Genomic DNA, 288,358 nt, shown 5'->3' with positions numbered 1-288,358 from the left:
CCGGAAGCAACTTGTTAGAGGTAATTTCATCCAAGCTTCTCTGGATTGAACTGTTGACCCAAATGTTGATTAAAGCAAATGTCTCTTCATCCCTGTTGCAATCTGACTCATGCTATGTCTCAGTCAACACAAATATGGCTAAACAGAATAAAGAGAAATGTTCCTTGCGGAAGTGAAACCTTCATGCAGGCATGGCTGTTTGTTATTGCTCAACCTGGGTCAAAGCATGTCTACCCATATCCTGAGGTGGGTCGCTGGGACCCGGGTCAACCCAGGTACGTGGTTTCACAGTATGAGGAATTGTGACCCAGGTAAGAGTGCCAGTGTGAAAGGGGCTTCAGTCACTTATGCATTATAAACAAATTTGGTATGCTATAATACAAGTAGTAAATGTAAGCAAACTGTGTAGTTATAAAACAAAAAGATTTACCAAAGAAAAAGGCAACTGTTGCTCCTACAAGAAAATAAACATACAATAAATACAAATTATCTCATTGACCCTCTTTACAAATATAGAAATATAATGCAATCAAATAGTTCAAAGGGTCTTGTTTTACCTGGGATGGTTTTGGATGGGACCTGGCTCTTAATCAAATTCAAAATGGCACTTATACACTGATAGGCCACCTGGCCTTTTCTTCATTTCATCAATGAAAGTTGCCCTCTTCCAGGTCAACTCCACCTTTGGGGGAATGGTGTTATCCAACATCATCTCTGGCTTCTTGACAATAAAGGTACACACTGTTGCATCCTTGTGCATCATGCTCATCACAATAACATTCTCACTTTTTTTGGACATTATGAAACAGCTACTGTGGTTTCTGTTAAAGCAAATATGGTTCTGTCACACAGGGGCTCCTGAGTGGCACATCTGGTAAAGGCACTCCGCCTGGAGTGCAAGATGCGCCCTATAGCTTGGAGATCGTCAGTGCAAATCCAAGCTGTGCCACTGCTGACCGTGACGGAAATTCCCAGGGGGGCAGCGAACAGTTGGCCAAGCACTGCCCGGGTGGGGTAGGGGTTAGGTCGGCTGGGGAGTCCTTGGCTCACCACACACCAGTGACCCCTGTAGCTGGCCGGGTGCCAATTGAACAGAACTGCATGGTGGTCCGACGCTGTAGGTCCTGAATATGACTGCACGCCAGGCTTGCAGAACGAAAAAAAAAGCAGACTGCTGATGTCGTTTCGGAGGACACAAGTGCTCGTCTTCCTCTCTCCCAAGTTAGTTCAGGGTTTGCAGCAGTGAGCAAGGTTGAATAATAATTGGATGTTCCAAAATTGGGAGAAAATTGGAAAATGAATAAAAATAATTGGTTAAAAAAAAAGAAGTTGCCACACATGATATTTTGACCTTGGAGTCCTTGAGTCGGCATATCCAGCACTACTTGCATCCCTTTATTTCTTTCAGTTGCTTCTCCAGGCAGTGTTCCTGTGTATACTTGCATATTCCATGATTAGCTGGATTTAGCATCACAGGTTGCCCATATTTTTATGTCATATTAAGAGGACTTGTTAGGCATATACTGTCAAAAGGGACAGAATCCTCTGAAGGGACACAATGTTCATCCACTGTAAAATTTGCAAAGGAGAAGCAGTTGTTTCTCCTTTGGATCTGTACACACACCCCAGCTAACAAAAGTAACCCAATGTACAATGTATACATGCATACATTTGCACCAAGTACATGTTTGCCTTCCAAGTTGGTTATTTTCAGTATTATATTACTGATTGCTGGTGGTGTGAAAAGATCAGCAAGGAAAACAGCAGGAACCATTTTGATGACATTGGAATTTGACAGTCAACCCAGATGCATATGTGGAGATGCTGCTCAAAGCATTTTATTTTCTTCATGCACACAAAGCTACATAGATAAATACCTTGAGTCAAATAATTAATTTGAGCTTTTGCATGTACAGTACTGTATATTGATGCATTAGCTTGTAAATTGCAATGACCCTAAGAAACATAATTTTTAACGGTGACGATACCAGTAGTTTCAAAGATATCTTTAGATATTGAGGAAATGGCATTTCTTTTCATGTACAGTGCTGCCTATCCAGGCGAAACAAGACAAAGGCTGTAGCCCTTTTAAGATAGCTGTTTTCTTTCTACACGTGCTTCCTTGAAAGAACTGAGCTGCACAAACATTGCATAGACTTGGACAGTTTTGACCGAGAGTAACCCTGTCTCTTCAGCGCTCTATAGCCTGTGCTATAAAAGCTGCTTGAGGTTAAAAACACCACTTTTCACAGACGGCGTGAAGTGATCAGTACGTTGGAAAGAACCAGATTTTACGAATATTCTTTTCTTTAAGGGTTTGACATTTATATGTAAAGCATAAACGTTACAGCTGTAGGAAAAGGTAAGTGTATGTCATTATTTCAGTTTTTGTGAAGTCTTTTTTTTCACTCTGGTAACAGTCGTGCAAGTTGTATTAATCGAACTTCCTAATACAAAGCATTTAAAATGTTTTGCACACCTGTTTTAATAAATCTTTGTATATATGCTGCATATGTGAGCTCGTTTTGATAATTATGACAAATCTCTATGTGTATGTTTGCTATATGTGTTGAATTCAATTAACTGTCTTTCTGAAGTATATGTATTTTAAGTAAAAAGATTGTGTACTTTCTAGTGTAGTGTTAATTGTGCTTTTCTTGGTTTTTTTTTTTTTTTTTTTTTTTTAATAAACAGCTTGTGTATTTGTCCTATATTGCAATAATATCTCAGTGTAAAGCATTTTTTTTATTGTTTAAAAACGAGTGCTTTTTCGCTAATCAGTTTGTTACGTATGCTACTAGCCTGTGTGGGTTTTGCCGTTATTGAACATGAAATAAAGCAGAGTTGAAATGACCGACAGTAACCTTTCTTCCTCCGCAACAAAACCTATATCGTGCTGCAAGTTCGAATAGAGAACATGAAAAATGATCACAGTAAACAAATTAAATGACGATTTGAAGTTACTTTTCGTTTAGATTTGGTTTATTTATTAAGGTACATACAAAAAAAGTTTCGAGAGACTGGAATACCGTTCTTATGTTTTGGTGTGTGTGTGTGTGTGTGTGTGTGTGTGATATATATATATATATATATATATATATATATATATATATATATATATATATATATATATATATATATATATATAATAAAAATCAAGTCAAGTACCGTAGCCTATTGTTATGGTTTTTACCATCGGGATTGAATACAACAATACTAAACTATAATTCGTTGCTAATGTGAGTTATAAGATGCTGTTTTTAACAGCAACGATATATCATATGCGCAGTTATATGTACATTAGAAATACTATAAAAAGTGCAAGTATAAAATGAAAAAGAACAAGAAAGTCTCGTGCACGTGTGTAATGTCTGGGCTAAACCGAGTGTTACACGTTTCCTTTATTTTCTCGCTAGGGGTCGTTGTTTGTAGCATTTCAATGGATTCACTTTGTATTTGTCTTAGTTTAAAGCATTGTTAGGTGTCAGCTGTATTTTGTATTTACTTTTTTTTAAAAGTAATTTGTTGGAAGTCACTTAGTTAAATAACACGTTTATTATATTAACAATTCCATGTCATTTCTGCTCGGCTAAAAAAAAACAACAACAACAACAAAAAACGTTCCGTAATCGCCGGTAATTTGCCCAAGACCTCTTTACCATAAACTGGTAGGAATATCACTATGCACCGCCGGGAGAACAAAGAAGCATAAAAAAACAAATGTCAAAAGAAATGTGCATTCCATATCTTCATTGATATGTTAACACCCAAATTACTAGTTACAGACTGATTTGTCATTTAGCTCTGCACCTAAACCGGTCCTTAATTGCTAACTCAGACTCATATACAGTGTAGTTTATTATTGCTATTATTACGATTTTTTTTTAAATTAATTAATTAATTAATTAATTAATTAATTAATTAATTAATTAATTAATATTTAAATGTACTTTAAATTTTACTTTTTCTATGACGCTTTTTTTTAATCTAGGAGGTGAACTAGTGGAGAGTTTTAAAGGTATACAAGTATTACACATTTCTGTTCAGTTTAACAGTTAACCGGCATAGCAATTTGTCTGTGTGACTAAGAACAAATGTCATAATAAATATTAATGCAAATATTTAGCCATTTCGATACACATAAATTAAAGGAAAAATTGAACACCACTATAGCATTAGTAATACCATTATGAAACATTCTGAAGTATTGAAGCTGATGGATGCATAATGCAGATTATAGCCTAACTACAGGGATATTAATTTCATCCACAATGTCTACATTGTCTTTTAGGAACTTAGTTGTTCTTCACACAGTTATTTCCATGTATCAAATGATGTGTAGTGTTACCCCTGTTAGCAGTACCAGGTCATATTTCATTTAAATTGTAAATAATTAGACAGAGTTCTGTATGTAGTCTGTGTTTTGGAAAAGGCAACATTTTAAATAATATTTTGAGAAAATGTGGGGGATTCCAAATAACTTTAGCAGCTTATTGTGTTTTTTGTATTTGGTGATCTACTAGAACCTATTGTTCGATAATAATAATAATAATAATAATAATAATAATAATAATACAAATTTCACTTATATAGCGCTCTTCATGCAAGCATTCCAGGGCGCTTTACAAAATAAAAATAAAAAAGCCTGTGTCTAATATATAATCCAGCTACAAATAAACAGACCCAAACAGGATTTAAAAGATTTAATTGTGTTAGCATTCCTGATATGAATCGGGAGCAAGTGCCAAAGACGAGGGCATTATGACTAAATGTCCTGGCCATAATTTTCAGGATTGTCAGAAGTTACCATTTTCCGATCTCAGAGAACGACCAGGACATATGGGGTCAGCAGATCTTGAAGATAATAATAAGAGGAACTTTAAAATAATAATAGTAATAAAACAAACTTGAATGAGATGGATGCAGTAATTAAAACCAAGATCAGCTACCATCTTCCTTCAAATTTAAGACGCACTTTTTGAAAAAAAGAAAATTATTCTCAGAAATAGCCTGCATCTTAAATTCGAGTACAGTAGTGATGCGTGTATTAAAATCTCCAACAAAAGATGTGACTACCCGAGTACACAAACAGCAATTGCTGAGAAAAGATGAACACAGACGTCACTGTCCGATCTCGAATCATCCATGACATACAGGCAGCCATTTTCAAAGAAGCATCATCAGCTTCCTGAGGAATTTACAATTTGAGCATTTCTATCAAACAGTACCAGCTTGCTGATCAGACCCCCGTATTGTTCGACATGCCGAGCAATACCACAGTTCACAAATTGGGAGAAAAGCAGGTGTGAGTAATCAAGACTGGAAATGAGAAGCAGCACATAACTGTAATGCTCTGTGTGACAGCAGAAGGCTATCATCTGTAATTGACAAACCCAGGACTGGAAGACCCAAAAAGCTGTCTAACAAGGATGAGCAATACTTGAAGATAATATCCTTAAGGAATAGAAAGAAGACAAGTGTTGAGTTGACAACAGAACTGACAGAAGGCACAGGTGTCGTTGCCCATCCATCAACAGTCCAAAGCACCGTTGACCATTGTTCCATAGTGCAATTTCTGTGTTCTTGTGCATATTTTAGCCTTTTAGTCTCGTTCCCCTTTCTTAATATTTCTTACTGTACCACATCCTTTAAGTCATGATTTCAAGAGTGACCTTCGTACTGTTGATTTGATGGACATGCAACATGTCTAAGACTTTTGCACAGCAGTGTATATATACTAATATAGCCTCCAAATTAAAAATAATTACCATTGTACTGTTTCCCTCATATATACTTGCTTGGGAAAATGAATATTTTCCAGTTCAGGGGTGGAATGCATGAGGTGTGGTCAGGTAATGAAGCTATTCAAATCTACAGTGGCCAGAGATCATGCCAAGAAATGGTGTAAAATGACGATAGAAATATTAAACATGTCTGCAGCAGAAAATTAGATGTTTGTAAGAGAAGAGAAAGACAACAGAGGGCCAGAGATATATTAATCTCACATATCACACAGAGCTCTTTTTCATTTGCCATTTTTTAAACTGTCGCACAACTTCTGGTGCAAGGTATTTATGTCATTTCTAGCGAATACGAATATCTGAGTTTTGTATCCGAATACACTTTAAAAAATATTCGTCCGAATATTCGGATATTTGTCCCAGCACTAACTGTATATAAGTTAGAGATGTAATTTAAAGAAAATCAATGTATTTCCTTTTATTTCTTTATTTTATTTCAGCTGGTGATCAAAAACATATCCCTGCTGCGTGGTGGAGCTGTGAAGAAACATGTCTGCCTTCACTCAGCTGGGGCTGCTACTATGGAAAAACTTTGTGTATAGAAGAAGGCAAACAGTAAGGCAGTTTTTCAGTGTGTCCATTTTCAGCAGCTATATCATTGAAGCCCGTCAAATAAAGAAAAAAAAAGTTAGCTTGTGTTGTGTTTGAGCAGGGCTTTGAATTGGGTTTGTTTGTCTTATGTATTTAACCATGGAATCCAGTTCTATCTGTTTGTATCCTGGACATCTACACCTACTGTATAAGTGCACTTGGTGTTACCATGTCTTGTGTAGAAACAAGGGTATTTATTTCTGGTAATTTAATTTATACAGTGTATTATTAAGAATGTGGTTCATGCCCCTGTTTGAACTTTAAAAGATAACGAGCGGCTAAGATTCAAAGCAAATCTTATCTGTCAGGGTCTGCTTTTGCATTTTAAGGTTTCAAAGGCTAAACTGTAAGTAACTTTGTGCCATAGCATTGAATGATTAACAACAGTTACATAATAATATAGTATTGGTGTGTAATGCACAAATCATCAGTGAAATATGAATTTGTAATATTTCAACAGTGAAACAGTACAGCATCAATCAAACAGGGACAACTGAATCTTATTTATAGTGTTTGTAATGAAACGTTTATAATGAAATATGTGAATCTAATGTTTTGTACCATGTGCTTTGTATTACTAAAGTGAAATGCCTTTCTGAGTCAGCATCACGGCTATTAATTATTTAGGAAGCTGTCATGTAATAATCATGAATGTTTAAAACAGTGTTATGTTATCCAGTGTAAAACACAGCAGAAGAATGCATGGGCATAAATAGAACAGGGGAGTTTCTATTGATAACAGCATCTGCTTTAAAGCTTCCCTTGAAATTCAGATTTAGGCTTTGACTGCAGTCCAGGCCGCTGCTAGAACCAGCTTTGAAGTGTGCACTGACTGTCATTTACTAATTATAGGTGTTTGAGATAGAGCATGGTGAGTCCTTATGTGGTTTAAAATGTTGATAATCTCCTTTTTTTAGCTTCAGTTGCTAATTGAGATAGCATGGCCACTGTTTCTGTTCTTCATATTGATCTCAGTGAGGATGTCGTATCCCCCATATGAACAACATGAGTGTAAGTATCAGCAGCTTCCCAGTGCTTTACTTTTTATAACATAGGTACAGTAAAACCTTTATCATGCAAACACCCCTGTTATCCAAACAGCCCCTTGGTAACCTGTCTTGTCGTGTGCAGTGTGCTTCTGCCCTGTTGTCATAGTAAGCATCGGCCCTTAATCTCTGCTATTTACAGTACAGTTCAGTACTGTATGTATGTTATTTAAAGGTAAATGTGTTTTTTCATATGTCTTTTATGTTTATAGGTTAGGAAAGACATAGACAATTTCACAGTTGAAATTTGATTATGCAAACAATTTTCAGAAAATGTTCAAAATGATGACCTTTTAATTATAGTTATGTCTAGGGTTCCTACTATTCGTTTTTTTGGTGTTTTTTTTTGTTTTTGCCAAATCGATGATTAATATAGACGTATATTTTAGAAAGTATTAATCAGGTTTTCTTTATCTTTATTTTTCAATTGAAACAAAGAATGGGTGAAATCGATCTTTATGCTTTAGAAAAAACAGACTTTTTATGCCATTGAGAAATGTCTCATTTAGCGAAACCCCTTTATCATATTCAACATGTAACAAAACCATGGTTACGAACATTCTAATTGAAATAATGTTTGGTCACAGCGGAGCTATACCAAGTTGTAAAGATAAGGATCCTACACAAATTAAAAACATTTCTCAAATAAACTGCAGAGAACGCAGCATACAGATTTTTATAGCATACATTTACAAGTAAAGATAATATGCATAGAACAAAACATTAGATAGTTGAACAGAACTACTTGCACTTACTATTCATAGTCTGAGCTCCGCCCCTGTCCTGCTTCAGCACAGCCCGACTCAGAGTCACTGAAGGTTAGGCAGACGGGCCCGCTTCATCCTGCCATGGGGACTTCAGCCGTCAGTCAGGGTATTGTGCACAATATTCATTAAGTGTTTTCCTCTTGCACACCATTTTCAAAAGAAATGAGTAACTGTCACCGTATACCTATAGCAAAAGCTTATCAACACCTTAACCTGCTAATTTCAAAGTAGGCGCTTTGAATGACAGGTGCTGTAGCTGGCACAGTCGGGGCAGGTCTTGATGATTGACAGTCATTTAAACGAATGAGAGCATTCTAGCGCTGGTTCAGTCAGCGATGTCAGAACGGGGTGAAAGTGACAGTGACAGTGACAGTGAAACAACAGTACTAATGGACCACTGAGATGACTGACAGCGACCCCAAGCCATTCAGAGCGGAACGGAGACGGGACAGGCAGGAAGTATAAAACTACACAAACTAGAGAGGATTTCTAAATGATTATTTTTGGTAAGAAAAATAAAAAAATAAAAAAGAGTAGTTTTACCGACCTTTATCCTATATAAATCTATTTCAGTCAATATTTTTTGGGAATTCGAAGTTTAACGAACTTTACCGATTAATATCAAAAAGTAGCAAGCCTAGTTATATCATATCAGTAGGTTTATTACTATATATACTTCATATTATTGATTGTGGTTTTACTTTTACCTCTGCCCCGCACCCCACCTTCACCACGACATACACAGACTCATAGCCATGTTAGTGAACATTCTGGCTGTCCGTCCTGATACTAGTTAATAGAACTGCATATCAAATAACAAAACAATCCTAAATTACTGAGTTAAAAATGTTTGGGCCATATCAGATAAAACAGCTTTTATAAACGAATTGCCTCCCTATCTATTTTCATCAGCTAGTTTGCTTAAAGAACACGCAATCCTTCATGCAGGATGCATTTTATTGCCTAGAACCTTGAAGCCTGTTAGAATGTATTATTATTAGTATTATTATTATTTATTTCTTAGCAGACGCCCTTATCCAGCGCGACTTACAATTGTTACAAGATATCACATTATTTTTTTATTTTTTTTTTATTTTAGGACACTACAGTACATTTATCATGATAGGACTTTTCTAGTCTAAAACCTAAAGCTGTGATGAAATGCTTTGAGTGTTTCTTGCAAAGTGGTCTAAACAGCCTTTCCGTGTTTAACTAAAAATGATTGTAAGACACATTGCTTACAAATGATTATAAGACACACTGTTTAAAAATGTTTATTCATGTCAGTAAACCAAAAGGTAAAAAGGAAACGTTTGGAATAACAAATTGTTGCAACAATTTGACATTCAGGCAGGGTGCTACAGGGAATATGTGTTTCATGATTCAACAACTAAGTATGTGACTTCTGGCATGTTTTAACTTTACCCCCCAAAAGCTGTGACCTATTAAGCTACAGCTTTTGTTTTTTTAAATAACAGTAACCTGCAGTGGCTGGACACAAAATTAAAAACACCTACCATATCATTGTCAAGAGGATCTAGGGCCACCATAGTCTGTGGTTTATCCTTGCAAAATGTTCCATTGTGCTGACAGGATATGTTAAGAAAAGTCTCAAGAGGTCCACAGCAACCGTGCACCTTTTATCAAAATGTTTTGCTTATTGTGATCAAAACTTGTAACAGTTTGATAGAATTTAAAACATTACAGCAGAGCTGTCTAACCTTTTTGGCAAAAGAGCTATACCGGTTACTGTAATCTGTTGGATTGCCTGGTATTACAAAATATATGTTATGGATGGCTTGCACCAAAAAAATGTTAATCAATCCTAAGGATGACATTCCATTTATATGAACTGTATGCCAACCTCTGTGCAGTAATAATATTCATCATAAAACTTTACTTTGTTTTTAACAATTTAGTTTGTTTTAGCAAGACAATACACTTTTAGTAACATGTGAAGTAAGCCAAAAAGAGAAACCCAAGTCTGAAACACACAGTACGATGTATGAATAGAACCTTATCTGCAATAACAAGCTGTATATTGCACGTTTGTTTACCAAAAAATAATTCAAACTCATTTTAAAAGTTACATTTGCATTATTTGCTATATTTAGCGAATCATCTTTTATTGACAGAAGTGTTGGAGCTTCGTGTAATAGTCTAAGGTTAAACTGATAAAAAAAAACGATCTTTTTTTTTACATGTCATAGAACTGACAGTGAACTTCCAGGAATGGTGTACTCTATGGGGTGAAGGTCATATTCTTACTGAAATACTATTGGATCTATGAAAGCTACACAAGTTTTGACATCACATTGATATAGGCACAAACCAAAATGTTGGTCTATAGTTTCTCATTCTCTAGTTTTATCTTAGAATATATGAAAAAATAACTTTCCATAAACATTCCACAATACACAAAATAGTAAGCAAAACCTATTAGTTCATCAGTGTTTTTCAAAACGAATGCAATCAAAAAATAATAAATTAAAGGACTGTTTTTTTTTTATTTCTAGTGGTTCCTTAATGGTTTGATTAAACATTGAGACAAACACTCAAATTGTCCTTGTGGTTGCATAGTAACACAATCACATGTGTAAAAGTAAATACAGTGTAAATGCAATGGTACATTTTTCATTTTGTGAGTAAGTGTGTTGTTGCACTGCCACTACCCAATCATATGTGTAACAACTAAGGGGCTCATTTTTGTACAGGGCAACTCAGCCTGCGCTGCGACTGACTTACAACCAGTTCTAAAAATGCAATTTTCAATAGGAAAATGTAAAGTCGTAAGCCAGCATAGTAAATTAGTATTTAAATAGCTTCTGTAAGTACAAACTTGCCCATTCGCCGAGGGTTGTGCTGGAAAAGTTTGAAAGACAAACAATGGCTCAAACATGTTACCCTAAAAAAAAGAAAAGCAAACTTCCTATCACAAAACATTGTAAAGCAGAAGAAAAGAAGGCATGGCAAACAATAGTTAATAAAGTTAATGCTGTGTCGAAGGCTTCAAGAAATGTTGCAGACATCAGAAAAAGGTCTTATGATGTTAAAGCCCGTGCTAAAGACAAATGAGCAAAAAAAAAAAAAAAAATACTTTGAGGGGCACTGGAGGAGGGCCTCCCACAGTGCTGAGGAACGGGTGTCCGTAAATATTAGTCCACATCTAATTGGGGGAGTCGGTGGCCATGATATTTTAGGACTCAATAAAGTGGAGTCTGATGTTCCACTGCCAGGCACATCTGCAGGTTATATTGGCACTTCAGCTGAACCCCAGCTGGCAGTGTTGCTTGGGGACATACAATGTATTTATTTACTCTCTTAACCAAAGCAACCATTACATGGCAGATGCATTTAGACATTGAAGACTGGCAGATACCAGAAGCATCCCCAGCTGGTATTTGGAATGAGCCGGTTGCATAAAAGGTTAAGGCAGCAGTAACCTAGATATGCACTGGTATGACACCTGGCAGTAGCACTCTGTAGACTCTGACTGCTCAGGAAAAGTCACCCTGGTCCTATATATTCTATCAGAGTATCTCCTCCTTCTCTTTCTTTCCTCAAGCATTCTAAACTGTAGAATTCCAGATAGCTGTTTAAGTGCAGATTGTGCCAAAATCACATATGAAAATGATAGATTTCATTGTGTTTCGCAGGTCACTTTCCTAACAAGGCCTTGCCCTCAGCGGGGACTCTGCCATGGGTTCAGGGTATCATCTGCAATGCTAACAATCCATGCTTTCGGTACCCAACACCAGGTGAAGCACCTGGAGTTGTAGGAAACTTCAATGAATCAATGTAAGTCAACGGCAACGTTTTAATATGGTTGAAAACTCATAGAGGTCAGTTTCTAAATACCTCAACAACAGCTAAAAAAAACAGTAATTGTAAAATTTAACAAAACTGTACCCTCTTTCTTTTTATGACTGTTTGTGTTTGTTTTACTGTATTTTACCATGCTGTGGTTACTGTACAGCCAGAGCAATGCATTGGCACTTTATTAAATGGGCAGTGGAATGACATTAGAGGAATACCACTGCTATTACAATGGAATGAACCAATACACATACAGTGTGCTATTGTTTCATGGTTAAAATATTTTTTTTAGTTTTTCTTAGCAAAGTAAAGATTTATGGAATCAGTCCACATACTGTTTGAAGAGACAAGATTGAAACTGACTGCTGTCATGTGACAGATATACAGTGCTGCACTGGCTGCTAAGTTTGTTATTTTGTTTTAAGTACATATATTCATTAGCATGAATTAAAGCTATATATTGTGAACTTTTAGCCTGGGTTGATTTACATTGCCATTGCCAAAGCAGTGCATACAACCCTGCAATCTATCTCTTACATTCTGGGGCCCAAATATGCCCACTCTATCACATTCGGCAGCTTATTTTCTGCACATTTTGTCTCATTAAACGATGCAGCTTTATTCCATTTGCATAAGTATGTACCTGAACTGCCACAACACTAATGGTTAGACAATGCATTATGTCCTCTTATATTCTTTGTTGCCATGGAAACAAAACACTATATTGGTGTTCTCGTTGGTTTTTTGGGCAGGTAATGCATTACTGTTCAAAACCAACTCAAGACATATATTATTGTGTGATAATATATTCTGACCCATACATTATTCTGATTTGTCACATTCATTTTATCATTTATTTATTTTCTCCACAGCATCTCACGCCTGTTTTCTGATGCAAAGAAGATCCTACTATACAGTCAGAATGACAAAAGCCTTGGTGGATTCAGAAGTCTTATTAAAGCACTGAAGAACTTGCAGAACACAAGCTCAGGTAACTGCAGTGTTCAATAGTAAAAGTATTGGAAACTAAGTCCAGTACACAAAGCACAGGGAACAACAGTAAAGTTAGTTGTCACAGAATGCTTAGGAATATGTGCTTGTATGTTTAACAAGGTTGTTGGTGGCAAGTTAGCAGAGCGTTTTAAAGTACAAATTCAACATGTTGGACTTTCAGCTAAAGGCACAGAAGGCTAGACTATGAAAGAGCTTAGCATGCAAACAGTAACACAGTAGGCATTTGGTGAATTCTGCTTATTGTTTGACTTTTGAATAGTTCCACTATTCTTTGCTCTTTGACTTGGAACCTCAGTTATCAGGTAAACGCAGGTCGCAGTTGCATGTTCAGGGAATTCTTAGTACAGTGACAAATTACAGGAAAACATTCAAGCACACCCATTAGTGAGCATAACAGGATACTGCAGTTGACAGCTTTATTTGGTTTGTATCAGGATTTTAGGTTTAAGTTAAGGATGCAGGAATGTTATTGTCATAAGATATGAAATGTCTACTCTTTGCATTGTCATTTTCCTATTTTATTTATTTTATAGTTATCTTTATGTGGCTGTGAGCAAATTGCTTACAATACAACATTTAACTTATAGGTATTGTCACAGTTAGACTCTGTCAGACACAGGTTTTAGTATAGTTTTGAATGAATAAAACAACACTTAAACATCTATATTTGCAATATAAAACTGAAAGACTACTAAATCTTAACAGCAGCAGAGAAAGATATAGGCTTATGCATATTTTATTTTCACAGCTTATTGAGAGTTTTGCTATATAGCCCAGGCATATATAAATAGGCTGTATGTGTGTCTGGCTACTTGAGGAGTCTGCTAGAGTCGACTGTAGGGAAGAGGGTAGTATAGTTTCTACTGTCTTGGCTCATGGCCTCTGTCACCTGCATCCTTTAGATAGACATTTTAAATGAAAGGACCTAATAAAATGATATATTTAACAAAAAAAACAAAAAACAAAAAAAACAGGATCATATACAATTTCTGCCTTGGGCTGGCTGTTTCTTTCACAGGCTGAATAGATACAGTATTATCAAGGAACCCAGGTTGAATTATCTGGTTTATACACCTTTCAGTCTGAACTATAGGATATTTCTCAGATATTATATAATATCCTGTAGGTGTGAGTCAGTAGCATATACAACAGCTGTGGCCAAAACTTTTGCATCACCCAATAGAATGAACTAAGTTTGCATCATAAAGTTGAATGAAACCTACTTAGTAATGCTATGTAAACATATTGAATTACATATCTCTTTGTAGTTTTCCATATACCTAACAAGAAACTAACAAAAATTGAAAAATGTAACAAAATCTAACATTAAATTATGTACTACTATTATGGCTTCTAGTAAGCTTTTGCGATATCATGTAGTTTCTTTGATTACATGTTAAATAAAATATCTAAATTATGTTCATAATAGTTTTTTTTTTTTTTTTTTTAAATTATGTCTCAAACCTAAAATTCCAGGTGATGCAAAACTTTTGTCCATAGCTGTAGGTCTTGCTCCATGGTACAGTAAATAAACTTGTCTCCTTCTGATAGATTACACTGAATTGCAGCTTTGTTTTGGAAACCGAGTGGACTTTGTGTAAGTTTATTGTTGAAGTTTGATATTGTAACAGCAGCACTTGTTAAAGCAATCTGTTAAACTTCAATGTCCAAGTCCTTGCTTTCTAATCTGACTAAAACAGATTACTGCAAGCACTGTGATAATGCAGGTTTGTGGAATTTCAAGAATATGAATTGTCTTATTTTGACATAACTTTTGGAATCAGGATGATATGAATGCACATCGTTAACAATTGCAAGGCTCTGGTACAGTGATAAAACTTGGCTTTACCACGTAGTATTGATTATTACAATCTCAGCATTAATGAACCTGTATTTATGTCACACATTTTAACATGCACATATTTTTTCATGATACCGATAGATCAAATTTACAGTTGTGGGGATGGAATATGCTGTATGCTTTTGACATTTATTTATTACAGTGGTTATTAATGATAATGTTTTTCAAACATACTGGTAAATCTAAAATCTGAAGAAAGTTCCATCAACTACCATGAAGTGCTAAATGTAACGTCCTAGTTTACCGTTTATAAAAACAATATAATAGATTGAGCAGTGTTTTGTTGCAGTGATGTTTGCTGTTAGGTCCTTAACCATTTTTCTTGGATACCACTGCAGTAGTCGCTGATGTTTTCTGAGATACAGTTCTGGCCTCACCTTTTGTTTTTGATATTTTCAAATCATCTTGATAGCAGCTTTCCAACAAAATTTGAGATTGGTGGCATCTGTGGACTACAACAGTGACAACAATATTTAAAACATTCTTTTGTTGTTGTCATGGTAGCTTTAAGGTGTATGTGGAAAGTGTCAGTGAACTGGAAAAAGTTTGTCCGCTAATACAGCAGTCTGTGAAGTCTGAGCAGCTTGTTGTTATTATTGAAACAGGAAAGATAGGTTGCAGAGCATTATTCTGAGCCTTTTAGACCAGCAGCAGGAAATCAGCTGCTAATCTGTGCTGAGGTACGCTACAAGGTGCGCTGATAGTGGACACTCGCAAACTAATGAAATGGAGAAGTGAAAAAAAAAAAAAAAGTGATATTAATCATAGCTCTGATGTCACAGCGGGCATTTTGTCTGTTAGAGTTGGAAGCTGATTGGCTGAAACATTTTCCAATAAAGATATATAAAATCAGCTACAACTGAAACGGTATTCAGGACAAAAGTGGTTGCTGAGTCCTTAACTCTTTTTTACTGGATGTCTCTTGCTAGTGGGACACACTTAAGGTTTTACAGAACAGCCTGCAAAGTTTACAAGGAACTCATTACGTTACCTTTGCTGTGTCCCATGTTGTCCGTATCACAGCGTTATATTTTTAAACCTATTTTAATCACACATCACGGATCAACTGGCTAATACAAATAAATCAACTGGCTAATACATTTCTCAACATTTTCTCTGGAGCGTTTGCCAGGAGAGAAAAAATATATATCCAGAACATGCACCCTCCTGCAGCAATGCTGGTTTTCTGCTCCTACCATACTCTACTCATTTCAATAAGGGACGAGGGCTGCTATGTGAGGGAGCACAAGCTGGATACACTGGGATATTTCAAATAAGAAACCTCGTTCTTGTGGCGAAAGTTCGCAAGTAAAAGTTGAAAAAAGGCAATCCCCTAGTTTATTTACCTATGATGTGTGAATAAAAAAATATCTAAACTAACAGGAATATATTGAACAAAACTTCTGCGATATGGACAACAGCAAACACAGCAAAGGAAAGTTATTTGTTTCTTGCAAACACTGCAGGGGTTTCTGTAACATTTTCAGTTAGCTGCTGTATGTCTACTATAACATATTTAAAATAGCTTTAAGTTTTTGACTGTTGAAGAGAAACCAGGGAAAACGTTCTTCAGTAATCGGAGAGACTGTACAGATGTTCAGCAGTACACTTAAACTATATACTTCAACGTTTAAGAGAGATTTGTGTGAGGCAAATGGGTTCTGACTGTGAATGCAATTGAGGTCTTTGGTATTTTGCATGCGCGTGACTGCTGTTGTGAAGCTTAGCAGCAGACTGAAATGCAATCCTACCAATGTAGGGTGAAGAGCAATGACCGATAGTAACCCGGGTGTACTCAGCCATGGGGGGAGTGTTACTTTCTCAATCAGAGCTGTTACCATGCCAGAATGTTCTGCCAAAGGCTGAACAAATGGCCTGGAATCCTCCAACATAGCATTCCCTGTAAATGTTAAACAGTAAAAGGAACTCGTTTCTACAAAGAGAAGTCTATATATAGAGAGAATACTATCTGCATTTTCATATTATTGTATTCTTTACCTGTTTATTATCCCATTATTGCTGCTTCTTCACTCATGAATTTTTGGCATGTTTTACCTTTTGCGGCAGTCTGAGTAAACCTGAACAACCTTACATTTCTATAATAAGTTTAAGAATCACCACTGTGGGATTTTCAGTGAGATTTTCCAGTTCCCTACTTTGGAACTCCAGATTGTGGGCCATTCAGTAGTTGAGTCTTTGAATCATGTTAGCTAGCTATAAAGAAGTAGTTATTAACGGAAGTTATATCCTAGCTAAAGTCTTATGCCTGTTTAGAAAGTCTATTTAACCTGCTGATTGTAATGTGCTTTTGGAATGTTTTTTTTTCATGATAAGTGCTGCAGAGGTTATTGTATTGTACGTTATTGTATTGTATTATTCTTCACCCCTCAATAAATAGAGCACAATAAAAACTATTGGCACATTTTACTTTCTGTACCGTTTTGTTTTTCATAGCACAGATAAATAATGTATTTTTATTTTCAACAGGATTTAAACTGAAAGATTTTCTCATTGAAAATGAGACCTTGTCAACATTTCTTCGGGAAAATGCTTCATTTCCGGAGTTTGCAGTGAAAGAAATACTGGATGCAGATGTAAACCTGGAAAAGGTAAAAGCAGAGGACTATTATTATTATTATTATTATTATTATTATTATTATTATTATTATTATTATTACTAAATATGTGTTTAAGCTGTATTTGTATATCAGTACATATTTTATATATATATATATATATATATATATATATACACATACACACACAAAGATTCATGTAAAGTGGAAGACAATTTTTATATAGATTTCGTTTACTTATGTGTTGTATTTTTCAGGTGCTCACAAGAGGCTTTGGTGTGCGTCTGAAGGACCTTTGCAATGTAACGAAATTGGCAGACTTTGTCACCATATCTGATAGCAGAGTGTCTTCAGTCTCTGAACACATCATCTGCACATCATCTAAAGAATGGCTGAATCGCGCAGAAAGACTTTTTCTTGCAAACCTAGATTTTGTAAAACCCATACGGGTAAGTAAAAAGGAATACAAGCTGACAAATGAAATTAGTTTACAATGTCCTTACAAAAAAAAAGGTGAATAATACTACAATAGCACACTAAAGCAACCCATGGAATGCCAACAGAAAACCACAGCTTTACCAGCAACGGCAACCCAACAGACATGGGTATGAATATGGTATCATGTTACTAAAGTGATCAATGACTTTATGATCCTCCTGTATTCAACACAGATACAATTACTGTGCCTTTGTACATGAAGGTAATTGCCCATATTTAGTCAACCTTTCAAAAAAGCTTTGTTTATCTATGCAGTTATGTGTGCGTAACATATTGTTGCATCTTGCAGGCTGCATGCCTTGGGGGTGTAGATAGGCTTGCAGTGTTCTCCTAGTAATACTGTTGGGTTTCTTTTTTGGTTGCTTCTTACCATTCATTTTTTAAGTTTAAACATGTCCCCGGGACTCAGGATGTAATAATTCCTCACCTGCACTGGTTTGTTTTGGCGAAATGAACTACACGGATATTTCATTGTATTGTAAGAAAAACAGTCCTCCTATTGTAGCACCCACCATAACTAAAAGGGTACCCTTCAGTCAGAACTCCGTTGACGGCAGAGTGTTATTCTCTGCAACACTGTTGAGACAAAACAGACTTTCATTCTTATTCATGGGTATAAGTTTAAATTTGCAATAATTAAGTTGCTACAGTTGGAGTTATTAAAGAGTTGTAATGTAGTAGCCATTTTGAAGAATTCGCACAACCCTGAAAAAAAACACATGACTAAGACTTTAAAATGTTAATTACTGTTGTTTTTTTTTTTGTTATACTGTATAATGCTGTATGATGTGGTAAAATTTGAGTGTCAAAGTTCTCATTTAAAGCATTTTAAGACATTTAGGGGTCTTTATAAAGGGTTAATACCTGTCGAAATGAGAAAACAGGAGTACATGATCAGATTTCGTCCATAGCCGCCTATTTAACGGCAGTTGCTGTTCATAAGAGAATTCAGATGCGTCGTTAAGCCCAAACGATTTTCGTCTATGAAGGCATGTTTTTAACAAACAGGGAAAGGTTAATGATTACCTCATCAGCATAAAGTTTTCATCAGTCCTGAGCGTCAACCTGCTATTCATAAGTGTGAACGACAGCAAAATGCTGTTGATAACTAGGAGTTATTGAACACTTTCTACAGTCAAGTCTAAACTAACGACAGCCTCGGCAAACTATTTTTTAAATACTTATTTTATTAATAAACTTGCTCTGTTACACAGTTTGACATACCCGTGATATGCACTGCCTATTTAAAAAAAAAAATCTGTAGCTTTATATGAAGGAACATGTTTAATATAAATAAATACTTACACAAGAACGTATTCTCTGGCATAATCATTTTGAAACAGCGCTGTAAAGCGGAGAGCAAGTGAGAGACTGAGAATAGACAGTTATATTATTATTATTATTATTTCTTTGTCGTGATCCACGGCTGACAGCGGTCCTTTTCTTTGTATTTATTTTATCTGTGTTCACAATAAATATTTTGGACAAACACTGCCTGTGTGAACCTGTTTATTTTCATGGAGCGTTACAATATACAGCATACCAGTCCTGCTAATGCAGTCGATGGGAAATTTGGGCTTGCTTGGTATTGCAAAACAATCCATTTTGTGTACAGTGTGCAATACGGCGTGAAACTTTCACTGATTCATAAACATAAACTCGCCCTTGATTGATTCCCTGCTTTAAGCGGGGTTTATTAATAATAATAATAATAATAATAATAATAATAATAATAATAATAGTTGAGAATTTGTAAAATTAACATGTAAAGTTTTCAAAATTATTATTATTATTATTATTATTATTATTATTATTATTATTATTATTATTATTATTATTACAGTATTATTCAAGCATTTTTTTTGTAAATGATGACATGTCCTGAATTTTTGGCAGCCGTGATAGGGGCATCGGAATCAAATTTTGCAAACTGCCCCTGACTGGCAGCTGCAGACTCGTGTTTTGGTAGTAGGCTACTGTTGGTGGTGGTTATAGGTCAAGGGAAGAGGGTTAATGTCGAAATGAAATGGAACACTTTAGTCAAAGCTTTGGGCAACAATCCCAAAGGCCACATAACAACTACAGTACATAAGATGAATGCCTCTTTTGTTTTCCTAAGTCCTGTGGATTCAAGGAAAGATTTGTTTTTCTTTGAGAATGGAATCATAGATGAACTTAGTAAGAAAAATAATACAATGGTGTGTCCGTCATGTATGAAAGACTTGTTGCTAAAAAGACATTCATGGGGTTTCCATGCAAGTTTTTTTTTAACTCGAGACATTTAAACGAGAAAAATGTCTTGTGTAAAATGCTTTTTTGGGTTTCCATTCGCTCAGTTTATTTTACTCGAGTAAACCGGGCTTTTCACCCGACGTCATGCAAATGAATGGGAAAGGTGGGGGTTGATATGTAAATTACCTATGAGTAAAGTACTCGTGCTGTTTTTGAAGATTACTAGTAACATTTTGTAAAAATGTGGTTTCCATGCACAGAGAACTGCTACACGAGTGAATCTAAGCTGCTGTAATAAAGCAAAATACCCTGTGCCTGCTTGGTTAATAATGTGCTTTACTGCTCTTGACCAAATTGTTTTTCAATTTGAGGAGGCTTGTGCTGTCAGAGATGCTCTCCTTTTTTTTAAGTTGTGTTGGATTTACTGCTGTGTTAAATATTAATGATTCAAACAAATAAAACACAATCAATACGTTCGTTTGCAATTTTATTTGGTCAGTTCTGAGAGGGCATCAACAACTTGGATGTTGTTGCGATCGAGCCGGCTTATGACATCCAGTTCACAAACTATACTTATTAACATGGAGGGCAGACGCGCGTTGTCTTTGGACATAGCTGGGATAAAAAAAGGACTGTAATTAATTCAGTTAAGCAGCTCACTTGCTCTTCGTGTTTAACTTTAGCGTAGTTTTTACAGCAAGGGTATTATTATTATTATTTATTTCTTAGCAGACGCCCTTATCCAGGGCGACTTACAATTGTAACAAGATATCACATTATACATTATTTCACATTATACAGATATCACATTATTTTTACATACAATTACCCATTTATACAGTTGGGTTTTTACTGGAGCAATCTAGGTAAAGTACCTTGCTCAAGGGTACAGCAGCAGTGTCCCCCCACCTACGATTGAACCCACAACCCTCCAGTCAAGAGTCCAGAGCCCTAACCACTACTCCACACAGCTGCTTTAATACAATAACAAATGCATAACGCAGGTCGTGGTAAGTGGTTTTATACAGAACTGTAAACCCACAAGATACATACAACATGACAGACAAGACACAGCAAAAAACAATAATAAAAAAGACTGCCCGCATTAGCATTAAGGTGAACTACTCCACTGCTAACCATAAAATCGCCCATCAGCCACTACTTTCTGCCGTCTTGGAATCCACAGTAACAACTGACCTGCTCCCTTGCAATATTTATAGTTAAGGATAAACACGCTCATTAACATTTACACGTGAAATGCAAGTTTCCATGCGAAACTGGGCGTGGTTTTCCCGTGTGTTTCGTCATTTACACGAGTGAATAAGATTTACCCTATCCCTGATTTACCTGAGTAATTCTCCCAAACGTGCACGCGCATTGCCATTTCACATGTAAATTGACCAGCATGGAAACCCCATGATTGTTCATCTGGTGTTTTGGCTAGTATTGGATTACCTTAACCCTCACCCCAGAAGGTTCCACTTTTTGTAAGCATTTTGTAGTTTAAAAATTACAATTTCCTAAAACGACTACAGGAATTTAAATAGTGAGGGTATGCAGCCTTTTTATACTTGCCCTTCAGTTTAGTGTTGATGACTGACCTGTAAAGTTTCTTCTTTGATCTGACATGCTTCTTTTCCACCTTTTGCAGAAAAAAGTGAAGTCTGACCCTCATTCCATCCAGCTGGTATCGGAAGCCACAGAAAACCTCTTAGAGAGTCTGGGAACCCTGGTAGTTGAGGTAAGATAATTAATAAGTGGAGTGTAACCTGTGGCCTTAGGGAGGAATACAGCCTCAAAGTGTCAGTGTAGGAGATGAAGCCTAGAACTATTAATACTTTGAAAGTGAAGAGCATTTACTGCTTGAGAAAATGCTGCCTTAAAGATAAATACCACACTTTAACAAAAAATATATATTTTAAATAATATTTTCAAAAATAGGCAAAATATACATGCAACATGTAAGCTACTTAATTCGTAAATAATGAGAAAACACTACCTTTTCATACATAGATCAAATCGCCTGGTATTATCGTTAAGTGCGTAGAAAATCAAATGCCAGCCTATGTGACCAGTCTTACAGTGTTGTTCTAATAAATTATTCATTACATTCAACAACTACAGTAGACTTCATTTCTATATTCCATCTGTTAGGAAGTCCATTGGAAAGTGTTCCTTTGTTTATTTTGCTCTATCAAACTGGAGTAACCTTCCTGCTGAAATAAGGTTTTACTCTTCCTGATTTTAAGGATCTGTTATTGTAATTGTTTTTAATTGTATTCCGCTCATGGTGTATAATTTTAGCATATTGTATCATATGGTTTATTGTATGAATGAACGAATATGAATTGTAACCTGCCTGTAGTCCAATGGGACACCTTTGCAAGCAAGATGTTCCACCTCAAGGGTCTATCCTGGACTGAAGCATTAAAATAAATAAATAAAGAGACCCGTGACATCTTTAACAAACTTGTATTTCTCCGAAACTCCATCCTTTAGTTTACCTTCTCTTCCAGCTGCAATAACTCATGCTGCCATTGGCTGGAAATTGGTTTAAAATACTAAGAATTTGTTCTCGTTTCACCAGATCCTGAATGTCCCCATTGCACAAATTGTTGCATCTGGACTTTATTGGCATGTAAATGTATTGTTATGTACTGTGGGTCTGACATGATTAACTGGCACTTAACATGATTCGTTTTTGCAGGGTGAATAAATGAGTGTAGGCGCCTCCATGCTTATTATTGTCTGGTTACACAGACCACCATTAGCACTTTTCTTTGACCACGTTAGGTAGGCCAAGATATGTGCATATTCAGAACAACTTACACAATATTGATGAAACTTGGTATGGCATTCCTTTGTGCTTGTTCTTGGAGGTGTTTAGACTAGTTTAGACTCTCCTGCATTGATTGAGACAATTTGATGAAACTTTGCATTATCATCACAGGATGCAAGTCAATAAGCAATGCATAGGACATGGTAAACAACTAATTTCAAAGTGCTGATACTTGAAATGCTGATTTAGCTTAGAAAAAGCTTATCTGGTATTGATTAAGCTTGAGCATGTTTAGGCTGTTGTGCATGGATTTTGGACATGGTGTACTGTGTAATGTGTGTCCATAGTGGGAGATAGGCATTGTACGTCACTGACATTGTCTGTTGATTCCAACAAGGGAGTACAGAAAAGCACTGGGTCTTGTGCTTGGCTTGTTGGTGCCAAACCAGAGGACAATAAATTTAAAGCAGAAGTTGCCAGAAAAACATTTCAAGCTGACCCTGGTCATGAGTGCAACAAGTTCTGATGGCTCAAGTCAATTACTTAGTACATGAAAGTACAGCCAATAAGGGCTGCACACAATAAACAAGAGCTAGTAAGTAGTTAGTGTTGGAAGGCTTATGTATGCAACTTAGAAAGATAGAAATGCATGGTGTGTGCTCAGACTATTACCATGCACAGTATGTATCCGTCCATTTGTAAAAATGACTTTGTATTTACACTGAGCAGCTGTTGACTACAGTACAGTCTTGAAAAGGGGATCTTTATGTTCCCTTTCTAAGTCCGCCTGTCTAAAAATTAATCTTGCTGTGCGGTTCAGCAGTGAACTAAAGTAACCTTTTGGTTACTGTAGGAGGGAGGGCACTTCAGGTTGTTCCTCATTTCAAATGACTTTAACAAGTGTTTTTACACCTTTTTTATGTTGTTGTTGTTGCAACACGACTGAAAAACACTGTTAAAAAATCTCCTGATTCTGAGCCCTTTGCGATAGAACAATAAACGAAATATAGTTTTAACAAAAGCTTTTAAAAAAAAAAAAGAGTAGGCTTGCATGAGAATGCGCCTGGGTGTCGTGTTACAGTGGCTTCCCCTTACATCACTGCTGCTTGTGCTTTGTCTAGTATTAAACATAACTGATACCATGTGATGGTAAAATTGCTGATGTGGCTGACTAATTCCTGTGCTGAGCAATATGCATTTTTGGACAACAGTTGCAGCAGGTTCATTCTGAGGCACACCAGTATGAACAGCATCCCTTATTTGTAACATGACCGAAAGTAACTTTTGTTCTAGCAGATGTTTTTCTACGGAAGTATAGAATGTCAAGAGAATTAGTAGATCAGTTCACTGTGGAGCAGATTTAGTTCAGTGTACTTACTTGCCTATTGTGAGGGTCTTGCACAATGCTGAGAGGAGGATTATAGTCATAGAAAACATGTTTCCAGAATTCATTAAAATCTGTGAGAAGGTCAAGGAAGCCTGTTTTGTTTCCAATATTGTCAACATTTCTACTAAATAGTTACGCATGTCTTTCTTTAAGCATGTCTAGAAATTCACTAAAGACAAGCACAGTCATGTTCACATTAAAAGGTAAATTCCTTGGTGTGTGTTTACTAGTTTTCTTTGTTAGGTAGAAAACCCTTTTGACCAGTTTGTTTGCAGTTTCTTAACTTTCCCCAAAGGTAATTCTAACAGGGGGGTACATTTTGTTTCAAATGATGCTTTTTTCCCCTCTGGTAACATTTTACAGGATAACCTACACAACTATTATTTTCAGCATTTACTTGTTAAATATTTATTTGTGTTGTCTTGTGGAAAATAATTTGTATGAAAAATGCGTGAAACTATAGCTTTAAGTCATAGATTGTGAACCTGTAAAATAAGCACATGTACCAATTTTCAAAAAGGAACTACATAACAACCTATTTATTTTAGAGCAGGGAAATACTCAAATATTCAAAGAAATGCTGCTTATAATTTGGTACCAAAAATATCCATGTTCATGTTCATTCCTCAGATAGACAGATGTCATACAAAGGAAAACAATGCATACATGAATTTTACGTTGGCCATTTGACTGGGTACTGGGTTTATTTTACTCATGGAACATATTTTTTACTGTAACTCGCTACTAATTATAAGTTTTCTCAGCTAATTTAAATGAAAGAATATTAGATTATTATTTTTTTAAAATTTTGAATCAATATTCATGCATGATAAATTGTCCCAGAACAAATGTGTTTAGGAAAAAAAACGTACATATGTGAATTTGACACAGTTGGGCACAGGAATGACAGTCTCTGAACATGTAGAGCTTAGAAGAACAACAATTAGTCTTTGATGATTTTCAACCATTATTATTGCTTCCAACTCATTAGCAGACCCTTAAGGCTGCCACACACCAGGCGCGATGCGATTTTTCATTGGGCGACAAGATACTTTCGTAGCGACATGACCAGGCACACCAGAAGTGACACAGAGGCAATGTGACAGGTTTGAAAACTGGCAGCTCTATACAACTATTAAAATTGCTATTGACAAAACTAGATTGATACATATTCAACAACGTGATGTGGGAATTATGAGTGTCTTCTCTGACGCTATTTCAACATATATTCAACATATATGGCAATAAATCATACATACCAGGGTTATTCAGTTCCTTCGGAATGGACTCCCATATATTGTATATAAAATCTGTATCTTTATAATTGCGATGACCTTTGTCATAAAGCTCTGGGTATTTTTTCAACGGCAAGTATTATTTTTTCCTCCATCTCTGGATACTGCTTCACCTTGCTGGACCACGTGCATTGAAGCTGTTCTCTGATTGGTTAATTCCCTAGCTGTCGCGCAACAAATTGCAAAAAATAGGATTCAATCCTATTTATTTTGCGTCGCTCCAGTGTCACATAACTCTTGGTCTTTTTGTTTGCCATACTTGATGTTAAAACCCACTGATCAATATAACCAATGTATTTATGCCTTTGTAGCTGTCCAGCATGAAGAGCTGGAATGACATGAGGAATGAGATCCTATTCCTGACCGAGAACGGCAGTGGATCTCCAAGCGAGATGTACCAGGCTGTGTCCAGGATTGTCTGTGGTCACCCAGAAGGAGGTGGACTCAAGATCAAGTCAATGAACTGGTACGAGGACAACAACTACAAAGCACTGTTTGGGGGAAACAGCACAGAAGATGAGACTTCTTTTTATGACAACTCAACCAGTAAGTATCCAATGCAAGATTGGGATCAGAATACCTGCTGCACAGGGAGCAAATGTATAGTGCTATGTCAAGATGAATTGATTTCACCAATCTGAAAAACCAAACAACCTTGTCCATTGTGCTTGAAATTAGTTTTCAGCAGGGAAACAGTGATTTCAGGGATGTTTATTTGCTAAATAAATGAATATATCCACTGAGGGGACAGCCCATTTAACCATAACAGAATGCAGGTGTGTCAAACCCCCTCTACCTTATGCACAGCTTCAAACACAAAATCATTTCTAAAGTAGAGACGGAGAGACATTTCAGAGTTTTATACTGATGAAAACATGTTCTAACCCCTGTACCTCACATTTAGTGACAACAGAACAAACCGAACTACTACTGTATACATAACCTCATTTTATCATTGTTTTCTTCTAGCTCCTTACTGCAATAATATGATGAACAATTTTGAATCCAGCCCAGTCTCTAGAATGATCTGGAGAGCACTGAAGCCTCTGCTCATTGGTAAAATTCTCTACACTCCAGATACTCCAGCCACACAAAGAATCATTCATGAGGTAATTGCAAATTACAGCTTTTGTGGGACTGTCTGTTTTTTTTTTTTTTTTTTTTTTTAATTTGCAGTATAAAACCAAGGCTGTAGGCTGTAGATTTAAAACATTTAATTGTTTACCATTTAAACTGTCATACACATTTTCAGTGAAAAAGTCAAAATGATTTAGTATTTATAGTTTAGTTTTTACTTTTGTATTTTTTTCACAATTTGCCTTTTCAGACACACCGTTCAATTACAGTGATTTACAATGCATACAAAGATCCATGAAACTGGACATGTTCAGTTAAAAATTCATTAAAAGCTATACTGTTTGAGGTTTTTATTTTTGTTTACTGTTTAAAGGTTTAAACTTTTTCTGCCTTACATAAACTAAATGTCAATTACTTCGTCATACAATTACTGAGGATGGCATTAGTAAGATGGGGGTTTCAAATAAAAATTATATTTAGAAATAAAAGCTTTTGAAGTTTCTGTGGGCCTTGAACGTGATAATGAGCTGCTTTTGTTTCTGCTAGGTTAACAAGACATTTCAGGAACTGGGTGTGTTTCGAGATCTTGGCGGCATGTGGGACGAGATTAAGCCAAAGGTCTGGAAATTCATGGAAAGCAGCCAGGAGATGGATCTCGTTCGGGTAAGTCAAGTACTCTGACTGGGAAAATAGAGAACCATAATTGTTTTTGGTGCCAGCTAGCTCACAGACATATTCCCAAAGCTAAAAAAGATTCTGGCTTTCATTGTGAATTCTCCACAGTAATCAATAGCCAGAGAAAGACCCAACATTGTTTCTGTGTCACTGTTTTTGTCTTTAATGTTTGTGTTTTTGAAAGGTATTGCACACACAGAAACTATTATAATAAACACTACATTTCAGTGATGTTTGTAAAGACATAATAAGGTAACTGTATATTTATAAATTCATTATAATTCTGAATGGGGAAAAAAACCAATGTATTACCCTTAATAATCCCTAGCCGCCCATCACTTTTACCAACAAAGGCAACATAGTGGTTTTGAAAAACTAATATTGGACCATGGCCCTGATACATTAACACACATTCTGGTATTGCAGTGGATTAAAATGTTTTTATTGGTTAATACCATTATGATACAATTTGTGAAAGCAAATGTCAAAACGTTAGTTGTGGTACCATTCCACCAATCATACAGCTGTGGCTGTCTTTGTTCTTGCTTTGTCCTACAGTGCTATTAAGATTGGGTTACGTACTACTGTTAGTTTAAGAGATCTTCATAACATCAGCAAAGGTTGTTAAAGGATGTTATTTATACAAATTTGGTTTTGCAATATGGTTGGTTGACTAAAGTGCACATACACTTGTGGAAATTGTCACTTGCAATTGTTTAGGAGAAGCATAAGGTTAGATTGCCACCTAGTGGAATGTTGCTGTACATACCTGCAATACTTTTTAGTTCTAGTCATTTTGAAGCTTCACTCTTTCTGAAGCTTCGTTTTTTTTTTTTTTAAGCACACTGATAACTGAATGGTTAATTTAAATATGTATTTTTCATAATGTTATATTTTAAGATAATTTGTTTTCTTTTTCCAAATCCAGACTCTTCTCCAGAACAATGCAAGTTCAAGTTTCTTGGATGCACAGTTAAGCGGAACTGGCTGGTCTGTGAAAGCGATTTCCAGTTTCTTATCAGCGCGCACTGAAGATTCTCAGAAAACTAGTTCAGTGTACACATGGAGGGATGTTTTCAATGAGACTGACCATGCTATTCTAACTATATCACGCTTCATGGAGGTTGGTATGCACAGTAGTGCAGACATATTACACCATACAGGGTTAGTAACCATGGAAACCAGAATACTCTATTTATCGACTGGCACAGGCCCAGAAAGAAGCATCAAGCCTGCCTTAGATGGGCCACCTGCTCAGTTTCCAAGTTAGTTTAATTTATGTCAGGAAGAAATGTGTGCTTACCTAATTCCATTTCTCTGTTGACCGAAGCAATGCCAGGCCTCCTGTGGTGAAGGCTGGTTTTAAAGGATGTAGAGCTATTGAAATAATTCATGTCAAAATGACCTACCGCTGTGATAAATTAATGCTACTGTAGGTCTAACATTTTCCTGTATGACAGACGTACACATGATTATTCTGAGTCAAGAAATATTATCAGAGACCACAAATTAACGAAATGTACTAAAATATATGATTTTATTAGGTTTGGACATTTTGAATGAATGTTTTTGTGTTTTGTTTTTTAAAGTGTGTGAATTTGGATAAACTGGAGCCTGTTCCCACTGAGGAGAGATTAATAAACACATCAATGAAGCTGCTTGATGAAAGAAGATTTTGGGCTGGAATTGTATTTCCTGGAATAGAATCGAACAGTAGCGACTTGCCTCTGCATGTAGATTACAAGATCCGAATGGACATTGACAATGTGGAGAGAACCAACAAGATTAAAGATGGGTACGATCATTCTACTTCAATTTCTATATAATACAAAGGGAAGTGGTACGTAGTCCACTACCTGTGCACATGCATCACTTTCATCTTTAGTTAGGGAAGAGATAATCTAGCTATAATTTCACTGGCCATTTATTCAACTGTTGCATCTAAAGGAGATTCTAAATGGATGACAAATTGATTATTTTTGGCATTCAAAATGCATACCATAGAGGCAAAATCCCATTATTCAATCAATAGATTATTTGTGGATTTTTTACCCTATTTTTACCTGTGTTCTGAAGGTACTGGGACCCTGGTCCGAGGGCAGATCCCTTTGAAGACATGCGCTATATCTGGGGCGGATTTACTTACCTTCAGGATGTGATCGAACAGGGCATCATCCGAGCTGTTACAGGCACTGAGAAGAAAACTGGAGTTTATATACAGCAGATGCCTTACCCATGTTATGTGGATGACATGTAAGTTAAAAGGTCATGCAGTAAAGAAGTATTATTTCATATAATTTAAACCATCAATGCAAGCATATCTCAAGTTACCAAAGTAAGTGGCTAAAACAGTGTACAAAGAACATAATCATTTTAAGTACTCAGCAGAAACTAATCTTGTTATAAATTACGAGCCAAAACAACTGTGCAGCTTTACATATTTTTGCATAGTATATATATATATATATATATATTTATTTTTTTTAAAGCAGAAACTTAAAGTAAATATAATTTTTGCTTTTGGCAACTCAAACAAGTACATTTGTGAGGTCAGATGTGAAAATGTATTGGATCAAACGTACAAGAAACACCTTTTGTTTGAGACTACAAGCCGAAATGCTTGTCTACATTATTTCTGTTGCAGCAGAATGGTAAACTGTTTTGTAAGTGTAGTTCTTTGATATCCAGGTTTTTGCGAGTGATGAGTCGCTCTCTGCCCCTGTTCATGACATTGGCTTGGATCTACTCAGTGGCTATCATTATCAAAGGCATCGTCTATGAGAAGGAAGCCCGTCTGAAGGAGACAATGAGGATTATGGGACTGGACAACAGCATGCTGTGGCTGAGCTGGTTCATCAGCAGCTTGATTCCTCTCCTTATCAGTGCCTCATTTTTGGTCTTAATACTCAAGGTATGTCTGGGTTTTCAAAGTTTTGTGCCAGACCAATGTTTTTTCTCCAGTAAAGCTTCAGTTCACCAGATGAAATCATTTCTAGTAGTACATTTTTGTTTTATGTCTTTGTCTCTGCAGAAAGGAAACCTGTTGCCCTATAGTGACCCGAGTGTAGTTTTTGTGTTTCTTGCCACCTTTGCTGTCGTGACCATAATGCAATGCTTCTTGATAAGCACCATTTTCTCGAGGGCAAACCTGGCTGCGGCTTGTGGAGGCATCATCTACTTCACTCTCTACCTTCCGTACGTGCTGTGTGTAGCCTGGCAGGATTATGTGGGCTTTACTGTGAAAGTCATAGCTGTAAGTAATTATTATTTTGTCATCTAAACTGCATTGTTTATTTCGAGTTTTGCAAAGAGAAGAGAGGATTTTTTTTTATTTACACTGTTCAAGTGAATGACAAATTCTTTATTTGTTTCTTCTGTCCATTGTTTTCTTTCAGAGTTTGTTATCACCAGTGGCGTTTGGGTTTGGCTGTGAGTATTTTGCGCTCTTTGAAGAGCAGGGGGTTGGGATTCAGTGGAACAATCTCCTCTCCAGCCCTATAGAGGAAGACAACTACAACCTCACTACCTCCATATACATCATGTTTTTCGATGCTTTTCTTTATGGAGTGATGACCTGGTACATTGAAACTGTCTTCCCAGGTAAGAAACCCTCATAACATTTTTTTTTATTTTAACTCTAATAATCAAATGACTCATTTTCGCAGACAACATACAAGGCTTTGGGCCAATGTACGTATACTGTGCTCCCTTCATGAATGAATGAACCCTAAAGTCAGCAAACCACAGCAGTGAAATATATTTTTTAGCAACTGAAGCCATCAATGCGAGTATATATTATCTCAAATTATTTTGTCTTGTAAGTAAAGTATATATGTGTATGAACATTACAGAAATGTTTATAAAAAGGAATGTAATCTGTACTGCAGTTTCACGAAAATTTTATTCTTGACATTCTTTCTTTAGGCCAGTATGGGATTCCCAGACCATGGTATTTTCCATTTACCAAGTCATACTGGTTTGGTGATACACAGCAGAAAATGCCAGAACATATATCGACCAGAAAAGAAAACTCTGAAGGTAAGGGTTATTTTGTTGTGTGGCTAGTAAATAAGGCACAATACCATAAAATATATCCCACAAAAAAACAGTAAGAGACCACAAAACAACAATTTCACTGCTCCTATACGCAACTAAGATATTTCATTCTAATTTTATAACGTTTTTTCCATGAAAAAATTGAGGCACAGTTCTTTCCAAACAGACCCTATGTGTTTTAATGCAACTTGTTACAGTGTTCTTTCTACATAGACATTATTTGACTTGTTTTTGTTATGTGCTCTAAATTTGAGCTTATTTTAATATATTCATTTCAGTTTGCATTGAGGAAGAGCCAGCACATCTTGAACTTGGAGTATTCGTTGAGGACTTGGTTAAAATCTATCAAGATGGGAAGAAGGTTGCTGTTGATGGACTTACTCTCGGTTTCTACGAAGGGCAGATCACTTCGTTTCTGGGGCACAATGGAGCTGGCAAAACCACCACTATGTAAGATCATTTAAAGGATATTTGTTGTGACCGTGTGGCCCAAGGAAACTGAAAAAAAGTGAACTGCTGTGTAAAAACTGAAACATCAAATGTTTAACCTTTATAGTTAATAACTTATACAAGTGTCATCAGCACACGTTCCTATTATAAGGATATGCAAACTAACATGCACGTAGTTCACTTTGGGTCCCCAAGGGACGAATTATGAGGACCACTGTTTTAAATGTTAGGAAGTGCAGCATCGTCGAACCCCAGGAATAAAAGAATAAAAGAACAACATGGGAGACTCATAAAGGAGTCTCCCATGAAGTCATTTCAATCATTTTTTTAAATTGTACACCGCCGCAGTGAATAACTTTTGCTAGCTTTTTAACATTTTGTGAGCTCTAAATACTGTGGGTTTTTTTAGGTCAATCTTGACTGGCTTGTTCCCGCCTACATCCGGTACGGCCTACATTCTGGGAAAAGATATCCGCTCTGACCTCAGCACAATCAGACAAAATCTCGGAGTGTGTCCTCAGCACAATGTTCTTTTTGACCAGTAAGTAATACCTTCTTGAGGTTGCTTACGTTTAATATTGCAGTGTTATGTAGGCAACCCCAAAAGGCCGCCATTTCTGTTACTGGTCTGCTATTGTACTGTATAATCTCACAAGTCAATTGATTTTCCATTTTTTCAATGGAAAGGCTGACTGTTGAGGAACACATTTGGTTCTACGCCCGGCTGAAAGGACTGTCTGAAGTGGAGGTCAAAGCAGAGATGGAACAGATTCTATTGGACGTAGGCCTGCCAAACAAACGGAAAGCAAAAACAAGCCAGCTCTCTGGTAACTTTTTGTCCATTCACTTATTTTTTGTTTTTTGTTTTGTATATATATATACTGTATATATAGGAAGTATGCACTGTTATTTTGAAGGAAAATGCACATGTCAGGAATGCGCCACCCGTGTCTTATAATTCTATCGTATATTACACATTTTACAGATATGTGTACTGAGTAACTACAGTATATATTGTTTTAATACTTAATGTATATGTAGCCTAAACCTTTGTTTAGCTGTGTACTCCATGTGCCCTTATCTATTTCAGGTGGTATGCAACGGAAACTATCAGTTGCCCTGGCCTTTGTTGGAGGGTCAAAGGTCGTTATTCTAGACGAACCTACAGCTGGAGTAGACCCTTACTCCCGCAGAGGAATCTGGGATCTGCTTCTAAAATATCGCCATGGTAAGGGTAGTTTTTAATTTCTAACATGACTGTATTTTATTATGTATCTCTTTCATTCTTTAAAAAAAGGTTGTAATCTGCTATATTCTGAACGGAGGGGGGAAAAATCACCTTTCTTGTTTGCTGCAGGCCGCACGATCATCCTTTCAACACACCACATGGACGAAGCAGATATTCTTGGCGACAGAATAGCCATTATTTCTCATGGGAAGCTGTGCTGTGTTGGGTCATCACTCTATCTGAAGAATCAACTGGGAACAGGCTATTACTTGACCCTGGTCAAAAAAGATGTGGAGCCATCCCTGAGTTCATGCAGAAACAGCAGCAGCACAGTATCGTTCATTAAAAAGGTGTGTATTTTATAACATGTTTTTCACCAAACCAAATACGGTAATCCTAAAACAAATTGGCTCGTATCTCCATGCAATAGCAGCAACACTCAGTATAATACATTTAAATTCCTATACTTTTTTTTTTAATAGGACGACAGTGTTTCCCAAAGCAGTTCTGATGCTGGACTTGGTAGCGACCATGAAAGTGACACAACCACTGTAGGTAAGAGACTCTACTTGCACTATTCATACCAATGCAAATTCCAAAGTTTTCTATGGTATTAGGTAGGTACCTGTACAATCCACCCTTCAGCTCCTGGGCCACAAATGTGTTTATGTGTTGTTCATAGATTTTCACTTAAGGGTTTATCCTTTGTACAGGAAAAAAATATGGAATGGATGGGAAGTACAAGGAATTAAATAAACTTTGCATTGGCCAAAGCATCTCCTTGTCCTAGTTTCTTATAGTCGTACCTTAGAATTTATGATTGAAGGTATTGATTTGAAGGTACCCTTATAAACGTTTACTATAGTAAAAGCATTTCATCCATTCTGTGTTTGCTTTTCAGATGTGTCTCTCATCTCAAACGTCATTCTGAAGCATGTTCCGAAGGCTCGAATGGTTGAAGATTTTGGACACGAGCTGACTTACGTTTTACCATATGAATCTGCTAAGGATGGTGCTTTTGTTGAGCTGTTCCACGAAATTGATGACAGACTGTCAGACCTGGGCATTTCCAGCTATGGAGTCTCAGACACCACGCTGGAGGAGGTAAGAGCCCTTTACAGTATATTACCAAAGTAGATTTATTTTACAAAGTGAATTCATACCAAACCTAACACATGTGTTAAGAGCATAAGTTTATATGTTGTATTTGAAAAAAAAAAAAAAATGAAATGCTAAATTATTATTTCTTGTTTTTTTGTTTTTGTTTTTTTTAGATTTTCCTTAAAGTGGCTAAAGACAGTGGAGTTGATGTAGAAATTTCAGGTAGCTCTTTTTCTTTAAAACATCTTGAGTTAAGAAAATAATTCACTTCATGTAAACCTACAATTTCTTACGTTCATATTTTGGGGTATTTTATGGAGGCATTAGCAGAAAAACGCATCTAGAGATCCATGTATGCTGCTATTTAATATACATGAAGGGCCACATAATGGTGTGTGTTGCTACAGCAGTTAATAAGCTATATAACTGAATGCTCCATAATGACAGTGGCAGGGTAGGGCAACTCGAGTTGAATCTGTAGAATGAACAAATATTTACATATGTCTGTGTTTTTACAGATGGCACCATCCCTGCACGGAGAAACAGGAGACATGCTTTTGGGGACAGACAAAGCTGCCTGAGACCATTCACTGAGGATGATGTCTTTGATTTAAATGATTCTGATCTTGATCCAGGTAGCAATATTGTAAAAAAAAAAAAAAAAAGAAATGACCAATACAACCATTATTCTGAAATGTGTGAATGGTTTTCTGGTGTGTCGTACACATTTTTTTTAATATTATATTGTGCTTTACAGAGTCGAGAGAGACAGACCTGCTAAGCGGAATGGATGGGAAAGGCTCATTCAAGGTGAAAGGCTGGAGTCTTATCAGGCAGCAGTTTGTTGCTTTACTCTGGAAAAGATTTTTGCATGCAAGGCGCTCCAGGAAGGGATTCTTTGCTCAGGTAAAGCAATACTTTAAAATGTAACATGTAATTGGCATATATTATGAATAACCTTTGTTGTGAAGGCAGACTTTGGTAAGATGTATTTGTGTTCCGTCCTATAACAAGTATGCAGCTGCTACTGTAATGGCATTATGGGTAAATGGGAGCCAGGTCAGTGCCACCTTATAACTGATTCCGCAGTATAAAGGGCTGTCTTAGAAGGGGGAGTACTTTCTCTTTGTTGTATTAATTTATTAAGATGCTCCCGTTCGCTTTGGTTCTAATGTTGTTAATAAGGTGACATCTCATTTGTTTCAGATTGTGTTACCAGCTGTGTTTGTGTGCATTGCTCTGGTGTTCAGCCTGATCATCCCTCCTTTTGGAAAATACCCAAGCCTGGAACTGCAGCCATGGATGTATGGTGAGCAGTACACTTTCATAAGGTACGTGACCATTACAAGTGTGTGAGAATTATATCAAGCTTTTATCTTTCTGTTATCTATATTGGAAATCTCACAATATTTTGTTGTGGTAATAAAACAACATCATTTTAAAAGAGAGTCGAATGCAGGTCCTTAATTTTGTATTAAACAAGTTTTCTTATGAATTGCTGTTACTGTAATTCTCTAAATATAATGTACTCTTTTGCACATTTAAGGAGAATTTCTGCATGCTATAATCGGTATTATAAGGTGTGAAGTACCATAGGGCTAGCAGCTTTCCATGATACTGTAAGTCTCAATGAAGTCTGTTTCTGTTAGGGTGGAATGCGAGAGTTCTGCGTTATACAAGGGATGTTGCTGAGTCGCATGTGTTATACAGAGAGTGTTTGTTATGTCACAGAATTGTTCAGAACTGGGTTACAAGCCAGCAGTTAGCCTGAGTGCAATATTCATTTGGTCTGAATGTTTTTTCACAGCAATGATGCCCCTGAGGATGCTCACATACAGAAATTATTTGGAGCTCTAACCAGCAAGCCTGGTTTTGGTACTCGCTGTATGAGTGGAGACCCTATTCTGTAAGTATGGCACTACAGTGTTTGAATAATAGATACTGATGTATATTTCACAATTCACCTTGACCTTCAGTATACAATACTTTAAATTCAATTTTACTTTTTGCTTGTCTACATGTTGTTTTTTTTATGTTTAGGCTAGTGCCTTCTTCAGTGTGCACAAGTCAAAATGTCTGTCTGTTTGTCTTAGTTTCTTGTAGTTTTTACCTTTAGAATTCTGATTGAGTGTCATAAAGTTGGAAGTTTTCATTTGGTGTTTTCTAAAATAGCATTTATCCATTATTCCTGCTGTCATATGTGCTTTGATATTTCCAATTTCTTTGTATTTTGTACTGCAGTTCTTTTTTTTTTTTTTTTTATGGTATATACCTGTTTTTTGTCTCCGGGTTCGGTGGTGTCATTACTGTGTGTCTTGTTCATTCCTGTGCAGTGATACCCCGTGCATGACTGACAATGGTGATTGGACCATGCCCGAAGTACCGCAGAGTGTCATGGACATTTTTTTAAATGGAAACTGGACGATGGAAAACCCGTCTCCACCTTGTGAATGTAGCAAGGATGACAAAAAGAAAATGCTCCCTGAATGCCCTGCTGGAGCTGGTGGGCTGCCTCCCCCTCAGGTATTGGAAATAACATTTTGACTGCCAACTGGTAAAAGCTGGAATTTTCATAAAGTTGCTAAAATCAAGACGATTTCAGATTTGTTGTTTGAAAACTATATCTAACTATATCTACTATATTCTTCATTAGTTGCCAGAAAAAGTCACCTTAAATCTGTATAGTTTTTTATCGCCTTAATGATGTCCCAAGGAAAGTGTACTGTACTATATACTCCTATCTATGAGTGCTTGTTTACTTTAGCTATAATTTAGTGGATGTTTGGATCTTTTGTTTTCTTCAAACCACTTTCTGAGGAAATTTAAGGTCTTATTAAACTTTTTTTGTATTTTCACAGATTACTCGTGGTACCACAGACATTCTTCAGAACCTTACAGGCAGAAATATATCTGACTATCTGGTGAAAACATACGCTGAGATCATTGGGAAAAGGTATTATCAGACATATTTTCAAGAGAATGGGAATTACAGTATAAGGAGCAGGACCTGATAAATTTAAATACTTTAGCAATTCATTTATTTGGAAGTATTACTGTACAAAACAAAAACAATTACTTAGTCACAATCTAGTTCAATTTATTTTCAAAAAACTAAAAAAAAAAAAAAATATATATATATATATATATATATATATATATATATATATATATATATAATGTAGCCTGAAAATGTAGTAATTTATTGAATTTTCTGTATTGTTTATTATTCAAATACATTGTGTAATTGTGTAATTTATGTTCACAGTCTGAAGAACAAGATTTGGGTCAATGAATTTAGGTATGTATTTGTTGTGTAAAGTTTAGTATCAGGAATGTTATCTGTTATTGTGTATAGTATCATAATTGTGTAGGTTTAACTAGTGTGGCATTCTCACAAATTAACAAAAAAAGATCTTGACAAAACATGAAGAAATACTCAAACAAATGGCTGGACTGTCAGACCACCAGACAGCCAGCAGAAGTAACATGCTTAAAGTGTAACATTTAAATCCTTTAAATACTGAATCTACAGTACAGTCATTTAAGATTCCATTACCATACTGGCACTGTTCAATTTTGTTTTTCATTTTTAAACACCCACTAACTGTATGTTGCTTATTGAGAATAATCCATTAAAGGAAACCATTTTGATGTAGGTACGGTGGATTCTCATTGGGTGCTAGAAGTTTACAAGTCCTTCCTCCTGGCGAGGAACTCACCGATGCCATAATTCAAATCAGAAAGATCTTCAGCATAGAGCAGGTAAAATCTTTAGTGTCTGCGGAATTTAGTTTGGCAAAGAGAGATTTCAATTGGTTGTTTACTCCCTTTTAATACTTTTTGTTTCAACTTACTTTCAGGGGAAAGCTGGAGATCGGTTTATGAGCAGCTTATCAGGCTTCATTAAAGGGCTGGATACCAAAGATAATGTCAAGGTAAGTCATTACATTGTCCACTTACATTTATTTACAGTCCTTCTCTTTATTGCATTGCTGGCCTGTTTCAAGTCTGGATCCTGTATAACTCACCACCATAAACACCTGCCTCAGTAACTCTGATCAGGTAGTCAATGTGGTTTTTTGAAGACCCACACCACATTGCTAGGTAACCATATCTGAATGTCTGACAGTTTGGGGCACTTGCCAATGAAATAGCTGCTTAGCTGTTATTGTAAAGTACAGGGTCCACCTTGTCATTATAAACTTTTATCAAGAATCAAAAACTATGCTGACACTATATTTACTTCTAAAAATGTTGTTTATATAATGACCTTCAGAAAACCAATTTCACAAAACAGTGTGTGATAGAGATGAACTAATACACTGACAAACTGTGCTGTTTTTAGATTTGGTTTAATAACAAAGGATGGCATGGAGTCGGGGCCTTCCTGAATGTGATGAACAATGGTATTCTTCGTGCCAGTTTACCAGAGGGAAAAGATCCCAGTTTGTATGGAATCAGCGCCTTTAATCACCCTCTGAACCTCACCAAAGAACAGCTTTCTCAAGTTGCACTGTAAGTATTGTACCTATAGCATAGTGTAACGTGAAGTCATTTCTAAACAGTCTGCAATGTTTCAATGATAAACAGGGTTTTTTTATTTTTATTAATGTAATGCTAATTGAAGCCATCTGTAAGGAGTCTCTTATTGTATAGGAGATGTCATTTCTCAGTCTAAGAAGCCCACTTTGCTTCCCATATGTCACAAGATATGCATTCATGTCACAATTTATGTTAAAACATGAACTTAAATGGGTTTTTTTTTCTTTCTTTAGGATCACAACCTCAGTGGATGTTTTGGTCTCTATCTGTGTGATTTTTGCCATGTCGTTTGTACCGGCCAGTTTTGTAGTGTACCTCATTCAAGAGAGAGTTAGCAAGTCCAAGCACATGCAGTTCATCAGTGGGGTCAGACCCGGCCTCTACTGGCTTGCAAACTTCATCTGGGATATGGTGAGTTAAGGGAATTCAAATACAGACTGTCATTGTCTTACCTATTGAAAAAGCTCTTTACTATATGGTGGCAATAATATTCCAAATTTAAATGTAAAAAGTGCTTTCTAAAGAAAGATGCAGTCTTGGCATGTTCACAAAACATTAACTTGGGGTTTTGTAGGTACAGTACCAAAGTTAATTAAAACTTTAAAACATGTTTTGAATGAAAAATACACAAACTATTAAAAATGCCTTTAGATTAAATATCAATGTCTCACAACAAAAATAAATCAAAATGCTGCAGCTGTTTACAGTATACACTTAAAGTTGCTGTATTACAATTTACCAACTGATCTTTCATTGTATAGCTATAGCCAGTATTTTTGTGAATAAAACCTGTTGTCAACAGTATTTTCCATTTTGTTTCAGTGCAACTATATAGTGCCAGCTACTCTCGTCATCATCATTTTTGTCTGTTTTCAACAAAAGTCATATGTTTCTGCTGCCAACCTTCCTGTTCTGGCTCTGCTCCTGCTGCTGTATGGGTAGGTTTCTACAGTCTTAAAGAAGAACAATTGAATTGACATTTCCGATACTGAACTGTCTGTTGATGTCAGAAGCATAACCATTACCTGCCAAAGCAAGACAGCGCTGAGGGCTTTAATTCTGTCGACCATTATGTCTAACCTCTAAGCCTGTGAGTGGTCACTCTGTTTTTTGCAACTGTCTTCTCCCTTTGGCATGAGAGAACACATAAACAGGATTACAGATGTGAATACCCTTTAACGGATACGTAGAGGGTCTAACACCTGTGAGTTTTGGAAGTGATGGATTAAGACATGGGCTGACAAACTCTGCTTTCAGCCAGGTCACTGTTCCAAACATGTCCTTAATCATCAAACCCAGAACCAGGACCTTAGCTATTAATCATCCTATAAACCTGGAATGGAAGGACATAGTGGTTGCCTACCCCTGGTCTAGGGTAGAGTTGTACAGTTAAGCAATTTGTTAGAAATACTATATACAAGAGCATGTATACAGGACAGTGATCTGTTGCCATAGCTATGAGTATGGGAATATCAGCAGAAAGCTCAAACAGACAGCTTAGACACCTTCCTGATCAACAGAACATCTGTCTGTTGCTGAAAATTATTATTATTATTATTATTATTATTATTATTATTATTATTATTATTATTATTATTGTTGTTGTTATTATTATTATTGTTATTATTATTATTATTATTATTATTATTATTATTATTATTATTATTAGTAGTAGTAGTAGTAGTAGTAGTATATTTTGATTTATATGCAGTTGTTGTAATATATATATATATATATATATTTGTTCTTATAGGTGGTCCATTACTCCTTTGATGTACCCTGCATCGTTCCTCTTTAAAATCCCCAGTACTGCTTATGTTGTACTCACCAGTGTTAACCTGTTCATTGGAATCAATGGCAGTGTTGCAACCTTCGTTCTTGACCTTTTTGGCAATGACGTAAGTCACAGTATTATTGGTCAAAAATAAGAAGGTTTGAGCATATATTGTCTAATGTATTATATTTGATATGTTGTTATTTACTTATACAGAGGTTGCGTTTATATTTATTACCAAGGTCAGAGGTCCTTCCCAGCAGAAAAGATACAGGACTGAACCATCTTAATTTGAGTAAAGCATTATAATATCATTAAATATAGAGGGATAGACTTAGGGCCAGAAAGAACGGAAGAGGGATATGATTAGTGCTCCAGAATATAAAAAAATAAGTACAATCTAGATTGGCAAGGTGTGTTTACAAGCAGATTTTTAGAATACTTACATTATTTCCCTATGGACACTTATCACTCTTTCTTAAATGCGATTTACTTGCTCTTATCTGTCCCCTATTTTACTGCATTTAATACTGTACTTGAGTACTGTAATCTGTCAAGTGTTATCTAATCTGTAATATTTAGTATTTAATTATATCCTGATGTAACTATCACTGATACTGTTATCTGCTCCGTTACTGAATCGTATTTTGTCATGCTTGTACTTGCTAGAACCAAAGTCATTGTATTTATCTTGCTCTTAATTGTATTATTACTTGTACTGTGATTCTTGAAATGTATTTTTGTTTACGACTGTAAGTCAGTCGTAAGAAAATAAATAATAATAATAATAATAATAACATTGTTTTTAGTTGGTCACCGTGCGTATAGATCAATCTAATCTTTTGGCTGTTTTTCAACAGAGTCACAACTCGATTAATGATATTCTGAAGTCCGTATTCCTAATCTTTCCTCACTTTTGTCTGGGACGAGGTCTTATCGACATGGTGAAGAATCAGGCAATGGCCGATGCTTTGGAAAGATTCGGTAAGCTGTTGTTTAACTGGAAACTATGTAAAGTAGAAATGAGAATGCGTTTTTCACATCATTGAACAACAGAAATGTCTAGGATTGTCTAATGTGACACAACATTTATGTGTTGTGGGGACAGAGAACACCTTCTAATGCTTGTTTCATGAAAACTGGCATGGGGAAAAACATGTTCCAAGTAGACAGGATTTCAAAACCTCTTACATTTGAGTAAAAAAAATATATATATATGTATATGTAATTGAATTGCTCTTGTTCCAGGTGAAAACCGCTTTAGGTCGCCATTCTCCTGGGATTTGGTTGGAAGAAACCTCTTTGCTATGGCAGTGCAGGGGGCTGTCTTCTTCTGCATTACAGTACTAATCCAGTACAGATTCTGTATTAAACCCAGGTAACATTTGATTTTTACGTAGATTTTATTTTAAATGATAATCATAAATGATACACACAGCAATACATATTTATTCTGCACACTTTACATTTGCAGTAAAAAAACCATGCAGTTACTGCAATCGCATGCCTTTAACAATGCTACTTGTTGTTCTACAATAGTAGTACTTGTTGCATTGCTATTGTATTACTGTTGTAGTATTGATGTGTTACACACAGTAGAGCTGGTTATAGTATACATAATCACAGCCTTCTTAATTTTGTAAAAGACAGCTTCTAGTCCAGTATTTGTCTTGGACACAAGACTACCCAACGCAGTGAGCTAAAGAACACAAACAAATTTTGTTTATATTCTGTTTTTTTTCAGACGGGTATCAGCAAAACTTCCACCAATACATGATGAAGATGAAGACGTGGCCAAAGAGAGGCAGCGAATACTGAGCGGTGGGGGGCAGAGTGACATTCTGGAACTCAAAGAGCTGACCAAGGTGAGATGATGCAACAACCACAACAATACCAAACTATTGCACTTAGTCTATTTCTGTACAACACAGCTTGACATTGTTGGAAGTCTTCCAGGAAGTGATTTGAATTGCTCAACACTTTTGTCTTTGTTCTGCAGGTATACAGGATGAAGCGCAAGCCAGCAGTCGACAGACTCTGTGTTGGAATTCCCCCAGGAGAGGTAACATCATTTATTTTTATTGTAGCGACATAAGCATAAGAATGTAATGTTCTGCTTTAATGGGAGAACATTGATCTCAGTTGTCTTTTAAAATGTATTTAATAAAGTACTGTAATACAAATGTACAATACAAAAGAACCAGAGTTACGTAGATTTTGCTCTGTTGCAGTCATGTTTTCAGCATGTTAAAATGTTTCATACGTATAAATGTTAATTTTAAGCCTCCGATGGGCACAAAGTAGTTTCTTTCTTGTTGTATTTTAAGTTTCATTTATAATAATGTAATTACATAATAACTACAAAGTAATTGCAATTGGAATCAAATGACAGAAACATGAACCACACGTTACACATTAAAACCTCACATTACACATTAAACCACTGAACATGAATTCATGATCAACAGGGACAACATAACTGTGAGCAACCATAGGGTTGCTATGAACATGAACAGGGGCAGAAAGAATGATCAATAGATGTTTAATATGGTTTAGGGCTGTCAGTTAAGCCTCCAAATAGCAATCGATTAATTGGGCACACAAAGTCGAATCGTTCAAATAAATAGCGATGATTGTACCGCCCACATAACTTTTCGCTCCATTCCTCTCCCCCGACGTGATTATTTTAATATCATTGCTGTTATAAGTAAAAGCTTGTGCACAGCAATTGCATGCAAGGGGTAATTAAGAGAAGAAAAAAAAAACAACATTGACAACAAGCCTAAAGCAAGTTTATCATACTACTGGAGTGTTACTAAAATATTTATTACAGACAGATTACAGTACTTTGGAATGTAATCTATATAAACTAGACACGAGTTTATGAAAACCGTCTTTTTTTTTATTCAGTGACAGCAAATCAGATGCTAGTTAACATGAGCAGGAAAAGAAGAGCACGCCCACTGCTTGTCTGGCAGAAATACTGTAAATAGCAAGGCAGGGCGTTCGGTGCATTTTCATTGATAAACTTAAATAATGTTATTAACTATGCGCGCTACAAAAACGTAATTATTGAATCATTTATCCAGTATTTATATCTATGTATATAATGAGGAATGGAATCGATTTAGCAGCCCTAATATGGATTCATTTATTTTGTTCGAAGGCATGTTGTTTTTTTTTTATATTTGAAATGACATTGTTATAAATGCAATTTATAATAAAGTATTACCTAGCATAATAATAACAGTGCTCATTAGACAGTGCTCATTAGAATCACATAATTAAACAGGTGCTTGTTTTTTAACACAGCACAAGTGAGTGGACTGGTTGAAAGTGTTACAGTTAGTTAAGTAATCCTTCTCTCACTTTTTGCTAGTGCTTCGGATTGCTTGGTGTGAATGGCGCTGGAAAAACAACCACCTTCCAAATGCTGACTGGAGACACAGACGTCACTGGCGGGGAAGCTTTTCTTAACGGAAAGAGGTGACAGTGAAATTAAATACCACAGTTGTTTTAACTAATAATGTTTCATTTTTTGGTTTCGGTCATCACATTGATGATGTTTCAGTGCTTTTAAGTTTCATTATTATTTCCTGTATTGCTTGCGTTGCAGCGTCCTGTCAGAGATTCATGATGCCCACCAGAACATGGGTTACTGCCCTCAGTTTGATGCCATTAATGAGCTGCTGACTGGAAGAGAACACCTGGAATTGTATGCCATTTTACGTGGGGTTCCTGAAGAAGAAGTTTGTAAGGTACGATACCAAACAATGAAAAAGTGCCATAGATTTAAACAGATTTCATCAAACTGGCATGTAGGAACTTGTATTCTTTAAATCACTGAAAATGTTGGTCAACAGCCTGTAAACTATTATTTTCATTTTCTTGTATACCTGATTTTGACATATTCCTCTTAATTGCAATTGTCAAGGTAATTTATTTAAAAAGGTTAGACTACATGTGAAAAAGGTCAGTGTATGTTTGTTATTGCCAATGCTGTACAAACCAGCCAAGTAATAGAATTGAAATGTTTTTAATTTGGTTGTATTTTTGGTTGTGTATGAATATAACTTTCTGCAAGAATGAAATGGCAAAGCTTATCTTTCATGTTATCAACAGTTTATAGACATTCCCTATCACTGTTTACAGTGTTTATATATATTTAAAGAAACATAATGGTATCACATTCAGAATATACAATGTTTGGAAAGTTCTTTGGAGCAGACTATGATTTATCAAAGTCAAATAATGTGCTATAGTAAATTCCCACCCTCATTCATTCTAAGCCTTCAATGCTTTTTGCAGGTTGCTGAATGGGGAGTTCGTAAACTGGGACTTGTGAAGTACATGGACAAAGGAGCTGGGAATTACAGTGGAGGGAACAAACGCAAGCTGTCCACTGCAATGGCTCTGACCGGAGGCCCACCTGTAGTATTCCTGGTGAGTAGAAAATGAAAGCTCTTCATGCCCTGCTGTACATACTATAGCACAAGGAGCTATTATTGTCACCATCTCACCATCTGTCCTTCCCATACGCCTGCCAGACACTGATAATTATGTACTCCTCCCTCTCTTCCTTCCTTCCTCGCCAGATAGCAGTCTCTCCCTTCTATAAACATGCTGCATGTTGTTACATTTTCAATACACTTTAGAGGCTTGTAAAATACTGAGTATTTTAATCTTCCCTCTTGTGCATTTTCATGTGCTATATTCGTCTCAAATGTGCAGTTTTTATCGGAAACACATTATAATAAACATGCATTTTCATTTTAAAACCTGATATTTGGTATGACAGTAAATGAAATAATTCTTTGTTTGTAAGCCATGCTTTCAGGTAGCGTTGCACTTCCTTGTACCCACCCGTTCAGCACCTTTTTTCATGGCATTGACCCACCAGTTACTTCCCCAATGTACTGATATTCTTTCAGACAGTAACATGCTTTGAGCCAGAGGACACTGATGAGATGAAATGACTCAGTAAAAAGCAGTAACAGACCTGAGAGTAGGGAATGGAAACTGACTTTTTTTTTAACCTGGTTTAGCAGTAGTTACTTTTTCCATGGTTATACTATGCATTTACAATGCTTCACCCTGGTTTGCCATGTTTTTTTTAATTTGCTTTAACATACTTCTTTGTGCTTGACCAGGCTTTCACTTTGCAATGCTTTTTTTTACTGTGGGAAACTTTTCATAAGGGCTATCACAATTTAAAATTAAAATACATGTTTGCTACAATATGTAATTCTTTCAAAACTGTAGATCTTACGCTTAGCAAACAAGTGCACAACATGTTACATCTATGTATATTATTTTGTAATATAATGTTTTAACCTGCTAATGGTGGTTTGATGTCTGTATTAGGATGAGCCAACCACAGGGATGGACCCCAAGGCACGCAGAGCCCTATGGAACTGTATTCTTGGCATTATCAAAGAAGGAAGATCTGTGGTGCTTACCTCACACAGGTATGAAATGACATTTTAATAAATACTACTTCTACTAAAATACACACAGTATAAACGTTTCTTATCAACATGTAACTGTCCTGCAAAATGTTCAGTACTCCAGTCAGTTCTTGCTGAATAGTAATACTGTATGATTTGTCTGTACAGGTACTTAGTATGGTTGTAAGCATTTCTTTTAAAACTGCTTTCACCTCTTACGTCTTGTCTTTTTATTTTCGCTCTTGTGGTTTATTACATCACCCCCTAATGGAATTACTATACATGATATAATTGCGTATTCTTTCATACTTTTATTCACTCATTTCAAATGTTTTTTTTTTTTTTCTATAGTGGTACTGGTCTAATTAGTCTAACCCAGTCATTTTGTTTTGACAGTATGGAGGAATGTGAAGCACTTTGCACACGAATGGCTATCATGGTAAATGGCAGGTTCAGATGCCTTGGCAGTGTGCAGCATCTTAAAAACAGGTAGATATATTGTTTTTTATTATATCATTATTTTTTTGGAAAGACTGGGATGAAAAGGGCAATATTCATGTAACTTGCGTTCTCGCGTCTGTGACTTATTTTTTAGTAGAGAGAAAGTGAAGAAAGAGAAAACTGCCGTGAAATACGAACTTAAAGGTTTAGTTTGGTGACTGTGGTATCATGTTCAATATGTGTTGACTCAACGTATCATCTGTATAAATATGATGACAGGAAGGCTTGTACAGTTTTGTATTTTCTTTGTTGGTTAACTGCAATTTTCTGATGATTACATCAGATGCATTCAGTCTGGTAATACAGTAGTAACAAAAAAAACTGAACAATCAAATTTTGCCTAGCTAAATAAATTGCAATTCGCCATTTAAATACCCAGCATATTTATCCTGTTCTGTAATTGTTTGCAGGTTTGGAGACGGCTACACAATAATTCTTCGAGTAGCAGGCCCAAATCCTGACCTGAAGCCTGTCATGGAGTTCATTGAATGTGAACTCCCTGGCAGTGTGCTGAAGGAGAAACATCGAAACATGCTTCAGTATCAACTCCCATCCTCGCTCTCCTCCCTGGGGCGGCTATTCAGCATCCTTTCCAAAAACAAGAGCCAACTCCGAATAGAAGACTATTCAGTATCACAAACTACACTCGACCAAGTAAGTCGCACGCTAATTCACTTGCTTGTGTTTTGTAAGTCAAAACTAAATGGCCAGCAAAATATCAATAGTGTAGATACAGTAGAGTTGCACTGTCCTCTTTTTCACCTTTTCTTATTTCAAATGCATGCATTTTAGCAATAATGAATGGCAGGCAAATTGAATTGGCTACAGTCAGGCACTGTCGGTGTGTCCCCTCAGAACTCTGTATTCAGGCCAGGGCCTCTCTCTGAAGCAGACAATGCCATGTATATTTGTTTTTATATACACATTTTCAACGTCCCTGGAGAATGTAATAAAAAGGGATTGTACTGTTCATCTTTTAGAAACCTTCTTTACTGATTCGCTATCTCAGAGGACAGTTGTTTAGCTTACTCTGAGGATTTTATGGAAAAATCTCACAAGAATATAAGTACTGATTTGAAACTACTGTAACTGAAAGGGTACCCTATAAACAACTGAAAACATAAACTTTAGATAAAAATGTGAATATTCAGTAATAATGAATTATGATTATAATTGTGAATAATGTTATAACTTTGAGTATAGGCAATATATTGTAGTGATGATACTTGCTGTTAGTTGGCATACTGCTATGTATTAATACCACAACATTTTGTAAATGGAAATGTTGGTTTACATGAAGTGAGTTTCCTTTCTTGATTTTTCTTTGTAGGTATTTGTAAATTTTGCGAAGGACCAAAGTGACGAAGACCACTCAAAGGACAATACAGTTCACAAAAAAGAAGCTGTGATAAATATTTCACTCCTTAATTCCTTTTTGAAAAACGACAAGGTGAAAGAAAGCTATGTGTGATTTGATTTTTTCAGACTGAAATTGCAGTGGCAACATATTGAAAAGCATGAAGGCTTTTTTTCGACTGTTCCATGTTCAGGAGCAAAGGAAGGAAAACTGGACACTGTACTGAAACTATTCAATGCAAGTCAATGCAAAAATTCCACTTCTTATTATGAGGCAGTGCCTCAGATTCCTGTTTAGTTTTGTTGGCAGGAAGTGGAATAAAACTTGAATAGAGTTATGTCTTACAGTGTAACTTTATACATTGTGGATGCTCAGCTCAGTTTGTTTTTGTTTCGTATATTTGCAATGATGACATATTTATATCTAGTCACCCACTGCCACTAAAAAATGGTCATTTAAGTCCTTCACATTTTTACAAAGTGGCTTATTGCACAGTAATTGGTAGGCTGTGGGTTTCTCAAAATTGTCTTGGTATTTTTTTTTTTTTAATATATATATATATTTATACAGAAGTGCATTTTGATGACCAATGTAGCATTACAGTTACAAACATACTGTAAACCTACACTTTCAACAAGGGGCTGCAGAAATCCCTTCAGATTTATTTCCAACGGCTTTGATGGTGCAGTAATAATTGTCCGTGATTGTACTACCTGTATCTGTTACGCAGTGGGGTCATTTTTTTGTACATGTATTCTTTGTATTCTATGTGTTTCATAAAATGTGACATCAGAAAGAATACTGTAACAGGGGCTCCCAAGTGGCGCATCCAGTAAAAGCACTCGCTAGTGTGCAGGATGCGCTCTATAGCCTGGACGTCGCCGGTTCGAGTCCAGGCTATTCCACAGCCGACCGTGGACGGGGGCTCCCAGGGGGCGGCGCTCAATTGGCCGAGCGTCGTCCGGGGGGAGGGAGGGTTAGGTCGGCCAGGGTGTCCTCGGCTCACCGCCCACCAGCGACCCCTGTAGTCTGGCCGGGCGCCTGCGGGCTTGCCTGTAAGCTGCCCAGAGCTGCGTTGTCCTCCGACGCTGTAGCTCTGAGGCGGCTGCACGGTGAGTTCGCAGTGTGTAAAGAAGCGGGCGGCTGACGGCACACGCTTCGGAGGACAGCGTGTGTTCATCTTCGCCCCTCCCGTGTCAGCGCAGGGGTGGTAGCGGTGAGCTGAGCCTAAAAATAATTGGGCATTTCAAATTGGGGAGAAAATAATAAAAACTAATTGGCAACGACTAAATTTAAAAAAAAAAAAAAAAAAAAAAAAAAGAAAGAAAGAATACTGTAATACCAATCAGTAAAAACATAACAGGATACAATCAGAACAGTTAATGTCTTCAGAACAGGACAGAGCAGATATCATCAGTTTCACAAGGGCCTTGACCATCAAGATGCCTGACATTGTGTTTATGTTATAAACTGTTATATAAAAATAAAGCTGGCCTAGCATTCCTTGTAAATGGCCAGTCACTATGCCCCATTCCACTATTTAATACACATGTTGCTTTTCCTTTAGATTACATTTCAGAGTTATTCTTCAACTCTCCATATATTGTGGTTCTTTAGTGTACATTAATTTATGCAGTGCTTATGCCAATGTTGCTGCTGAAGATGAAACAGTAACCACTTGTCTGATAATGTGATCGACCCAAGATAAACTGTTCTTTATTATTTCATTTGTAGAAAACAACATTGTTGCATCTCTAAAACTTTTTTACTAGATTGTTGGAATATATATATATATATATATATATATATATATATATATATACCATTTCTAGGGACTAGACTAACTACAGTATGAGAAAGCAGTTTTGTAGCTTTGTCGTCATTGTTGGTCCTCCAATGCAAGCACTTTATACTGTATTTCTTGGGATCTCTTTTTTTTTTTTTTTTGGATCTCTGCAGACTTTATAAGATATACCCAAACTTTTAAGCTCTGTCCTACTATGGTCATTTTTAAGTTAAGTCCTCCTATGGTCTTTTTTTTAATATCAATAACTGTTTATGGAAAGTATTACGAAAGACTGTATGGGAATATCAGTGTTACTTGTCATATAAAGTACTTATTTACAAAATAAAACTTGACACATTTTCACATCTTGTGTCAACTGTTTAATTCTAACTTAACATCCAGTTGTCTTCATGTATTGTAAAACTGTTTTTTAAAGATAAATCCTTTCATAAATTGAAGCTTTTGAGATATTGATTCATTTTCATATGTTAAGTGTTCGTCCCAAGTGCCATTCTATGACTGATATTTACCCTTCTGTAGGTGTAGTAGCAGCAGATATCCACAAGGTGGCAAATAGACTAAAAAGAATCTCTCAGAACCATATTCAATGCTTAATCTCTGCTGAAATTGTGCATATGACTTTTATGTACAAGTGCACTCTTTTACTCCTGGTGAAATTTCTCATTAAAACAAAACATTTAAAAACTGCAAAAAATGCCAACAGGAAGTATTTTTTATTTATTTTATTGTTTCATATCAAGTTATTTATGAGGGAATTTAACTCTAAATTGATTAGTGTGTTTTCAGTAAACAAATAATATAGTTTGCAGGATGTGTAAACCTTACATTTCATGCAGTGATTGGAACAGGTTGCCTGACAGAGTTGTTGAAGCAGCGACTATCGGATCCTTCAAGAATAGACTGAATGCTGTCATGAACAACATTGTATAACCCTCTCTGTATTCCCAGAGGTTTAATTTCCACTGCTAATCTGGTTAGGGTTTTTTTGTTTTTCCTCTCCAAGTGCTAACGGACCACGTTGGCACCAAAGCAAGCGAACGTAGGTGGGCTGAATGGCCTCCCCTCGTTCTAGAATTTCTTACGTTTTTATGTTCTTATATTAGTCATGACTAGGCTTGCTACTTTTCGATATTAATCGATAAAGCTCATTAAACATCGAATTCCCCAAAAATATGAGTTTGACTGAAATAAATTTATATACGATAAACATCGGTAAGACCACTCGTATTTTTTATTACCAAAAATAATAATTTAGAAATCAACTCTAGTTTGTGTGGTTTTATACTTCTTGTCTGTCCAATCTCCGTTCCGCTATGAATGGCTGGGGGTCGCTGTCAGTCAGTGGTCCGTTAGTACTGTAGTTTCACCCTGTTCTGACAGATCTTGTTGACTGAAGCAGTGCTAGAATGTTCTCATTTGCCAACTACAGCGCCTGTCATTCAAAGCGCCTACTTTGAAATTAGCGGGTTAGGGTGTATGTAAGCTTTTGCTTTAGGTACTTTAGGTGACAGTTACTAGTTTGATTTGAAAATGGGAGAAAAGAGAAAAACACTTAATGAATATTGTGTAGAATAACCTGCCCGACGGCTGAAGTAAAGCAGGAGAGGAGAAGCTCGGACTCCGAATAAGAAGTTAGTTCTGTTCAGCAATCTAATGTTTTGTTCTGTGCATATTATTTTTACTTGTAAATTTATGCTATAAAGGTCTGTGTAATACACTTTTATATGCTGCGTTTACTACGGTTTATTTGAGACAATCTTTAAATGTATAGCTCAGCTGTGACCAAACATTATTTCAATTAGAATGTTGGTAAGTCTGTATCTCAACAGTGGTTCCATCATGTGCTGTCCCTTTATGACAAATAACAGGTTGCACATTGAAGATGACTGCACAACACCTGTATAATAACAGTTGTCTGCACTCAAGGTACACTTCTAGTTAGCATGGCTGGTTGATAAATAGTTCCTAACATCACACCGGAGTATGCAATATATACCCTTAGAGTAAATGCTAACACCTTATCAGGAGGTGAGTGGTGTGTGAATACAAGGAACTGTCCAGACAAGGCTTTGTAGTGTAAAACACAGGCTCTTTACGCTCGTTTTTCAAATAATATACGCAAATCCCAAATAATAATACTCCAACCCTATACCAACAATGGTATAGGGTAAGGCGAAATGGGGTCCTGTTCCCAATAATAAACAGTCCCACACTCCGGTAACCACGATCTTCGTGCACGAAACTGTGCGTTCTGGTGCAGGACGTGGGGAGTGCCTGTGCTGTGCAGTGGTGACGGTAGTGTGCTGTGCAGTGGTGACGGTAGTGTGCTGTGCAGTGGTGAAGGTAGTGTGCTGTGCAGTGGTGAAGGTAGTGCTCAAAGTGGGGTGCTGGCGCTGTGGTTGCAGCTCCTGGCTCCTAATCCTAATCTGCAAAACAAACAACACTTAACAAAACAATAAAGACCACTATGCTCCGGCTCAGGTTTCATAACCAGCATAAGGAAGCCGTACTCACACAACTGCGTCCCCTTTGTACTCTCGAACTCCCTGCAATCCATGGTTTATCAAATCGATGGTAGGTCCTGACTCCATCAAAAATAGGCTGAACCATTTTGGATACAATTTAGTACAATTACCCAGTTAGGTTTCAACTTGGTTCCTATAGATTTTTTGGGAAACAAAGGTAGGTTATGCCCGTCATCTTTCACAAGGCACAGTGCAGGTAATGGCTACAGGCAACAGAACACATAGACCTCTCATAGTCCCTAAGGAGACTGCATCTTAATCAGAACTCTATCTACCTATTCCATAACAAAGTGCTTAGTGATCCAATGTTATTCACTTTGACATATTTCATTTAACCCTTCATTAATGCTATTTTTTTACACATACCTGTACATGTACACTAAAGAAGAATTCCTTGGTGTTTTCTACATTTTTCCATGGTTTAGCCTCCTGTGTCCTGTTACGGGTGGGAATGCTTTAAATGTGTTGCTTTGTAATATTTGTGTACGTTGCTATGCTTTGTGTATTTTCTTTTCCTTCTATTTGAATTGTGTAAGCTTCTGGAAAATTACTGATAAGGGCATTTCCTTAATTGAATTTGACATGTCGATGTCTGGTACTCTTCTGTTGTAAGCTCTTGCAGTAATACATCTTATTAGCAGGGTGTGTGTCCAGTGCATCAATTGTGAGTATGTTTATTAGAAGGACCAAGAGGATACCACAGTTGTAATGGAGAAAAGTTACGAAATGAATTGTGAGGACCGAAAGGAGATCAACAGTTACAAAACAAAGAATTGTTAACCACAGAATGGGTATAAAAAGGCTTGTATAGTTTATTTGTTGGACCAGAGGAATGAGGACTGCACACTGTCCTCCCTGGAATTGGTAATCATGCATAAAGTGCCCTTTTCCCATTGCATGCTAGAACAGGTAATCTAATCCCATGGTATTTAGCATACATTTACCATAGTTTACCATGGTATTTAGCACACATTTACCAGTTTACCATGGTATTTAGCATACATTTACCATAGTTTACCATGGTATTTAGCACACATTTACCAGTTTACCATGGTATTTAGCATACATTTACCATAGTTTACCATGGTATTTAGCATACATTTACCATAGTTTACCATGGTATTTAGCACACATTTACCATAGTTTACCATGGTATTTAGCATACATTTACCATAGTTTACCATGGTATTTAGCATACATTTACCATAGTTTACCATGGTATTTAGCATACATTTACCATAGTTTACCATGGTATTTAGCACACATTTACCAGTTTACCATGGTATTTAGCATACATTTACCATAGTTTACCATGGTATTTAGCATACATTTACCATAGTTTACCATGGTATTTAGCACACATTTACCATAGTTTACCATGGTATTTAGCATACATTTACCATAGTTTACCATGGTATTTAGCATACATTTACCATAGTTTACCATGGTATTTAGCATACATTTACCATAGTTTACCATGGTATTTAGCATACATTTACTATAGTTTACCATGTTTATGCTTTAGCATACCTCGCTATCTTTTACAATGCTTATATATGCTTTACCATGTTTTCACTATTGTTTATTACACATTGCTTTGCTTTTACTATGGTACACGTTAGAAAGGAGGATGGGGCACAAAACCATCCAAGCAGTTGGCTAGACTGAATATAAGATTGCAAAGTGGTATGACACTGGAAATGCCGAGATCATATTAGCATGAACACAACAGAAATGGTAGGAACCATTGTTATTATTATTATTATTATTTATTTCTTAGCAGACGCCCTTATCCAGGGCGACTTACAATCGTAAGCAAATACATTAAGTGTTACAATACAAGTAATACAATAAGAGCAAGAAATACAATAACTTTTGTTCAAGCAAGGTACAAGTGTGACAAACCACAATTCAATAATACAGCAAATAGTGATAGTTACATCAGGATATGATTAAATACAAAATACTACAGGTTAAACACTTGGCAGATTACAGTATTCTGAAGTACAGGATTAAATGCAGTAAAATAGGGGGCAGATAAGAGCAAAATAAAGCACATTTAAATGAAGGGTGATAGTGTCCCAGGATAAAAACAGGGGAGTTCTACAGGTGCTGTTTGAAGAGGTGAGTCTTAAGGAGGCACCGGAATGTGGTCAGGGACTGGGCAGTCCTGACATCTGTAGGAAGGTCATTCCACCACTGCGGAGCATAGGTGGAGAAGGAGCGGGCTCGGGAGGCAGGGGAGCGTAGCGGAGGTAGAGCCAGTCTTCTAGTGCAGGCGGAGCGGAGAGGTCGAGTGGGGGTGTAGGGAGAGATGAGGGTCTGGAGGTAGCTGGGTGCAGTCTGGTCAAGGCATCTGTAGGCTAGTACAAGAGTCTTGAACTGGATGCGAGTGGTGATCGGGAGCCAGTGGAGTGAGCAGAGTAGTGGAGTAGCGTGGGCGAAGCGAGGCAGAGAGAACACCAGGCAGGCAGCAGAGTTCTGGATGAGCTGGAGCGGACGGGTGGCAGACGCAGGGATGCCAGCCAGGAGGGAGTTGCAGTAGTCTAGGCGGGAGAGTACCAGGGCCTGGACCAGGAGCTGGGTAGCATAGTTGGTGAGGAAGGGTCGGATTCTTCGGATGTTGCTCAGGAAGAATCGGCAAGTGTGTGCCAGAGTGGAGATGTGCTGGGAATAAGAGAGGCAGGGGTCCAGGGTGACTCCAAGGTTCTTAGCGGAGGAAGAGGGAGAGAGTGTGGTAGATTCCAGAGGAACAGAGATAGAGATATCAGAGGAGGGGGAGGAGGAGGGAAAGAAAAGGAGGTCAGATTTAGAGAGGTTGAGTTTGAGGTGATGCGAGTGCATCCAGAAGGAAATAGCAGACAGACAGGTAGAGATACGGGAGGAGATGGTGGAGTCAGAGGTGGGGAAGGAGAGGAAAATCTGAGCATCATCAGCATAGAAATGGTATGAGAAACCATAGGATGCGATGAGGGAGCCCAGGGAGCGGGTGTAGAGAGAGAATAGGAGAGGACCCAAGACTGACCCTTGGGGGACTCCAGTTAAGAGAGGGTGAGGTGTGGAGGTTGCTCCACGCCAGGTTACCTGGTAAGTGCGGTTGGAGAGGTAGGAGGAGAACCAGGCCGAGCAGTGCCAGAGATCCCCAGGTCAGCAAGAGATGATAGTAGAATAGAGTGATCAACAGTGTCAAAGGCAGCAGAGAGGTCGAGGAGAATTAGGACAGAGGAGAGAGAGGCAGCTCGGGCACACTTTAGTGAGTTGGTGACAGACAGGAGGGCGGTTTCAGTGGAGTGAGCAGAGCGGAAGCCAGATTGGAGAGGGTCAAGCAGAGAGTGGTTGGACAGGAAAGCAGAGAGCTGGCGGTGTACAGTCCGCTCGAGGGTTTTGGAGAGGAAGGGTAGGAGGGAGACAGGACGGTAGCTCTGGAGGGAGGTGGGGTCGAGGGTAGGTTTTTTGAGGAGGGGAGTGATGGAGGCTTTTTTGAAGGCAGAGGGAAAGATACCAGAAAGTAGAGAGGTGTTGAGGAGGGAGGAGATGAAGGGGAGTAGAGCAGGAGCAGCAGCTTGAAAGAGGTGAGTGGGGAGGGGGTCCAAGGCACACGTGGTGGGTTTGTGACCATGGAGCAGGGAGGAGAGGTCAGTCTGAGAGGGGCAAGAAGGTGGAGAAGGAGGGCGAGTTAGTAGGGGATGTAGTGGGTGTAGGGGTTGGAGCAGGAGGGGGTGCGGGGGAGGGAGAGGTGTTAAAGAGTTTGCGGATATCTGAGATTTTAGAAGAGAAGAAGGAGGCGAAGTCATCAGGGGAGATAGAGGAGGGAGGAGGAGGGGAGGAGGGTTTAGGAGGGAGGAGAAGGTAGAGAATAGTTTACGTGGGTTGTTAGTGGAGGCTTGGATTACAGATTGGAAATAAGCACATTTAGCAGAGGAGAGAGTAGAGGAGAAGGAGGAGAGGAGAGTGCGGTAAAGGTCTAGGGCAGCAGGGAGTTTGGTTCTCTTCCATTTCTTTTCAGCAGATCGCAGTGCGATTCTTGCCGAGCGGAGCGCCGAGGAGAGCCAGGGATGGGGAGGGGAGGGGCGAGCAGGTCGGGAGGTGAGGGGACAGAGGGAGTCAAGGGAGGAGGTGAGTGAGGAGAAGAGGGTGGAGGTAGCAGAGTCTACGGAGAGTTGTGAAAAGGAGTCGATAGGAGGGAGGTGAGAGAGAGCAGTGGTGGCAAGGACAGAGGGGGAGAGAGATCGGAGGTTACGGCGAGAGGTGACAGTGGCGGTAGGAGGAGCAGGGAGAGGGGGGAGAGACAGAGAAAAAGAGATGAAATAGTGATCAGAGAGGTCCAGGGGGGTGACAGAGAGGGTGGAGGGGCAGCAGCCAGCTTTGTGGGTAGGAGGGGACGGAGAGAGACAGAAGTCGAAGGAGTGGAGGAGAGGGAGGAATCCAGCAGAGTGGCTGGGGGGTTGGAGAGGTGGATGTTGAAGTCACCCAACAGGACAGTCGGGGTAGACAGAGAGGGGAGGGAGGAGAGTAGATAGTCGAGTTCATCCAGAAAGTGAGTGAGAGGCCCAGGGGGGCGATACAGAACAATGAGCAGGAGTTGACAGGGAGAGGTTAGTTGGACTGCATGAAATTCAAAGGTATTGACAGAGAGTGAGGAGAGATCGGAGGGGACAGAAAAGAGTAAGGAGGGAGAGAGGAGAAGACCCGTCCCACCTCCCCGTCCAGTGAGACTCGGGGTATGGGACAGGACGTAGAGAGAGGACAGGGCAGCAGGAGTAACAGTGTTATCAGGGGACAGCCAGGTTTCAGTGAGAGCAAGGAAATCGAGCGAGAGGTGGGAGGCAAGGGCATATATGAAATCAGCTTTGTTAGCAGAAGAGTGACAGTTCCAGAGTGCACCAGAGAGTGTGCGGGAGGGGGGGAGAGGCAGAGAAATGAGGTTAGAGGGGTTGGAGGAGCAGCAGCGGAGGGAGGGCAGAGGTCGAGGACGGAAGGACAGAACAGGGATGTGAGAGACAGTCATAGCAGGACAGGCAGGACAAAAGGCACAGTAAGAGCAGTGGGGTGGATGGTACAGACCTGACTAGTAGATAGCTTCTTCTAGAGCCCCGTTAGGTTCAGATCTAGTCGAACAGCGTCACAGCGCAGGCCTCCCCTTGCTGGACTCCCACAGCTAGACACCCGGCTCTTTTGTTGAGGCTCTTCGGTTTGCTGGCGCCGAGATAAGCTGCTTGATTAAATGTTACACCTGCTTGGCAAAAGAACCAACTAAACTGTGTGGAAACCAATCAAATAGCAAAATCAACTGCTAATCATTAGCTACTCACCTGGTACTAATCACACACTAACTCAGCCAATTCAAACACCACCTTACAATGTCAAATTTATTACTCAAATAAGCACACTGCCTGGGATAAAATCACACACTCCTCCCCAAATAGAAACACCAAATAATGATACTTAATAGTTAATTCAAAAATTACTAGGAGCAGGATCAATTACCTATCTTGCTTCAGACGTTGGTTACCTGTAGACTCCCACAGCTAGACTCCCGGCTCTTTTGTTGAGGCGCTTCGGTTTGCTGGCGCTTCTTGCTGGCGCCGACATAAGCTGCTTGATTAAATGTTACACCTGCTTGGAATGTTATCAGTGTTAACATTTTAATAATTCAATATATAAATGCTATCCCCATGGTATGAACTGATACACACTTGTAACTCAATTCAGTACCATGGGGCCATACCAGTATGCAATATTTAATCTATTGTGCTCCCACTGCTTGCAATGCTGTGTGCTCTGCTTGTGGTTATGCCTCCATTTGAACTACAGCTGCCACTTCTCTTCAACGTGTAATGCAAAACCAGCTATAAAGCTTGCTATCTGTGTGCTATAGAAGGACAAAAAAACAACCAGGCAAGGTCAGGTTAACTCAATGAGACACAAACTGCCAAGGAGACTTGTAATTATATTTAATAAAATATACAATTTGAAGTTATTAATACTGCATAAGCAAAGCTGAGAAACCCATATCTTAAAACGAACAACTTCAGTGTCAAGTAAGAAAAAAAAACATATTTTGAGACTGCCAAAGGAAAGAAATTAAACTGAATTGCTAATGAAATGCTTCACACTGATTTGAAACACTGTACAGTACAAGAGCCTACCTTTTTTTATTCCAATTATACCCCCCTCCCAAAAATGCTTATGATTGCATCGGTAGCAAAAAGAGTAACTTTTAGGGACCACAGCACTTCTGGAACATCTTAAAATGTATTTCCTTTTTTGAAGCAGGTAATATTCTTTATTTAGGGATGCCAAAAAATTTAGAGAACAAGGGATCTGATGGGGGTAAACGGGCAGTACTGTAAATACCCCAGCCCCCAGTCATGCATCATTCCTACAAAATGGATACATTTAGGGGTACCATTGCACTTAAAATGATTAAGATTGCATATATCTGAAGAACGATAATCTATTCACGGACGTATCAGATATTCAGTAGCCAGTGGTTTGAATGGGATGAATCGGATAATAAATACCCACTCAAGACCACTTGTGTTGTATAGCGCTTTGAGATAAACGATAAATGCTTTAGTGTTACAGACCTTGAAAGATTGTAATAGTTTTATTTAAACTGAATACATGTCAGACATTACCAACTCATTGACTTAGAATGACCACAGAGCATTGCTACTTAATTACTGGACTTTTTATTCTTGACACTATATAGTTACTGCTCGTAGTATTGTGCTTATCTAATCATAAAAAATGTGTTGTTGAATTTCACATTTTAAGCCCATTATTCACTTCACAAGCTACACGTTCTAGTAACTTTTGTGACATGATTAGAACAACATTTTGTACAAGTTGCACTTGTACTTGAGTCATTTCTCTTATCTTTGGAACTTGCTGGGATCATTCAAGGGGGTCTTGTTTGAACAAAGCAAACAGCAGCAATAACTGTTTCAGTACTGCTAGAAATCAGCATTATTCAGTCATCTCTCTCTACTGGTTTAGTAAACATGGTGGATGTGGCAGCTGGTGTCATGTCCTTGATCTTCACATAGACACAAGATTAAAAGGCTGGAATGTTATAGTCAGAGATAAAGAAAGGTAATATTACCAATGAACATGAAATAATGAGTCAGCGAGACAGCAAGTCTTTCATAAAGAGGTGATCATTGGCAGGGGCAGACTTTTCGTTCTTTACATTGTATTCATATATATATATATATATATATATATATATATATATATATATATATATAGTAGGAATTACAGAAGCATTATTTCACAGATTTCTCCAAATAAATACTATTCAATCAATAATGCATTATGAAGTACATCATTTCAATAATTGCACAGAAAATTGTTGCAGTCAAGTTTTAACATAGAGGGAGTACACAAATCGCAGCCATTTTGCACAGTAAATCACTCCGATAAAAATACATTCCTCAACTACAGTAACAACAAAAGAAATGTGGATGGTTTTACATTATGATGTTACATGTTTTTATGATTGTTTATCGCCTATCAATTAAAATAACGTTGAGCATTTTATGAACATTCCTGTTAATTTACTTTAATATGGGTCGTAACATTTTTATGAAATGCATCCTTGACATTGCCATTCGAATGTGTCTTTTTAAAGTGGGAAGAGCATTTGATTACGGTCACAAAGCACACACGTAACTCGAGTTGTTAATCTCGTTAAGGGCCTGGTGGTCTTCAGAAAATCATTTCAGTGGTGAAAACGGTGTTGGAAGGAGGAGCTTGTTCTTTTGCGAAACCAAATATGAAACACTTGCTCGAACTGTGGGGAAAAAAGATTAAGAAGGAAATGAAAAGCACCATAAAGGCGCTGCAATGCTAATTCATTTGAAACAGATACCCTATCACACGACCCAATTAATACACAATCAACCCATACTGAAGCCATGTGATTGTCATTAGATATCATTCAAAATCATGTTTTCAACATCTGCACTTAATATAAGTATTGTGAATAACTTAAGAAAATCAATAAATGCTTGTATAAATCTCAAATTACACTAAAAATCCACTGAATGTAAATTCAACGATTAATTAATCTTCTTGGTGTAATCATTATTTGCTTGACTGGGCAAAATTTTGGCAGAAACAAACTGTAAATACCGACCTAGAGCTTTTGTAAAACCAGAGATTTTTTTGGGTACAAATCTATAAAAACTGAGAACAAAAGGACATGTGGATCTTACTTCAATAAAAACTAGAACCATTCTGATTTCTCTACAGGGAGGGTCCTTCCATTATGAAAAAATGTCTGACTTCATTTTGGAGACAAGAGCTTTGGGAATCTATCCCAGTGTTCTGAAAGGCACAAGCTGCATTTTACCTGCTGCCACTACCCTGGCATCCTCGTGTGCTTTGTGTCTTCCAGCTGCTCGTTGGTCTGGATTCTCGTACCACCACAGAACATGAACTGTTAAGATTGAATTAAAATTAGGGGAACAAAGTCATTGAATATTGAACATTTCTATTTCCACATATCAAGCCTTCCCTTTCGATTCAGATTTTAATTTAAAAGCCCACAAAGAGCAGGAAGGTTCTTAGGGGTTAGTTTGAGCATTTCGAGCAGAAGGCTTAAAGAAGTGATAATCATAGCTTTGAAATTCATTGTCTTCTCTCGTTAGAATCAGCAACATATCACTGCCCCCCCCCCCCTCTGGTGTAGAAGACATTTTGTATCTTCGCTTGCTTTTTCAGGATTACATAAATAGAGTGCTATACATCACTACCAAATCACTTCCTCTGCTGTAGGTCATTTGGTCTGATTGAGTTTCTGAAGTAAAATGAACAAGCAAAGAACCAAGAAATCTTCAACGCCAGATGTGTCTTGGGATTAATACAAGGTAAGAAAATGATTTAAAAAACGTGGTTATCACTCCTTAAATTCAGTTACATTATTTGTTATTATTATTATTATTATTATTATTATTATTTGTTTATTTAGCAGACACCTTTATCCAAGGCGACTTACAGAGACTAGGGTGTGTGAACTATGCATCAGCTGCAGAGTCACTTACAATTGCGTCTCACCCAAAAGACGGAGCACAAGGAGGTTAAGTGACTTGCTCAGGGTCACACAATGAGTCAGTGGCTGACTGGACCACATAGCCTCCTATTTGCATTTTTCACAAGTGTTTTATCCCTAACACAGCTCCAATGCTATGATGGCTGGTTTCTTTCTAACTTTGTCAGTGTGAGATCACAAACTCTAAATAATTTAGATGCAACCGTCCAAAACCAATGAATTCCAGAAAAACAAGCAGAATTATACAAAACAGTGATGTTTCCAGACCAGACCCATTTGATGATTCACATGTCCTGTACAGTGAATGCAACTTCATTCAAACACTTAGTTAAACAGACAATAAACACATTACCCTTAGAACAAGGACAGGGGTTTCGCTGTCGCGCGTCACTCTTGTAATTTGCGAATGTTTTTTGAAAGTGACTACAAAAGAAAATGTGGAATCGTCACTAGAGACGATTGTTTCTGTTTGTACTATTTGTTAAAGTTTTGTTAAAGTCACACACACAACGTTCTTTGCAATCTGACAGCTTCTGCTGCTGCGCTTTCACGACTACAGAGAGTTCTGCTCAAACCTTTGCATCCGCAGTGATAGCGGTAAGCTTGTGCGCGCGAATTAAAAAACAAAACTGTTAGCCAATACTACTGTAAAATGTTGCAGAAGAAAATCCACTCCTTTTTCCATGTTCTCAGTTATGTGTGTGACAAAGGCTTTTTTGCAGTGTAATTTTAGCCGCTACAATGTGATAAAATCAGACCTACGAAACCAACTTAAAGTGAGCCGTGTAAACCTACTAATGCAAATGTGTGTCAACTCAAACACGCCTGATCTTGACAAAATATCTGAATTTAATTTTGAAAAGGCTTTCAGATATTGGTGTATGGACAAAAAGCGCAGGGTTGTAGTTTGAACCTATAGCAGAGAGGAGTTGAAAATCTTATTGGAAAAGTGAAGCAAGGATATTGTACCAAACAATACATACAGTTTTGTTAAAACAAAGATGATTTGTAGTATATAATATTCTAACAATGTTTTTTTTTTTCTTTTTATTGTAAAAGACATAAGTACACAAAAACACTCAGTAAACAATTACATTTTTAATGTTATTGTATACCATAGACTGGTAGATTTTAGCTGAAGCGTTAACAAAATTATGAAATATTGTACTTTCATTTAGAAAACCTGAAATGAATATAGAAATAAGTTTGTTGGTTATGAAATATTGACTTATTTGTGTACCACTGCCATGTGAAATGTTGCAGAATAATTGCAATAAATAAATAAATATATCCTGGTATAAGTAGTTCATAATGCATTCTGTGTCTATGTAGCTTTTCAGGGCAAATAAATCTGGTTCTTGAGTTTTAAAGTTCTAAAAGTTTACAGCTGTAAATGACCAATTTATTTAAACTGTAGAGCATTGTTAAAATGGTTTAATTAAATAATTGTTTTGGTCAATACAGTGATTTAAGGTATAAAATAAAAACAGGATTCATAACACCCTTGAAGACTTGAGCTGTGCGCCAGTAGTGACTACTGAATATCTGGAGTGACTAATGTTTTTAGAAAGGATTAGTCAATAGTGACTAGAAAAATCTAGAACCCAGGGGAAACCCTGCAAGGAGACACATAATAATCATTTCTAGCATATAGATGTACCAACTTAGTACAGGCATGAATTACCACTGTCTTCTAAACCAATATATTCTTCTTTATATTCATTTTATTTGATTTTCTGTTTCAGTAATCACATCCTGGTGACTATTTAAAACTCAGAAGTTTAAAGCACTCCTGTGGCCTCACAAGAGATCGCTAAAGAAATAAATTGTAACATTAGAAAAATTATATTTAAAAATATATCTACAGTAGGCAGCTTGTGGTCTGCATTACCTTGGTTTAACTGTCCAAATTCATTGTGAAAGACCCCGATGAGATTGGCATATCCAGCGTTAGCGTGAGTGTTGACCGCCATTTGAAAAGCAGGACCCCACACCGCTGGACCTCCTGGCTTCATCTGGAAGGTCACAAGCTCATAAACGCCTGTGACAAAAGAGAAATTTGATTTCAGGTCATGAGGAAATACCAGACCAATTACATAGTGACTTTCAACATCAAGCCCCAGCCTCACATACCAAAAGCCGCTCTGCAGTGCTAATTAAACAAAAGCTTGTTCGAAAACAGAAATCTTAGCATGGCCTTAATAATTTTGACTGTCTGTAAAATGTTGATTGTGAAATTAAGTGTAAACAGCTTGCCCAAGAATATGTACATAATCATAAGAGTATGAATCACCTTTTAATTAGCGTGCAATTTATTTTAGAAAAGTACAGTACTTTGCAATACTGTCCCTCTGCAATAATGTTTAAATACAATTTATGAAAAATGCAGGACTTTAACACACACAAAAAAATACTATTCCAGTCTTAACAACGTGAATCCAAATACTTTTATGACAAACATGGGTCCTTTGTGAAAAGTATTCTTCTTTGTGTAAAAAGCCAGGTAATGCAATATTTTAAGGATTTAAACTGGTAGCAGTATTTATATTTACGATAATTTAGAATAATTAAAAAGGGCCCATGGCCTGGCTTAAATCAAAACCATAACATCACTATAATTATTACTAACCTGAGGACTGAATCTGAATTATGGAGATGCTTGTTTAAAACTAACAAAATAACAAACAAACAACAGCTATGATCAAGACGATTTAGCGCATTTTATGCAGCACTAAAAAAAAAATATAACTACGAACGAGCTGTCTTCAAATGTCTGCTTACCCTGCCAAACTCACTACCTTCAGTTCATTTTAGCAGCTATGGAAGATAAATAATCAGCAGAGAGTGGCTGGAATGACACCTGGCTATGGTCTTTTTATAACTTTCAGCCAATTCAAGAAATAACAAATTAAAGTTTTAGTTTTCTGTACAGTTCCCTAAACTGCAAAAGTGCTCTGCTGTTTTGTGTGAGATAAAGGGATACTTTATATCACGCTTATTTTCCTACCCTGCTTACTTATTATTTCTGCTTAGATCATTATTAAGCCAAGACTATTCCATCAAAGATTGCTTTTGAAAAGACTCCTCAGTGTTGACTGCGGGGAAGCGAGGTGGAGAAGAATATTATTACCATGGAGCACTTTGTAGGACGATAGCAAAGGCAGAGTTTGTCATCTTGATTTAATAGAATATCTTTGATGGTGCTTCATCAATGGGCTTGTACACAGAGCAACGCTACTATGCTTCCCCACCTCACTTCTCCATAATCAGCCTTGAGGATTCCTTTCACAAGCAAATGTCATTGGGATAACGACCTGTTCAAAAATAGCAACAGATTGATCCAGAACATGTCATTTCCTTCATATTCAAAGAAATGTCATATGGCTGTATCACATCAATATTAGGGTCTACTATATACACATACCATCTTTTACAGGTTTTCCAATCTTACACCATGGCACAAGATACGTTACTTCGTTGTCCTGCGTCTGAAGCATAGGCATCATGTGTGCGATATACTTCTCCTGCCAGTCTTTATCATGGGCCAATGCTGTCCGTACAGCCGTTCTCTGGGCAAAACTATCTAGAAAAGAATACAAGAGTAAAAAACGACACGGTTACTCTAAAGACCTGCTATAGACATGTGTTTCTGTCTCTTTATTGGGTAACCTTAAATCCCCACTTTACAGTTTTCTGTGTAGCACTAGCTTTAAAATATCTACAGAACTGCTCGTCCAATTATGATAAAACTTTCTAAGGACTTGAGAGTATGTGTAGACATCATGTCTGTCCATACGTCGCACATAGATTTTTACATCTATCTAGATAAGTGCTTATTCAGTTGTAATGAAACTTGGTTTGGACATTCTTTATCACAGCTTATTGAGATACTGAGTACAATTTCTAAAGCTGTCTGCATAAATGTTAACATACTTTTCCAACCTTACCATACTTCCAAATATGGACAAGTTGATTAATGCCACCATATTCCACAGTCCAGTATCCAATCAGTTCAGAGTGAGCTGTGCGGAGATGAATGTTCTCATTGGTCAGCTTACTGAAGGCGTTCATCTTTTCAGGTTTGATACAATAGGTACGGATTTCATAAAAAGTGCCATGCTGCTGCTGAGGTCCAGTAGAAATGAAGGAAGTTAACTAAAAAAACAACAAAATATAATTGTAACATCTGAATTAGGGGTGTACCAAAAAGTTGTTGGGTATTAATTAAATGGAATAAAAGCTGTTGGTTACTCAACAAAAAACAATGCAGACCCTCTGCTACAAAAGGTGCACTTCATGTCCAAATCAGGATCAATTTGATTTAAATAATACTTAACTGGGTAAATCTTATGAATTATAGTGAAGTGGATTTCTTTCATTTTTTGGCAAAACAACAAAATCATTAGTTATAGATCATTTTTTATTATTATTATTCGTATTTTCTTAGTTTCCTTAGAAATGCATCATCTCTGCAGTGAATTGTGGGATTGTAGTACTGGGCAAGCTGTTATCTCTGATTAAACTCGACAAAGAAATACATATCCCAGTTTTCAAAGCCGTAACTTGTGTTAGAATTAAGGAAAGGTCACGATTACATGACGAATCAGCTGCATTTGCTAGTTCTGCTACATATTTTCATTGTTAGTTAATAGCCTCTACTGCAGTAAAAATGTCAGCGCCCATGTCCATTCATCTTTCAGAACACTCACTGCCAAAGTTAATTGCCATTGACTGGTACTCCATTATGAAGGTGAGGGAAGGGCAGGATTTCTTGTTTTGAAATCAACAAATTAATAAATAGGTGTGTTCTCATTTATTTAATACCTGCCAACAAATACCTCTTAAAAGTAATTACTCGGAAAATACGAATGTCAGCACACCCCTAATCTGAAGTACTCAAAAACTGTAAAATGAAAAATAAAAAGCCTGTAAAGCCCTATCCTCATAGCTCCTGAAAATAATCTAGCCTCACATTGTGTAACAGTTATTTTGTAAACAATATTTTTACCACAGTGATTTAGTACTGGTTTGGCTGTTAATGGTTAACTGACCAGAGCAGAGTTCTATTGCTGATCCAGAAACAAGATTATTGCCAATAATACTATTATTATTACTATTATTATTATTATTATTATTATTATTATTATTATTATTATTATTAATAATAATAATAATAATAGTTCAGTACAACAAATAACTAAGACTAAATAAACTGTCAATAACATAATTGTAATCGAGTATTGTTCCAACCCTTATTTACAGCGTATGTTTGTATTCTGTTTTGAAACAAATGCAAACGCAAATTTTGAAGATAAACAAAACTATTTTAATGATTTACTGTGAAAGTAACACTAAAGCACGAAAACCTACAGGTCCTCATAAGGGTCAATCCCTCCAATTTAGCAGAGCATCAAGCAACCATTTTAACAAAAAATCGTGACCTACTGTACATGACTGCTGAAGGCGCAGTTTGAAGCTAGGTTTATGGCATTTGTACAGGAAAGGGAAAACTGTAGTTTTAAATATTTTGTGATCATGGTAGCATGCAATGGCCCGCACAGATTTGTTTTACTTACTAGTAATGCGGCCTTCCACAATTTTTTTCAGAGAGGATTATTTTGAATGGGTCACATTGTTTCAAACGTTGCAATAATGACGTCAAAGATTTGCTTCAACCGAACTAAAGTTTTAAAAAATCACAGTCGTTTTTTTTATATATTTTTTTTCACAACAGACCTTGCTTGTTAAATAAGTTGGTACAGTACATTCCACTTACAACAAAAGCTTTCCTAAATTAAACCACAAAACGTAAAGCTGACTTGTTCCTGATTTTAATTTCGATTCAGCACCAACACTGCACTTAACAGATGTAGACGTGCAGAACTGCTCGTGCCACACTATTTAACTTTTAGACTTTACCCCGAGCCCCCTATAAATTAGAATACTGCACGTTCTTATCTGTAACTAAACAAACATATACATGCATGATTCAAATACATATACATGCATGAATCAAATACGTAGACGTACTGTACATAATGTAGATTAAGTCTATTGACGGATTAACATAAAAATAATACTGTTTACTGTTTCTACCAAATTATAAGTAAATAAAAAACAATTACCTGTTTTGTACTTTTCATATTGCAAATCTTTTCAGAAAGCCCGTAAGCTTTCCGAATGACACCTCTGATATTTAACATTGTACCAGACACTTTTTTTTTTTTTTTGGAATTCAAACACAGTAACGTTACAACTAATGCAGTAATGTGTAATGCAGATACAAACTCAACAATTGAGCTAACAGCGAACTAGAACTACGGCGGCCGATATAGGGAAAACCTCCAATGTTGTGTATTTTCACAACGTTGGGGAATTGCGCTGAAACAAAAGTGTAACCTAGAAGTTACATATTTTGTCCCCGTTATATAACAGACTTCTAGCCCAATGCAAAATAGAATAATTTAATTTATGCATTCATATTTTTTTTTACACTACCCTACAAAAATATTAATAATAATATTAATGGTTCGTTTAAGATCACGATATATATATATATATATATATATATATATATATATATATATATATATATATATATATATACACACACACATATATATATATATATATATATATATATATATATATATATATATATATATATATATATATATATATATACACACACATATATATATACACACTACCGGTCAAAAGTTTTAGAATACCCCCATTTTTCCAGTTTTTATTGAAATTTAAGCAGTTCAAGTCCAGTGAATAACCTGAAATGGTACAAAGGTAAGCGGTAAACTGCCAGAGGTTAAAAAAAAAAGTTTAGGTTACCAAAAACTGAAAAATAATGTACATTTCAGAGTTATACAAAAAGGCCTTTTTCAGGGAACAAGTAATGGGTTAACAACTTACAGCTGTTCTGCAGCAATGGAAGTAAATTAAGCCTTGAAAGTTGATGCTAACAATTCCTACAGGTGTCCCAACTACATTGAGGGGATAGACCAAGTCTCCCTGGAAGAGAGAATCAAGGCTCTAGGCATGTGTCTGTTCTAGGCATAGTCTGGCATACACCTGTCATTGACCTCAGGATGGCTGCCATGGTCCACTTACTGATGCGGCGACACTTGGCTGTTGTTAAGGACAGACAGGAAAACCTTCGAAGGAGAAGGGCAAGACGGAGAAGACCCTGCATATTCAAACGCAGGGTCACTTTGTTTGGGATGGATTGTCCTCTCTCCTTGACTCTCCAGTGGTGTCAGCTGTGATGAGGATGGCGGTCCTTCTCCTGTTCCTGCTGCATGCCTCTGCTGGGTTGCGAGTTTCGCTTTTGTTCGCAGCTGCAGGTACAGCCACCTTTTCATTACCTTGTTGACTGTGCTCCTGGTAGCTCCAACAACATTGACTTTCCACTTTAGGGACCATATGGCCTCTTTGGCAGCATAACTGTTGTTGGCTGAGGCTTTTCCAAATAACTCAATTTCATGCTGAGAGGCCTCAGCCGTAAGGACTCTCAGCTCCTCAGAAAACTTTTCTTTTCTTTTCCATGCACCAAGAGGACTGTGCTGCCCTTCATGTGATGTGTTTTGTTTTGTTACTACTGCTCTCTGTACTCCTAACTCACCTCACCTCTGGGCTGTAAGTGCCCGAAGCACATGCGGCGCTCATTGCAACCCTCATTATCATGATTGCAGATCATTATTTGTGCGTTTTGAGTAATTTGCATTGCTCTTAATCTTACATAGGCCGCAGTGCAAAATAATTGCCTGGCCTCTAGGCAATTTGGATTTTTCAGTCACAATTGTTTGCACTGTGCCTATACTTAGCCACAAAGTGTTTAAAAGCAGAGTAAAACTAACAGATGGTTGCTTTAAAACTGCATTTATCTATAAGTGTTAAGTAAACTGTGTACTAACTTGATGATTTTATTCATGTTTGTTCTCTTGTTCTCAGGTGAGAAATTATTTACCACTTATTTATTTCCTTGTTGTAGTTTTACTGGTTTTTAATATTAGAAATATAGGGAGGGCCTTCCTTTGTTTTTTAAAGCACTCACTAAAGTGGGGAATATTCAAGTTATACACAAGTGGAGGACTATGTAATCATACTACATGTTAAGGCCTGTTTATTAGGTATATCATGGGGAACAGCTGGTATTTAAAACATATTTACTGAATTAGAAAATAAAAATGAAGACCTTTGGTAAGGTAAATAACATTGTTAGACATATGGTTTTAGGACTGGGCTAGGTCCACTAGCCTCTCACATCAGAAGGCCTTGGTTTTAATAAAATGGTTTCAAGTTTGTTATCAGTGGAGAGTACATCTTACAAAACTCCTACACAATTTTACACATTTAGCTGTAGGTACTTTTTCAGTCTAAAACAGTGAACCCAATAATTGTATGGGTGTCTTCTGTGGCAACATGGGAAAGCTCACATTGCCACCAATTGTAAGAACTGCATTTCCAGGAGTGCAAATATTTATTTAAAAACATTATTTAAAAAATGTACATTTAAACTAAGCAGTGTTTTTTAGTGAATTCACTCACCTAATGCTTAGACATGCATATAAAAAGTAATAAAGTTAACGTGAATCATGAAAGGTTTGTAAGCAACTGCAAAGGCAAAGGACAGGAATAAAATAATTGTAATTGTATAAAACTACTAAGAGACTAGCCTACTCAGAAGGCAATACGTTTTTGCTAATTTATACTGTAAAACAAATAGTTTTATTCCTCTCAGAAAACAGTGTGCTAAATTGTATTAAAAATATAAAAATAAAAATAAAATCTCTAACAATCCCCCCAAAAAATAACAATATAAGAACCTTTTAAATCTTAAATGAGCTACAATAGATTCAGACAAAACATCACCCAACAAATCAGATTACTAAGAACTGTGTTTTTAATTTTTATATGCAATGCAATTTAATAATACAAAGGCAATGGTAAAATGAATGACTTGTGTGTGTGCGTGTGTTTCTTTTACTAGCCTGATGTGAGCTCTTTAAAATGAGCCCGGCATGCCCTTTGAACTTTGCACCTGTTTGTGGGACTGATGAGAATACCTACGCCAATGAGTGCATGCTCTGTGGTGAAATCAGTAAGATTACCGTTTTATTTATTGGTAGAATTCCTAATGATTTTTAAGCTTTCAATTGATTTGTTATTTTAGTTCTCAATGTGTATGACTGATTAACTTAAAGGGGGCTCTTTAAAAAAAAAAAAAAGCTACTTAAAAAGGGAGTTAATCTTTACCAACACAATGCCATGTGAGCTCATGTGTTACCTGAAAACCCTCTGTACCACATTACAAGTTTCTGTAATATTATTATAATGAATTTATCAATGGTCTTCCTTCACAGGAAAACCAAAGCTGACATTCGGATTCTGAAAAAAGGCAGCTGCTCAGATTAACTTGGCTCTTTTGTATGTTTCAATTAAAGTTCCTAAAAATTAAAGCCTTCTGAAACATCCACTTTGTTGCTTGTGTATCGAATGGGGAGCAGCAAAAGAGTGTAGCTTCTTTAGTTCACAACGGAGTCACTGATTTCAACCCCCATGGTCTGTCAATCCAGATGATGACCTTTAGAATATATATGTTAGGGTTACTTCATAAAATCGGTAAGAGAAACTCAATCAATTGAAAGACAAACATTTCAAAAAGTAGTTCAAACGTTTGCCATTGAATTTATCAAATTTCTCGTAGTATTTCTAAATTTAGCGCTGTTGAGTGTTTGTTATGCCATAATATACAATTTTACTTTAAATAAACAATATTACTTTAAATGAACAATTTTGAATTGCTAAAAACAGCTGCACGTCTTATTAAGGGCGGCAGTAATTAGAAGTACTATGGTTTTCAAAAGGCGCCATTTTTCATTGCGGTTTTTACGGTATTTGAGGGTGGCGTATATTGAAGCTTCTGCGGATACAACTTGATCAGGATGGCGAAGAAGTCCAACAACTTAGCTTTTTAAGTGAAAACTGTTGAGCTTGCAGATCAGAAAGCCAATCGACCTGCTGCTGGAGAACTAGTTGATGAGCGTCACATTGGGGAAATGGAGAAAGCAAGTACCTCAGCTACAAAAAGAGCCGACATCTTCACAGAGTAAACAGAAAAAGCTATGGGGTGGTGGGTTAACCTGCATATTTCAATGCTGAAGAGGAGCTGATGTACAGGTTTCATTATTGAGAGTGCTGTTTATTCAAGGGCTGCGCTTATTACAAATCTAATATCTGAGTGCAGCATTTATTCTAGGGTGTCGGTAATTCAAAGTAATATGGTACTTATGAAAAGCTTGCATTTTTTGTGTCCAATTTATCCCAGAATATACGAACATTCATAACAAAATAACATTGATATCAGAACATAAGAAAAGTTATGAACAAGAAGAGGTCCTTTGTGTGACAATGCTTGTCTAGTTAATCAATGCTTATCCAATTATTTCTGCTTACATGCTGTTGTACAAATTATACATACTGGTACTACAGATTCTTACAAATTTTTACATGTTATTTCTAATGATTCAGGTCAATATATTTTTTTTTATAAAAGTCCTGGCTAAAATATATATTGAGATATAGAAACCTACTTGGTAAGTTGATTGAGAGTAAATGTTCTCTCTTATCAATGTCAAGTGTGTCTTATTTTTGCATTTAAACTTATGTTTTTACATTAAGTATGCAAAAATGCCATTTGCTTTTTTGTAGTTTAGGAGCTTTATTGGAGATGTACTCAACTCAAGGTTACCAAGCTTAAAAAATCAGGCCCCTGCCTGATAAATACTAGACAGGCATATTTCTTTATTAAACCACCCTTTAGAGCTGCAGTTTCTATCTGTATCTGTATAGTTTTACACAACTGTGATAGCAGTCAGCCACAGCCAGGTGTCCTTCATTTGTGATGCAAATTCCAAAAGGTCCCTGCAGTTCATGGTTTACCACATATGCACTCAGAGATGCGTTAGGGTTAAACATTGTTATACAATTCTGCCCTTCGTCAGTAACTAATATATTTCCATCTCTATCAACACAAACTCCAGATGGATTTACAAAACAATGTCTGTTTCCAAGTTCTGGTCCGATCTTCATTTTGATCTTCTTATTTTCAATGATCTTTACACACCTGCCTTCATATTGTCCAAAGAGCTGCCCTTCAGCAACTAATAGGTCTTCATTCTGATAAGAAAAGCATTAATGACAATTCTAGTCATGTTATTATTATTATTTTTTTAAAACCCTCAGGATTTATCAGACAATAGTACCTCTGTCTTGCCTACTGCCAATGCAGAAATCGGCTTTATCTTGGGAACCACATGTTGTCCAGTTTTGATAAAACTATGCATGGGTATTTGGTATCGCACTCTTTGCTACACGCATGTTATTTCAGATTTGTTTTTCATGTTGTCTTCCAGGATTCCCTTGGAAATGGGATGAACATCCTGGTGGTTTCTCATCCTAGTTAGGTAATAAAGAACTGGACTGAATTCATGATACCAACAGCTGTAAATTACTGTACGGACAACCACCAAGTATGCTTGTGGTCATTAGGGTGATGTTGTGCGGCAACAGCACATTCCAAATAAGCCCTTAATCAGCCTTAAAAGGTTGTTGGCAACTGTTACTGGAATTACATCTTTCATTCAGCCCATGGTTTGGGCAACTTGCCTTCATTCTTCTGGCACTACAGTCACTTCTTAAGTGACATGGTAATTTACTGATCTTTTTTTAAGTTAACAGGCTAGATATGTATTGAATACAGGGGTGGGCCTAATAGTGAAAGTGATTTTACTTTGCTTTCAATATGAGCAAATTGGGACTGCAAAAGATTGCCTTAAGAGTGAGGATGTCTTTGTTTTGAGGTTGCTTTAAAGCAAGGTTTTACTGTGAATAAATAAATAAATTGTTGATGAACCAGTCAGAAATGTTGACTGCTAATTAAACTTACCTTGTTAACAGAGATTTGCACAGGTCGGACAAACCCTTCCATCACATTCATTTTCAGGATGGCATTGTTCCTCCAATCCACACTGATAATATGGATCTTCCCTCCATCTGTCCAGTCAGTCACAGCAAGATTGCCACAGGGCAGTAATGCCAAGCCATGTGAGCTTTTCCAGTCCATCTTCGGGGGCTTTAACTGATGAATTAATTCACCGTCTTTGGCAAACACCTTCACAGCTTTGCTTCCATCTGTCACCAGCAAGCGGCCGTCTGCAGTAGCTGCAATGTCACCTAAGCACTTCACTGACTTTGATCCGAAAGAGAACCCATGCTTGTGAAATCCCTCTCTGCTAAAGATCTGGATCCTGTTGTTTCCGCTGTCTTTCACTGCTAGGTCTCCCTCTGGTGTTAGGGTCAAAGCAGTCGGCCAAATTAACTTGCCAGGGCCTGTGCCAAATTGTCCAATTTCAGCCATCAGAGTGTTGCGATATATCCTTCTTATACCTGAAAGCTTCCAGTCTTTATGATGGGCATGCATCTCTAGCTTAAAAAGCAAAACAGACAGTTATCATACGCTGCAATACTCATAGTTAAAGTGAGTGTAGCTAACACAATAATTCCATACATCCTACCTGTTGTGTACAACCATCCGTTATATAAGTCTGGGCAGTTTTGAAAGAAACACATGCATTTTTTAAATGGTGTCTGGTACTGCACTAGGTTCAAGAATTCTTTGTTTAAAAGCTATGTTTGTAAGTTTTAGGGTGTTCTGGCCAATAGCATACTTAGGTCTTCTAGTTTTCGGGTTTTATTTTTGATCACGTGATGTCCCTTTAAACATATTTTGAGCCAATTTGCTTTCTTAATCAAACACTAATTACCAAAGGAAGTTGTTTCTTTTTACCCTCATATCTTGATTGAGTTAACAAACGACGTGAATTGATCTCACCTGATTCCATTTGAACCTGCATTATGTTTTGGCTCTGATCGCCGAATTCACCTTATTAATTCAGCTTATTAGTTTCTAGTAGTGCATTGCTAATTTAAACTATCTGGTATTCAGTTAAGGCTGAACAACTATTAATTAAGGTTTAAAGGGAGGGAGAGAGATGGAAAATAAAAAAACAATAACTAAAAGCCCTAAGTATACTCCAGCAAAAAGTCAAACTCAGAGCAAGCAGAACTTAACCGACTTTTTATGATAAAAAACATGACCCGAAAGCAAGGAAAAACCAAAGCAATAGTCATATACTGTCTAAAACTAGAGGATGTGTAGAGTGTACGTGGAGACAACTGTCTCCCTAGCTAGTGTAAAACAAATGTGTATAGTAGGCTTACAGTAAACTGGTTTATCAGTACACAAGGGGTCAATTTTAGTAGTAAACTGCAACTGATGTTAAAATACTGACCCTTCCCTTCTAATTCTGTTCTGCATTAAGATTTGCAGCTGTTTATTTTATTAAACTTGACCCCCTTAATCTAATACAGTTTAAAAGGGGACCCTCTGAGCAGTATACAAAACACCCACAAATGAACCCCAGGAAGTAGGAAACTGACTGTTACTGTTTTGGTTACTGGTGGAATAAGAGAGTGACACCTTGTGTGTTGGGTGTGTAAGAAAACACACACCATTAAGGTGTAAAGGCAGTAAAAAAGGTATAGTTTATTGTAGTAATAAAATACAAACAGAGCAGCTAACTCTGGTCTCAGTAGGATATACCTGAACCCCAGACGCTGGGTTGCGTCATCATTTATATGGAGAGTTTCATCCACTCAAGCGCAAGACATGCACAGCATTTGAAATACAAACAATGTCCATGTATGGTTATTAATAAGTAGTTTTATTCATTTCTACATACGGGGCTCTCAGAAAGATGTTATTATTAAACAGGTAATATGCAGATAACTGCAGATAATATACCGTGAGAATGGAAGACAGGACGGCATGGCTGTTTTCGTCCTTGCATGATAATTTATCGCTGGTGTTATATCGGATTCTGTTAAATTCTGATAGATGCCCTTGACAGTTTTCCTCTGTCCTTAATAATGTTAATTTCATAATAAATATTGCCACTGCTTTTTAGTCATCTATGAAGGTACAACCATTATGGGAACTATTTTTTAAATATATTTTAGAAGATACTGAAAAAGACTTCTAGTCTAAATGTTTGTCATTTAATTTAAGGTTGTTTAAGTATTTCTAAATGCAGTTTTAGCTGGCGTTTTTATTAGTTAAAAAATAGTTTTCTTTACATTAACTAACTATTAACAAAAATCAACAAGTTGTTAACAGTTAATAAACCAAACAATTGCCTCTTAAAATAAAGCACAACCCATGTTCCTTAAGTTCAGATGAGCGAGCAGTTAAGATAAAACAAAAAAAATGGTACTGATCTATTTAGGTTACAGGCCTACAGTATGTTTTGAAGTACAATTTAAATAAAACATCTATTTCCTTTAAATATTATTTTCTTTAAATAACTTTTTTAGTATATTAATTCAAAGAAACTGGAATATTTAAGAACATGTCTCTGATGACTTAATTTATAAACAGAAATTAAATTACAACAACAACATAATACAACTACGACTACTACTACGACTACTACTACTACTACTACTACTAATAATAATAATAATAATAATAATAATAATAATAATAATAATAATAATAATTACATTTTTGTATGATGATACCTCACATTTAGCTTCAAATAAAATTGCATGCATTCATTTTAATATAAACAGTATTCATATAACATTGTGACAAAATGATGAGCACTTACCAACTGTAGCACAAAGACTCCAAAAACTATAAGTGGAATATTTTGTATAAACTATAAGTGGAATATTTTGTATAGCCTTTTTAAATTTAGTGGTATCTGTTTAGATTTTTACCAGGCATGTACAGAAACAAAATGCTATATCTGTATAATGCAAATAATTAATTTCCATGGTGCCATGGAGATGATATGACAAACGCTGGCATATTGTTTTCTCCTCCCTTTTGTTAATAGACCTATTGCTTGGTGTTTACATGCTTACAATATTTTTAAGCAGGCAGATACTTTAGCAACAAACACACGTCAGGGGCAAGTTTAAACATTGCCTCTTAAGAATTATGGTATTTGTGCAACTACTTTAAAACTGTTCAAATAAATGGATTGTATAATAAATGGAACAACAAATATTGATTCATCTATATCAATGACTGCATATACAGTGTTGGTATAGAAGGGTGGTAAATAATAAGGGTTCCAACAATGGTAAGTTCTGATAAGAGGACCTCTGGTATGTTAATGGTAACCATAATGTCTTTGAAATAGAAAGATAACTGGGAAATGCTTTTAAATATCATACCAGGGATGTGTTTAATTCAACTAGAGGGAACATGCAATCATTCCTTAATGATTACTGCCTCTAATTTCTTTGGGGATGAAAATCTACACCAAACCCTGTTCTTCACAATCTCCCTTTAATAATGTGTGCAGTTTTAGGAAGCACCTGCCAACTGAACACTCACTATTATTATTTTTTAACTGTTTATTAGAGTATTAGCACGGAAAATACAAAAATGCATTATCAGATTGTACAATCTTAAAATGTAAAACTGAAGACAGAGAAAGCATTGTTAGCTTTGTATTGAGTGTTTTCTGAGTTTGCATACTATTGCAAACTGTTTTGGGGAGAATTGTGACAGAATTGTGTCTCTCTTTTTGTTTGTCATACTTTTTTCATGTTTTTTTATTGTTTGTGTTTTGAACAAAGTCGTCTTTGTTCAAAACACAAACAATAAAGTCGTCTTTGTTCAAGACTGAACAGATTCAATTCTTTGAGCCTGTCTGCATACGACATGCCTTTTAAACCCGGGATAATTCTGGTTGCTCTTCTTTGCACTCTTTCTAGAGCAGCAATATCATTTTTGTAACAATGTGACCAGAACTGAACACAATATTCTAGATGAGGTCTTACTAATGCATTGTCAAGTTTTAACATTACTTCCCTTGATTTAAATTCAACACTTTTCACAATATATCTGAGCATCTTGTTGACCTTTTTTATAGCTTCCCCACATTGTCTAGATGAAGACATTTCTGAGTCAACATAAACTCCTAGGTCGTTTTCATAGATTCCTTCTTCAATTTCAGTATCTCCCATATGATATTTATAATGCACATTTTTATTGCCTGTGTGCAGAACTTTACACTTTTCTCTATTAAATGTCATCTACCATGTGTCTGCCCAGTTCTGAATGCTGTCTAGATCATTTTGAATGACCTTTGCTGCTGCAACAGTGTTTGCCACACCTCCTATTTTTGTGTCGTCTGCAAATTTAACAAGTTTGCTTACTATACCAGAATCTAAATCATTAATGTAGATTAGAATAGCAGAGGACCTGATACTGATCCCTGTGGTACACCACTGGTTACCTCGCTCCATTTTGAGGTTTCTGCCACATTGAAATGAGTAACATAAATTACGTCGTGGCTAACCTTTGAGTTTAATAAGCATACAGTATTATTGTTCATTTGCGCATTCCTTTACTACGGTATAATGGCGCAAGGAGGCGCGCACACTTTTTTTTATATTGGATATCCAACTCGTTTCTATCAATGTCTGCAGTCTCCAGTAATATGCATCCACGGCTTCTCTTTGTGGGGCGCTTATCCTCGCAGTGAGCTATTGCGCCTGTTTTTGCTCATATACGGTATACTATGGTGCATGTACTTTATTCTCGGTAGGCTTCGCTGTGTTATTTTTTGAAACGGCTTTGATGTTCCTTTTTGCCTTTCACCCGGAAGCGAACGTTGCTAACAGCAAAGAAGCAATGTTGTGCTGCGTTAAAGAGAAAATCGGAGAGGCAGTTCTTCCAGGGGATCTCCTCGCGTTTGAAATACAGAAGTCAGAAAATAAAAGAGAGAAGTTGATCTGTGGGCCTGGCTTGCGTCGGGACGGGGAAGATGTATTTGTCTGTAAAAGTGGCATTCTCCGCCACAAGGAACCGAACCTGTACTGGATAGACTTGCAACAAAGACGGGTAAAAATCACCGATGAAGTGTGCAATTGTATATAACTTAGTTATCTATTAAACTGGCAATTGTGTTTTAACACTTTTAATTAACAGCAGCTGTAAATACATGTAGACATTTGCATGTTCACTAATGTGCTCAACCCACGTGTGTGGTATTATATAATAACTAGTAAAAGGTTATCTGAGGACATTCAAACCAAACAGAGTACAGTCCAGTAGTTTAAAATGTATTATTATTATTTAATATTATTATTATTATTATTATTATTATTATTATTAGGTAGAACCTTCTCATTATTCCAATAACAACGTTCTTTCGATTTCAATACAGGTATTTTCCACAAGGGGGCAAACGTATAAGTTAAGACACAGGGCAGCAGTGTGGAGTAGTGGTTAGAGCTCTGGACTCTTGACTGGAGGGTTGTGGGTTCAATCCCCGGTCGGGGATACTGCTGTTGTACCTTTTGAGCAAGGTACTTATGCTCCAGTAAAAACCCAACTGTATAAATGGGTAATTGTATGTAAAAATAATGTGATATCTGTATACTGTGAAATAATGTATAATGTGATATGTTGTAACAATTGTAAGTCGCCCTGGATAAGGGCGTCTGCTAAGAAATAAATAATAATAATAATAATAATAATAATTATTATTATTATTATTATTATTATTATTATTATTATAAGACAGGGGTTTCCAAACTTTGGTCAACGGGAGCAATGGCATTCTACGTATTTTTTTCTATTATAGTCAACCCTCTATACCGGCAGGTAAGGGCCATGGTCAAAAACTGGCAATAGGGTGGCGTTATAGTGAGGGTCAACAAAACACACACACACACACAACCTTCTATGTTTGCAATAAATTCAAACGTTTTAATTTTGTAGTTACAATTACAGTATTGCCAGGCCATTATTATTTTTTTTTTTTCACTAGTTCTTTTTACAGTACTAGTTTTCACCAGTAGGTACTAATGACGTTTTCTCATGAAACATATATGGTTATTTTTAAGGAACTGTTTATACTTAAATAAATAAATAAATACATGAATAAATAAAAATAAAACACTCATTTAGTTTCAAATCACCCAAACAACATTTCCATAAAAACAGAAAAGCGTACTTTATTTATTTATTTATTTATTTATTTATTTATTTATTTATTTATTTTTACTGTACTGTCATTTGAACTTTACTGTTTGTGGCACTATATATATATATATTGTCCATCGAGTAACAATATATACCTCACTTAGGCGAGAAAACATTTGCAATATCTTACTGACTTGCTTTATTATTTTCAGATGCATACATGAAGATTTTTTCTTTTGCTCTGGTGTTAAATGTAGGGTCGACTCGCCATTTTGTACTTTCTGTTTTGCTTTGGGAGCGGGAGTGTTGATGACATTGGTATGAACGTTCAGTTAACAACGAATTAGGAAAGCGAGTCAAAGGTTAACTGCATAACTTTGTTGTTTTAATTGGCCATGATTATTTCACTGGAGCTACAATGAGGGAAACTACAATGCTTATATTTACGTTTGCTTAACTTGGGAAGCGATATAACGGGTACAAATAGCACTGTTTTTATATTGGTGACATTTGCTAAGAGAATAAAGCTGGCGGTATAACGCGGGACAAGTGAAAAACAGGCGCCGGGGCAGCTGTAAATTCACAAATCTGAGCTCACACACTAGATTGCCTTCCTAGGCGGGATGTAAAGCGAGAGTTCTGAGTGTGTTGAGTATTTAATAAAATTACAGTATGTCGAATCCGCTACTAAAGAATCCGTTTTGCAAAGTATAAAGAACAAAAAAGACAGCTACAGGAGTTTGAATGCATTTGTACCGTGGGCTCAGTTTTGAGGTGCTGGATGGGTTTTTTCTTTTGTAGAAACGTTTTCATACTAACTTTTGTAAGGTAAGGGATGGACGTTTTAGTTACACAGTGTTAAAAAATTAGGATTTAACTTCTGTTTTTGTTTACTCAAAGTGGTTCCTGTTCAGGTATTTATGAATGGGAATAATAAGAGACATGCGGTTCTTGCTTGTTTGATGACCAAGAAAAATAACTGCATTTCTATAATTTTCAAATAAAATAGTTTTTGCAATTTACTTTTATTTACTAAAATAAGTGTTTCCATTTTTTTATTTCCATAGTTTTGGGACAAGACAATGGTGTGATGAGTATGAGGGGCAAAAAAATATGTGTGATAGTTTAAGTAGTAAACAGCTGTACACAAAAGGTTGAAAAGTCCAGTCTATAAACCACAGATTTAAGGACGTCTTTGCTACCAAAGCAGCTGTGCTACTAGATATCCCTGCAAGTGTATTCAGCTAGGTAAAAAAAAGAGTAATTTAGGGCAGCAGTGTGGAGTAGTGGTTAGGGTCTTGGGTTCAATTCCTGGTGGGGGACAGTGCTGCTGTACCCTTGAGCAAGGTACTTTGCCTAGATTGCTCCAGTAAAAACCCAACTGTATAAATGGATAATTGTATGAAAAAATAATGTAATTGTATGTAAAAAATAATGTGATATCTTGTAACAATTGTAAGTCGCCCTGGATAAGGGTGTCTGCTAAAAAATAAATAATAATAATGATAATAATAATAATTGAAGTCCATAGCAACAGTGTCCCAATGTTTTGTGCCCCTGCTTTATATGTTTCTTTGCATTGCACAGCAACAACATTGCACACCCTTTGTTTTAGTCACAATTAAGACGTAAGTTTAGCAACATAAATGATTATAAAGTTATAGTGCAGAACGCGCTTAACAGTACCTCAATGTGGAAATCGTTTGTGCAACAACTGTATTTTTTTTATTTTTTTATAAGATCATTAATACTATAACCTGTGTCTGTGATACATTTTAATCATTAGTTCAGTTTGGAGAATCTATTTAACAGAAATATTTAACTAAGCAACTTAAAGCAAGTAACCTTTCTATCCCACTATGTTCTGTAAAATGGGCGACTGTTCCTCATATTACTGGTACTTCCAGTTGCTACTCCACTTACTTTGTGTCACTACTGCTGCTATTATGTCACTGTTCAGTACCCTATTTGGGTACCATGGGAAGGGAATGTTTTTTTTTTTTTCTTCTGTACTGCTATATCCATAAAGCTGACAATACTTTTGATATGCTTATACACATGAAGACAATTTTGAGAACTTAAGTTGTTAATGGTATTTTGAAGGGAGTCAATTAGTCAAACATTTCAGCTAATTCCTTACATAACTGACATTATATTAGCAAAAATGATTTCGTTTGTTAAGTTGTTAATTATTGGCACTACTATATCTAGGCAAAACTGTGTTTGATAAGGACTTGCCAGACTGACTGGACTGTGTGTAATGTTTTTTCTTTCAGTATGTGCCAGCCAAGGGAGAAAGTGTGATTGGGATTGTGACGGCAAAATCTGGAGATGTATTCAAGGTTGACGTTGGAGGAAGCGAGCAGGCCTCGTTGTCATATCTGGCTTTTGAAGGTGCAACAAAAAGAAACAGGCCAAACGTGCAGGTAAGAAACAGACCAGAATACTGTACAAAATGTTTTAGCAATACTGAAGTTAACTGTGACTTTTTTTTCTATGAGATTCTGTAATGCTTTTGCATTTTTGGGTGATGGACATTGAGAGTAATTTTAGTGGAGACAAATATTAAATGTTCTAATTTATTTACACTACATTATTGGTACAAAAGTCATGTGGATTTCTTTAATCAGGAAATCAGTATAGCTTAAAACAGGGTTTCCCAATCCTGGCCCTGGGGATCCACTGTGTCTGCTGGTTTTCATTCCAACTGAGTTCTCAATTACTTAACATCATTTGCTTTCAAATTGTTTTCAGCGCTTAAACAGTTGCAGAGTTCAAGTTACTTATAAAATGTTATAGCTAACTTGAAATCTGCAACTGTTTAGAGCTGAACACAAGTAAAAAGGTCAGTTCAATTATCAGTTCAATTAACCTTTTACGCCCTCTAGTCCCGCGGGCGGAACACGGAACTGCACGTAAATATTATATTTCATAACTCATTTTTAATATTATTACAAAAGCAAAAGAGAAAAAAAGCTGACTCGATATCAAAATCGTTGTTTTCCTACCGTCAAACAGCGAAGGAATTTTTCGAATCCGTCATTTCACCGCTGAGATATCCCATTCACAATGTGTCTAGTACCCCCATGCATTCAAAACAAAAGCAATCGACTAGCTTGCGTTTTGCTGCTCTGGTCTTACAACCTTGATGACGGTGAACTCTCCCTGATCACGTTGTAGGGGAGGTCACAAGCTTTCCATTCATACCTTTACTTTGTTTGTAACCCAATCCATCACAGAGTAATCCATGTGCAAACAAACACGCCCACCTCTTGAATGAGATAAGGGAAAAAAAAAAAAAAGCCTTTCAAAGGCAAATGCATGTGGCAATGGCTAGCCTGTGAGGTGCCAGAAGATAACATCCCTTTTAGAACTTAGTATATCAATTGACACAAAGATTTACACAATGTTTATTTTTGGAGAGGTTTGGGGACCCTTGGGCTTAGCTTTGTAAAAACTCCTGTAGAATTTGATCCCTTTGTTCAAACAGTTCCATTTTTACCCAGTATATTAGACATGTTGGTGAAGCACTGGAAAAAAATCTGTCTCTTTTCATATGCTACAAGTTGAAAAAATGACTATAGAAGCGTTTGTTGTTTTTTTATGTTTTTTTTCTGGATATCTCCTTCCAGTGTGGTACTGAGTAAGACTTTTATCACACCTGAGGTTTTAGTCATGATGCCCAAAGGGTTACCTTGAATTCAAGCCCTGAACCATGCCTGTGCTGTCTATACTTTGGAAGATATTGTGATTTATTTAAGGGCACAGCCCCCCAGGCGGAAATTGTCTGTGAGGGGCTGGGGTTTTGACAGGTTAAGGGTTTAATTAAGTAATTGAGAACTCAGTTGGAATGAAAACCAGCAGACACAGCAGTCACCAGGACCAGGATTGGGAAACCCTAGCTTAAAAGAGGCAGGCAGCTAGCATTCAACAGCTAAGTGAATTTAGCTGCAAGCCAGCTAGTGTGGGGTTAGGGTTAGGGTTGGGGTTGGGGGGGTTAGTGTTAGTATTGGGGGGGGGGGGGAAGGGAGGGGATTCTGCTATTAGATTAACAGAATAGGATGGTCTAGAAATATTAAAGTACATTTTAATCTATTCACCACATTTGTCAAGTCTGTAGATTTTAATAATGACACTGCTATCCAAATAACAAACTATGATTATTTAATATTGTGGCACAGCAGAAGCTATGTTGCTATAAGTAATGTATATGTGGGAAACGCTATCCTGTCACAAATACGCTAATGGTACTTTTTTAAATCCGTTAGTATAGCAGTGCAGTAATTAATGTACTTTCAGTATAACAAACAACAAAGTTATCATGGTTTTCAGTGAATCATTCATGCCACCATTAAATAGCACCTGGACCGTTGTCACGATATACATATTTACAGCACCTCATTTTGAGTAAACAACTTTTTTGGGCTACTGAAAATATTCCTCAACCCAGGGATGTAAATATGACTCCTATTGCATAGCAGTTTCACCCATTCCAGGTTTTAATACAAGCTTGATTTGCCACAGTATATAAGTAAAACCAGGACTGGATCAAACGGCTATGCAATGGGAGTCTTATTTCCAACCCTGTTTAAACCACAATGCAGGATTGAAACATCACTACATATGTGGTATTTTATGCCACTACAAACCTGCCAAACGGTGATTGTTGACAACTTTTAAACCAGTCTAATTACCAAATGTGACCGTATATGGAAGAATGTGGTAACCAGGCATCAAGAAATCAGATTTTAGTGTAAAACGGATCATGACTGTGGCGCTTGAGCAGGGATTGTATATAACGACTGTATAGTTACACACTGAGACTGAGCCATGACAGTTTATAAGGCATTGTTTCAAGTGTTTTTAAGTTGCCTGTAAATAATATAATTTGACTGATTTGTAACCATTCATTGTGAGCCTGTTTTAAATATTGTCTTTCAGGTGGGAGATCTTGTTTACGCTCAGTTTATAATTGCTAATAAAGACATGGAGCCTGAGCTGGTCTGCATTGATAGCTGTGGACGAGCAAATGGAATGGGAGTATTTGGAGCTGGCGGTCTTCTCTTCAAGGTTTCACTGGGACTCGTAAGAAAGTAGGTTCTAAAAGGGCTGTTTTTTAAACTTGATTATTAACTTTATTTTAACACCATAAAGCACGGTATATTGATATTATAAATCACATAAGAAATCAACCACAATGTCTTGCTTAATACTGTAATCCCATTCATATGACATTGCAGCACAATTTGAAAGTTAAAAACGACAAATCTTCATAGCAGTGTGGTTGTTTAATAAAATGAATACTTTGTATGCAGGGCGTCTTCTATAGTACAAGACGTGTCATTTTGCGAAATCGCACAATAAGGATGCCCGACTATAAAAAAGTATAAACTGGTCTTTTCCCATATAATCTATTTTGCTTCAACAATATGAGGCTGCTACCTAGATAGCAAAGGTCTTATTTAAAGACAATAAGCTAAGTTGGAACAAAGGATCAGCTTTATATGTCAGATCAAATCATTTCAGGTTACACAAAATGGTCAGTCCTATAAAGGAATACAAAAAATTCATGAAGGAACCATCTTAGAAGAACCATGTCAAATCCTATTACAATTGTCTAAGTGGGTCTCCATAAGATAGGTATGATGATACCGTAAGCATCTGCAGGGACAGAGACAAGACCCCATTTACCATTAACACGAGTAGAGCTCATTTATATGAATATACTGTTTTATTGTAAAGATTTGTGGATTGCTTTATTTGAGATACATGGTGTATTAAAATGTATTTATTTCTCACTGTAGGCTCCTTTCACCACAGAGTGAGATAGTTAAGGACCTGGAGAAGATATTCCCATTTGAGATGGTTATCGGTTTGAATGGTCGAATCTGGGTCAAAGCCAAAACCACTCAGCAGACTTTAATAGTTGCCAACATTCTGGAGAGCTGTGAAAACATGACAACAGAACAAAGAAGAAGCATTTTTGGGCGAGTGTCAGAAAATGTTCTGTAAATAAAGTAATTGTTCTTTTCTTATATTTCATCAATTTGTCTTCAGTGATTGGGTCATGCACATGTAAAATTAACCAAATGATGTACATGTGCGGGACCTAGAAAGAATTTTAACCATATGACATACTAGTCCAGGTGCCAAAATACATACACTAGTAAGTGATCATTTTCATATAGAAATACTTGAGAAGAATTTTGAAACTAGTATACTTTTCAGTAAGATCTGATCCATATGCATAACAAGTGTTTATCATCAGGTATTTCATTATTTGCACACAAGCAACTTTGAAGCTAGAAGGATTTTCAACTGGTATTCAAAAAATTAAAACACCCTTTAAGCTGGATGTGGCTAAATATGCATATGCATAAATATGCATGTTCTCGGGTACATACTGTTTCCTGAGAAAACGCAGTTACTCCTTTGGTTTTATATGCAAGTGTCTGTCTTTGAGTACAACAGCTAAAGATGCAAGTGTAAATGCAAGGCATGAAGGTTAAGTGGTTATTAAAGACCCCATTACAGCCTTGTAATTAACTAAAATATTCACTTTCTTTGACTAAAACCCACATTTAAGCCTGTGTGATACAATAACCTGCCGCAAACCTCAAAAGTGTCTGTTAGTAAAAAAACAAAAAATCTATTAAATAATTTGGCATCTACAACCACAAATGTATAAAGTTTTAGAATGGATAACTGATAAACAATTCGGTGAATGCTGAAAATGCAACAGTATCAGTCTTGATTGTAATCTAGGTAAAGTACCTTGCTCAAGGGTACAGCAGCAGAGTCCCCCACCTGGGATTGAACCCACGACCCTCCGGTCAAGAGTCCAGAGCCCTAATCATTACTCCACACTGCTGCCCGTATGACCAAGCAACCGCTGCTAAACATCCAATCCCAACAGAAACCATGGGTAGCTGCTAAAAGGATCAGGTTCCAACAATTAGACCCACGCTCAACCCTTTCATACTATAGTATGGATAAATCAAGTGCAGAGCAGACTTTAGCAAAAGCTTAATGGCTGCTGGCACCTGCTCATTTCAGTGCCACTTCTCAACAAGGCCATTCCAATAACCATGACTTGATGCAGCGAATCTGTTCCCATTACTTTGGCTAGGTTTTTCAGAACAGTGTCTGGAATATATTAACATTATGGTAGTGACACAGCTTTAGTAGTGTGGAGTAGTGTTTAGGGCTCTGGACTCTTGACCGGAGGGTTGTTGGTTCAATCCAAGGTGGGGGACACTGCTGCTGTACCCTTGAGCAAGATACTTGCGAAAAACCCAACTGTATAAATGGGTAATTGTATGTAAAAATAATGTGATATCTTGTAACAAGTTGCCCTGGATAAGGGTGTCTGCTAAGAAATAAATAATACTTTGTAATTAAATCCAGACCCTGTTCCAAGACAAAGTAGTAGGAACTACTAAGCTTTGGTTACATATACATATAGTGTATGCTTGCAATTCACTCCATACAGGATAAAAGGACAGTTCAAGACTTAAACAAACCTTAGCTTTGTTTAAGAAATGTTATTATACTTTGGTTGAGACAACTTTTGTTTTACTTGAAGTGTGTTGAGGTAACCTTTCCACAAACAAAACATAACTGTATAAAATAGTTATCTGATTTAATTAATTTCTTACACAGCTGCCTTGAGGTAATTTAATGTCAGCAAAATACAGTTTGTAATCATGTACAGAATATTAAAATGTCTATGTCTTAATTTAAAATTGATTTTGATATTATAAAATCTGTCAACTTGATGCACAAAACTAAAACGGTAACATTGTCAGTGATGGTAACCTATACCCAACTATTACTTGTTTGTGTTTAAAGGCTTTATATAAATTACATTATTATATTGGAAATAAGTACAACAGTGTGCCATGGCAAGGAATATTGAAATATGTATATAGGACCATAGATATATTTATTTTCAAAACAACGTTCGAAAATTAGTGCTGAAGAGAAATATGGTGACAGATATTTGCAAGAATTGGTATGTAAATGACCTTTGCTTTTGTCTGGCTGAGTTGCTGATAAAACCAATGTTAGGGGTGACACAAAGGGTAACTGCTGTAAAACAAGAGAACTGATGCCTGAAGTCCAGATCTTAAGAATTAGCCTGAAATAACTCAATTCCCACAGGGTGGAAGTGGAAAGTGCACAGGTAATCTCATGATGGCTTGAGAATGCAAACCGCTGTTTGACTGCTTCAACCTTGTGATAATCTGAGATGCAAAACTTGCCTGTATAAATATGGGGTGTCAGCTGCTCAGTGAGACACGCCCCTGAGAAGACCCCCAAGCCCCTCTCCGCACATCGCAGAGGGTTCTGCTCACGTGAACTCCCAGTACACGGGTAACAAGGCTGGTTATTCTGACTACCGTTATGCTAGTGGATCCATTATGTGCCTCACGTTAATGGGTTCTTTATACATAATAACCTTTTTATCATGGAATCATTGAATGTTCAATTCAGTTTAAGTTTTAATCATGAGTCATTCAAGTCTTGATTATACTTTATTGATAATGATAATAGAATCAATTTTATAAACTCTCATTTGTCTTGTAGGGTTCCATCATCTAGGTAACATTAAAAATGGAAGAAATCAGCATTTTTTCAAGGGTACACAACTCAGATGGCATTCTTCAAATTGGTTCTAAATGCCCTCAACCCCAAACACCCACCACTCCACAGCAGCGCAGGAGATAGACTTATTTTAATAACAATAAACAGCCCTCCAATGTTGATGTGTTGTTAACTTCTTAATTGTCTTCATGTTCGAAGCCATGTGATTTTTCACTTTTTGGCTCATTCTGGGTTTTTTTTTATTTCTTTTTGCCCTGTTTAGAAAAGAATAATGTTATTTAGGGAAAATAAAACATTAAAAAGCAAAATTCAGTATGGTATACAATTATAGGAATTAAACAATATGTATTGAAAACAAAGTTCTGTATTCTGTAGGTGAAATCCCTTTAAGGATAATACATTAGTAACACACCCTTTCAATTAACAAGACAGGACAGTCAAAACATTTTTTCCTCCATTTTGTCAATCTTGCTCTTACAGACACGTCTACTCAAAGTTTGTCATGGAGGACATGAAATATCTGTTATTCTGCTTTTCCCACAGATCCAATGTTTATGCCAGGTTGACTAGCAACAAGGACATATTGTCAACTGTCAATTTGGCTGTGGGTTAAAGAAATACCTAATTGACATTTATCCTTTTTTATAGTAGTTACTGAGTATTCTAATTGATGTACTCTGTAGTTAATCAGAGATTTACAATAAATACAGAGTTGCAATAGTAAAAAGAGGATTATTACAACTTCCAGCATTCCTCTGTTAAAAAAAGGCTTTACCAAAGAACATTCCATTCAGATTGTTTGTGGGGGAAAAAAATACACCAAAAACAAGGAAGGAAAAATCCTCAAGACAGCTTACAAAATAGAAACCATGGAACTTTGAGGACTTTTTTTTTCAAACTTTCGATGAGTGTTAGAATCCACTCTCACTGCACAGGAGGTTTCCTTACAGCCCTCTATTTGAGCTCTACAAATAACTTGCTGTTGAGCAAGAAATACAGCTACAGCATATATGGGGAGCTACTGTAAATTAAGGTCAGTACAGAAACAAAAATTCCTAAATTATAACATACAGTACCTTTCTGTTTAAAAATCAAGCCTGGGCTACATAGCAAACCACGGTAAATTATTAAAATGTATGCAATACTAGTTCTAAATGTTTCATTGCTCTAAATGTTACAATATGTACCCAGTACATAAATAAGTTTCAGTAAGTAAATAAACAAGAAAAACCTTATATACACTTCTGTTCTATATAATATTTATTTTATTACCAGTTGAATATCCTACTAAGTGGGTTCATTACCCCAAAGAATATCCTTGGCCTGTGCATTCTGAGAGAAATTGCATCACATTTATCATTTTTTTAGTCAGTCGTGTATATTCTTTCTTTCCTGTGCATAGTTTAATTTGTATTTTAATCCGGTTTCTCTCGATACTGTGGTTACACTTGCACACTAGCAAATACTGTATTGTAAACACAGGTTTTTTGAGGCACAATGCTGCAATAAATACACATGTGAATACCTTCGATAAGACCTTCATTTCTCTTCAAGAAGTTTTGTCATTATTGCCAGTGCTGTTAACTAAACAAAAGAAAAAAAAAATATATTATGTCTCTATGGGAACCACATTTTAGGCAAACAGTGACTTTATTTAAAGGCTGTGTTAGTGTTCATTAGCGCTAAGGTTAACTACACACGCACAACCCTAACTCAATGCAAGATAGATTACAAGAAGAGATGCGTTATTCAGCTCAAGAAGTTCTCTCAGAACTTGTTGTATATTAAGTACATACCGATTTATTCTTTCTGTGAATGACAGCCTTCAGAACTGCTATTTCCTCTCTCATCACAAACAGCTGTCCTTGCACAACTTTCTCTTGAATTTCTCGTTTTTCTCGAGTTAATGAATTTAGTTTCTCGTCATTGTTTTTTATAATGTCAATGCAGTTCTGAAACAAAAGGGACCATATTATTTGTCTTAATTTAACACAGTAAATTGGCTTGGTCATTTTGTGTTTTGCCATGGCTACAATATGCCATTGCTTGCTATTACTCTTTGAAATGCTTTTACTATGGTCAACTTTTACAAGGGAGCATCTAAATACCACCAATGGGCTATGATACGTCATTTACAAGAGTACTGTAAGTAGCTTTAACTGTCAATTTAACTCCTTTTTCTTTGCCTAACTCTACCTTTATCTGGATTTTTTTACCTGGATTTTTTTGTTTGTTTCTAACGTAGCAGTTGCTCTTTGGAAAATAATCCCTAAACACTGTGGTGGTCGTATCTCAACAAAGGTAAAGAAAAACAGATTAGTAAAATCTGACCTTTATAAGTTTTGATCTGTTGATCCAGTTTATAGCTTCTGTATCTTCAGGGCTGTCACAATGCCCCAAAACTGCAGTGTAGGCCTTCCTTATATTTTTCAGTTCAATTATTAGGGCAGTAATCTGTGAACAAACACAACTTTGTTTTTTTAACACATTATATGGACAAATGCTGCACAATTTCAGACAAAACACTATTTTCATTTTCATAATAAAATGTATGCAATGGTTTCTCATGCCTCCAAGTATACCTTACAAGAGAAATCCAAAACCAACAGCGCATGTTATAGTAAAATAAAATAAGAAATGCTGCCTGAAATTAGATAAATTATTATTATTTATTTCTTAGCAGACGCCCTTATCCAGGGTGACTTACAGTCGTAAACAAAAATACATTTCAAGAATCACAGTACAAGTATTAATACAATTAAGAGCAAGATAAAATACAATCACTTCGGTTCTAGCAAGTACAAGTATGACAAAATGCAATTCAATAACGGAGCAGATAACAGTGTCAGTTATAGTTACATTAGGATATAATTAAATACAAAGTACTACATATTAAATGACACTGACATATTACAGTACTCTAAAGTACAGGATTAAATGCAATAAAATAGGGAGCAGATAAGAGCAAGTAAAGCGCATTTAAGGAAGAGTGATAAGTGTCCAGATGGAAAAGAGGAGTTTCTACAGGTGCTGTCTGAAGAGGTGAGTCTTGAGGAGGTGCCGGAAGATGGTCAGGGACTGGGCAGTCCTGATATCTGTGGTAGAGATACGGGAGGGGATGGTGGAGTCAGGTGGGGAAGGAAAGGAAAATCTGAGCATCATCAGCATAGAAATGGTATGAGAAACCATAGGATGCGATGAGGGGGCCCAGGGAGCGGGTGTAGAGAGAGAACAGAAGAGGACCCAAGACTGACCCTTGGGGGACTTCTGTTGAGAGAGGGCGAGGTGTGGAGGTTGCTCCACGCCAGGTTAGATTGGAGAGGGTCGAGCAGAGGGTGGTTGGACAGGAAAGCAGAGAGCTTGTGGTGTACAGCCCGCTTGAGGGTTTTGGAGAGGAAGGGTAGGAGGGAGACAGGATGGTAGCTCTGGAGGGAGGTGGGTTCCAGGGTAGGTTTTTTGAGGAGGGGAGTGATAGAGGCTTGTTTGAAGGCAGAGGGAAAGAGACCAGAAAGGAGAGAGCTGTTGAGAAGGGAGGAGATGAAGGGAAGTAATGCAGGAGCAGCAGCTTGAAAGAGGTGAGTGGGGAGGGGGTCCAGGGCACACGTGGTGGGTTTGTGACCCTGGAGCAGGGAGGAGAGGTCAGAGTCTGAGAGGGGAGAGAAGGTGGAGAAGGAGGGTGAGTTAGTAGGGGATGCAGTGGGTGTAGGGGTTGGAGCAAGAGGGGGTGGGAGAGGTGTTAAAGAGTTTGCGGATATCTGAGATTTTAGAAGAGAAAAAAAGAGGCAAAGTCATCAGAGGAGAATCAGCTATCCAATTGATATTCTGAGAATATTATATGTGAAAATTAATAAAAGTTTGTTTATTTTGCGTGATGAGTGGGAGCCTCAAAAGAAGTAGGAAGTGCAAGGTGAGCTATTCAGTGTTTCAGGAAGTGGTTCTTGTTCTCTTTTATTGTTGAGGAGGCTGTGTGGTCCAGTGGTTAAAGAAAAGGGCTTGTAACCAGGAGGTCCCCAGTTCAAATCCCACCTCAGCCACTGACTCATTGTGTGACCCTGAGCAAGTCACTTAACCTCCTTGTGCTCCGTCTTTCGGTTGAGACGTAATTGTAATTGACCCTGCAGCTGATGCATAGTTTACACACCCTAGTCTCTGTAAGTCGCCTTGGATAAAAGCGTCTGCTAAATAAACAAATAATAATAATATATATATTTACCAAAAAAAAATAACTAATAGAACGAGAACCATAACCATATATAATGGCAGCCGACACAGATGCTGTTCTAAGAAAATCAAAGAATTGAAAAAGCAGCTTTCTAGTTCGATCAAACTTATCAGCCAATAACGAATACACATTTTAACGAACTGCAGATTACAGTGCCTACAGGTAGTGGATAAAAAAATGGAAACACCAATGTAAAGTCACTTAATAGGGCATTGGGCCACTATGGTATCCCGTTCTTAACGGACCGTTTTTGATGAAACTGGCTGCTCGCGCCCCAGGTTGAAATTTGCAGTCAATTGATCTGCAGTTGCTCGCCTGTTTTGCCTTGCACTTCGAATTAATGCACGGATATCACGATCCTGGAGTATGCGCTTCCGCCCACTGTTGCCCTTTGCTGATGATGTCTTTCCCTCGGAGTTCCATGCCAACATCACCTTAGACACCGTTGCTCGTAAAACATCAGCAAGTTGAGCTGTCTTGGTCACTGAAGCTCCTGCCAAACGCGCCCCAACAATCACCCCTCTTTCAAAGTCACCGAGGTCTCCTCTTCCAGCCATGCTAACCATAATTATAGGCAACCAGGCCTGTCCAGCATTTTTATACATGACCCTAAGCATGCTGGGATGTTATTTGCTTAATTAACACATGAGCCACACCTGTGTGGAAGCTTTTGCTTTCAATATACTTGGTGTCCCTCATTTACCCAGGTGTTCCCATTTTTTGCACACTACCTGTATATTCAGACACATAGAACAGAAAACAGGACTAATAACTCTATTAGAGAAGAAGTCATTGCAATAATTGGATCCCTTTGCTGAAGTGGTTTTGCCATGTGACCAGAGAAACAGGCCCCTGAAGAGGAAGAAGATGAAAATCAGTGCCTCAAAAACAACATCCCTATCATGCTATAAGCATAATACAGAACAGAACATGGCTTCATTTAAGCCATAAAATGCTAACCCACAGGGGCCCATTTAAAAAACAAATGAGAGACAGTCATGTGTATGGGATAGCATTCTATTGCAGCAAGCTCTGTAATAATGACACTTCCTGGACAAAACACTGACGAGGTATTGAACTAACTGCTGTGCACAGATAAGACACAGTCAAATGCCAATAAACAGGTGCCAGAGAGGCTCATAGTGTCCAGTTATGCTGACAAAGCAATGTGTTTTCCATTGCAAAGTGCAGGAACATATTGGTTTCCTGCTTTCCTGTGAATTAACAGAGTTTGCCATTATCATGTGTGCATTGAGGCAGCTCCTATTGTATTCAAAGAGTGTGATAATGTTATTTTTTTCTGTACCTAAAAAATTGCCTACTTTTATAAAACCGTAGCTACAATATTGGGTTTCATACAATTAATACATTTATTGTCATAACTACCAATAGATTTGTGTGCAGCTTCTGTCAAAAGTTATACATACCAAAAAGTTTCTAGAAGTTTTTTTGTTTTGTTGTTGTTATACGTGGAAAACAAAATTATTCAGGGTTCTTCGGTGCATAACCTAAGTTAACCTTAGGAACACAGGCAGGTTTAAAAAACAACTGAAGGCTGCATATCCTGCTGTAATAGGAGAGATCTGTGCTGACTATCTGGTGTGTCCATGGTTCTGCAGGAAGAGGGCAGCAGTCTCGCAGGATCCGCCTGTCAGTCATGGCAGTGACACGGAGAGGTGGGGAAGAGGGTGTGTGGGCTTCCCCTCTCTCTGAGTGGCTGAGAGGCGGGCCTTGGGGGATTGCTCAGCCCATAAAAACTGCGCTTGGTTGTGCATTCGGGTGGCCAGAGAGAGGATACCCAGTGACGCTGGCGGAAGATGTCATTGTAGACAAAAAACAGGTAAGCACGGCTGAGTGAGACAGCCTGCCTTAAAAGAAACAAAAGAATAAAATAAATAATTACGTACCCGAGGGCATGTGTGTAGTTATACGGGGAACTCTGGCCACCCCAGTGTATAGAAATAGATAGCTGAGCGTAGGTCGGAGGCCTGTATTGACCGGCTTAGCAGCAGTGGGGGTACTGTGTAAGCAGCACTTTTGTTTTATTGTTTTATTACTGTGTTTTATTTTCCCTTTTCCTTTCGCCTTTTGTTTTCATTATTCTTTTTGAGCAGTTGTATGTGCACTGGACTGTATACCAGTATTGGTAACCCCGTGGTCCTGTTTACTGTTGCCAGTATTCAGGTCACGGACAACAGCGCCCTCCGAGGGTAAAAATAAATCAGTGTGCCTGAGCGGCGTTACAAATAAAGTTCTGTCTCCTCTGTGTCAGTGAATTGCCCACCACCCTGCCACACCTGCTTACAGCACAGCTTGGTTAAAAGAAGATCAATTTTTGGATTTTATAACAAATTGAGGACATGGACTTTTTATTATAAGGTAAAACTATGTTTAAAATCACACAAATGCTGTTCAATCAGTCAGTTGCCAAGTACTGCTGTGTGTTAAATACTAAAACAAACTTTGTAAATTTAATGACAAATGTTTTGACAAACATTTTTCCAAATGTTTTCAATCAATGCCTTCAAAGTATTATACCGTGCACATATTTACCTTATTGACTTTAAGTTGATCTTCCTTCTTCAGATAGATATTTTCATCGAGAAGGTGTTCAAGGTTTTTCTTATTTTGTTTTCTCCACGTTTCAATGTCCTGGAAATATAGACTGCATGCATTAATGTGAAACTCCAGCACAGTTCGCTAATACTCTAGTTTTTATATCTGCAAAGCATGTATGTTTTAATGGACACATAAGGACACGTTTTCTTGAACGTTATGACAAGCAGATTTTTGTCCTCAATAGAGTACAATATTCGCCTTACCCCCAACATTGCTGCAAATTGTTTTATTTGTTCCATTGAAAAAGAGAGAAAGGTATTTTCCCAGCTGTCTTAACAAATGAACTATTGTTGCTGATTAGATGCAACGCTCTTAAGTGGGTGTAAGTTCTACCACATTTGTTCCATGATATTTCTTAACAGGTTAATGGGTAGACAGTTACTTGATCAAACATGTTTGAGAGGAGTATTGAGTTCACATTGGTGCTTTAGAAAGTCACCAGAATAATGTGCTGTAAGGGTTGACTTGGAAGCCACCCTTAAAAACTATAGTTCCAAAACCAGGGTTTTGAGGATCCACCCCATTTAGCCTGTGGAACCTAGTAAAGGTATGGGAAGTAGCCCACACCGCTGCATTGCATATGTGCTTGACAGATGCAGCATGGAATAAAGCCCACGATGTTGCAAGGCCCCTGGTAGGATGGGCAATGAGCTTTTCTGGAGGGAGCACTTGGACAGCTGCTGCTTAGACAGGGCTTGACCACGGGACTTTGACCCATAGCAGATAAAAAACTGTTCAGACAGCCTCCAACGTTTTGTCCTGTCAACATAATACGCCAGGGCCCGAACTGGGCACAGCGTATGGAGCTGTGCTCCCTGTCAGACTGGAAAGGAGGTGGATGGGAAGCCTCCAGTTCCACAGACTGGTTGACATTGAAAGCCAAGATAGTCTTCGGCAATAAGGCAGGATTGGTACTGAGCATGACCTTTGTCCTGGCCTCTGTAAAAAATAAGCAGGCTTTTACGATAGAGAATGCCTGCATCTCACTCACCCGCTTTGTGGAGGTGATAGCAAGCAAGAAAGACGCTTTAAAAGATAGCAATTTCAGCTCAGCTTAATGCAGGGGTTGAAATGGAGGCTTTATGGGTGCATTAAGCACCACGTTTAGCCTCCAGCAAGGAACAATGTCCTTCACAGACAGACTAAGCCGTCAAGCCCCTTTCAAAAATTGCCCCACCTGGACGTGAGCTCCTGGGGAGACAGAGTCAACTTTGACAAGGCAAGCTGACATGGCTGCCAGATAGACCTTTAACGTGGATGGGGATTTCCCCTCGTCAAAATTAATGATCACTGAAAATAGAGGAATACATATGTTGTGATAGCTATAATATTTTAAACCTGTACCTAATTGCTCTGTAAGGTAAACCTGCCTTGGTTTCGTAGAAGTTTCACTTCTAAGGAACTGCCTTGGTTTCTTAGAAGTTTCACTTTTAAGGAACGTCCATTCTGTTTACTGTACTACTAGGAAATTACAAGAACTTCTGTGCCACTTCTGTCAAAACACAACAGTCCTTTGTTATGTTTATCAACCTTAACAATCTTAACAACCTTTAACCATCATTTGCATACTGGTAATCTAGTTTCACCCAGGGAGAGGTTGTTATATTAATGTCTATATAACAAGAGATATATATTTGCAATGGAAACTGTTTGTGGTTGACTGTGGATTAGAAATTCAACCAGTAGACCACCCTAGTATGTCTAATGAAATAGTTTCAGTGTCTGAAAAATAAAGAAACATAGACATACATACTACTATATCAGATTAGTTTACTGGTCTGCTGTTATTTCTCCTATACTAGGTCTACTAGAGTGGTCTGTATTTTTGAGGGACGTTATAATTTCTAGACCTGTATACAGCTCTGCAGTGTTGTAGCATTACCTCTTATTAGCACTAGCAATAGTACCCTTTTTCTGTTGAAAATCTTTTCTTGTATTTCAATTTCATGCTGATATTTCAATGCTATACCTGCTGTGGCAGCTTCATAGTACATAATCATGTATTGTAGTTCAAACTCTCTCGTGGTCTAACTGCAATCAGACCATCTGACCTATATCAGTTTATCAACCGCATTGTTACATGAAATATTTGTATATGAGAAATTGAGTGGTCCCAAGCATACACAGTGTGGTGTGGGTGTAATACAGTAAGTCAGAGGCTCACCTTGATTGCATTGCTCAATGTTAACGTTGACACTTCTTGAAGTTCTTGGGCTTTCTCTTGCTGTAGCTGTGTGTCTTTTCCCCAAAAGCCTCAAAATGAAAAAAAAAGTGAAATAAAAATAATTATGTAATGTTAGATTTTAGTTTCACTGCAGTTTTGTTTCTGTGGTGAGAAGCAGAAACAGGTGGTAGGTGACTGACAATGCAAATTACAGTAACAGTAAAAAGCAGCAGTTTGTCTTCATCATTTTATACTCTATTTGATTTTAAAGTTAACTTACCTTCAGCGTTGTTTTTATTCTCGGTATATGCAATACATGTTTTTGGTTGGTTCTCGTGTCGACATACAGTTTCCTGTAATCTGTGGAACAAAAACAAAATTATTGTGGAATTGTGTGGTACCTTTTTCTAGGCCAACAAATATTGGCCTATACACAATTCATTAGTAATATTTTTTTTAAAAGTCTGTTTTGATGCATAAGGTTTGTTATTCATTAAACTATATTAGACTCTTGTCACCACCTTTAAAACAATCTAAAAAAGCATCAAGATTACTTTATTTAATAAACCAAAACAGTGTGCTAACTAGAGTTTGAAAATCAATTGTATTACATCTTACTGGCACTAGTAATTTAAGTCACAGCCCCCTTTTCTTATATTATACTTTGGCTTGGAATATGCAGGTATTTCAACGCTAGTACCAAATTGCTGTAGTTCAAACCCACTCCAATAACCTTGTTACATGCAGACCCAGTACAGCAATATTTCAAATATTGACATCTCTTAAATAAATGTACATTATAAAGCAATGTAACCAATGTAACCATTACTGAATGGATGTTTACCTCCTAAAGACCCAAATCCTGAATATTGTATACCAAAGCTGCTCCCTGAGTCCGTGACGCAGTCGTGACCACACCACGGAACGATCAAAAAAACAGCCGTCACAGATCTCAGCGTCATTTTTCCTTCACGCCTGCTACGAATAATGGTCGCGGCAACCTTGAAGGTTAATGGTTACATTTCTATTTCAGGGAACCAGGGTTATGATAATAACCTAACATTCCCTAAGAAGTACGACATGTAACCATTACTGAATGGGTGAGTGTACCCAAGTCATCGCAAGGGCATGATTGCAGAATGACCAAAATGCTACAAGGCTAAGCCGAGAGGCTACCTTGTGTGCCACCATTAGCAAGGGTGAAAAATTGAGGTAGAAGCCTCTGTGTCTGTCCTGTAAGGTTTGACTTGGAAGCCACCCTTAAAAACTATAGTTCCAAAACCAGGGTTTTGAGGATCCACCACATTTAGCCTGTGGAACCTAGTAAAGGTATGGGAAGTAGCCCACACCACCGCATTGCATATGTGCTTGACAGATGCAGCTTGGAATAAAGCCCACGATGTTGCAAGGCCCCTGGTAGGATGGGCAATGAGCTTTTCTGGAGGGAGCACTTGGACAGCTGCTGCTTAGACAGAGCTTGACCACATGACTTTGACCCATAGCAGATCAAAAACTGTTCAGACAGCCTCCAACTTTTTGTCCTGTCAACATAATACACCAGGGCCCGAACTGGGCACAGCGTATGGAGCTGTGCTCCCTGTCAGACTGGAAAGGAGGTGGATGGGAAGCCTCCAATTCCACAGACTGTTTGACATTGAAAGCCAAGATAGTCTTCAGCAACAAGGCAGGATTGGTACTGAGCATGACCTTTGTCCTGGCCTCTGTAAAAAATAAGCAGGCTTTTGCGATAGAGAATGCCTGCATCTCACTCACCCGCTTTGTGGAGGTGATAGCAAGCAAGAAAGACGCTTTAAAAGATAGCAATTTCAGCTCAGCTTAATGCAGGGGTTGAAATGGAGGCTTTATGGGTGCATTAAGCACCACGTTTAGCATCCAGCAAGGAACAATGTCCTTCACAGACAGATTAAGTCGTCAAGCCCCTTTCAAAAATTGCCCCACCTGGACGTGAGCCCCTGGGGAGTCAACTTTGACAAGGCAAGCTGACATGGCTGCCAGATAGACCTTTAACGTGGAGGGGGATTTCCCCTCGTCAAAACGGTCCTGCAAAATTGCAGTATAACTGCCATGGGACAAGCGAAACCCATGAGGCAGACACCACGTCTGAAAGACGCCCCACATGTACCCTTACTGGGAATGTTTTGTTTACCTCTTTTATTTTGACCTGCAATTCCCACGTCCCCAATACCATTGTTGGTAGTGGGGACAACCCCTATTGTTTTGCTTATTAATAATACCCCACTGTTTGGGCATTCAAATCACTCCCACACCACTCACCTCCTGACAAGCCCACACACATATTGTACTATTTATGTACCAGCTATCTTACTCAAACAGCCTTTAGGGCTAGAAACATTTAGTTTTCACTAAATTAAACTAAACTAAACTAAACTGTAAGCGTGCAGTGCAGTGAAACTTTTTAGTTCTCCACCTTTTTTCTTTTCCTGCTTGCACCCTGTTCCCTTAGTCCTGCCTCTTCTCACTCCCTATTAGCTTCCATCATCCCCAGTTCTTTGTAAAACCGAAAGCTATTGGCTGATCTCGACATACAATTATACAATTAAATACATTCTATAATTGGCACATTTACTTTCCAACAATCAAGTGTTTTGTTGAACCTCATTATCATAACGTCTATTATTATCATAACGTCTAAAGCCTACTATAATTCTAGGATTTTAAACCATCAAAAATTAAACCTGCCGAACCTCCAAATCTGGATGTCAAAAACACAAGGAAGACTACAAAAAAATGCATTAAGCTCACTGTCAAATTTAAAAATGATTATTCCTGTAATGTGTGCGTTCTGTTTTCTGTTAATCTTGTAGTAAGTAGGCTACGGTAAAAAAAAGAAAATTAGATAAAATCATTTAGTTTTAATAAAAAATTATCTTTTACTATTTGCACACTGTACAGTAATGTGTAAAATGCAGCAGCATGATTTAATTTGTGTCACTGGTAGGCTAAAGTAAAAAGAAAGTGCACTCCAGGTAATTACTTGATTTTACTACTGTATTGAAAGGACATGTCCAGTTTAGCAAGGGACTACTGATTTTGAAAACCTTTTTCATAGAAAAATATTTGTGAAGGTGGGGGGGGGGGGGAACCACTGGAGGTCCATTACCCAGGGTCCACAAAAACCTGGCGCCAGCCCCGGGAAAAAAGCTTGATTCCTGGGAACACAATCAGTCATTTTTAAAATCACATGAACCACACCTGCTTATCCGAGCATGCATAATCTAGTCATGCGTTACCTTTGACTGGAATCTTCATTTTCTGTTTCTTCTTTAGTCTGTTTAATGCGAGTTCTTAGCTGTCAAAACAGAAATACAATTGTGATGCTTTAACATTGAGCTCCTTTAGCAAGATAAGTAATTATATCGGATTTCTGTTATTTTTGATCATTTTCATTTGAATGAGCAGCATTTTGTGTACATAAATAATTATGCTTTTTTATGATGAAGAACAATGGAGGAAAAAAACTGTTCCGGTTTGCGGTACAGTGAAAAAAAGTTAATAAAATCAATGGTTAAATAAATCGTCATCATAATGTAATCATGGATAGATTAGATTTCAAGTGTTATGCAATTTGCATATATTGAACTTGTGAACTAACCATGTCGTTTGTTTACAATATTTTTATAGAACTATTTTAGGTCACAGCTATTTTCAAAACAAATGGAAAACCACTGAATACTTTTATACAATAGTCCTATTCAAAAAGTGTATTACCTGTTCTTGTTTTTGATCATGTGATTCCCCTTGAATTTCAGGGTCATGAATACATTTACTGTGGGTTATTAAGAGAATAATGATTAATTTTTTTGCCACGGTAGATCGTTTACACACATTTTTGCATGACAGAACTTGCAGATACCTCCTTTATAGAGGATGCGTACTATAAACTCAATGGTAGAAAATGTACAGTAAGTAACACTAAAAGAAACTTGTACAAACATTCTGACAAGAAGTCAAAGGCTTATTGTAGTGCTGTGCTATCATTATTACTGCTTTTATGTTGTGCTAATACTGTTGTTTTTTCACATCCTTATCCATACTGTAATTCAGGAAATGTAAATCTTAAAACACCCTCTAATATTACAAATGCATTTGAATATCTACTTGTGGAAATTCAATTATAAGCTATGCTGAAATAAACAAAACTTAAAAAAATATTATGTCAAGCAAACAAATTAAAACAAATAGGATTACATTCCAAAACATATCTGCTGCATGTACTGCATTACAACACGCAGTCTCCAACATTATATACAGAGACCTACCAGGTCTGACTCTCCGGCTTCAGTGGTGTACTTTCTGAAACCATCTGCTTCAGATTTAATTGTGAAGAAGCCTGAAATAGTCAGAGATTTCTTTAATTTCCTGAATGAACACACAAAAGAATCATTGATACAACAAATATGCTAGTTTTATTTAGAACTCAGAATATTTATATTCATTAACAATATTCAACTGGTACAGTATACTATACTTGTAAACTTACCAATCTTAGGCTTCTATTTTATCACTGGAATGTGACAAGAACATGTATTTTGATCAGGAGCTTGCCCTTAATTGCCATTGTATTCTGGCTGGGACATTTCAGTGAGGTGAAAAAAAGTGGAGGGTGACATTGGGTGGGCTTGACTTTTATTATTATTATTATTATTATTAGTAGTAGTAGTAGTAGTAGTAGTAGTAGTAGTAGTAGTCGTAGTAGTATTATAATACATATTCTTTAAATGGTTAATACCATCTAAGTCAGGGGTCTCCAATCCTGGTCCTGGAGGGCCAGTGACCCTCCTGGATTTTGTTCCAACTGTACATTAAATTACTTAATTGGACAAATTAAGTGCTTATTAGAAGCTTAATTAATCCAATTCATTGATTTAATGTACAGTTACAACAAAAACCAGGAGGGACACCGGCCCTCCACGATCAGGATTGGAGACCCCTGATCTAAGTGAACCGATACAATGACTTACCATTCTTGAAAGAAAATTCTTCTGTTTTTTCATTATCTTGATTATTTCATCCCAGTCCGTACTTTCACTGATTATTCTTTTATTTTTCTCCACTAACCTTAAATTAACAAAATTCAGTGTTATGGTGTTTAATTAATACCTGTTGTGTAACACTGGTCTATTAGACAGCTAATTTGGACAAGCAGTGTAAGATAATTAACTCAGGACATAACAATATATAGTAGAACCTCATATTGATGTGATACAGCCATATGCATTGGACATTTATTGGCATTGGATAGTTTGTAGCAGATGGCTTGTATCAGCTGGACATTATATTTAGGGCTTCTGATTTTCGGTTTTAACCGATAAAAAAATGAAGTCGGTGGATAGCCAATAAACACTGGAAAACACAAGAAAAACAGTGGAAATGGTTAATCAATTCACATTGGCTTTAACCTTTTCCCTTTAAAAAATAAAACCTACTACAATAATAATAATAATAAATACATTTCCCAGTGCTGCTAGGCAATGTCCCGCCTTCCTAACTTGTATCTATCATTGATTTGTTCTGAATACTTTAAACCCGCCCCAACTACTGAGTGACAGCACATTCCTACATTTCTATTGGAGAATTGGCTTGAAAGATTTAAAACGAGATTACAATCAGGATGGAGGCATGTTAGCAGGAATTAAAGCTGTATTACAGTTAAGATACAGAGGATTTAAAACAGAATTGTGGTGAAATGTACAAAAATGCCAACACACAAAAACCACAGAAGAATGTGCCTGTGACCACAGGGATTTCATTGTGGAAGACAGCAAAAGAAGGAAGACACAACTTAAGTGTGCAAGTACTGTCGAGTTACAACTATACATATTCTGACAGAAATAAAAAAAAAAAACACTCAAACATTTTGGAATAGTATAGGGACTTGGCCAGAGTGGCCAGTAAGCCTACTCATGGGTATCCACTCTGAAATCAATCGTAACATCTATAAAACATTACAAATATATCTGAATATTTATTTGTGGAAGTTCAATTACTCAAATACACAAAACACAGTGGATCAGGTTTCTACACCAAAATGCAATTTGCACCAATTTTTCTGAAAGTAAAATATGATTGTAAATATTACAAAACTGGTCAAATGAAACTTGGGTAACTGATATGTACATTGGTTATACCCTTCCAGAAAGGGGATATCGGAGGAGACATTGCACAGGGCCCTTTGTGTGCTTCCTATGCACAGAGACTCCCCACAAGATCACAAGATGGTGGATGCCAAAAATAATTTACTTTTTGTACAATAGGGTACTGTGGCAGGGCGAAAGCTCTTAATGTATATAGTGTATGTGTGGGAATGTAAGGTTGGCAGGGATGGGGTTAAATCTATCCCTGCCAGCAATCACAGGTGTGGCCATTTCCCATTTGGGTAATTGGTGCTAATCTGGGAGTAGCCACATGTTTAAAAGGAGCCAGAAAGCCTTTGTAACGTAACTCATCGGGGTAGTGACGGCTAATGCCTGGCCTACAAGTCTGTTGTTCTTTTGTTTAAACCTTTTATTTTGGCCCTCGTGCTGTGTTTTGTTTGTTCCTGTTTGTATTTGTGCATACATGCTTAAACTGCAGCTTTCTGTCTCTGAGTCCAATTCCTGCCGTTAGCCAGCCTGAGCCGTGACACTACCCTGTCAGCCCCTACAGTAGGTCGCTATGAACTATCTACATAGCAACAACCAGACAATGGATGTTAGTAGTTAGTAGAGGCCCTGTGACTAACGGTCACATTATGTGCAGTACAGAAGACCGCATGCCACTGCTGGAATGAGGAAGATAAAACAAGAAAGCAAGATCCAAAAGTCTTCACAGATTTTTTAAATAAGTACAACATGCGAAATAAACAATACTTAAATACTTGAACAATAAAAATAAAAAAGTCAGTCAACCAGGACGCAAATGGTTTCTCGGCTTAGATAAACTTTTAGAGCTTCTATACTGAATGTGTTTTTTTGTATTTTTGTTGCTATATTTACTTTGTTTGTAACAATGCTTCATTAAAATAAAAAATACAATGCTCTTTGAAAACCATATGAAATCCATACTTACAGTTCAAGTTTTAGCCTCAGACTTGCCAAGTATTCTATGCTTTTCTGTACCTCATCAAATTGAAGTAAAAGTTTCCTGGTCTAAGAAAACACAAATGGAATTTATTATTATTATTATTATTATTATTATTATTATTATTATTATTATTAATAATAATAATAATAATAATAATAATAATACAAAAAATACATTAAATTAGGGATGCCCCACCTATCAAATGTCTTGTTTTGTTTTCTGAACGTCTCACAGATACCAAATTGGATGGAATTAGTTCATTTAATTGAACAACTGCATTGCTCAATATAATAACACAATACTTTTACAATACAATAACTAACTTTACAAGTCCTGAGCCAGGATATGCAACTTCTTACTTGTTTGGATATAAATCCTACCCTGGAAATGGCCCAATTGCCAATAAAATAGGTTATTTATTAGCACTATGAATAATAAACAGTATATAAAACAAATTTGCTCCTCATAGAGGCCATAAAAGCTTTTCTTGCACTAGAAAATCATATTCTAAAAGTTAATACATGTAGGGTGTCTATCATTTCATGCAGTTTGCAATTTGTTTTTTTGCTGCTCAAACTGTGCGAAATGATTTCAGTTATAATAAGAGACACTCCAAGCATGGCATTTAATTACAAAACTAAAAACAGGAACTGTTATTAAACTTTTTTTTTTTACTTTAGAATTGTGTCATATATTTTATGCATGTGATGCCATCTGTATGTACACAAGATGGAATTTTGACAATCCTTAACGTTGTGATTTTAAAAGTAACTGGGGACAGCATGCCCAATACATACCTTCTCTTCAGCATCTACCCGATTCTTCTCAGCAGCTGGCAGCTTTGGTTCAGTGCACATGGCTTCCCCACAACTTTGCATGATATATTGAGCAGGTTGCTGGTGAATGGCAAGCTGTTCTTTAACTTCCCAGAGTTCTCCCTTCAGTTTTTTACAGTTAACACATTCTTTTACCTCTGAAGATTGGACTTCTGATGTTGTTCTAAACAATAAAGTTGATATTATCTGTGAGATCAACCTACTGAAATACAAGCTAGTTTCTAGCGGTGATGAAAACGTATGGGAAACACCCTTGTCAAACCCCCCTGTTCTAATGAAGCCCCCTCCCCATTTTGGCTCAATTAAGTTTATTTAAATTATTTAAATTAAGTTTATTTAATATTATAAATTAGCCCGTAATTGACAGAAGTCAAGGCTTTCATTAAACACTTAAAGATTGTCAAAGCTATTTACTCAAAACGTCATAAGCATGATATTTCGACAAAGTAAAAACACACCCAATAAAGTTACCAAACCAGAAATAAACAACTCAGACAGTTGATGCTGGAGCTTGTGACTAGCTGTGGCAAAGTGGGTTGCAGTGCACAGGTGTAGAGTTGATGCAGTGCTCAAGTAATGGCAAACACGTAACTTCACGGTCCAAACAATGTTTAATTTGATCCTGTTTATAATCCAGGTCGTTATGACCGCAAATGATAACCCCAGGCGATACACAGCAATGTGTACTGCACTGTTAAACACGGGTTACAGTCCCGAAAAAATAAACACAGTATTAAACACGCACAAGACACACACATGATCACAAGTCCACAGTGAGTGCTAACGTGCAAGTGGTGAAATACAATTTATTCGTGCATAGTGGTGAAGTGTTGTCCGGGTTTGGTGCTGGCCTTAAGCAACAGCTGTGGATCGTGTTAGCCGTCTAACAAGAACAAACAAGTATAATTAGACACGACAAACTAACAAAACACTAAACACCCAACGTTTTTTGTTCTCCTTTTGGTTCGCTCGAAACCATAACAAAGAACCAGATCGCTTAGCCACATCCCCTTTTGTACCATCAGGCACGTCCCCTTGGCTAGCGAGTGCAACTGTTTCTCCTCCAATCCGCGGTTGCCACATCGCTTCCCTTCTGGGGCGATGACTTGGTGTACCGTAGCCCCGCCCTCTTTCTAGATGGCCGACTTCCACCTTTCCCTGGAATTAATTGTCAGACCATCCAGTCTGGGGCACACTATTCCCTTTACACAGCGCCCTCACAGGTCAGGAGGGAGATTTATAACTAAGATTAATTCTTTCTCTGTCACAGTAGCCTTGAGTTGTTTCTTATTCATTTAAATAGTGTTTTTCAAATCAGACTAAAAATAATGCTGATGAGGATTTGGAGTATATAGCTTTGACCTAGCTTTAACCTCAGTTTACAAATTTGTAATACCTTTTCTGAAACAGCTGTCTTCATTCTGGTATTTTATCATTTTAAATGTAAAAATGATTGAATATCTCAAGTAAAATATCAGTACAATTTCTCATCATATGGGACATATGTGATTACTCGATCAATAAATGATTCATGATCTGCTCATTACTACATGACTCACTGTCTACAATGTTACCTCCTATCACACTATGTAACTATTGGATGTGTGTGTGGTAACTCGCAGGATGTCATTCTCTTCTAGGACCATAAGACAATAGTCTCAATGATGTTATATTGGCTAAATAAAATAAAACAAACACCCTGTTTTACAGGTAATGTACAGCTGCATAACATTTATAACTGACTCAGAGGGACTTTAAAACAGCACTTTATACTTTGGGTTTAACCTGATAAATAAAATGACAGAAACAAAAAAGTCCAAGAGTTTCCACAAATAAACAAAATTTGGATTCATAAAACACCAAAAAAAAAAAAAACAGGATGGCCTAAGTATGTTGTATGTAATTGTTATCATTCAACATAATTCACGGTCCAACACAAATATGTGTAGCTCAAACAAAAACAGTAATATATAAATTGAAAAATAACAAATAGCAGAGTTACTCAACACCCCAGCACAAAAAAAAACACGAAAGCATTAACGTTGTAAACAGAAGTATGTGCACCTGTTATAAGAAATTGGTGGCTGCCTAAAACCTGGAAACACAGGAAGCGAATCGGGAAAGGAGGTACTTTCATCAAACATATAGCATTATGGCAGAATAAATAGGTTTCAGCCCAGTCAGTGAAACAACAGATCAACCAAGGAAAAGTTGGGAATTATGTTGTTTCACTACTTATTTAGCATCTACGAATGGTAAATAGTCTAAAAATGAATATATATAAAAAAAACTACTTTAGACAAGCCACGAAAATGAATGTCTGGGTTGTTTAATTCTGGTTTTGTAACTTTATTGTGTACTTTTCCTTCTTGAAAATAATGCGCTAATAAAGATTTGGAATTAATAGCTCTGAGAATCTAGCCCACTTTAAAAAAAAAACTTAAATCATAAAATGAAATAGGCTGGTTCACCTGTCCAGTTCTTGCTTTGAGTCACAGTTGTTTTCTCTTCTTGATTTTTTAAGTGACTGTAGAAGCAAGTCCTTTTGGCTGATCAGCTGTTGTCGGTCAGTCTCCAGAGTTTTGATTCTTGCTGTAAGAACCCTCTTCTCGTTCTCGAAATGGACACTAGTCTCCTCAGAAGAACACATTTTTTGTCGTAGCGACATTAACTCATGTAACATGTCTTCATTGATCTGCAAAACAAAACTGATTTATTATGCTAAATTGCCTGAATGGGTGGTCTTTTTAGTACTAGTTATCTTGTGATAGGGTTTTATAGTCAAGGTAGAAAGTTAAACAATTTGTTCTTTTCACAAAATTACAGATCCTATAAATAGGATGCACTGCACACCATAATACAGGCTTTATTAAAACGGCTTTCCCCATTCAATATATATCAGGCATATACTCCTACAATGGATAATGAAGTCAATTACTTTTCTGCTTCCTAAGAGCTCAGATTCTAGCTGGAGTTTCTCTCTTTCTAACTTCTGTTCACTGCACCTGACTTGAAAAAGTTCAGCATGCAGACTTGAAACTGTGGACCCCAGTGTGTCCTTGTCTCTCTCTGCACAATTGAGATCTGCAGACAATTGCTGGACAGACTGGTGCAGTTCACATTTATCCTGTGAAAAGAGTAAATACAATTAAATAGGAACAATTTCAGTTCTAGAGAGGGGGAAAAACACGAATATACTAGAAATGTTTATTTTGTGAACCAAAACAAAGCAAATAACATAATATTCATATGGGGAATGGATGCAGCTGGTAACAGAACTTAACTGAAAACAACAGAACAGCACAGAATGCAGCTGTGTTTCAGTTCTGTTCTGTTGTTTTTAACTTTCAATGAAGTGAGGCTTTTACAGTTTGGCAGAGGCAGCTTTGTAATACTACTACCATGAAAGAGTTAATTCATCTTGCGCAATCTAACTTGATCCAAAGAATGACAGAACACAGTAACACAGAACCTAGCTGAAACGCAATTAGTTAATTTACCTAGTTAATTTGTGTAAGGTGTTTTGGATAGTCTGCACATTAGCTAGCCAATGTTGTAAATTTCTGGTCTTAAATAATGTTTGAATATTAACTAGTTATTATTCAAATTACCTCATCTTAGACTTTAGCTGTATCTTAAATACCACACTAGAGGTCAATGTGTCACTATAAAGAAAAATAAAGCCATAATAAATGAATATCCAGTCACAAATACCTAGAAATGTGTGACAGGCAGATAAACAGGCACCTCCACTATATCCTTGGCACTGCAGTGGATGGATAATAAATGTTATAGGTTTCTTGTCTTGTTACCCTGATGTAGTCGTCATATATATAGGGACTGTAATGGGCTTGCTGTGTGGACAAAACCCTCAGTATGTTACATTATTGCACCTCATGAGATGGAATGGAAACAGAAAGGATGCAGACTTGAAACTGTAAACTCCATTTTTTCTCCTATTTCTCTGCACAATTAAGAGCTGCATTTCACATTTAAGCTGACTGAAAAATTGAATACAATGGCTAAAGATATTGGCAATTTAATTTTGTTTATAAAAACATTGGAGGATATTATTTGTAGATTGGCAGCTCAAAATGCAATTTAGATTGATTTCTTCTTTACCTTATAAAGCTGATCTTTCTCTAAAGACAGACCAGTCATCTCTAAATTCCTCTGAAGGTTCTCTTCAAGTTGACGTTGGTTAATGTTGAAACTGTATTTCTCCTAATGATAAATACATGTATGTTATTGGTATAAAACAAAACATTACCTACAGTTAAACAATTTGAGGAGCACATTTATAAAAAATGAATAAAGAAACTATATTGAGCAAAATAGTGTTATATTTACCCCAACAAGTCTATTACAACAAATAGTGTTTTACTTTTGTATAATTATCTGAGTATCTGTGTCTGAAAATCTGTTAATATGTACTTTCAAATCAAAGTTATTTAAGTAATTGTAAGTATTGACCTTCAGAGGCTTGGACTTTTTAGACACAAGGTCATATACAGGTGTATTCACATTATACAAAAAGAATCACCACAGACACGTTTCAAGTTTGAATTCAGGTAAGCTTAAAAAGTTTGAACGCACAACAAACTCTACACAAACCAAACCAAACCAAATTCAGAAGTTGGTAGCACATTGTGACAGACTAACCAAGGTAAGGAGACTCAGAGTCAGGATGTGCAGGGAAAATAAAAGACTTTTAATTAAACAAAATACACAAAACAAAAGGCACAATGGCCAACCAAAAGGACAAACACAAAAACAGCCTTTAAACAAACTATACCAAAAAGAACCACTCACTCTCTCACACAGGTCTTCTCACTCTCACAAACACTCACCAACTAACATACCCAACCACTCCCTTTTATACAGGTGCCTGGGCTAATTGGGCAATTCGCACCTCATTAGCCCAGGCACATTCCACACATTCCTCACACAAACTCACTGAACCACACCCCAAACTCACTCTAAACAATATAAAAAACACAAAACCACCACAAAATAGGCTGCACCCCATCACACGCATGTACTAGGAAAACCAAACCAGTAGTGTTACAGAACCTCAAATAAACAAATACAGTGTGTGAAGGAGCTCTTAAATAAACATACCGGGTTATTTATTTTAACTTTTTGAAACAGGAACATACTGTTTTTCCTTTTAGAAAAAAACAAACAAACAAACAAAAAAAAATCTGGAATAAATGCTTAGTAAATTTGACCCACACTTCCTGAATGGGGTGGGGGTTAGTATTACATACCTTGTGATTGAGTGTTTTATACTTATGGAAGAAAGTTGTGCACAACAAACCATAAAAGAGCAGCTATCACCCATTCAATAAATACATTTTAAGGATATCATAAACATATACTGAAGTCAATTACTTTTCTGCCACCTAAGTGCTCAGACTCTCTCTTGAGATTCTCTTTTTCCATCATCTGTTCATTGCACTTGACTATGGACCCCAGCGTTTCATGGTCACAAATAAGATCTGCAGACAGTTTGTATTTATCCTGTGAATACAGTAAATACAATTAAATGAAATACTGGAGTACATTAAGCAGTGATTTGTTTTGAATTGTATAAAGTAAATACACCTGGATATGACCTTGATGTACCTGAAATGGGTATTTCAGGCATGTGTTCAGTAGACATGCTATTCTATCCCTGAACAGTAGTTTGGTTCATTAAGCAATTATTGATTATTTTATGACAAAGTCATTATAACCTACCGTTGGAAGTATATTCTCAGTTTTGAGCAAAAAAGAACCTGGGGTCAAATATTTTCGTCTTGCTTGATCCAATCTGTAGTTTATGTTGTCAGTTTCTTGCTCCAAATAATGAATTCTGTTAAGAATGAAAAAACATTTTTTTATATATATATATATATAAAAATCATAAAAGACAAATCAGTTCTATCATTGACATTACCAACAAATTAGACCTGGTTTTATTTTTAATATTACCTTCTCTCCAGTTCACTTTGCTTCAAAATGTCAATCTTGCCAGCTGAAGGAAATTTAGATTTCATTTCTTTTATCTGGGCGGTTTTTAATTCCAATACCTGGTTATAAAAATACGTTAGTGTGGCCACTTTAGTAGAAACTATTAGGAAATAAAGGTAAACATTTTAAAAGGATTAACTCCAGGGTTTAAACTTTTTTTTTTTCTTAAAGAAGAAAAAACACAGCCACTTACTAATATAATTTAAGGACTCTTAACCAAACGTAAGTTGTTTGTTACCTAGTTTTGTAACATTAACATGAAATTTCGCCTTTAAGAAAAATGGAGTTTAAAAAAAGAACTGGAGTAATGCTCGAGTATATGCCTGAAAAAATGTGGTTGCAGAAAATGCTGTGAGTTAATGTTTTGCAAAAGACATGAACCATGATTGTCCACTTTACAACCCAACTGTGTTTTAATTAGTAACAGGATAAACAGTAACTCACCGAGTAAAGCTAGTGCTTCTGACCTTACTGTAACTGCAGGATCCATACATTAATATTTATTTATTTAAGGTGATCAGGGGTTTGTTGAAAATCTCATGACAAAAAAAAAACAAAACAATTATAGCCCTGCTTTGTATCAGAAAGTCAAATGTACCTTCACTCTTTCAACAAAAAAAAAAGATTACACTTAAGCATTAGATCATGTGACAGTGGCTCAATTATTGTTTTGTTCTAGTTTAAAAACATTAAATCGGAATTGTTCTTCTCAGAAATACTGTAATACTGTACTTGCTTCAGAACATGGCCCTAATGTGGACACACTGACTATTTAACAAAGAAAACAAATATGTCATGCAGTGTGGCTGTAGCAATACACAAGTCTTTGAACCAGCATCAACAAACACTTACCTTCTACAAAGAATACACTTTGCTGAGCACAAGACTAGACACTACATATGCACAATATATATACTGATATTCACAAACTTAGCTTAATTGGGAAACAAACACACAATACTGTAATTTCGGCGTGCAAATAAATAGCTATACATTTTTAGATCATTTTATGTAAGCAATGCCCACATCTCCTGCCTTAGTCTCCTTTAGGGTTTTTAAAGATTGTTTTACCTTTTGCTGTGCTAACAGAGTGTCAATAGTAGCTTCACTAGTGAGGACTTCTGTCTGCTGTTGCCCCAGTTTGTTTGACTGATGCTGTATTGCACTCTGAGCATTCTTGAGGCTTTCTTCAAGGGCACGTTTCCTGGTCTCAGAATTTCGGAAGATAAGCTCCATGCTGCTTTCTGGCTGAGTTTGGGAGAATCCAGACCTGGTCAAACAAGATGATGACTCCACAAACAAAGGGCTTTTTCCTCCACTGTAAGTGACAGTGCTGGATAAACTTTAAGACAAATGAATAAATAAGATGAGAGACTCAAACGAGCACGCTTGACTGTTTTCCAGACACTGCATGAATTTTACCATAAGTAGGAATTACCTTATAATTCCACTGTCAACATCCACATACCGAGGACTTGAAATTGTACTAGTAAATGTACATCTTTGTGGATAAAGCCATTCCTAAGGGGAAACAGATTACATTACAGTTAGTAATTTCAATTGTATTTAAAGTCATATTAGTTAAGACCAGCAAACCTATTCCACTTGTGGCCTGAAATGAATGAGGACCCAGGCCTACAGAAATAAAAAGACCATTATAAAATGGCCTGGAACAACAGCTCTAAGTGGCAGAAAGGGCTTCCAATCCATGCAATTGTCTCAGTTCGGCCCCACAGGCCAGATCGCATATTTATTTTTAAAAGCACAATAGTAGACTAACTGAAAACTTCTGAAAGAAAACAAGACACTGTATTTGTATTTATGTTTAGCCTTTCCATACTACAAGATGGGTATTGAAACAACACGCATACCCACTTCTAGTTACATTTTCTTAAAAGAAATGTATCCAAAAGAGTATTCACAATGATTTTGGTGGTCTTAGTAGAACCAAGTGCATATCAGTTGACATCACAAAACCACCACAATTCTTCTCCAGGTTAAGAAATAATTTGCACAGTAGCAGTCCTTTATTTAGGTAGTAGAACACAGAAGAGTTTTCCCTCAGAATAGATGCATACATCTTGCAAAACACATGCAGAAAATGTCTTCTCACCTGATTTAGGGCCTGACTCTGCATGCTGAAATATTCTTTCTATTTCTGTTTTACCCTTCCTTGGTACTTCACCTTCACTTGACCCGGTAACCATTTAGTATATGCCAGGTTTCAGTCTTTATACAGAAATCGAAATCCTAAAAGCTCCAAGTGTTTGTAGTTTTCAGGGTTAGTGTTTTCTTCTATACGCCTCTATCCTAGCTGGTTACTAATGGATACACCCCTCCCACTCCACACCAAACAGGCCTGAGTGACAACACTCATTTTTGCCACTAAACATTAACAGGGGTTAGAACATTAACTAAAAGGATTAAAGTAGATGTGTTCCTAAAATGTGTAAGAAATTAACTACTTAATACTACTGTGCTAATATGACAGATTTAAAGTAGAGCTAAATTTAGAGAAAACAAGTAAAAACTATACCCCCCCAATTATGAACATGTATATTCATGTAATACATGTAAAAAGTTAAGTGTGGCCTTATGAAATTGTAATTTGGATAAGCATTTCTATAGATGTACAGCTATGACCAAAAGTTTTGCATCACCCTATAGAATTAACTAATTTTGCTTTGTAAAATCAAATGAAACCTGCTGAATAATGATACATTAAAATATTGAATTACATACTGCTTTGTAGTTTTCTATATACTTAATGCAAAACTGACAAAAACTGAAAATGTGGCATTTCGAAATCTAACATGAAATACTGTGTAGTACTTACTATTATGGCTTCCGGCAGACTTTTGCAATATCATTTAGTAGTCTCTTTGATTATGATGTTAAATAAAAGACCTCAATTATGTTCATATAGTTTTTGTTGTTTTGTTTTTAATTATGTCTCAATCCTAAACTTCTAGGTGATGCTAATCTTTTGGCCATGGCTGTACAGGTTATCACCAGTCAGGCACCTCAAGATTTTGAAAACTCTCAAGAAGTGCACATTCATATCCTTACAAAGATTTACCCCAAAGTGTCATTAGCACCCTTTTCTTTCTGAAAGGAGAATAAACATCTATTGAAGTTTTAAAACTTGAAATAAACAACTTAGGAATTGAATTAATTGCCTCGTAATTATTCTTTATCTGTTTATTTCTAGTTTTGTAATATCCAAAATATATATTTTTTCTCTTTTCAGAAAGAAAATTGCCAATGACTCTTAAAAGGCTGTGTGAATTCCCCCCAAAATTCCAATAATGTATGCACAATGGTAGTGATGTACTCACAGATGGTAGTTCACATAGTTCAATCCTCTTCTCCAATATCTTTCAGTTATCCCTCTGGGTAAGGAGCTATACCTTCTCCCAGCATCAGCTGTTACAGGTAGTTCAGCTGTCTGCACTTACACACAGTGGTAACCCAAGTCCCAGAGATGCAAGATTACACTTTCAAACTCTGCTTATTCACATTCACAGGGTTTGTGATTTCACCCACTGTGGATGAGGCTGTGTTCTCATTCATGCCTCAACTTCCAAGTCTGCCCTATTGTGAATTATGTACTATAGCAATGTTCTGTTGTGTAAAACGTTCTCTCCAGCTCTAGCCTTCTACATTAGCTGTTACTACCAACTTGCTTTCTTACTACACTTTACTAGCAGTGTAGTAAGAAAGCAGTGTGGAGTAGTGGTTAGGGCTCTGGGCTCTGGACCGGAGGGTTGTGGGTTCAATCCCAGGTGGGGGACACTGCTGCTGTACCCTTGAGCAAGGTACTTTACCTAGATTGCTCTAGTAAAAACCCAGCTGTATAAATGGGTAATTGTATGTAAAAAATAATGTGATATATTGTAACAATTGTAAGTTGCCCTGGATAAGGGTGTCTGCTAAGAAATAAATAACACTATATTTGTACTTCCTAAACCACCCACAAATATTGCCTACAAATAAGATTTTTCAATTGATATTTTGTTTTAGGTATGTCAACTGGCAGAATCATCTTTTGTTTCTCCTAGCCATGTGTGAACTGTAACTGTGCCCATTTTTTTTAAAAAACTTTACAGTAATATATAGAATTATGAATATTGAACTTACTGTAACTGTATGAACAGTTTTGGTACCATTGTATGTGTGTGTGTGAACAGGATGGCTTGTGGTGACATCAGACCAGGAAGGATAATGACAACAGTTTGGTGAGTGAAATGCAATAAACAAACAGTTTTCACAAAACGGCACGTTGATAGATAGATAGATAGATAGATAGATAGATAGATAGATAGATAGATAGATATATACACACACACAAACATACATACTTACATACATACATACATACATACATACATACATACATACATACATACGGGCAAAACACTTCTGCAGATACTGTGCTTTTGACTTTTAAAACGCTGTGAATGTAGAAGCCTTTTGGTGACTTTCACGCAATTTGATTGGCTCTTGTAATTCTGATATTTGCATAAATTCCCACTACCCACTCGAATCCTACTTTGTTTTATGTACACATACCACAAACAATGTTATCTAGACAATAAAACAATTAAACAATGTTATTATTAGATTGTGCTGTCAGGAATGCATTGTTTATGACTGCATGCTGTGTGCTTTTAAAACAAGCAGAATTTATATTGTTGATATGTATAGAAGGCATTCCAAAATTTGTGCAGTGCATATTTTAAAACACAAAAAGCTTTGTATTGACTGAAAACATTTTTATTTCAACCAATTCAGATAAAAATAAGTTTGCATAACAGCACACCACAAACATTCATATTGTCACTGCATACTGTACAAACAATGGAAGTCAAAACAATGATGGTTTGAAGGGACATGCAATTTCTCTGCCCTTTAATAAATTGAAAAGTCTACTGGTGATCAATACAACCACTATTTTCTAATAAAGTCTATGTCACTGCATAGGTTAAATATTCTATTTAACATCTTGCAGAGACTTGCATTGGAATTCTTAGATTGTAGTTACAAAAAAAACAGAACATACAAGTCTGGCAATTAAATAACTGAGCTAGACCAACATCTAAAGGCTGTCTAAATGTTCAAATGTAGACATTCAAATAACTTGATATTACAAAATTGATACAGATACAGCATCAACAGTAGACATATTTATATTCAATACAATAATAAGTATATATAAGGGCAATCAATGTACATTTCAATGAAAGGAAAAAACTAAACCTTATCATTAACTTTTTTACAGCAGTTAAAAGAAATTACTCAGACAAAAACTACAATAACAAAAGAAAATTACATCAATGGAGTTGCCTACTGTAATCAAGAGTTGTTTAATACAATATGAAAAATATGAAGACATTGAGTAAAGGAAAATTGTCAGAGGAATTTGCTATTTTTATAACTTTTTATTCCTTCCTCAAATTTTGCTTTTGCATACAGTATGGCTGCATTGCAGGACTACATAATTTAGAATCAACAGTCAGAGTTCTACTGTATATACTAAAGCTACAATCACATATGGATACAGGCTCAGTGATATTTTCATAAAACAAATTGTTTGATGTCATTATTTAAATCTTCCAACGTCTCTACATAAAAGTGTGTGCAAACATATAAAGACCCGTCTTTACGATCACCTGCACTCACCAGACAGCAAACTCCCATTGGTGAACCATTTACTCAGGGGTCACTGTACACATTTGCAGAGATGGGGCAAAAGTAAAACCCCATAAGATCACATCACACAATTTAATTTTTTTTTGTTTCATGTGTCAGACAGAACTGAGTTGGCCTTCTATCTGAAATACATGTATAGACCAAAACCATTCATGCTACCATGATCGTCATCAATGTTTTACACAGATTATCCATATTTGCCAACGAGCGAATACTCAGCATCATAAATCTATGTAATTACTGCCCCATGGTCAGTGACTTCTGCACTACCCTATATTTACATACACAAAACACACACACACTCCTTGAACAAATATTCAGTATCCTAATTCATGCATTCAACATTTGCCAATCGATTTATATGCAAATAAAATATCCCTTTTGTCACTACTGACTCATCAGTTATGTAAACCAAAAATTTGCTTCACTGATTCAGTAGTATTTCTGAGCAATATATACAGTACAGAAATTCTGTATGCATGGATTCCACAATCTCAAGGGCCAAACAATTTTATTTACATGCAGTATAATAAGGCACATTTTGGTTGCTGAAAAATGTGTGTGTGTATATATATATATATATATATATATATATATATATATATATATATATATATATATATATATATATATACACACACACATACATTTTATATATATATATATATATATATATATATATATATATATATATATATATATATATATACATATATATATATATATATATATATATATATATATACACACACACAGAGTACATATGTATAAACAAAGCTTTGCATATACTGGAGGTTACCTTCTTGGAGTGCCAATATCCACAATTATTTCTGTAAATAATGTATTCTTTTTAATTTCAACCACCTTGTAAGACAGTGAATTTATGCCATCTGAATTCATTGTCTCCCTTGTGCGTGCAATTCTGTCAAACCTGTAAGGAAATGTATAAGTATCAGACCACATACTATCAATTACTAAAAAATAAATAATAAATAATAATAATAATAATAATAATAATAATAATAAATTAAAATAGGCCAGGAAGTTCATCCATATATTCTGTACGGAAAAAAAGTATTTTCCAGGAGAAAGGAGATAATTGACATGAAAGGTGCTGTATTGCATTGTATATAAAAGCAGAAGTGATCTGGCAGAGGCAGTACTTGTAAGTGCACGTTTTAGCCATTTTTTATAATAAACACTGAATGACTGGCCAGTTAAAAGCCACAATGCAGGAAAGCCAAATCTTTACTTTAACCCTTTTTATCCTATATACCCCCACAGTTTATGTTGGTTTCCTGTCTTGGTAGACCTCTGTTGTAACCTAGATACAAAACCAACCTCGTCTTTTGTTAGTGTAGTACAACAAATGGGGAATTGAAAATCACACAAAAATAAAGCAAGGTTCAGACATACAAGTCATAGCTCGGATAACACCGATGGACTTGCTATCCAGGAAACCACCAAAGGATTAGATTTTAAATATTCCTTTCCTTTTCTTTTGTTTCCTGCTGCTTTGATAAACAGTATTGCTCAGCCTCAATGGAATGAATCTGACAGTTATGTACTTTCTATGTATCATTTCAACTGACACAGACCTGTGCTTTCAAAATAGCGGTCTATATTATTTCAACAACAACAAGAAATGTAAAGCATCCCTAGGGGCATAATCTCTGGGGGAATTACTGCTATAAAATGCAATGAAATGATTCAGAAGGGCTCGATTCATTGTGACAATGGAAAATGGGTAGTCTACCAACTCATTGAGAGTTATGAAACTGAACCATATGTGCCATGTTGTCGTGTGCAGAGGGTGAACGGTTTTGCTTCAAACAATTTGTAGTATAGTTCATATATTGCAGTATATCTAAGTATATTAGACACCTTACTCTAAAGTCCATAACAAAAAAGAGTGAGATCATTTCATGCTTAAAGCTTTTTTTTTTTGTCAAGGTGACACAGAGAGAGAGAGAAAGAGAGAGAGAGAGAATTATTTAGTGCTTTATTTATTGTATTTTGTGTTGTATTAATAAAAAATAAATCTGATATGTCATGTGACTATTGTGATTGTTACATTTTTCCATTCTGGTGGTGACTGAAATTAAATTTGAATGCTTATAATGGGTTTGTTGCAAATCAGTATAATCGATGGCAGCGTTGTGCTTTGGCAACATTGAACTTCTCATAGCAGCGTTGCATGGTAGGGAGGGATGGATCTGTCAAATCAAAGAGCCTCTCACTTACAACCCTGTATAAAGCAGACGTAAGTAATTCAATTGACTTATTTATTTATTCATAATAATAATAAAAAAAATAACAAATCAGTTTTTGTAAGGTTAAAGGCTATTACATTGACTGCAGTTATACTATAGGCTAAACACTGTTAAATAGTTCATACTCTATTGTTTCTATATTGTTTGTAGAACTATACTTCATTTCATGTTTAAAGAACCCAGACTACCAACTATATATGTGCAGTTCGTGAACCATTCGTTCTTTTTCATTCAAATAAACCTTCGGAACCAAGTGATTCGGTCTACAGTGATTGGTTTCGTTTCATTGAATCAGTGAATCAAATGAATGAATCTTTTGAATCAACTCACCAAAATGAACTGAATCGAGTCAGTAAAAAGAATCGAACTGCCCACCACTATCTAACGTGAATGTAGAGGCCTAAAGTGTGTATCGTAGCCACGTGCTAATCTACCGTACTAGCACCAAAAGAAGCGCACTCTCACACACTCAAGGTTTTAATACAAACTGGCAACAGGAGACTTCAAACTGGTTTCCAATTTGATGCATCGATTCACCAATATGTAATCGAAGCTCGGAAAATCTAATGACAGATAATCAATAATCGATGCATCGATTAATTGTTGCACCCCTACTTTCCACTGTGTATCTGTAACACATATCTGGTCTAAACAGCTGTGCCAACAGGTAAAGCTAGTTGTAAAAAAAAAAAAAAAAAAAAAAAAAATACATACCTCTGTGGATTAGGCTCATTTCTGTCGTCTCTGTTATGACGGATCATTCGACATTTTCCAATAGTACCATCTGGGCGAGATATTCCCATACCTTTAAAAACAATTCTGTGAAACAGGGAAAAAAAAAACACACATTTACAGTATTAGCACTGCAAGTCATTTATTATACCGTCACTCTTACTTAGCTGCAAGTTCCTTCACGACTAATTTGTTGGATAATTGTTGAAGGGGACTGGCAAGGGGAACATGAAGTAAAATGTATATGTGTAAAACCACGTAATCAGTGCAATAGGTATGTCCAGATATTAAAATTGGGCAGTTCGTTTTTACTACAAAACACCGATAACTGAACGTAACTGAGAAGTCATAGAATACAGCTGTGTACCAAATATGAAAGACAATAACTTAAAGCCTGTGGTTTACTCGATTTTTCTGACCAGGTTAAAACAATGTACCAGTGAAAAGGTTATTATTCAAGAACATTCCTAGAAAATGAATAGAATACAGCCAAATGTGCCAAATGTGAAGACAACATCCCAAAGCATACTGTCTCTTGATTTAAGAGCCAGTATGCTTCATTTTAAGCGAGAGGGAAAATGTCATAATCACCAACACATTCAGTAAAAGGCATCATCTTTTTAAAACTGACCCATGCTTTGAGGGTCAATTTTTCTTGTATGATACCTACTACATTCATTCACAGACTACAATTGTGTAAATCATCCAAAAACCAGACACCGCAATATGGCAGCCATATCAGCTCGCAGGTCAAAGGGCACAATACAAACACCCTGGCCGACCTAAACCACCCTCACCCCCCTTGGCCAATTGTGCACCGACCCCTGGGATCTCCCATCCACAGTCGGCAGTGGAATAACCTGGACTCAAACTGGCGACATCCAGGCAATAAGGCGCATCCTGCACTCCACGAGGAGCGCCTTTACCGGATGCACCACTCGGGAACCCCAAAGTGTTTATTTTAACTTGTATCTTTTTTTAATACCCAAGCACTACACACTATGCATGGAGCTACAGATCCATGTTGTCTGCAGAAGTAACGAAAGCCTTTGAAAATGCTTTCATGTGTGGTCAGATTCAACGAAAATGTGCCTTTATCATTCAAAACCTGCATACGTATACCTGTTGTAAATATCATCATCTTCACCTCCCCACCCCCAGTAGTTGTTGGGGAAGCCATTGATCTTTTCAAACTGCTCCTTGCTTAAAGAAGATACACCTCCAAAGAACTGTGTATAAGGTAGCCTAAAAAAAGATAATACAAAATTTACTTTTTCATTTTCACAATCTGCGGCAACCACCCCTTTTGACAAAACAAGTCTCCATGTATACACTCTGTGCTTGCAGTTCATCTCATATTAACAGCTGTAAGGTTATAAGCAGGGGTAGTCAATAGGACCGCCAAGTCATATGCCAATCTGTGTTTTTACTTGAATTCACATTGGAAATACTGTGAATTTGTGCGAGGGTGCTATAAGTGTTGCTGTGATAATAAGTAGCAGATACAGGGAACGGCATGAATGAAACAAAATGTACTAGTATTAGAAGCTAAAATTAAGTGAAACTGAGTGCATTGGCTGCTGTCGCCTGTTTTGCAAGTGTCAATCTTTCCCATCTCTATGGCTACTAATCGTCATTAGTATTTTTTATTTTTTTAAATACACAATTTAGATACAATTTTCATACCTTATGATTGCACTTCACAAAGACAAAGAAAATAATCAACGAGTACCAGTACTACAAAGCCAGTTTTTGTTAAGTAGATTTTCAAAGCCGATAAATATTACCGGTAAAATCTAATATAATGTTTTCTAAAAAATGTACAAGTCAACGTGTATTCGTGTTATTCTGTTGCGTACCCCTAACTCGGGGAAAGCACACAGTATTTAAGGGATATGTGTGTTGGTATTTGGTCTCCAAGATGAACATTATTCATATGACTATTATTAGCGTTCTGTTTTGACTGATGCATATCTTTGCACTTCTGTATTGCTCTTACTGAGTTCACCTGTAACTCAAGCCTACCACTTCTCCCACTTAAGTTACTGTGAGTATTAGCCAATTACAAAAGTACTGAATGTACAATGTATATTATTTAAGGTTTTTATATTTTTATTTGAATTCACTTGAATGAGAACACACAGTCATTTTTCAATAAATTTTTTTTTCTTGTGCTTCACTTTTGTTTGCTACAATATGCTTTGTTTTTGCAATGGTGAAACACAATGTTTGGGTCTGTTAACACAGACACATAAGAATACAGTAGTTATACAATTATATAGTTTTGGCAGGGAAATAATTTATGTAGAAACATCTCAGCAAAAAAGGCAGACTAGTGAAATAGTTTTGATTACCAAAAAGCAAAAAAATCCTATAAACCAACAAGAACTAAAACTAACAACATGTGTAATAATTTGTGTAGTTATGTGTTTGCTTGTGGGTATGGAGATAGGGGTCAGTTAAAATGTGCTCCAGACCTTCACCTTGCTGTAACGAAGAATTTTGGACCTTCACATAAAATAACTGACTACCCCTGGTACATTACACAGAGAAAGTCATAGTCCAATCATAACAACTGATCTAGGAAAAGTTGAATACAAACTCATTCATCATCTGTTTCTCACTTTCCTAACTGAACACAAACTTAAACTTCACTATGCTTACACCCACTGATACTCCATTGCTGCACCTGAATGCTTAAATTAATATTTATTTAATTTGTATTTATTGATGATTAATCCACTCTGAAGCACCACACTCACAGGTGCATCCCAACTGCCGCAGAGAGACATATTACACAAGACAACAGATGTCAGGACTGCCCAGTCCCTGACCACCTTCTGGCGCCTCCTCAAGACTCACCTCTTCAGACAGTACCTGTAGAACTCCTCTTTTTTTTCCCCCTGGACACTTATCACTCTTCCTTAAATGCGCTTTAGTTGCTCTTATCTGCCCCCTATTTTACTGCATTTAATCCTGTACTTGAGTACTGTAATCTGTCAAGTGTTATTTAATCTGTAGTAATTTGTATTTAATTGTATCCTGATGTAACTATCACTGACACTGTTATCTGCTCCGTTATTGAATGGTATTTTGTTATACTTGTACTTGCTAGAACCAAAGTCATTGTATTTTTATCTTGCTCTTAATTGTATTATTACTTGTACTGCGATTCTTGAAATGTATTTTTGTTTACGACTGCAAGTCGCCCTAGATAAGGGCGTCTACTAAGAAATAAATAATTAAGACAAAGAAAGAGCAAACACTTTTGGGAACCAAAGGGACAACCTAGCACAAATAAAATGATATGGCAAGATCAGTTTAAAAATTATCAAAAGTATATACGTTATTGTATTTCTTGCTCTTATTGTATTACTTGTAACACTTGAAATGTATTTGCTTATGATTGTAAGTCGCCCTGGATAAGGGCGTCTGCTAAGAAATAAATAATAATAAATAATAATAATACGCCAATGGAAAACATCTGATTTTAAATGGTTGGGTCTTTCCAGTTGAAGTGGGACAAATTCTGGGGAGGTGTGCATGCAAAAGAGTTGCTGTGTAACTCAGTCCCCACTGAAGATTAAATGCCCTTTTCAATGACCTAGACAAAAACAAGTAATTAAGTGATGTCATTGACTGCAATGGGCTGTGTAACACTCCTCGATCTACTTGAGCTGGATTGACCCAATTACATTCAATTACTTGACTAAAGTTAATTGACAATTCAAAGCTTTAAAATTAGAATGTCAGGCAAGTACAGGTTTGGCTCTGATGTAATCTTGTAATGGAATGGAAAACGTCATTTCAAGCCCTGATACCATATTAGACGTTTCCTCTCAACTGTTACTACATTTTGCAGTTAGAACAGTGAGTTACAATTTTATTTAAACCTTCAGAACACCAACATTTTAAAGAAGTTTTGGAAAGGTTTTCTTAAATTTGTATTTACACTGAAGGTTGATGGTTAAACTAGAAGTTATGTTTTTCGCTTTAAATGATTTGAAAATGAATTAATGGTTAAAAAGAACAACCAATACAAAATGTACTATTTTCCCTGGATTTGGTATTTATGGTATGCAAATAATTCAACAGTTTTTTTCTTACCTGAAGCCAAATTTATCCATAGATACAGCGATGTGTCTTGGCTGACCAAAACACTTGTAGATGTTGCGATCGTCCATTGGGATCAAGTCCACATCACTGAACACAAAGCAATCATAATCATAATCTTTCAAAGCCTCAGCATAGCCCACATTCAGTAGCTTAGCCCGATTGAAAGTTTCATCTCCTTTCTGTTTAAAACGTGTTAAAAAAAAAACAAAAAAACAGGGTTTGATCAATCTTAATAGTTCAGTTATACTGAGAAAAGTGTTGTAAAGACACTGTACTACAAAGCAGGAATATTTTCTTCATGTTACTGACATTTTATATATATATAAGTTGAACAGTAGGTGTCTGAAGTAAAGACAGGCAGAAAGACAGGGTTTAATACTAAACAGAGCACAGATTTCATAAATTCAAGCACCAACAAAAAGTGTAAAGTAACACAGGATCTCAGATTTTAATGCACTGTTAACTTCCCACAGCACAGCTTCATTTTAATTGTGAGCTCTGGCACTACTGTACTGAAACAAATGCCTAACATTAAATTAGCCAGACTACACTAGGCAATGTGTTGGCAATAACTGACATTATTCAAACTACCACTGAATTGCCTATTTTAAAATACCTAATGGTGTGATATTGCTGTAATTCGTTAGTTCTGGGACAAATATAAGAACCAGTATTACTCCCATGTGTTTTCAAAGGCAGAAATTCATGTCCGTGTCGGCCAGAAATTACATGTTTTGCCTTGCAATGATTTACCACCTTGCCAGAAGTTGTGCAACAATTTCTAAAATGTCAAGTGAAAAAGAAGTTCTGGCTGATGTGTGGGATTAATATATACATTAAAAAAGCAACACAGTTGGTCTTGATGCCCTATATAAAAAGTTTTTGGCAGCAAGTAAACACAGCTTAGCATACACACCCAACCCAAGCTGCCAAATACTGATTTATACTGTCTAAAGTCAGTGCTTCAGATTTGGGAGGCGAGTCAGAATCAGGGCATACAGATGCAGGTATGTTACTCCAAAATACCTCATGCTTTCCAACAGCGACCAACTTTCAATGGAGATATTAAATATAGTGATAAACATTTTGTATGGTTTTCATGTTGTGATCCTACTTTCTGTTATGTGGAATGTAATAAACGAGAACCAAAACGAGGAGGGTTTTTTTTTTCTTCATTGTAAAAGGCCCCTTTTTCCACATTTATTTGCAGTAGGTTAAATTTGTCTGTCTCCACTAACAGACATAAGTAAACCTCAGTAAAGCTATTACAAAATTTTAAAAAAAGTCTTCTGCCACTTTGTTAATTGCAAAGAAACAACAACGACAGATATTAAAAATAAATAAATAAATAAATGATGTCTACATTATGTACTGTTTTTGCCTGAAACACTAATATATATATATATATATATATATATATATATATATATATATATATATATATATATTATATTATATTATATTATATTATATATATATATATATATATACACATACACATATATATATATTTTTTTTATTAAAACTACTGCATGACATGCTTTGTAGTTAACTCAGTGGGATAAAGCAAGGCCTCACAACCCATTCTTATGGAGATTTTTATTTTTTATTTTTTTTAATGCAGTGTAAATAAATTGGCTTTGGATTATTTCTATAGCTGGAAAGTAATGTATCATCACTCCAAGGTTACAGCATTATCTGATAAGACTTTTTTTATTACTAAGGTTAATATCGGTAGTAGGGCTGTAAGGGTTTAAACGTTTAAACGGTAAACGTGGATTAAAAATATTTTCGTTTAAAATTTGTATTATATGTTTAAACACAACTTAACAGTAAAATATATTATCAAATTATTGAAACTATTGGTCAGTACATGCAGTGGCGTAACTGGTTTCGAAAGTGGGGGAATGGGTGGCGGGGGGACGGTTTCTGTAGCTGGGTTATAAATGAGGTGGGGTATTCTGTAAGGGATCAACAACGAGAAGGGCTGAATCAGTGAAAATAATTAATTCACCGTTCGAGTGTGTTAAATAAATGCAATCATGGAAAATAAATAGAAACCTTTTTAAGGACTTAATTAGACAACGTTGCAGACTATTTTAAACGTCTGTATTACAACACAAAAAGTACTCCTCACACAGACTACTATTACAGCAGTCACTTTGAACAATACGATCCCAATGTTCACACAGAGAAGATTTATGGTAGTGAAACCATGGGCATAGCAGTAATATAGAATTGATCAAGTTCAGAACTAAAAGTTATGAAACACGCCTATCTGTTTGCTTTGGAGCTCCCCACAACACACACACAAAAAAAATACAACCCGTTTTTAAAGTTAACAATATTATTTTTCAATACAATTAGATAAAACAATACTTAATCCAATGAAGACGAACGCAAACCAAATGGAAAAAGTAGAAGCCTGTAGGTTTACGGTTTTGTGTTGTTCACCTTGCCTGCAGTGTGCATAAGTTCATTTAAATTAACCTAATTACATTTTTTTTTAAACGGTGAAAACGGAAATCAGAACAAAATAATACGAATTGCATAGGGCCGTAGTCAGTACTGTACATTATTTCAGTAAAGTGAATAGCCTGTGTGATTAAGGCACCTCACGGCTCCATTCACGCCACAGTAAAACACTGTAACACAGTGCAAAAGAAAAACATATAGCTACTATTTATTTATTTATAAAAAGAATGGCGAATAAGATGTCTGTTACAAAGTGTGTACAACTTTTTATTTGTCCATATTTTATTGTGTGTGTTCAAGAGGACATCTGCAAATACAGAACAGCTATTAATTATTCAAGCGAGCTGAACCGAGAAGCCGTGAAAGAGAGGAACCCTGGGAAATGAAGTCTTTATTTTTTTACGTGAATGCGCAAGCGCCGTTGTGAAGGGGAGCGACGCTGGGAACTACTATTGCATCAGACAACGGGTTTCATTTTGAATGAAAAAAAAAAATAAAGGTTTTTGGTTCTGGACATGTTTTGTTTCCTGCCAACAATATACAAGTGAATGAAACTAAAAATGTAGTCTTGTCACTGTGTTTTAAGTTTAATTTAAATAGAGTTGTTTTTTAATGTTTTTTCGATGTTGGATACACACACTTTTTATGGAGCTTCTGGAGAAATGGTACGTTGTAAAATCGACAATGAATGTTTTTTTTTTTATGCTATTAAAATGGATTACATTTGATTTTAGTGCTAATTTACAGTCCTCCTTTATGCTTTTATGTTTACCATTGTTCGTCTTTATGTGGACTTATATGGTACAAGCTTTGAATAACAAAACAAGGTTAAAATATGACTTAAAATATTGGAAGTAAAATATAAAAATATGAAATGAGTGAAACATTAAATTTATGGCCGTTTAAACGGTTAAACGACCGGATTAACAATGGGTTTAAAAGTGTAGTCAATTAAACGTAGATTTACAGCCCTAATCGGTAGCTAGGGCTTCATAAGAAAGCAAGATTGATAAATCATTTTACCTAGAAATTACTTTTGCTGCTGCATGTGAAGACTGAGATATAACAATAATTTTAAAGCTTTCATTTGCAAGAATAGTTTAACAAATACTGGTTATAACAACAGACAATCGAGATTGGGGTGGGATAATGCTGTATGCCCTTTTTTTTTGCAACAAGTTTTTAAATTGACGCTTCACTGTGCTTCACATACTAAATAGTTTACCCAAGAATTAAACTATATGGTATACTGCTGCATTTTTTTTTTCTTCAAACAACAATCTCAATTTGACAAATCCAAATAATTACCAATGCATTGAAATGGAAAGTGAAAGTGTATGTCTCTCTATTAATTCTGTCATTTAGAATGAACTGGACAAATGAAGTAAATGGGTAAGTGAGGAAAGTGTTTGATTAGGAAATGACAAGCTTGTCTATGTGGATAACTAGGTGGTTTATAAACTGGGATGTCAACTAAGCCTGTTTCAAGACCTCCACCCCACCAGCTTTTAAGAGGATTGTACAAGTTAAAACTTGTAGTGTGGACAGGGCTTACATGGGGCAGATGGACAAATCTCACCCCTTTTCACAAGTTTGCATAAATTAACATGAATTTCCATTAACAAATGGTATCTATTTTCTTATTTTGTATTTACCGATTTTTACATTTCAGATTTTTAACCAAGAACAAACCTCACTGATATAAAGTCACCTCTTTGCAAGGGTGTTTAACCAACTGTTTGACGTTACAGCTGAGAAATGAATTTCACTAAACTACATTCTGGTTGAAACAAAGCTTCTCCAATACGTGTCACCACAAACAAAAACAAAAAACTAAAGAGAGAAATATTCCCACATTACCAGCGAGGCTGACCAGTTCATCATTCAGAGAAGAGAAGAATGTGAAGATTCACATAGCAACCATCTCTGCTTCTGTGCGAGTTCTTTGCTACAGACAATACTAATAGGTAAAGGATAACTAAGGAAGGAGGGTTGAAAGAGAAAGAAAAAGAAACAAGAAACAGAATGAGAGGCCATTGAGAAATAGAAAGTTAAAGAAGCTGTGGTGTTTGCTCAAACAGAGCAGTGCATAACTAGTTCAGAATTTGTGAGCAAAACGCTTGCTGCTACAAGACATGCAAAGCTAACTAAAGACATTCTTTACTACAAAAAAAAACAGTGGAAACAAGTCAGTTAGTTACCAAAAGCTAAGAGAAGAACTTCTATAACACATTCAAATTTGACATTTAACAACAAAATAAAATATGACACTATATATTGACAGACTTACATAGATCATGTGGATACATCTGGAAATGGATTTTAAGTTATGACATTCATTCCACATGAAATTAATCAAAAGTGGTTGCACTACCCTTATAAAAGTTTACCACCGTAAATGTGCACAGTAATTTTGTAGTTTGCTATGTTATTTTTTTTTTTTTAAATATGCTTTACCATACCACACTGGCCTTTACAATTTTTACGTGTGTTTTACCATAGATTTACTACACTTTGCTATGCTTTTACTAAGTGGAACTTTTTATCGGTACCACCAAAGACTTCATTCAAATTTCCCAAAGGCAAAATATTCAATTTACATCCATTGTCTCTTGTATGACCCCAAACAGGTTTGCAAAGAGAAGCAAAACAGATGAAATATACTACTCACATACCTTTGGCTAACATTTGTCATCAAGATTTGTATTATTTATACAGTAAAGCATAACCCATCAGTAAGCATTTACTGACATAATGCATTATGAATGTGGCCCAGTGTTCCTGCTTTCTCAGAAAATAGACAAAGATCAGTTTGTTTAAGGTTAGAAAATTATGCAAGGTTTTAGTGTGTTCCAAAGATCATAAAATTGATTCAGTTTTGATGGTATGAATTACGAATACTCTTGGAATTTTATGTAAATATGTCTACTGTTGCACTTGTCATGTTTTAGGTGTTATGGTGAGAGACCGACTCCATTATGGACAAGTATTCTCTTAAAGAATATTGCATCCATAGGTAAAGAATTCCCTTACACATTTCATCAAATGACACAATTGGACAAGTGGTTATGTAGCCATGTTTAAATACATACTGTTTGAAATAGGCATCTCCCCAGGAATATCCAGGTAGTTTCACATTATGAAATGTCAAACCCTGTCCATTCACTGCTGAATAAACTGCTGAATAAAAAACCCTGACTATATTGCAAAGATGGGTTTTAATTTCAGAGAGATGCCTATATTTAAAGCTTCCAAAAATATTGAGAATGTTTTATTGGAGCAAATTAGTCTTGCAGTCCTTAATCTGCAGGGGTTCACAGTAATGTATATAGAAAAATGAATATATTGAATGCAGAAATCATTCAGGACTAAAGGCCGCTACACACCAGATGTAATACAACAAACGAAAATGTGCAGCGATGCGACAAAATGAATAGAACCTATACTTCTGAGAAATATCTTTCACACCACAGGCGAAGCAAAATAAATAGGGTGAAGCAGTATCCAAAATGACAGAAGAAAAATAATACTTGAGTTTTATGACAAAGATCATTGCAATTATAAAGATACAGATTTGAAAGATAATATATAGGAGTCAATTTCGAAGGAAATGGATAAGCCTGATATGTATGATTTATTGCCATATATGTTGAAATACCATCAGAGAAGACAGGTTATCGGTCACAGTCACATTTTACTACTACTAAAAATAATACTACTACTAATAATAATATGAACGTACGCTTGTCAATTCACCCTAGAGATTGGTTGTGCCTCCATGACACATCAACAGTCACTTGCAAAGTTTGCATTCAACGGGTTTTTTTTGGACTTCTGGGCATTTAACAAAAAAAATCCCAAACAGCAGATAGGTTTCGAGACATTTCCTTTAATACAGCCTACGCTATACAACGCTATGCTGTCGAGAAGGTGAACGAAGGTTTGCCTCTGGATAATAAGAACTGGAGGGGGGAGGGGCGGCCGGTGCTCAGTTTTCTAAATGAAGATTATTAGTGTTAGTGTATATTTTGTATGTTTCAAACTCATTCTACCATAGCACTTCTCTTACAGTCTTGTACAGTAGGTATTCAGTAGATATTTTACTGAAGCACTACAGTAAAATATAATATGCATTATACAAATCAAAAGATCGAATGTTGCACACGAGTGGCATTTAATGAGCGATTTATAGTATTCACACATTGTCAAACGGTTTATGTTAAAGAAAAAAAGAAATACAGTGCATGAATACCACCTGGCGAACCTTAGAAGGCTTAAAACTACCTTTGAATTCATGCCTAGACCTACAGTTTTGTCAATAGCAATTTTAAATAGTTTTATATCTGGCCGTTTTCAAATCTGTCACTTCAGGTGTGTATGGTCATGTCGCTGCAAAAGTATCTTGTCACCCGATGAAAAAAATTGCGTCGCCTCTGGTGTGTAGCGGCCTTAACACCGACAGAAAAAAAATTTGTCGACATAACTAAGAAACAAAAATGTCATGGGACATTATGAATAGATTCTCTAATTACATTTTTTACCTGATGTATCACATAAATGCCATAATCAAGCTGCTGCCGCTGCAGAATGGGATGAAGATAGTACAGCCAGTACTTGAGATGTTCCTCGCGGTTTCGGAATGGAATAATGACAGCCACTTTCTGAAGAGCTTTACAGTCTTCTGGGGTAAACCGCCCTCCTTGTAATGCTGGATTCTGTTTCTTGACTTCATCCAAGTCAACTGGCTGGGAAAACTCAATCCTAAGTGGGCCCACTTTTGGGAGAGAAAATAAAGTAACAAACGCTAAACTACATAAATGTATTCTAGTATCTACAGCTATAACATACACAGAAATCATCATCATCATGGCATCTGCACATTGCCTAGCAAAAGATGCTGAAAGGACGTTCTTTGGTTAACCTGATCTCCTTGAAAATGAATAGGTATTCATTTGTAGATTGTTTCCAAATTGGATCAGTTTGTTGTGAGGCTGACGAGACTGTTTTTTTTTTACATGCAAATTCCTGCAAAGAAGGCTTGAGTTTTACTCAGCTACATTCAGTGGTATTCGGTGTTCGGTAAATAAATTAGTTTGCCCCACATTATCCAGTAAATATGTGCAAAAAAAATAGCCAACAGACTCTAGGGGCTATAACATAAAACATACCAAACACGCACATGACATTAAGGAGTAAGTCCTTACCTAGAAGTGGCGATGTTTCGGGACATTGTTCCAGTTTCTTCGGCTTGGTTTCTTCTGCTTCCGTTTTAAATATTGCAGCAGTTTCTGTTACTGGTGCAATTTGCGACATGGTGGTGGGATATACAGTGCTGACGTTTATATTTTTCTGTTGTGAATTTTGGGCAGAAACACTGTTTTTAATTATTTCAAAAGTATTAAAGTAATACAGCATAGTAACTGAGAGATGAAGCGCGCAAAAAACCACAACCACTGTGCAAGTCTTTTGGAGAAAGCGGCCAGGTATGTTCCGAGTGGCAGGTGATGAATTTGTCATTTTTTTTATTGGGTTCTGATCAAAAAGTGTGCGTCTCAATATTCGCAGTATATTAATTATTATGTTTATTTTGTATACGCTGCTAACGGTAACCCTATTGTTCACTTCACAAGGCAAGTAAATGGTTTCAAATGCCAATTTTTAACGTAGATTAAATTAAAATAAAAAATAACAACACTTCTTTAGAAAATATTTACAATAATATTATCTAACGTTTAGGCCCTTCTGTAATTGTCAAGTAGTGATCACCTATTACGGTGGTTATATTTTAGTTAAATTTGTACAGTTGTTTAATCTCCCTTTTCTTGACTGTTTTAACGTCGCCCGTTAGTTAACAATCTAGCACTATACCTATTTTCCACTTTTTATATAAAAAGAAACAAAAACAAACCGTTTCGTTAATTTCTAGTAGTCGAAGTTCTCGCTTGCAGAAAGTCACGGAAATCACTTTTCCTGAAGAAACTCTGAAGGCAGTAGAAGCGTCTTCCCCGGTTTGGAAAAGCAGGCCAATTTATACTGCGGAGCTTGCTTTTGCTGAATCTATTTTTCTGAAAACCTGCCCTCTAGTTCACGGAAATTGAAACAGATCAAAGCAGCATAGCTTTGTTTCCTAAACACCTCCTACTTTGCACAGGAAGAAACTGCAGTCATCTGAGCCTCGAGCGCACTGCCCGCAAGAGGCAGACATTTGCAACCAATAGCATCTCACAGGCAGATAGCAACACAAGAGCACAACTTTTACTGATGTCACACATCTAAGCCCACCCTGCCACTCCGACAGATATGCCGTTTCCGCTGTATTGGAGTTTGAAAGCCCGCTGGATAGTTTGAAGTTGGATAGAAACGGCAAGTAACGGCAAGTAACGGTGCTCTTTAATTTACAAAAACGTATTGTAGCGAGCACAGGGATGAATGGAGACACGCACGCAATAGCTCTTTTAGGTAATGCAGTTTATTAAGCAGCTAACAGCAAGTCAGCGCCCTCCACAAACACACACACACACACACACACACACACACACAGCCCTTCCCCACCCCAGAGCACTACTCTGCCTCTCAGGGTGACATTCACATACTTAACAAACAACACCGGAAGGGTAATAACAATTACAGGGAAATGCATAGAACAGTACTGGAACTTTTACAATAACAAACAAATAAACACAACAACAATAATTCCGTTTCTCCCCTACCATAGTTCGTACTCCCAGCATCCTCTGCTGCACATTAACCAAATGTAGGGGACTGGCTCCGGGCACAGCGCCCTATTCGCCGACAGCTGGCAACGGCGAGTCAGTCCAGCCGTGCCCGTTACAGTATGTTTTAAGACCGGACGTGCGTACATACATACAGTAGGTATTTATAAACGAGTATATTTAAAGTTACATTTTTATTTGTTTTGGTATTTATATAAACGGTCATATTTCAAGTTAGATTTGTATTTGTCCGTATATTAAATTAAACCAATGTCGTTGAAATGCATTGTGTTTAGACTAAAACGTTAAAAAGGGCGATTTTCGTGAAACGCACGTTCGCTGTTTTTGTATTACAGGGTTAAGGCTAAGCAAATTGCATATAAGATTAAGTAACAGTAGGTTCTGCTGTTGGTTCTCATACCGCTACAAAATACTGAGCATAACCCTTCATAAAGAAGTTTGAATCTTGACTTCAGCGAGCAGATCATTGCATTATATACCGGTTGCTTACATGTAGGTTACAGTCAGTGCAGTCTGTAGCTGCCTTCCAGGCAGGTGTCAGTCAGTGAAGTCTAGCTGCCTTCCAATTTGAACTAATTATGTTACAGATGTATAGACAAGGACATGAAGGAAATTAATGCATACAACATGGTTTATTTAGATTTCCAGAAAGCTTTTGACAAAGTCCCGCATAAAAGATTAATTCTCAAACTGAACGCAGTAGGGATTCAAGGAAATGCATGCACATGGATTAGGGAGTGGTTAACATCTAGAAAACAGAAAATACTGATTAGAGGAGAAACCTCAAAATGGAGCGAGGTAACCAGTGGTGTACCACAGGGATCAGTATTAGGTCCTCTGCTATTCCTAATCTACATTAATGATTTAGATTCTGGTATAGTAAGCAAACTCGTTAAATTTGCAGACGACACAAAAATAGGAGGAGTTGCAAACACTGCTGCAGCAGCAAAGGTCATTCAAAATTATCTAGACAGCATTCAGAACACAAATGGAGATTAGAGAAAGGGGCATTCAGAACAGAAAATAGCAGGCACTTTTTTTACACAGAGAATTGTGAGGGTCTGGAACCAACTCCCCAGTAATGTTGTTGAAGCTGAAACCCTGGGATCCTTCAAGAAGCTGCTTGATGAGATTCTCTGATCAATAAGCTACTAACAACCAAACGAGCAAGATGGGCTGAATGGCCTCCTCTCGTTTGTAAACTTTCTTATGTTCTTTTCCCAAATGCTGTCATCCTGCTCTGTTGGTTTCATGTATTGCAGGTATTCATAAGGTTTTATTCCTATTAGTGACTTTTACCTGTAATGTAAACCCAGGGAGAGAGGAGCACATACATTTACTGAGACGCTTATTTTATAGGCAGTCCATAGATGGTTGGTCCGGAAGGATGGACGGAACTTGAATGTTTCAGAGAGGAATGAAGTCGTCGGGTCCGTGATTAAGTTGAAGCAGTGTACTAGAGTAAGTATGTTATTTTAGAACTGTGTGTGTTTTTATTGTAAGCTGCAGTATTTTAAGATTTATATGTGTAAGTTGATGGATTGCATGTCATATATTTTAACAAAATGTATGTTCCTTGACTTGAGCTCTTAACACAGGTTAAATGATGCCCTTATTTCAAAATGCAGTACCTGATAATCAAATAATGATGCAAATTAACTAACAGACAGCTTGATTGCAACAAAAACCAGAAACACTTTGGCCCTTGAGGAATAGAATTGAATAAAGGATTGATAACGGTGTTTGTGTGTGTGTACATAACCATATATAATGTGCAATTACCTTATGGCAGCACAAAGAATAAGCAAAATAGTCCTCACCACCCATTCCTTATGTGATAAATCTATCTAAATCTCAGCGTGATCTTTATTTTGCTATTCAGAACCCTTTAACCCTAAATCATTTTCACAGCTTCATTTTCAGCTTGTACAAGTACAGTGTTGAAGTATTGCTTTGATGTCAAGATGTGAAATGTCTTATTCAGCAGGGAGAGTTTTCCACAGAAGAACATGTGTTTAAGCCTCTCTGTGACGTGACAAGGGACACACATGTCAGCGACTACCTGAAGGTAAATTGGCTTCCTATTGCAAATATGTGGTCACAATTTGGTTGACAGATGTATCACGGAAATAGTGAGACAAATAATTTATCAGAAAGTTGTATATATATATATATATATATATATATATATATATATATATATATATATATATATATAACAGGTGTTTTAATTTAATTATCCCAGGCCTCTAATTTATTTAAAATAAACATTACTTAATTGAGAATCATTCTGTATCACCTTGTGACAGACCTGGAGGCGAAATGATAAGTTTTTAAATGCTTTATATTTTCAACACAAAACAATGAAACAAAACTCAACACTACTCTCACTCTCCACTCACTCCACTAACAGTGCACCTTTCTCCCCTATATACTGGTGACGTGATTCAATGACTCAGTAAACACCCCCACATTCCAAATGTGAACAATCAACACCAACATTCACACGAGACAACACGACAAACACACATGCACACCTACATGTACAATGGTTTTATCATGTAATGTGCCAGTTATCCTGTGTACTTGCAGTCTCTCATTTTTTAAACAATGTATGTTTCCAAATTCTATTATACTAGAAAAGAGAAAAGAACCTCAACGGGCACAAGCCTGGAGTTAAATGGCCAAGAGCTTGTGAGAAAACTGCAAGGGACACAGTAAACACAGATCTCTGCGTTGCATTGGAAAGATTAAGTGGAACAGTTGAAAAGAAGCTGGATAAATTTGGGGACATCATCTACGCATATGGAAGTGAGAGGTTTGGAGTTGAAAAAAGGAAGGAAAAAGTACAAACTATTCCTGGAAAGTCTAGACGGCAGCAGGAGATTGAACGCTTAGTTAGAGAAAGGAGACAGCTGAGGAACCAATGGAGAAGAGCAGAACAAAGTCAGAAGGAGGGACTCAATCTCTTACAAAGGGTCATAAAAGATAAGCTTGCAACATTGCGCAGAGCTGAGCGCCTACGGAAACGCTACAAAAAGAAGGAGCATGCGAGAGCTAACTTTTATAAAGACCCATTCAAATTTGTAAAGAAGTTATTCACCAGTGAGAAGAATGGCACACTAAAAGCATCTAAGGTTGAGCTGGAGAGATATTTGGAGGAAACACATACAGATTCAAAAAGGCAGGAGCCTATGTCAATTCCGTCAGACATCCCACCTATCAATCCACCAGAATACCAAATGGAGGACTGTGCACCTAAGTGGAAAGAAATAGAGCAAGCTGTGAAAAAAGCAAGGGCTTCATCATCTCCAGGGCCTAATGGAGTTCCGTACAGAGTGTACAAGAGTGCTTCAGGAGTTCTACGAATTCTGTGGAAATTGATGAAAGTGGCATGGGAAAAACAGGTTGTACCAAGAGCATGGCGCCGAGCAGGTGGAGTCTTTATACCTAAAGAAAAAGATTCTACAAGCATCAGTCAGTTTCGTCCCATTTCCCTATTAAACGTAGAAGGCAAGATTTTCTTCAGCATTATTGCTCAGAGATTGTCAGCTTACCTATTAAAGAACTGCTTCATTGACACTTCAATACAAAAAGCGGGCATTCCAGGTTTCCCAGATTGCTTAGAACACATCAATGTGATCTGGCAACAAATTCAATCAGCTAAAAAGGAGAGGAAGGAGCTCCATGTGACATTCCTGGATTTGGCTAATGCATATGGTTCAGTGCCACATGAACTACTTTGGGCAGCATTTGATTTTTTCAGTGTACCGATGACAATAACAAATTTAGTGAAAGCCTATTTTGGAGATTTGCAATTCAGTTTTTCAACTTCAGAATTCAGCACTACATGGCAATGCCTAGAGGTTGGAATAATGGCAGGATGCACCATTTCTCCACTGGCTTTTACCATGGCAATGGAAGTAATCATTAGGGCATCAAAATGGGTAGTAGGAGGAGAGCGCTTGGCTTCTGGAATGCGACTACCACCAATTCGAGCATACATGGATGACATGACAACCATGACTACAACAGTAGCCTGCACTAATCGATTATTGGGAAAATTAACCAATAACATTGAATGGGCACGAATGCAATTCAAGCCCACTAAATCAAGGAGCATCTCTATAATTAAAGGCAAAGTAGTAGATAAAACATTCTTCATTAATGGTGAGGCAATACCAACAGTGTCTGAGAAGCCAGTGAAGAGTCTTGGGAGATGGTACGACGGGGATCTAAAGGACACAGTTTGTGTGGGAGAAGTTAGACAACAAGCAGTGGAAGGGTTGAAGAGCATAGACAGCTGCGCTCTACCAGGTAAACTAAAACTCTGGTGCTTTCAGTTTGGTCTACTGCCGAGGTTGCTGTGGCCACTGACTGTGTACGAGGTTTCTTTGACAACATTAGAGAAGCTGGAAGCTTTAATCAGTTCATACATCAGGAAATGGTTGGGAGTTCCACGCTGCCTCAGCAGAGTGGGACTTTATGGTAAAGGAATACTGCAGCTACCAGTCTCTGCTCTAACCGATGAGTTTAAGTGCGCCAAGGTCAGACTGGAAATGACATTAGTAGAGTCACGCGATAAATGCGTAAGGGAGGCAGCACCTGTGTTGAAAACTGGAAGAAAGTGGGCGGCAAATAAAGCTGTGGAAGATGCAAAGGCTGCCCTTCGAATTGGTGATATCATGGGGCAAGTTCAGCATGGAAGAGGGGGTCTTGGTTTCAGTTCAACTCCTCCTACATGGCACAAGGCGGCCCCAGCTCAAAGGAGGAAGCTGGTAGTCAACGAGGTGCAAAAGCAGGAGGAGAGGATGAGGTGTATAAAGGCCATTTCCCAGGCCAAACAGGGAGAATGGATGAGATGGGAGAGTGTGGAACAACGCAAGATTGGCTGGCAAGACCTATGGTCAATGGAACAGAGCAGGATCAGTTTCCTCATCAGGTCAACATATGATGTTCTCCCATCACCACAGAACCTAAACCTCTGGGTAGGAGAGGATCATTCATGTCCTTTGTGTTCATCACCTGCAACATTAAGGCACATTTTGACAGGATGTAAGGTGGCTCTTAGCCAAGGACGGTTTACTTGGCGCCATGACCAGGTGCTGCGATGTTTGGCCTTAGCATTGGAAGACAAGCGTAACATGACCAATAAGTTGCCACCTGTTCCATCAAAACATTACACACAAAAGACAACATTCCTCCGCCCAGGAGAGCAACCACCAAGAAAAGGTGTTAAAACCAATCCTCGCCCAGGACAACTGGAAGCTGCTAGAGACTGGAATATGCTGGCAGATGTTGGTCAACGGCTTATTTTTCCACCTGAGATTGCCACCACTAACCTTCGACCAGATATTGTCTTGTGGTCTGGATCAGTACGCCTTGTTCACCTGGTAGAGTTAACAGTGCCATGGGAGGATGCTGTAGATGAGGCGTATGAGAGGAAGAAACTGCGGTATGCTCAACTAGCCACTGAAGCGGAACAGTGAGGATGGAGAGTTCAGGTTTACCCAGTGGAAGTGGGTTGTCGTGGATTTGTGGCACACTCTACAACCCGGTTTCTCAGAGACGTCGGATTCAGTGGCCAAGAGCTGCGTCGCACAGTGAAGAACTTATCTGAAGCAGCAGAGAGGAGCAGCAACTGGCTGTGGTTGAGACGGAAAGATTCTGGCTGGGGACAGGTAAGTAAGCTGGGCTGAGTTGAGTGGGGGACGGAGGGGGGTGATGTTGGGACGCCAGAATCACCGTCGAGCCCTCTTGAGGTGTCGTGGGCTAGTCGACGAAACACTGAGGTGGAAGGTGCCCACTTGAAAACCCCAGAGATGTACCCTACTTAGCTCAATCCAGACGGTTGTCATGCTGATGCGCTGGGGAGGCCGCACTTTGGTTGATCCCCGGAGCCAGCATCGCAGCCGTTGTGTGTGCTGATGCGCCAGGGAGGCAAAATAAGCTGATCCCTGGAGCCAGCATTACACTTCAGCCATTAACACCAGACAGAAGGATATCTACATCATCATATGGAAGGAAACGTAAATGGATGGAGACACATATGGATCACATTAGTTTACTGTAAAGCTACGTCTTAGTTGGTGCTTATCTTGGCGAGAGCCGAGTTCAAATCAGCATGAAGTTTTAACATCTACTTCTACATTTGCAATCGTAATTATTTCTTAGCAGACGCCCTTATCCAGGACGTCTGCTAAGAAATAAATAATAATAATAATAATTAAAGTATCAGTTCATGGGTGCCATTGCAATCAGACTTTTGGATCAGCTGCTACTCCTTCTCTCAAACAAGGCTGTTGATTTTTACAGGTACAGCATTTAAAAAGATGAGTTTGTGTATCAAAACGAGAGCATTTAAAATGATACTTAATACATAATAAAATCTTTATACTAACACTGTTATTTAAAAAATTTGCCATTTGCATTGGCATTTGACAATAAGAATCAAAAGGCCATCAATGTTCATAGCACAATGATATGCTGAAAGATGTTGACCTAGAAGAAAACATTACATGCCTACTCCCCAAGTGTCTGTAGCATATGTAACTGGTTAGAAACCCTTGGGGGTGGGGGGAAGCAGCTTACCTGTCCAGAATGGTATTTTCTTGTTTTGTTTCAAACTAGACAAAAATAAAAAAATGTATCCATTGCACAGGTACCGCTCTAATCTTGAAAAAGAGATCTGGATTTATTTGTATGTTAAATATTCTAAAAGACCTGTAACAGGGGAGATCTGGACTGACTGTCTGGCACATTCATATTACTGCAGGTAGAGGGCAGCAGTCTCGTGGGATCCACCTGTCGGTCATGGCGATGACACGGAGAGGTGGGGAAGAGGGTGTGTGTGCTTTCCCTCGCTCCGAGTGGCTGAGGGGCGGGCCTTGGGAGACTGCTTGGCCCATAAGAACTGGCTTGGTTATGCGCTCGGGTGGCCGTGTTGGGTGAAATACAGTGTTGCTGGCAGAAAAGGCCAGCGTGAAACAAGGAGCAGGCGAGCCCGGCTGAGGGGCAGCCGTTCATAAAAACCCAAAACTAATTTGCACAGAGCAATATAAATAGACACGTACCCGAGGGGACGTGTGTAGAAGTACGGGGAACCCTGGCCAACCCCGGCGTATAGGCATACGGAGACCCGTGCTGACCGGCTTAGCGGCAGTGGGGTCACTGCATAAGCAGCACTTTTGTTTGTAGTTTTATTACTGTGTTCTATTTTCCCTTTTTCTTTCGCCTTCTGTTTTCATTATTATTTTTGAGCACTTGAAGGTGCACGGACTGGGATACCTGTGTTGGTAACCCCGTGGTTCTGGTTTACTGTCGGCAGAATCCAGACCACGGACAACAGCGCCCTCTGCGGGCTAAACTAAATAAAATAATAAATAAGGAAAATAAATAAATCTGGGCACCTGTGCGGTGGTTGCAAATAAAACCTTCTGTCTCCTGTGTCAGTGAATACCACCACCCTTCCACAAGACCTAATAAAATTCTTAATTCTAAGTCTGTTGATAGCAGGTTTACCTCAGTTTCTAATATTATTATTTATTTCTTAGCAGACGCCCTTATCCAGGGCGACTTAAGTGTTACAAGATATCAAATTATACATTATTTCACATTATACAGATAACACATTATTATTGCATACAATTACCCATTTATACAGTTGGGTTTTTACTGGAGCAATCTAGGTAAAATTGCTCAAGGGTACAACAGCAGTGTCCTCCACCTGGGATTGAACCCACAACCCTCCGGTCAAGAGTCCAGAGCCCTAACCACTACTCCACACTGTTGCCCTATAGTAGAAGATATATGTGCAAAACAAAATCAAGAGCACAATCTATGAAATTTGTCTTAAAAGTTGAGAATAAGTGAAAGATGAAAAAAAAAAAATCAGGAGCTACAATTGATATTTTGCTGCACAAAAATAAAAAGCTAAATACAGTCAAACCTGCTCACTTTTATTTAGAGACCACCTGCTCATGTGACCACTTTTAATTCCTCCCAATGATGCTTTCCTGTGCTTTTATTTACCTGGATTAAGAGACTACCTGTCTAACGCGACCAGTGACCAAAATTCTCTTACCCAGCAGTGGACTCAAACCTGTATTAAGCAACCTGTTAGTTGACTTTTATCTGTAATCAATAAATATTCTGTTAAAACAAAGGATGAGAGAATTTAAGTTATTGAAGAGCCAGAAAAGTGTCTAAATGAATGTAATTTTCTTAAATGAATGCACTTCCTTTTGTTCATATTACATCTTTGATTGTATTCTACAGTGTATTTTAAACATACAGAATTACAGGAAGGCATATTAGAGACAAGTAGAAAATGTATGGGTCCCTGTTTTAAGAGACCACCTGTGTTAAGAGGCCACTATTTGACTGTCCCTTGAATGGTCTCTTAATACAGGTGTGAAGAGGCAGGAAATATGTGATGTGGTATCTAAAGGGTTAAGGACAATTGTATGGTGTTCTGAGCACAGTACGTTATCGTGTGGTGTTCTGAGCTAGTATGTTCTAGTGAGAACTGCTGAAATGTGTTTCTCAGATGATCAAAGGGATATAGTTAGGATGCTGTTATGTCTACTTTGAAGCGAAACTGCTTAATTGAAAACAACCCCTTATAGGGGAATCTTCATCTTCTAGAAAGTTCTATAATCATGCTGACATGTTCATTTGCCTATTGTTGCTATGCTAATCCTGTATAAATATTGTGCTACCTTGTCAATAATCAAGAGAGAGTGTGTTCATGTAACCACTGCTGCTCTTCCCTTGCGCACATTGTATTAAAGCTTCTTGAACTGCTACCGAGTGGAGTCATCAGTCGTTTCATATTACAGGATTTTACCTACTACAGGTGTGACTGTAAATATTTTTATTTTTGTGGTGTATTTTGCTTCTTCAAGTAACTAAAGCTCACTAAATTAACTGTAGTTGAAGTGGTAACTAACCCAGTCAACATCTTATTTTTTCTTGTTGTAATTTGTAAGAATTCTTCACAATGGATTGAAGTTACAAAAACTAAATAAACTACACCAGAAATATCAACTTAAGAGGCCAATGTCGCCACTTAGAGCCAGACTACGCCACCTGGTGGAGGAGCTGCGGGCACCAGATCCTGGAAAAATATGTGAGGGAAGAATACTTCCCAGACACCTCAGGTACTGTACACACTGTTCTATAGTTCTCAACAATTACCATTAAACTTTTGTTTCTTTCTATTTCAGGTTCGTTGATCTAGGTCCACACCATAGCTTTGAACAAGAGACGACACAGGTAAGTACTTTATAAAATATATATTTTTATTTGAAATAGTAAAAACAGGGAATTCGAATTTAAAACAAATAATAAAATATTGCATGCAGGGTGGGGAAGGTAATAGCGAAAGGAATGTAACCATTGTACTGAAGAATTCTGCCTGTCTGTTCTTCTGGAAAATTCTGCCTGTCTCTTCCTAAACAGGAAAATACCCCCTAAGCTAGCTTCAAAGACTCCCTGCCAGGAGCACAAGCTGCTTTTATTGTTTGAACAAAGAAAACTGTTCTGGTATTATTTGTTATCCAAATCAGAGACAAATATCTGTAAACAATAACGTTATATGTAATACATTATGCATTTTTAATATTATTTACACGACTCATGTTTATTCCACACATAACAGCACAAGCCACAGAGCAACAACATTCCTGAAAACTTTTGTGATCATTTACTTTCAGCTTTCAAGTTTTGAAATTCCAAAAATATATAAAAAATAGTCTACTTTGAAATCGGCACAATCGTTTATAAACAGGTAGGTCGCATAGATAATACACTAAGCATTCATTATTTAAAGCTTGTTTTAGCTGCGCATGTCAAAGACGTTTTTAATGAAAACAAACTATAACGTTGGGTTGTTTACCGTAACCCTGGTTCCCTGAAAGAGAAGAGGTAGGTATTGCTGAGCTCCCTATACCAGAGCTGCCAAAGGCCCCTTCCTGGGATGACACACTCGGTCCCGCCCACTGAGGGTATAAAGTCGTCACTCACAGGAAGATCTCCCTCTTTTTCCATCGAACCCGTGAGGGCGACTGAAGCGACCTCGTGGTTGGTGGTCGTCTTCTCTTTCATGGAACCAGGGTTACGGTAAGCAACCCAATGTTCCCTTTCAATTCAAAGACGACCATCAACATTATGTATGGGATAATGTATACCAGAGCCGTCGCGAGGGAGAAGGAACGGCAGCATATGAGGGACGCACAAGCACTGCCTAACCCAGAGGTTAGCGGTGTGAATTTACACCCACAAGGACCCTTGTGCCTACAGAAGGCAAAGCAGGGTTTACCACATTAATACGGTAGAACCTGGAGAAAGTAGACGGCGTAGCCCAGCTAGCTGCAGTACAAATGTCAGACATCGAGGCACCTTTGAAAAGGGCCCAAGATGTAGCAAACCCTCTAGTTGAGTGTGCAGCTACCCTACCAGGTGGGGCAAGCCAGCACCATTATACGCAGTCGAGACTGTGTCCACAATCCAGTGTGACAGACGCTGTTTAGAGAGGGGCTGTCCTAGGGTCTGTGTTCCATGACAGACAAAGAGCTGGTCAGATTGACGCAGAGCTCTTGTCCTAAGCATGTAACATCTCAATGCCCGCACTGGGCAGAGGAACTTCAATCTCTCATCCTCCATTGAATCCAATGGAGGTGGATGAAAAGACTCCAGTTCCACAGACTGGTTAATGTGGAAAGCTGTAATCACCTTGGGGAAGAAAGCGGATTTGATGCCCAGCGACACCCTGCTGCCATCCTCCCAAATACGCATGCAGGAGCTGTGCACAGACAGCGCCTGCAGCTCACTGATCCACTTAATGGAGATGATAGCTAAGAGGAAGGCTGTCTTCATAGACAGGTACTTCAGCTCTATGAAGTGTAAGGGCTCAAACTGGGCCTTTGTTAGAGCCTCTAGTACAATATTAAGGCTCCATTCGGGGAGTACAGTCCTCCTAGGAGGGTGTAATCGCTGTGAGCCTTTAAGGAAATGGGTAGCCAAAAAATGCACACCCGGAGACAGATTCTGCGGGGGCATGGCAAGCAGAGATAGCCGCTAAATACACCTTCAAGATGAAAGGTGATCTTCCAGCATCAAGCAGTTCTTGCAGGAACTGCAATATGACTGGCATAGGGCAAGTGAGGGGTCATGGTTTCTAGCCAGACACCAAGATTGAAAATACTTCCACTTATAGGTATACAAAGACCAAGTGGAGTCCGCCTTAGCGCTCTGCATCGTACCCACAACCGCATCCGATAGCACTAGGGCTAGCCAGTGGTCCCTTACAGGGGCCAGACCCATAGCTGGAACCTACCTGGTTCCGGGTGCCAAAGAGAGCCTTTCGTCTGACTGAGGAGATCCAAACGAAGTGGAATCTCCCAGGGCTGGCTATGCAACAGCTGGCACAGGGCCGAAAACCACATTCTCCTGGGCCACTTGAGAGCCACTAGGAGAACTGACACTTTCTCTAACCTGACTTTTTCTAGAAAAGCAGGGAGCAGCGGTATAGGCGGGAAAGCGTACAAAAAACGCTTTGAGCCACCCGTGAGCTGCTCTCAGCTCCCACGCATTTATGTGCAGGGCTGTCCAGCGATCCGACCAGGGTCCCCGAACTCCTCTACCAGAGTTGGGTGCGTCTGTCATCACCAATTGACAGTTGTGTATCAGTCCTATCCTTGCGCCTTCGCTCAGATGAGAGGCTTGCCTCCACCAGCATAGGGCTTCCCAGCATAGGCGAGACACGGTCAGCTGATGGTGTCTGTCGCGCTTGGGGTGCAGCCGAAGGCACTGAGCCACACTTGGATCAGGCGCTTGTGGAGTAACCCTAGTTGGGTGGGTGATGAAGCCGAGGCCATCAGACCCAATAGTTTTTAACACAACACCAATTGTACTGTGAACCCTTGTTGAACAGGGCCAGACAGTTGCAAATGGCAGCTACTCTGTTGTCCGACAGGTAGGCTTGCACTGTGTGGGCCACTGCTCCTTCCTGCCACTGGGCAGATCAACCAGTCGTTCAGCTAATTCATCACCCTGATGACTTGCACCCGCAAGGGAGCTAGGATGGCATCCATGCACTTTGAAACGTGAGGGGGGCTAAGGAGAAGTCGAATCACAGCACAGAAACTCAGGACGCTCCCCTGTAAGGCGAAGCGTAGATATTTCCTGTGCACTGGACGAATAGCAGGGTTCGTACGCTAGTCTGGAAATCTGGAAAAAGTATGGAAAAATGCAAAACTGATTTCCAGGGCTTGAAAAACCATGTCTCCGTTATGAAAGTCTTGAAAAAGTCTGGAATTTTACTAGCATCATGGGAGAATGAAAATTATTCCGCGATTACTTTTATTATTAATAATAATTGATCTCTAAAGCGGGTCAGCAGCTCTAGCGGCAACTGTCTAGGCAATTTACTAGAAGCAACTATATTGCTTGCGACCAAATCCCGCGAGGATTGCCCCGTGTAACACCCATGACAACGTCCTCACAACTCAAAAGCAATCCTATCCAGTCAGCGCACTGGTATACGTCACATGACTATGTCTGCTCCAGTGAAACGAAGGGTAAAATGGACTCTACGACAGCCAAGGCTGTGATTTTTTAAACAAAGTTACAGACTGGAATTACAAGCTACTGTACTCTGCTCACCCAGATTCACATTGTGTTATCTTGTTGTTACCTTTATTAAATCGTTAACATTATTTCCCAACCCAGGAAAAAAAAATCGAATACGATAGTTATTATCACCGACTCGGATTTAAAAAAAAAAAAAAAAACGCTTTCTGTAGCCCCTATGGTTTGTACAAACGTAGCATGTTAACATCGCTTTTTTCATTTCTTTAATGTGATTAATAAAATATACCAGTCATTTTATTTTAAATGTATGGTGCTTGCTTGTAACATACAGTACCGAGTGCAGCAACAGTCTCGGGTCCAAACCGTCAGCTGAGTGTACTATTTACATTATTATTATTATTATTATTCATTTCTTAGCAGACGCCCTTATCCAGGGCGACTTACAATTGTTACAAGATATCACATTATACATTATTTCACATTATACAGATATCACATTATTTTTACATACAATTACCCATTTATACATTTGGGTTTTTACTGGAGCAATCTAGGTAAAGTACCTTGCTCAAGGGTACAGCAGCAGTGTCCACCACCTGGGATTGAACCCACAACCCTCCGGTCAAGAGTCCAGAGCCCTAACCACTACTCCACTTCCTTAACTTACTCCAGCAGTTTATATTGTTCGTTTTGGATTGTACTTTTACTATAGCGACCAAAAAGCTTTGGACCCAAATAGGGTTGTTATAGCGAGGGTGTGCTGTATTTAGTATTTGACTTGTATGTTTAATATACAACACTTGCACATTTTAATATATAATGCATGCACATTTTGTTATTTCATTTTTGTTATTTTTCACCTCCCATAATGTTCAACATTTAACAGATGGCATAAAGAAGTTTGGCTCAGAATCCAATCTCATCCCTTACAAAAAAGTAATATACTGCAAGTATGCTTGTGCCAAAAATGTCTGGTTTGAGTATCCTATTGGTTACATAATACTATCCTATTTTGGCATAAGTATACTTGCAGTATACAACTTTTTATATTATTTTTGTAAATAATGCAACGTAGTGTAGTGGATTTACTCTCCTCTATCCAAAGAGACTCAGGATTCAGGTTTATTGTCAGCTCTAGATATTTTAATCAATGTATACAAGGGAAGAGTCTACAAGAGACTGTTAATGTACACAAGGGTTACAGTAGATTTTATACAGTGTTTTACAGGGTAGGATGTCAGACGTTTGTGATAAGGCCTTTTGTTCATTACATGTGGTTCCAGCTGTGCTGGAGCCTACCAGAACTAATTGTCCTGGGCAGTTCTTTCCTGGGGCCAGGGTGTAAATCCTTTGATCTGATGGGGTGTTGACTGATGGGGTGTTGACAACTCAACTTGCAAGTTTAATAATGAACAAAATAAAAAGGTTTTAAACAAAAACAGCACACGGCACTTGCAGACTAACAGTGGACTAACAGACAAACAAACAAACACAGTGAGTCAAAACAAATTATTCTTTTAGTTTCTTTTATGCTCCTTCTCTCTCCCGTTCTCTACTCACCAAACACCCAACCCCGAGTGAGTAAAATGTGCATCTATATACTGTATACAATTGTGCTGGGATTTAATTACCAATTAATTATTCACTTGAATCCCAGCACGTGAACTAATCTGTGAAAACCCAGTTATTAAGTACTTTAAATGCACGTGAAGTGAAGTGCAATCCCTGTGCCTAAATACAATTATACATTTTAAATACTCGTGCTCGTTCCCCACATTATATCCTGTGTACCAACTACAATACACCAACATTAACACATGCAACATACAACATAAAACACAGAAATACACACAGGGGAGGGGCACATTGCCACAGGGTAAAATAGCAGTCACCATGACAGCACGTGTGACTGCTTTTAAACAGCGCACCGAGTAGGCGGGCTGCAACAAGCTGGCGGAAGCCACTCAACAGTGGGTCACAGCATAGCTGGGTCCCGATGGAGGAATCGCTCTTGTGTTATTTTTTATATCTAAACTGCAAGGCAGTGAAATGAAATCACATACACGCACACAAAAGCAAGCCGTGAGGGTAATATCGCAGACACCACGGCAATGCAGGTGAACTGAATTTTTAAGCACACCGAGAGGGTGGGCTGAGGCAGTCCAGCAGAGTCAACTCCACAGCGGGGCACGGCAGAGCCTGATGGACTAAACACCTGCCTACCGAGCACCGTGCACACAGAGTACCGTAAGCACTACATGCACCGTGTACTGTGCAGCACCGTGTGCTCTTGCACTAGCTTTGTACCAAGCACTGCACGCAGAGGGTACCCTGTGGGATGATGGTGTTGCAAGCCGTACAGGGATGGGAACCCGATATGGGCCTGACTTTGTACATTAGCACTAAGGCACTGCTCTCACTATGTTGAACACTGGTAAGTGTTAACGTAGTGTGTAACTCACTAGCGTTACAGCAAGGTATTAACACTGAGCACTGTGCGCTGAGTACCGTGGGCACGTAGTGCACCGCGTACTGTGCCGCATATGAGCACTAGTGTAGAACCAGTTTACGTATGCACCGTGCACTATGTACACTGCGTGCAACGTGTATGCTGAGCCCCGTGCGCACCGAGTATCCTGTTTCACAGGTACCGTGCAGCACCGTGAGCTATACGCTATGTTGAGCAGTGCTTACGCAACGAGCGCAACGTGCACCGCGTGCACTGCTTGACCCGTGCATCCCAAGCGCCGTGCGCACTGCGTACTGTACACTAACTGCACTAGAGTGGTAGAGGTACTAGCACTTACGCACATGTGCACTGTGCGTAACAAGCACTGCACACCGAGTACTGTGGGACGCTATTGTGCACTACCACAGAGGCACTGGTACCGATCACTGCTTGTTATGTAGTAAGCAGTGCTTACGCAATGAGCGCAACATGCACTGCGTGCACTACTTGCCCCGTGTGTTCCAAGTGCCGTGCGCAGTGGGTACCGTACACTATGTGAACTGCGTACCGTGTGTAACTGCACTAGAGCGGTAGAGGTACTAGCACTTGCACACCACGTGCACTGTGCGTACCGAGCACTGCGCACAGTACGTACTGGGGTACTGCGTACACCACGTACCGTGCGACGCTATCGTGCATTACCGCTAAGGCGCTGGAATATACGTCGCCTGCGTTGCGCACCGAGATCAGAATATCACGGGCTATGCATGCGCCGCGGTACCGCAGCACCGGGGAGACCGCTACGCAAAGTGCGTACCCTGACCGCGTGGTCAACACACACACCTGGTCAGCGCGAAGCGTGTACCAGGGGGGGACGCAGGCCCGAAACCGCGGTGGGTGATGTTTAAGCAGACAAAAAATATCACAACTCTAAATCAGAAAGATAGTGAAAGAGAGAGTACACCGAAGATACACGAACGGACTCACCGCAGTGGTCGGGTTCAGCCGGCGGCTCCACTCGACAGCGGGGATATGGCAAGGCCTATCCCCGTGGACAGCGGGGATATGGCAAGGCCTAGCCCCGTGGAGGAGAGCACGGCTGGAGGTCACTCGTGTCATTAGTTAATGCTGAGTTCAGAATGACCATTCCTGCTTTTCGTAAACATAAGAACATAAGAAGAACATAAGAAAGTTTACAAACGAGAGGAGGCCATTCAGCCCATCTTGCTTGTTTGGTTGTTAGTAGCAAATCTCATCAAGCAGCTTCTTGAAGGATCCCAGGTTGTCAGCTTCAACAGCATTACTGGGGAGTTAGTTCCAGACCCTCACAATTCTCTGTGTAAAAAGTGCCTCCTATTTTCTGTTCTGAATGCCCCTTTATCTAATCTCCATTTGTGACCCCTGGTCCTTTTTCTTTTTTCAGATCAAAGAAGTCCCCTGGGTCGACATTGTCTATACTTTTTAGGATTTTGAATGTTTGAATCAGATCGCCGCGTAGTCTTCTTTGTTCAAGACTGAATAGATTCAATTCTTTTAGCCTGTCTGCATACGACATGCCTTTTAAACCCAGGATAATTTTGGTTGCTCTTCTTTGCACTCTTTCTAGAGCAGCAATATCCTTTTTGTAACGAGGTGACCAGAACTGAACACAATATTCTAGGTGAGGTCTTACTAATGCATTGTAAAGTTTTAACATTACTTCCCTTGATTTAAATTCAACACTTCTCACAATATATCCGAGCATCTTGTTGGCCTTTTTTTATAGCTTCCTCACATTGTCTAGATGAAGACATTTCTGAGTCAACATAAACTCCTAGGTCTTTTTCATAGTTCCCTTCTTCAATTTCAGTATCTCCCATATGATATTTATAATGCACATTTTTATTGCCTGCATGCAATACTTTACACTTTTCTCTATTAAATGTCATTTGCCATGTGTCTGCCCAGTTCTGAATGCTGTCTAGATCATTTTGAATGACCTTTGCTGCTGCAACAGTGTTTGCAACTCCTATTTTTGTGTCGTCTGCAAATTTAACGAGTTTGCTTACTATACCAGAATCTAAATCATTAATGTAGATTAGGAATAGCAGAGGACCTAATACTGATCCCTGTGGTACACCACTGGTTACCTTGCTCCATTTTGAGGTTTCTCCTCTAATCAGTACTTTCTGTTTTCTACATGTTAACCACTCCCTAATCCATGTGCATGCATTTCCTTGAATCCCTACTGTGTTCAGTTTGAGAATTAATCTTTTATGCGGGACTTTGTCAAAAGCTTTCTGGAAATCTAAGTAAACCATGTCGTATGCTTTGCAATTATCCATTTTCAATGTTGCATCCTCAAAAACATTTTCGAATTGGTTTTAGCCCCCTTAGCAATACTGATTTCTATCTCTCTCTTGGCCTTTCTAACTTCCTTTTTGACTTGTGTTTGCAGTTCCAAGTACTCTTTCTGTTTACTTTGTTTTTGGTCCCTTTTAAATGCTTTGTAAAGTGCCTTTTTTCGCTGAATATTTTTTTTAATTGATCTATTAAACCATTTTGGCCATTTTGTTTTAGATTTAGATTTGTCTATTTTTGGGATGTAATTGTTTTGCGCATCTAGTACTACATTTTTAAAAAACAGCCATCATTTTTCTGTGGATGTTTTCTCTATTTTACTCCAATCTACTTCTGTTAGTCTCTGTTTCATACCTTCATAGTTTGCTTTTCTAAAATTGTAAACCTTAGCTTTAGTCATTACTTTTGGGGTTTTAAAAAATACTTCAAATGAGACCATGTTGTGGTCTGAGTTTGCCAATGGCTCTCTGACCTCTGTTTTAGTTATTCTGTCTTCATTATTTGAAAAGACTAAATCAAGGCATGCCTCCCCTCTAGTCGGTGCCTTGACAAATTGTGTTAGGAAGAAGTCATTTGTCATTTCCACCATTTCAATTTCGTCCGTCGTGCTCCCCACTGGGTTCTCCTATTTTATATGGGGGAATTTGAAATCCCCCATTAGTATGGCTTCTCCTTTTCTACACGCATTTTGAATGTCATTGTATAACAGATTATTTTGCTCAGCGTCTGAATTTGGCGGTCTATAGCATGCTCCTATTATTATGCCCTTTGAATTTTTGTCCATTATTCTGACCCATATTGATTCTGCATTGTTTTCTTTGTCCTGATTTAACACCTGGGCTTCAAGACTATTTCTTATGTATAGTGCCGCCTCTTCTGTCCTGCCTGCCTTTGCTATACAGTGTGTACCCACTAATATTATATTTGTCTCCATCACTCTCAGACAACCAAGTTTCTGTAACACCTATCACATCGTAGTTACTTGTTAGTGCAGTAGCTTCAAGTTCTAACATTTTGTTTCTGAGACTTCTAGCATTAAGATAAATACATTTAATAGTTGTCTTACCTGACTTGTTGCCCTTGTTTTGATGTGGTCTCCCTTCTGTTTTTTTGTTTTCTCCCCCTTTCCTTTCGAGTTTAAATGCTTCTGGACCTCCTCAAGGATCCTTTCTCCGAGTAGATTGGTTCCCTTTCTGTTTAAGTGCAGTCCGTCCCACCTATATAGATAGTCCTTGTTGTAGAATGTGCTCCAATGTTCAAGAAAGGTGAAGCCTTCCTGTGTGCACCACGATTTTAGCCATGCATTTTGATTTTTTATTTCCAGTTGTCCATATGGTCCTTTGCAAGGTGCTGGCAGTATCCCAGAAAGTACCACAGTTTTGGTCTTGTCTTTCAATTTCCTTCCTAGCTCTCTGAATTTGTTTTGCAGGGATCTTGGTCTGTCTCTTCCAATGTTGTTTGTACCGATGTGGACGACTACTACCGGGTCGTCTCCTGTTCGTTCTAGGAGCCTGTCCACATTCTCAGCGATGTGCTTGACAGAGGCTCCTGGAAGACAGCACACTGTTGTAGTAAGGGGGTCCAAACTGCGAACTGAACTTGCTGTGTTTCTCAATATGGAGTCCCCAGCAATCATAACCTCCCTTCTTTTTGCTGCCTGGTCAGCACTATTTATTGGATCCTGGATGTTGTTCCTTTCATTCTCTTGATGTTGGTTTTGATCATCCACATTTTGAAGTGGCTGAAATTTGTTGGATGTCAGGATTTCTGGTGGTTGTGTTTGACGAAGTTTCTTTTTTTCCCTGCTTCTGCCTATCTGAACCCAGTTGTTTCGACTGTCTCTCCATCTCTCTGGTGGCTTTCAGTCTGCTAGGGGTGCAGACTTCCATGAATTGTGGGTGTGTCAGGTCCTCAAGCTCCTGTTGCTGTCCCATTTCCTCCAGCTCCTTTTCTAGCAGACTTACTTGTTGAAGCAAGTCCTGGATCGTGCAGCACTTTACACAAACTTCGTTGAGCTCTGTTGGGTTTTTTCGGATTTCCCACATCATGCAGTTGTCACAGATTACTGGTTTGAAGACCATGTTGTAATTTTTGTATAATTTTTTTTTTTTTTTTGAAAGTTTAGTTTAGCTTCTGCAGTTGTCAACCTGCTTTCAAACTGCTTCTAACTGCGCTGTACTTGTCCACTCGTACTTCTCCCACGCTGTCGCTTCCACACGCTGTCACTCTGAAACTGCCTGCCTTTTGTTTGTTTGTGCTTGTGCTGCGGGCTCCGCCCCTCCCCCGTGTCTCAGAACGGTGCGGAATTTGAATCAGCTGCTCCAAGTTTCAGCTTGTTATCAGAAAAATACACGCAGCTGTAAGACTTTAAGCTGCAAAGTTTTCTGATTAAAGCAACTCCAGATTTAATTTAAAGATGTAATTCCTCCTTTCTGCTTCTAACTGCGCTGTACTTGTCCACTCCTTCTTCTCCCACGCTGTCGCTTCCACACGCACCATTCATAAGCAGTACGTGAGGGATTTGTTGCTGCCCGCCTGTTAAACCCAACCAATCAGATGCTGAAAATTCATCAGGGTACCCACCTGGGACAGTTCTATCATATCAATGACGAGGACTTGGTTATTAACCCCTCTGAGCTCACTCCTGAGTGTAACACTGGTAGCTGCCTCAATTCCAATGCCTTTTATCTCACTTGAAACTTTGCCTCTATCGCAGCAGCAGATAGACCAGCTGGAGGCCTTACTGCTTAAGTACAGCAACATTTTCAATGCCACACCACAAAACACAGGGCGCTGTGGACTTGTCAAACACAACATTAGGACTCGCGACCATGCACCAGTGTGACAGCGATTGAATAGTGCTTGGTGTTAGATCTCCCTCTCGACCTGCGAGGGCACTGTGTAACGGGAACAGAGTACCCTTACTAAATGGCACGACAATTTATTCTGTAGGGTAGGTGGAAGTTGGTCATTTAAGAAAGGGGCGCAGCTACGGTATCCAAACTCAATGGCCCAGACAGTAAACAGTGTGGCATCTGAGGATTGGAGGAGCGGATGCACTCGTTAACCTTGGTGTCATGAGTGAGGACATAAATAGGGGTCATAGCTGACGTGATCTGTTCCTTGGTAAATGGTTAGTGTTGAAAACCTACAAGGAGTCTGTGTGCTGTTTTGTGAACCGTGAGTTTTGTCTTGTGTTTGTTAGTGTTTTGTTAACTGTCGTCTGTTTTTTAATAGACAACCAGTTGCACGATCCGGAGCTGTAGCGAAAGCAAGCATAAACCCGGACATCACTTTCACCCCTGCATTTCATGGAGAACTGTATTACACCACTTGCACGTATTCACTATCACTAAGAACTGTGTTTGTGTTTTGTGTTTAGTGTTGGTGTGTAAAACTGGACTTTTGATTACGGGTCAAACCCGGGGAATTACAAATACCGAGTGATACACACCGCTGTATCACGCCAACATTATTATTTAGAGGTGTTTGCCATAAGGATCTGGACATTGTTAATTAAATCAATAAACACCCTTGCACCTGGAAATCATTGTCTGTCTGTTTTGTATCCGCTCTACACTGCACTCACCTGTATTCACTCACCACTTTGCCACAACCAGTTAAACAGCATGCGTACCGCACATCACCGACAAGCAGCAAAAAAATGACAACCAAGTTTCTAAATTACTAGAGGTGTTGTTGAGGAAAGCTGTAGTCCATGGGCTTCCCCTGTTGTGCTTGTTAAGAAGAAGGACGGCAGCTGGAGAGTTTGCGTGGACGACCACAAGCTGAATAGCATCACAGTCAAGGACTCGCACCTTCTACCTCATGTGGATGACACGCTTGATGCCCTGGCAGGCTCCAGTACTCTGGATTTTTTGAATGACTACTGCCAGGTGGAGGTTGCTGAGGAGGATCGTGAAAAAACAGCATTTACAACTGGAAGGGGACTCTGTCAGTTCCATGCCATGCCCATGGGTCTTACCAACGCACCAGCGACCTTCCAACATTTAATGGAGCTGGTGCTGCGGGGGCTCCCATGGCAGTTGTGTATGGTTTATTTGGATGATATCTTCATTTTCAGCAAGACCTGTAATGACCATCTATCCCACCTGAACAAAGTCTTTTCCAGAATTCAAAGCAGTGGACTGAAGCTTAACTCAAAAAAGTGCTACATGCTTGTGACCATGTTGTGTTTTTTAGGACATGTCATTTCACGACAGGGTCTCCAACCTGATTCACGAAACACATAGCAGGTCAAGGAATGGTGTACACCACGCACCGTGACTGAGGTGTGTGACTTCCTTGGCTTATGTTCGTACAACATGCTACACCTCTACATCACCTCACAGGGAAGAACATCCCATTCCAGTGGACAAGTGAGTGTAAATCTGCTTTTAATTACCTTCACAATGTGCTGTCTACAGAACCTATCATCACTTTGCCAGACTTCAGCCAGCTATTCCTTGTCTACACTGATGCGTCCCAGACTGCTGTAGGTGCTGTGTTAGCGCAAATGCAAAATGGCCTTGAGAAAGTAGTGGCGTGTGCTAGCCATGCCCTTACAGTGGCCGAAGGACGATGGTCTACATACGACAGAGAACTGTGGGCTGTAGTGTGGGCCGTTTGTCAATTTAGACAGTATCTTGGTTTGCATCCTTTTTCCATAGTCACAGACCGCAAACCCTTGTTGGGACTGAGACGCATTCCTATCAACAATGACCGAACAGGACACCACAGTAGATGGGCCTTAGAACTAGATCCATATGATTGGGTTGTAGTCACAGGGTAGGTCACAAACACGCTAATGAGAATGCTCTCTCCCGCAGACCTCCAGTCGTGTCAGCCATCTTTAACTGTGAAATTCAAGTCAGCACAAAATCAGAAAACAGTAGTCAGCATGTCAGTGACTGCAGTAACCACTTGCTTGTGCACTGCAAAATTATCAAATTGACCCTCAGTCAACTGCAGAGGTGGACCACGACCTGAACAGCTCCCACCAGCCCTCACAGTGCTCCACTGGAATGCAGACTGGTGGTATTAGCAAGGTGAGTACACCTACGGATGCAGCTGCCCATCAAAACTTGATCTACTCCTTGTCTCACGATGGCAGACCCGTATTTGGCAGGGATAGGAATTAACCCCCTCCCTGCCAATCACCACCAACACAAAATATTTACAGGTAAGCATCATAGTTGGTTACTCTACTTGTTTTTCTTCCTTCCTGGTAGTACTTCACTTTACAGCTGAACATGTTGTGTAATGTTCCATTGTTCTTATGATCTCACCTACTATTGGCTGTGTAACAGGTTGCTTCAAGTTACAAACTGCACCCACATTTGATATTTTCAATGATTTGTACAGTAACAACCGTTAGACTCTCTGAACCTCTGCTCCTCTTCAATCATCACAGTGCTGCTGCTTACTAAATGTTTGAAGCTATATGAACAAATAACTTTTTTTCAGTTTTAGGAACCAGTTAATTCAATACCTGTTCACTTACAATGCCTGCAGTCAATCTGAATGCACAGGGCGGGTTTCTACAGAGGTCTTGCAAGCTGTTTGAATTGTTTTGTATGCTCTGTATTTTCGTCGTCTTCATATATTATTTGGATGCTTTCAAAGTCATTTCAAATAGTAATCCTACATTGAACTGTACCTCCAAAGAGGACAAGGTACCTGTACTGGAGGATCTTGAGAAGTGTCCTGAAACATCGCCACTTCTAGGTAAGTATGAACAATGCAGACCGCACGTTGATATTTAAAAATGGTTAGTACAGTAAAACATGCTTATGATGGCCAGTCAGGGAACAATTTTAAGAGTTGGCTATGGTGTTTAAACATGGGAAATATACATTAAGAGATCTCTATTGTTTTTTTTAAAGATTTTTGTATGACTTTCCAGTTTATTGGCAAACCACCACAAATATAATCTGAAAATCCCTGACCACTCGTTTACATACCAAAAGGTATATCACAGAAAGTTACCAGTACTGTTCACTCTACCATAGGTTGTGCTACTATATGAATGTATTATATTAGACATGAGAACTGTATCTAGCATACCAAGTTTCAGAAGGCTGGGTTAGTTTTTATTAGTTTTCATGTCTTTCACTTGGGTTTTAATCTGGATGTCAGGGATTTGCTGGTTTTCTTTTTTGGTTCATGCGTACTTTTTTTTGTGGTTCATGCATACAACTTTAGTACAATGCTGTCTGCATTGCATTGTGTAGTGTGATTGCTTAAAAGGTTGTACACAGTATTGTGTTCATTGTTAAGTAAACTGATAAGTACAGTAATGTGATCCATGTTTTTCAAAGTGAATACAGCACTGTGCACATGAGACCATGTTGTGATCTGAGTTTGCCAATGGTTCTCTGACCTCTATTTTAGTTATTCTGTCTTCGTTATTTGAAAAGACTAAATCAAGGCATGCCTCCCCTCTAGTCGGTGCCTTGACAAATTGCGTTAGGAAGCAGTCATTTGTCATTTCTACTATTTCAATTTCGGCTGTCTTGCTCCCCACCGGGTTTTCCTATTTTATATGGAGGAAGTTTAAATCCCCCATTAGTATGGCTTCTCCATTGCTACATGCATTTCTAATGTCATTGTATTACAGATTATTTTGCAGTCTACAGCATGCACCTGTTACAATGCCCATTGAATTTGTGTCCATTATTCTGACCCATATTGATTCTGTGTTGTTCTTTTCTTCCAGATTTAAAGTGTCTGTTAATGTATTTTTTTTTGTATTTATTTTTGCAACTTGGAATTCATGAAAAACTAAACAGTTGTAAATTAATTTTTAGATCAATTAAATGTCGATCTTGTTTAACAAAACCACAATGTAAATACAGTACATTAAGAAAGGCCAATGAACAATAACAAAAGGATAAATTAATTACCCCATTGGCTTAATGACTAGGTCATTTTCTCTATTTACAGTGGGCCCACTTGAAATTGAGTTTTCACAGCCAGTTGACTTGGAGGATGTCAAGAAACAGAATCCAGCACTACAATTAGGAGGACGGTTTACCCCAGAGGACTGTAAAGCTCTTCAGAAAGTGGCTGTCATTATTCCATTCCGAAACCGCGAGGAACATCTGAAGTACTGGCTGTACTATCTTCATCCCATTCTGCAGCGGCAGCAGCTTGATTATGGTGTTTATTTGATACATCAGGTAAGAACTGTATGCAGCTAATGTAGTACAAATGACTTTCTTTAGTATTTATCAGTGTGAAAGACTTCTAATTTGTCACAATGTTAGGCTTGCTTGAATGATGACGACATGCAATGAGTATCAGTTTATGACCCCTTACAGGTTAGGACAGTCGGGTGCTAATTTGCTCCAATTTCAATGCAGCTCAATATATCCTTGGACTGTGCAGGAATATAATCAAATATAACTGGAGTGTGACATAAAGAGAGACAGACAGATCCATTTACTATACCCATAGATTACGATTCACTCCAAAATTAGGTTAATTAGACATATACAAAAAGGTGAATGCATGTATTGAGCTTGGCCTTTTGCATCATGCCAGGCCTGAACCCGTGCAGACATGAAATCAATTAGATTCTGTATTACACACTGGTCCAGATTTGGCCGTAGTTCCATGTTTTGACTGCAGTTCATTCACATTGGCAGGTAGTGGTTGAATTTTCCGCAGTTGTTTATCAAACTGTTGGAAGGATAGCAGTGTAACACGCTGAATTGAGACATCCCTCAATGAACACCAGCTCTGTTTTTCCACTGAACCAAATTGCACCCCACACCATGACGCTGCTGCCACCATGTTTTACCTTTAAACAATCGGCCCGGAATTCATCTCCGGCCCTCCTCCTTACCCAAATGAGCCTATTCAACTTGAATTGTTGGCAGGGGGAATACTCTGAGATCAGAGTGGTCCTCTAAAACAATAGAAGTCTGTCTAACATCTGCTTTCTGCACTGTACATTTACATGGGTGAGCAGCGGTTTCCACAGGACCACTCGTCTGTTATAGCCTAGCCTATGCAGAACCCATTGTGCTGTATGTTGGCTCATGTTTACAGAGCTGGCGATGTCCACAAGCTTTGTTGTGAGTTGCAATGGACTTGGCAAGCAAGTGGCCATTGTGCTCAGTTTGTGACTGTTGATGGGCAACCAGGCCGATGTTATGCAGCTGTCAAACTCTCCTGATTTATACGTCACAATAATGTTAAGCACACACCCATTTGAAAGTCTAACATCTCTGGCAATCTGCCTCACACTTCGCCAGCAGTTAGAATGTCCAATCTACGCAACCTTGTGTAAAAGTTGAAATATCACACACATGATTGCATATTAAACAATATTTTTAATATTTCAGTGGGCAAAATTAAAATACTAAAGCAGATTTATAATATGGAATTGATAAATGTACCCATAATCCACTTACTAAGTTTTTAAAAACCTTTGCTAACCTCTACGAATTTCGCATATCCGCTACGCATTTTTGAGTTGGTAATACGCGGGTACGCTTTTATCTGAGATGATACGCAATAATACGTAATCCATATTTCGGTGTTGCCTGTAGTTAGAGAAAGTGTTGTATGACGTGAAATAGCTATCAAAAATCTGTGTGCGCAGAAATTCAGTTTGTAATTGTCAAACAGAGTTTGTAGCCTAACTGTAAAACTAAGTTTGTAACTGTAAAATGGGAAAAAATACAATTACGGTTCTAATTTACGCTTACGAAACTCAGTCTACGCTTACAAATCTGCTTTCTGCTCGCTCGCCACTTTGGAGAGTGAAATTGCTCTCAAAAATACGAGCGCGCAGAACCGCAGTTTGTAACTGTAAAATGAAAAAAATACAACCTCTCAATTTTTTTTTCACTTACGGTTCTAATTTACACGTATGGTTCTGTTCTGCGCGCGCTCGAGTCCCTTTTCACATTTACAGTTTTTTTTCTGCGCACGCACCAAACTCGGTCTACGGTTACAAATCTTTTTGAGAGTGATTTCACGCTCAAAGAAAAAACTGCAAATGTGTAGCTCAGACAGCCTAGTTAGTTGATTGTCGCCACTGTCGATCGGTCACTGTTCATCACAGCCAACATGGCAGAGGAATCAAGGGGATGGGGTAAAAACCTGAACGAGACGGAACAGAACGGTACTTTAATGAATTCAATTGCTTTAAAAAACAGCATAAAAAGTTACAGACATATGAGGAGAATATTTTAACAATCAGAACCGATTAAAAACGCGCTGTCATTAACCCGTTCCGGGCCAGAACAATCTTTTTATCACCAAAAAGCTCCCGGAACACTGGGTTCCGAAGGTGGAAAGACGAAGAAAATGATACACACAGTACAATTAAGTAATGGCATCATAACGCTATTGAAAAAACTAACCGAACAGACCTTTAACTGCACATTCAGTGCAATAAACAGCTGTATAGACAAAACCGACTGGAACACGGGTTCCAAGGCTGCACAGAGTATGAAAATAATACACACAATACAACTAAGTGAGAACACCCCTACACCCCCACTCGACCTCTCTGCTCCGCCTGCACTAGAAGACTGGCTCTACCTCCGCTACTCTCCCCTGCCTCCCGAGCCTGCACCTTCTCCACCCTTGCTCCGCAGTGGTGGAATGACCTTCCTACAGATGTCAGGACTGCCCAGTCCCTGACCACATTCCGGCACCTCCTTAAGACTCACCTCTTCAAACAGCACCTGTAGAACTCCTCTGTTGTATCCTGGGACACTATCACCCTTCATTTAAATGTGCTTTATTTTGCTCTTATCTGCCCCCTATTTTACTGCATTTAATCCTGTACTTCAGAATATTGTAATCTGCCAAGTGTTTAACCTGTAGTATTTTGTACTTAATCATATCCTGATGTAACTATCACTATTTAATCATATCCTGATGTAACTATCACTATTATCTGCTGTATTATTGAACTGTGGTTTGTCACACTTGAACAAAAAACATTGTATTTCTTGCTCTTATTGTATTACTTGTATTGTAACACTTGAATGTATTTGCTTGCGATTGTAAGTCGCCCTGGATAAGGGCGTCTGCTAAGAAATAAATAATAATAATAATAATAACAACATAACACTATTGAAAAAAAACCACCAAACCGACCTTTAACTGCCCATTCCATACACTGGATGTGGTTGTAGACTAAATGATGAGAATATAGGGGTTAGAGAACATCAGCTTGCTCCTGGGTTCCCATGCGCTTCTTCTTGGTCCATGCATCACTAATAGAGAGAGAATTCGTCAATATTACTAGATGTACATATTTTAAGAGTCATAATATAAGGAAAATGTGTGTATACTTTTAAGATGTTGACTGTGTAACCACATAGAAATTGTTGATTGTTCACTTTAACACGCTAGTGTTGTTGATGAGACTGTTTTTAGAGTGAGATGGAAAAGCGGCAGTAGTAAATGTGTGATATTAAGATTGCAATATAAATGAGTAGCAATAAATGTAGCAATAAATGGTCAGATTGTTAAACTGTATCTCATTTTTAACGTGGTATCTGTTGGGCATGATGAGATTGGGGTTTCATTAGCCTTTAATGTAAGATACAACCCCTGTGGGTACGAATGAGGCAAAGCATGTCAGATTTTTTTTTACAACACATCTCAAGCCAGTGTTTATTAAATTAATAAGAAAAAGGTAACGGGAACTCGGAGCAAATACAAGTTATTTGTAAACCCCGGCGGCCACTACAAAGCCCAATAATAAACCCCCCAGATAACCCCACAATCACACTCCACACCCGTGCTCACAATATCCAGCCATTCAGTAATTGCTCCCTCCCTCCCTCGCCGAACAACCACCAATAGCCCCCAACACACCCCTGCCCAAAACGCCTCGTCCTCCCTCCTCCTGTTGCATTAGTAAATGTGCTCCCTCTGTGCATAGAATATTATAGGCTAAAGTGTAATTATTAGAGGAATTGTCATGCACTCGGCTAAGAATTACATAAGAGCGAGTGTCGAGAAAATGTGAATTAGCAAGGTATTCGTTGAAGCTTGGGTAAGGTGGCCCAGTGGTTAAAGACAAAGGCTTCATACCAGGTGGTTCCCAGTTCAAATCCCAACTCACACTGTGTGTGACCCAGAGCAAATCACTTAATCTCCTTGTGCTCCGTCCTTGAGATGTAAAACCGAGGTCCTATTGGAGGTGACGTGCATAGTTCACCCATAGTCTCTGGAAGTCGCTTTGGATAGAAGCGTTTTCTAAAATGACTAATTAATAATGAATAATTGAGAGACAAAACTACTTGACGCAGAGACTTCAGACCGTGCCCAACTTCCCATTGTGAACAGGTAATAACCATTTGTTTTGACTGCTATGGCTTAATATTGTTTGGTACTGGAAGTTAAATAATAAAGGTTTTGTTGATTGATGGGCTACACTTGCGTTAAAAGTCTGATTTATTACTAATACCTTCCAGGAATATTCTAAAACATATTCATGAGGTTTAAAAATCTTACACTCTTGAAAAAGTTATTCCAAGAAACCGTATTTCAGGGGCTCCAAATAGTATACAAAGAACCTTTTTTTTAAACAGCAGGCTAAACCACCATAAATACCACCATAAATACACTAAAAAATAACCCCCAGGGGTTCTAATCTATATAGCCTTCTAATACTGAAAAGCCATGCAAATTGATTAAAAATCACAGGTTTTGTGCATGGCTGCACATTTGAAAGCTATATATTCAATTAGACTTCAACAGTAAATACCGCGTTGGTGACTAGCAATAAAGGTCATACTATAGCGAGGGCTAAACTGGGTTTAAAATATAATTTATGGTACCCGTCTACGCCACTGAAGGCACTACCTTCAGATTAAGTTAAAGATTTTAGGTTGTTAGCACCAGGTTATTTTATTTGGGCCAGAGGATAAGGGTGACCAAGTACAACACAAACACACAATAAAAATGCCAGGAATGTAAAATAGTCAAACTTATTTAAAACACAATTTCGTTTAAATTCTCATATTGCACAAACTATTGCTGTTAGTTGCAGCGTTTCAGCCAAATACTTCAATTTGATACATTGTTTCAAGGGTTCAGTCGTTCTTTCTCAGGCACACACACACAGCACTAGACAAGACAGGAGGTTCCCAATTTAAACACAGACATAAAAACGAAACTGTTTGTTTGTTTATTCTGTTTATTTTATTTATTTATTTATTTATTTATTTATTTATTTATGCATATGACACAATGTAAAAACACATTTTTTTTTTTAAGAAAATGGGAAATGCATCAAGGTTTCTGTATTTGAAGTCACCCGGCGTAATATTAAAATCTAAACTGTTTTGCTTTGTTTGCTCGTTTTTCCTTACATGTTGTAAACTACATAATTGTAAGGTAGTGTGTTTGCTTGCCTTTGCACTGTAATTGCATTGTATCCATTTTGTATCAAATATAGACCTATGTACATATATGAATATGTTAAATACATTTAAAGACATTTTTTTTATCATTGTAAGTTAGAAGAACAGAAAAGAAGAAAGAAGAAAAAGCTATATATACAGACGTGCTCAAATTTGTTGGTACCCCTCCACAAAATACAAAGAATGCACAATTTTCTCTGAAATAACTTGAAACTGACAAAAGTAATTGGCATCCACCATTGCTTATTCCATATTTAATAGAAATCAGACTTTGCTTTTGATTTTTTATTCAACATAATATTGTAAATAAGAAAACAAATGAAAATGGCATGGACAAAAATGATGGGACCGCTAACCTAATATTTTGTTGCACAACCTTTAGAGGCAATCACTGCAATCAAACGTTTTCTGTAGCTCTCAATGAGACTTCTGCACCTGTTAACAGGTAGTTTGGCCCACTCTTCCTGAGCAAACTGCTCCAGCTGTCTCAGGTTTGATGGGTGCCTTCTCCAGACTGCAAGTTTCAGCTCTTTCCATAGATGTTCGATAGGATTCAGATCAGGACTCACAGAAGGCCACTTCAGAATAGTCCAATGTTTTGTTCTTATCCATTCTTGGGTGCTTTTAGCTGTGTGTTTTGGGTCATTATCCTGTTGGAGGACCCATGACCTGCGACTGAGACAGAGCTTTCTGACACTGGGCAGTACGTTTCGCTCCAGAATGCCTTGATAGTCTTGAGATTTCATTGTGCCCTGCACAGATTCAAGGCACCCTGTGCCAGGCGCAGCAAAGCAGCCCCAAAACATAACCGAGCCTCCTCCATGTTTCACTGTAGGTATGGTGTTCTTTTCTTTGAAAGCTTCATTTTTTCGTCTGTGAACATAGAGCTGATGTGACTTGCCAAAAAGCTCCAGTTTTGACTCATCTGTCCAATGGACAGTCTCCCAGAAGGATTGTGGCTTGTCCATATGCATTTTAGCAAATTCCAGTCTGGCTTTTTTATGTTTTTCTTTCAAAAGTGGAGTCCTCCTGGGTCTTCTTCCATGGAACCCACTTTCGCTCAAAAAGCGACGGATGGTGCGATCAAAAACTGACGTACCTTCACCTTGGAGTTCAGCTTGTATCTCTTTGGCAGTTATCCTTGGTTCTTTTTTTACCATTCGCACTATCCTTCTGTTCATTCTGGGGTCGATTTTCCTCTTGCGGCCACACCCAGGGAGGTTGGCTACAGTTCCATGGACCTTAAACTTCTTAATATTTGCAACTGTTGTCACAGGAACATCAAGCTGCTTGGAGATGGTCTTGTAGCCTTTACCTTTACCATGCTTGTCTATTATTTTCTTTCTGATCTCCTCAGACAACTCTCTCCTTTGCTTTCTCTGGTCCATGTTCAGTGTGGTGCACACAATGATACCAAACAGCACAGTGACTACTTTTCTCCATTTAAATAGGCTGAATGACTGATTACAAGATTGGAGACATGTGTGATACTAATTAAAGAAACTAATTAGTTTGAAATATCACTATAATCCAATTATTTATTACCTTTTCTAAGGGGTACCAACAAATGTGTCCAGGCCATTTTAGAATATCTTCGTAGAATAAGCAATAATTCATCTCTTTTCACAGCTTCTTTGCTTTATTCTATGACATACCAAAGGCATGCAAGTATACATGATAAAATAGCTTTTAATTTCATCACTTTTCAGGAGGAATGAAGCATTATTTCAATGAGCTGTAAGGGTACCAACAAATTTGAGCACGTCTGTATGTGTTATTATTTTTTGTAATCACATTTAACTGTTACAGTTAGGGGCTACCAGCAATTCTAAACCTTTGCAATTGTTTTACTTGTGCAAATACTGTTACTTTATCACCTCCTTCCCAGCAAAGTAGAAAGAAGACCTCACTATATTCCGCTAGAAAGAAAATAGAAAAATGATGTTAATCAATATGGTTCTGCTAAAATAATAATACAAATATATAGTAGAGAGTGAGGGAGAGATCATATAAAAACAAAATAAATACAGTTTTATTACCCGGAATGGGCAGTTAAAGGTCGGTTCGGTGGTTTTTTTTCAATAGTGTTATGATGCCATCACTTAATTGTATTGTGTGTATCATTTTCTTCGTCTTTGCACCTTCGGAACCCAGTGTGCCGGGAGCTTTTTGGTGATAAAAAGAGGGTTCTGGCCCGGAACGGGTTAATGACAGCGCGTTATTAATCGGTTCTGATTGTTAAAATATTCTCCTCATATGTCTGTAACTTTTTCTGCTGTTTTTTAAAGCAATTGAATTCATTAAAGTACCGTTCCGGGCCGTTCCGTCTCGTTCAGGTTTTTACCCCATCCCCTAATTCCTCCGCCATGTTGGCTGTGATGAACAGTGACCGATCGACAGTGCCGACAATCAACTAACTAGGCTGTCTGAGCTACACATTTGCAGTTTTTTCTTTGAGCGTGAAATCACTCTCAAAAAGATTTGTAACCGTAGACCGAGTTTTCGTGCGTGAGCAGAAAAAAACTGTAAATGTGAAAAGGGACTCGAGCGCGCGCAGAACAGAACCATACGTGTAAATTAGAACCGTAAGTGAAAAAAAAATTGAGAGGTTGTATTTTTTCATTTTACAGTTACAAACTGCGGTTCTGCGCGCTCGTATTTTTGATAGCTATTTCATGCCATAGTGTTGCATCTAGTGCCGGCCTTGGGGCAAGGCAAGCAAAATAGATTAACCAATCAGGTTTTGTGTTTAGTTACGTGATAGAATAACCAATCAGCTTTTGAGTTTAGTTGACGATCCAACCTCTGTTTACAAATAATAATAATAATAATAATAATAATAATAATAATAATAATAATAATAATAATAATAATAAAGTTATCGTGGGTTGACTGACAGAAATTCCTACCACCCAGTTTCTTCACTGGCATTCTACTGTAGCCTATCAGGCTTTGTTGAGCTGACTCGCTTGTGTACTTTCAACTGCCAGTTTCGGACACACTGGAGGGAGTGTGAAGTACTGTGATTTGTGAGGAAATTATTTATTTCAAACTGGCTACGGTACCTTTGTTTTTTAATTAATGCATTAGTTATGCATTCATTTTTGTCTGGAGAAAAAACCCACGCGTTTTTTTTTTTTTTTTTTTATAAAACGTGCTCGGTTTAGATAACTGCATCGCATGAAAAGAAAATACAGCTGAATGAGGATTTTATGAGAATGGCGAGGGAGTAAGTACAAACATTTATTATAATAATATAGTACAATATTTAAGTTTAATACTCTGTTTTTGGCTCGTTGTCCCGTTTTTCACAAACGCCTGTTACCATGCAGGGATGTCAGTAAAATTTGATTTTATAAAAATGAGCACAGCATTAACATTGTTAATGTGGTTAAGGTACGTAAGGCTTCTGATTACTTTGCAAGTAGCCTACAATTACAGTGTAGATAAATGCCGTTTCATTGTGCTTTAAACAAGTCATAAACGGCTGGTTTGTGATTTTATATTTAAGTTCACTTAAAACCTTTAATGTAAAATATTTTATGTAAGGACTGGGAATCACCGACCCACATAAGTAATCCTGTTTAACTATATAGATAAATATTTATGAAAAAAGCGGCCATACAAGTAAGCGTGTTAAAGTGGGACTTAATACTACTACTAATAATAATAATAATAACGTAATATCAGAACTACCAATATATGCTTACTGATATTAAGTTTTTATGAAGCGCTCATTACAAACGAATGGGTCCAGTCGTTTTCGTTTTTTTTTATTCTCTTTTAGGCCCTGTCCACACTATGCCTTTAAACCGTATTAGTTGTATTTAAGCCGGCTTAAAAGTGCTAAATACGGTTTGCGTAGGAGGTAGTCTCGAGTCCGGTTCTAATTGGATCGCATCAGGTAGTGCGGTTTATCAGAAGTGTGGACGCTGTAATACCAAACTACATTTTATGTGTATACTCCAATATCCCAAAATGCTTTGTGGTATGTTTGGCGAAATACTCAGAGCAGGCGCCTGAAGAACTTGCTATCAGTGTACATGCAGCACTGGGTATTCATTTTTATGCTTCAAAAAATCTGTCAGGACATCTCTGTTAAATTAGTGGTGAAAATAACAAAAACACAACATTAAATTAGGCGACTGCAAAAATGAAATGCAAGTTAAAAGTAGGATTGGGGATGAACAAATTACATAATTTGTCAGCTCTGTTTGAAATAAAATTAAGAGGACCAGAATTAGGCTCAGGCAAGATATGAAGGTAAAAACAAAGATTGTTTTGTAATTAACAGCTTTTTCTGAGTTTAATTATGAAACAGAATCAGCTCAATTTGTTTAAAGGGACTTCACCTGATTAAAAATAAAACCTGAAAACTTCAAGCCCTATTTGTGTGTGTGTGTGTGTGTGTGTGTGTGTGTGTGTGTGTTCGGATTTACTTTTTCAGCAAAACTTGTTATATTTCATTTATGCAATATGGATCTCTGTTAATATGGGGCATAACACATTATTTTAAAATAAAATACAGTGCATGGTGGGATACTATCGTATTAATTTCCACGGTTCGTTGCGCTGCTGGGAATTGTAACTGAACTATTCTAATGGTGTGTGGACGCAATAAGCCTGACTACATGAAACGGTACTTCAGTGTGGACGGTTAGAGCTGCATTAATTAGAGCGGTTTATAGTACGGTTCTCGAGATCGGTTATGTAGTGTGGACAGGGCCTTAATCGCTGAAATCCATTTTACCCTCCTGTCTGGATCAGCAGGAATCCTGTAGAAGGAAACTTTATATTTCTGTCCAGAACAAAAGAATCAGGCATTACTGTAATGTTACCGCGCTAGGCATTTTGGTCATCTTCCACAGTAATGCTGACTGTGAAAGAGTGTTCAGCTTGGTGACCAAAAACAAAACCCAACACAGAGCCAGCCTGAGCACAGACATTCTAAGTTCACTGGTAACGCACAACGTCTTGATGTCAGCGAGCCATGACTAATAGCACATTATCACCAGTTCCACCCTATAAAGGTATACCTTATAACAAGAGAGCACTGCATTAGGTTAGATCCTCCAAGATAAATGCTAATCGGGCTCTGTGGAAGTAGCTGAAAGTAGTAGACATGACTTCATTGTTCTTATTTTGTTGAAGAGCAGTTTCATCTATATTTAACAACTATGTTAATAAACGAGAATCTTTGAAAGACATTTGGTTTGTACGCTGATAATTAAACCTGGTTTCTTTGTTTATTTTGTTTCCCTCTTCCCATTTTAAACAGAAAGGCGATGAAACTTTCAATCGGGCTAAGCTACTGAATGTGGGCTATGCTGAGGCTTTGAAAGAATATGATTATGATTGCTTTGTGTTCAGTGATGTGGACTTGATCCCAATGGACGATCGCAACATCTACAAGTGTTTTAGTCAGCCAAGACATCTCTCTGTATCTATGGATAAATTTGACTTCAGGTAAGTCTTCCATTTGAAGAAAAATTAAGATAATATAGATATAGGTCCCAAGTTTCATCAACTGGTCCAGACTATTTATTGTGGTTGAAAATGGGGGGGGGGGGGGGGCACCTAAATTATAAAAATGATATTTCAAATCAATAAAAGAAAACAACAACATTGGTTCATTTTAAATGATATCATTTGAATTAAGAACCCATCAATGAATGGAGTGTACATGCACCCTGCCCTGTGTTTATTAGTATTATTTGTGCATTATTAGTAGTATTGTTGTTGTTTAAATGTATGTTGTATTATTAGTATAGGTGTGGCAGCACGGCAGGGTGTGTTTTGTGCAGGGAGTATTGGGTTCAGATTTTCTCTGCAAACACATGTGGTAATGTGGCTGGAGCCGTCAACTGAATACATATTTAAACTGTTAATTAATGGTTATGGGCGTATAAAATAGGTGTTCACGAGTGTTAGTGAGAATTAGCTTTGAGAATTGTGTTGGTGAAGGTGAAGGTAAAGGTGAGGGTGCAGAGTATATATATACAACAACAACATTTTATTTATATAGCACCTTTCATATCAAGTATCCCAAGGCACTTTACAATATTTAAACAAACAAAAAGAAAAAGTACAATTAAGTACAGTTAAAAGCCAGTTAAGTACAGTTAGATACAATTAAAAGCCCATTTAAAATAAGTATTTAAAGAAGTTTTAAAAAACTCGAGGGAGTCTGAACTTTTAATATAATTTGGCAAGGAGTTACAAAGTCTGGGTGCATAAACAGAAAAAGCCCCGTCACCCTGAGTGTGCAGCTTGGAGCTGGGGACAAGCAACAGACCAGCCTCAGGAACGCAGGCTGTGAGCAGGGACATAGGGAGTAAGCAGGTCAGCAGTGCCATTTAGAGCTTTATAGGTTAGCATTGCAATTTTAAAATCAATCCTAAAGTTAACAGGCAACCAATGGAGTTGACATAGTACAGGTGAAATATGATCACAAGCTTTTGATCTTGTTAGGATACGAGCAGCAGCATTCTGGACATATTGGAGCCTTCTAAGAGTATTATTAGGAAGGCCACAGAACAAAGCGTTGCAGTAATCCAATCTCGAGCTGATGAGTGCATGAACTAACCTTTCTGCACCTACTGATGATAAAAAGGATGTAAACGGGCAATATTGCGGAAGTGAAAAAAGGCTGTCCTAACAACACTGCGTACGCGAGGTTGAAAGGGTAAGGAGGAATCCATAATAACACCCAAGTTCCTAATAGTAGAACTGACTTTAATATCAGAATCATCTAATGACAGTGAGGAGAAAGTAACTCTGTGGAAATGATTCACAGATCCCAGTAGCAAAATTTCAGATTTGTCAGAATTTAACTGAAGGAAATTATCATGCATCCAACTTTTTATATCAGCAATGCCTGAAATTCCAAGTCTCCTCTAACCCTAACCCTAACCCTAACCCTAAACCAATCGAGCAATGCCTGAAATTCCAACAGTCTCCTCTAACCCTAACCCTAAACCAATCTAGAGCAATGCCTGAAATTCCAGCAGTCTCCTCTAAACTTCTAAGTAAATATTGAGTAACGGTTTAAGTACTGCTTGTTTTAAAAGTGCAGGAACCACCCCAGTAATCAGATAGGAGTTAATAACAGTAGTAATAACTGGCCCAATTGCAGCGATACTTTAACAAATTAATGAAGAAGGAACAGGATCCAGAAAATATGTAGAGGGCTTCAATTTTGAAATAAGAATAGTGACCTCTGACACAGAAACCTCCTGGAAACCCATCATAGTAGCTCCCAAGAAGGCCTGGTCAGATCTTAATGAGGTAACATCTGATTGGGATGCAGAAACTGGTGTCTAATATTTGTTACCTTATTTTGAAATAAATTCAGAAACATGTTACATTGTTCAAAAGTTGGCTCAAAGTGGGGAAGAGAATTACATTGAGGGTTTGAATAATTATTTTCAATCTGTTTAGAATACTGAGATTTTGCTGATGAAAGTTCATCTCTGTATGATCCTTCCATATAAAGAAATATTGTTGGTTTAAGGGAGTTTTATGAAGCCATGAAGTTTTCGGAAAATAGCACCTAGAAATTTCCGATTCAATTCCAAAAACGAAATCATGTAAACGCACTTTTCGGAAAATGTATTCCGATAGCGTACTGCACATGTGCAAACTCTGACCTTCATTCTGCACATGGTTTTAGAAAACAGAAAATAATAATAATATGTGGTCAGTCTGCATGGATCCATTTGCTATGTTATTGAATCGTATTTTGTCATGTACTTGTATTTGCTAGAACCAAAGTGATTGTATTTTATCTTGCTGTTAATTGTATTAATACTTGTACTGTGATTCTTGAAATGTATTTTTGTTTACGACTGTAAGTCGCCCTGGATAAGGGCGTCTGCTAAGAAATAAATAAATAAATAAATAAATAATAATAATAATAAGTTAGGGATAAAGTAATATTTGTCTGTATGTATTTGTTAATAGCCCATACTGAAGCAGCACATGTTTTCCAGCTTTAAAATTATGTGATAATTTAAAATAGTCTGCAAAAGAAACTGGTAATATATAACAGGATGAGCTGTTGGAAAGGCTGATTGCACATTGTGGGGAATCTGAATAGAGGTATAGGATAGTAATCTTTGAATTTAAGACCTGACACTTCGATAAAGCACTTGTTATTGGATTGGTCTCCGTTCTGTTGCAGAAAGGTCTGGTCTGTTCAAATCGTACTTAGGGTACTACAGTACTTTGCATGCGAAAATATCCTGCGTTTTCCGAAAACTTCAATCCATGTATACAGTTGAATTCTAATTAGACTTTCTATCGTTAATCATGTAAACACAGAAAAGTGACATTTTAAGAAAATCAGTTTTCTGGTTCAGTTTTCCGAAAACAGTTGTCGGGGAAAACACTTTGTCATGTAAACGTACTGATTTACACACTTATGCCTTCATTGCCCATCAAAATGTTTTTCAATTTTTAATAAATGTTAAAGCTATAAGTTATGGTATAATATTTCATTACATTAACTATTACATTTCTTTGGCGAACAAATGCACTGCTAAATTTTGTGTGATTTTGTTTTTTAACCCAATCGCAGCTGTGCTACCATTTTGTATATTATCCCTCATCCCTTAATTACAGCAGTTACATAGTTTTGTTAAAGACGCTTTCTTCTGCTTATTTCTATATGTTTGACTTGTTCTGTATTTTGATTCACCACAGGGGTGGTTGCCGTAGATTCCATGGCATCCTTGGCCACATACTGTCTTTGCAGAATTGAAGTTTAATAAGTCAAACTGATAATTTTGTCTTTTTCAGTTTGCCGTATGAACAGTACTTTGGAGGTGTATCTTCATTAAGCAAGGAGCAGTTTCAAAAGATCAATGGCTTCCCCAACAACTACTGGGGGTGGGGAGGTGAAGATGATGATATTTACAACAGGTATTTCTTCTTTTTTAATATATGAGCCTGTAATTACCAAAACTGAAGCTAATGGTGGCCTGGTGGTCTAAGATGCTGTGGGTTAGAATTAATTAGTTGCAGCTGTGCTGTCCTTGGATGTTATGTTTGTACAATTGTTTCTCAAAAACACTTTAGAAACAACTAAATGAATTACCATAAGTGGGCTGAGATCATGTATTATTTCTGATTTTTTTTTCTACAGGCTTTCCTTTCGTGGTATGACCATATCTCGCCCAGATGCTATTACTGGAAAATATCGAATGATCCATCATAACAGAGACACGAAAAATGAACCTAATCCAGAGAGGTATGTCACATAATCCTGTTGCAGTATATGTCTTTGACTAACAAAAAAATGATTGATCTTTTTTCTTCAAAAGAACACACAATCCATTTATACTGGCAAAATAAAAACACCAATAAACACTGAGGCAAATGTATTCATAGATACAGCGATGTGTCTTGCTGACCAAAACACTTGTAGATATTGCGATCGTCCATTGGGATCAAGTCCACATCACTGAACACAAAGCAGTCATAATCATATTCTTTCAAAGGTAAATGGATGAATTTGCAGCAAAATAGCATACTTATTCAAACATATTATCTCAATTTACATTTTAAAACTTAACTTATAGTAAAGTTGGGTACTTTGTCAGACAAAAAGCCCCTATAATAACCAGACTTTCATATTTGTAATATGAAGAAGAAAAAGAAGAAGAAACTTGGACCTTCATAATACTGGAGTCAACCCAACGAAGCCCGTCAATGCACTTTTTCAGTAAAAGGCAAAAAAAATGCAGTTTCCTTATTGCACAGAATTTTGGAATTAACGGTCTGTTTAAACCCCCCAATTCCTATGCATGGTTTAGCAACACATATGTTAAATTATACAGTTCTGTGCTGTAACAGTGCTCTAATATGTAGCTTAAATTGCTAACAAAACATTATTACAACTTACACATGGTAACTCTGGAGTCTATGGTAGCCATTGCTGTCAACAACTGAACTTACTTACAAAGAAAGATTAAGAAACCCAGGGCGTGAGCCCTGTTGGGCGATTCATTGTTATATTATTGTACTGGATTAGCTAGTTTTGTTTAAATACATCACCGCATGATACAGCTAGAGTAAGTAGAAATGCAGTCTACCAGCAGCTGATGTACACAGCTGATCTGGAGAACAGGGAGTGGGAATGTATAGTATAGACATGGTAACCGTGTAAAAGTTTACCACAGTATTTTTGCATGGTAATTTTGCACTTTTACTGTGCTTTTCCAATTCTTACACTATGTATTTACTATAATTGACCATCTTTTGGTATATTTTATAATATGCTTTTCCATACTTCTCAGGGCTTTACAATGCTTACTTGTGCTTTACTATGCTTTCACTGTGCTTTATTATAATTTGCTGTGCTTTTACTATTGTAAGCTTTTATAAGCACTGAACAAACTTCCTTATTCAAATCATGTGACCTACAAAACCCAGAAACGTCCTAAAAATTAAAAGGCTATTTTAATTTTACTCACTCTAAAGCTTGTATTTACTGATGAGGAAAGCTAACTGTTTATGACATACTGAGTCTAATTCGTATATATATATATTTCATTACAGGTTTGACAGAATGGCAAACACAAGGATGATGATAGATAGAGATGGCATAAATTCCCTGTCTTACGAGGTGGTTGAAGTTAAAAAGAACTTTTTATTTACAGAAATACAGGTGGACATTGGCACACCAAGCTGATTGGTACTATACTGTAGATTCAAGAACTTCACTGTGCCTTAAGAAAATATTGTTTATTACCAGCATTTATAAGATGGAGAAAAGTGGGTGAAGTCTTAGTATAGGGCACCAGTAACACATCAGGCAAAGTCATTCCATAGTACACAAAACTTGTGTCTTATACAGGAGTCCTGTTCTGTAAGCGCTCTTGACATTTTTTTGAAAACAATGAATCGGACCATATAAAAGTCAGGTAAGGAACTTGTAAAAGGAAATTAGTAAACATATTACAAAGGCTTATATTGTACTCTCCTTTGCCAAACAACATTCTCTGAAGTCCATTGTTGTGTTGCTGTTGATCTGTTTTGATTTCCAGACTTTATAATGTCTATTTCTTCTGTGCAATAAGTTCACTTGCAGTGATGCAAGTAATCAATGGACAACATGGGAAAATTAATTTTGAAAAAACAAGTCAGCAAGACAAGATTTTTCAATAATACTAATATTTGATTGTTATACAGTAATTACTGTTTCACTAAAGGATCAGGACTATATTTATTGTGGAATATGGAGCATCCTGGGAGGGAAGACCATTCACCAGAGAAATACATTGAGCACATCTTGCTGATGCAGAAACGTTTAATGGCCTGTGTTTAATGTTATTACACTTATTAATTAGTGTCTGTAAGATATGAATGAATAGACTACCAAGTATAAACCCAATTTATTACTTAACACAGAATGTAGAATTAGAGGGGTCAAAGGAACTAAAAATATGTTCAGAACAGATGGTACAGTGGAAAGTACTTTTTCACACAGATAAGAAAAAAAAAATTATTGTAATACATTACCAGTTGGAAGTTGTAACAAGCAGAACAATACATAAAAAAAAAAATTGCTTTGACTCCATAATCAGCCTCTCCTCCTTTCTATCATTTATTTGATCTCATTAGTTTGAGATAGGTGGCATAAAAAGTGGTCATGGTTATGAAGCTTCATGAGTCATATATAACTTTCAGTAACTGTTTCCCTAGTCATAAATAAATAAACGCAAATTCCCCTTTCTGTAACACAGTCTTTAATGGCTTCTATAATGTAAGAGCTTGCCCTACCCACCTGTACAAACTCATACAGAATGGCTGTCAGTTTGTTTGAAGTTCCAACTGAAATCCTGTTCTGGTTCATTTCCCCCAGAGCTTTACAAACCATTGACATAGAACTTGCCCCACTTTTTAGCTGCAGTATAAAAATATCCCCACTCTCCTGAAAAAAACACGAATGTATATTCTTAAGATGGACAGGTACTTTGTATATCTATATGTTAAAACAAGTTTGCTTTATTTAATTGTTTTATTTAATCTTACAGAAATGCAATATGAATATGTAACAGTGCAGCTGATCCACATAAAGGCACGCTAATAACTCTGTCATAAAGAGAAACTAACCATGTAGGAATCTGAGCTTCAATATAATGTAATTATTGAAACTATCCAAAGGTAAGACATTCCTGTACAATCCTGTAAAACAATGCTTCAGGTCCTGAACTGCAAATACACCACAAAAAAATAGCAAAGGTAGAGAAAGCCATATTGCTTATTTTTCTAATTATATTCGCTAGACAGATCCTGGGATGGATTTTAAAATACTGTTGTATTTAGTTTCTTTTGGTACAAATTGATTCACAAAGCTATTTACTCTAAATCATCCACACCCAATAAAGTTACCGAACCTGAAAGAAACACTAAACATTGAATTTAGTGGCTTGTAATCGCTCTATAGTTTTTTCTTAACTGTTTCTGTAATTTGTGGGGTTTTTTTTTTTCATTTATAAAAAAATGTTAATGACAATTTGGAGTAAATAAAAGATTGGAAAAAGGAACAAGTGTCTCTCTGTTTTCTGCCTCTTGCATGGAACACTACATTGGTGTCAGAGTGGGATTGAGTTTGAGCCCGAGAGCATAAACAAGAGCCGATAGGAGACAGAGAGATGGACCATTGGTTCTGCTGGATCCCTGACATGTCCCGGATCCAATGGTATGGAGGACTAGAGGACTTCATTGATGACCTTGAGGACCAGGGTTGGTGCCTTGTATGCGGGGAGTTCGGGCACAGGGTGGAGTGTTGCCCCTTGTAAGAGAAAGAGCTGCCTGTCCGAAGGCGAGCAAGGGAGCCGGTGCTAGCTGCAGAGCCACTGAGAGAGTGCCCAACGCCACTTCCAGAATGATGATTGCCAAGCGCCGCCGCCGGAGTGCCCAGCGCTGTTGCCATCGCCTGTGCCCAGAGCTGCCGCCACTGGAGTGCACAGTGCTGTTGCCACCACTGGAGTACACAGCACCACTGTCACAGCCGAAGTGCCCAGTGCCGCCTCCACTGCCAGCGTGGTCACAACTGGTGTGCCCCACACCACTGCTAGAATTGCTGCTGCCCGCTTTGCCCCTGCTGGAGTCCCAAGGGTTCCCTTGTCAGCATTGCTGCTGCAGAAATGCCTGTCAGGGTTGGAGCCGCCCTGGCAGAAAGAGGAGAGGATACCACCTCCATCACAGCACTGCCCACCAGCCGACCCATAAGAATCCAGAGGGAGGAGGTTGGTGTTTGGGGGGGGGGCAATCGTGGCAATGTGTTGCATTGTGCCCTGCAGAATTTTTGGGGCCAAAAAGAAATGAAGTTGGGTGCAATGTAACAAACTGCATTTGTGTTTTTTTACTGTATTTCCCACCGCTGCTTTGTGTGCCTGTCTGTCTGTGCCAGCTTGCTTGCTCGTGTTCTGTGTCTCCCCTGTTATTGGTCCTGTCTGTGAGTCAGCCGGCTTGCGCATGTTCTGTGTCTCCCCTGTGACTGGTCCTGTCTGTGTTTGTTCCCATTGACTCGAAGTGTGCGGCCGAGGACCAATGGGATGTGTGTATCATTCTGCCCCTGATTTACATACAGGGCGGAGCTAAATCTAAGATGGCACTGCTGTCATTTTGTTGTCTGGGCTGTTCTGGTTGTCATGGTTCCTGGTTCCTGTATTCTGTGTTGAATCCTGTGTTGCTGTTCAGATCTGTGGACTCTGTGTGGGTGCTGAGTGAGCGTCCAAAATAAAGGATTGGAAAAAGGAGCAAGCATATGATAATGAGGCTCGACAAAACGCTTGATTGTAGGAAAGTAAATGACCCAATTATAAGATGTTTTTAATTGACACATTTGTATAATGTATGTCCCGATCAGCCAATAGTTTTCAGCTTTACAAAGCCCTGGGGAGGACAGAAGCCAATAGGGAGTGAGAAGAGGCAGGACTAATGGAACAGGACGCAAGACTGGAAGAGAGAAAAGAAAAGAGGGGAGATCTGAAAAGTTTCACTGCACTGCATTTCTCACATGCAGTTTAGTTTAGTGAAAACTAAACTTTTGTAGTCCTAAAGGCTACTTGAGTAGGATAGCTGGCACAAAAATAGTACATTTACTCATATTACCAATTGTATTTCTGGTACGATAAGGGAACAGTGACAATTAAATTTGAAGTTACCACTTTTTTTAACTCCTGTTGGTGTTTTAACTAGGAGTAATTTATTAACCCCCTCATTAAAGGAATGCTAGCCAATACTTTGAAATACATTTCTTACGTTTCTTACCAGGGGGCTGTTCAGGTAACAACAGTGTTTGGATAGTCAAGGTTTTATTGTACAGTGCTGTAGCTGAGAAATTGCTGCAGGTCCCTGGTTCCTAATTGCGTCCTGTGCTGTTGTTTAAAACTGCAATGATCTACTGCGCAGCTATCAGGATGCAGCAGTTTATCTATAGCTTTGTATCTGATATATTTTCATATCCTGAATTCATGTAAAAAAAAAAAAAAAAAAAAAAAAAAACATGTTCCGGACATCTAAATTTATACCTTTTTTTTAACATCATATTTTGTGTATTGTGTATGATTCCCAGTTATTTCTGCTGCAATCATTGTTTGATGTTCTTACAAAAATTGCTTCTGAACAGGCTGTGTGGGAAGTCAGGTGAGGAAGCATATTAGCAATACAGCTGTGCATTGAAGCCCATAAGCAAAGCATTGTGCACTGAAGCCTTGTCATCTCTTAGAAGTTCATTTAATATGAGACAATACATTTGATTTTAAAGCATTTGCTATCACGTGGGTTGGAGAAGTGGAATGCTGTAAAATGAAAACAATCAACAACAAAGACTGGTGTTGCATTGTTAAACTTACAAGAAGAAAACAAGAAAAAACATAATGACGTGTCTCTATACAGAGGCGACAAAGCCCCTCCTGACCAATTATACTTCAGCATATCCACAAATGGGGTTGTGTGACAAAGGGCCAGCTGGTACAGTTTTTTTTACAATGTGCATGTGGTGTTCACTTTTTGTTAGTTACACATGAGCTCTATGCATTCTGAGGTTCTCTTGTACTGTATTCCTGCTACTCAATGATGCATGTGACCGATATAGAGCAATCGTGTCTCATTTTGAGTATAAAGAGCCTGGTATTGTGGGATTCACATTTACAGTTTAAAAATGACATGCATTCAAAAGGTGCCTTTGTCCCTCAGGGGATGAAATCCTCTGCATTGTGGATATAGTTGAGGCAGCCCTATGTACGTACACACGTACTTATGTCAGACTTTTTAAATTTTTACTATATCTATTTTACATATACAAGAAAAACGCTTATCCAATTGTGATTGTTTATCGAATTGTGAACCCTTATCCAAGTGAGAGTATTAGATTCTGAGAATACATGAGGGTGTCCAAACATTTGTCCATTTGTCATCTGTGACACCGACATGTTTGCATTTACAGTGCCTTGCGAAAGTATTCGGCCCCCTTGAACTTTGCGACCTTTTGCCACATTTCAGGCTTCAAACATAAAGATATGAAACTGTAATTTTTTGTGAAGAATCAACAACAAGTGGGACACAATCATGAAGTGGAACGAAATTTATTGGATATTTCAAACTTTTTTAACAAATAAAAAACTGAAAAATTGGGCGTGCAAAATTATTCAGCCCCCTTAAGTTAATACTTTGTAGCGCCACCTTTTGCTGCGATTACAGCTGTAAGTCGCTTGGGGTATGTCTCTATCAGTTTTGCACATCGAGAGACTGAAATTTTTGCCCATTCCTCCTTGCAAAACAGCTCGAGCTCAGTGAGGTTGGATGGAGAGCATTTGTGAACAGCAGTTTTCAGTTCTTTCCACAGATTCTCGATTGGATTCAGGTCTGGACTTTGACTTGGCCATTCTAACACCTGGATATGTTTATTTGTGAACCATTCCATTGTAGATTTTGCTTTATGTTTTGGATCATTGTCTTGTTGGAAGACAAATCTCCGTCCCAGTCTCAGGTCTTTTGCAGACTCCATCAGGTTTTCTTCCAGAATGGTCCTGTATTTGGCTCCATCCATCTTCCCATCAATTTTAACCATCTTCCCTGTCCCTGCTGAAGAAAAGCAGGCCCAAACCATGATGCTGCCACCACCATGTTTGACAGTGGGGATGGTGTGTTCAGGGTGATGAGCTGTGTTGCTTTTACGCCAAACATAACGTTTTGCATTGTTGCCAAAAAGTTCGATTTTGGTTTCATCTGACCAGAGCACCTTCTTCCACATGTTTGGTGTGTCTCCCAGGTGGCTTGTGGCAAACTGTAAACGACACTTTTTATGGATATCTTTAAGAAATGGCTTTCTTCTTGCCACTCTTCCATAAAGGCCAGATTTGTGCAGTATACGACTGATTGTTGTCCTATGGACAGAGTCTCCCACCTCAGCTGTAGATCTCTGCAGTTCATCCAGAGTGATCATGGGCCTCTTGGCTGCATCTCTGATCAGTCTTCTCCTTGTATGAGCTGAAAGTTTAGAGGGACGGCCAGGTCTTGGTAGATTTGCAGTGGTCTGATACTCCTTCCATTTCAATATTATCTCTTGCACAGTGCTCCTTGGGATGTTTAAAGCTTGGGAAATCTTTTTGTATCCAAATCCGGCTTTAAACTTCTCCACAACAGTATCTCGGACCTGCCTGGTGTGTTCCTTGTTCTTCATGATGCTCTCTGCGCTTTAAACGGACCTCTGAGACTATCACAGTGCAGGTGCATTTATACGGAGACTTGATTACACACAGGTGGATTCTATTTATCATCATTAGTCATTTAGGTCAACATTGGATCATTCAGAGATCCTCACTGAACTTCTGGAGAGAGTTTGCTGCACTGAAAGTAAAGGGGCTGAATAATTTTGCACGCCCAATTTTTCAGTTTTTTATTTGTTAAAAAAGTTTGAAATATCCAATAAATTTCGTTCCACTTCATGATTGTGTCCCACTTGTTGTTGATTCTTCACAAAAAATTACAGTTTCATATCTTTATGTTTGAAGCCTGAAATGTGGCAAAAGGTCGCAAAGTTCAAGGGGGCCGATTACTTTCGCAAGGCACTGTATCTGGAGCGTAATAATTTGGTGGTAACGTTATTTAACAGAAGTTTTTGGGGGTTGTAGATTGTGGGGATATATGGGAGCATCTCTGTCTGTACTTCTGTATGTCACTAGCAAATCAATCATCAATCATTTTAATATACTTGATACTAACAACAACCAATTTGCTTGCCTAATTAGGTCTTAAATACCACGTATCCTACTTTCAACAAACTTAATTTCTTATTCTAAACCTGTTCTGTTCATATACAGTTGATAGTCATGGTCATCAATATTTCTGCCATTCTGTCAAATGTGATCGGTCATACTGATAGATCACATTTTAACTAGGAGGTGTATGTTACTGACATACTTGTCAGTTGAAATGAAAGGTAAAGTATACAATTGCTGTTTGCCTCACTTTCAAAAGCAGGTTGTCACCCTAAGCACGTTCTGCTGTTTTTTGGTCCAGTGCTTGTGTAGGGCTATGCCTTTTCACAGAAATCCAGGAGCAACCTTTCACTGCCTCACCAAAAAGCTTGCACTGCTCAAGGGGTATAGAGTATGAAACTGCGCCCCCTTGTTCACCATGATGGCTCCAGCTACTCCACGGTTTGCAATGACAACAGGAAAGCAGTTCACAAATGCATTGCTTTATTGCATCTTTAGTTACACACACATGTGCATTACTGAGTATGTATTCTCAACTAAAATAATATTTACGATGGATTTAAATCATACACTTTGCTTACTTTAACATGCTAAGGCTTATTATAAGATCATGTAACAATAAATGTGACTGGTGCTGACTGACTGTACTGCCCTCTACTGGAGAAGCACCACAGGAAAGAGAATGTAGCTGACGTTGTACAACATATTTATGTTCTGTATTTTAAATTCCCTGAGGAAACATTACCCTTGTGTAACTTAGTTCCCCAAACAAACCCTGTGTGAAATATGTAATGCATCTCCTTTTAGCAGCTAATGAGTTAATAATACTGATATCAGCATAAGGATGGCAAGTCAAATTATCATTTCCAGATATCTTTAATTGTGCAGTTTTTAAGATATCTAAAATTAATTTAAAGACATCTGTAAATCAATTTTCGCCTTTAAATCAACTGGACCATTTTCTGTCAAATGTTTACAATTAAGATTGTTGGCGTTAGGCAGTGTTTTCGCTAATGGACAGTACTGTCGAATGGAGTCACCAACATACACCTCTGCAATAAATAGTGGCCGTCCAGCAAAGCACAGCGCTCTGACAACCCCATTAACAGTCTTTCTGCGCTCTTTTATTAAAGCGCATGTAAAAGCCGCAGAAATTGATTGCTTGTCTCTCAAATCACTTTCTTGTTTTAGTTTAATGTCACTTATTTTTCAGTATGTTCTTTTATTCTGTCAGCGTGAACATGTACCTCAACACAGCAGTATTTGCAATGCTATGCATTATTATTATTATTATTATTATTTATTTCTTAGCAGACACCCTTATCCAGGGCGACTTACAATCGTAAGCAAATACATTTCAAGTGTTACAATACAAGTAATACAATAAGAGCAAGAATACAATAACTTTTGTTCAAGCAAGGTACAAGTGTGAATCCTCTGCCTTATCTGGCCCACTTCTGCTATTTGGCTTTTTGTATACTTTGAAACATTTGTTTTCTTTTGAATATTCGTGTAAGTATTTCAAGTTTTTGATCAAGTGTAACTATGCTCAGCAATTGCCACAATAATTAGACTTTGATTGGCCAACATAATCAGGTGATAATGTGTTTGTGAACAGAGAACCAATGTGCGACATTTGAATGTTATTGATCCGCTGACGTCTAAACGTACCTGCTGTATTCTAGGGGTGCGTTTTTACATTTTTACCGCAAAAGAACCGGGTTAAGCGACCTTTGACCAAGAACCCGTGAATGTGACTAGAACGCTAGAACACAATCATTCGTTTTGAGTCTAATGTGAGTCTATGCTCAACTAGCCACTGAAGCGGAACAGCGAGGATGGAGAGTCCGGGTTTACCCAGTGGAAGTGGGTTGTCAAGGATTTGTGGCACACTCTACAACCCGGTTTCTCAGAGACATCGGATTCAGTGGCCAAGAGTTGCGTCGCACAGTGAAGAACTTATCTGAAGCAGCAGAGAGGAGCAGCAACTGGCTGTGGTTCAGACCGAGAGATTCTGGCTGGGGATCTCAAGCACAATAGAAAGAAAGAAACGCTGATGTACAGGTAAGTAAGCTGGGCTGAGTTGAGTGGGGGACGGAGGGGGGTGATGCTGGGATGCCAGAATCACCGTCGAGCCCTCTTGAGGTGTCGTGGGCTAGTCGACGAAACACCGAGGATGGAAGGTGCCCACTTGAAAACCCCAGAGATGTACCCTACTTAGCTCAATCCAGACGGTTGTCATGCTGATGCGCTGGGGAGGCCGCACTATGGTTGATCCCCGGAGCCAGCATCGCAGCCGTTGTGTGTGCTGATGCGCCAGGGAGGCAAAATAAGCTGATCCCTGGAGCCAGCATTACACTTCAGCCATTAACACCAGACAGAAGGATATCTACATCATCATATGGAAGGAAACGTAAATGGATGGAGACACATATGGATCACATTAGTTTACTGTAAAGCTACGTCTTAGTTGGTGCTTATCTTGGCGAGAGCCGAGTTCAAATCAGCATGAAGTTTTAACATCTACTCTCGTGTAATGGAAATCATGAGATATCTAAAAATGAAATAAAGATATCTCAAATTGATTTACAGATATCTTTAAATACTATGGAAACCATATGGACTGTGCTAGCATGGCACACCAAACTGTCATTTAGAGATATCTTAAAATGGGTTTTAAAGATATCTCTAAATCATCTCTAAATAACTTCCTGTTAATTTGAAGATATCTTAAAATGATTTAGAGATATCTCTAAATAAACAGGAAGTTATTTGAAGATACCTTCAAATGATTTACAGATATCTTTAAAACCCTCATTTTAAGATATCTCTAAATGACAGTTTGGCACACCACGCTAGCCAAATCCACATATTATTTAAAGATATCTCTAAATCATTTGAAGATATCTTCAAAATACTTCCTGTTCATTTAAAGATATCTGTAAATCATTTGAAGATATCTTCAAATAACATCCTGTTCATTTAAAGATATCTGTAAATCATTTGAAGATATCTTCAAATAACTTCCTGCTCATTTAGAGATATCTCTAAATCATTTCTACAGCCTTCTAGAATAGAATTTTGAACACGTTGGAATGAATTTAAGTTTTTTTTTCCATGACAAAAAAATGTTTAAGACTGGTTTATGATAACTGAGATAAACTGCTGTGAGGAATTAAAGTCAAGTTGACTAATGTTTTGGCTAATGTCTCATAACACAAAACAAACAAAATCACAGTCAAGAACCACCCCATTACTCTTCTTATTTTAGTTAGGAACACATATTTCCTGTTTGGGGTTATTTATTGGCTATCCAGCTGGCCTGTCTTATAAAAGTGTACTGTAGTAAAAGCATAGCAAAGTGTAATAAAGTATAATGAAAGCATGGTAAAGTGCAGGTAAGAACTGTTAAAACCCATATAGCTATGGTAAAGCATAATATAAAAAAATAGCAAACCATAGTAAACTATAGTGAATGTATAGTACAACCATGGGTGCAGCATTGGAAACCCCCACAATTACTGTGCAATTTTACAATTATAAACTGTAAAGTGCTAAAATAAAACAGCACACCAATAAGTGAATGCAGAAATAAATTCAATGTATAATTGTACTGTTAGTGGACATCAAATTTACTTTTTATTTTTATCTTTTTTTCTTTTTGTTCAACTAACATACTAGATCTCAGACCAGTAACTGTTCCGAAAAACAGCACAGCCAACTCTGGCCTACTTACAAATATGTTAGCTCAGATAACTGTTATATGGAATGGCTTTGTATATCATTTTCTTTTTCAGTCACCTCCTCCTGAGTACCCCTGTGGTCTCTACAGAGCTCTCAAACGTGTCCTCTCTCTACAGTACAGTCTGTATTCATTAACCCCTGCCACACTCTGTTGTGGTATTTCTTACAGCTACTGGATGCACAGTGGGATGGGTTAACGTAACTGTGTAATGGCATTCCCATACCAAGATCTATAAAACCAGTGCCGACTAATAGCGTTCTATCAAGGTAGTTACTCGAACAATGTATTTAGTGTTCTCCTATTTAGTTGGTTTAATGATGTGTGGAGGTTTGATTAATAGTGGGAGTCTCAGGATAATAAAAGTACACATTTTATGTTGTTTGAACATCTTCATGGGGTGTCACTCTTGGGGGTCTATTTTAATGATCCAGATAGAAGTGGATCTAAAAGCCTCAGTCCTTAACTGTTAACTTCTTAACACAGGATGCAGTCCCTGCAGGAACCATTAGACTACATTAAAAATCATTCAAAATACAGTGGCTCTCAAAAGCATTCACCCCTCTTGGACTTTTCCACATTTTATTGTGTTACAACATGGAATCAAAATTGATTTAATTAGGAGTTTTTGCCACTGATCAACACAAAAAAAGGCCATAATGTCAAAGTGAAAAAAAAAATCTACATATTGTTCTAAATTAATTACAAGTACAAAACAGAAAATAATCGAAACCAAAAAAAGAGTTAGGCTTTGTTGCCTGTTTTACGCTTCTCAGACACCTATTAAAGAGTAAGTAGCGGAGTTCCAAAAAATATAGCGTTATAGTCCCCACATGTTGCTACAACTGTTTAAACAGTGTACCTGTAATTTTTCTTTTCATTTTTAATATCTTGACAACATTTTACACTTACAAATGTAAAGTCTGTTTCAAAGCTCTTTTCAAAATGGCCACTTTAATGCACTCGGGTTTGGGATCTGTCCTCTAAATCACTGCAGGAGGAGCGATTAAAATAAAAAAAAACATAACTAGTGCTCTGACTTTTCTGTTCCGTACCACATCATGGATCATTATTGCTGTGTTACCTGTTTGACAATGTGGGCAATAATCCTTACACTGTCAGTGTACTACAGTGGCCATTTTGAAAATAGCTTTGGAATAGACTTTAAGGTTGTCAGGATGTTAACAATGAAAAGGAAAATGATAGGTACGTTATTTAAACAGTTATAGCAACACGTGGGGATGTGTAATGCTAGATTTTCCAGAACCCCGCTACTTACTCTTTAATATCTAGGTACAGTATCCCTAAATAGATATTTCTCCAATTGTCTAATGAGAAAACTTGTATTTGACAAAAAAAAGGCTTCTTATGCAGAGCATCTGTTCTTCCTGATGCCCCCAAACATGGATTTCTGGAAATAGTGACTGAATATATTTGAAGACTGGATTGTCTCTTCAAGGATACCAGTTGATCTCTGTGTGGGGGAGCACATGTCCCAACCCTGGCTATTCTGCATTTATTCATTTGCCCCAATATTTGTTGGAGGATATACCTGGCCTGCAAAATATTTTAAGACATGTGGCGATAGTCGAGTGGACTTCTGGTCTCTGGGGGCTAAGCTGAAACCCCAAACTCATTTCACATGTGGCCTACACCAGGCCCTTAGATTAATCTAGCCTAGCTTCTACATGATGCATGGATTCATCTGATGATTTTAGACAATATTAAAAATCATTGGCTTGACCCATACACTGCTGTTTTCATTGTATGCTTTAGTATAAACTCTGTTTATCTGTACTTAAGTATGTATGTGTGACAGAGATCGAATGATTCTTGGTGTTAGATCTCCCTCCAGACCTGCGAGGGCGCTGTGTAAAGGGAACCCTGGACCCTGGACTGGATGACCCAACATTTCATTCCCAGGGTTAAGCGGAAGTCAGCCATCTAGAAAGGGGGCGGAACTACGGTACACTAAATCATCGACCCGGAAGGGAAACGATGTGGAATCTGTGGATTGGAGGAGCGGCTGCACTCGTTGACCAAGTGGTCATGGTTGACGGTATTTAAGGGGACGTAATGATGTGATCTGTTGCTTTGTGAATGGTTAAATTGCATGACCAAAACGAGAAACTGTATTGTGAACCGTGAGTGTTTTGTTTGTTTTGTTTGTCGTTTTTTAAAATACTGTTGTATTGTTATTTAGACGGCTAACACGATACAGGGCTGTCACCAAAGGCCAGCACTAAACCCGGATCAACATCACGGCACTTTGTTTCACAAAGAACTGTATTCACTACAAGCACTAGAGCATGCACTGTGGACTGGTGTTTGTGTTTGTGTTTGTGTTACGTGTGGGTGAACTGAAACGGGACTGTTATTATTTTGGGGCCAACCCGCGGATTATAAATAAAGCAATACACGCCACTGTATTGCTTATCATTGTTTATTGTTTACTGCTGTTTGCCATCAGGCCATTGGATTTAAAAATAAACCACCATTGCACCTGGATTAGCGTTGTTTGTCTGATTATTGATCACCTGCGCCTGCACACTGTTAACCACTTTGCCACAGTATGTCAAATCGTTTTAGATATATCTAGAGAACTGCTTATATATTATCATGAAACTTGCTAATGACATTCTTATTAGTACAAGTTATTAAAAGTACATAATTAGAATATGGTGGAACTATATGCGAGAATACAAAATGCATAGAGACCCAGATATCCTGCGAGAATACAAAATGCATAGAGACCCAAATATCCTGCGAGAATACAAAATGCATAGAGACCCAGATATCCTGCGAGAATACAAAATGCATAGAGACCCAGATATCCTGCGAGAATACAAAATGCATAGAGACCCAGATATCCTGCGAGAATACAAAATGCATAGAGACGCAGATATCCTGCGAGAATACAAAATGCATAGAGACCCAGATATCCTGCGAGAATACAAAATGCATAGAGACCCAGATATCCTGCGAGAATACAAAATGCATAGAGACCCAGATATCCTGCGAGAATACAAAATGCATAGAGACCCAGATATCCTGCGAGAATACAAAATGCATACAGATGCAGATACTCTGCGAGAATACAACCTGTTGCAGTGGTTTGGTGATGGGTTGGGAAGCACTGTAGGTTCACATAAGTCTGTGCATCTTGTTGCGTTGCCCTAAGCCCCAGTTGGACTGCTCAGCACGGAAACTATAAACAAAAAACAGGAAAGAAAAGTTGTGGTATTTAATCCTGGTGTCACCTGTGTATATTGTAGCGATCTGTATTCAGTGTTATGTGTTGTATCATTCTGAGTCGCTATTCCATGTTTTGTCTATGTCCTGAGTGCCTATGCATGTGTATAAAAGCGCCGCTTGCACGCTGCTGTGGGCTGTGTTGTTGTGTGTTGACCCTTGCTAAATAAAGTGTGCTGTTTAGCGAATGAGATCTTGCTGTGGTCGTCTGGTTCCATTTTTCCCTTGACGTTTCATTGGTGATCAGAAGCGGGACAGAACAAAAAGCGTTGAGTACGAAGAGAGGGAGCCAGTGGGAGACCTAACCGAAGCCGGCATGCCATTACAGCTCAAGTGGATGCCAGCAAAGGAACAGAGCTTCTCCAGAGGGTGGTAGCGGAATCAGGTCGCCTCGCTGGATGGAGAAGAGGAGCAGAACCCCGAGGCAGAATGGCAGGGCTCGTCCAGGCAGGTCAGCGGAACAGGAGGGAGCACAGCATGACGACGCAGAATGGCACGATGACGCAGAACTGAAGGGCTCGTCCAGCCAGCAGAAGATGCACCGCACCTCACCCTGACTGATGGTCGCAGCACTGAGGACACGACAGCACAGCTGGCAGGGCAGGGTCCAATCCCCCCCAGAAGCAGCTGACAGCACCACGACTGTGCCTGCAACCTGGCGGTGGCATCCTGGGAGAGCACAGCCGAGGGGATGGGACCCAGCCCCCCCTGGAGTAGTAGACTGCACACACAACTTCCAGGGGCCAGCTATAGGCTGGCAGCGTCGGCGTCTTCATAAGCCTACACTTGGTTGGGCCCTAATTGCATCTTAATTACTTTACCAGTTGTTGGAGGCTGGGAGGGGGAAGGGCAACTTGTTACAGATAATTAACATTGCTACAGGGTTCAGACCTTATTTAGGAAGAAGAGTATAGATGAGACGTGGCATGTAATGAAAAATATTCAAAGCAAAATAACTTTTTAGCCTTGAGAGAAAACGGCACATCAGCTTCTAATTAATATTGATATATTACACTATGTAACACAATTTTTGTTCCTGGGTAGTAAGTGTTATTTCCTAATTGCTTATGCCTCAAAAGTATAGAAAATGGTTATTATTCCCCACAAACTTTGCTTTTGTGACCAGGACAGTGATATTTTGAAATTTACCTATTTCCAATGAGAAAACAGGCGAATTTGTGTCTTTTCGTTCACATAAAGTCAGAAAAAAACAACATATAAATCCAAATTAACATGTATTTATACTAAAGTAATACAAAAATGACTACAAAAGATTTAGAAGTGAGTAGTTTTTCAAGATTTACGATTATACTGTAAATCACTTTCACGAATCAGCCCCCAAATGTAGTCTCCCATCATGTTCTCGTTATACTGTCCTTGGTAGCGGCGTTCAAAGTCCAGTATACCCAGCTCCTGGTCCAGGCCCTGGTACTCTCCCGCCTAGACTACTGCAACTCCCTCCTGGCTGGCCTCCCTGCGTCCGCCACCCGTCCGCTCCAGCTCATCCAGAACTCTGCTGCCCGCCTGGTGTTCTCTCTGCCTCGCTTCGCCCACGCTACTCCACTACTCCGCTCGCTCCACTGGCTCCCGATCACCGCTCGCATCCAGTTCAACACTCTTGTACTAGCCTACAGATGCCTTGACCAGTCTGCACCCAGCTACCTCCAGACCCTCATCTCTCCCTACACCCCCACTCGACCTCTCCGCTCCGCCTGCACTAGAAGACTAGCTCTACCACCGCTACGCTCCCCTGCCTCCAAAGCCCGCTCCTTCTCCACCCTTGCTCCGCAGTGGTGGAATGACCTTCCTACAGATGTCAGGACTGCCCAGTCCCTGACCACATTCCGGCGCCTCCTTAAGACTCACCTCTTCAAAGAGCACCTGTAGAACTCCTCTGTTTGTATCCTGGGACACTATCACCCTTCATGTAAATGTGCTTTATTTTGCTCTTATCAGCCCCTATTTTACTGCATTTAATCCTGTACTTCAGAATACTGTAATCTGCCAAGTTTTTAACCTGTAGTACTTTGTATTTAATCACATCCTGATGTAACTATCACTATTTAATCATATCCTGATGTAACTATCACTATTACCTGCTGTATTATTGAATTGTGGTTTGTCAAACTTGTACTTTACTTGAACAAAAGTTATTGTATTTCTTGCTCTTATTGTATTACTTGTATTGTAACGCTTGAAATGTTTTTGCTTACGATTGTAAGTCGCCCTGGATAAGGGCGTCTGCTAAGAAATAAATAATAATAATAATAATAATAATATCCTGGTGGAAGCGCTCGCCTTGCTCCTCCGAGTACGCTCCCATGTTCTCCTTGAATTTATCAAGATGAGCATCAAGGATATGGACTTTGAGGGACATCCTACAGCCCATTGTGCCGTAGTTCTTCACCAGAGTCTCAACCAGCTCCACATAGTTTTCGGCCTTGTGATTGCCCAGGAAGCCCCGAACCACTGCGACAAAGCTGTTCCAAGCCGCTTTCTCCTTACTAGTGAGCTTCTTGGGGAATTCATTGCACTCCAGGATCTTCTTTATCTGTGGTCTGACAAAGACACCGCCTTTGACCTTTGCCTCAGACAGCTTAGGGAAGAAGTCTTGAAGGTACTTGAAGGCTGCCGACTCCTTATCTAGAGCTCTGACAAATTGTTTCATAAGGCCCAGTTTGATGTGCAGTGGTGGCATCAGCACCTTCCGGGGGTCCACCAGTGGCTCCCACTTGACGTTGTTCCTCCCCACAGAGAACTCGGTCCGCTGTGGCCAGTCCCGCCTGTGGTAGTGCGCCTTGGTGTCCCTGCTGTCCCAAAGGCAAAGATAGCAGGGAAACTTGGTAAAACCGCCTTGGAGACCCATCAGGAATGCCACCATTTTGAAGTCTCCTATGACCTTGATGCCATCTCAGAAAAATGCAGATATGTATCCACTTAGGCAGCTGGAACTAAACTGAACTGGTGGGCTTAAGGCCCCTGTATTTATACTACTATTTATATTACTGGAAAGTTCTAGAAAGTTCTAGAAGTTACTCCAAGTTTACTCAGCACTGAATCTATCTGGAATGTTCTGGAAAATAGGTAAATTTCAAAATATCACTGTCCTGGTCACAAAAGCAAAGTTTGTGGGGAATAATAGCCATTTTCTATACTTTTGAGGCATAAGCAATTAGGAAATAACTCTTACTACCCAGGAACAACAACAAAAAAAAAATTGTTACACGGTGTTATCAAACACATAATTGAAACTTTGTGTAATAAAATTAAAGTGTTGTGGTTGTCCCAGACTGGTATTTCCTTCTATCATTTACAATTTTTCTGAGATAATGGTCAAATGTTCTTAAAACAGTTGCTGTTTTTTTTTTTTAACACATTAATAACAAAAGTGTAACTGTTTTGAGAAAATTCAAGGACGTTCAGTAAGGTTGAATAGGTTTTTGAAATGTAAAAATAAACTCAAACCCTCAGAAGCAACATCATTTATCAAAACATGATTTAAATTGAAGAATCAAATATACAGTAGTGTGGTTTTTTTAGTGCAATAAATGCTGTTTTTATACTGTGCAAACATTTACATGTTTAAAGTGTTTGTTATATAAATGTAGTTATTTAACACAAAATATATGTAACTATACTAATGACAACATACAACCGCAAAAGTTCTCTAAATCACACTCATTTATTGATTTATTTATCTTAAAGTTAGCAGTGCTTATAGTTTTGTTACACACATAAATTTGGATAAATCAATCATAAGCCATGCTTCCTAAACCCAACTGTGTGGCGTGTCAGTTGCGGGTAGGAGGCGAGCCCGTACTGACGTCAGCGATCCTTATGAAGAGATTTATGTGGTGGAATGTGGGGACTTGTAGCTGTTGGAACTACATTGCCTCGAAAAGGTGAAATAAATCTAAATTAAAAGTCTCAGAAAAGAGCACCTAATCGAACGGTAAGTACCAAACTTAACAAAAACGACGAAAGGGTGCTGGAACAGTCTGGCGATTTACAAGAGAAAACTTCTAAAAAGTGTTTAAAAATGGAGGGTTTGCTCGCGGAAAAGGGAGAGGCGCTGTCCAGGGCTGATTTAATTTTAAGCACAAGAGATCGGGTTTCTTAGAGAGATCAGTACCACGGCTAACACAAAAAGTCGAGGTACAAGTAAAAAAAAAAAAGTTTTCAAATACATGTTAACTTTATAAGACTGTGTTTAAGCGCATTTCGCCTGATTAGTTATTTAATTGAATTTGTTGAAGAGTGTCTGTCCAGTTTCCGGAAAGGGGATGTTTACTTTGCCGAGTTTGGAGCAGTCAAGGAAAGGGCCCTGGAATCAAGTTGGACAGCGATTTTTTCCGAACTCGAGATCACTTATAAAAAATAGTTTTTTTTCGATTAGATAAGTATCTGTTGTGTGTTTCTGGAGGGGAGTGTCTTGCTAAATGTACTAATACATAATTGTTTACTGTTTAAGACTTGATAAAAAGTTTGACCTTGTGGTTGGGCGAGGGGAGAAATAATTCCTCTAAACGAAAAGGGTTTCAAACGAAAAAAAAAAGCCTTAGTTTATATAGGAACTTATGTGATCTGGCGTGGTTAACTTAAAAACCGAGTTGCATTCGTCTCATACCACGCAAAAAGCGTAATAAAGTATTACAATTTAACGTAAAATAGAAAGCGACCTAAATATGGGAGATTAACAAACAAATTAATTATTGATTTGAACCTGTGAGTAGTTTAACACCATAACGCTATGTTTTGCCTGTTTTTTCTAAGTGTGTTTCATGTGCACTGTACGGTCTTGTTAGTGCCGTTTGGAATGCTGTAAAATGGCCGAAAGCACATTTCTAACATGCAAACGCAAGGGCCTAATTTCGGATAGTCCGGAAAGTTTTTACTTTGTATTTGTCCTGTTTCACTTAATGTGAGCACAAACTAACAATGGTGTTTGCAGTTTAGCACAAGGGGCGGGTGGGGTGTTAATGCACGTTTTAAGTACACGAATGCAGTTCTAAGAATTTAATTGCATAATAAAAACAATGTCAATGGTTATAAGTAGGTGAAATGTTCTCCAACTTACTGCAGTGTAGTCGTTAAGCGTGCGCGGGCGCCCCCACCCCTCTCAACCCCCTCAACCCCCCTCTCTTTGGAGAGAAAAAAAAAAAAAACAGCCACAAGCCGTATGTAAAATTATGTAAAGTAATACTTTAACCATTTAAGCTATTTCATTTGTTATTTAAAGATTCACATTTTAATATTCGTTAGTGTTGCATCACAATTCTAAGCTATATGCATTCACTAAAGATATTTTTGCATTTGTGTGTTTCCAGTGTCGTTTATGTGTTATTTATGTATTTTTTATTTTTTTTTGTATCTTCAGGACACTGGCATGGCTGCTCAAATTGGACATTCAATTGGGGCCAGCATGTTTTCCTCAACAATTGGAATGCCATTAAGTGACGACATGTATGGCCTCAACGAACTGCCCAAGACCAACCTTCCAGCACCTCAGCTGGTTATGCTGGCAAATGTTGCTCTCACTGCTGAAGTTGGTGGCTGTGAATATCTAAATGAAGATAAGCAGATGGCAGAGCTGAAGACTGTGGGCAATAGCTTGTCCGACAGCGAGGAGGATGAGGAAGAAGATAATGATGATGATGATGATGATGATTATGAAGGAGTGCCTGAAGATGAAAGTGAACCAGAAATGCCTGCAGAAATTCAGAAAACAGTAGGATCAGACAAGGACAGTCTTACCAGCTCGCCCCAGTCTTGTTATTCAATGATAGACTTGCGAGGCAAAGAAATCTTTGGGTGCTTTGATGACAAAAGCAAAAGATCCAAGCCTTTCCGCTGCAAGCCTTGCCAGTTTGAAGCAGACTGCGAAGAGGAGTTTGTTCATCACATCACAGTCCATAGTGCCAAAAACTTCATTGTGCAAGAGAATGCTGGGAAGTCAGCACATTCCAAAGAACCAGAAGATAATTCTGAAGATGGAGAAAACTGCAAAGGCCCAATTCGCTGTGATAGATGTGGGTACAATACCAATAGGTACGACCACTACTTGGCTCATCTGAGGCATCACAACAAAGCCGGTGATGATCAACGAGTGTTCAGGTGCACCATCTGCTCCTACACCACAGTCAGCGAGTACCATTGGAAGAAGCACCTGAGGAACCATTTCCCAAAGAAAGTGTATACATGCTGCCAGTGTTCCTACTTCTCAGACAGAAAGAACAACTACATTCAGCACATACGGACTCACACAGGTATGGTTACTGATAGATTCATTTGAGAACCATGTTCACAGACTCCTTTAACTGATTTCTAATCAGATTTCTGGGAGGATGTAAGAAATGCAGTTGTTGTGTAATGTGCAAGATGGCAACTCTCACAGTAAATTGGTTACTAATCCTAACTCGTGGTTACTGGGTTCCTTGTATTGAGGTTATTGCTTTGCCTGTCACAACAAGATTAGGTAAATGTGAATAACCAATGTTCTTCAGTTATATAGTCACAATCCCATAATGAGAGTCCTTTACTCTAACATTGTAATCATGGCTTCTGAAAAAAAAGACAAATAATGAACTGGCTAGCAGAATTTACTTGATCATTATAAATCTTATCTGAAATTGATCCTCACTAATCTGTAAAGCACTCCAATGTATGTATTAATTCATTTATTACTGTAAATACTTCTTGGAAGAAAGTCACTTAAAAACAAAAATACTGTTTTAAAGAAATCCTGTTCCCCTTTCTAAAAAAAAAACAAAACAAAAAATTGCATGAGCAAAGGGGACATCAGTATGCAACTTTAGCTTTTATGATGTATAAAAATTATAGTTCTGTAGAAGACAGGGCAGTAGTGTATATATACCTTTGAGACCTTATTCAAGAAACTTTAACTTGCACTTTGCAGTACTGCTAGGGATCTTAAAACCCTAGCATAATGAGGCAAACTTTTCCAATCACATTGTTGTGAAACCTGTATATTAAGGTGAGTACCCTTGTTTTCCATTACTGTGTCAATAAATTCACATTTTAACCCTATTTGTATTTTAAGATTATTTCTTATTTATTTAAATCAAAGTTTCTCATTAGCAAATAATCCTATGCTTGTGTTTTTTGTTTTTTTTGTGAATCTGTGCAGCAGATTGTTGTCCAACTCCCCTTACACCTATTGAAAAACTGTAATCATCTGAAATGAAGGTCAGTTGTTTGCTGAGGCATCAAAGCATATTCAATTGCCTGCCCGAAACAGCTTCTTTTCATTCAGACTGTTTAAACTGTTTGTTTAACCACGTGTTATTTACCCTTTGTTTATTGATTGGCTAAATGGTCTCTGCAGTCATTTTAGCCATGCTTTCTTCCACTGTAATGTAAATGCTGTGATAGTCAGTGTGCACTCAAAACAACAGACAGTCGGGCTGGCACAGTTTGAACCAGACTGCTCTTTAGCAGTACCAGTGCAGTACGTGGAAATGTTCACCACGAGATAATGGTAATCGCAAGCCTGAATTAAGACCTGGCTAGAAGATACAAAGCGAAATACCGTTTTTATTTGTCATTTGAGATAACCATTGGAAAGTATTGCTTAATTTTTTCAATTCCTTTTTTTTATTGTAAAAAATAAAAACAAGAATACTGTTTTAAAGAAATCCTGTTAGTTTTGTTTTGTTTTGGTTAATGTAAGGTGCTTTTATGGCCTCTAATTTCACAAAAAAATTTATTATTGTAAAACCTGGTTTAAATGAATTAACTATGGGATTTATTTTTATTTTATTTGTAGGTGAACGTCCCTATCGGTGCATACACTGCCCATATTCAAGCTCCCAGAAAACTCACCTGACCAGACACATGCGAACACATTCAGGTTAGTATTAAGAAAATGTACAGTATCCTATTTATGCCCTCAAATGTGGTTTAAAGTAAAGCAGATTAGCTTAGCGACAGTAATTAGTTTATTGTCCCAAAAACATGTTTTAAATTTGTGTATCCATTCAACTAAGAAGTTTTATATGCTTAAATCAGTATTGAAACTGAATGATTTTCATAGACTTATTCCACAGTGCCTCCATAGCTTTGAGCAATAAATTAGATATTCACTAAGAATATGTATTAAAACATATGTATTAATAGTAATTGTATTAAAAGTAATTGTATTTCACAACTACTATTGTCTTTCTCTCAATCAGTCTACTTCTGTGTTGGCTATAATCCCCTGTGTGTGTGCACAGCTGCCCATTTCACATGTTTGGAGTATTATTATTTATTTCTTAGCAGACGCCCTTATCCAGGGCAACTTACAATTGTTACAAGATATCACATTATTTTTACATACAATTACCCATGTATACAGTTGGGATTTTACTGGAGCAATCCAGGTAAAGTACCTTGCTCAAGGGTACAGCAGCAGTGTCCCCCACCTGGGATTGAACCAACAACCCTCCAGTCAAGAGTCCAGAGCCCTAACCACTACTCCACACTGCTGCCCACGTGGAGTAGTGGTTAGTGTATAGAGTGGTGTTTTATTAATGGTCACTGAATGGGTAGTGGAGTCGCCTGTATATCGGACATACATTTTTACATCCTGAAAACAGCTCATCCAGTTTATTAAAGGTGTCATGGTAGCCTATACTTGCAATGAGACTGGTCTCTTAATGTTTGGGGGTAATGAAGGCTATATAAACAGAACAACTTTGCCTAATCTGATTAAACTTTGCATGGACATTTATCTGACTTCTTCACACTACAGACACCCGATTGGCTGAGCTATTGTGGGTACTATTTGTTACAAGAAGGGTAACATTTTGTATACTCTTTTCACAGCAGTGACACCTGATTGGCACCTGAGTGTATTATTCTGACTGTGCTCTGGCTGTTGCCTATTTTTTTTTATGATACTGACACCTGATTTGTGTTAAGAATATCCCTAGTGGGAAATATGCTATTCAGTCTTATAGAATAAATGATACCAGTATATTCTTATTATGGACTTTTATAGAAGAGAATTTATTATAGAATTTATGTACATAGCCTCTGTTCATCACTATGTTAATTTGCATTTTCTATCGCATTCAATGCATTCAGTGGACCAGTTGGTTATGGATTCCAGTCACTTATTAAAAGTGTAAGCTGGCAGTTGTTGGTATGTATTTTTATACTTGGTGTCTGATACTTTTCTGTTTACCAGTAAACCATCTGCCAAATACTGTATGAAAGTGGTTATTCTAAAATAACTCAATGATAGCTTTGAAGCAGTTACTTGTTTTAAATCATTGACAAGGTATTCCCTCTTATTACAAATTTGTGTTTGTGCTGTAAAAGGTGAATTGAGATTAAAGTACAATGAAAACCATTATACTTCTAAATACTGTTAATTTTGAATTGTAAACCATTTTATTTACATAAATATATTTTTATTTTCTTTAAACAGGTGAAAAACCATTCAAATGTGATCAGTGTAGTTACGTGGCCTCAAACCAGCATGAAGTCACCCGGCATGCCAGGCAAGTTCACAATGGACCCAAACCATTAAATTGTCCACACTGTGAATACAAAACAGCAGATCGCAGCAACTACAAAAAACACGTGGAGCTCCATGTTAATCCACGACAGTTCCTATGCCCAGTCTGTGACTACGCAGCTTCAAAGAAGTGTAATCTGCAGTATCACATCAAGTCAAGGCACCACGGCTGCAATGATATTACGATGGATGTGTCAAAGGTGAGACTGCGGACCAAAAAAGCTGAAGCAGAGAATTTATTTGAAGGAGACCTTGAAGAAGCCAAAGATTGGCAAACAAATTCTGAGGAAGATCAGGAAAAACACTCGAGTATGAAAACAGAAAAAGAAGAGAAAAAGGATGAGGTCCAAAGAGAGAAAACAGCCAGTTCCAGTACCATGAATCAGATCACTACCCGAAGTCGTAAGTTAAGTAAGGAAAACAGTAAAGCAAGCAACAAAAGGCAAAATACATCTGAGAAAACGGAAAAATCTGAAAAGCTGGTGGTCCGATCTGAAAAGCTAGCAGGGAAATCTGAAAAGCTGGTGGTCCGATCTGAAAAGCTAGCTGGGAAATCTGAAAAGTTAGCAGGGAAATCTGAAAAGATGGTCCGATCTGAAAAGCTAGCTGGGAAATCTGAAAAGATGGCGGTCCGATCTGAAAAGCTAGCAGGGAAATCTGAAAAGCAGGTGGTTCGATCTGAAAAGCTAGCTGGAAAATCTGAAAAGATGGCGGTCCGATCTGAAAAGCTAGCAGGGAAATCTGAAAAGCAGGTGGTTCGATCTGAAAAGCTAGCTGGAAAATCTGAAAAGATGCCGGTCAAATCTGAAAAAATGGCAGCAAAATCTGAAAAGATTGCTATAAAATCTGAAAAGCCGGTGGGGAAATCTGAAAAAATTGCACAGAAATCTAAAAAGCTGGCACGGAAATCTGAAAAGCTGATGGAGAAATCTGAGCAACTGCTGGGCAAGTCTGAAAAGATGGCAGAGAAATCTGAAAAGACCAAAACTGGAAAAAGAAAAGCAGATGTAATGGATTCTGCTGAAATGAAAGAGGATGTTAAATGCACATCCTCCATAGCAGAAAGAAAGAAAAGGAAAGTCACTTTTAAAGACATCAATCCCCAGAAAAGAAGTGGTCGGAAGGTCAACCGTGAAAAGTTCAAGAAGCGTATTTCTGAACAAAAATCATCTGGTAAAAGAAAACCCCCCAAAAACAAACTAAGTAAGAGAACATCTAGCCCATCCAGTGTTAAATTAAAGAAGAGGAATAAAAAGATCAAGAAGCAGCAGTTGGCAGGAAGGAATTCAACTGAAAGAAAAACTGAAAAGGTTGAAACAAATGAACGTATGGCTGATGATTCTCATGATCTTACACAAGTTCAAAACCAGTTGATTGCCGAAACTGAGCTGCCAATCATCCGTGACGACGACCAGACTTCTAAAGGAGAAGCGAGCGTGCTGGATATGGAATTGACTGAAGTTCATGAAGACAAAATAACCGAAAATACCAGCGAACATAAAAATATTATAGAACCTGCCGAGGACCATCGGTGTGAAGAAGCCAAGATTGCACAAGAGTTGGAGAATGAAACAAATGAACCAAAGGAAGCTGTTGAGAGCCAGCGCAGTCATAAGCAAGATGAGTCCCACAAAGAGATAGCCGTTGAGCCAGACAGGGTGGCCATAGAAAGTGATTCAAAAACTGCTGATCCTTTAGAGATCCCAAAAGTTGCTCTGGAGCTTCCTTCTGTAACTGATAAAACCCCAGTTGAAAGCATGGACGTGGAGGAGGACGAAGGCATTCACAGCCATGATGGGAGTGACATCAGTGACAGTGTTTCTGAGGGGAGCGATGACTCTGGGTTAAACTCAGGAGTGGGCTCGGCTTCAGAAGTGACCAGTACGGTGGCGAAAGCAAACCCAGAGGAGACCAGACAAGCGCAGGAGAGTTATGTTTGTATTTTCTGTGATCGTATGTTTGCTGTGGAAGGTGAATATAGGAGGCATCTTAATCGCCACTTGGTAAATGTCTATTATCTTGAGACAGCAGCAGAGGAAGAGGACCAGTAGGCAAACCTGTGGTCTGAGGGACATACACAAATATCTCAAACTCAGACTGGTGGTGGTGTTGCTGTTGCTTTACTTCCAAGAACTTTTGCTTATAATTTTTTTCCTTTTTTTTTTTTACTGAAACAATGCAGGTTGTAGAATTATCCAAGACGCCTGTATTCCATTCATGTATTTATCTTTTGGAAGTTGCTTACTTTAGCAGTTCAATGCAGTTTCAGTTACTGCTGGATGTTTTGCAACTAAAGAAAACACATTAAATATCTTTGTTAGTCTTGCAACTTTACATTTCACTGAACAGATTTTTGTTTGATTTCAAAACAGTCGTATGAAAACCAGTTTGTTTTCCATATAAAAAATATTTTTCTAGATATATTGTTCAGTTCTTTAAAAGTGAGCACTTTTCAGTTCTTTAAAAACATTTCATACAGTTTGTGTATCAAACATTTAAATCTGTTGGTGCTATTATCTATGCAGTGTAGTCAAGGAAAAAATATGTATATTTTAAACTTTCTTTTTCTGTTTAGATTTTCAGAAATGATGCTTGCAGGTTACCTCAAATGGTAAACATCTGTATGTATGTTTATTAGGCAGGTTATTAGCTTGTTAAAATGAACTGTAAATGTTAATTTCACTGATCAAATTGTTGGGAAAAAATGAGAGGGTTCTGGGATTTTATTATGGTTAAGTAGTTCTAAAGTATGAGCAGTACAATGTTGTTCAATATTCCAACTGGTTTATTAAATACGTCATTACCTGTTAAAATACTATGGCCAGATAAATTCTGCATTTTTCACACAAAGCCTGTTTTTTGGCCAAAAGATAATTAATTGCAGCCATTTCATTTACAGTTCATTGAAAGAAAAGATAACTTTCTGAAGCAAACAATGCAGTTTGTGTGTGCGTGTGTAAAGTTTAATACCTATTCATTCTGTGAAACATTCAAGAGGTAATTACAAACGTTCACCTTCTTTGTAACTAAACCCAGATTTGAAATATACCACCTCAGTAGTGGTGTATATTCATCAGAGGTATTTTAAACCATCTCTAAATATTAAAAATATATATTTTTAATATATAGGAACCATCTTTTTTACAGATTTCTCTTTTTCTATGGATAGAGAAAAATGGGTTTTTTACTTTTGTGTGTTGAGAATCAAACCCAAAGATTTTTTTTTTTCTTGTATTTTCCTGGTTTTATATAGCATGACCATTGTAAATAGACATATCGCTTCGGTAGTGTGATGATAAATAGAATATTTTTTGTGCCTTTTGACAATCAGCTTGTTTGTGACTTTTTTATTTTTTATTTTTAATAAACCCATGTTCCCTGCAGTATGTTACATTACAACACTGTTCTTTTATTGCAGTAACTTTCAATGTTAGCTCAATATTGCTACACTGTATTTGTATGTAGAAAAGTATTTGTATTAGACAGCTGTTTTCCTTGTCATTGACGGACTCGCGTTTTTTCAGCTTTTTATTCGCTGTTGAAGACATTGGTTGTCCATTCATTCCTCCAAGAGAGGCGCTTGAATGAGGAACCAAACATGAGGGAATGCTACAATGACTTGCTCTAGTGGCATGATCGATGATGCTATAAAAAACGAAATGCTGCTGAAAGTTAAATGAATCATAGAAGCTTGTATACAGATCATTTAAAACAAAATAATGCCTTCAGAAGTTAATTGATTAAAAGTTGCCTTAATATACAAAGCCCCCCCCCCCGCTCTCCCGGCCTCATTACAGAATTTCATGCTCAGGTTGAGTTCAGAAACAGTAAAAAAAAATGCTGATAAACCAGATTAAAAAAAAAAAGTAACGTCATCCAAATACAAAGGATGTAAAGGATTAATTTAAATACTGTATTATGAACATGAAAGAAAATGTGTTAATACGTATTTCCTTTTCAGTTTGGTTGATCATGTTGGACAACCTATCTAAAGCAATGTTGATTATTTAGCTAAGCCAGTGCAATATTGTTCAGAGTAATACCAAAGTAAGTAGCTGTAGGATAAAATATATTTTTCCTCATTTGGAGGAAAGAAAAGCATTAGAAGTATATTAACTTGTGCATGCAAAGTGGCATTTATGTCTTGTGCTCTAGCATGGTTGAAAATGAGAATCTTGGATGATTATTCACGTTTATTAAACTAAATATCCTAACATTTGCTCATTGTACATTTGTTATTGTATCCCAATGTAGGTCATTGTAGCTTTTCTGAAGTTAGAAACACTGTACCTGTTTTTCATTTATGTATTACATATTATGCTTATATTCAAAAAAATATATCTGTAATTTCCGGTTGCTGTCTTCCTGGTGTAAAATGAAACGGTATCCCTTTTCTGTGGTGTAATTAACAACAAATAAAATGATGTTCACCTGATTACCGATCTAAAGACTGCTAAATATCAGGTTGTAGTATAGAAAGTCCACATTTTCATTTACAGCATTTTGCACCAGTTGCCTGTTTATAAAAGCATTGCATTGTTACAGAAAATATTAGACAGTACCAATGTTACCTTCTAAAGAGCATGTGAGGATTCGGCAAGGGTAGTGCTCAGACCCCCCTCCTAGTGAACTCAAAACCTCGCTGAAGGTTTAAAAGTTCAGATAGGTGAATGCTTACTGAAACAATTAGCATTGGGTACTCCAAATTACATTTTTAAAGAGAGCGTGCATATTTTAAGTAATTTATCGTATATCAAAAAATTATTGGATTTAAGATTAAAGTATGTAGTTATCACATTTAATTGTGTTTTAAAAAGTAGATAATTGGACTTTTCTAAGCATATCTTTAGTTACCTTTTTTATTAAGAGGTTATTGGCATGATCTAATGATGGCTTTCAAGGAGAATTTTTTTCAAAGTGTGTAGCCTATTGCCCTGTTTGTTTTTGTTTTTTTTAGTATACGTTTGGTGAAAAAAAAAGGGATATTGGATCATTTGCTTCAGAGCATTGAGCTATCTGGTGTACAGAACTGTTCCTTGCTGCAGATAAACACTGTGTTTAGTTTTTAAATAAACGCTAAAGCTGGTGAATTAAGTGTTTTACAGGTTTTTGTTCCAGTACCCATCACTTAATGTTACTGTAGTGCACATGAAGTTAAAGAAAGTGGTTCCTTGAATGAAAACAAACAATTTCCCAAACTTCCATATAGCCAGTATGTGTATTTAGTTTCCTAATAAAAACATACTATATCTTTATTCCAAATGAAGATATGCAGACTATATTTAACATAATTTTAAATTGTATAATGCCCTGTCCACACTGTGCCTTTAAACTGTATTAAAAATGCTAAATATGGTTAGCCTCTACGCAGTGTTTAATACTGTACACGAGACCACCTCAGGTAGTCTTGAGTCCAGTTCTAAATTAGATCGCATTAGGTGGTGCGGTTTGTCAGGAGTATGGACTCTGTAATAACCAAACATCATTTTTTGTGTATCTTCCCAATATCCCAAAATGTTTTCTGATATGTTTTGGCACGTGGACGTTACAAATACAATACGCAGAACAGGCGTCGGAAGGAGTTGAGACCGACTATCAATACTGGGTCTTGTTGAAAAATGGAGAATCATGGAGCAACATCAGATGCCAAAATTGGGGCACACTGATATCTGGAGCGATGAAATCGGTCAAGAAGAACTTCAGAGTTCAAAATGAAACACACATTATGACAAAATGTATCTTGTGTTTTTAAGAAACAAAACCATAATGTTCATGCTAAGAAGTGCAATGTCTTCCATGGGCATGCGCTCCATATTTGCAAGGTTGTAAACAGACAGTGCATGGTGGGATACTATCGTATTAAGTCCCACAGTCCATTGCGCTGCTAGGAACTGTAACCAGACTATTTTAATAGTGTTCACACAAGTTAAGCCCAATGAAACAGTACTTTAGCTTTAGGCCTTAGACCTTTAAATATGCGTAGCCATCCCAGATTCATTAATGATTTGCCTCAGTATTGCCCATACATCACACTTTCATTTTTACATACTGTATATCTGAGAAGTGCTACCCCACATGTGACTAAACCTGGTAAGCACACTCCAGCACAAGTCATTGAGAGTATCGCAATCTGCGGATATATGGAGGCACTTGTCTGGCTGCACTTTAGTATGCATGTCAAACCGATTTCCAATAGTCTCCTACTGTTAAGAGGTTAAAAAAAAAACAAAAAAAACCCTCTGCTGGAGAAGGCGGGTGCATTAGACAAAATGTTTGTCTTTTATTACTTTTATTTAAAAAAAAAAAATCTGATTAAATACCACGTTCATAAATACACAATTCTGCACACAAAAATCAGACAATGAATGCATCATTGACTCAAGTGAAGCCGTTATATTTCATTCCCCCTATTACAGGTAATACAAAACTTCACTTGTGTTCTTTGTTACCTATAACAAACTTTGTGACCTCGTATGTTCCTATTGCTTTCAGCACAGGAACTAATAGTAAGAAAATGTTGAAGTGAAAAAGTCTGGAAAAGCATTAAGAGACTATTGCTATGCTAAGAACCTTGTTTATTACTCGAATACAAAATGCAAAGAAAAGGCTCTGATATAAACAGGTGTTCTGAAAATCTGAGCCTCTCCTCCAAATGAGCTACCTTCACAAACTGCATGCATCAATCCAATTTTTGACATCATATGACACACCTCCAGAATTTGAGCTACCATAACAAGGTACAATCACTAAATTGTGTTTTTTTTTTTATTTTAAATTTAGTCGTCGCCAATTTTTTACCCCGATTTTCTCCCCAGTTTAGCATTCCCAATTATTATCTGTATCCTCGGCTCACCGCTCGCAACCCCCCCGCCGACTCGGGAAATGGCGGCTGGAACACGCGCCCTCCGAAACGTGCTCCTGCCAAGCTGTCATTTTTCGCACTGCAGATCCACATCGATGCCACCAGACCTATAGTGCCGGAGGACAACACAGATCTGGCGGCTCCACTGCAGAACCACAGGCGCCCTCTCGGCCACAGGGGTCGCTGATGCGCGGTGAGCCGTGAATTCCCCTGCCGACCTAAGCTCTCCCTACACAGGCAGCGCTCAGCCAATTGTGCGCCGCCCCCTAGGAACCCCCGGTCACGGTCGGCTGTAACATAGCCTGGACTCTAACCTGCGATCTCCAGGCTATAGAGCACATCCTGCACTCCGCGCGGAGCGCCTTTACTTGATACGCCACTTGGGAGCCCGATTGTGTTTTTTAAGATACGGATTTATGTAAATTGGAAAAAAACAGTTTCCATAACAAATCATTTGCAATCGTCGTTGTGCATATTATATTATTCAACTTACGATAATACTGAGAAAAAAAAAAAACGTAAATGTGAACTTAAACTGAGTGTCTTAGATCAGAGGTTCTCACTTTTTCTGTTAACGGACTCCTTTTCAATCTTTTTTTTTTTTTTTTAAATCGAGAGGAATTAATTCTTTAATGAAAAAAGCGAGCAAAAATGTCTAACTATAACAGCTTTAGTGGATTACAACCTGTACATTTCAATCAAAATTCAGGGTAGCCCATTTGGAGCAGTCATTTCTGCTTCTCCAAATGAGCTTCCTCGTACTGTTCTATTTAGGTAGCCTATTTGGAGGGGGAGATCTAGATTGTCAGAACAACGGCAGTACTTCGGGTCTTTGTTCCACACAGGCATGCTGTCTCTTTGAGGTCTTACATTTTAGAGCAGGGTTTCCAAATCCTGGTCCTGGGGACCCACTGTGGCTGCTGGTTTCATTCCAACTAAGTTCTCAATTACTTAAACCCTTAATTGAACTGATCAATTAGCGAAATTAGACCTTTTACTTGTTTTCAGCTCAAACAGTTTCAAGTTAGCTGTAAGCTGAGTGAGTTTGGTACGTAATTTCTCCAGAATTCTACAGTAATTTATCTTGTAATTCATAATAATGCACAGATTTGCAGTGGACAAAGCAAGTGATTTTTCAGCACTGATAGCTTGACCAACAATGTGAAAGTGTGTGATAGCTTGACCACAGTCAAAAACTTCTCATACACCTCAAACCAGAAGGATTCATTGTTGCTTGTTTCCAGGTCTTGTTAGTTAAATTGGACCACTCTCACTCAGTTTGCATTGTGTCTCCACATATGGAATGGAACTGTATATAGATTATAGGCTAAATACTACATAATTTAGCTGTAGAATTTCTCTGATTTTTAAAAAAAATGTAAATCAAGAGGCATACACAATCTGCATTTTTCCAATTTTCTATTTTCAATACGGTACAGAAGTGTGCATGTGTGTACTATGGAGGGGTCAAGTGTAGACGGGACTTATGGTAAAAGGCATGCACTATTGGCTACTGCTGTAGTCCATCACTGTCAAAAGACATAAAATCCCCCCATTTTTAGATGAAGACCTCTCATATCTGAATACCCCCCCCCCCCCCCCAAAGTTTCCCCCATGCAACATTTCACAACATGGTCTTATTTGAAGTGCTTTTTAAAACCACAAAAGTAACGACAAAAGCTAAGGTTTATAATTTTAAAAAGGCCAACTATGAGGGAATGAAGCAGAGACTAACAGAAGTAGACTGGAGCAAAATAGAGAACACTTCCACAGAAAAAGCATGGCTATTTTAAAAAAATGTAGTACTAGAAGCGCAAAACAATTACTTCCCAAAAGTAGACAAATCAAAATCTAAAACAAAATGGTCAAAATGGTTTAATAGATCAATTAAAAAAAATATCCAGAGAAAAAAACACACTTTACAGAATGTTTAAAAGGGACCAAGAACAAAGAACACAGAATGAGTACTTGGAACTGCAAAGGCAAGTCAAAAAGGAAGTTAGAAAGGCCAAGAGAGAGATAGAAATCAACATTGCTAAGGGGGCTAAAACCAATTCAAAATGTTTTTCCAATATTATAACAGCAAGAGAACATTCAAGGAGGAAGTAAAATGTCTCAGAGACACAAATGGCAAAATCATAGATGAAGAGAAAAAAACAGCAAATATATAAAATGATTACTTTTCACAAGTTTTTACAAAGGAGGATACGGACAAATCGCCCCACATGCTGACCTGTTCCTATCCAGTTTAAAATAACTTTAGCATAACAGAGGCAGAAGTGTTAAAGGGGCTAGGAGCTTTTAAAATAAACAAATCCCCTGGGCCAGATGAGATCCTCCCAATAGTACTCAAAGAAATGAAGGACATTATTTACAAACCGCTAACCAAGATCATGCAACAGTCTCTTGAGACAGGGGTTGTACCAACAAATTGAAGAATTGCAAACGTAATACCGATCCACAAAAAGGGAGACAAAACTGAACCAGGTAACTACAGACCAGTAAGCCTGACTTCTATTATATGTAAACTTATGGAAACTATAATAAGATCCAAAATGGAAAAATACTTATATGTCCTGGGAGACATGGTTTATTTAGATTAGGCATATGACATGGTTTATTTAGATTTCCAGAAAGCTTTTGACAAAGTCCTGCATAAACTATTATTTCAAAAACTGAACGCAGTAAGGATTCGAGGAAATGCATCCACATGGATTAGGGAGTGGTTACCATGTAGAAAACAGAAAGTACTGATTAGAGGAGAAACCTCAAAATGGAGCGAGGTAACCAGTGGTGTCCCACAGGGATCAGTATTAGGTCCTCTGCTATTCCTAATCTACATTAATGATTTAGATTCTGGTATAGTAAGCAAACTTGTTAAATTTGCAGACGACACAAAAATAGGAGGAGTGGCAAACACCATTGCAGCAGCAAAGGTCATTCAAAATGATCTAGATAGCATTCAGAACTGGGCAGACACATGGCAAATGACATTTAATAGAGAAAAATGTAAGGTACTGCATGCTGTAAAAAAGGCAAACAAGATGCTTGGGTATATTGTGAAAAGTGTTGAATTTAAATCAAGGGAAGAAATGTTAAAACTTTACAATGCATTAGTAAGACTTCATCTAGAATACTGTGTTCAGTTCTGGTCACCTCGTTACAAAAAGGATATTGCTGCTCTAGTGCAAAGAAGAGCGACCAGAATTATTCAGAGTTTAAAAGACACGTCATATGCAGACAGGCTAAAAGAATTGAATCTGTTCAGTCTTGAATAAAGAAGACTACGCAGCAATCTGAGTCAATCTCTCAAAATTCTAAAAGGCATCGACAATGTCAACCCAGGGGACTTTTTTGACCTAAAAAAAGAAGCAAAGACCAGGGATCACAAATGGAGAAGAAAATAGGAGGCACTTTTTTACACAGAGATATGTGGGAGTCTGGAACCAACTTCCCAGTAATGTTGTTGAAGCTGACATCTTGGGATACTCCAAGAAGCTGCTTGATGAGATTCTGGGATCAATAAGCTACTAACAAGCAAACGAGCAAGATGGGCCGAATAGCCTCCTCTCGTTTGTAAACTTTCTTATGTTCTTATGTTCTAAATAATTGTCTAATTATGTTTGAGCCAGGGGAGCTCGGATACATTTGATATACAATACTGAATTATAAAAAAAAAAAACCACAGAAATTACAATTTATAGGTTCTTTGTGCTTTTTTTACATTTCAGGTTTTTTGGTTATTCTTGGATTAAAATAAAGGGCGACTTCAATTTTAGAAACTTTGCTTAGTGTAAATGGTATTTCTCGAATATAATTAAAAGATTGACATTGTAAATCAAACCATTTACAAATTGCATGACATCTTGGAAACCAAACAATATAACTTTCAGTCTTATTTTAAATTGCTCCTGCATTTTCCTAAAGAAGAAAACATGCTGCATCAATCTGGAATAGTCTGGTATAAAGGCAAACCGTTTCATCAGAGCTGTTGTAAAAATCGCAATCTATATCATTATCTGTAAGTATACAGTCTCAATTCACCAGCGTTTCTGGATGCAGTTCACTGTTCCTGGAGCCCCAAGACGAGAAATACATTCTCCAGCATGCATTGCAATCGACCACTGTACTACTGGTTTTTCATAGGGGTGGACTGGCATAAAAATTTTTTTTTTACATGTATTTTATGAAGGAGTACATATCTCGTATATGTTGTATACCTTTAGTGATTTTCACATATATATTAACGTAAATATATACAAAACGACGTCTGTCTGTGTGTGTGTGTGTGTGTGTCTGGCAAAAGTTAATATCATTGCTCCCCCGCAGTAGTCTGTGGTATTCTATACCGGAAATTAAGACTTGACCATAGACGTCCTAAATCACGGGCTGGCGTGGGAATAAAGAAATGTACTTCAGTTTCTGAACACATGCGCAGATATTTTTTTAAAAAATATATATTTATACACCTTTTGTTTCGTGCATAAAAGAAAACAACCCGTATTAAGATGTATGACCAAGACGAAGGTAATATCGTTGCAGTATGTGTTGTAAGTGTTTTGTACTAGTATGCGTTGTACATGGCGCCATCGGAAGTTTTAATTTAATTTTTGATAGGATTGCTTTGAAAAATGTGGCGGAATTAATTCCGTTGATAACATTTAATTTAGATTGGTTGTGCTTGCTTCTGTGCATCAGTTCTGGGATATGAACCTATCATTTTTTGTCTTGCATAGTCGTAGGCATCTAAGAGCCCTGTGACTGTGTAGTGCATGTGTTTGTGCAATTTTTCAGGGAGAAAAGTTCATTTGTACAGAATGCATATAGCAAATTTACTACAAAAGTACCAACAATATTTTCAGGTACAGTACTTGCACAATCAATAGAATCTGTGATGCTGTAGGTGAAATAGGACCACTGATCCATTTTGTGTGGAACTACCTAAAACCCTGTAGTAGTGCATCCACAAACCAACAGATACTACATTTAAAAATGACATTGAGCCTGTGCTTTTTTGTTTTTAGATATTCAGTATGATGAAGATGAGGATGAAATCACTCCAGATTTGTGGCAGGAAGCCTGTTGGATTGTTATTAGGTAAGTTTACCAGTATCTCTTTTAAATTTCTATGATCTGATTTCATTTAGCCTTTTTAGTTCTTAGTGTCACTTATTAATCTAACTGGATGAGCAGGATCCTAAATTGTGTTTTTGTCCCTAATTTTAAATGTTTTATTTCTGTCCGTCTAGCTCATACTTTGATGAAAAGGGCTTGGTACGACAGCAGTTGGATTCATTTGATGAATTTATTCAGATGTCCGTGCAGAGAATAGTCGAGGATGCCCCTCCAATTGACTTGCAAGCTGAAGCTCAACACACCACTGGAGAGATTGAAGAACCGGTACGTTTTTTATTTGTTTGTCTAAGCTGATAAAACCAAATAATTTCACTGGTGAACGGGCCAAGTGCTTTCTTACAGTGATTTACCAAACAAGCTTAGATGGTTTCAATGGCTTTCTCTTGTTCGTAAATTGTCTTCATGTTCTGATAACTTTTAACTGTGTGTATCCTTGCAATCCAACTTTTCAGAGTTTCAGGAATATATATAGAGTTCCATGTATGTTAAATACATATATATTATTATTTTCCATTTAAGCCTCGTTATTTGCTGAAGTTTGAACAGATTTATCTGTCTAAACCAACACATTGGGAGAGAGATGGTGCTCCTTCGCCTATGATGCCAAATGAAGCCAGGCTCCGAAACCTTACGTAAGTGGTTTGAGAGATTTTATTTCTACTTTCTGTTATGGAGCAAATTTGTGTTGCTGTTAAGTTTCACCTTAGGAGGTGCACACTTATTTTTCTATATTATTATTATTATTATTATTATTATTTTCTTAAACACCCTTATCTAGAGTGACTTACAATTGTTGCAAGATATCACATTATTTTTACATACAACTACATTATTTTTTACACGTTATTTTTACATACAAGTACCCATTTATAGAGTTGGGTTTTTACTGGAGCAATCTAGGTAAAGTACCTTGCTCAAGGGTACAGCAGCAGTGTCCCCCACCTGAGATTGAACCCCCCGGGCAAGAGTCCAGAGCCACTACTCCACACTGCTGCCCCAGTAGTATTGCCGCTTATTGTAAGTTATTTATTATAATACAGATTTACTGAACACAAGTTTCCTGTTTGTGCAAATTATCAGTTTCTACAGATTTCAACATTCCCATGAACACTGTCCACCATTCTAAAAGACGGGTGTAGTAATACAGGTCTACGAACAGCAAGCTGTGGATGCTTCTGATTCGCTCAATACCCATGATCAGAATGTGTTTGTATCTGGGACCACTGTAAGACACAAATGAGAAAATAAAATGTGCAGTACTTTTTAAAATACTTTTCATTGTACTGTAATTGAAATGTGATTTTAGTGTTACTATAACTACTGAAACTTCACAATATGGATTTGGCTTAGACTCCTGATAATAAAAATAATTGCGAAGACCCATTTTTGCTGGTCCCTTGAAATTCATGACTATTTTGTTTTTAATATTCAATAACTCAGTCGTCTCTGTTCTCAATATGATGTATTATAGGCGGATGATGGAGCAATAACGTTTAAGAACATTATTGTTTTTGGCACAAACATGTTCATTTTAATTTAACTTGTTTTACCTCACACTCATAGTATTGCTGTTTTGAAAGTTCCAGGTTTATAATGCTGCGGCTACTATTTAAAAGCTTAGTGCAAGAGGTGCATCTGCCCTTAGGAGAGTAGAAGCCATCCTGTCTAGGCTCAAGAGAATGGCTCACCTAGCTCTTTTAACGCTTAAGTGACACTTTTTTTCCAGGATTGTGTTTTCACTGCTCTGCCCTTGTCTTCATGTACAGGTACTCGGCGCCTCTTTATGTGGACATCACAAAAACCATAATTAAGGAGGGAGAGGACCAACTGCTGACACAGCACCAGAAAACCTTCATTGGAAAGATCCCAATCATGCTTCGCTCTACATACTGCTTGTTGAGTGGCCTGACGGATCGTGATCTTTGTGAGTTGAACGAGTGTCCCCTGGATCCTGGTGGCTATTTTATTATTAATGGATCAGAAAAGGTGAGTCTGAAAGTTTAAGGATCTGGTCACCTAACCGACTGACTGTTGCAATATATATTTTGTGTGGGCTTCTGTTGCAATTAGCCATCCACATATCATTCTGAGCACCTTTACAGTAACAACACCTGTTTTGTTGAACAATTGAGGGTTATACATTTGGATGTAGTTCTTTTGGTGCCTTTTTTTTTTTTTACCCCAGTTACCACGTAATCCACATTGGCTGATCTATTGGTATATCTTGTGGTAGTGGCTGTTCTTAATTGGATTAACTTGTGTCTTTCCTTTTTAAAGTTGCAGCCTGTGTTAACATTGTACTTTTTGCTCTAGGTTCTGATTGCCCAGGAGAAGATGGCCACGAACACAGTTTATGTGTTTGCAAAGAAAGATTCTAAATATGCTTACACAGGTGAATGTCGATCCTGTTTGGAAAACTCTTCCCGCCCAACAAGTTCAATATGGGTCAGCATGATGGCGAGAGGTGGACAGGTAAGAACGCATTACTTGACGGGTCTTAAAACACGTGTAATGCGCTTGGTGTCATAAAAAACAATGATAAATAATATGAACTCTATGTACTTGGCTCTCTGCTAAATTTAAAGAGCTTAACCTCTTACGCCCTCTAGTCCCGCGGGCGGAACACGGAACTGCACGTAAATATTATATTTCATAACTCATTTGTAATATTACAAAAGCAAAAGAGAAAAAAAGCTGACTCGATATCAAAATCGTTGTTTTCCTACCGTCAAACAGCGAAGGAATTTTTCGAATCCGTCATTTCACCGCTGAGATATCCCATTCGCAATGTGTCTAGTACCCCCATGCATTCAAAACAAAAGCAATCGACTAGCTTGCGTTTTGCTGCTCTGGTCTTACAACCTTGATGACGGTAAAGTCTCCCTGATCACGTTGTAGGGGAGGTCACAAGCTTTCCATTCATGCCTTTACTTTTTGTAGCCCAATCCGTCACAGAGTAATCGATGTGCAAACAAACACGCCCACCTCTTGAATGAGATAAGGGGGAAAAAAAAGCCTTTCAAAGGCAAATGCATGTGGCAATGGCTAGCCTGTGAGGTGCCAGAAGATAACATCCCTTTTAGAACTTAGTGTATCAATTGACATAAAGATTTACACAATGTTTATTTTTGGAGAGGTTTGGGGACCCTTGGGCTTAGCTTTATAAAAACTCCCGTAGAATTTGATCCCTTTGTTCAAACAGTTCCAAATTTTTACCCAGTATAGTAGACATGTTGGTGATCTTTTCATATGCTACAAGTTGAAAAAATGACTATAGAACATAAAAAAATGAAAAGCGTTTGTTGTTTTTTTATGTATTTTTTCTGGATGTCTCCTTCCAGTGTGGTACTGAGTAAGACTTTTATCACACCTGAGGTTTTAGTCTTGATGCCCAAGGGGTTACCTTAAATTCAAGCCCTGAACCATGCCTGTGCTGTCTATACTTTGGAAGATATTGTGATTTATTTAAGGGCACAGCCCCCCAGGCGGAAATTGTCTGTGAGGGGCTGGGGTTTTGACAGGTTAATATTCAATTGGCTGGTTTCACAGATGGAATTGGCATTAATTCTGAACTACGTTATGAAGTGGCATTAGATAGTCCCAAGAATAGTCACCTTTTTTCTCTTTACAGTAAGATTCTCTTGCTAATGTTTTTTTTAAACCTGTTACTGGTTGAACTATTCTGTTTCACTTCAGGATTTAATCCCAATCCAGGTACTCATGGTCAAACCTTTTTTTGCTCAACAGGGCGTAAAGAAAAGTGCAATTGGTCAGAGAATCGTATCCACATTGCCATATATTAAGCAAGAAGTCCCCATCATCATTGTGTTTCGTGCTCTGGGGTTTGTGTCTGACAGAGACATCTTGGAGCATATTATTTATGATTTTGATGACCCAGAAATGATGGAAATGGTAAGTTGTAGGTATTTATTTAAGGGAATAAAACAAGATATGTACACACCCAGAAAAGGCTGCATCACCATATGAAGATATTAAACTTGGAGTGATAATGATTGAAATTACTTTAGTTGGAAGTGTTGACAAAAATTGAGTAATGGAGCAGGGCATTACCTGAAACTGAGCTAACTTGCTTGTTTTGCATAATCAGTGTGCCTGTAAATTATATAAAAAAAACAAATATATGCTGTGAATTCAAGGGGACCACATTCTAATTCTAGAAAACATATTTGGTTATAATTGATTAATTCTCTCTGGTACAAGTACAAGCTTGAAAACCCACCCCATTGCATGTGGGCGGCACAAATGTAGGCCAGTCCAGACTCCTATTTTATCTTGTATATTTTTTTTCCAGGTCAAACCGTCGCTGGATGAAGCTTTTGTTATTCAGGAACAGAATGTGGCTCTGAATTTCATCGGGTCAAGGGGTGCGAAACCGGGAGTAACGAAAGAGAAGAGAATTAAGTACGCCAAGGAGGTCTTGCAGAAAGAAGTCCTGCCACACGTGGGTGTCAGTGACTTCTGTGAAACAAAGAAGGCCTATTTCTTGGGGTAGGATGCAGTAACCTTTTACCTAAACCTACATTTTAGTAAATATATATTTATCAAAAAATATAAAAGTACAAATACCAGCACAGTATGTCCAGTTGCTTCCAGGGTAGTTAAATTATAGGCATGTACAACTTTCAGCAACAAATAAGATAAACATGCAAAGTGTGTAGGCCAATATGATAGTGTTGTTTATAAATGACATAATCAAGCTTGCACCTTTTATGTAAAATGTGGTGGTTAAGGTAAAAACCATATTTAATACGTACAGTAACTCTGTGTGTGATACTACACATTAGGTGCCAAGTATATTCTAAACGTTATTTGTAGGCCTCTCCCAGGACCTTGATCATAAACTTTTTCAGTATGTTTTGTGTTTTAGTTGCCTAGGAGAAATGAAAATTGAGCTGTTCAATAAAAAGTCATTTCTTTTTTAGGTACATGGTTCATAGGCTTCTACTGGCTGCTTTAGGCAGACGAGAGCTGGATGACAGAGATCACTATGGAAACAAAAGACTAGATCTAGCTGGACCCTTACTTGCTTTTCTATTTAGAGGGTAAGACCAATTACTTGTATTTCTAATTTGCTTTCAGACACATTGAAGTATCTCTTGTGCACAACTACACTGTAATTAAGGTTTAGAAGTTTAAATGAAAATGCCAAATTGAATTATATGTTATGTACAGCTGTGGTTCCCTTTCAAGTATGAAATGTAACCATTACTGTATGGGTATTTAACTCTTAAAGACACATGAAATATTGTATATACCAAAGCTGGTCTCTGAGCCAGTGATGCCGTCATGGCCCGCCCCCGAGGGCACAAGGACTGCGCTCACAGATCTCGGGACCATTTCTTTCAAGACTGACCTGATTGGAGAGCCTTGTTCAGATAAGTAATTTGTTGCTTCTGTCTGTATATATTTAGCATTTATTGTGTTTTTACATAAATTCTATGTGATATTTAAACAAATCGCTGTAACAGTTTTTACTAATTACGCCTGTTGCGTGTACTACAGCCTGTTGCGTCCCACTTCAGCTTTGTGCCCCGCGGGGAGACAGCGACTCAAGTCGCTACTTGCCAGGGATCCAGCAACATAAGTCTACTGACTTTATGCTCTCCCTCCAGGCTGTATAGCTCTCACCTGGAGCTTATAATATTTCTCGTTTTTGCCTTTTACCACAATACGAGACGTTTTATATTTCTGTAATTGTTATATTACTGTATTTTCTCTTTGTATTTTCTGTTTTTTTTTAACAGATGCTACGCGCAGGTCTGTCTGCAACGTGGTGCTAAGCACATGAGCAGCTGCTGGGCTCAGAAGCACTGCGCAGGACCAAGATACTCACTTTGGTTGTTGTTGCTTGCAATCCCTACCACTGTATCTTGATGCTGTTTTGGTGACAGCTTTTAGCATCACCATTGTGAAGGCTGTTGGTACTTTCTAACAAGCAGGCTTCCCTCAGTCTCGTGTGTGGTACTGACGGCGTGCTTTTGCCAGTGGCTTTTACATGTGGGTGTCCCTGTAAGTTGCCACCCGCAGTACCAGGACCGAGGTTACCTCAATTCCCGGTGCCGTACCCATACCGAACCGGTGCTAAACCAGTCCTGCTCGGATCTTGACCCACCCAGTTGATATCTGTACGCAGACTGAGGCAGCACCTGTACAAATCTGTCTGTACACTGTATTGCTTGCTCCTTGCATCATGCCTGGGTTCTATCCCTGTGCCAGTCTGCTTATTGAGGACAAGCACGGCAGGTGCTTCCTGCCTGGGGCCAGAGCACCCCAAGGAGGATCTGGCTAATCGCAGCTTCCGCGCCCTTTTTCCAAGCACTTACTTGAGAAGCGGCTACCCCGTAGCTCTAAGGAGTGCTCTACGTCCCTTACTCCTGCTCAGCGCTCTTCCCAACAGGTTTTCTTTGCCAAAGGAGAACCATGGAGTGAACAGCGTACGAGTTCTGTATCATACTATTTGGTATCTCCCTAGCTACCTGTGTCTTCTTGAAGTGCATGGAAGCTATCTGGCCCCACTGAGACTCGGGCATTGGAATGCTCTATTATCTGGACAACTGGCTCACTTTTGTGCCCACACGGAACTGGTCATCGGCCACCTTCAACGGTTGGGCCCTACGGTGATTCATGCAAAAAGCCAGCTCACGCCGGGGCCATGCTGGGCACTCTGTCGGACGGCAGAGTGCACAGAATAGCCGCATGTTGGGAGCTATTTCCACTTAACAGAGCGTTCACGGTAGTTACATTCCAGAAATATCTGGACTTGATGGCAGCAGCTTCCCAGACCTTTCAATTGGGTCTCATGTGCATGATCCCTCTGCAGGCCTGGTTCAGCAGCAGGGTTTTTCAACCCGCGTTGAACCGCGACTGCCTATTAACAGTGTTCCACCATGTTTGAAGGCGGAAACAGCCGGCCCATCTACGCCTAGGCGGGGTGCTGTGTGGAATGGCCGGAGTGTTTAACCCCCCCTTGGTTGGTCTTCACCAATGTTTTGGAATTGCCCAAGCGCCGCGACCTGCTCAGTCAGGCACGGAGGACCTTGTAGCATCCCGACCCATTGAGCCTACAGCTCTGGGTCTGGCCCCTGAACGGCTGCATTTGAGCCATCTGGGGCTTTTTAATAGGGTCACCGACACCCTGCAAAGTGCCAGAGCACTGTACACACATTCCCAGTACAGGTACAAGTAAAAGGGGCTCCGCTACTTTGGCTGCCTATGAAGGCCATTGTACTTGCTGGAGGCTAAACGTGGTGCTTAATGCACTCATGAAGCCTCCATTTGGGCTCCTGCATTCAGCTGAGCTGCAGTTATCGCTCAAAGCAGCTTGCTCGCTATCACCTCCACAAAGCGGGTTAGTGAGATGCAGGAAATCTCAATAGCGAAAGCCTGCTTAATTTTGACAGAGGCCAGGACAAAGGTCATGCTCTGTACATGGACATATGTAAGACAGCAGTGTGGGCTACTCCCCATACCTTCACTGGGTTCTACAGACTTGTCGTGGATTCTCAAAACCCTGGTTTTGGAACTAGTGTTAAGGGCAGCTTCCCAGTCGACCCTTACAACACAAGCACAAACAGCCTTCTCATTTCCAGTCGGCAGCCGGTTAGATTGCTGTCTACTTTGCCAGATGAGCTGCCTAAAATAGTTTTTACAGTGCTTGTATGTTCCAGTCAATAGTATTCAAAATGTTTGTTTTGTTCCAGTAAAATAGCAGCGATTTCCCAGAGTATATAGCTGCAGAACAAAGGCCCCCACAGGGTAGCTCACACAGGGTAGTAATTTGCGACATCCCTACCACGTGACCACAATACCCCATGAACCTTAGGTTTAGGGTTAGGTTATTGTTGTGTGTATCTAAAGTTGCAGCCAATACCCCACGAACCTTAGGTTTCGGATGATTTTTAATGATTTTTGGTTTCAACAATACTTCCAATATTTCCATTTGAAGTACAGTACTATGCAAAAGTTTTAGGCAGGTGTGAAAAAATGCTGTAAAGTAAGAATGCTTTCAAAAATGGACATGTTAATAGTTTATATTTATCAATTAACAAAATGCAAAGTGAGTGAACAGAAGAAAAATCTACATCAAATCAGTTTTTGGTGTGACCACCCTTTGCCTTCAAAACATTCTTCTAGGTACACTTGCACACAGTTTTTGAAGGAACTCGGCAGGTAGGTTGGCCCAAACATCTTGGAGAACTAACCACAGTTCTTCTGTGGATTTAGGCAGCCTCAGTTGCTTCTCTCTTTTCATGTAATCCCAGACAGACTCGATGATGTTGAGATCAGGGCTCTGTGGGGGCCATACCATCACTTCCAGGACTCCTTGTTCTTCTTTACGCTGAAGATAGTTCTTAATGACTTTCGCTGTATGTTTGGGGTCGTTGTCATGCTGCAGAATAAATTTGGGGCCAATCAGATGCCTCCCTGATGGTATTGCATGATGGATAAGTATCTGCCTGTACTTCTCAGCATTGAGGAGACCATTAATTCTGACCAAATCCCCAACTCCATTTGCAGAAATGCAGCCCCAAACTTGCAAGGAACCTCCACCATGCTTCACTGTTGCCTGCAGACACTCATTCGTGTACCGCTCTCCAGCCCTTCGGCGAACAAACTACCTTCTGCTACAGCCAAATATTTCAAATTTTGACTCATCAGTCCAGAGCACCTGCTGCCATTTTTCTGCACCCCAGTTCCTGTGTTTTCGTGCATAGTTGAGTCGCTTGGCCTTGTTTCCACGTCGGAGGTATGGCTTTTTGGCCGCAAGTCTTCCATGAAGGCCACTTCTGACCAGACTTCTCCGGACAGTAGATGGGTGTACCAGGGTCCCACTGTTTTCTGCCAATTCTGAGCTGATGGCACTGCTGGACATCTTCCGATTGCGAAGGGAAGTAAGCATGATGTGTCTTTCATCTGCTGCAGTAAGTTTCCTTGGCCGACCACTGCGTCTACGGTCCTCAACGTTGCCCGTTTCTTTGTGCTTCTTCAAAAGAGCTTGGACAGCACATCTGGAAACCCCTGTCTGCCTTGAAATTTCTGCCTGGGAGAGACCTTGCTGATGCAGTATAACTACCTTGGGTCTTGTTGCTGTGCTCAGTCCTGCCATGGTGTATGACTTTTGACAGTAAACTGTCTTCAGCAGCCTCACCTTGTTAGCTGAGTTTGACTGTTCCTCACCCAGTTTTATTCCTCCTACACAGCTGTTTCTGTTTCAGTTAATGATTGTGTTTCAACCTACATATTGAATTGATGATCATTAGCACCTGTTTGGTATAATTGTTTAATCATACACCTGACTATATGCCTACAAAATCCCTGACTTTGTGCAAGTGTACCTAGAAGAATTGATGCTGTTTTGAAGGCAAAGGGTGGTCACACCAAATATTGATTTGATGTAGATTTTTCTTCTGTTCACTCACTTTGCATTTAGTTAATTGATAAATATAATCCATTAACATGTCTATTTTTGAAAGCATTCTTACTTTACAGCATTTTTTCACACCTGCCTAAAACTTTTGCACAGTACTGTAGTTTCCAATTTCATATACCTATCACTTGATATTTATGTACTGGACTTTTACTTTCAAGATATGTTCAAGTAAATGCCAATACATCATTATTTATTGTTATTTGTATTTATTTTAATCAAGCAAGTGTTAACAGAATTAATACAACTTACTGTAGAATCGATTTAATGTTTACAGAAAATGCAACAAACAAACTTCTGAAAACTGTAAAATCAACAGTGTTCGAAATCGCAGTTCTAACAAGCACATTTTTAAAAATGTATTAATTAATTAATTAATTAATTAATTAATTAATTAATACACTTGCGCATTCTCTGACGCGGTAGTTAATGAGAAACGGCGCCATGGGAAAGTATGTATACTCAGAATTTTGGAAGACTAAAAATAAATGTAAGGACTGGTTGGTTCCATGAATATTTTTTAGAAACTTAATGTGTCTTGTTTTTGGTTTTTTTCTATAAAATGCAAAGGGATAAATTTGAATACATGAAAAAATAGAAAACAAAACACAGCTCATGGCTTACCTCTTCTATAGTCAAATTTACTGCCAATTAATACTGCTTTTTATCTTTAATTTCGAAATTGCTTCACATTTCTCTTCTGTCTCACGTAGTATTATGGTAGCTATATAATATGACATTGTTTGTTTGTTTGTTTTTGTGCCTGAAATATAATTTCTCTGTTTCATTGGGGTCTGGTCTTTCTTTCACCACTTTTTTCTGTGTGTAATTATTGCAAAACCAAACAGTTTGCTTAAATATGTGGACTTTACTTACTTTGAAATTTACTGTGTGCTAACACAAGTTTGTGATTTTAAAATTCTAATTTAAATAATTTTAATTATCAGACACAAGTAACTTTTCCTTGCTCTTTTTAAATCTTGACGCCTAAAATCATAAGAATGAACAAAGTTCCTTACTTTGAATTTTGGGTCCCTATTAAGGCACATATTTAGGCCCAGGATATACAGGATTTAGACCCCTGCAAACCCCTGACATTCGATTTTCGGTGGGGGGCGTTGCCACTTGCACCTGCGCTGGGGGAGGACCCCCATACCCCCCTGCCGTCTTGGGATTTCTAGCCTCCTACTTTAAATGAAAAGACTGCATAGAGGTGAGTTTCTCCCTCAATTTTTTCCCCCTAGCTACTTGTTACTGGGGTTCCATATGGTAAAGCACGGGGCAGCCGCTTGCTTAGCCATGTAGCATTCCAGTCGTTCTGCAATCTTGCCCTTGCAACGGTTTTGGTACACTAATCCATACGGTAATGGTTACATTTCTTACTTGAAAGGAAACGTTAGATTATTATCATAACCCTGGTTCTCTGAAATAGAAATGTAACCATTAACCTCCAAGGTCGCTGCAGCCATGATTGCAGCAGGCTTGAAGGAAAAATGATGCAGAGATCTGTGAGTGCAATCTTTTTGTGCTCTCCAGGGTGGGTTCAATAACTAAGACATGCCCTAAAAGTTACATGCTACTGCTGTTTTTTTCCAGAATGTTTAAGAACCTGTTGAAAGAAATCAGAATTTATGCACAGAAATTCATAGACCGAGGGAAAGATTTCAATTTGGAGTTGGCTATCAAAACCCGAATAATCTCGGATGGATTGAAGTATTCTCTGGCTACAGGAAATTGGGGCGACGTGAAGAAGGCCCATCAGGCTAGAGCTGGAGTGTCTCAGGTAATTATCGGGAAGATGAAACGGACCGTGAAACTTACATGGCATAAACAGACATTTTCGCATGTTAGGATTACTACCAAATAGCACCTCCACTAAACCCAAGAACACCCGCTGTTATGGGTCCATCAACCTGTAGTGATAAACCTTATAGACACTGCTACACACGGCTATGAAACCAGTTAGACAAAATAACTGCTGCTATTCCTGCTACACACACTTTTTCTGTAATGTGTGGTAGTGCCTTTTTAATAAATTGACATAACCATATTTAACTTGGTGAATAACTTTTACTGTTGGAACAGTTAACTGTCCTGTGTAACCACATACATTTCTGAAAGTAAAGCTTTAAAAAAAAAAAAAATCGGGTTTCATGTCATGTTTAAGTGGAATCAACCCTCACGAATAATTTCGGTTCATATGCTGCGACTTTAATACTTGGTGATTTTGTAATAGGGGGAAGTCATTTCCTTCCTGCCGCCTTGTCGTAAGACACCGAATCAGCGGTTTGTTATAATGCTCTTTGAGTGCATTTTCACATTGTACACCAGTGCATTCAGAATCTGAGCCTTAAGAATTCCATTGAATCGCACCTTTCTTAAAAAAAACTGGGAGGCTTTAAGAGGGATGGCTCTTTAACACTACACTGGCCCCAAATTGGTGGAGGGGAGGTACAAATGAACAAGAAGAAACCTGTCTACTGCACTTTGATTTCTCTAAATATTTACTTTGTAGGTATTGAATCGTCTGACTTTTGCTTCAACTTTGTCTCACCTGAGGCGTCTGAACTCTCCAATTGGTAGAGATGGGAAACTGGCTAAACCCAGGCAGCTGCATAATACGCTGTGGGGAATGATTTGTCCTGCAGAGACTCCCGAGGTAAGACCATCAATTTACATCTTGTCAAAACTCATTTCTTAGTTTTTTTTTCTACATTTTAGTGCTTCCCAGTACCAATGCTGCTTTTCTGTGACTGACCTGTTTTTAATGCTGATTGTGTTTCTTCATGCAACCTCTTCAAGTTGAGGAAGTGCAGCATTGAAGTATCTGCAGTAAGCGACCCTTAGAAAGCCATTCACTGGTACTATAATATGTGTGTGTTTCATATAAGAAAATGTTAGAACTCCAAAATGATGGCGGTACATATTGGGTACGGTTTACAGAAATGATCTTATTTCTATGTACTTTAAGTTTAAGCATATATTTCACATAAAGGGTCTTAGAGCACATTACTAAGCAGTACTGTAGTGGTGTATTTTAGATGAGGATTCAATACTGTTTTCACCAGTGAGACCATATGCTATTTTATTAATGTCTTTTAGGGTCACGCTGTAGGGCTTGTAAAGAACTTGGCTCTCATGGCCTACATCTCTGTGGGGTCTCAGCCTTCCCCAATCTTGGAGTTCTTGGAGGAGTGGAGTATGGAAAACCTGGAGGAGATTTCACCTGCTGCTATTGCTGAGTAAGTTCAGCTGTTTGCTTTTACATTTAAGGTCAAAATATCTTATGATGTGCAGAGTCAGTCATACACAGGAGCACAGGTTCACTTCGTGGCTGTGCAAAGTTGATTAACTTTGCTGATGATTCCACAGGGAGCCATCTGATCTTAATAAATATATGACCTTGTAATCCTACACCAGGAAACATTAATACAGTCTGACTTTTAAAACGTATTAAACTTTTGGAATGTAAGAGTGGCACCGTCACTCGCATAATAACGCTTTACATTTTTGTGGTGTGGAATTATGGCATTGGAGTTTGGTCCCTAGATTGTGCTGCTTTGAATTTTGCACTTTCAAAATGAAGCGTCAAAAGACTGTAAAGATATTTATCTTTTATTTCGACCCTTTCCCACAAGGAGCTAAGACCACCAGAGCTCCTTTTACATTGGCCCCCATTTGCTACTACAATGATATGACTTTCTCATCCTGAAGAGTGTGCTTAGGTTTGATATGAAATGTTACTTTTCAGTGCTACCAAGATCTTTGTCAATGGCTGCTGGGTGGGCATACACAAGGATCCTGAACAGCTGATGAATACACTGAGAAAACTGCGTCGCCAAATGGACATCATAGTGTCTGAGGTAAGGATTTCATTCAGCTAGCAGAAACTGCAGTTACTGAGAGAGATTTATCTATCTAAAAAAAAATTAAACATCTATCCAAACATCTTGCTGATTTACCACTGCATTAAAACATACAACTAATTACCTAATTTGCATATTTTGAGATTCAAGTTCAAAATGTTAATTATAAATTATTAACCTTGCCCTAGCAGTTGATGTTTTTATTAAATATTCCTGTCAGTAATAACAATAATCTTTCCTTGCTTAACTGGAAAGGGAATGTTTATATCCATATTGCAGCAGTCCTCTCTCTCTTGTGCTCCACAGGTCTCTATGATCCGAGATATCAGAGAGCGTGAGATCCGTATTTACACGGATGCTGGAAGAATCTGTAGACCGCTTCTGATTGTGGAGAAACAGAAGCTGCTGCTAAAGAGGCGACATATCGACCAGCTGAAAGAGAGAGAGTACAATAATTACAGGTAAATGCTAACCAGACTATTACATTGAGTTGGGTACATTAATGTTGAGTCTGTTAAGGAACATATCTTGTGGATTGTGTGCCTGTCACAGTAGCTGCATGAGCTGTTTATCAGATAAGTAAAATAGACTATTACTACTTATGACGAATCATATGGTTGGATAATAAATAAGCGATAATAAATAAGCAACTAAATTGGTACAGTGAATTTTATCCAAGAGCAGCAGCCAAATTCAGGACAAATGCATTTTTTTTTGTTCTAAATTTTAAAAATGAAACCCAACAAATTTGTATGCGTACACAGTGGTCTTTTTCATATTTGATAGCTGTCATTCTGTAGTTGCATCTCTGGGGTGGGACCAATGACATATGCATGCTCTTTGTGTTGTCAATACATGTTTTGCAGTCGTTCTAGTTTTATATGAAATGCCTGCTATAAAAGTCTTTAAATGTGCATTGTGTTAATGGAAAATGTGCCTGTTCCATTTTTGCAGTTGGCAGGATCTCGTGGCGAGTGGTGTCGTTGAGTATATAGATACCCTGGAAGAGGAGACTGTGATGCTTGCAATGACCCCGGATGACTTACAGGAGAAGGGAGTTGCCTATTGCTCAACTTATACCCACTGTGAGATTCATCCATCCATGATCCTTGGAGTCTGTGCCTCCATTATCCCTTTCCCAGATCATAACCAGGTACTTGTTTTTTTAAAGCTGTCTCCTACTCCTCATCCTAGAGAAGTAAAACTAGAAACCTGTCCTAAATTCAAGATCTCCTAAGCACTCAATTGTTAAATAATGTAAATAAGGCAGATGCAACACATCTTTAAAATACTTTATGCTTTGCTGTAAAATGTGGCATACCCATTCAAAACGTGTAATAAAACTATATACATAAAATATCTTGGAAACCAATTAAATATTCCCCAGGTACCAGGGGTTACAAGAACATAGATGTACTGAAATTTTTGCTGTGCATTATAATATATAAATAAATAACTTTTTTTTGTTTTAGTCCCCAAGAAACACATACCAGTCTGCTATGGGTAAGCAAGCCATGGGTGTTTATATTACAAACTTCCATGTGCGTATGGACACCCTGGCGCATGTGCTGTATTACCCGCAGAAACCCTTGGTGACGACACGTTCTATGGAGTACCTACGATTCAGAGAACTTCCAGCAGGTATGTGTCAAAGCAGAGTTTTAGTTTGAGAACAGTGTTTATTTGTTTGGCTGACGCCTTTATCCAAGGCGACTTAAAAATGTTATAGGGCAGTACAGGGTTACAATGCAAGCTTCATATTTAAAGTGTGTAGTTTAGAGTAAGTGCAAATTATACTACGAAAAATACAATATGGAATAAGATGCAACAAGTTCGGATTAAAACCATTTATATATGCAATGACAATAGTACTGCAAGCAGGGTTCATACAGTTTTTCTGATACAAATTAAGGACCTTCAAGGACCATTTTGACAATTTTAAGGTTCTAATTTTAAGGAGTCTGACACAATTTTCATTGTTGATAAGTAATAACAAATCAGTTTATACCTTGCGTATCATGTGATAAGTAAATTTAGTTTGTGATTTAAATATCCTGCATTTACATTTTTTATTTATTTTTTCGTCATTAGTCAATTGAAGCTAATTTAAAAAAAAAAAAAGTTACTGTTCCACATTACAATTCAATGCAAGAACCAAAAGCATTTATGCACTACACCCATATGAGCAAATGACTTGTCTGCATTTCTTCCTTTTAGTTTTCTTCTACTCAATTTGTGTCAAGCAGACATCGGCTTTTTGTTTAATTTGAATAGTAATATTTATTGTCTTGCTACCACTGAAACTAATAGTAGAGATTAAAGTAGCTGTGTCCCATAGTCCTGTTTAATTTCACACTAAGTATATCCTTGATGTTGATTTACTGCAGTCTTCTACAGTTTAGATTTGTGTGTCCTTTTTAATAAGTCTAAATGGTTTACATTCCCCAAAGGCGGCTTGTATAGGGACACACACACTGTATATATTTTCTTCTTTCAGGCATCAACTCGATAGTGGCAATTGCATCATACACAGGATACAATCAAGAAGATTCTGTTATTATGAATCGCTCTGCTGTTGACAGAGGCTTCTTCAGGTTTGTATGCAGCTCTTACGATTAACTGGCACTGCCTTTTCTGTTTAGTGAGGTTGTCACAGGCAAATGTGATTAGTGACTGTTGAAGAATTTAAGCCATTAGTTTGAGGGCCACTGTGTGTGTGTGTGTCTATATATATATATATATATATATATATATATATATATATATGACACACACACACACAGCATACTTCAATGTGGATGCTGTATAAGAATTTGTTGAATACTGTGATATGTTGCCAATATGCTTCCCTAGCTCACTCAACCACAATAATATATCTTTCCAAAAGCATTTTTCCTGAAATTTGTTAGTAAGCATGGTAAGTATTAATCTAAGCAGAATAAAAACACATGTATACAGAAAACACAAAGTAAGGTATTAAGCAGGAAAGAAGTTACATTTTAGGAAAACAAATGTAGAGTCCCCTTTAAACTGAACAGCCTCCCACTGCATGTTTTTTTTTTAACCTATAGGGGGCAGCACTTTTACAGTAAGAGTTGTAGTATGTTTTGGGATGCATAAATGTTACATTTAAACAGATACAAAAAAAATGAAATCAGTCCAACAGATAAGTACCTCATTGGCATTTAGATGAAGCACATATATATATATATATAATGTATATGTGGGTGTGTGTGTGTGTGTGTATATGTGTGTATATGTATATATATATATATAATTTATTTTACTAGGTCTGTATTCTACCGTTCTTACAAAGAACAGGAATCAAAGAAAGGTTTTGACCAAGAGGAAATTTTTGAAAAACCAACACGCGAAACCTGTCAAGGTAAGGGAAATCTGAATTAATATTGCAGTTTGAAACCTTTCAGCTGGTAAAAGCAAAGCTTGATGGCAAACTATTATCACGATACAATTTAGTGTAAGCAGTGCTCCTTACATATATATATTACTCAACTTACCCCCCAAAGTATACTTTTTGCAGTTTTGTATACAAATTTGATGTCCGGTTGTAGGTGCATGCATTTGAATGACTTGTTTTAAACATTTCAGGTATGAGGCATGCCATCTATGACAAGCTGGATGATGATGGGTTGATAGCACCTGGAGTTCGTGTCTCTGGGGAGGACGTCATTATCGGTAAAACTGTGACTCTGCCTGAGAACGACGACGAGCTGGAAAGCACAAACAGGAGATACACGAAGCGAGACTGTAGCACTTTCCTCCGCACCAGTGAAACTGGTATTGTGGATCAAGTAATGGTGACGCTCAATCAGGAAGGTTACAAGTTCTGCAAGATTAGGGTGAGTCCAGCTGTCGGTGACATGGATCAGAGAATACAGTTAGACATCGGACCGAGGGAAGGAGACGCTACTTCAGAGTCGTGAGGGTATAGGATAGGCTGCCCAGTCATGAGGCAGAATCATTTGAATCCTACGAGCAATCGGCTACGAGCAACTGGATGAGCTTCGACTGGTCTCTCGTTTGTAAATTTCAGGTCTCATCATGTTTCAGTTCAAACACTTGTTTCCATAACATTTGTTTTTCTCCTTCCAAAGGTGCGTTCAGTAAGAATTCCACAGATTGGAGACAAGTTTGCCAGTAGGCATGGGCAAAAGGGTACTTGTGGTATCCAGTATAGACAAGAGGTAAGTTTGTCACAACTATGCTTTTTTGTGTATTTTTGTGGGGTTTTTAATCATTTGTAAGCTAAATCTGCTTCTCACACTAGATATGTTTTACAGATATTTTAATCATGGAATTGTTGTCAGTATCAGTAGCGAGGCCATGTAAGGTGTTCCTCTATGGTGGTTTCAGACCACCCTCCTTGCACATCCTGTGGACAATACCTTGATATAGACAGGAGAATGTAGTAGGGGTGGCAATTTCAAATAGTTTCCTATTCAAATACATGCAGTCCAAAATTTTCATGTATTAGATTACCCGAACTGTAATCCCTGCTCTTACGCTCCCAAGAATAAAAGGCAAAAGCGTTTGTGTACTACAAGCAGACAGCATGACAGTAAGCTGGCCAAGTTTATGAAGTGTACAAACAATGTCCAAGGAGAGATTTCTTTCTTTAGTACTCTTTCTGTAGGCACAGTACCAAATAATAATTTTTGTTGTATTCAGAATAAAATAACATTTGTCATACAGCAACCTAAATATTCTGTTTAATTCTAACAAATAATAACATTCATAAAATAATAGTGCTAATATTGTAACCTGCCCAAAACAATAGAAAATATATTACAATAGTTTAACATTACTACCAATTACAACTAGCCATGAAATGAAGTACTGACCTACATCAAGTTACTTGGTTTATTCAGTAACCTGTAAATAATTAAACAAGGAACATACCTGGTTGTACTCTTAATGGTCAGTGCAAATGTTGATGTTACTCCATCCATTCACAAAGTCAACAGTAGATGTTTTACATTGAACTGCAGTCCAGAGTTTAAAAAAAAAAAAAAAAAAATGTTTGCTAATTTCGCGTTTATTAAAAATTCGTAAAATTAATGTGCCGTGAAATGTATTATTCATACATGTGCCGTACGTTAAAAGAAAAAGCGCAAACATTTCTTGCAGCAAAAATCGACCTTGAAGGCCATTAGCGAAATTAAGTTGCTGCAAAAAAGTCTTTTCTTATTAGTCACTGCGTTCTGCTAAGTATTCTAAGTAGTCTTTATATTAATCATAAAGTTAAATTTACCTTTTCTAATTTCCATGTTACCCAAGTTCCTTCGTTTAGCACTTGCTATATACATTTATTTTGTTTCAGTTTACACATTTAGAGTTCGCCAGTGCCGTGCTCCCGGAAGGGGTTTCACAGCTGCCTAGCAACAGCGCGGAAGCTGCTGTTTTGCAGTCATTATAGGGGACCTCAAAGCAGGGATCTGTTAACATTGGCTAAAAACAAGGCAACAAAATTGGCAACAATTGGAAACATAATCTGTTTACTGTAGAATTTTGCTGTTGCAAGCACTGCGTAATTAATTGGTTCCATTTAATAAGCAAATAACATCTGACTTAACACTTGTCAAGCATCTGCATTCAGAAAAAGATGTGTTTGCTTCTACTAGTAGCTAATATATAAGGCTTTTTTCCCCCACGTACTCCAATATGTAATATACATTCTAATCATTTATTTGTGTATTCGATTACACTGACCCATCCTTGGGATGTAGCCAATCTGTTAAAATGAGACCAGTAATTACTGTTGAATGTAAGGAACATTTTTAAATAAAGATTGCATGCGAATAGTGATGCGTGACCTTGTTTGGGCTAATCTCTGATTTTACCTCTATCCAAACTGGCCAGTGGGAATGGTAAGGGTATATATTCAATTGATTTAAATAGTGATGGAGCTAAATAACACCACAGCTTTCAAAATTAGATGAGACCCAACCTGTCTTTTTACCTACTTTTAAATACAAGTCCCCATTTTTTGTAATATTTTCAAAGGTTGCAATATGTAGATCCATCACCCTTTTAGATCAGTTGAATTTTCCACATATAGTTGTGACACCTCCTGTTTTATTAGGAACAGCTCCATCATTTTATTCCATCTTTCAGGTGGTTTAAACCAAGGGATTAATTGCAATGTAACGTGCAGTGCATGCTATACCCTTTTTAATGCTTCGTAGTCCGGCATATTATAATTGAGGGTCTGGAACCAACTCCCCAGTAATGTTGTTGAAGCAGACACTCTGGGATCCTTCACGAAGCTTTGATGAGATTCTGGGATTAATAAGCTACTAACAACCAAACTTTCTTATGTTCTTATAATTGGATATTTACTTTTTTTTATTTATTTAATGTGTGTTCTTTCTTAGGACATGCCCTTTACCTGTGAAGGTATAACACCTGATATCATCATCAACCCTCACGCCATCCCTTCTCGAATGACCGTTGGACATTTGATTGAATGTCTTCAGGGCAAGGTATGTTTGTGTGTGGTGTGTGTTTGTTTGTTTGTTTGTTTGTTTGTTTGTTAATTAATTTAATTAATTATACACCGATCGTTATTCTAGTGTTGACTAAATTGGGGGGGCAGGGCAGGGCAAGGCAGGGCAATACTTTTCTTGTTCAATTAAAACAGTGCAGACTTCTTGAACTATATAAACACCAATAGCTCAAACATCTGCTGATGTAGCACATGCTAAAGTAGGCAATGATCTGAATAAACTTTATCCTGCCCCCTTTTTTATTGTGATGTGATTCTTTTACCTGCTTATCACTCAAAGTAGACCTAATCGTTGTTTTCTCATGTGTTTTCCTGAACAGGTGTCGGCAAACAAGGGGGAGATTGGCGACGCCACACCTTTCAATGATGCTGTGAATGTGCAAAAGATTTCCAATCTGTTATCTGAATATGGTTATCATCTGAGAGGAAATGAGGTATGCCCTTAACACTTGTAATTCCAGTTAATTTATATTCTGTTTCTGAATTTTGATGTTTGGATTTTGGTGTTCATGAACAGTGATTCTCCGTATTCACAGTGCAGGGATAGCTCTGTGGTCTTGCTTTTTAACCCTTAGCGGTCCATTTATTCAGCGCATCTCAGGCGCGTCGGGTCCAATTTATTTTCACACGCGCAGTTTATTGTACTCGTGCTGTTTTAAAAGTGTTTTTTTCACAGTAAAACAGGTTTTAAAGGCACTGCATATCAACAGGACACTCAGTACTGCATCTCCAGCCCCATCCCACCCCTTGTTCGCTGTATTTTTCACATACCTCTTCATAGTCGTGCATACTGATAAATCACCTCCTGATCACTCGTTTTATCACCAAACTCCTCAATAATGCGATCCAAGTCATTATTTTATTACTATAACATCTCAAAAAGCTTGCAAATGTCTGTGATATTCTTTGAGCGCTGGATGCGGAAGCAGCTATCTTGTTTGTTTTTCCCCGGCTCCTATCGGTCTCACTCAGTCATTGAATGGTTTTCTCTGCTTTTTCCGGAGAAAAAACGACTAGACACCTGTGCTTTACTTCTTTGATGTCGGACAGGGTCAGACATAGGACCGCAAAGGGTTAATACTGCCTGCATGAACCCAGTAAAATGCATGCATTTGATGACAAGGGGCACCAGCTATAAGCCCCTATAAGGCCTTTTAAAAAGGTGGTCTAACTAAATTATATTTTGCAGGTGTTATACAATGGCTTTACAGGTCGCAAACTGACTTCCCAGATTTTCATTGGTCCCACATACTACCAGCGGTTAAAGCACATGGTGGATGACAAGATTCACTCGCGTGCTCGTGGACCTGTTCAGATCCTGAACAGGCAGCCTATGGAGGGTAGATCACGGTGAGTGCATTGAGGCTAAAGTTAAAGGGTGGAAAAAACGTGTTTAACTTAATTGTCTGTAATACTTCCCCAAGAACATGGCTTGCTTAGGGGACTAGAAATGTGTATTCGAAACCAATTCAGCTATCTAGTATTAATCAAATCAAAGTTAATTAAAGTAATCCTATTAATGGTAGTTTATCTGAATGCCTGGACTCTATATTGCATACCCTAGGGTTTTACACAGTAAAGACTAATTTCTACAAATTGTATTTTTTTTCTTTTTTTTTTCTTGCATATTGAATTTAATAGTACAATTTCAACCTCATTTTTATAGTTGGAGCATTCTATGATTCATTTGTTAATGTTAGAACTTCAACCTTGTAAATTAATAAAAAGAGGCTTTTTTTATCAATTCAGCATTGCAACATTTACCTAGTCAGCCCTAGTCACAGATGGACAACCTGGGTATGAAAGCGGCTACCTTACCTGTGCATTGAAATCTGTTTTTTTTTGTTTGTTTTTTTTGTTTGTTTTTTTCTTCCAGTGATGGAGGTCTGCGTTTCGGTGAAATGGAACGAGATTGCCAGATTGCTCACGGAGCTGCACAGTTCTTGAGGGAAAGGCTGTTTGAAGCTTCTGATCCATACCAAGTCCATGTGTGTAACCTCTGTGGACTGATGGCAATTGCAAATACAAGGACGCACACATATGAGTGTCGTGGATGTAGAAATAAAACGCAGGTAAGCTTTTATGAAACTTACAGGGTAAATTCACTGCTGCTGATTTTTTTTTTTTAAAACATATTTTTTTATTGCAAATGGTAATCTCTTTGTCTTCATATTCATTACACATCTATATGCTATGATTGTCTTGGTTAAGTTTGATTGTGCAAAGAGAAGTAAACCCTTTTTTGGCAGTAGTTTTGCAAAGCTGACGCACGCTAACAAAATGTGCAGGGTTATATAAACACCACTCGGGAAATTCCATTGAACTTGATATTGACCTCTGACCCAATATGGCTACCATTCCTCTTACGTTATTCTCCCAAGAATGCTTTGCTCACCGACACCCACTTCAAGCTTTTGTATTTAACCAGAGTCCAGTGCGTGGTATCATATTAACTATTTGTCTCTTTCTTTCAGATTTCGTTGGTTCGCATGCCATATGCCTGCAAACTTCTCTTCCAGGAGTTGATGTCCATGAGTATTGCTCCCCGTATGATGTCTGGTTAAAGACTAGAACTAGAGAGTAACTGTTCGGGGTGTTTCATCGGCAAGATATTCAATTGACAGATTTTTAAACTGCCACAGTGCATTCTTCGTGGCATTGAAAAGATGATCAGGAATTAGAAAACTACAATAGTTTTGCTTGGATATTGAAGACAGGTGTGTTTACTTTTGACAAAGTATTTTGCTTGTTGTAATGTCAATGTTTTGAGCACAAGCAACATATGCTAGTGGTTTTTTTCTTATTTTGTTATATAAGTAAATAAAAACTTTTTTTAAAAAAAAATTCAGTCTTGACAGTGAATTATTCATGTGTGGTTTGCTGATTTGTAAATTACAAGTTAACAGAGAAGGAGATGTGATACCTTTTTATTGGGCTAACGAAACATTAATAATCAATTAAATGCTGATTTAATGATATCTAGTTTATCAATATACAGTTTTTATATAAACTGTAAAGGTTAAGTATTTAAACCTTATAACAAAAACATGTAATATCTATTATCATTATGACTACACTAGTGTTTCTAAATTGGTTTCAGATTAAATTTGAAAGGATTATTCCCAACGTTGTTTTCTCATTCTGCCTTCAGTACCATTTTAAAACCTGCCATGCAAATTAAAACGGTTTGTACGAGGCTGTGCTCTGCTGAACTTGGCCTTTTTGCTTAGAGAGCTACTTTTTCAAAATCTAGAGGCTAATCCATGTTTGGCATGTTGCTAGATTTAGTCATGTGTCCACAAAGCTAATTTTGTTATGGCTCAAAACAACCATCTAAATGATGTCTCTATAAGTGCTCCAGAGCTATTTAATCTGCAAGCATGTTCTGCAGTTTTAGAAATGCCTGAAGGCTGAATTTGTCAGACAGCATCTCTGTTCAGATGATAGGAATACAGACGTGCTCAAATTTGTTGGTACCCCTCCACAAAAAACGAAGAATGCACAATTTTCTCTGAAATAACTTGAAACTGACAAAAGTAATTGGCATCCACCATTGTTTATTCCATATTTAATAGAAATCAGACTTTGCTTTTGATTTTTTATTCAACATAATATTGTAAATAATAAAACAAATGAAAATGGCATGGACAAAAATGATGGGACCGCTAACCTAATATTTTGTTGCACAACCTTTAGAGGCAATCACTGCAATCAAACGTTTTCTGTATTATTATTATTATGTATTTCTTAGCAGACGCCCTTATCCAAGGCGACTTACAATTGTTACAAGATATCACATTACTTTTACATACAATTCCCCATTTATACAGTTGGGTTTTTACTGGAGCAATCTAGGTAAAGTACCTTGCTCAAGGGTACAGCAGCAGTGTCCCCCACCCGGGATTGAACCCACGACCCTCCGGTCAAGAGTCCAGAGCCCTGACCACTACTCCACACTGTAGCTCTCAATGAGACTTCTGCACCTGTTAACAGATAGTTTGGCCCACTCTTCCTGAGCAAACTGCTCCAGCTGTCTCAGGTTTGATGGGTGCCTTCTCCAGACTGCAAGTTTCAGCTCTTTCCATAGATGTTCGATAGGATTCAGATCAGGACTCCTAGAAGGCCACTTCAGAATAGTCCAATGTTTTGTTCTTATCCATTCTTGGGTGCTTTTAGCTGTGTGTTTTGGGTCATTATCCTGTTGGAGGACCCATGACCTGTGACTGAGACAGAGCTTTCTGACACTGGGCAGTACGTTTCGCTCCAGAATGCCTTGATAGTCTTGAAATTTCATTGTGCCCTGCACAGATTCAAGGCACCCTGTGCCAGGCGCAGCAAAGCAGCCCCAAAACATAACCGAGCCTCCTCCATGTTTCACTGTAGGTATGGTGTTCTTTTCTTTGAAAGCTTCATTTTTTCGTCTGTGAACATAGAGCTGATGTAACTTGCCAAAAAGCTCCAGTTTTGACTCATCTACCCAAAGGACATTCTCCCAGAAGGATTGTGGCTTGTCAATATGCATTTTAGCAAATTCCAGTCTGGCTTTTTTATGTTTTTCTTTCAAAAGTGGAGTCCTCCTGGGTCTTCTTCCATGGAGTCCACTTTCGCTCAAAAAGCGACGGATGGTGCGATCAGAAACTGACGTACCTTCACCTTGGAGTTCAGCAGTTTGGCAGTTTCCTTGGTTCTTTTTCTACCATTCGCACTATCCTTCTGTTCAATCTGGGGTCGATTTTCCTCTTGCGGCCGCGCCCAGGGAGGTTGGCTACAGTTCCATGGACCTTAAACTTCTTAATAATATTTGCAACTGTTGTCACAGGAACATCAAGCTGCTTGGAGATGGTCTTGTAGCCTTTACCTTTACCATGTTTGTCTATTATTTTCTTTCTGATCTCCTCAGACAACTCTCTCCTTTGCTTTCTCTGGTCCATGTTCAGTGTGGTGCACACAATGATACCAAACAGCACAGTGACTACTTTTCTCCATTTAAATAGGCTGAATGACTGATTACAAGATTGGAGACATGTGTGATACTAATTAAAGAAACTAATTAGTTTGAAATATCACTATAATCCAATTATTTATTATCTTTTCTAAGGGGTACCAACAAATGTGTCCAGGCCATTTTAGAATATCTTTGTAGAATAAGCAATAATTCATATTTTTTCACAGCTTCTTTGCTTTATTCTATGACATACCAAAGGCATGCAAGTATACATGATAAAATAGCTTTTAATTTCATCACTTTTCAGGAGGAATGAAGCATTATTTCAATGAGCTGTAAGGGTACCACAAATTTGAGCATGTCTGTATATATTTTTTTAATTATTAAATGAAGCAATGAATCATCCGCCAAGTTATAAAAACTCATTTGAAATATGAGTTTAAACAGTACACCAAGAGCAAGATTAAAGCCCATCTATAAATCGAAGTTAAATAAAAGACTAAAACATGAAATAAATGCACTTTGTTAAAACTAAACAACTGTCTGAATAGTAGGTTTAACCAGACTGAACTAAGACAGTTTCAATATGTTTGTTCTCATTAAACATGGGTCATGTTTAAACACTGTTCTACTTCTACCGAAGTCTACCGATTACACTTAAAACCCACAGAGAGCCTTGAATGGGATCCGATACTGTGGAGCTCAATGAGCCAGCCACTAGACAGCACTGTATTAAGTATAGAGAGACTAATGAAACTGCTATAATGTGAGTACAAGCGGTGTTGTGGTGGTCCATTTTCCGGAGATCTCACAACAGCAGGGGACTATTTAAATCTCTATGCAAGATTAATATTTATGAATTTGCAGATTTCAGTGAACAAATGAACAACAGGTAATGGGGCATTTTACCCCACTCAAAACACTTTCTCAATAAACATTCATGGATACCAAGATACTTATGCCTCGTGCAGCCTAAATGTGGTTGCAAGTTCACCTTTTGCTCTTAATATGGTTTGTATACACACACAGTTCGGTTGCAAAAGGCAGCGACAATCGCACTAGTTAATCCTTTTCGGAACAAGTAGCGAGTTCTGTTATTAATTCAGTTTGGTTACTTAATGTTTTTAGTGCAGTTTTAACACTGCACTAAAACAACCTTAGTAGGTGCTCATGGATTTCTGCGCAAGTAATGATGTCATCGTTTAGCAGACATTTTCGTGTGATAAACATGGCTAAATATATATAACTGTATATAGGTGCCTGATGAACCAAGTTGATTTTGTAATATTAATGAATAGTAAATTCATAACAATAGTAAATAGTGCATACATATAATGTACTTTTTATTTAATCCAACTACAGTTGTATAATATTCTGCTGTAAGAAAAAAAATGCAAAAAATTGTATATTTGGTTTTGCAACTTAAATAAAATATGGGACAACTCGTGTCACCAAACATGACCGCAACGCGTTTTTCCACCGATACCGAACGTCTCATCTGTGTGTTTTGGCACTCCAGGAAATGTCTCAGTAAATGACAAAGACGCATATACGACCCCTTAGACATGCGTACATTTTTAATCGAGTCATTTGGAGACCACTCAAGTCGTTCCCACCAGCCTTCTCGTCGGAAGATCACCCAAATGTTTCAATATGCTGTCATGCCACTGCAGAGCGTCACCACTGTATTTAGAAGTGCAGAAAAGCAAAACTGCGTCTCTAATGACTTTGCAGAAAAGAGCACAGCTGTGCTTGACGAGCTCTCAATCGATTAATACTGTACTTTCTTCCAAAAGCATAAACAAAAACACAGCCTCCATGCTTCCGCCACACAAACCTATTGAATGTCATGTAATGGTGGGCCAAGTTCAATGGTTAGTTTAAACAGGGAGTCACTCACTTCAGTAATGAAAGGCGTGTGTGTACAACAAACAATGCAACGAGTGCCGTTTGTTAATATGGTTGTCGCACTAACCGCAGTGTATGTACGAGGCCTTACTGAGCAACAGGTTTGAGTAGAGCAATATGGGGAATAAATGCCTTGCCCCAGCTTAGCTGCCATTTCGAGTGAAACATTTGAGTTACCACTGCACCTGACTCGGTCTGGTTTGTTTTGTTTGAAACAATATATCAATGTCCTTGGTGTTCACACTTATCTGCGAGCAAAGGGACCAAGTTCATTTGGATGCAAACTGAAGTTCGTTTTTTTTGGTCCCTTTCCGTTTTTTTTTCAGGACCGAGTCTGTTTGTGTTCACAATACAGTTTTCAAGTGAACTCGTTTGACTTAAGTATTCAAACGTTTTGAAGAAGGCCCAAAATTGTACCTGTTGTAACACATTGTAGTGATTCTGCTGTAGCGGGATGCAGCCCCTTTTTGAATAACTTGTAGACAGTTGTGAGCCCACACAACCCTTGGGAATAATAATGTTAGAAACGAGCTCTGGAAGTGGGGGCTTTTTCTAAAGGAAGTAAGTACTGATATGATATAATGTATTATTCCATCAAGAACCTGCTTTAAATTCAAAATAAACTTAATAAAAATATTGCAGTTTGCCTCTGCCTGATGTTATTTATCCACTAGCGATTTTGCTAAGTACAATTGAGTGCTTGTTGCTGATGTAACCACATTAGCTGGTTGAAATAATTAATTTTCTAAAGCGTTTAGCACGCCAGCCGTTCTAAGCTCCAGCCGTCTAATGGCCACACGTCCAAGGGCAGTCTGAGCTGTGGCAGTCCGAGCGAGGACCTTTTCCAAATCTCTCCCAGTGGCTAATAGAGCCCTCATTCAAACTCTTAACATTAGCTGCATTTAAGTAACATTATAAAGGTGGTGTTTTAATTAGGTGATCTACTGTTTGTGATTAGTACCAGGTGAGTGTGGTTCAATTGAATAGAGGTTGATTTGCAATTTGATTGGTTTCCACGCAGCGTTTTGTAGTTGTGTGATCCCATTGAAGTGCATTGAAACTATTGTATTGCTTAAGTATTGTCTTTAGCGCAGTTTAGTATAATAGACAGCTAGCCTATTTGTGCGCCAGCACGAAGCAGCAGCCAACTGAACAGGCTCTCTACCAAAGAGCTGGGAGTCTAGCTGTGGAATTCCAGCGAGGAGAGACCTGGGAGGAGAGGCTGTTGGAGAAAATCCGAACCTAGCAGCGCTCTAGAAGACACCAACTACTACACAGGTCTGTACCCTCCCCCCATCGTTCCTGCTCCCACTACTACTGTACCTATCTGTCTCACCTGTCCTGCTATGACTGTCTCTCACATCCCTGTTATTCTGTCCTCTCACCGCTGCTGCTCCCCTAACCCTCCCCCCCCCCCCTCTCTCTCCCCTCCCGCACTCTCTCTGGTGCCCTCTGGAACTGTCACTCTTCTGCTCTCTCAATTTCCTTGCTTTCACTGAAACCTGGCTCTCTCTTGACACTAACACTAACTCCTGCTGCCCTGTCCTCTCTCTACGTCCAGTCCCATACTCCACTTCTCCTCTCTCCCTCCTTACTCTTTTCTGTCCCTTATGACTCTCCTCACTCTCTGTTAACACCTTTGAATTTCACGCTGTCCAACTAACATCTCCCTGTCAACTCCTGCTAATTGTACTGTACCATCCCCCTGGACCTCTCGCTCACTTTCTCGATGAACTCCACTATCTCCTCTCCTCCCTCCCCTCTCTGTCTACCCCAACTGTCCTGTGAGGTGATTTCAATATCCATTGTTATTGTTTTCATTAAATGTGTTCTGGCAGAGGCGAGGTCGGCAGCTCGTGTAATTAATAAACTTGTGCAGATTGTGGCCGTGGGGTAATAGAATAATTACTAGTTAGTTAAACCCCTCGGCCATGGTATATAAACCTGCAGCTCTCTCAGTTCAGGGTGGGTATACAGAGGAGAGCACAGGAAAGTTAAAGTTAAAAATTATACAGGATCAGTGACAGCATCTGCCCAGCCTGACCTGTGTGTTTTATGTTCGATTTTTGTTTTTGTTAAAACCTTTATTTTGCTCTGTGAGCAAGTGTGTTTTTTTGTTAATCCTTTTATTTTTGTTATTGTTTAAATAAATGGCACACACCGCACCTTTTTCCCTGCATTACTGCGTTCGTTTTTTTCCTGCATCTGGCCTGACTTCACCACTCAGCCATCCCTGTCACAGCCTCCTACCCACAAAGCTGGCCGTCAACTGGACCTCACCTTCTCAAGGGCCTGCCGCCCCTCCATCCTCTCTGTCACCCCTCTGGACCTCTCTGATCACTATTTCATCTCTTATGTCTCTCCCCTCTCTCCCTGCTCCACCTACCCCCACTGTCACCTCCTGCCATAACCTCCGCTCTCTCACCCTCTGTCCTTGCCTCCACCGCTCTCTCTCACCTCCCTCCTATTGAATCCTTCTCCCAACTCTCTGTAGACTCTGCTACCTCCACCATCTTCTCCTTCCTCACTTTCTCTCTCGACTCCCTTTGTCCCCTCACCTCCCGACCTACCCGCCCCTCCCCTTCCCAACCCTGGCTCTCCTCTGTGCTCCGGTCAGCATGAACCAAACTGCGCTCTGCTGAAAAGAAAAAGAAGAGAACCAAACTCCCTGCTGCCCTAGACCTCTACCGCTCCATCCTTTCCTCCTTCTCCTCTACTCTCACCTCTGCTAAACACTCCTATTTCCAATTAATTATCCAATGCTCCACTAACAACCCCCGGAAACTATTCTCTACCTTCTCCTCCTTCTTCAACCCTCCCCCCCTCCTCCTGCCTCTTCTATCTCCTCTGACGACTTTGCCTATTTCTTCTCCTCTAAAATCTCTGATATCCGCAAACTCTTTAACACCCTCCCCCCCACCCCTCCTGCTCTAACCCCAATACCCTCTGTCTCCCCTACTAACTCACCCTCCTTCTCCTCCTTCTCTCCCCTCTCAGACTCTGACCTCTCCTCCCTCCTCCAGGGCCACAAACCCATCACGTGTGTCCTGGACCCCCTCCCCACTCACCTCTTTCAAGCTGCTGCTCCTGCTCTACTCCCTTTCATCTCCTCCTTTCTCAACACCTCTCTCCTCTCTGGCCTCTTTCCCTCTGCCTTCAAACAAGCCTCTATCACCCCCTCCTCAAAAAACCACCTCCCTCCAGAACTACCGTCCTGTCTCCTTCTTACCCTTCCTCTCTAAAACCCTTGAGCAGGCAGTACACCGCCAGCTCTCTACTTTCCTTTCCTGTCTAACCACTCTCTGCTCGACCCTCTCCAATCTGATTTTCGCTCTGCTCACTCCACTGAAACTGCTCCCCTGTTTGTCCCTAACTAGCTAAACTCTGCCCGAGCTGCCTCTCTCTCCTCTATACTAATTCTCCTTGATCTCTCTGCTGCCTTTGACACTGTCGATCACTCTATTCTCCTATCCTCTCTAGCTGATCTGGCAATCTCTGCTCTGACCTGGTTCTCCTCCTACCTCTCCAACTGCACCTACCACGTAACCTGGCGCAGCTCAACCTTAACACCTTATCCTCTCCCAAGGATCAATCTTGGGCCCTCTCCTGTTCTCTCTCTACACCCGCTCCCTGGGCCCCCTCATACCATTTCTATGCTGATGATGCTATTATCCATTGCTGATGTTGCATCCTCAAAAAAATCAAGCAGGTTAGTTAGACATGATCTCCCTTTCTTAAAACCATGCTGACTGTCTCCCAGGATACTGTTACCATATAGGTAATTTTCCATTTTGGATCTTATTATAGTTTCCATAAGTTTACATATAATAGGAGGCTGTGTGGTCCAGTGGTTAAAGAAAAGGGCTTGTAACCAGGAGGTCCCCGGTTCAAATCCCACCTTAGTCACTTAACTTCCTTGTGCTCCGTCTTTCGGGTGAGACGTAATTGTAAGTGACTCTGCAGCTGATGCATAGTTCACACACCCTAGTCTCTGTAAGTCGCCTTGGATAAAGGCGTCTGCTAAATAAACAAACAATAGAATTCAGGCTTATTGGTCTGTAGTTACCTGGTTTGGTTTTGTCTCCCTTTTTGTGGATCGGTATTACATTTGCAATTCTCCAGTCTGTCGGTACAACTCCTGTGTCAAGAGACTGTTGCATGATCTTGGTTAGCGGTTTGTAAATAATGTCCTTCATTTCTTTGAGTACTATTGGGAGGATCTCATCCGGCCCAGGGGATTTGTTTATTTTAAGAGTGCCTAGTCCCTTTAACACTTCTGCCTCTGTTATGCTAAAGTTATTTAAAACTGGATAGGAACAGGTCGACACATGGGGCATGTTGTCTGTATCCTCCTTTGTAAAAACTTGTGAAAAGTAATCATTTAATATATTTGCTATTTTTTCGTCTTTGATTTTGCCATTTGTATCTCTTAGACATTTAACCTCCTCTTTGAATGTTCTCTTGCTGTTATAATATTGGAAAAAACATTTTGGAATTGGTTTTAACCCCCTTAGCAATGTTCTTTTCTATCTCTCTCTTGGCCTTTCTAACTTCCTTTTTGACTTGTGTTTGCAGTTCCAAGTACTCTTTCTGTGTACTTTGTTTTTGGTCCTTTTTAAATGCTCTGTAAAGTGCCTTTTTTCGCTGAATTTTTTTTTTTTAAATTGATCTATTAAACCATTTTGGCCATTTTGTTTTAGATTTAGATTTGTCTACTTTTGGGATGTAATTGTTTTGTGCCTCTAGAACTACATTTGTAAAAGACAGCCATCCTTTTTCTGTGGATGTTTTCTCTATTTTACTCCAATCTACTTCTGTTAGGCTCTGTTTCATACCTTCATAGTTTGCTTTTCTAAAATTGTAAACCTTAGTTGTAGTCATTACTTTTTGGGTTTTAAAAATCACTTCAAATGAGACTATGCTGTGGTCTGAGTTTGCCAATGGTCCTCGGACTTCTGTTTTAGTTATTCTGTCTTCGTTTTTTGAAAATACTAAATCAAGGCATGCCTCCCCTCTAGTCGGTGCCTTGACAAATTGCGTTAGGAAGCAGTCATTTGTCATTTCCACCATAGGAGGCAGTGTGGTCCAGTGGTTAAAGAAACAGTCTTGTAACCAGGAGGTCCCCGGTTCAAATCCCACCTTAGCCACTGATTCATTGTGTGACCCTGAACAAGTCACTTAACCTCCTTGTGCTCCGTCTTTCAGGTGAGACGTAGTTGTAAGTGACTCTGCAGCTGATGCATAGTTCACACACCCTAGTCTCTGTAAGTCACCTTGGATAAAGGCGTCTGCTAAATAAACAAATAATAATTTCAATTTTGTCTGTCTTGCTCCCCACCGGGTTTTCCCATTTTATATCGGGGAAGTTGAAATTCCCCATTAGTATACCTTCACCTTTGCTACACGCATTTCTAATGTCATTGTATAACAGATTATTTTGCTCAGCGTCTGATTTTGGCGGTCTATAGCATGCTCCTATTATTATGCCCTTTGAATTTTTGTCCATTATTGTGACCAATATTGATTCTGCGTTGTTTTCTTCGTCCAGATTTAACACCTGGGCTTCAAGACTATTTCTTATGTATAGCGCTACCCCTCCGCCTCTTCTGTCCTGCCTGTCTTTCCTATACAGTATATATATATATATATATATATATATATATATATATATATATATATATATATATATATATATATATATATATATATATATACACAGTGCCTTGCAAAAGTATTCAGACCCCTGACCAATTCTCTCATATTACTGAATTACAAATGGTACATTGAAATTTCGTTCTGTTTGATATTTTATTTTGAAACACTGAAACTCAAAATCAATTATTGTAAGGTGACATTGGTTTTATGTTGGGAAATATTTTTAAGAAAAATAAAAAACTGAAATATCTTGCTTGCATAAGTATTCAACCCCCACACATTAATATTTGGTAGAGCCACCTTTCGCTGCAATAACAGCTTTAAGTCTTTTGGGGTAAGTATGTACCAGCTTTGCACACAGTGTCGGAGTGATTTTGGCCCATTCTTCTTGGCAGATTTGCTCCAGGTTGTTCAGGTTGGTTGGACGACGCTTGTGGACCGCAATTTTCAAATAGTGCCACAGATTCTCAATGGGATTGAGATCAGGACTTTGACTGGGCCACTGTAGGACATTCACCTTTTTGTTCTTGAGCCACTCCAATGTTGCTTTGGCCTTGTGCTTAGAATCATTGTCCTGCTGAAAGGTGAATTTCCTCCCAAGCTTCAGTTTTTTAGCAGACTGAAGCAGGTTCTCGTGCAGTATTTCCCTGTATTTTGCTCCATCCATTCTTCCTTCAATTTTAACAAGATGCCCAGTCCCTGCTGATGAGAAGCATCCCCACAGCATGATGCTGCCACCACCATACTTCACTGTAGGGATGGTGTGTCTTGAGGCATGGACAGTGTTAGGTTTGCGCCACACATAGCACTTTGAGTTTTGGCCAAAAAGCTCTATCTTGGTCTCATCTGACCACAAAACCTTTTCCCACATCGCAGCTGGGTCACTCTCATGCTTTCTGGCAAACTCCAGACGTGCTTTCAGATGGTACTTTTTGAGTAACGGCTTCTTTCTTGCCACCCTCCCATACAGGCCAGTGTTATGCAGAGCTCTTGATATGGTTGACTGGTGCACCATTACTCCACTCCCAGCCACTGAACTCTGTAGCTCCTTCAAAGTGATTGTTGGCCTCTCTGTGGCTTCTCTCACAAGTCTCCTTCTTGTTTGAGCGCTGAGTTTTGAGGGACGGCCTTTTCTTGGCAGTGCCTGGGTGGTGTGATGCAGCTTCCACTTCCTGATTATTGATCCAACTGTGCTCACTGGGATATCCAAACACTTGGATATTATTTTGTACCCTTTCCCTAATCTATGCATTTGTATTACTTTATCTCTAACTTCTTGTGGCAATGCGCCCCGCCCCTGTGTGCATTTGTGTGTTGTATGTTGCGTGCGTATGTTAATGTTGGTGTATAGATTGGTACACGGGATATAAACAGGTCTGTGTTTCACGTGTGTTTAAATTGTATATTTGTATTTAGGCACGGGATTGCACATCACGCACGTGCATTTAAAATATAATATGCGAGCACGGGGTTGCACAGAATTAATTCACGTGCTGGGATTCAAGTGAATAATTAATTAGTAATTGAATCCCAGCACAATAGTATATATAGACGCACATTTCTTGCACTCAGGGTTAGGTGTTCAGAGAGTGAAGAACGGGTGAGAGAGAAGGAGTAAATCATTAAGAGCGTAAATATAGTAAGTGTTTTGTTTGTACTCACCGTGTTTGTTCGTCTGTCCTGCACCGTCTGTTTAGTGTTTAGTCCGTTTTGTCTGTCTGTTTATTTTGGCGTCAAGTGCCGTGTCCAGCGTTTTTGTGTTTCAAACCTTTTATTTTCTGTGCTGTTTTATTAAATGCTGAGCGAAACCATTCGCTCAGCTCCACCAAACTCCAAGTCTCTGTCTGTTTACTCCCTGCTTCTGGTCTGACGCCACCCACTCCGGCCGTCTTTGTGACACGTGGTGTCCTGCGTGGGATCGACAGCGCCTCCAGGACTCAGGCCAGAGCAGGAACTGCAGTTTGGATTTAAAAAAGAAAAAATAAAAATAAATAAAGATTACAAATATTGTTTTTGGGAAAAAAAAAAAAAAAAGTCAATGGCAGAAGACGCCATCAAACTGCGGGGCTGGTTCCTGGAGAATGCTGGGCTGGAGGCCCAGTCTCTGCCCATAGTCATCCGGGCCCTGTGGATGATGGACAGTGAGAGATGGGAGGCCTATCGGCAGGAACACACCCCAAACACCTTGGAGGAAGGTGTGGAGTTTCTCCTCAGCTACCTGGAGGCAACGATAAACGGAACAGCAGCCCAGGTAGCAGGACCACCAGCAGAGGAGTACCTGCTGTCCCCATCTCCACCAGCAGGGGGTGAATGCCTGCTGGTTTTGCCTCCACAGCCCAAGCGGGAGGCAGAGACAGATAAAGAGGTGAAGGACAGGGAGGAGGAGTGCCGCCTAAGGGCCAGGCATCCACGGCGATGTAACAAGCCATCGCCGGGGTGCCTCCTCTGCGACCAGGATCACCTGTTCGCCCACTGTCCCTTCCGCAGTTATGGGGAGGAGCCTGAGCGTCCACAGCCCGAGCGGGAGGAGCCTGAGCGTCCACAGCCGGAGTGGGAGGAGCCTGAGCGTCCACAGCCCGAGTGGGAGGAGCCTGAGCGTCCACAGCCCGAGTGGGAGGAGCCTGAGCGTCCTACGCCTGAGTGGGAGGAGCCTGAGCGTCCTACGCCTGAGTGGGAGGAACCCGAACGTCCTACGCCTGAGTGGGAGGAACCCGAACGTCCTACGCCTGAGTGGGGGGAACCCGAGTGTCCACAGCCCAAAAGGGAGGAGTCGGGGCGTCCACAGCCCAAAAGGGAGGAGGTCGGGGATGATGGCTGGGAGGTTTTTTTAAAGAACCTCGCAGCAGAGTTATGCCCTGGCTGTGGGGCTTATGGGCACACGTTAGCCATATGCCCCACCCAGTATGAAGAGGAGGAACCAGCGCCCAGACGGGGGGACCGCGAGCGTCCAGCGCCCAGACGGGGGGACCGCGAGCGTCCAGCGCCCAGACGGGGGGACCGCGGGAATCCGAAGCCTGAGAGGCAGCTGTTCCCACCTTCACCAGCAGAGCAAGAATGCCTGCTGGTTTCCCCATCACAACCAGCAGAGGTAGAATGCCTGCTGGTTTCCCCAGCACAACCAGCAGAGGAAGAATGCCTGCTGGTTTCCCCAGCCCAACCAGCAGAGGAAGAATGCCTGCTGGTTTCCCCAGCACAACCAGCAGAGGAAGAATGCCTGCTGGTTTCCCCAGCACAACCAGCAGAGGAAGAATGCCTGCTGGTTTCCCCAGCACAACCAGCAGTGGAAGAATGCCTGCTGGTTTCCCCTTCAGAGGCAGAGCCGCACCAGTCCGCTGCAAGAGAGGCAGAGCAGCACCAGTCCCCTGAAAAAGGGGGAGACTACACGCTGCTCCCACCTCCATCGGCAGGAGACTACACGCTGCTCCCACCTTCACCGGCAGGAGCAGAGCAGCCGGAGCTGCCTCTGCCTCCGCCACCTCCACCGGAAGGAGCAGAGCAGCAGGAGCTGCCTCTGCCACTTCCAGGAGCAGAGGAGCAGGAGCTGCCTCTGCCTCCGCCACCTACATCGGCAGGAGCAGAGCAGCCGGAGCTGCCTCTGCCTCCGCCACCTACACCGGCAGGAGCAAAGGAGCAGGAGCTGCCTCTGCCACTTCCAGGAGCAGAGGAGCAGGAGCTGCCTCTGCCACTTCCAGGAGCAGGGGAGCTGCCTCTGCCTCTGCCACTGCCAGAAGCAGAACAGCAGGAGCTGTCTCTGCTTCCCATACCTCCACCACGGGGAGTACGGTGGCCGGAGCCCCAGAAAGGGGAGCTGTCGGCCACGAAGAAGGGGGAGGAGGTCTGGAGACCACCAACCCCAGCAGCAGTTTCGCTGCCGGAGATCGTGGGGGAGGTCAGGAGACCTGCTCCCACTGCAGCAGTTTCGCTGCCGGAGATCGTGGGGGAGGTCTGGAGACCTGCTCCCACTGCAGCAGTTTCGCTGCCGGAGATCGTGGGGGAGGTCCGGATACCTGCTCCCACTGCAGCTTCTTCGCTGCTGGCAGTACTGTGGTCGGAGCCCCACCAAAGGGAGCTACCGGCTACAAAGACAGGGGGAGAGGTCAGGAGACCAGCATCCCCCGCAGCAATTTCGCTGCAAGCATGGACCAGAAGGCTGTCAGCCGTGCCACTACCGGCAGGGGTGCTGACAGCATTGCCAGCCATGGGCCCACTGAAGCCTCCCTTTCCAGCCCGAGACTTTGGCCTGGACTGCTGGATTTTTAAGGGGGGAGGTGGCCGTTGAGGCCATGTGTGCTGCGCACAAGGGGGGGTATATGTGGCAATGCGCCCCGCCCCTGTGTGCATTTGTGTGTTGTATGTTGCGTGCGTATGTTAATGTTGGTGTATAGATTGGTACACGGGATATAAACAGGTCTGTGTTTCACGTGTGTTTAAATTGTATATTTGTATTTAGGCACGGGATTGCACATCACGCACGTGCATTTAAAATATAATATGCGAGCACGGGGTTGCACAGAATTAATTCACGTGCTGGGATTCAAGTGAATAATTAATTAGTAATTGAATCCCAGCACAATAGTATATATAGACGCACATTTCTTGCACTCATGGTTAGGTGTTCAGAGAGTGGAGAACGGGTGAGAGAGAAGGAGTAAATCATTAAGAGCGTAAATATAGTAAGTGTTTTGTTTGTACTCACCGTGTTTGTTCGTCTGTCCTGCACCGTCTGTTTAGTGTTTAGTCCGTTTTGTCTGTCTGTTTATTTTGGCGTCAAGTGCCGTGTCCAGCGTTTTTGTGTTTCAAACCTTTTATTTTCTGTGCTGTTTTATTAAATGCTGAGCGAAACCATTCGCTCAGCTCCACCAAACTCCAAGTCTCTGTCTGTTTATTCCCTGCTTCTGGTCTGACGCCACCCACTCCGGCCGTCTTTGTGACACTTCTGTAGAATGCTCTTTGGTCTTCATTTTCCTTCAGATTCACAGCCTGACCAATGATCCTTCAACAGAGGGGTTTTTATCCAGAAAACGTGACAGCAACTTTAATGGTTCACAGGTGGAGGCCAATGGTAAGGTAATTGTGTCCTCGTTAGGGCAATTTCTTTCAAACTGGGAGCTTCCACAGCACAGGGGTTGAATACTTATGCAAGCAAGATATTTCAGTTTTTTTATTTTTCTTAAAAATATTTCCCAACATGGGGCTCCCGAGTGGCGCATCCAGTTAAAAGCACTCGCTAGAGTGCAGGATGCGCTCTATAGCCTGGACGTCACCGGTTCGAGTCCAGGCTATTCCACAGCCGAACGTGGACGGGAGCTCCAGGGGGCGGCGCTCAATTGGCCGAGCGTCGTCCGGGGGGAGGGAGGGTTAGGTTGGCCAGGGTGTCCTCGACTCACCGCGCACCAGCGACCCCTGTAGTCTGGCCGGGCGCCTGCGGGCTTGCCTGTAAGCTGCCCACAGCTGCATTGTCCTCCGACGCTGTAGCTCTGAGGTGGCTGCACGGTGAGTCTGCAGAGTGTAAAGAAGCGGGCGGCTGACGGCACATTTCAAATTGGGGAGAAAATAATAAAAAACTAATTGGCAACGACTAAATTTCCCAACATAAAACCAATGTCACCTTACAATAATTGATTTTGAGTTTCAGTCTTTTAAAATAAAATATCAAACAGAACGAAATTTCAATGTACCATTTGTAATTCAGTAATATGAGAGAATTGGTCAGGGGTCTGAATACTTTTGCAAGGCATATATATATATATATATATATATATATATATATATATATATGCCTTGCAAAAGTATATATATATATATATATATATATATATATATATATATATATATATATATATTGTAGCGTTTTTGTCAGGTTTATGAAGCAGGACTCACGGAGACAGTGTGTAATTCTCTGTCTCGAATTTTTATTGAAATAAACAGAGAATTCCTGTCAGGGGCCAGAATTCACGCCACCAAAACAACAAACCCTTATTTATCCTCTATTGCTATCTCTCTCACTTTCTCTCAAGTCACTGTCACTCTCTCTCACTCTCAGTCTCTCCCCCCTCTGTCACTCATGCACCACCTTATATATCCTCTCCTCGTCTCCCGCCGCTGTCCAGCTCAACCAATCGACCCATGGTCTACAGTCCCCCTTTTCCCGCTGCTAACTAACGGCGTGACCCGTTCCCCTTACAATACACATAACATAAAAGATAGACAAGACAAACGGGACAGACAGCAAGTCCTGCAACGATACAATTGTCCGGGTCGTTACAATATATATATATATATATATAGGCAATACATTTTATATCGTGCATTTTGGCCCTTGGCCAGTTGTCTTTTTTGTGATCTGCCCTTCACAAAAATAAGGTTGTGCACCCCCTGTTCTAGGGGATGCGAGAGCAGTTCATACTCTTTTACTATCCCATCCCATTCTTTCAGGGTGTAACAAATGTTCTTGGCACCAGTTCAGCTGGTGCGTGTGGTGGTTTGTGACCATGCAAATATAAAAGGGAGTGCATTAACCCACTGTGTCATCTCCTTTAGGATTAAAAGACCTCCAGAAGATGGGACTTTTGCCTACAAGTGACGTCCAAATTAAATAATTACTATGGAATTTGTTTTACATTTAATTCGCTACATCGTCACTAGTGTAAATCGTGTTCAGCAAAATTATTTTTAATAAGCATCGTTATCTCCATTGGAGGGATTCAATACAACACTTTTAAAATTTGCTAAACCCATTTATCTTTAACATGTGATCAACTTTGAATAGCTGGGTACCTATACAGTAAAAACATGTACACATGCAAATTGAAGCAATTCGATCGTACAGGCAAAGGTGAGGAAAACTGCAAATGTGTTTGTTTTTTTCCCCCAATCAAGGATTACAGACTACAAAGCGGTCATTTACTTTCTGAAGCAGAAGTAAAAATTCTGAAGCAGAAGTAAAAATTCCCAATACGTTGCTTTTTATTAAACGGCCAAATGCGTGCTACAAGCAATTACTTGATGTGTGTTCTTTTGATCTGTTATGGTTAACTAATATTGCACAATAAGACATTGCATTTAATGTTGAGCCTCTGGGAACTTTTTCCAAGAATGTTTAATTGTAGCAGGTCCCAGGCAACAGGCATCCCGAGTTGTCAGCTTGTCTCTCTGCTCCCACCTTGTGCAATATGAGGGAACTACACATTTAGAATACTGTAGCATTTTTGCTTAGCTCTTTAATGGCAATTTCAAACAATCCTTAAAAAGGACAGAAAGCCAGAGAAACACACAGAGGAACACACGGACAGGGGTTGACTCTCACACACACGTACGGTGGCAGCAACAATTTAACCACAGACACATGGGTCAGGTACAGGGGGACAGGGCAAGTCAAAAACAGGTATGAAAACAACTTTATACCAACTAATCACAGCAGTGCCCCCCTCCCCAGCATGCACCGCTCTACCACTCATGCAAATGAGCCTTGTCTGTACGGCCCGGGTCATGGCGGCTCTGTCACAACAGGTTCTCCCATTGCTGTGTGGCAACGCGAGTGATCCACCGGCTCGCTATAATACATTGGGCCTGATTTACAAAAGGGCACCATAAATCTAAATGTACCATTACTAACAGAGAACACATTAATTTACATGCACACTATCTGGCTAATTTAGCAACTTTAAGCGGTGGTCCAGGGACCGCATAGGCCCCCGGAAGCTCTTGTTTTTTTGCAGCTAAAAACTGAAAAATCTGTTTATTACAGGAGTAAGTCATACAATAACAAAATTACCAACACAGGACAAACAGGCAGCTTTTAAAGCTCAGCTTGGCACCCCTGCGGCAGAGGCAATTATATAGGATTTTTTCACCAGGGTTGCTTCTGCCGCAGGGGTGCCAAGCTTAGCTTTAAAAGTGCCTATATTGTATTGTAGTGTATTGTATGTTGCATAATTATGAAATACACTTTATAAAAGCAATGAAGTGGTTTGCAACTTACCTGGTTGAGAGTCATCTTTACGTCTCGTGGTGTCAGTGACGCCCTGCACACCTTCTAGTTGTTCTGGGGAGAAGATGTTCTCAATGTTCTTTTCCAGGCTGGTCGGTTCCACCTGTCTGGTTGGTCTTCCTCCTGTGTGTGTTGCGCAGAGCAGTTCTGAGAAATCTTCTCTTCAGTTTTTCTTTTCAGCTCAGTCCATTTTTTTAACATGTCTATGGCTCTTTGGCTGTGACCCAGGGCATTGACCAAACAAGGTATTTATTTAAAACAACCTCCTCCACAAAAAATTCTAACTCCTCTGCATGCACTTTTAGTTTGCGTTCCCTGGTGAAAAACTGCATTCAGAGGAGTTAGACATTCTAATGGAGGAAGTTGTTTTATAATGAACAGCTTCTTTGGCCAACCACGCTATTATATGTACCAATGCAATGAATGTCATTCACGGTTATTCACGCGTAATATAACCTGTTACTTACAGGTAATTTTCAGTGCTCTATATAAAAACTTTAATGCAAGTAAATGCTGAATTTCGTGAGGCAAACAGACGGTTTTAGCCATTTTGCGAAAATATTTGTTAGTTTTTCAAACACAAAATTTCAAGTTGTAAAACAATCTTCAGTTTCAAATTCATAACTCATTCATTTTCTGTAGCTCTTTGGATCCTACTCATAGGGCCTCTGTATGCAAGTAATGCCTCCAGGATGCCAGATAGATTTCAGCCCAGAAAAATAGGTTTAATTAGTGCGCCTATCAGTGGTTAATTAACTATCACTCACACTACGATTATCCCCCTTTAGTAAATATGGTGTGAATGAAGCTCATCTCATTATTCAGAGCGGGGTGCCTCATTTTAATACATTATCATGCATTACCATACACATCACATATTCATTCTGATTACCATAGTGTTGCACAATAAAATCAGTGAGCGCCATAATAAGCCCACTATTTTGCGAGATAATGAATACAATTGCAATAGTAAATACGGAAGTCATGAACATGAACAGTAATTGCAATTATCACGCACCATAAAGTTTAACGCCCTTTCATAAATGAGGCCCACAAAGAGTAATTACAAGTGTCTGCTCACATTCAGCAATGGTTTAATTTAAATTCTTGAATTCAATATTTGGGCAACCATATTTAGGCAGGTCTGCAGTATTTGGTAAATCATGTAAAGTATGATAAAGCCTATTGATAAGATGTAAATATATAGGCAAGCATGGTAAATCAGTCACAAGTATGGTGAAGCATGGTGTATGCATAGTATCGGCACGGTAACAGAACGGTAAACTTCTAATACAGTGCACTGATTCGTTATGCTAAACTCATACTTAAAAGAAACCCTAACAATGGTCCTCTGTTCACCTTTGTCTTAGGCTTTGTTTGCTTTTCCATTATACAATAACTAATGCAGAACACTGGGCTAGAATGTTATTGACTTGTGATGATGTCACATTTGATAGCACTGGTCAAAGGTAGCTCATGTGGTTTTCTCTTCAGTGATAGTGCAAGGCTGTGGGAGTAACGACACATTCTTTGTAAAGTTTCATACATTGTCAGCTAGAGTGAAGGGGCTGTCTATTTCTTTTACCTTTCCATGCTCAGACTAAGATGTTGGAGACAGAGCAAACTGGGTAAGAGGAGACATCCATACATTTATTTTCATTGTTAAAAGTCTATATAGAGTGTTGTAGTAGTTTACTGAAAGTACAACGTTTTATAAGTCCTAATAAAACTGTTTCTGGTTCATTGTTTTTGTTTGGAAAGAAATTTTGCAAACTTAAAGAGCAATGCAGCATTTTTTGTTTGGCATTTATCTTAAGTGATGTGTTCTTCTGGATGTTAGGGTGTAAGAGAATAATGCAGTTTATGCAATTCTGCACCTACTGTCAGCATTAAACAAAGTCATTTAAGAAAAGACTATATTTTACTATTTTTGTGAGTTTTTTCCAGTTCGGCTTGGATTTTGGAGTCTTTTCATATGTCGCCCCCTTTTCTTAGCATACATGTTTGTGGGCAACCCCCAATAGATCAGCTATTACCGTTTAAATATATGGTGTACACTCATAATCATAATGATTAAACAAGTAATCCATATAATTATTTTATTTTTCAAAGACGCAAACATAACCTAATACATTACTCAGCTATTAACTAGAGCACACTAATGCAGTTTTGTGCTTATATATTACAGTTGTAGTCAAAAGTTTACATACCCCAATGGAAATTTATAATTTCTAGAAATATCAAAAACAAATAATTTTGTAGCACAAGTTTTGCTTTTTTTGTGGATAAGGATAAAAAGTTACAAGAAATCGATGTCTTTATTTCAGCAGTTTTGGTGTTACTTGAAAGAATGATTTGACCGATTTTAAAATAAAAATCGTAACTATAGATTTTTCTTGGTTTTTGAGTTTATTTGAATCCATTTTTTTTTGCAAACTTCCAAGGAATTTACAGAAGGGTTCTAGAATTATTCTGGAGTATAAAGGGTTAGAACTCTTCATTTCCAATTCCTTCTTCCACCAGATGGCACTGGTAACAGAGATTCTTCTTGATGTTCACTGTTGATCTCCAGCCTGATGCACTTTAACTATCACAATTTGAATATTGATGGACCATTAATTGTTTGCATGGTCTACAGGACCATCTGTTCTAATTACAATCAGATCCTTGTGTTTTGAAGCTTGGTAGTACAGTAAATACAGAATGGTTAGTGTTCCGCATTTCCGGTTTATTCCGAATTTGACCGGAAAATTACAGGATTTTGTTTTAACTGAACAGTTTTTACTGGTTTATACCCGATTTTCTGTCTACTAATCAATATATTTCCCTGTACTATTTTCTAGGAAATACATAATATTTTGATTAAAATGCTATTTTATTTTGACTCTGACATGGTAATAAGGGGTTAAATCAAATTATATTTTTTTAAAAAAAAGAGGCCGTTTTTGAGGCTTTACTGTTTTTACATAACAAAAGAGATCTTAAATCATTATTTAATTCTACCTGAAAGTGCAAGAACGGGACTTTTTTAGTTTTTGATTTGTGAATGTAAAACTTTGCCAAAAGTATTATTAAATCTACTATGAATAGTAGGGGCAGCAGTGTGGAGTAGTGGTTAGGGCTCTGGACTCTTGACCAAAGGGTCGTGGGTTCAATCCCAGGTGGGGGACACTGCTGCTGTACCCTTGAGCAAGGTACTTTACCTAGATTGCCCCAGTAAAAACCTAACTGTATAAATGGGTAATTGTATGTAAAAAAAAAATAAAAAATAATAATGTGATATTTGTATAATGTGATATCTTGTAACAATTGTAAGTCGCCCTGGATAAGGGCGTCTGCTAAGAAATAAATAATAATAATAATAATAATAATAATAATAATAATAATGAATAGAACATCTTTGTTATGTTTAAAAGAGCAAATTATATCTGCAGATTATAGATCAATAGTGACATTCAAATGATTACAGATAAACAGACAAACACCTGACCAGAATGTTTTGGTAAAAGAGCACAAAACAAATAAATGTACAATGGATTCTGTTTCCCCATTACAAAAGCTACACAAGGCTGATAGGGTAAATCTTATGTAAAATATTAAAACAAACTTCTTTAATTCTGTTATTAATACAGTATCTAGGAGGGATGACGCTTGTATAAAACGTTTTTGTATGTTTATTTGGATCATTGGATAACGAGAAAACAGGTGGTTTTGTGGGCGTTACGCTGATGGACTGACTGTTGCGTCGCTGCCTGCGTGCTTGTGTGAGTCAAGTTCTATTCTGTGGAATAATTTTGGAGTTGTATATACAGAAAAGTGAAAGTACCTGAAAAAATGATCGTCAACCCCCCAATTAAAAAAACTTAATTGAATTTATGTATTCATTTATTTAGTTATCGCAAATCTGTTACTCCTGAAACCTTAAAGCAGTCCACGATTAAGAGATAACATTTTACAATAACTAAAAGAAGTCATTACAAAGGAAGAATAAAATAAATGAAAGAAAGAAAGAAAAAACGAAGAACAAAGAGTATGAACTTTATCAGAAATACAAGCCTAAGTGGAAATAAAGTATCACCTTCTGAAAGGAGATGAGAGGAAAAAACATGTTTTTCTTTAAACAGCAAAGTCCCTTGAATATACAGCGATCTATCAAAGGTACTCACTCAAGTTCAAACTGTTCACAAATGTTCTTCCCATTAATGTAAGCGAAAGGTCACCTGAAGGATGCACGTTTTTCTTCTTCCCTGGCTTTCTTAACCAAGGGCCATAGTTCATCCGTGTTGCTCTGTACTCGGGAGTCAAGTCTTCACAGATTCGCAGCTTTTGATCATTCAGATACTCAGGACCTGGCAGCTCTACAACACTGATCCCACAGAGTGCGTCTCACAAATTGAATAATTATAGGCTGAGGTCTTCCGTCGTCCCGAAGATGTCCTATTCTGTGAATGGTGTCAACTCCTTCTTTTATCTGATCAGCAATTTCAGGCGCCATATTCTTCAGTATATTCACAGTACTAATAGCACATTTTCACCTGGAGATTCCTTTACACCTTTCAATCTTAGATCCCATCGGCGTTTGTAGCGTTCCAATTCAGCAATGCGTTGTTTCAGATTACCAGTCTCATTTTTCTGGAGCTCCATTTGTGATTCACAGGCAGAGATTTTGTTGTTCTGATTTGAGATTTCAGAAATCAGAAGTTGAACAGACCTAGACAAGGCCCCGATGTTGTTTTCTGTGTTTAATTCCTTGATTCCAGTAACACAATCTTATTGAAAGTTAAATCTCACTTTGTGTGGTAGGTTTTTGATAGCTGCAACAAGTGAGTCAATATTGCTCATCTTTTCAATGGAAGTGGTATCCTAACTGAATCTAACCTTTTTTTGCATCTGTGCTTTTGGAAGGTGTCGTGGAAAATTACACCTGCCTCATTCAGGTACACCTGTGGTAAGGACAAATCAGCAGAGACAAGTAGGAGCAACTGATTTTATTTAGTTTGCAAACTGGAGCATTCAACAGAGTGTCGCAGACTCTGCAAGCAACCGTAAAGAAGCTCAAAATACACTAAGTCAAACAGTTCCTTATATAATCAGTTTTTGCACAGAGTTCATGACTTGTGGTAATTCTTATCTTCCTTAGTCAGCTCGAACCAACCTTGTGGTATCCTTGATACTGTTGTCTACCGACTTTTCTGATTGGTTGATTTTTTTAGTTGCTATGGAGAGTATCTATCAGGCCCCACAAAGTTGATTCCCCTAATACAAGAATAACAATCCATATTTGGTAATATTAGCTAAGTGACTTGGGAGAAAAGAGGAATTGTCGCTGTCTCAAAATATTCTTTGTATCTTTATCATTTGAGACAGTGTCCTATTCTCATGTCGTTGACTCATGCACTCTTCTCTGGACAAGGTTACTGCTCCTTGGCCACATTCCAGAGTAAATTTAATACTATGTTAACGTCAAACTTCATATAATATCATAATTCAGGTTATACAAATCACAGAGATCACCCAAACACATTAGATTAGAACTCTTCGTGTGATTATTCTATTATTTTTCTATCACAAAGGAGTAACAGGTAGTGGTGCCGCCATCAACTCAGTATTATCACCAGTCTCTGAAGTCTGAAGCATGTTTGCGTATTTAATGCAGTGGCAAGACAGATATTATCTTCTATGCCCAGAGGCACTTTAGTTTTGGTTGAGGAATGTGAAACACTGTACATTATAGCTTGCTTAACAGATCTTTTGTTAGAGTTTTTTTATCCATTTTGAAATTCAAATGAAAAATCAAGATCAAGTTCAAACAGTAAATTAACCTCCACAGATGAGAAAATAGTGTATTTAAATAACACCCAGAACGCCTTCAACTTTAAGGATAGAAATTCAGTAGAAAGAGACAGGTAAATTGTTTAGATGCATAATATTAGACCTCTCATTTTGACCACTAAATTACCTCCAATCCATCTCGTCCGCCATCTTGAACCAACCAATTACATCTGCCATACTACAGTCAGCCCTACATTGCATCCTGTGGCGCGTTTTCACACTATGACCAGGTCGTCAGGTCATCTGATTGTGTGTTTTCGTGATGTGGTCATAGGTCCATTGAACCAGTGAACCAGGTTTGTGGCACGGCTCATAGTTGTAACCAGAGGTATTGTGGGATAGAGATTTCCTGTCAAGATGGCGACGCAAGTTTTACAACTTGTTTTTGTAACCTGTGTGGTCCAGTGGTTAAAGAAACGGGCTTGTATCCAGGAGGTCCCCGGTTCAAATCCCACCTCAGCCACTGACTCATTGTGTGACCCTGAGCAAGTCACTTAACCTCCTTGTGCTCCGTCTTTCGGGTGAGACGTAATTGTAAGTGACTCTGCAGCTGATGCATAGTTCACACACCCTAGTCTCTGTAAGTCGCCTTGGATAAAGGCGTCTGCTAAATAAACAAATAATAATAATTATGTCGATTTTATTTTTTGTGTAAAGAATAAAAATGGCACGATTGTGTAAATGTGTTTAATATTTTAATGCAAGATGGTTTGTGTAGATTATAAAGTCATGTATAATAATGGGGCTGATTATATATATATATATATATATATATATATATATATATATATATATATATATATATATATATATATACACATATATATATATATATAAAATCAAGAGGTTGTGGGTAACAGAACACGGTACTGTGTAAACCTTTTGTGTGTGAAATAACGTGTAAAAAGTGTTTTGTTATCGGAAACGGCTTTGCCGTCTGATGTAGTGAGAAACGGGAGAGAAAAAGTGTAGTTAGAACTCTGTGGGAAGTTAGGTTTTAGTTTATTTATTTTTTTGTTTTTCTGTAAATAAAAAAAAACAGCACGAAAGTGCTTAAAACTTTAATTTCTGTTTCTGGGTCTGCTGAAAAGGGCAATCGGACCTTGGAAACAAATGAAATCTTTCACAATATATATATATGTGTGTGTGTGTGTGTATATGATTTCCATTACACGAGAGCAGATGTTAAAACTTCATGCTGATTTGAACTCGGCTCTCGCCAAGATAAGCACCAACTAAGACGTAGCTTTACAGTAAACTAATGTGATCCATATGTGTCTCCATCCATTTACGTTTTCTTCCATATGATGATGTAGATATCCTTCTGTCTGGCGTTAATGGCTGAAGTGTAATGCTGGGTCCAGGGATCAGCTTATTTTGCCTCCCTGGTGCATCAGCACACACAACGGCTGCTTACACGAATATTCAAAAGAAAACAAATGTTTCAAAGTATACAAAAAGCCAAATAGCAGAAGTGGGCCAGATAAGGCAGAGGATGCATAGCGTTGCAAATACTGCTGTGTTGAGGTACATGTTCACGCTGACAGAATAAAAGAATATACTGAAAAATAAGTGACATTAAACTAAAACAAGAAAGTGATTTGAGAGACAAGCAATCAATTTCTGCGGCTTTTACATGCGCTTTAATAAAAGAGAGCGCAGAATGACTATGTTAATGGGGTTGTCAGAGCGCTGTGCTTTGCTGGACGGCCACTATTTATTGCAGAGGTGTATGTTGGTGACTCCATTCGACAGTACTGTCCATTAGCGAAAACACTGCCTAACGCCAACAATCTTAATTGTAAACATTTGACAGAAAATGGTCCAGTTATGTCCATTTTTTCTTTTTATGATTTAAAGGCGAATAAACCGGGCTTGTTTTGTGCTGATGTCATGTTTATACCTTCTGTAGATACCATTTCCGTTAGAACAGGATTGTCCACATGGTTGCAAAGTACCAGCTAACTTGGAAAATGTGGCCTCAACTTGCACAGATTCTGCTTCATCTTAAATGCCAGTGACATTAAAAATCAGAAACCAGAAATACTACACATCATATTCCACATGTAAATTGTGTAAACTGATTTTTTCCCTCGTTTTTATGATGTTTCAATTAAAAACAATTTTTTCCCTATTTTTAATATTTGTAAAGTAAACTCCCAGCATTTTTTAAAAAGATAAAAACCGAAAATGCGGAATACTATGAATGGTACACATACTTGTAATGGTGTACTAGATTGCTTCCCTCATTCTGTTCAGGGGATAATCTCTTCTAATCAATTGGGGTAGCTCGCTACTGTAATAACAGTAACACGTTACTGTAATAATATTACTTTTGTCAATAACGAGGCAATATAACGCATTTGGTTTTTAATACTGTACTGTAATAACATTACACTTAATTTCTGCAAAAAATAAACAAGCTCGTCTCATTACTAGAGCTTCAATGAAGGGTACATTTTGACCTTCGAAGGTTCAGAACACATTACCGAAGGAAGATTCGAATCTTCGATGGTAGTAATTTACATAATTTACTGATGACGTTACCATAGCTACTAGTTTATATTTGATTGAAAATCCTAGTAATTTACAGGTAATCCATATAAATGGAATAAAACATTCACATGTAGTTTAAAAATATGTTATATAGAACAGTAATCATGTTTTTGTAATTTCAATAAAAATAAAAATACACGTTGTTCATTTATACATAATTGATGCTGCTTGCGATAGATGTAAGAAATAAGGCACGACAGGGTGTGGGATATAATATCCACACGCCCCGGGTGTGTTATAAGTCATGTTGCATTCATATCTGGTCTAACAGGGATGTTCCCACAATTACATTGCCCACCACTTGAACTAGTTAAACACCCCAATATATTTTGCTTTGTGAATACCACATGGCCTCAAAAATTCTTTTGAGGTGTGCTGATACCGTAATTGTCTCTACACACATAGAAAACAATAGCCATAGTAAAACCATGTCAGTGGCAACAGTTTCTTTTTTAGGTGGAGTAATGTTGTGCAGCACTATACCCTGTAGGCAGCATCCAAAAATGATTAAGTGGTATAACTCTCCTGAGAGCAATGTACAGATAGGATACCCCAACAATAACAGACAGAAAATGCCACCTTTTTGTTTTAGAACACTCATCATCTAATTTTTAGAAACTATTGATTACATTCATTAACAGGGAAGAACAGTGTTGGCAACTAACATTGAAGCACACTGAACACTGATCACCCTTAGGGTTCAAATTTCCCCAACAGCCAAAAAAGGCCATTCCACTACAGCCAATCCTTCTTAATTCACATTTCTGATCAGAAACGTGAATTACAAGCCAGGACTGTGAATTCAGACCATATAATATACATTTGAAATCTATAGTGTCATATAGATGTAATGAGTACATGCTATTATTATTATAAGAAAAGATAAGAACATTATTATTTATTTTTATTTGTTTTAAATTTGGAATCACCATTTTTTTTTTTTTTTTACCCCATTTTCTCCCAATTTGAAATGCTCAATTCTTTTTAAGCCTGGCTCACCGCTGCAACCACCGCGCTGACTCGGGAAAGACGAAAACATGTGCTGTCAGCCGTTCTTTTCACTCTGCAGGCCCGCCATGCAGCTACCTTCAAAGCTGCAGCGTCAGAAGACCACGCAGCTCTGGGCTGCTTGCAGGCAGGCCCGCAAGCACCTGGCCAGTCTACAGGGTTCGCTGGTGCGTGGTGAGCCGAGGACACCCTGACCGACCTAACCCTCCCTCCCCCCGGGTGCCGCTCGGCCAATTGTGCGCCACCCCCTGGGAACTCCCACTCACGGCTGGCAGTGGAATAGCCTGGACCCGAACCAGCGATTTCCAGGCTATAGGGCGCACAGAGTGCCTTTACTGGATGCGCCACTCGGGAGCCCCTCAGAACATGTTTTTTAAAGGTATTTGGTTATCAAGCTTATTTATCAAGACATTTAATTTGTGTTCCACCCTTAGGTCCTTTCAAAATGAGACCTGCGACAGTGACATTGATATGGACCTCTTTCTACACTTTTCCCTTATCCCTGCAGTAAGTATCAAAACTCTTTCGATTCATGCAAATCCTACACAGAAAATATTTCTCCAGAGTTAACTTACGGGTGTGAGGTCATTGGCATTGCAAGCCAATGTTTTAATCACAATCTTTTTCAAGGTTTCTGGCAGGATAAATGGGTTTCACAGGATTATAAACCTTACAAATTGGCTCAGCCAATCAGGTTCTGAATAGAGCTGTCATCATCCTACAGGTAGATGTAATCTGAAAACTAATAGGACTTTAGAATCTTACTACAGATAGTTTACCTTGTCCTTCATTGAGTGCCCATGCGTCAATTCTATAGCAGGTAGTTCTATAGTAAAAGGATAAGGGACTTCTGTTGTATACCGGTTTTGCTGTACAGCTATTTGATTTGTTATCTTGTATGGTAAAGGTTTTTTTTAGTACTGTAATACAAGGGAAAACTATTACTTGTTTTGTATTGTACTTGTGGAGGCCATACAAGTGAAATGGAGTTGTGAACAGTTTAAACAAAAGCAAATCTCGAACGCCAAACTGACACCAACAAGTACCGTGCTGCTTTGTTTTTCCTTTCAATTTGTCACGTCTCTTTTGTTCCTCCTTCCAAACAATACATTTAAATACAACACATTTATCTTTGCCCTGTCCCCAACATATACGTCTAACTTCACTATAACAAACCCTTCTTATAACAACCCCCCATTTTTAACGATCCAAGCAGCAAGAACCATTTTTTTTAATGGAAATTAGCCCTATTAGAACGATCACTTTTACAAAACCTACCTGGATAAAACGATCTCGGTAGTGACTGACACTGAACTCTCCAGTGTGAATGTGTTATTCTCTCAGGGAAAACACCTTGGTAGGCTAATTTGAAGATCACGCTGATTCATAGATGACCTATAGTGCGAATCATGTGTGACGTATGCAACCGTTGCCATCTTCACACAAACTGCAACAGGCGTGAAGAGGTAACAAGATTGAAACAGCGTGCATTGAGAAAAGCATGAAAAATATGAAGCAATCTACGCTGGATATGTTTTAGAAGAGAAAGGGCATGTAATTACTGTATTCAGCATGCAAGTGTACTTTTATCATGTATTTACTGTTTTATTTTAAATATAGTTTAAATGTTGATTAATGTGAAGTTGTCTTTAAAGTCTTGAAAGATGTTCTCTGGCCCACAGACAGGCCGTCTTAGTTCAATCATGCCGCGATAGCAGCCAGGTGATCTTCATTACTTAAGCGGGGCACGGTCGTATCTTTTGCTATTCTTGCATTAAGTAAAATAATGTCTTTTTGAATGGCTATTTATATAGATTCTTTATCAACTCGTTTTGGCAATTTTAACTCAACTCAAATACCAACCACTGAGCACCTGGCGTTTTTATGAAATCACATGACTTGAGCTTGAATCGACAAACCTATCTGCTCACTATTTAAAATGTAAATAACGTTATGTATGTGCCCAATAAGCTACTGCGTTTTTATTGTGTATCAGTATATACAGTCTAACTTCATTATAACGAAACCCCTGAGACCTGGAGAAATGTTTGTTCCCTTTCAAGTCGAAAATAACCATCAACATGAGATATTGCCGTCAGGCAGCACCGGTAGGCTGAGCTTTTATAGCAAAGCTGCCGATAGGCCCCCACGCCAGCTGCAGTGTAAGCCCGCCCCCCTGGGAGCTTACTTAACTGCGCGCGTGGGGATGCACTTCCTCTTTTGTCTTCAGCCTTGGTACGGTAGGTAATAGATAACAGAGCGAGCTTGTTAACTGATTGTACTCGATAAGCTTTACGCTTGAGAAGCTGGTTAATTATCCCTTCTCTGAGTTTATTTCAGTTACTGTGTTTTAGGATTTATATATTCTTGTTAATATATATTTTTCCTTTCGCTTTGCTTCGGCATCGCGTCTTCGTGGTCTCCCGTCTTCCTTTTCTTTGTTATTATTATAATATATAATTATATTATATTTATTATTTGGGTTTTTTGTGTGTATATATATTGTTATATATATTCTTTTTTGTATATTGTTTGGGACGCGTGTTGCGTTGGCCTTAGGCCACGCGCATTTTTGCAGCCTCGGTCTTGCTTAGGCTAGACCGCGTGTGTGTGTGTGTGTGCGTGCAGACCTGCATTGCAGTCTCCCCCCCCACCGCGGCGCGTTCTACCGCCACGTGGCTGCTATTGAGTATAGCCCCACTGTTCTACACTATACGTAGTGTCTGCTGCAGCGTCCAAACAAAACAAAACAAAAAAAAAAAAAAAAAAAAAAAAGTTTTTTTCCCATACAGTACTAAGGAAGATGACCACCAAGTGCATTAACTGTTGCCCTTATAAGCAGCACAACACCTTGTCTTTCGAGACTCAGACACAGTACTAGAGCACATAGCGTCTCCGCTTTGCGGGTCAGCTGACGTGGATCGTCTGGTGCAGTACACGCGCTCCGGCGCTTTCGGTGTCAGCGCTTAGGCGCCTGGTGTAGCGCTTCGGCGCGTAGTGCTTGGGCTCAGTGCACGCAACGCACCTGTGCACGCACCTCGACGCTCGGTGCCTCGGTGCACGCACCTCGACGCTCGGTGCTCGGTGCACGCACCTCGACGCTCGGTGCCTCGGTGCACGCACATCGACGCTCGGTGCTCGGTGCCTCGGTGCACGCACCTCGACGCTCGGTGCTCGGTGCCTCGGTGCACGCACCTTGACGCTCGGTGCCTCGGTGCACGCACCTCGACGCTCGGTGCTCGGTGCCTCGGTGCACGCACCTCGACGCTCGGTGCTCGGTGCACGCACCTCGACGCTCGGTGCTCGGTGCCTCGGTGCACGCACCTCGACGCTCGGTGCTCGGTGCACGCACCTCGACGCTCGGTGCTCGGTGCCTCGGTGCACGCACCTCGACGCTCGGTGCTCGGTGCCTCGGTGCACGCACCTCGACGCTCGGTGCTCGGTGCACGCACCTCGACGCTCGGTGCCTCGGTGCACGCACCTCGACGCTCGGTGCTCGGTGCCTCGGTGCACGCACCTCGACGCTCGGTGCTCGGTGCACGCACCTCGACGCTCGGTGCCTCGGTGTACGCACCTCGACGCTCGGTGCTCGGTGCCTTGGTGCACGCACCTCGACGCTCGGTGCCTCGGTGCACGTACCTCGACGCTCGGTGCTCGGTGCCTCGGTGCACGCACCTCGACGCTCGGTGCTCGGTGCACGCACCTTTGGTGCACGCACCTCGACGCTCAGTGCCTTAGTGCACGCACTCGACGTTTGTCTTCAGTGCTTGGTGCACGCGCCTCAACGCACCTTAAAGCTGTTCGCTTGGTGCTCAGTGCTTAACGCTCGGCGCTCCTATTACTGGCACGGTTCGCTTGGGCATACAACGTGCTGCACCATGTCATTTCACCGCTGTGTCACCTGTGGGACGAAGTTACCGGCTAATGACCCGCATGAGGACTGCGTGTCCTGTCTGGGGCCGGAGCATGCGGCATCTGCTTTGGCAGACAAAGCCTTTTGCACGTTATGTGCAAGTTTTCAGACGCGCACTCTGCGTCGTAGGGCGAGGAGAGCAGTCGGGGATCGCTCCCCTTCATCTGGGTCGTCACACACCCTTTCCGCCCCGCAGCCTTCTTTGGCTTCCCCGCCAGCGAAGCTGCCTTTTTCCAGGAGTTCGCCTTCCCAGGTTACCCCTGGTCAACGATCTCCTGACGTTAGGCGTAAGAGAGACCGCTCCCACAGCCTTTCTGTAAGGCGAGGCCCTTCTCGCGGCGAACGCCCCCGTCAGATCTCGAGATCCCGCTCTAGATCGCCCCGAAGGAGAGGACGTTCCCGTTCTCCTCGTCGCGACAGGCGAGGTGGTGTAACTGAGCTTACTAGTAAGATGTCTCAGTTTATGGACCTTATGATGGGGCAGCAATCGTTGCTCATGTCCCTGGCCACAGCTCGGGCCGCAGAGGAGCCAGTCAGACCGGCTGTCAACCAGCCGATCATCCTACCACAACCCCTGTCCGTTCCAGTTGCGCAACAGGACGCATGGGACGTGGATGCTATCTCTCGAGATGCATCAGAGGGTGAGCCTCTCCACGGAGAGGATAGTGTGGAGGCAGAGCTCACGTCCCACCACTCAGAGTCTGAGATGGAGGTAGGCGTGGATGACTCTTTATGGTCCCTAGTAGAGCGGGCGACTCGCCACCTGGGCTTAGAATGGCCTGCCACTGAAGAGCCTAGGCGCTCTCTTTTTGAGTCGCCTTTGGCACAGGGCCAGCAGTCTAGGACGCTTCCGGCCTTCCCAGACTTTGTTAAGGAGGTGCAGTCCACTTGGGGGACTCCAGCCTCCGCCCCGGCAACCTCGCGTAAGGCGGCTGCCTTTACCATGCAAGGTGCGAGTGAAGCGGGTCTGGCGTCATTTCCGCCAGTTGGCGCTGCGTTCGCAGCGTTGGTGAAGTCACCAACACTCTCTGGGTTGGTGAAAGACCCCACCTGTCCTAACAAGCAGTGCAGGATCACCGAGGTGCACCTCAAGAAGGGCTATTCGGCGGCTACAGAGGCAGTTAGGCTGTCCAATCTGGCCAGCCTCCTCTCAGTTTATCAGGCTGCGCTAATAAAGGATCTCCCAGACTACCCTTCGGTGTCTCTGAGAGCAGAGTTGGGGCTAGTTGCCCAGCTGCTGGTCAAGCTAGCCCAGCTTAACGCGCGGGCCCAGGGCAGGAGCATCGCGTCTCTGGTGGTGGCCAGACGACAGCTCTGGCTCTCGCAGGCGAGAGTCCAGGAGCATGACAAAGCTCCCTTGTTGGATGCCCCAATTACACCGGGGCACACATTTGGCCCAGCGGTGGAAGAGATGTTGCAAAGCTCAGCTAAGGCTAGAGAGGCATCACAGCAGTTGGCTACGATATGGCCGCGTAGGCCTTTCCAGGTCAAACGCCCACAAGAACATCAGTGGCGTAGAGCACCACCGCAACACCAGCCGCGTCCAGGGGGTACTAAGACCTCCCCGGCGGATACAGCAGCGCGTGGCCAAATCCCAAGGGGACGACCGCAGCGCACAGGGTGGCGACCTAGAGGAGGCGGCAGACCACGCCCTCGTGGCGCTGGCCAGGCCCCTCGTGAGCGAGCGAAGCCTAAGCAGCCCTGAGAAAACCAGGCAGCCATTAACCCAACCCTATACTGTTCCACAGCTTCTGTTTTGGCAACAATGCACCAGCGATATCTGGGTGCGCAAAACTATACTCACCGGGTACACCCTTCAGTTCCGGTTAAAACCCCCCCCCTTCAGGGGGGTGGTGGTAACTGTGGTGAAGGACGTGGTTCAGTCCTCAGCTCTGAATGTGGAAATACAGGCATTGCTCAGGAAGCGTGCCATTCAACTAGTAGACCCTGCTCTGACCGACCAGGGGTTCTACTCCAAATACTTCCTTGTGCCAAAGAAGGACGGCGGGCTCCGCCCTATTCTAGACCTGCGTGTACTGAACAAATACCTACGGGTGTTGTCGTTCAAGATGCTCACGCACAGGCACATTGTCCAGTCTATCCGGCAGGACGACTGGTTTACCACCATAGATCTGACAGATGCGTACTTTCACGTTCCCATCTGTCCGGGTCACAGGAAGTATCTACGATTCGCATTCCAGAGCAGGGTCTACGAGTTTTGCGTCCTGCCATTCGGCCTGTCTCTAGCTCCTCGAACCTTTTCGAAGTGTATGGACGCCATTTTAGCTCCTTTGCGGGCTCAAGGCGTCCGACTGCTGAACTATCTGGACGACTGGCTCGTCTGCGCGCAGTCAAAGGAGCAGCTGGCACAGCACACAGTGATGGTTACAGACCATCTCCAGCGGCTAGGTCTGAAGGTCAATCCAGACAAGAGCCGCCTCGTGCCCAGCCAACAGACCGAGTTTTTGGGTCTGCATCTGGACTCAGTGTCCATGGAAGCGACCCTATCGACACAAAGAGTTGCCTCATTAGAGCGGTGTCTCTCCCTATTCAGGTTGAGAGAAACAGTCAGCATGGAGCTCTGTCAGCGCATGCTGGGGTTGATGGCTGCCGCCTCGCAAGCCCTTCCTTTGGGCTTACTACACCAGAGACCTCTGCAGGCCTGGTTCAATGCCTTCGCGTTGCACCCGCGGAGAGACAAGCACCGCAGGTTGAGGGTATCCCGAACCTGCTGGGAGGCATTACGCTGGTGGAAAGTTCAGTCGAACATCCGCCAGGGCGTGCGCTTGGGTCCCATCTTCCGAAGGGAAGTTATCACAACCGACGCTTCCAACCAAGGTTGGGGAGCAGTCTGGAACGGGACAGGGACCCGTGGAGTGTGGTCAGGACCCTGGAGGTCAGCCCACATCAACGCTCTGGAACTCAGAGCAGTGGACCTCGCCCTTCGGCACTTCTTGCCAGTGCTTCTAGACAAGCACGTGTTAGTGCGGTCAGACAACACCACAGTAGTGGCGTATATCAATCGCCAGGGCGGATTGCGGTCCCCCGGTCTTCACCGGATGGTAACGCGGCTGTTGCTCTGGGCTCAACCGCGTTTAGCCTCTCTGCGTGCAGTTCATCTGCCGGGCAGAGTCAATTACGCAGCGGATCTCCTGTCCAGAGGAGGTCCTCTTGCGGGCGAATGGCGTCTTCACCCTCGGGTGGTAGAGCGCATCTGGGAATGGTTCGGCACAGCGCAAGTCGATCTCTTCGCTTCGCGAGAGACCACGCACTGTCCTCTATGGTTCTCGGTGAAGGACCTCGACAGCCCCCTGGGGGTGGATGCACTGGCTCACGAATGGCCGCCAGGGCTCCTGTATGCCTTTCCACCGATTCCGATGCTCCCCGCCTTCTTGGAGAAGGTCAGGGTAGAGCGAGCGACAGTGATTCTGATCGCTCCTCGGTGGCCTCGGAGAATATGGTTCCCGAGTCTAGTGCAATTACTGCACGGCCGCCCGAGGGAGCTCCCTCTGCGGGCGGACCTGTTGTCCCAAGCTCAAGGAGAGCTTTGGCATCCGAACCCCAAACTCATGCAGTTATGGGCTTGGCCCCTGAGCGGGAGCGCCTGTCAGCCTTAGGGCTTTCGACTGCAGTTATATCGACCATCCAGAGTGCGAGAGCGCCCTCTACTAGGTCGCAGTATGCGTATAAGTGGCAGTTGTTTCAGAGTTGGTGTCTGGCTGAGAGCCACGACCCAGTCTCCTGTCCTATGGCAGTAATATTGCAGTTTCTGCAGAAACTGCTGGATGAAGGGAAATCTCCTTCTACACTTAAAGTGTATTTAGCCGCCATTTCGGCTTGTCATGTACGCATTGACGGTTTATCACCTGGTTGCCATTTTTTGGCATCTCAGTTTCTGAAAGGCGCAAGACGCTTGCGGCCTCCAAGAACGACCAGTTTACCGTCTTGGAGCCTTGATGTGGTGCTAGAAGCCCTTACCAAGGCACCATTTGAGCCTCTCCACAGCGTGGATATGAAGCTCATATCTATTAAGACTGCATTTTTGCTGGCTGTGGTATCAGCAAAACGCGTGAGCGAGTTACATGCACTTTCAGTGCATCCTTCTTGTACTCGTTTTGCAGGAGACGGTTCTAAGGTCTCCATGCGCCCTAATCCGGCCTTTTTACCAAAGGTTATATCCCCGTTCCACATGAACCAGTCAGTCGAGTTGATGGCGTTCCATCCTCCTTTTTCTTCCCCAGAGGAAGAGCGGTTACACATGCTCTGCCCCGTGAGGGCATTGAGGTGTTATATTGACCGTACAAGGACTGTGAGGCAGACAGAACAGTTGTTCATATGCCATGGTTCTAGATCTTTGGGTCAGCCGCTGTCTAAACAGCGCCTTTCCCACTGGATAGTGGATGCTATTAAATTAGCGTATGAATCTGCAGGCCTTCCGCCACCAGGGCAGTTGAAGGCGCATTCTACTAGGGGTATGGCGACATCCTGGGCCCTCTTTCGAGGGGTGCCGGTGTCTGATATTTGCGCGGCAGCCAGTTGGGCTACGCCGCATACTTTCATGAGGTTTTACAGGTTAAATGTACTGGATTCCTCTGCTCCACTGTTTGGAGCATCTGTTTTACACTCTATGACGCCTCAGGATGCGGACGTATAGAGTGGTAGATAGCATGGTGTTGACTGTTCCACCTTTAAGACAGGTGTCATTACGAGCATAGACGCTGAGGCGCAGCTCCGCATATGCCTAGATGTACTGCCTACGCAGTTGCGTTATGACGTAAGTCTGTCCTACTGCCGAGAATCCTCCCTCGCGACAGCTAGGGTACACTGTATCCCATGTTGATGGTTATTTTCGACTTGAAAGGGAACGATAGGTTGCGGATGCAACCCCGGTTCCCTGAAAGAGAAAATAACCATCAAGCTGCGAGGTCGCTCCGGTAGCCTTCACGGCCTGAAGAGCAAAAGAGGAAGTGCATCCCCACGCGCGCAGTTAAGTAAGCTCCCAGGGGGGCGGGCTTACACTGCAGCTGGCGTGGGGGCCTATCGGCAGCTTTGCTATAAAAGCTCAGCCTACCGGTGCTGCCTGACGGCAATATCTCATGTTGATGGTTATTTTCTCTTTCAGGGAACCGGGGTTGCATCCGCAACCTATCGTTATATCAGGTTGTTCACTATAATAGGGTTTGGCATTTCCCTGTATCAGAATAATGACAAAACGGCAAATTTGATTTGAACATCATTATATAGTAGTTACTATACATTGATAAACATTTAAACGGTATTGTGACAAGGTACTCGTGACACGTGTGGGTAACCGCATTGCAAGACGGAGAGAAACACCAGCACAGGCGCGCAGGACTTATTAAACACAAAACAGAAAGTAAGCAAATGGGTCATGTGACGCTACCAACGCTGGTAACGCACAGAGGACACATACAAGACAGGCAGGCAGCAAGTCTCAATCGAGCGCCCGTCTGTAAACAATCATTTAATCTAACATAACAACTCCAAAAAGCACACAAAACAAACCCATTTCCACATATACATTACACCAACACTAATGTTCCTTGTGCAGGGCAGTCGCCCTGCTACACATATGTTTAAAAGAAAACAGTAAAGAAATGAAAAAGGAAAGAATATACACTTACATGCTGAATACAGTAATTACGCGTCCTTTCTCTTGAAAAAAAACTATCCAGCATAGATTGCTCTTCACGCCTGTTGCCTGGTTGCAGTTTGTGTGAAGATGACTGACAGGCAACGATTTGTACTACAATAGGTCATCTTTGAATTAGTGTTATCTTTGAATTTCCACTGAGAGAATAACACACTTGACAATGGAGAAAGTTCATTGTCAGTCAGTACTGAGATCATTGAAAACAGGTGTTCATTATAGTGAGGTTAGCCTGTATATTTAAAAAAATATATATTTTTTGTGTTTCAGCTTTTCATCATTGTGGTGCTGTCTTTTCTTCAGAGGAGAGTAAACAAAATGGAAATAGATGAAAAAATCACCTTTCTGACGGGACACTTTGGAATAATTGTGTGAGCACATTTTCCTTTTACCTGGTTGAACAGCACAACTGAGATGCAACACCTCATTTTCTTGCGGAAATTCTGCTAATGAAATAATTCAGTAAATGCTGCTACCTCTTGACTTAGTGCTCCGTCATTCACCATAGAAATCATTCTCCTATGAACAACCACTAGTGTTTTATGTTGTAGTTGGGTTGTAGGGTAGATAGATATCAACAAGGTATTGATAGTTTGTCACATATTCAATGTATTTTTACAAATATTGAAAACTGCCTATCCAATTGTGATGAACATCTCTTCAAATGGCTTCACTGCCTTTTAGGAATCATGAGATCACAGTTAGAGTGACTGACTGGTAAGCATGTTGAGAACAAAACCCCTTCTTCCCAGCAGCCACCTGACATATTGTTGTTGTTTTGCAGGCCCTTAGATTTTATTGGCAGTCTCAGTAACCGATGGTCCTATGGTTTTGCATTTGGGGCAGTGGCTTCAAGTGTCCTGATACTTTTCTCTGAAAAGTATGTACCATTTGACGTTCCATCATGGGCCAAAGGTAAGAAAAGGCATGGGACACAATTTGAAATAATCACACCGTGCTGGGATTCACTCAACCGTGGTGGATCTGAATACTGCCACCCTATAAAACTGGACAATGGGGGACAAAGATAATGCATGGGGTAAAACATCATCAGAATTAATATAGGTTTCACGGGTGGTGTTTATATTATTATAATGGACCCAAAAATGTTTTGCTTCCCAAGATATAACAGAGCCTCAATAGAGTACAAATCCAAGCAGGTTATGATGAGGTGGTATAGCGCACTGGTGAGACTGCACCCAGAGCACTGTGTCCAGTTCTGGTCGCCACAGTACCAAAGGGGAGATTCCAACAAAGAGCAAGCAGACTCTTCGCAGGGCTTAAAGGAAGGAGCTGTGAAGATTGGCTGAAAGAAAATCTGTTTATCTTAGAACAAAGAAGAGTTGACGTAGTTAACTCTAACCAATACTTTAAGCGTATTACAGAAACCAGGACCAGAGGACACAGTTAGAAATTAAGTGGGAATAGACTTAGAAGAGATGTTTGTGGCAAGCAGACTTCCAGGTAGAAACGTTGTGTTGCTCCACCTAAAACTACATAAAGTGTCAGCGAAGTTTCTGAAGTAGAGTGCACAGAAGGCTATGAAATGTTATTGTAGTGTAAAATATGACATGCTTGGGATACTGCATCTTTTAAAGGGTAAACAGCTTTAAATGCCAATATAGTAGATTCTTTATGGTGTTTGCATTCATTCTCAGTAGTTCTGTGTTCTGTTGCACAATATTGATTTATTGAGCTTGCTTGAAAAATAGTAACTGGAAGCACTGGACAGACCCCCTCATTCCATTCAAATTATGTGACAAAATTAGCCTTCAACTATGAATCATTGCATCTATCCTAAAAATCGACTAAATGGCATTCTAAGCTGTTCATACTTTAGTTTAAAATGCCAGTAAGAACTACTGTATAAATTTGTCTTGGCATCTGTAAACCATTATATTTGTCAGTTTATTCAAATGTCTGTTCTTGATTCTCCACCAGCTATAGTTTCCCTGGTGGGTGCTCTGGAAGTGGGCGTTGCTTACTATCCACTTTTCATCTGCCTGTCAACAGACTTCAAAGTTGTCGGAGGAGTGTTTGGAATTCTGTATACACTAACACTGTAAGTACTTGAAAGAAGCACTTCTGGAGCTTGAGCCATGCTATGCACAGTCAGAAGGGCAGGGTGATGCTTGAAGGTGTAGTTCAGTGGCTTTTAATGTTTTGAGGTGAAGCCCCCTTTTCTTTCCTTTTTAGTATTGCCCCTCCACTTAATATGACAAAGTAAATAAATACTGTAATAATATAATGCGTTTGGATTTGTACTGAATTTAATATTCTTATTTGCAGGATTTTTGTTTTACTTTGGAACATAATAAAATGTCCCAATGGCCCTGTAAGTATCTTTTTTTTAAATGTATGCTTCAGAGGGAAATTGAAGAAAGACACCTGACAGTTGTTTAGGCTAATGTCCTTATCAGAGTTTTCTGGTTGCGTTTGTCCCGTCTCTGTGAAAGTTAGGGGTGACGACAGGCATTATAATGAAAATGCTTACGTACATTTCACGAAGATTCAAGGGCTCTGAGCAATGAAAAAGGAAATACGTTATTCACATTTATAAACAGTGGCCCACAAGATTTGTAACCTTAAAAAAAAAAAAGTACCAGCATGCTTTAATCACATTTTCCTATTGTATTTTTAATTCCTTGTGACAGTCGCAACACATTAGAAAAATATGAAATTAGTATTTTTGCTTGTCCACACTCTGGGTGTCTTTTGGAGGTATGGCCCCCAAGTTTCCCCTCCCTCACTCAAATCAGGTACACCAAGATGTGAACAGATAAGAATAGAAAAAATGTTTGTAATATCAGTAAGAATACAAAAAAAAAAAGCTGCGGCAGTATCAGAGTGGTGAAATGTGCGAGAGAGGGAGGGGGATACTCTTTTACATCATTGTCAGAATCATAGTGATCTGCATGCATGGTTTCACTCTTTACAGATTATTGGCAAATGCCAGAAAGTGATTTTCAACTGGCCCTCTCTGATATGCCTAGTGTTCCTGCTAGTGCGATTTATTCACATGCTGGTAAAGGCTATCCGGGTCAATCTGAGATTAGATACGGAAGAAGTAAGTATCTCTGTTATGACTGTTAAGAGTGTCCCTGGACATAAACTACATGCTCACTACTTCTGTTCTGCCTCCTGTGCTCTACATACCGATGCAGCTTTTTATTTTTTATCACATTAGCAATTGTTTTGAAATGTTTGTCCATGTTTTTTGGTCGTTAATAAGCTAGACGGTTGACCCCCTTTGCTGTCTTTTATGTTGCTATGCACTTTTTATAAAATTGATAACTCCACCACGGCCACGTTGCTACTCTCTCTGTTTCAACAAAACCGAGAACAGAGAAAATTACCTGAAACTATTAGTCATTAAATGAAATGTTTTGTTTTTTTTTATCAAAGTTAGTCAAATAATTAACGTGCTTTAGGTACAGGAAGTACAAAATTGCCACAATAAATGATGTATCTGGTGGTTTCCTAATGTACTAGTCTAGGTGTGACTTGCAGAAACCCAGTAACAATGACACCAGGATCAAGATATTTGTTTTAAACTCACTCTTGTTGTTGTGACTTGAATATATTAATCTCCATCCTTAAAATACCAGCGCTGGGGAAGCATAACCCAGGTGGATACAATGAAGGCCACTGTCCGTACTTCCATATTTAGATTTTAAATATCTAGAGAAATGCTTTTCCAATTGGGATGAAACTGGCTAATGTCTTTAAGAGGGGATATGGAGATGTCTGCCCTTCTGTCTTTGTCACACTTAGATCTTTACATGTATAGTCCATTTCATATTAACAGCTTTGGTGGGAGGTGTATGTTACTATAATACTTGTTTTTCTGGTAAAACTTAATTGTAAAAGTTATTTCTCTTTTTCTCAGGAACAAGAGCAAATCCTTCAAACCCACCAGGCTCGTCATGTCCAGAACTTATTAAGGAAGCCCGCAGAACAGTATGTGTGTCTTTATTTTTGCATTTTGGTGTGCATACAAGGCACTACATTCACAGACTATCCACAGAGCAGGGTGTTCAAGTTACAAAGTTGAAACATCCTATACAGTACATAAAAGACTGTAGGTTAAAAAACTGATCTGATTATCTATAATTAAAAATCCTTGTCGCAATTTCTATATGTGACCTAGCTGTTCTGGGGAAACCCAGCCAAAGTAGATGGGAATTCAACTTCTGCTGCACCCAGTCCTGTGTTTTAAACTATCTTGTTCAAATGTGTTACTAAAATAAAGTGCCTGCAATCAGGCCGATGCAATACCTGTCTATAGTTACCTGGATATTTTCCTACAACAACTGAAGACCTTACAGACAGTGCATAAAAGTATCTGTGTATATGATTTGTATTTATTTGCAGAAAATTGGAGAAGAATTGGTTCCAAAGGAAGATATATGACTGGGACCCTAATTTCAAGTTCCCTAACAGAATGATTGGCACGTCTATAATTTCCTTAATTTGCCTCTACATTGTGAGTACTACTAGAAAGGGCCAACATGGATCACTGCAATATCTTCTAATGCTACTAAAATTAGTAGCATTAGAAGATATTTAGAAGTAGGGTAGATCCACAGAGATCTCATACTCGGAGATGTCCTGCCCCCGTTTACAGGGATTTGGGAACAGCAGCCTTGTTTTTCTGAGAGTTAGTCCAAGTTTGATTGACCTGTATTATTAATATGTTGTGTGTTATGAATACATTGCATGTAGGGTGTCTCCATTTGTTTAAGAGAATCTTGTACAGGGCCACAATATGAAGCTGAGCAGTAAGAAATGATATCTCCGATAATAAGAGACACTCTACACACAACATATTACTCCTAATAAATCACTAAAACAGATATTGTACTCAAGAACTACTATTAAACATGAAAGTGTTGTTGTTTTAGAACTCTGCCATTTTCTGTGCACAGAATGACTACACAGGATAGGATGTACTGGAATTTTAACAAACCCTTAAAGAGCAAGCCGCATCAAGTGTAATTCATCTAGTAATGTTACTGTTCCCTTACCTTTTTATAATATTTGCAATCATTCTGAGTAGCTATTGCAATTACTCAACTACTGGGCTTATTTACAGTTCTAGTTGTCTGCCACAGATTGTTGTAATGTAGGCTAGAGCTTCCAAAGTGTCTTTCTAAAAGAAAGAGCCCAGTGCCATCTGATGATCTGCCACTTTGGATCCAGTTTCAGGTTTAGTCTTTCTGGCAATTCACTGCTGTGCACTAATGGTGCTGTCACTTACTAATATACTGTAAAGACACTTTAGGCGGCAACTAAAACTGAAGAGTGCCATGAGATCTTTAACATTCATGTAGTAGTTTAGCATCTCATCCAAAGGACTCTACCTCCTGGTTAGTACATGGATCCTGCACGTCCAAATACAGACCAAACCCAACCTTGCTTAGCTTCTGAGATCTACCAAGATTAGGTTCCAGGGTTCCAATTGGGGTTTCTTGGCAGCGAGGCACTATATAATGTACTAGGTGTCTACTAACAAAATCCACTTTTAGCTACAGTCGGTTTATGGTAGTAAAGAACTCTAACCTGAAAATGGAGTCCAAACTGCTCTGTCTTAGAGAAAATCAAACCCACTTGTTTTGAAACAAGTTTATTGACATGTTTCTCTCTTGACATATTTATATTTTTCTTTTTTTCTAGTTCACGCTTGCAGAATACAGCGTCAGTGATATAGCATTCAAAGAACTGGATTTATTTAAAGAGGCTCTGAAGGTGGTAGGTGAATCTAGTAATGACACAGGCAATATTTTGACACAATCAATCCCTCAAATTGAAGAATTTAACAAGGTTGCCAAAGGTAAGAGGTCATTTAACAGAGGTTTGATATTTTGAGGACTGTATATGGTGTGCTTATTATGTATATAGGGGTAATATTGAAGGTGACTTTACTTTTCAGTCAAAAGGAACGAATCAGGACTGTAAAAAGTGGCCTAAATTGTGAAGTGGCGTTTTTTACTGAGCTGCTTTTATTGTATATTAACATATAAAACAGAAAATCTATCAATTGTAATGGGAAACTTAAATATCAAGTTCTGATAATAAATTGCACAGACAACTGAATAATGGTAGAATGTTGTAAAAGTCATTAACCAATTGTTGTATATTTCATGTAACATTGAACAGTACTCTGAGACACAATTGGTTGTTTAACTTTCCTCACAGATTCTAACATGATGTATTTACCTACAGTTTATAATAATAGCAATAAGGTGCCGTAATTGGTTATATTCTCAAGGAATCTGATATCTTAGCCAGTGCTGAATCCCTGATCTATTCAATACATAAGTAACAAAAAACACACATGTTCAATATGTCTCCAGCATTGCGACTCAATACATGTTTGAACTTCTGATTTCTATAAAGGTACCTGGTTTGTTACAACATTTCTTGCATGTGCGACCTCTGTGACCTACATTTTTCATATCTTAGCGTGCTATAGGTAAGTTTATTTGAATATTCACAGTGCTTAAGTGTATATATTTGCATGGCATTGTGCGGCTTCATTAGAATCGTCATGGTGAATTGTGGTTTATCAGGAAAAATGTGCCGATAATATGTTATTGGGAATGTTGTGCCTCATAACTTAAATTACTAAAAAAACTAAAAATGAAATCAGTGTATTCAAAGCGTTTTGAACATTGCTGCATGTGTGATATCCTCAGCTTTTAAATGTGACAAGCAAGGAAAATTTGACCCATCCACAAAAAAAAGAATAATGATAATTCTACTGTACCTATAATGGATTATCATGTATTTAAACTCAAATATTAGCTTTACTTTCTATTGTTTTAATTATATTATGGGGCCATATTCACAAAGCTTAAAAGTGGATGAAGCCATGTTCACTTCAGTGCACTTCCATTTGCTATATAGGGCTCAGATATCCAGTTCTGAAAGAAACATGTTATAGCAAACATACATTTTCATTTTAGAAGATGATATTCACTACTACACTTGGTTAAACAAATCCTGTCCTTTTTTCTCTAGAGAGTGAATCTGTACCCTTCCCTCCAATCCTTTCTTTTCCTGGAATAACCCAGCCAGCTGCTTCATAATAATAAAAACAACTGGGAAAAAAACATGTTTTCTTTTTAATCTTTAAGAAGAGGGCCCATTATTATTATTTACTTCTTAGCATACGCCCTTATCCAGGGCCACTTACAATTGTTACAAGATATTACATTATTTCACATTATTTTTTCATACAATTACCCATTCATACAGTTGGGTTTTTACTGGAGCAATCTAGGTAAAGTACCTTGCTCAAGGGTACAGCAGCAGTTCCCACTTGGGATTGAACCCACGACCTTCTGGTCAAGAGGCCAGAGCCCTAACCACTACTCCACACTGCTGCCATTAGGCTGTAACACTGCAATCTCAATATAGCATTATTGGGCCATTTAGTGAAAATGGTACAATGTTACACTGATCAGTCAGACATGGATTTTTCCAATGTAACAAACATTTTTTATTTTATTTTAATAATAATTTGTTTTGCTCTGCCTTATCCCTAAAGGAAACATTTAATGAGGCTATGGGCTGGACAGAAAGGGTTTCTGCCACAGAAGTTTCATAACCCCAGCCCTGCTACAAGTGTGGTAAGTCATCATCATCATCATCGTCGACAATCTTAAATTTTGAATGCCTTTTATACAGGGCTCTAATGCCAGACATTGTAAAATAAGTCAAAGCATTAGGAGGGAATGTGTAGCATTGCATTTGTAGCATTGCATAGCATTGTGTAATTCTCACATAAAACACTCTTATATATACTGTATACTGGTAGTTAACTAATCTGTAACCTTATATGCCCAAATAGGCATTTATGGCAATATGTTATCTGCATAACAAAAGCATTGTTTTGAAGGAAGGTGATCCCCAGGGCCGGATTAACCCATAGGCTAATAAGGCTATAGCCTTAGGCCCTCATATTGTAGGCCCTCCTTTAGGCCCTCCATTCCATATTGAAATAACAGCTGAGCGACAGTTTAGCGTGGTCATCGGAAATGTTTTGCCTCATTAGATATTGCTTTGTACAAATTGACAACATTAGCAATACGAATTGTAGCACCCTCGTGGTCAGTTAGCAAACTACTCACTCAGTCTTCACTAGTTGAACTAGTTGTCTCTGCTGCAGCGACTCATTTTTCAAGCCGTTTCAATCTTGAGTCTGCCTGTGTTTTTATTTCCTTTATTTTAGCGATCGCGTTTGCTTGCTTTGTTGTATGTAGTGCTATTTATTTATAGTTTATTGTATATTTTACATTCTAAAGATTTTATTTAACTGTATTTGTAATCATAATTTTGGAACCTTGTGGCCAGACGAATCGATTCTTCGGAAAGCAAGGTAATTTCCATGTTTTTATTATGTTTATTTTAAGATTTTCGAATCTTTGTTAAAAGTTAACAATTACTATAATAAACCATTTAATGGTTTTTATTTTTATGATCTAAAAAAATAAAATCAACACGATTTTCTACAACTAAATCGCCGGAAAATGCTATGAACAAAAGTTGTAGATCTTGTAAAGTTTAATATTTTACGATATTTACAATTTTTGTGTAGGACTAACCGTTTTCAAAAAAATCATTATTTTAAATTTTCATAGCTGTGTACATAATACCTGTCTCGCCCTTTACATAAAATTGGATTATTTAAACTTTTGCATACAGAATTTAAAATCTATTGCTAGCAATACCTACTATCATTAAATAGAGCTAGCTTCCCTTATTAATAAACTGCGGAGTGAGCATTAATTGAGATCATTTTAGTTTTCAGTACATGATACATGATAACTTCACCATTTTTTTTGCATTATGTATAGGGCTTCTGATTTTCGGTTTTAACCGATAAAACCTGATAAAACATCCTCTATACAAAAAAATTAAATCGATGGATAGCCAATAAACACCGGAAAACACCAGAAAAACTGTGGAAATGGTTAATCTATCCATGTTGACTTTACCCTTTTCACATATAAAAAAATAAAACCGACTACAAAAATAATAATAAATACATTTCCCAGTGCTGCTGGGCAATGTCCCGCATTCATGACTTGTATCTATCATTGATTCGTTCTGAATACTTTAAACCCGCCCCAACTACTGAGTGACAGCACATTCCTACATTTCTATTGGAGACTCTGCTTGTGGGATTTAAAACGAGATTACAATCAGAATGGAGGCTTGTTAGCGGGATTTAAAGCTGTATTACAGTTAAAATACAGAGGATTTAAAACAGAATTGTGGTGAAATGTTCAAAAATGCCTACACACAAAAACCCCAGAAGAATATGCCTGTGACCATAGAGATTGCGTTGTGGAAGACAGCAAAGGAAAGAAGGTACAATTTAAGTGTGCAGGTACTGTCGAGTTACTATACAGATTTTGACACACAAAAAAAAAAAAACGCTCAAGCATATTGGAAAGTAACCGAAACCCTAATTTCATACAGTATATCAAAAACGAAAGCCCCGAAAAAAAACAATTTACATAAAACTCGAAAATAGCTAAAAATAAGCACCGAAAAATACAATTAATAAAACCCCAAAAACAGAAGCCCTAAATATGTAATACATACTTAGGCCCTTCCCTCCTATTAGCCTTAGGCCCCTCATAACCTTAATCCGGCCCTGGTGATCCCGTTTTAATTTCTCGTATAATTTGCAGAAGCATGCCATTTTGACTGACAGGCTATGGATTGCTTCAGGAGCATCCACACGTTTAATAGAATCTGCTGTTTGAAAGACTGAACAGGAATTTCAATAAAGTAGCCTGGAGTGATTTAGGATTAGGTTAAGCGTGAATGTTCCTGGAGCATTTGCTTCCATGCGAAGTGACACTGTGCATTTGGGACATTATAGCAAGCAGAATTAAAGGAGGAAGGAAGCTTGTATCCCTAAAACTAAAACTATGGTTACTATGGCTGGGGAATGTAAACAACCTGTCTTCAATATTTTTCAGGCTGCCATAGCAAGATATTCAGGTTGGCAGATAGCTTACACTCTTTGGGGTATGTATGTGTGAAATGTGAAGCTGATCTTGAAAGATAAAATACCACTACTCTTTCCTTTTCTCGTTTCATTCTATTAGAGTCGCTTGATTCTCATCTGTAAAGCTTTTTTTTTTTAACTGAAGACATGGTTTACAGAAGTATATTTGTAAATGTTACCATTCTAATAAAAAATGAACTAACAAGCTAAGTCTTTTGTTCTTTTTTTATAATGTGATCGTATGCACATCTAATAAGAAAATATGTCAATTCCATATACTGTTACAAAGATTTTTTAGATAGAAAGATATGAAAGAGAATGTTAGGAGAAATAAATACTAAATGATCAGCAAAATCTGTTTTTGAGCAGTAGAAAAAATTTGATTAAAAGGAAAGTAAAAACTTTGAATAATTCACACATCTATAAAAAAAATATTGATATATACAATATAGGGTCTGTGAAAAAAAAGATACAGTTTTACTCAAAAAACAAGAGGAGGTTAAAATATAGGACAGAGATGCATTTACTGGCATGCAGATGCTTTATAGGCCCTTGGTGATTTGAAATGTCTTTCATTGATGCAGGTTACCTCATCCTTCACTTTGTCATGTTCATATTTGGACTGTGCATTGCATATGGATGCATTCTTCCCATTCAAAAAGGACATGGATTGAAACTGTTAAAGGGGTTTGGAATAAGCATGTGAGTCTATTAAGGGTTTATTTTACATGATCTTTCAGTAGGGTTATCCAGTTTGACAACAGGATGAGACAGTGCGTATTCATAAGAATTAGCATGTTCTGTACTTGGAATAATGTTGTGTCTTTCCAGTGTTGTAACATTTTTAAACTTGCCATCTTTACTACGACCAGATAATCCACTGCACAGCTGCAGCGTAGAGTAACAGGTGGAGGAGCTGGGAACCAGCTTGTATAGATATGAACTACTTGAAGCAAAAATCTGAGTCTGAGTTAAGAAGTCCTTACAGAACAGTTTGAAAATTACAATAGGGATGTCATTATAATACTACTGTATCACAGTTGTACCGCTGACCCTTAGTACAGAACTATTGCATTATAAGGGCACACATTGAGCCATCATGGACGTACTGTACACGTGACAGGGTGGGTTCTAGGCGCCAACTGGTGGCCATACACACTGCAAGTGGATGTTTTAACCACAATGCAAAAGTGCCAGGATCGTCTTCATTCCCAGTTATTGAGCTTTCAGCCTCATCTCACCAACGCAGTTCAGAATCCGTAACACAAGTGCATCACTGCCTGTTATATATACCTCAGGTGCAGTATAGCCTAGATAATAGGGAAACAACAGATGCATAAATTCCATTATTCAGAGAAATTATTTTGGTCTGATTTTTTTATTTTTTTTATGACATATACATTTTTTTAATAGAAATAATGAAATTGTAAATGAAATAAGTATGTGACCATTAACAAAATATTATTCTGTTTCAGCCTAACTATTGCCCTCCTAATAGGATTTGTGATCATTCAGATTGTGATTGCTCAAATTTTCTTCCTTCAAGACAAGATTTCACCTGAAGATAAAGGGAAACCATTGGCCCTGAATAACAAGTAAACCTGATGTTAACCTCACTTAAAGACATAAACTGAATTATTCCTGGTCACTGTCAGTCAACAGGGTTCTGCAGAGTCTGCATTTCTCCAGGGAAACAGCCCTTCATTTCAGCCTGTTTATTTAATGAAAGCCTTCATATAGCTATAGGGAAGCTGCCACACGGCCTAAGGCTCTCTAACACAATCTAAACTTATTTGTCAAAATAAATGTATGCCATCAACATAACTTGCTGGGTATGAAACCATCACAATAAAGTAGAGTGCACAAGAAAGCAATGCATTTCAACAGTGTCAGCAGTAACCTCACTTTGAATTTGTATTTGGCATTCACAGGAAAGCATTCCAGAACTTCAACTACTTTCTTTTATTCTACAATGCCATCATGGGTCTGGGTAACTGTATTTTTCGGCTAATATGTAGCTTTGTTGTGGGAACATGGCTGATTTCTCGAATAGACAGGACGATAATGCAGAGAGGATATGAAGGAGTAGATCCAGGTAAGGCCACTCCTCAGTAATTATTTCTTTTTTTATTCTGATTTAAAGCATGACCATGAAGTGAACTCACAAACATTTTGTCAAATAAATATTGTCCATATAAGTTGTCTGCTGGTAATGATTGATAAATAACAGAATGAGGATATCCAACCTCATATGTTCTGTTGTGTTCTGCCTCACATTTTAATAGTTTGCCCTGCATCTGTAAAATGAGTGCTGCTGATTTTGAGTTTTTATCCTTCATAGTCTATGTACATGTACTGAGTCAGATAATTCAATAAATGCAGAGTTTTCCCCTGTTTTTAGGATACGGCACATGGATCAGCATGATATTTTTTGACCATTACCACAATAACCCTGTCATACTTTGCTTTTGCCACCTTCTACTTGCTAAAAAGACTATAACGCAAAGGAAGAAATTTTCATTGTACTCCCAGTTTAGTAACACTTCAGGTAAGCACTTCTTAAAAATATAACTTCTCCTCCAAAGGTATAGGTAAATAGCAACATTAAAACATAGAATTTAGTTTTCCTAAGTTCTGCTCTTCCCCCATCTGCACCACACTTAAATTATGTTACGTAATGTGTTGTGTTGTGTACTGAAGCCAGCTGTCCCACAGGTTCTCCTTGTAAACAAAAACATCTCAAAGGGAATACTGTATCCAAGTGAATGCAAATTGTAATAAATTCATTCATTATTAGCATTTGTGTGTTTACGTGCGTGTGTGTGTGTGTATATATAGAGCATCAAAAGAAATGTATCACTTATATTTGAGCAGCAAAAGAAACTTACCAATTATATTTGGATACAATTCACTAGATGTGATTGAAAAATGACAAACTCTGTTTTGGAGCAGGTGACTTTTTATTGTACTGATTAACAAATGACATCACGAAGATGCTGCAAAATGATCAGTCGATCTTGGGCAGGTGTTGTGACTTTTGGTCTCCCAGTTCATGTCCTGTCATTGACAGAGTGTGTGTGGTTATACCGTCTCGTCAGGTTTGAAATTGCTGGCTGTGAGCACCCAAGACGGCGAGCCACAGTACGCTGCCCTAGTCCAGCCTCCAACATGCTGAATGTACAAAGGCGCTGCTCTCTTGACAGACGTGGCATATTGTTTTTTTCTGTGATTTTCTTTATTGCTTTTATTCAAGCTTGCAATTCAACAGCTGAAATCACTCCATATCCAGTGTCCAATCAACTGTTTCACTAATAGGTGATTAAGTAGGAGGAGGCTGTGTGGTCCAGTGGTTAAAGAAAAGGGCTTGTAACCAAGAGGTCCCCGGTTCAAATCCCACCTCAGCCACTGACTCATTGTGTGACCCTGAGCAAGTCACTTAACCTCCTTGTGCTCCGTCTTTCGGGTGAGACGTAGTTGTAAGTGACTCTGCAGCTGATGCATAGTTCACACACCCTAGTCTCTGTAAGTCGCCTTGGATAAAGGCGTCTGCTAAATAAACACATAATAATAATAAGTGCATATGCTTCAATCATAGTCACTCAAGCGTGTCATGGTCAAGGATGAATGATTGAGTGATTAAAAATGTTTACTGAATTGCATTAATTTAATGATTTTTAAAGCTTTGTTATTTTGTATGCTTAATGTGATAGAATAGGTTACTTGCTATATATCATCAATAGGTACTTGTGTATGTTAACTTTATTCTATACATTATTAAAGTTACAGTGATTGCATTATTACCTGTTCGAATATCCATATATATATATATATATATATATATATATATATATATATATATATATATATATATTACACTATGTAACACAATTTTTGTTCCTGGGTAGTAAGTGTTATTTCCTAATTGCTTATGCCTCAAAAGTATAGAAAATGGCTATTATTCCCCACAAACTTTGCTTTTGTGACCAGGACAGTGATATTTTGAAATTTACCTATTTCCAATGAGAAAACGGGCAAATTTGTGTCTTCGTTCACATAAAGTCAGAAAAAAACAACATCTGAATCCAAATTAACATGTATTTATACTAAAGTAATACAAAAATGACTACAAAAGATTTAGAAGTGAGTAGTTTTTCGAGATTTACGATTATACTGTAAATCACTTTCACAAATCAGCCCCCAAATGTAGTCTCCCATCATGTTCTCGTTATACTGTCCTTGGTAGCGGCGTTCAAAGTCCAGTATATCCTGGCGGAAGCACTCGCCTTGCTCCTCCAAGTACGCTCCCATGTTCTCCTTGAATTTATCAAGATGAGCATCAAGGATATGGACTTTGAGGGACATCCTACAGCCCACTGTGCCGTAGTTCTTCACCAGAGTCTCAACCAGCTCCACATAGTTTTCGGCCTTGTGATTGCCCAGGAAGCCCTGAACCACTGCGACAAAGCTGTTCCAAGCCGCTTTCTCCTTACTAGGAGCTTCTTGGGGAATTCATTGCACTCCAGGATCTTCTTTATCTGTGGTCCGACGAAGACACCGGCTTTGACCTTTGCCTCAGACAGCTTAGGGAAAAAGTCTTGAAGGTACTTGAAGGCTGCTGACTCCTTATCTGGAGCTCTGACAAATTGTTTCATAAGGCCCAATTTGATGTGCAGTGGTGGCATCAGCACTTTCTGGGGGTCCACCAGTGGCTCCCACTTGATGTTGTTCCTCCCCACAGAGAACTCGGTCCGCTGTGGCCAGTCCCGCCTGTGGTAGTGCGCCTTGGTGTCCCTGCTGTCCCACAGGCAAAGATAGCAGGGAAACTTGGTAAAACCGCCTTGGAGACCCATCAGGAATGCCACCATTTTGAAGTCTCCTATGACCTTGATGCCATCTCAGAAAAATGCAGATATGTATCCGCTTAGGCAGCTGGAACTAAACTGAACTGGTGGGCTTAAGGCCCCTGTATTTATACTACTATTTATATTACTGGAAAGTTCTAGAAAGTTCTAGAAGTTACTCCAAGTTTACTCCGCACTGAATCTATCTGGAATGTTCCGGAAAATAGGTAAATTTCAAAATATCACTGTCCTGGTCACAAAAGCAAAGTTTGTGGGGAATAATAGCCATTTTCTATACTTTTGAGGCATAAGCAATTAGGAAATAACACTTACTACCCAGGAACCAAAAAAAAAAAAATAATTTGTTACACTGTGTTATTATTTATTATTATTTATTTCTTAGCAGACGCCCTTATCCAGGGCGACTTACAATCGTAAGCAAATACATTTCAAGTGTTACAATACAAGTAATACAATAAGAGCAAGAAATACAATAACTTTTGTTCAAGCAATATATATAATATTTATTTATTTATTTATTTTGTGTGTTTGTTTTATAGAATCAGCAGTGAACAGCAAAGTCCGCTCCAGGTGGCTTTTGCTTTACACCCTCCTTAACAACCCCTGCTTGATTCTTCTTCGGAAAAGAAAGACTTCTCCTTCCAACAGCCCGTCGTGCAGGAGGAGCTTGGACAAATTGACATTAACCTATAGACTGGCCTCACGGTACAGGGGCATGCCAGAGAAACCAACAGAGAGCTCACTGGTCAATGGCAGTGTCTGTGCATTTCTGCCCCAGGGACTCTGTGAATCTAGAGCTGTCCCAAGAAGACGGGAATCCTTGTAATACATCAGGACTGTGCTGTCGATTGCTTGAACAGTGCTATAAAAAGCTTTATGTACGGACAGTTGGGACCTTATCACATATTAGAAATCACTGCGCTGCCTCATAGACCTTCAAAGAATGATCAGTAGCCATCTTGTTTACCGTTACAGTTACATAACAATACAATCTAATGACCAACTACAGTACCTGCAAATATGAATGTCTTTCAATCTGAAGATACTGAACCACCAAAATAAAATCTCAAAAGTAGTAAGTAGACATGCCGATTTGGGGGAAGAACAATTTGATGAATTGGAATATAGCAAACAGAACATAATGTGAAACAAATTACAAACTGGGCAATCGTGGTCTTTCAGGACTGACTAAACATAAACTAATTGAAATAGATTTATCAACCATAGAAATATACACTTAAACAAAATACTAATAAATGCCAAGGGGGACGAATATAATTTCAAGCTACATTAGTCTCTGGGCTGCAATAAACCGCTATCTAAATGAACACAGAATTAGGAAAATTAGGAAAATCAGTAAAATCAGAGAAAATACCCATTCACACAGCACAAAATTGTGCAGTCTGTGCCGGTATAATACCGTCATAACACTTTCACACAGCCAAAGGGATCATGTGAGTACAACTTTCAAACCTGTCAGTCAACAGATTGTTTTCATGGCAACGGAAACAAAACAAATAAATAAATAAGGAGAATAATGTGGGTAAGCTACTTTAAAAAAGAAAAAAAAAAACAGTTATATGTTGTATCAATTTCTTATCTTTTAATGAATGGTGCTGCAGAACTGTAGTGTACTGTAAACTTCCCTGTGCTTGCTTTGTCCTCTCTATTAATAACATATATGTATATTTGTGAATAATTGAAATAAAGATATTTAAGTGTGGACGCATTATTAATATCATTTTCATTCAGATGTCTGATACCAACTGCAGTGTATTAAAAGTTGTAGGCTTGTCGACCATCAAAAAAAAAAAAAAAGGTTCTACCTATTGCATATACTGTCAACAACTACAAAAAACGTTATGTTACTTAACGTAACCCTGGTTCCCTGAAGGAGAAGACGACCACTAATGACATTACGTACAGGATACACCTGCCCGTTGGGTAGGTATCACTGAGCTCTCTATAGCAGAGCTGCCGATAGGCCCCTTCCTGGGATGATGCACTCGGTCCCACCCACCTAGGGCATAAAACTGTCCTTCCAAGGAAGCCATTTCTCTTTTTCCATCGAAACCGTGAGGGTGACCAATGCGACCTCGCGGTTGGTGCTCGTCTTCTCTTCCTAATTGCTTATGCCTCAAAAGTATAGAAAATGGCTATTATTCCCCACAAACTTTGCTTTTGTGACCAGGACAGTGATATTTTGAAATTTACCTATTTCCAATGAGAAAACGGGCGAATTTGTGTCTTTTCGTTCACATAAAGTCAGAAAAAAACAACATATGAATCCAAATTAACATGTATTTATACTAAAGTAATATAAAAATGACTACAAAAGACTTAGAAGTGAGTAGTTTTTCGAGATTTACGATTATACTGTAAATCACTTTCACGAATCAGCCCCCAAATGTAGTCTCCCATCATGTTCTCGTTATACTGTCCTTGGTAGCAGCGTTCAAAGTCCAGTATATCCTGGTGGAAGCGCTCGCCTTGCTCATCCGAGTATGCTCCCATGTTCTCCTTGAATTTATCAAGATGAGCATCAATGATATGGACTTTGAGGGACATCCTACAGCCCATTGTGCCGTAGTTCTTCACCAGAGTCTCAACCAGCTCCACATAGTTTTCGGCCTTGTGATTGCCCAGGAAGCCCCGAACCACTGCGACAAAGCTGTTCCAAGCCGCTTTCTCCTTACTAGTGAGCTTCTTGGGGAATTCATTGCACTCCAGGATCTTCTTTATCTGTGGTCCGACGAAGACACCGGCTTTGACCTTTGCCTCAGACCGCAATAGTCTTGAAGCCCAGGTGTTAAATCAGGACAAAGAAAACAGAATAATGGACACAAATTCAAAGGGCATAATAATAGGATGCTATAGACCGCCAAATTCAGACGCTGAGCAAAATAATCTGTTATACAATGACATTCGAAATGCATGTAGAAAAGGAGAAGCCATACAAATGGGGGATTTCAACTTCCCCCATATAAAATGGGAGAACCTGGTGGGGAGCACGATGGACGAAATTGAAATGGTGGAAATGACAAATGACTGCTTCCTAACGCAATTTGTCAAGGCACCGACTAGAGGGGAGGCATGCCTTGATTTAGTCTTTTCAAATAATGAAGACAGAATAACTAAAACAGAGGTCAGAGCCATTGGCAAACTCAGACCACAACATGGTCTTATTTGAAGTATTTTTTAAAACCCCAAAAGCAATAACCAAAGCTAAGGTTTACAATTTTAGAAAAGCAAACTATGAAGGTATGAAACAGAGACTAACAGAAGTAGATTGGAGTAAAATAGTTAAAACATCCATAGAAAAAGGATGGCTGTTTTTTAAAAATGTAGTACTAGATGCGCAAAACAATTACATCCCAAAAGTAGACAAATCTAAATCTAAAACAAAATGGCCAAAATGGTGTAATAGATCAATTAAAAAAAATATTCAGCGATAAAAGGCACTTTACAGAGCGTTTAAAAGGGACCAAAAACAAAGCACACAGAAAGAGTACTTGGAACTGCAAACACAAGTCAAAAAGGAAGTTAGAAAGGCCAAGAGAGAGATAGAAATCAATATTGCTAAGGGGGCTAAAACCAATTCCAAAATGTTTTTCCAATATTATAACAGCAAGAGAACATTCAAAGAGGAGGTTAAATGTCTAAGAGACACAAATGGCAAAATCATAGATGAAGAAAAAAAAAATAGCAAATATATTAAATGATTACTTTTCACAGGTTTTTACAAAGGAGGACACGGACAACATCCCCCACATGTCGACCTGTTCCTATCCAATTTTAAATAACTTTAGCATAACAGAGGCAGAAGTGTTAAAGGGACTAGGAGCTCTTAAAATAAACAAATTCCCTGGGCCGGATGAGATCCTCCCAATAGTACTCAAAGAAATGAAAGAAGTTATTTACAAACCGCTAACCAAGATCATGCAACAGTCTCTTGACACAGGGGTTGTACCGACAGACTGGAAAATAGCAAACGTAATACCGATCTACAAAAAAGGGAAGACAAAACCGAACCAGGTAACTACAGACCAATAAGCCTGACTTCTATTATATGTAAACTTATGGAAACTACAATAAGATCCAAAATGGAAAATTACCTATATGGTAACAATATCCTGGGAGACAGTCAGCATGGTTTTAGGAAAGGGAGATCGTGTCTAACTAACCTACTTGACTTTTTTGAGGATGCAACATTGAAAATGGATAATTGCAAAGCATACTTTCCAGAAAGCTTTTGACAAAGTCCTGCATAAAAGATGAATTCTCAAACTGAACGCAGTAGGGATTCAAGGAAATGCACGCACATGGATTAGGGAGTGGTTAACATGTAGAAAACAGAAAGTACTGATTAGAGGAGAAACCACAAAATGGAGCGAGGTAACCAGTGGTGTCCCACAGGGATCAGTATTAGGTCCTCTGCTATTCCTAATCTACATTAATGATTTAGATTCTGGTATAGTAAGCAAACTTGTTAAATTTGCAGACGACACAAAAATAGGAGGCGTGGCAAACACTGTTGCAGCAGCAAAGGTTATTCAAATGAATACTGTATTCAGTTCTGGTCACCTTGTTACAAAAAGGATATTGCTGCTCTAGAAAGAGTGCAAAGAAGAGTGACCAGAATTATGCCGGGTTTAAAAGGCATGGCGTATGCAGACAGGCTAAAAGAATTGAATCTATTCAGTCTTGAACAAAGAAGACTATGCGACGATCTGATTCAAACATTCAAAATCCTAAAAGGTATAGACAATGTCGACCCAGGGGACTTGTTTGACCTGAAAAAAGAAACAAGGACCAGGGGTCACAAATGGAGATTAGATAAAGGGGCATTCAGAACAGAAAATAGGAGGCACTTTTTTACACAGAGAATTGTGAGGGTCTGGAACCAATGTTGTTGAAGCTGAAACCCTGGGATCCTTCAAGAAGCTGCTTGATGAGATTCTGGGATCAATAAGCTACTAACAACCAAACGAGCAAGATGGGCTGAATGGCCTCCTCTCGTTTGTAAACTTTCTTATGTTCTTATTAGTTGATGGAATCTTCTGGTGTCTCCAGAAAGACAGTGTGGTAGCCAGCGCATCTTTAAAAAATGAATGTGTAATGTGTTGTCAAAATTTACTCATTAACATCAGTCTTCAATTTCAGAACACAGCAGAATCGTTTCTGGAATCCAGGTATGATTGCTTGCAGTAGATGGGAAAAGCGGCATAGGTTGGTGGCCTGCAATGCTTCTAATTTTGACCTCACAGCAAAAAGAGTGGGGGTGAGATCCCCATAGTAGCATGTTTTCTGACCCTGAAGGCGATCTATTGCAGTGGCAATGGGCTTCAGCACACGGCAGTACTCCTCAAGGAAGTCTAATATCACTTCCTTAAAGCTCGGAAGCTGGAGGTTTTCCATCAGCTGAGGAAGTTTCTCCCAAAGATTAATTAAGAGGTTCAAGCTGTCATATAATGAGTCAGTGTGACAGGCTGGCTGCAGGGGTGATGTCAGGCCAGAAAGAAACACACAGACAGGCAGTACTTGCAGTGAAACTGAGACGCTGCGGTGCTCAGTGTTTTATTGTGAAATAAAAGGTTTAAACAGAAAACAGGACACGGCACTTGAGGCCAAAATAAATAGACAAACAAAACGGATTAACACTAAAC

General features: G+C 38.7%; 10 protein-coding genes across 18 annotated transcripts; 6 read left to right on the top strand and 4 right to left on the bottom strand.

The window, feature by feature from the left end:
• Window positions 1–2,160: 2,160 nt before the first annotated feature.
• Window positions 2,161–50,020, top strand: LOC117420799 (phospholipid-transporting ATPase ABCA1-like). The gene is made up of 50 exons (XM_034034440.3): window positions 2,161–2,362; window positions 6,242–6,356; window positions 7,310–7,403; window positions 11,862–12,003; window positions 12,894–13,012; window positions 17,384–17,505; window positions 17,730–17,921; window positions 21,854–21,943; window positions 25,975–26,209; window positions 26,633–26,772; window positions 27,287–27,403; window positions 28,344–28,538; window positions 29,005–29,210; window positions 29,492–29,668; window positions 30,104–30,326; window positions 30,447–30,668; window positions 30,811–31,015; window positions 31,340–31,453; window positions 31,750–31,921; window positions 32,331–32,462; window positions 32,609–32,748; window positions 33,012–33,149; window positions 33,279–33,499; window positions 33,632–33,704; window positions 34,051–34,253; window positions 34,424–34,472; window positions 34,769–34,885; window positions 35,008–35,156; window positions 35,457–35,581; window positions 36,058–36,156; window positions 36,584–36,773; window positions 37,109–37,203; window positions 37,516–37,548; window positions 37,907–38,012; window positions 38,111–38,185; window positions 38,596–38,765; window positions 39,026–39,203; window positions 39,615–39,730; window positions 40,546–40,690; window positions 41,427–41,550; window positions 41,815–41,944; window positions 42,311–42,431; window positions 42,566–42,628; window positions 43,946–44,052; window positions 44,183–44,324; window positions 44,875–45,009; window positions 45,931–46,034; window positions 46,410–46,502; window positions 46,925–47,168; window positions 47,845–50,020. The coding sequence occupies exons 2-50, from the start codon at window positions 6,291–6,293 to the stop codon at window positions 47,983–47,985; spliced, it is 6,789 nt and encodes a 2,262-aa protein (XP_033890331.3). The 5' UTR covers window positions 2,161–2,362; window positions 6,242–6,290; the 3' UTR covers window positions 47,986–50,020.
• An 8,120-nt stretch (window positions 50,021–58,140) lies between these two features.
• On the bottom strand, window positions 58,141–67,581 carry nipsnap3a (nipsnap homolog 3A (C. elegans)). The gene is made up of 6 exons (XM_034035905.3): window positions 67,387–67,581; window positions 65,209–65,416; window positions 64,686–64,844; window positions 63,153–63,302; window positions 60,563–60,649; window positions 58,141–60,001 (listed from the first exon to the last, which is right to left on the bottom strand). Exons 1-6 carry the CDS (start codon window positions 67,462–67,464, stop codon window positions 59,925–59,927), a joined length of 759 nt encoding a protein of 252 aa, XP_033891796.2. The 5' UTR covers window positions 67,465–67,581; the 3' UTR covers window positions 58,141–59,924.
• Window positions 67,582–71,980: 4,399 nt separating this feature from the next.
• On the bottom strand, window positions 71,981–73,439 carry LOC131739986 (tripartite motif-containing protein 3-like). The gene is made up of 2 exons (XM_059034363.1): window positions 73,224–73,439; window positions 71,981–72,454 (listed from the first exon to the last, which is right to left on the bottom strand). Exons 1-2 carry the CDS (start codon window positions 73,398–73,400, stop codon window positions 72,110–72,112), a joined length of 522 nt encoding a protein of 173 aa, XP_058890346.1. The 5' UTR covers window positions 73,401–73,439; the 3' UTR covers window positions 71,981–72,109.
• A 4,484-nt stretch (window positions 73,440–77,923) lies between these two features.
• exosc3 (exosome component 3) lies at window positions 77,924–85,378 on the top strand. Its single transcript, XM_034035906.3, has 4 exons — window positions 77,924–78,257; window positions 81,620–81,769; window positions 84,285–84,436; window positions 85,148–85,378. The coding sequence occupies exons 1-4, from the start codon at window positions 77,994–77,996 to the stop codon at window positions 85,353–85,355; spliced, it is 774 nt and encodes a 257-aa protein (XP_033891797.2). The 5' UTR covers window positions 77,924–77,993; the 3' UTR covers window positions 85,356–85,378.
• A 2,489-nt stretch (window positions 85,379–87,867) lies between these two features.
• LOC117421446 (GRIP and coiled-coil domain-containing protein 2-like) lies at window positions 87,868–113,428 on the bottom strand. 4 transcript variants are annotated; one of them, XM_059031928.1, is made up of 22 exons: window positions 113,024–113,239; window positions 112,349–112,431; window positions 111,982–112,252; window positions 110,872–110,969; window positions 110,638–110,752; window positions 110,290–110,418; window positions 109,018–109,119; window positions 107,834–108,022; window positions 107,367–107,590; window positions 104,857–105,058; window positions 104,045–104,124; window positions 101,959–102,055; window positions 101,257–101,327; window positions 100,706–100,763; window positions 100,228–100,286; window positions 97,236–97,315; window positions 96,956–97,044; window positions 94,726–94,824; window positions 90,282–90,404; window positions 89,747–89,902; window positions 89,476–89,534; window positions 87,868–88,204 (listed from the first exon to the last, which is right to left on the bottom strand). In XM_059031928.1, exons 1-21 carry the CDS (start codon window positions 113,045–113,047, stop codon window positions 89,490–89,492), a joined length of 2,394 nt encoding a protein of 797 aa, XP_058887911.1. In that variant the 5' UTR covers window positions 113,048–113,239; the 3' UTR covers window positions 87,868–88,204; window positions 89,476–89,489. The 4 variants fall into 4 exon arrangements, with proteins under 4 accessions (XP_058887911.1, XP_058887921.1, XP_058887918.1 ...); XM_059031938.1 differs by lacking the exon at window positions 110,290–110,418 and having other exon boundaries at window positions 113,024–113,238; XM_059031935.1 differs by lacking the exon at window positions 87,868–88,204 and having other exon boundaries at window positions 89,475–89,534; window positions 113,024–113,240.
• Window positions 113,429–117,342: 3,914 nt separating this feature from the next.
• On the bottom strand, window positions 117,343–132,539 carry LOC131738141 (beta-1,4-galactosyltransferase 1-like). 2 transcript variants are annotated; one of them, XM_059031896.1, is made up of 7 exons: window positions 132,127–132,246; window positions 131,423–131,567; window positions 130,760–130,992; window positions 123,735–123,922; window positions 120,750–120,872; window positions 119,610–119,714; window positions 117,343–117,553 (listed from the first exon to the last, which is right to left on the bottom strand). In XM_059031896.1, the coding sequence occupies exons 2-7, from the start codon at window positions 131,529–131,531 to the stop codon at window positions 117,418–117,420; spliced, it is 894 nt and encodes a 297-aa protein (XP_058887879.1). In that variant the 5' UTR covers window positions 131,532–131,567; window positions 132,127–132,246; the 3' UTR covers window positions 117,343–117,417. The 2 variants fall into 2 exon arrangements, with proteins under 2 accessions (XP_058887879.1, XP_058887874.1); XM_059031891.1 differs by having other exon boundaries at window positions 117,344–117,553; window positions 131,423–132,539.
• Window positions 132,498–175,279, top strand: LOC117420622 (beta-1,4-galactosyltransferase 1-like). 4 transcript variants are annotated; one of them, XM_059031899.1, is made up of 11 exons: window positions 132,826–133,087; window positions 134,312–134,413; window positions 134,937–135,020; window positions 142,180–142,228; window positions 153,573–154,714; window positions 155,165–156,062; window positions 157,281–157,516; window positions 168,015–168,202; window positions 171,536–171,658; window positions 171,882–171,986; window positions 173,297–175,279. In XM_059031899.1, exons 6-11 carry the CDS (start codon window positions 155,840–155,842, stop codon window positions 173,427–173,429), a joined length of 1,008 nt encoding a protein of 335 aa, XP_058887882.1. In that variant the 5' UTR covers window positions 132,826–133,087; window positions 134,312–134,413; window positions 134,937–135,020; window positions 142,180–142,228; window positions 153,573–154,714; window positions 155,165–155,839; the 3' UTR covers window positions 173,430–175,279. The 4 variants fall into 4 exon arrangements, with proteins under 4 accessions (XP_058887896.1, XP_058887882.1, XP_058887890.1 ...); XM_059031913.1 differs by lacking the exon at window positions 132,826–133,087 and adding an exon at window positions 132,498–132,595 and having other exon boundaries at window positions 134,316–134,413; window positions 153,573–156,062; XM_059031907.1 differs by having other exon boundaries at window positions 132,826–133,091; window positions 153,573–156,062.
• Window positions 175,280–190,748: 15,469 nt separating this feature from the next.
• Window positions 190,749–201,577, top strand: LOC117421273 (RE1-silencing transcription factor A-like). Its single transcript, XM_059031889.1, has 4 exons — window positions 190,749–190,916; window positions 192,342–193,230; window positions 194,751–194,834; window positions 196,398–201,577. Exons 2-4 carry the CDS (start codon window positions 192,351–192,353, stop codon window positions 198,536–198,538), a joined length of 3,105 nt encoding a protein of 1,034 aa, XP_058887872.1. The 5' UTR covers window positions 190,749–190,916; window positions 192,342–192,350; the 3' UTR covers window positions 198,539–201,577.
• Window positions 201,578–207,704: 6,127 nt separating this feature from the next.
• On the top strand, window positions 207,705–231,155 carry LOC117420593 (DNA-directed RNA polymerase II subunit RPB2). 2 transcript variants are annotated; one of them, XM_034034078.3, is made up of 25 exons: window positions 207,705–207,876; window positions 208,374–208,446; window positions 208,599–208,749; window positions 209,005–209,117; window positions 210,252–210,471; window positions 210,799–210,957; window positions 212,233–212,397; window positions 212,798–212,994; window positions 213,429–213,548; window positions 219,530–219,716; window positions 220,449–220,592; window positions 221,036–221,175; window positions 221,685–221,796; window positions 222,106–222,260; window positions 222,754–222,952; window positions 223,272–223,440; window positions 224,297–224,393; window positions 225,090–225,184; window positions 225,409–225,659; window positions 225,915–226,004; window positions 228,195–228,302; window positions 228,646–228,759; window positions 229,515–229,675; window positions 230,202–230,397; window positions 230,800–231,155. In XM_034034078.3, exons 1-25 carry the CDS (start codon window positions 207,858–207,860, stop codon window positions 230,887–230,889), a joined length of 3,525 nt encoding a protein of 1,174 aa, XP_033889969.1. In that variant the 5' UTR covers window positions 207,705–207,857; the 3' UTR covers window positions 230,890–231,155. The 2 variants fall into 2 exon arrangements, with proteins under 2 accessions (XP_033889969.1, XP_033889970.1); XM_034034079.3 differs by having other exon boundaries at window positions 207,705–207,899.
• Window positions 231,156–250,335: 19,180 nt separating this feature from the next.
• Window positions 250,336–284,417, top strand: stra6l (STRA6-like). Its single transcript, XM_059031866.1, has 18 exons — window positions 250,336–250,451; window positions 258,654–258,726; window positions 268,074–268,174; window positions 268,588–268,718; window positions 269,745–269,865; window positions 270,093–270,138; window positions 270,742–270,870; window positions 271,693–271,763; window positions 272,178–272,289; window positions 273,480–273,636; window positions 274,203–274,278; window positions 275,356–275,437; window positions 277,802–277,850; window positions 278,415–278,532; window positions 279,306–279,425; window positions 279,762–279,925; window positions 280,232–280,378; window positions 283,232–284,417. Exons 1-18 carry the CDS (start codon window positions 250,429–250,431, stop codon window positions 283,516–283,518), a joined length of 2,007 nt encoding a protein of 668 aa, XP_058887849.1. The 5' UTR covers window positions 250,336–250,428; the 3' UTR covers window positions 283,519–284,417.
• Window positions 284,418–288,358: the final 3,941 nt, after the last annotated feature.

This window comes from Acipenser ruthenus, chromosome 1, assembly GCF_902713425.1.
Source record: "Acipenser ruthenus chromosome 1, fAciRut3.2 maternal haplotype, whole genome shotgun sequence".
Taxonomy (NCBI): Eukaryota; Metazoa; Chordata; class Actinopteri; order Acipenseriformes; family Acipenseridae; genus Acipenser; species Acipenser ruthenus.
Note: the sequence above shows the minus strand (reverse complement) of the source record. Positions and strands in the feature narration are given on the sequence as shown.

Coding starts and splice junctions, on each gene's coding strand:
- LOC117420799 (XM_034034440.3), top strand. CDS start 6,291: ATGTCTGCCTTCACTCAGCTGGGGCTGCTACTATGGAAAAACTTTGTG. Junction 27,404..28,343: donor AGGAGATGGATCTCGTTCGG/GTAAGTCAAGTA, acceptor TTCCAAATCCAG/ACTCTTCTCCAGAACAATGC. Junction 40,691..41,426: donor TTGACCTTTTTGGCAATGAC/GTAAGTCACAGT, acceptor GTTTTTCAACAG/AGTCACAACTCGATTAATGA.
- nipsnap3a (XM_034035905.3), bottom strand. CDS start 67,464: ATGTTAAATATCAGAGGTGTCATTCGGAAAGCTTACGGGCTTTCTGAA. Junction 63,303..64,685: donor TGGAAAACCTGTAAAAGATG/GTATGTGTATAT, acceptor CTTTTGTCACAG/GCGTTTATGAGCTTGTGACC. Junction 60,650..63,152: donor ATTTGGACAGTTAAACCAAG/GTAATGCAGACC, acceptor CAATCTTAACAG/TTCATGTTCTGTGGTGGTAC.
- LOC131739986 (XM_059034363.1), bottom strand. CDS start 73,400: ATGGACTGGAAAAGCTCACATGGCTTGGCATTACTGCCCTGTGGCAAT. Junction 72,455..73,223: donor TGCAAATCTCTGTTAACAAG/GTAAGTTTAATT, acceptor TTTTCTTATCAG/AATGAAGACCTATTAGTTGC.
- exosc3 (XM_034035906.3), top strand. CDS start 77,994: ATGTTCCTTTTTGCCTTTCACCCGGAAGCGAACGTTGCTAACAGCAAA. Junction 78,258..81,619: donor TAGACTTGCAACAAAGACGG/GTAAAAATCACC, acceptor TTTTTCTTTCAG/TATGTGCCAGCCAAGGGAGA. Junction 81,770..84,284: donor GAAACAGGCCAAACGTGCAG/GTAAGAAACAGA, acceptor ATTGTCTTTCAG/GTGGGAGATCTTGTTTACGC.
- LOC117421446 (XM_059031935.1), bottom strand. CDS start 113,047: ATGCAGAGTCAGGCCCTAAATCAG. Junction 110,753..110,871: donor CAAAGTGAACTGGAGAGAAG/GTAATATTAAAA, acceptor CATTCTTAACAG/AATTCATTATTTGGAGCAAG. Junction 102,056..104,044: donor CTGAGGCTAAAACTTGAACT/GTAAGTATGGAT, acceptor TGTTAATTTAAG/GTTAGTGGAGAAAAATAAAA.
- LOC131738141 (XM_059031891.1), bottom strand. CDS start 131,735: ATGACAAATTCATCACCTGCCACTCGGAACATACCTGGCCGCTTTCTC. Junction 130,993..131,422: donor CGAAACATCGCCACTTCTAG/GTAAGGACTTAC, acceptor CTCTCCCAAAAG/TGGGCCCACTTAGGATTGAG. Junction 120,873..123,734: donor ATGGATAAATTTGGCTTCAG/GTAAGAAAAAAA, acceptor ATCTTTTTTTAG/GCTACCTTATACACAGTTCT.
- LOC117420622 (XM_059031913.1), top strand. CDS start 155,840: ATGCCTGCAGTCAATCTGAATGCACAGGGCGGGTTTCTACAGAGGTCT. Junction 156,063..157,280: donor TGAAACATCGCCACTTCTAG/GTAAGTATGAAC, acceptor CTCTATTTACAG/TGGGCCCACTTGAAATTGAG. Junction 168,203..171,535: donor ATGGATAAATTTGACTTCAG/GTAAGTCTTCCA, acceptor TGTCTTTTTCAG/TTTGCCGTATGAACAGTACT.
- LOC117421273 (XM_059031889.1), top strand. CDS start 192,351: ATGGCTGCTCAAATTGGACATTCAATTGGGGCCAGCATGTTTTCCTCA. Junction 193,231..194,750: donor GCACATACGGACTCACACAG/GTATGGTTACTG, acceptor TTTTATTTGTAG/GTGAACGTCCCTATCGGTGC. Junction 194,835..196,397: donor ACACATGCGAACACATTCAG/GTTAGTATTAAG, acceptor TTCTTTAAACAG/GTGAAAAACCATTCAAATGT.
- LOC117420593 (XM_034034078.3), top strand. Junction 208,447..208,598: donor GCCTGTTGGATTGTTATTAG/GTAAGTTTACCA, acceptor CTGTCCGTCTAG/CTCATACTTTGATGAAAAGG. Junction 219,717..220,448: donor CTAGAGCTGGAGTGTCTCAG/GTAATTATCGGG, acceptor TTTACTTTGTAG/GTATTGAATCGTCTGACTTT.
- stra6l (XM_059031866.1), top strand. CDS start 250,429: ATGTTGGAGACAGAGCAAACTGG. Junction 270,871..271,692: donor TGAGATTAGATACGGAAGAA/GTAAGTATCTCT, acceptor TCTTTTTCTCAG/GAACAAGAGCAAATCCTTCA. Junction 277,851..278,414: donor GATAGCTTACACTCTTTGGG/GTATGTATGTGT, acceptor TCATTGATGCAG/GTTACCTCATCCTTCACTTT.